The 279,771-nt window shown below is 40.6% G+C and overlaps 12 protein-coding genes, 2 long non-coding RNA genes and 1 pseudogene across 30 annotated transcripts; 4 read left to right on the forward strand and 11 right to left on the reverse strand.

The window, feature by feature from the left end:
- Positions 1–11,152: 11,152 nt before the first annotated feature.
- Positions 11,153–28,364, reverse strand: LOC119900827 (alpha-N-acetylgalactosaminide alpha-2,6-sialyltransferase 5-like). Its single transcript, XM_038716086.1, has 5 exons — positions 28,216–28,364; positions 27,444–27,671; positions 18,284–18,693; positions 16,110–16,217; positions 11,153–12,840 (listed from the first exon to the last, which is right to left on the reverse strand). Exons 1-5 carry the CDS (start codon positions 28,234–28,236, stop codon positions 12,597–12,599), a joined length of 1,011 nt encoding a protein of 336 aa, XP_038572014.1. The 5' UTR covers positions 28,237–28,364; the 3' UTR covers positions 11,153–12,596.
- A 7,361-nt stretch (positions 28,365–35,725) lies between these two features.
- slc44a5b (solute carrier family 44 member 5b) lies at positions 35,726–80,859 on the forward strand. 6 transcript variants are annotated; one of them, XR_005444109.1, is made up of 24 exons: positions 35,728–35,930; positions 54,678–54,726; positions 64,267–64,340; positions 66,034–66,118; positions 66,422–66,506; positions 66,641–66,754; positions 68,075–68,135; positions 68,227–68,350; positions 68,503–68,547; positions 70,416–70,499; positions 70,702–70,814; positions 70,993–71,124; positions 71,230–71,329; positions 71,734–71,826; positions 72,229–72,316; positions 72,751–73,013; positions 73,202–73,296; positions 73,394–73,497; positions 73,631–73,704; positions 74,898–74,968; positions 75,771–75,859; positions 76,418–76,502; positions 78,191–78,356; positions 78,654–80,859. XR_005444109.1 is itself a non-coding variant. In XM_038716087.1 (23 exons), exons 1-23 carry the CDS (start codon positions 35,810–35,812, stop codon positions 76,924–76,926), a joined length of 2,265 nt encoding a protein of 754 aa, XP_038572015.1. In that variant the 5' UTR covers positions 35,726–35,809; the 3' UTR covers positions 76,927–77,247. The 6 variants fall into 6 exon arrangements, 5 of the variants coding, with proteins under 5 accessions (XP_038572015.1, XP_038572017.1, XP_038572020.1 ...); XM_038716087.1 differs by lacking the exons at positions 78,191–78,356; positions 78,654–80,859 and adding an exon at positions 76,811–77,247 and having other exon boundaries at positions 35,726–35,930; XM_038716089.1 differs by having other exon boundaries at positions 78,191–80,857.
- A 116-nt stretch (positions 80,860–80,975) lies between these two features.
- Positions 80,976–88,393, reverse strand: LOC119900829 (LIM/homeobox protein Lhx8-like). Of its 3 annotated transcripts, none has more exons than XM_038716093.1 (9): positions 87,703–88,393; positions 86,931–87,008; positions 86,367–86,492; positions 86,016–86,137; positions 85,101–85,384; positions 84,545–84,648; positions 83,819–83,914; positions 82,383–82,572; positions 80,976–81,410 (listed from the first exon to the last, which is right to left on the reverse strand). In XM_038716093.1, exons 1-9 carry the CDS (start codon positions 87,781–87,783, stop codon positions 81,334–81,336), a joined length of 1,158 nt encoding a protein of 385 aa, XP_038572021.1. In that variant the 5' UTR covers positions 87,784–88,393; the 3' UTR covers positions 80,976–81,333. The 3 variants fall into 3 exon arrangements, with proteins under 3 accessions (XP_038572021.1, XP_038572022.1, XP_038572023.1); XM_038716094.1 differs by having other exon boundaries at positions 85,101–85,321; positions 87,703–88,377; XM_038716095.1 differs by lacking the exon at positions 86,931–87,008 and having other exon boundaries at positions 87,703–88,382.
- An 11,315-nt stretch (positions 88,394–99,708) lies between these two features.
- erich3 (glutamate-rich 3) lies at positions 99,709–117,791 on the forward strand. The gene is made up of 15 exons (XM_038716989.1): positions 99,709–99,870; positions 101,206–101,299; positions 102,296–102,421; positions 102,512–102,583; positions 103,043–103,171; positions 106,932–107,078; positions 107,300–107,500; positions 108,058–108,238; positions 108,553–108,739; positions 110,753–110,985; positions 111,393–111,524; positions 112,197–112,571; positions 113,773–113,898; positions 114,003–116,990; positions 117,023–117,791. Exons 1-15 carry the CDS (start codon positions 99,827–99,829, stop codon positions 117,373–117,375), a joined length of 5,388 nt encoding a protein of 1,795 aa, XP_038572917.1. The 5' UTR covers positions 99,709–99,826; the 3' UTR covers positions 117,376–117,791.
- Positions 117,792–118,237: 446 nt separating this feature from the next.
- Positions 118,238–135,516, reverse strand: LOC119900830 (serine/threonine-protein kinase TNNI3K-like). Of its 2 annotated transcripts, XM_038716097.1 has the most exons (25): positions 134,760–135,516; positions 134,385–134,493; positions 134,130–134,215; positions 133,758–133,855; positions 133,317–133,427; positions 133,128–133,226; positions 132,895–133,033; positions 131,939–132,083; positions 131,741–131,845; positions 131,483–131,577; positions 131,218–131,367; positions 131,050–131,133; positions 130,907–130,963; positions 130,001–130,093; positions 129,853–129,910; positions 129,570–129,764; positions 128,652–128,756; positions 128,510–128,562; positions 127,556–127,608; positions 126,948–127,080; positions 125,814–125,923; positions 122,635–122,694; positions 122,341–122,510; positions 119,050–119,129; positions 118,238–118,693 (listed from the first exon to the last, which is right to left on the reverse strand). In XM_038716097.1, the coding sequence occupies exons 1-25, from the start codon at positions 134,797–134,799 to the stop codon at positions 118,614–118,616; spliced, it is 2,508 nt and encodes an 835-aa protein (XP_038572025.1). In that variant the 5' UTR covers positions 134,800–135,516; the 3' UTR covers positions 118,238–118,613. The 2 variants fall into 2 exon arrangements, with proteins under 2 accessions (XP_038572025.1, XP_038572024.1); XM_038716096.1 differs by having other exon boundaries at positions 129,853–130,093.
- A 50-nt stretch (positions 135,517–135,566) lies between these two features.
- Positions 135,567–139,132, reverse strand: LOC119900832 (fucose-1-phosphate guanylyltransferase-like). Its single transcript, XM_038716098.1, has 4 exons — positions 138,949–139,132; positions 138,687–138,854; positions 138,478–138,570; positions 135,567–137,156 (listed from the first exon to the last, which is right to left on the reverse strand). The coding sequence occupies exons 1-4, from the start codon at positions 139,019–139,021 to the stop codon at positions 135,742–135,744; spliced, it is 1,749 nt and encodes a 582-aa protein (XP_038572026.1). The 5' UTR covers positions 139,022–139,132; the 3' UTR covers positions 135,567–135,741.
- A 1,948-nt stretch (positions 139,133–141,080) lies between these two features.
- On the reverse strand, positions 141,081–152,924 carry LOC119900833 (acyl-coenzyme A thioesterase 11-like). Of its 3 annotated transcripts, XM_038716099.1 has the most exons (17): positions 152,799–152,906; positions 150,362–150,511; positions 148,863–149,064; positions 147,520–147,589; positions 147,026–147,086; positions 146,837–146,938; positions 146,610–146,745; positions 146,352–146,505; positions 145,516–145,635; positions 145,230–145,368; positions 145,049–145,104; positions 144,482–144,548; positions 144,300–144,383; positions 143,827–143,960; positions 142,303–142,434; positions 142,083–142,209; positions 141,081–141,927 (listed from the first exon to the last, which is right to left on the reverse strand). In XM_038716099.1, exons 3-17 carry the CDS (start codon positions 149,053–149,055, stop codon positions 141,769–141,771), a joined length of 1,734 nt encoding a protein of 577 aa, XP_038572027.1. In that variant the 5' UTR covers positions 149,056–149,064; positions 150,362–150,511; positions 152,799–152,906; the 3' UTR covers positions 141,081–141,768. The 3 variants fall into 3 exon arrangements, with proteins under 3 accessions (XP_038572027.1, XP_038572028.1, XP_038572029.1); XM_038716100.1 differs by lacking the exon at positions 150,362–150,511 and having other exon boundaries at positions 152,799–152,924; XM_038716101.1 differs by lacking the exon at positions 142,083–142,209.
- Positions 151,798–165,358, forward strand: LOC119900834 (single-stranded DNA-binding protein 3-like). Of its 2 annotated transcripts, XM_038716103.1 has the most exons (18): positions 151,798–151,853; positions 152,576–152,648; positions 152,803–152,864; positions 152,955–153,039; positions 159,086–159,175; positions 160,281–160,355; positions 160,591–160,653; positions 160,747–160,810; positions 160,914–160,987; positions 161,208–161,272; positions 161,360–161,408; positions 161,677–161,712; positions 161,842–161,896; positions 161,987–162,051; positions 163,189–163,267; positions 163,491–163,519; positions 163,623–163,724; positions 163,927–165,358. In XM_038716103.1, the coding sequence occupies exons 1-18, from the start codon at positions 151,798–151,800 to the stop codon at positions 163,954–163,956; spliced, it is 1,152 nt and encodes a 383-aa protein (XP_038572031.1). In that variant the 3' UTR covers positions 163,957–165,358. The 2 variants fall into 2 exon arrangements, with proteins under 2 accessions (XP_038572031.1, XP_038572032.1); XM_038716104.1 differs by lacking the exon at positions 160,281–160,355 and having other exon boundaries at positions 163,927–163,956.
- A 2,623-nt stretch (positions 165,359–167,981) lies between these two features.
- Positions 167,982–170,556, reverse strand: LOC119900835 (type I iodothyronine deiodinase-like). Its single transcript, XM_038716105.1, has 4 exons — positions 170,166–170,556; positions 169,938–170,081; positions 169,226–169,425; positions 167,982–168,844 (listed from the first exon to the last, which is right to left on the reverse strand). The coding sequence occupies exons 1-4, from the start codon at positions 170,500–170,502 to the stop codon at positions 168,779–168,781; spliced, it is 747 nt and encodes a 248-aa protein (XP_038572033.1). The 5' UTR covers positions 170,503–170,556; the 3' UTR covers positions 167,982–168,778.
- Positions 170,557–182,741: 12,185 nt separating this feature from the next.
- LOC119900836 (zinc finger protein GLIS1) lies at positions 182,742–253,401 on the forward strand. 3 transcript variants are annotated; one of them, XM_038716108.1, is made up of 11 exons: positions 182,743–183,608; positions 183,762–184,091; positions 209,822–210,014; positions 211,334–212,864; positions 232,109–232,270; positions 234,887–234,997; positions 238,868–239,009; positions 243,009–243,189; positions 250,835–250,977; positions 251,851–252,006; positions 252,106–253,401. In XM_038716108.1, the coding sequence occupies exons 2-11, from the start codon at positions 183,812–183,814 to the stop codon at positions 252,240–252,242; spliced, it is 3,036 nt and encodes a 1,011-aa protein (XP_038572036.1). In that variant the 5' UTR covers positions 182,743–183,608; positions 183,762–183,811; the 3' UTR covers positions 252,243–253,401. The 3 variants fall into 3 exon arrangements, with proteins under 3 accessions (XP_038572035.1, XP_038572036.1, XP_038572034.1); XM_038716107.1 differs by having other exon boundaries at positions 182,742–184,091; positions 234,887–234,985; XM_038716106.1 differs by having other exon boundaries at positions 182,743–184,091.
- On the reverse strand, positions 186,343–193,026 carry LOC119900840. The gene is made up of 3 exons (XR_005444110.1): positions 192,674–193,026; positions 189,325–189,561; positions 186,343–186,618 (listed from the first exon to the last, which is right to left on the reverse strand). It is a non-coding gene; the product is annotated as an uncharacterized LOC119900840 (long non-coding RNA).
- Positions 240,765–250,926, reverse strand: LOC119900841. The gene is made up of 3 exons (XR_005444111.1): positions 250,815–250,926; positions 243,101–243,255; positions 240,765–242,084 (listed from the first exon to the last, which is right to left on the reverse strand). It is a non-coding gene; the product is annotated as an uncharacterized LOC119900841 (long non-coding RNA).
- Positions 253,402–253,586: 185 nt separating the features above from the next.
- On the reverse strand, positions 253,587–257,848 carry LOC119900839 (elongation of very long chain fatty acids protein 4-like). Of its 2 annotated transcripts, none has more exons than XM_038716112.1 (8): positions 257,696–257,848; positions 257,549–257,606; positions 256,782–256,969; positions 256,485–256,565; positions 256,253–256,309; positions 256,037–256,151; positions 254,064–254,191; positions 253,587–253,961 (listed from the first exon to the last, which is right to left on the reverse strand). In XM_038716112.1, exons 2-8 carry the CDS (start codon positions 257,604–257,606, stop codon positions 253,797–253,799), a joined length of 792 nt encoding a protein of 263 aa, XP_038572040.1. In that variant the 5' UTR covers positions 257,696–257,848; the 3' UTR covers positions 253,587–253,796. The 2 variants fall into 2 exon arrangements, with proteins under 2 accessions (XP_038572040.1, XP_038572041.1); XM_038716113.1 differs by having other exon boundaries at positions 257,686–257,835.
- Positions 257,849–257,864: 16 nt separating this feature from the next.
- LOC119900837 (adenine DNA glycosylase-like) lies at positions 257,865–264,917 on the reverse strand. Of its 3 annotated transcripts, XM_038716111.1 has the most exons (16): positions 264,716–264,868; positions 264,457–264,512; positions 263,921–264,051; positions 263,397–263,436; positions 263,219–263,292; positions 263,066–263,107; positions 262,904–262,975; positions 262,605–262,718; positions 262,385–262,482; positions 261,793–261,937; positions 261,581–261,668; positions 261,316–261,498; positions 260,950–261,095; positions 260,702–260,851; positions 260,369–260,419; positions 258,685–260,265 (listed from the first exon to the last, which is right to left on the reverse strand). In XM_038716111.1, the coding sequence occupies exons 3-16, from the start codon at positions 263,921–263,923 to the stop codon at positions 260,131–260,133; spliced, it is 1,341 nt and encodes a 446-aa protein (XP_038572039.1). In that variant the 5' UTR covers positions 263,924–264,051; positions 264,457–264,512; positions 264,716–264,868; the 3' UTR covers positions 258,685–260,130. The 3 variants fall into 3 exon arrangements, with proteins under 3 accessions (XP_038572038.1, XP_038572039.1, XP_038572037.1); XM_038716110.1 differs by lacking the exons at positions 258,685–260,265; positions 264,457–264,512 and adding an exon at positions 257,865–257,938 and having other exon boundaries at positions 264,716–264,917; XM_038716109.1 differs by lacking the exon at positions 264,457–264,512 and having other exon boundaries at positions 264,716–264,915.
- A 3,217-nt stretch (positions 264,918–268,134) lies between these two features.
- LOC119900842 lies at positions 268,135–272,019 on the reverse strand (annotated as a pseudogene).
- Positions 272,020–279,771: the final 7,752 nt, after the last annotated feature.

A 279,771-nucleotide genomic window follows, 5' to 3' on the forward strand; every position in this document is an offset into this window, starting at 1 on the left:
ACTGACTGTCAGCCGGGCTGCCACCACAACACCATGCTAGCTGCCGTGTGGGGCTGTTAGTTACATGCTCACAATGTTAATGCTAACATGCTAATGTTTAGCAGGCATTCCTTCTGTTTAAAGGTTTAGTGTCTAATATCTAGGAGGATCTACTGACAGAAATGCAATATAATACACATAACTCTATTTTCAGTTGTGTATAAAGACCTGAAATAATGAAGCATTATGTTTTTTATTACCTTAATGAGTAATTTCTATCTACATACACCGTGGGTCCTCTTACATGGATGCCGCCATGTTTATACAGAAGCCTGAACGGACAAACGGCTCTACAGAGTGCTATTTCGTCACTACGTTGAATATGTACAGAAGAGCAACAAGTTACACTGCAAGTAGCAGTAGTAGTCGACTGATTTATTAGAAGAAGAAAAGAAGAGAAATTTGGACAAACGGAGGCCCACATGTATTATTTAGCACAAGAGCTGACAGAGAAAGATTGTCAGCCACTGTAGCTTCTCCTGCGCGCTTGGAAAGGGAGGGGTGAGCGATGCATTCATGTGGTGTCATCAGAATCTTTTTTTCCTCCTTAAATCTTTGTTGCAAAAAGAGAAGTAAAGTGTAGCTGGGGCATAAAGAAGTATACAGAACTTTGATCCATGTAAAATCACTTATTGCATATACATATTTTGAGTGCTGGGCAGTAGCACCATTACTAGTTTAACTACATTTCTCAGTAGCTTGGTGGTAGCTTTGTTATTTTCTGAATCAAATTTTCAGTAATGAAGCTCTTTTATTGACAGAGTAGCGTGGTAGCTTCCACACACATTACATTTTCTCAGGAGTTTCTGAAGGATCAGTAAGTGATGCCACCACCACACATGGACCTGTATGTGCAGCCGGCAGCAGCGCTTCCTCGTGAAGGTGACATCACGTACAGATCCTTGGGCTGATGTCTGCGACTTTGCTGCAGGGGAATGAAGACGCGCACGGTTGAGTTTACTTTCTATTGGACAGCTCTTACTCTAATGAGGAGGAAACTTTGATATGTAGTGGCAGAAACTTGTTTCCATGAGATAAGAGATCTCTCTCTCTCTCTTTCTCTCTCTCTCCCATTGCCATGAATGTTTAGGTTGTTTAGATTGCAATGTTGCCAGAGCACAAATTGACATATAAACAATAAAAAATATGTAATTAATTAATAATGTGATAATTATGTAACTTTATACAAACAACAATGGTTCTCCGTTTGTTGCATGAGGAAAAAGAGGAACATTTTGCTGCAATGATATGGCACTAATCCAACACGTCTTTGTAGTAGCGTCCATGTTGATTCCACATTCCTTACTTAAGAGCACATGAACACACACTAAAGTTGGACAACTCCACAACTCGGGAAATGGGACCATCCGAGGAGCATCTGAATGCACTATGAGCCACTGGCTGCAATTCACATATCTCACCACTAGATGCCACTAAAACGTACACACTGAACCATTAAGCTTAACATCTTAGCATGCTAACATTGTTTTCAATTCTTAACAAAAGAATATTGACAGCACAACATATTACAGCTGGGGTTGATGGGAATGTCATTAGTTTTGCAGGTATGTCATTTTGATATGATTTGAGATGATTATCATATGGGTGGCACGGTGGTCCAATGGATAGCACTGTGGCTTCACAGCAAGAAGGTTGTGGGTTCAAACCATCCCGGCCTTTCTGTGTGGAGTTTGCATGTTCTCCCTGTGTCTGTGTGGGTTTGCTCCGGTTTCCCCCACCCTCAAAAAAACATGTTAGGTTTCTTTAGTCAGAGTATTGACCAGACACCCAGAGTGGGTCCCTGGGTGCTACATAGAGGCTCCCCACTTCTCCCTTGAGGGATGAATATCACAACATGTATGTGACAAATAAAGTACATTTATGTTTTAGCACAAATTGAAATGTTGGCTTGATGATGACGCCAGGTCAATGTGAGGGTCACCAAAGTTATAACAGTTCTTCCTCTGGAGACATGAGTGTCTGTACCAAAACTACATTTGAAAACCACAAATGTCAAGATTGTGGTGGTGTTAGAGGAAAAGTATAGAGGAATTTGAGACAATCCATGCAATAGTTACTGAGATATTTAAGTCACGACCAAAGTGGTGGAGCGCATCAATTTCATATGGAAGATGATATTCCAAAGGTAAATAAGAAAATGTTCTGATCTAGATCAGCTAGCTAACCATTAGGCTCAAATGCAACCTCTGACATATATTGCAATTGTAAGTCCCTTTGGATATAAGCATCAGCTAAATGAATAAAAGTAATGTAACAAAATACTTGTGTTGTATTTAGCAAACGAGACTCATTTTTATTCCCAGGTTGAAACTGCGATTAGCCTAATCACAGTCTTTGGCTAAGTGCAAGGGAATCTAGTCGCATGATCTGTCAGGTGCAGCAATAAGCTTATCATGAACTTCCATATTTAATTTGTGGTCCTTGTAAGTAACTTAAGCTGCTTCAGTGTTTGGTACAAATTTGCCTTAAGATGAAGGTATGTAATCAAAATACAGTATGATCAAACACTGCATGCGCTCTGCTAGCAAATACACTTACTTGCTGGAAACCACCCTGCATGCATGCATTTATTCTGTTTCTGTCGAGTATGAATGAAGTGCGTTTTATTATGAGCTAACAAGGGAATTAGTTTGGTGAAAGAGAGAAACTTGAATTCAGAAGGTGTATGGTTGTATTTTTCTGTTTGACAAGGAAAAACTTCAGGTATAAGCATAGTTTCATTTTTTGACATTAGTTTATTTTGTTTATTTATTAGACTAAAAAAGCTAAGAGAGCTTGTCTTTAGCAAACTCACTGCTTCTGAGCTATACCATCAGATTATCACTGCTTGAGGTACAAAGTAGTATTACAACACAGGACAAGCCAGAGGCCATTGTGTTAGCATGCTAACTTCAGTAGATATCTCTCAGCATATTATGATTATTGCTATGCCATGACCTCTGGTGGGTGAATGATGTAGCAAAGGAAAAAAATCAGGTGACTTTGTTCAAAGAGCAAGAAAGTCTGTGTAAGGCGTTGTGTGGGGATGGATGTGTCAAACAAACACAGGACTTTCACTCAGGAGACCAAAGTTCAAGCCCTGTGTGAAAGAAAATCAAAGTGGATGTATTTAAAGTTTTAAGTAAAATAACGTTACATGAGTTAACATGACATACGTAATGTACTAATTTTAACCAAAACCACAATCTTTTCCTTAAGGTCCGATATGCCTGTTGCTGGACTGCTTTTCGACGGTCGTATGTTGTTTTGGCACCACTGACAATCAACCTATTTTGTTGTTTAGGTATGAGGATGTGTTGATATCTCTGCAAAACAATACATAGATGTAACATGGTGTCAGAACTGTTACTTCTTCACATTCTGTTGATAATGGTTATGCTTTAAACTACAATTCTGGCCATATCTTACACATTGCACCTTTAAGGTCAAATCCACATTGAGGCTATGTTATGCCTAAAATGTGATAATATCAGTTTGTATTTTTAGAATTTTTTATTACATTCAAATATAGGTTTTACTTTGTTGGCAAGAATATTTATTCCTCCCTATAAAACCGTAATTTAAAGCCAGCCAGAAATAGGTCATGTTATTTCTAATGATGTGGTAAGAATTCAGATGACAGCATTCTAGTTTCCAGCTCATTCCCGAGCTCTTGATAATGTAAATGTAGATATGCAATAGATTAAAGGAGAACAGACAAGTAGATATTTAGAATTATCTCACCAACGCAGAGGCCAAAAGCTGAAACAGATTTGATTAAAGAATTAAGGAGTTGACATTTATTTAATAGAAATAGGGCAAACACATGCCTTACCGCAGTGTTCTGCAGCCAAGCGATGTATGAATACTGCCATCAGTAAAGCAATAGTAAAGCATTCAAAGCTTACTTCCACTGAAAAAAAATGGTCAAAACATGTTTTTATGCAGTTAGCGTGTGTTAATTTTGGTTTTGATTCTTTATTCTAAAATAATAACTGAAACAGTTCAAAATAGGCCATTTAACACCTTTTTCTGGTTAATGTGATTGAAATATAAAGGTGCACTTTGTCTACCAACCTCTTCCCATGTGGTTTCATGGGAGTTGCTAACGTTTTTTTCAAGGCCACCAGTGTTACTCATCAAAGGAGTACTTGAGGAGTACTACTGAATATGTGCAAAAAGTTGGATAAAGTCTTTCATGTCTCCAGAGGGAACTGCGCAAAGTCTGTTAAATTTCCTTAAGTGATGTCACTTGAGTCCGTGTTGGTTGGGGTTGAAGACTACAAGTTGGAAAATGAAAAAAGTTAGAAGTTAGAAAGAAGTCAGCTTAACAGACCTCTGTAGCCCGCTACTCATACCTGCTTGAGGTTAGCAGCTCGAGGCTACATTAGCATAAAACACATGAATCTCTAACCAAACAGCCAGCGGTTGAGTTGCACTGTGGGTAATGCAAGTTTTGACAAAGAAGAAATATGCATGGTTCTGCTGCCTTGATTTTGACTTTTTAAAAATGCCTATTGTGAGTGAGACAATGGTATAAAAGCACAATGCTAAATCACTGGAGTACTCTTTTAGGGGTACAGACGGACCACAAAAATTTTCCCTAGCAGGATTTTTATTCTTGTCTGTTCTCTTATGTCTTCCACTCCACGAGGATGAATGACAGTTCCCGAGCCACACTGAGTATATAAAGACAAGTTCTTTTAAGACTTAGCAGCTGGGATTTGTTGAAAATTGACAATGTCTGTCAGACTGGAACAAAAAATCACAACAACAGCTGCCACAGATTTGAGGGCGTAAAGCACTGTATTGTATTGAAACACTGGTTTTATGTAGATGCCTGGGCCAATAGACATCAATACTGGGTAACAAAATATGAATGTGTCATCAGAAGTCTGTTTCTTTTATTAATTTCCTCCATTATTTCACCTTAAGTAATGTAATACTGTATCAAACAGCAAAGACAGTGTGTAAATATGGGAATACAGTGATATGATTGTCCATATGCTTCAAACCATTTGACTCCCTGGTCCTCCTACGGTGGCTTTTTTAGGACGCATACCATGTACCATTGCATGCCAGATTTGATAACGACTCAGGACCTTTGTTTCATTTCGCCCCATTTACATCTCTCCCCTGACATTTCCCATCTTCCAAATCAACTACCAAATAAAGGTGAAAATGGCTGCGAAAATAATGTTATAACCATATGGACAAAAATGTGCAAAGGTTTAAATTAATATGTAAAACTGCAATAGAAACATTTCTTTGTCATCATTTTTTCTCCTCCTGTCTTCTCTTGTTGCAAGAGCAATGCAAGCAATGGGATAAGATATTAACAGCTGCCCATGTATCATAACTCAGTTATTAATCCAGTTTTGAAGATAGAAAACTGTGTAAGGGTCATGACACTTAACACATAGCAAAATACCAATCTTGTACCTGTCAAAAAAGAGAAAATTACTTTGGTTAGACATCTACATCTAATAGTGGTGTTTAATTAAATTGAATGAAAAAATTGGCATTAGCATTAAAAAAACCTGGTGGTCACTCTAATTGAGTGATTTAAAACTGCCCATACGACTGATAAAACAGCCATTTTTATTCACCTTGTGAAGACAGAAGAAAGCAGCAGCTCTATTTTCAAAGCCAAAAGATGGCCTTGAAAAATCTTTTTCAATATACAGTGTTTCAAATTGGTCTGTTCTGATCAACTTCCAAAGCCAGAAATATGATTTTATTTTTTCTTGTTACACTATTACACATTATTAAACTGCTTAACCTCTACCTTATGTTACACTTTTATCATATACATGTGTGTCGAAGACAGATTTTTATGTGGTTTTATGTTGCGGAGCCTCAACAGAGACACATGAGGCCACCAGGTGTCAGTGCAGACTCATAACACACAGTCCTGTTTTTAAGTTAAAAAAGGTCCGGTTTAACCACGTGTTGGATTTTAGCTATAAAAAAGACTTAACTTTGTAGAAGTTTGAGATTACTGGTGGCATGTTGTGAATCAGAGAGAGCTCCCTTCATTAATTCTTATCTCTGGAGAGTATGGTATTTTTGCAGGCTTGCTGATAAAGCTCCACTATTACTCTACAGCCTGCTATCATAAACAGGGCAGATCTGTGACTCCGGCACTTGCAGGAATTGTGCTCATCAACAGCAGGTGTGTGGTTACGTGTGATATGTGTCACATCAAAATTGCTGCTGAGCAGATAAAAGTGTGAGTTTATCCTGCTGCTCTATTTGCAGACGTGTCACAGCCAAACATACAGGGATGTTTATATACGCACATGAGACTTACTTGGCTAATGGAAATAAAGAGTTTGGGGATAGGTTGAGATTTATTCTTAATGGCTGTTTCTGATGGTGTGTGAGAATAATCAGCCCTAAAACTGCAGCTCACAATTCAGTGAAATAGTGTGCTAAATTAAACACCACACAGGAAATTAAAGAATATTGTGCTGTGGAAGTTGCCATAAAATGTTGCTGCATTTGTTCTGTCTTGTGTTAAATGCTGCTGGAAAATCACCAAAAGTTAATATGTTACTTATTTATATATGCTGAGAGTTAGATAAGATTGATGCCACTCTCATATTTGCACTGTAAATATGTGCTAAAGCTAGCAGCCAGTTAGCATCAGAGGCAGAGTAAGGGGAAGGCAGTTGGGCCCAAGCCCCAAATGTTTTCTCAAAAGCCCGAACCCCATTTTAGAAAAAACACAGCAAAAGTGCCCTCTTAAATGCCACTTTCGTAAATAAAACGCTGTGCTCCAGAATACTGATCGTTTACGCATGAATTTCCTGAAAAAATACGCGTCAAGTCACGTCGCTCAATTTGTGTGCCCCTGAGACAGTCTGAGTTTGCCACTGGCCCAGATTATTATAGCATGGATTCCAATTTAACAATTAATGATTTGTCAGCTAAATATTCATTCTGTGAACTCTGCTTCATCATAGTATGACAAAAATTGGTTTCAAGATTAACAATTACTTTGTTATCTTCGGACAGAGCCAGCTAGCTCCCCACCCCAAAATCATGATGTTGCCTCGAGCACGCATTTAAGAGCGCTACCAGGCTCATTTGCAGCGAGCTTGTCCTTTGAATGCTTTAAAATCCAACCTTTCTACCTGAAGGGCCAGTAATTGGTGTGCAGAGCACACAGCGCAGATCTCAGGAGCAGCCAGTGCACTGCATGGGCTTTTCTCAGAGCATTACAATGTTAAGATTCCACCTGAGTGCAGGCACTCGTGGTACAATGTGAATGAACACAGAAACAAGCAGCAGTCAGTGTCTTTTTTTCATCCCCCTCTGCAAGACGGCACATCTTGAATTCTGCAATAGTCTTGCCGCTCCCCTATCCCTGGAGATACGGTTGAGTAGCAGAGTATAATCCCTTGCTAACAACCACCCCCCCTCCGTATGCTGAAGAAGCTGAGCCAGAAGCCTGTGGGTCAGGATTGAACAGGGTGCTTGGGACTCTTTGATGTAATCAAACCCTTGTATCAGTATTACAGTGGCAACTGTCTCTGTAGTAAGGGGGAATGCCTTTGAGGGCTTGTTCTGACATTTGGCTTTAATAGCGGGACAAATCATGTCCTAAAGTATCAGACACATGGGCTTTTCTGAGGGGCCATCTGTTGCAGAGTAGGAGAACAAAATAATACCTTATTAACATGCCCCTTTGGATGTTAATATATAATTATTATTTACAATATTTACATGTGATCTTTTAAATCCATCGCAAGTATAGACAATAAAATCAGATAATAATAATATAATAATCCTTATTTGTAGAGCACTTTTCAAAAACAAGTTACAAAGTGCTTTAACAAGTGTAAAGAATAATACAAAAAAAAAAACAAGATAAGAGCATGAAAAATTTATATAAAATTAGTAAAATACAATAAAATAAAAGGGATAAAATAAAGTCAAATAAGATCGGGAAAGGCTCTCCTATAAAAGTATGTTTTAAGAAGGGACTTAAAAGAGTTCACTGACTCAGCCGACCTGATTTCCTCGGGCAGGCTGTTCCAGAGCCTCGGGGCCCTGACAGCAAACGCTCTGTCCCCTTTAGTTTTCAGTCGAGACTCTGGAACAGACAACAGACCTCTGCCCGAGGATCTCAAGGTACGTGCTGGTGTGTATGGGACTAAAAGTTCAGAAATATAACAAGGCGAGAGGCCATGAAGAGCTTTAAAAGTGATCAATAGAATTTTAAAGTCAATTCTAAAACATACTGGGAGCCAGTGTAATGAAGCTAAAATAGGAGTAATGTGGTCATATTTCTTTGTTCTGGTTAAAAGCCTGGCAGCTGAGTTCTGGACAGTCTGGAGTCGATCAATAGATTTTTGGGTTAAACAGGTGAAAAGGCTGTTGCAATAATCCAGGCGTGATGAGACGAAGGCGTGTAAAATGGTCTCGGTGTCCTTAAAAGTTAACATAGATCGAATTTTTGTTATATTTCTAAGTTGAGAAAAACATGATTGAACAAGCTTTGTGGTGTGCTGCTCGAAATTTAAATTACTATCAAACCAAACACCAAGGTTCTTTGCCACAGGCTTAATGTGATTTACTAGGAACCAGCAGATGGCAGTATACTGCCATCTGCTGAGACCCGATGACCAGGATTTCTGTTTTGTCTAAGTTCAGCTGGAGGAAATTATTTGACATCCATTTTTTAACTTCACAAAGGCAGTTGTTAAGTGAACTCAGCATTCCAGGGTCTGTGGATCTGACGGGCAAGTATATTTGTGTGTCATCAGCATAAATATGAAAAGAAATGCCATGTTTATGGATAATATGTCCAAGGGGAAGCAGATACAAGGAAAACAAAATGGGTCCTAAGACCGACCCCTGAGGCACACCATATTTAACTGGACAGAATGAGGAGACATAGTTTACAGACACACAAAACTTCCTATTTGACAGGTAGGATGAAAACCATTCTAGGGCAGTACCAGAGATCCCCACCCAGTGCCTCAGTCTGTCTAACATGATGTTGTGATCAATGGTGTCAAAAGCAGCGCTAAGGTCCAGGAGTACAAGGACTGAGCACATACCTTCATCAGCAGATATTAAAAGGTCATTGGTGACTTTAAGCAGGGCAGTCTCAGTGCTGTGGTACTTCCTAAAACCAGACTGAAACTTTTCAAATAATTTGTTATTTTCCAGTACAGTGAGCAGCTGTTTGGACACAATTCTTTCTAGAATCTTTGCAATAAAAGGCAGTTTTGAAATTGGTCTAAAATTTTGTGGGAGGGAGGGATCTAAACCAGGTGTCTTTAAAAGTGGGTTCACGCAAGCTGTTTTAAAATAATCAGGGACACAACCAGTAGATAGGGAGCTGTTGAAAACAGAGATCAAATGGGGCCCAACAGAATCTATTACTTTCAGTAAAATTTTGTAGGTATTACATCAAGTGGGCTGGAGGACACTCTCATTTGTGATACGGTTTTTAAAAGCTCAGAAAAGTCGATGGGATAAAACTGGTTAAAACTCTCTTGTTGCTGGTGAGGAACCTCTGAGTAAGAGGCCACGGGGGTAATAGAGGCTCTGATTGACACCACCTTATTGGTAAAATAAGATAAAAACAATTCACAGTCATCATTACTTCCAGCTGAGGCACAAGGAGGGGTTGGGTTTACCAGCTGATCCACAGTCTTTAACAGAAACCTGGGATTGTGTTTATGTGTAGTAATGAGTTCAGAAAAATAGTGTGTTCTCGCATCCTTAACCATGTTATTGTAGTTAATTAATAAATCCTTCAGACTGAGGTAATGGACTTGGAGACTGGATTTTTTCCATCTGCGCTCTGCTTTCCTGCATTCCCTTTTTAGGCTGCGAATGCTGTCATTTATCCAGGGTTGCTTACTAGCTTTAGATGTAGGCCTAACCTTTAGAGGAGCAGTAATATTTAGTGACGACAAGCAGATATGATTGAAGTGATCGACCAGATTGTTGGTGTTGGAATCAGACAGGTGTTGGCTTGGCTCTGAAAGAATGCGCAAAACTTTGAAACACTTTGTTCATTAAAGATGCGAGAACACACGGAGCTTGGTGAGGCGGCATGAGTAACAGGCGAATCGCAGCTAAAAACAATACATCTGTGGTCAGATATGGTCATGTCCACAATTCCACAGAGGAAATGCTGACACCCAGGGTAAAAACCAAGTCCAGTGTATGACCACGGTTATGTGTTTGCCCTTTGACATGTTGTTTGAAGTTAAAAGAAGTGGCCATATTTAAAAAGTTAGTTGCATTAACATTGTTGGGGTCATCAACATGAATATTAAAATCACCACAAAGAACAATTCTGTCATAACTTAAAACCAGAGTAGATAAAAATTCAGGAAGTTCTGATAAAAATCCTCCAGGCGGTTTTGGGGGGCGATAAATTATAACAAATATGATAGGTTGCAGCCCTCCAACTTTAAGAGTGAGAACTTCAAAGGAGTTAAATTCATCACAGCGTACTTGATGACATTTAAAATCTTTCCTATACACGCTCACTAGCCCACCACCACGACCACTGACCCTCGGTTGACTAAAACAATCATATTGAGGCGGACACAGTTCAGCTAGCTGGCTATAGTCATTCATCTGCAACCAGGATTCCGTTAAAAACATAAAATCTAGATTTGCAGACAAGATAAAATCATTTAAGATAAAAGTCTTACTTGAAAGTGATCTCATATTGAAGAGAGCCATTTTAAATGAGTTTGTTCTGGGTGCTGGAGTTGGTGCAGTTGTCCTAATCCTTAAGAGATTACTATTATTTCTGTGTGGGATGTGCACATTTCGGTTTACTGGTCTATGCGTGATGATGACAGGAATAGAAGTTTGTGGAACAGCGCTGGGAGCAGACGGCTTTACATGCCAGCAGGTGGAGACAGTAGATCAAATTACTACACTTGTCATTTTCCTACATGTGTTTCTAACCTGAACGTTACAGCTTTGAGTAATCATTTGGGGGGGGAGTTGTGCCATATTTTACCATGATGCAGGGCCGTCACCAGGATTTTAGAAATACTGTTGTCAAGAGACTAAATGAACGAAATAACGACCAAACAAATGTTTCATCATTTAAAATTATTTTCTCATTTTATTGTCTAATTGTTGTTACATTTTGTACATTGTATTTTGCTATAGTCATGGTCTAAATGCTGTTTAAAGTCTTCTTCAGGAATATAGATCAGCTGCAGAAATGCTTATGACTTGTTTGTCTAAAATTAAGAGATAGTGTCTCTATTTTACAGGAGAAAAATTGTCCATAAATTTCCATACTGATGCCAACTGTCACCAGTCATCAGCAACAATGGACCGTATGTCCTGCTCAAGCATCTCTTTAAATCATTGCTCCACATTAATATTTGAAGTATTCTTTAAAACAATCAGTGCTTTAAAATTCTCCATTAAGACCATATGTTTCTGTTTATATCATTGTAAACTGAATCTATTTTGATTTTGGACTGTTTGTCCGATCAAACCAAGACACGTGAGGACCTTACTCAACAGCCTCTGAAAAACTTTAAAGAACATTTTTCACAATTTTCTGAAATTTCAGCGACAAAACAATGAATCAAATCATCAAAAACATTGTTGTAGTTGCAGCCCCATCCAAATCAATAGACCCAATATCCATTTAAGGCAATATTTGGTGTATCCTCAGAGCACAACATTACTTCGTATCATCTGAATGCCTCAGCATGATCAAGGAGGCCATGACTTGTCTAAATGTATCACTTCAAACTACAATTAAGTCTGGTCTTTGCTTGTTTGTATTGTTTAAAAGTACTTCAGTGTATTGCAGTTCTCTGTGTATGTGAAGTGGCCTGCTGCAATGTGATGGGCTTGTTCTGTAATGTTTACAGTATGAATAGGCTGTGTTATAACTATACCCTAAATATGGGGAGTCAGCAGCTGTAACTGGGACACTTTTTTCTCTGTGTTGTTGTTGTTAACTGTATTGTGAATACTGTATTGTCGAAAAGGAAAGTGTCTAAATAAAGTGAAAGTCAAGTTAAAGAAAGTCTACCAACGATTAAAAAAAACACAATGCTTAGTTTGTGTGTAACTGTAAAGTATAAACTCCTCAGATCATTAAAACTGCCACATTCCCAGAAGCAATGACAGTACATGTCCTCAGTGTTGTCAATGAATCAGTATTCAGTTTTATGAAAATGAATCTATCATACTGCAGTGGTGTACTGTCTCATTGTCTGTCTCCTCTCTTGACAGCTCGAGTGTTATTAAAGCAGCTCTACACAGAGTAAAAAAAACACACATGAGCCAACCTCCATGGCTTTGATTCCAGTATGAAATTCATTCTATTATAGTTACACTTCCAAAACATTGTTGAGGCTTTGTGATGCTATTATGCAATGATCCCATTCTGCCAAGCTGCTTAGACAGTAGGCTAACAGCCACAACAGCAGTTTGTTCTGTCTACTGCTGTCTCATTCATATGAGCCAGAGAGGGAATCTGCACACTTGAAACTGTCTACACACATATTCTGCACGTCTGGGGATCGTCTCTGGAGTGAATCTCAGGATCCAGCTGGAACTGGAGTGTATGAGCTATTCATGCTGGTGATGACAGCAGCTGGTTTCCAGTCTGGCTGGTTAAAGCGGATGTTGAGGGTTCGAGCCCAATTTGCAAACACTATTTTCTCCGTGATGAAGCGATGGTGGCTTCCTCGCCGGCTCCTCTCGTGGGAAAGATACATGGAGCACTCGTCGGGCCCCGAGGGCTCGTAGTAATGATACGGCACGGAGGGATGGGAGGAGGATCTGCACGGGAGCCGAGAAGAGGGGAAGGGAGAGGAGCAAAGCATGAAAAGGCATGAAAGTCAAAGTGTAAGGGAGGGATGTGGAAATAGAGTGAGGATAATTATGAGATGAGGGTGGGGGAGAGGAAGCGAGTCACAGTGGGGAAGAAAATGGAGACGAGAACAAAGAAAAACAGAAAGAACAGTAGCTCACAGATCATTATACACCTTAACCATCTTATTCCTCTGATGATCACGGTCACACCCAAGCTCAGTGGAAGACTCAAACATAAGAGACTCACTTTAGTCTGGACTGAATATCTCTTTGAATATCCAAATGTGTCAAACTGTCCTTTGTGCCCTAGACTCATGTGAGAACAACATTTAATCTCCTATTTCCAGTGAACCCGAATGTTACATAGGCATATTAAACAGCTGTACTTTGAACCTATTCATTGAAATTAGTCAAGATGAAAGTTTCCACTGGTACTGAAATCACAGCCATTCACCAGCCTGACTGCATGGCAATAAAAGACACTTGAATTTTTCACTGCAGGGAGTAAATGTTATATTGTCATTACAATTTAAAGACATCATTACATATGTACTAGACAAGATTTCAATGTAGAAACGCACCCATGTTGTCAGCACACAGTAAATCTCAGGATGGAGCTGCAGCAGAAGAGAGCATCCCATCCGCTGCATGCACTATTTGCCCCACTTGCTTAAACAGGAAGTGACAAACTGAAAACTTAAGTCCTCAGTGGTGTCTTGGATGTATAATTTAACAGATGAAACAGGATGTTGAGGGGGTGACTGTTCAAAAGTGTTTGTGCGTAATGTTCAAACTTTGGTTTCTTTCAAATAAAATTAATCAAATCAAGAAAGCAAAGGTCTTGCTTTGTTGCCACTTAAATGTTACATTGAAGGTTGTTTATAATAATCAACAAGGTGAGATAATCAGTTTCCATTTCATTAAAAACGTATGATGCCTTCAAATGAAACTTGTGAGGTAGTATTTCTGACCTAAAAAGTCAAGGACACAACATATTCTTGATGATGGTGTGTTACGTGAACACTGTTGTTAAGAAACTGACTATAAAGACAGATATTGTCTTGTTTCTTTTTCAAAGGCTGTTAATGCGGTCAAAGGGTAATTTCAGTATTTTCAAACCTTTCACATATTTTGGAGTCAAAATGATTAGTAGTTACAAAAGATTTTGGAATTTGTGCAGAAGATGGCTTCAGCTGGCAGCGAACCAGCTGCAGTGGTTGTAACATTTTCCTTTGGGGCAATGGTGCCTGTCAAAATTATATCTACAAAAAAGTGCTTGTTTTTGCCACTGAGTATTTAAAGCCCCCCTCCAGTGTATTTTGACATTTCTATGATAAGAGTCATTTCCTTTCAATGTTGATTACCCACATAGTTTGGCAAATATTTTTTAACAAATAGCTTAATTTTGTGCTCTAAGTTGCAAAAGTTGCTTAGTTGTTAAAACGGGATTGTGACGTATGACTATAGTAATTCCATAAGTCATACGTCATTCTCCAAGCTTGCGCAGACGCACTGTCGTGCCTCGTTAACAAAACTGTCACGCCGTCACACCTCGTTAAGTCAGAGCATCAAACCGATAAACATTGTTCTGAGCTAGCTAACCAAATTATCATGTCATTTACTTCGAACTTACAGTAGGTATGTCTCTCTGTGTCTGACTATTGGTTTGTCTTTCTAGTTTAGTTAACGTTAGCTAAGTTAACTAAATTGTAGTTAGCCAGGTGTAGTTAGCTAGCATAGTTATTGCAGAAAGTTAGCTAACAGTCTTTTCATTTTATTTTTTGGTTTAGTGTGTTCATTTTCATTATGGCATCTATGCGTGCGGTGCTGGAGGACAGATGACAGAAAACTCATCACACTTTCACCTGCCACCGTCTTATATACAGTCTGCAACATGCATTTTACTGACGGCCATTTTACTAATGCATCGGCAGAGGCAATGGTATCAGAAGTCTTTACATACAGTTCAACAGAGTAATAGACCCGCCCCACCCCCGCGGTAAAGTAAGCGCACCATAAAATGTAGTGGGAGTTATCGTGTGCAGTGCGTGACAGGACCATCGACTGTATGATTGATAACAGCTGATACGCGCACACTAGTTTCTATTATGGGTAAGTAATAGCTACTCCTGCCAGACAGTAAACTTTACAGTGTAGTGATGTTAACACAGCATATCGTTAGTGAACACTCCAGCCGGTCAGTTTTTGGTTGTCATGGTAATTGATTACATCCGACTATTAACCACACCCCCATTCTCTGTTTGAGAAAGAACGTTAACCAAAAACGGCAGTTAAAACTGGCTGGAGGGGGCTTTAAGGCAATAATCTAACAAGTTTGTCATGTGAAGTTAAAGGTTCAGTGTGTAAGTTTTACTGCCATCTAATGGTGAGGGTTGTAAATTGAAACAAATGGCTCACTGTGTATTCACTTGCTCCTCGGACAAAATAAGCTTTTTAATAATAAACGTATTAATTCTAATGGAAATTGTAAATTCAGCAGTAAAAAAATCACTTTGTACTTTTTCTCCATGAGGTTGTACATTACATGAATTTAATTTGTAAATCCAACAACAAAGAGGCTGTCAACATATGGTCCTGTTTTAATATCTTTACATGATATAGATGACCTCTGGCAAAGTTTTTATTATTTGCGTCTTCTTAAATTCTGATTATTATTATGAAGCACACTCTGTATAGCAACTTGTCCTTTTGGGCTACTGTACAAACATGGAGGCGCAACATGGCTACGTCCATGGAGGCGCAACATGGCTACGTCCATGTAAGAGGACCTGTCGTGTATGTAGATAGCAATGGCTCATTTTAAGGTAATAAAAACATAACGGTTGAATATGTAAGGTCCACCACTGAAAACATAGTATGTATATTATATTGCATTTCTGTCAGTAGATACTCATAAATATTACACACTGAATCTTTAAAAGTTGGTAATATGTATTGTGTTCTCAGTATTTTGTCCCAAAGTGGCCACAAAATGTATGTAATGCAGCTTTAAGGTTGACACTGTTGAAGTTAAAGTAGAAAGTGTTCATAAACTTAAATAAATTATAAATATTTTTTCTAATCTCTTTCATTCAAATCAACAGACTGGCCTGTTAAGCCAATACAAAAGTCTGTGTGTGGTTTACCAACAGCACATAGTTTTAGTATCTTCCTTCTAATGTGCATATTTGAACTACGAACATAAATTCTGAAATAAAAACATAATCTGATCCTACCTGCAGAAATCAGGAGGCACCATGCCGTAAACGTTGATCCTGTCACACAGCTCTACGGCTATGGCCATGGTGAACCAGCCGGTACTCAGCCAGGAGTTGGAACTTTTCCTGGGAGACAAGGGAAGTTGAAAATTTTTAGTAAATCCATAGTCATTTAGTGTAAATACATCTAAGTACTGGCTCCTTCCAAGAAACCAAATGAGAGAAGATTTAAGATGACTTAACCTGATCAATCATCTTTTCAGAGATAAACACAGACAAAGGCAAAAAGACAGAATGAAAAAAGACTTTCTGTGCCTTACAATAGTAAAGAAAATATCCACGAGTAAGACATTTATTCTGACAGTGACTATACATGAAGTCTGAAGTGACTGGATTCTGCATTCAAATGGAACTTCCTCTTATCTTCCCTTGGGCTTACTGTTTACAATGAGTATGTTAATGGGTGGGTTGAAGTTGATGGAATGTCTTTATATATTTGGTTCTTATTTTGTAAGTATTCAGTCAGCCATTTCTCCATAGTACAGGTACCTGTAAAAGGTGGAAAATATGTATCTGTTTCATGCTCAGTATAAAAAGAAAGACATGTGTCTGGTTTTTAGGGTGGACTCCTGTTTGGCATGCCAATTTCATTTACATTTATGATGTTCCAAACTAAGCACTACATCTGCCTCTGAAAAAAAAATCTCTTAATGTGTGACCAAAATGCTGTTGGGGGATAGGATGGTCAGGGAGTCAGGGCTGCCAAGGAAATTTCCAAAGTTTTGTGTTCCCATACAGCATTTAGAAACTGTTGTATGCTATCTTGCATATGCTGGGCTGAAATTGAATGGAGGTGATGCAACACTTCTCTTTACATGACTCTGGAGCTCTGTAAAAAAAGATTGATAACTTATATAATTAATGTTTAGGTTAATGAATGTGCCAAATGCCAAATTTAACATTTCTACTGGTATATTTTAGGTCCATTATTTTCCCCAAGGGTACATATTTGCCCTCATAAGGTACCTATTGTAACGGTACTAATATGAACCCTTGTTAAGGACCTTGTTAAATATTATCGAAATCCCAATATGGCCTACTGCAATTTTCAAAACACAAGAGGTGCAATATTTGTTAAAAGTTATGTGTGTCCAAATCCCATTTTAATTTAAATATTGTTGTGCTGCAGAGATGTCCTAACCTACGCATCATCTTCTACAGACTTTAGAAAACATCTTTGTTTGGTACAGATACTTGCCAAAATCACACCATAATTCATAATTAATGTGTTTTTCAATGAAAATGAGAATAATGATGTAAAAATGATCGCAATTGCAATATCAGTCAAGAATCATCGCAATTATTTTTCTAAATTGTTCAGTCCTAAATTCAGCATATTATTTCTGAAAGTATTTCAGGTCCTGGTTTTAGACTTAAATCATTGTCAGTTTCCACTTCCACAGTTACTGATTTATTGGCATACATAATATTGTTTCATGCTTAAAACAATAACTGGGAAAACATAATGCTTGTGGAAGAATCCAAATGACATTGAAACAAAATGTTTGTATTCTTTCTGATGTTTAACCACTTCTGTAAATGCTACGTCGTCGCAATCCAAAAGAAAATAAATTTGCCATACTCTCCCTAAGCCTGGCATTAGTGAGACTACTGTGAACTTAGCATGAATCAAATCCCTTAAATCCTTTCAGAGGTAACAGACAAATTTTAATCTAAATCCTATTAATAAAGCTCTGTGTTTAAAGCGTTTAGAGATGCAACTTTTTTTGTGAGCAAGTCATAAGCTGAAGCCACTTTTTTGTGTTTGCCCTCCTCGTTTTTTCACATTTTAATTGTTGATTCATCTGTTTATTAATTGTTTTCTCGATTAATCAATTAGTTGTTTAGTCTATAAAATGTCAGAAAATTGTGAAAATTTGAATCAATGTTTCCCAAAGCCCAAGATGAAATAACTTCTTTTGTCCACAAGAAGAATAATGAAACCAGAAAATGTTTACATTAAGGAAGCTGGAATCAAAAAAATTAAAACCAATTATTGATAGTAGTTGACAACTAATAAATTATTGATTAATTCTTGCAGCGCTATTTCACACACAAATTTACTGTTTGGCTCAGTTAGGTCGTTCCAAGACAAACCTCACAAAGACAGGACTGATTCTGTGAAGAATTACCTATCAATTCCTGTTTCCTTTTTAAACAGTTCATCAAACTTCAACATTTTGATCCTGGAAATGATGTAGACTTTAAGTTTGGGCAGTAGCTGATTTAACAGCCTGAGGCTGTTGTAAACATGGCCTTTTCCGTCCCGTCTCATGCAGCTGCTGGGTCCCCAGAAGATGAAGACTGTGTCTTGACTCGCATTGAGCAGCTCCTGTCGGCTCCGCAGCACCCTTTGCAGGCTGGAGTGAGCTACTACACGTAGGCTTGTGCGTCGTCCAACATCCTGCTGATAGCCTATGCTGGGAGCGTCATTCATACGGATTACACACTCAGAGCGGTCAACTTCTTCTCCTCTCATGCTTCCAGTTAGCTGGCCGGAGCTGGTCACCAGAGCACAAGTCCTGCAGTGCAATTTCAGGGGCTTTAAAGGTGAAAAGTTAAAGGTCAGAAATAGCTGAAGTTTCATTCGGACAATATTAAAGACAATCTGAGAAACAATTTAATCCAGAGTATAGTCTTATTAAGCCATTGCAAAGATTACAATATATGACATATTCTAAGAGGCAATAAAAAAATGGAAGGATCTCTGAACAAGACTAAGAGTCTAACATGTTGACAATGACAATGCAAACAACATGTTAAGCAAGTGTAATGTTTACCATGTCCACCACCTTAGTTAAGCATGTTAGCATTCCAACATACGGTAATAGAGAGCCAAAGCCAAATTTTTTGATCCTTTTTGAATTGCACTCTGAATTGCGCATATGATGATGGTCAATTTAAAATATACATTTAAAAGTCAAGAAAGTCGCAGTTTGATGCAAAACTGTTGATAAGACTGTGAAAAACGTAATTACAAAGACCACAAACCCAAAAGTCGGGTATGTGACATTGTAACTTTTTCTCTCAATGACTGAAGCTAACGTTACTGAGGCTAACATCAAATAACTTACATGTGTAGATGATGTGATAAAAGGTCTGAGAGTGGTTGGATTAAACACAGTTCAAACAGGAACAAACTTTGGGGATCACCAAAGTCTGAAAGACTTGCATTACATCTGTAATTGTCACACAACTTTTGTGCCTCAAGAGAAGCAAAAAGATAAAGCAGAAACAGACAAAAGGGATGAATCTGGAACATGTAGCCATCAAGCTCAAGTCTTGCAGAGATCCTTGGAGTCTGGCTGCCAACAGAAAAAAATCCAATGACCCTGAAGGAGTTCAGCACAGTCGGTGCAACGGCACATGTAGACACAGCAGCCATGACAGAGGCATGTATATTGACGGGTGCAGTCAGCATGCCAATTGTACGCTCCCTCAAAACTTGCGACATCTGTGGCATTGTGCTGTGTCATGGAACTGCACATTTTCGAGTGGCCTTTTATTTTGGCCAGTCTAAGACACACCTGTGCAATACCCATGCTGTCTGATCAGCATCTTGAAATGCCACACCTGTGAGGTGGATGGATTATCTCGGCAAAGGAGAAGTGATCACTAACACAGATTTTGACAGATTTGTGAACAATATTTGAGAGCAATAGGCCTTTAGTAACATAGAGAAAGTCTTAGATCTTTGAGTTCAGCTCATGATGAATGGGTACAAAAACAAAAGTGGTGCGAGTTTGATTTTGAAGGAAAATCATGAAAATGCATAAGCCTGTACATTTATTCAGTCTACCAACATTAGAGCGATGTTCTGCCGTGCATGTGCAGTCGTGGTCAGAACATGCTCTCTTGTATAAAATCCAGTTCACTCAGAAGATCATTCATGTATGAAAACTTTGCAAAGGTAGTATGCATTGCAGAGCTGTTGTACTGGTTTGAAAAAGGTGAGATCGGATTGAATGATCTGACAGCAAAAACCCAGAGACGCTTCACATGAATTATTCCCAACCTTAATAGAGAGCTACATTGGCATTCTGAAATGTGCTCTGAGCTTCACGCTTCATCAGGTCCTCGGGTGGGAATGTGTGTGTTTGTGTGTGTGTGTGTGTGTGTGTGTGCATACATACAGGTGATATTGCCAGCGCCACAGGCTGTGCTGCTCTTCCTGCCATATTTATAATACTCTCCCACTATCTCTGTGACCCCACACTGAAAGATTGCCTACCTAGTGTGTATGTGTGGTTCTGCGTCTGTATGTGTTTGTCTAGGTGGGGGTGTGTGAGTGGTGTCTGTGGATGTTCTTAAATCTTTGTATCGACTTGTATGTGGCCCCACATATAATATCAGCAGAGACAAATCTAACTGTCTAAAAGGGTCTCGACAAAAAAGCCAGTGGTAATCCCTTACCACAAACACACACACATTTCTTGTTGGAGTGTGTGTGCACTCTGTACGCAGACCCCTTCCCTCAATTACAGGTAGGCTGGAGCGAATTACACGCCTCACTGCACAAACACACCCTTGCTGCCTTAGCTGTTTCTTCTTCTACATCCAACAGATAGAGTTCCTATACTCCAAAAAATTACTACCACTTCTAATTATTTTAAAAGTCAAGGACTGTGTTAAACTAGTAAAAGGCAACTGAGGGTTGCATGGCCAGTGTCGTAGGTTAAAGTGCCTGTGAAATAATAAGTGTCCTTGACAGTGAAGCTGAAGCTCCAGTGCCAGCTCCCAGAGCTTCTGACAGCTTGATGATGCTGGGAAATAGCCACTTATAGACCATGTACCATGAGAAGGGCTTTCAGTATCAGATGGATAATATTTCAGATGGCATGCAGCTGCAGATGTAACCCACAGACTATTGAATGAATGAATAAATGAGTGAGTGTAATGTATTGCATATTAAAGGTAGATTTTTTTTTTTTTTTACTGATAATCAGCCTTAAACTAACACAGTGGTTCTTTGATTTGACTAGCACTTGAACACTTGCTGACTTATACACATACACTCAGTCTGCACTTTCTTTGCCAACCTTAATCAAAAATTCATAACCTTGTAAGCAATACACTTTCCTGGATAAGCCAAAAGAAAAGTAACAGGTTTAACCATACAAGGTTCTTCAGTGAACTCTGATGTGATGTTGACTGGATTAAAGACAGCCATGGCGAGTCATGATCACATGCGCACTTTATTATTTTAGCAACCTACCTGTGAGGTAGTTTATCAAAAGTATTTTCAAACCGTTTCGAAACATTGAATATTGTGGTACTAAATTGGCCATCTTAACCAGCCAAAATGGCTGGCAACACTAGCGCTGAAGTGCTAACGCTTGATGCTAGATTTTGACTTCAGAGTTTCAGAGCTGTATAACTCAACTGCAAACAGTCCACCAACAAACAGAACGGATACGATCCACATGCATGCTGAAAATACACGCCTACAAGCCCATGTGGATGATCAGGAAAACTGGGGTAGGAGTCAAAACACACGAGTGGTGGGGGTCCCAGAAAAACCTGAAAAAGGCAATCCAACTTCTTTCATGGAATCTGTTTTATTCAAGGTTTTTGGAGAGGAGTTATCCTCACAAACTAGAAGTTGATCATGCGCACCAGTGTCCTACACCCTCACCACCAAATGTCCCAGTGAGAGTTGTGATTGCAAGCATCACGACAACCCAAAGGAACTGATTGTAAGGCTTTCCTATAAGGCTCTGGAACAGCCTGCCCGAGGAAATCATTCATTGAACTCTTTTAAGTCCCTTCTTAAAACATACTTTTATAGGAGAGCCTTTCCTGATCTTATTTGACTTTATTTTATCCCTTTTATTTTATTCTATTTTACTAATTTTATATTTATCTTAAACGTGTATTTGAGTCTTTACAATCTTTTCATGCTTTTATCTTGTATTGTTTTTGTATTATTGTCTTTTGGGTATTATTGTCTTTATACTTGTTAAAGCACTTTGTAACTAGTTTTTGAAAAGTGCTCTACAAATAAAGATTATTATTATTATTATTATTATTATTATAAGCAAGCATGCCAGCTTCTTAAGCTTTGCTTTGTTTTTGCTTGACAGAGGGTGCCATCAGTGGCATGATCGTACCTCTTGCATCTCTTGCATCTCTTGCACCTCTTGCACCTCTTGTGCAAGTTCTCACAAGGCATGGTCATGCACCAACCAAGTTTTGAGACTAGGTGCCCACTGTTCTTGCAGGGGTGCAGGACTTTTCATTTCATGATGGACTAGTTCGAAGGTAGCCTGGCTGAACACTTGTCTAATGTGTAGAATTAGAAGAACTAATACCAAACCTATTTTATATAATGTGTGTGTGTGTGTGTGTGTCTTGTTTAAACAAAATATACATCACTAGTTCAAATAGCCTCGCCTAATGACTGCGTCCTGCCACAACACCCTGTGGTGCTTGGAAAACAAGATTGCCCATGTAAAACAAGCTAATAGATAAGAGATAAATAAAAAAACTGGAGAAGGAAAGTTAATCATTAATTTGATTCTAAAGCCAGTTGCACTGCCATACTTTTTCATTAAGACCTCACCTTTGAAGCAGACAAAACCGTATCTTATTTGAATAGTTCATTGAATACAGAAATGAAGGGTTGTGTTTTAGAAGGCAAATGTGTTGTGTACTATATTGAGTTATTTTCATATGTGTATGTACATGTTGGGATATGTCTTTATATAATATAACTTGGAAAATTCAATGAGTGAAAAACAGGGAGAGCTCAGCAGCAGTAGAAGCGGAAGAGTATGGCTCTGGTTCCAGTCCCAGTCAATTACCACCCACACACTGACTCCAGACTCATCAGTATTATCATGTTTATACACTTCCCAGGGGAACCCAGGATCATAATAGCTTTCAGAGCAAACCCCATCAGTCAGCCTCTATATAATATTGCTCCAGAGCTTCCAAAGTGTCTCCAATTCACCAGCCTCACTCTTTAAGTTCAAGAAGGGTAGAGAATATAAACCAACAGGAATAAGCACTTGGCAAGGCTGAGCTATTTAGAGTGGGGTGTCATTAGTCATTTTTTTTAATTGTCAACAAATCCCATGAAAAGAACTTGGCTTTATCATTTGTGCCCTCAAAAACTGCCAAAAATGGAACGGAAAATGTAGCGTCCATGACATGTACACAACTGTCTGCTAACAATCTGGTAATGCATTGCTACATATTTTAAAGATGCAAAAATGACTGCTGTGGGAGCATACAGTGATGATGCAAAATTATGATTTCTTTGGTTTGGTTTTATTATGTCATAAAATAACACAAGCACACACACATGTCCATGTATTCACAAACAAAACAAAGCAAAAGAAAGTCAAAATAAAAAACACAAATTCAAACCAACATGGAACATGCAGAAGCACAAAATAAAATAAAAAAACTATAAACAGCATATGAGTTATATGTTATATATTTATATACATACAATTAATAGTGTAATAATGCACTAAAAATGTTCATTAGTGGCCAATGTCCAAGGTTTCTCAATTTCCTGCTCACTATTGATTCTCTATTGTATAGGGAGAAGTGAATGAGTGAAAGAAAGAGTGCTTTCTGACTGCCCCACCTTGTCTTAGGCTCTATAACTATTTTCAGCGGCAGATTTGGTGCCATACTGAGTATTTATCTCTGAAAGGTTGGTGTATGTGAGATTGGCTCCAAATAATCTACAGTGCCAATATTCACTAAAATGAAGAGACAGTGTGGCTCATTGATGCGTTATTAAATGTTTATGGACATCAATAGAAAGCTGTTGCACAGAGGAATACGCTCTATGAGGCTTTGGCTACACATACAATACTTTTTAGGAGCATCAATTTGTTAATGTTATTTGCTGACAATACAAAAAATAAAGAGTATCTCACTTGTCAACCATTCCTCTGTTAGGGGCCAAACGTGAAGGCTCGGTTGTAATGATTCAGATGCTGATCGTTATCAAAACAGCAACTTCCTAAAGTGTACAGAATTAGCAGGGCAGAGGGGAATTAAGTGGCACCTGTTGTGTGGTGTGAGGATTGAATGATCAGCGCTACATTGTTTTTTCAGAGACCAATTAATTACACCGAAAAACCTCCCGACAGATGACATCTCATTAGGCTCCTCCTGGTGACACACATTCAAAGCCGCAATCCTTAACTTGCTCTGGTTGTCTATTTGAGTGAATAAAGACAAGATAATAAAGGTGTCTTCTTCATCGAGTCAACCTCAGACAGAGAGAAGGGGACGGCTGCATCTCAGAAGACGTAGCCTCGTTAGCAACACATGAGATTTGATCACATTGCGGGCACAATCGAGATAACAAGAATGCATTTAAATATCAGGTGTAAATGCAGACACCCATGGATTGGACTCCATTATCTAACATATCCAGATACAAATCAAATGTTAATACCAGGTGTAACATCACTCTGAGGTTTACACCGGAATTTGCATATCCTGAGAATTCATCCTTTAAATAAGCTGTGCATTAACATACCTACCGTCCAAGACAGCTTAAATTGTATGTTAGAAAGGGGTCAGTGTCGACAGCAGAATTATTTGCATGATTACCTTTCTATTTCATCAAGGCTGCCTGCATTAAAGGCTGTCAGAGCACAGAAAGGTATTACCCATAATAAGTAGGTACATCATAAACTGACACGGTCATACAATCCACATTCATGCTCTCACACAGGCTTTGTGATTAGCGTGCATAAAGGCCAATGTAGATTGATTCTGCTGACAGTTCTTCAAAGGTCAACATCTCTTTAACTAAAATCGGCAAAACATCAGAGAGGGAGAGAAGATGAGGAGCCGAAGCAGAAGAATACAGCGGCTGTGCGGAGGTGCATGTTTGAAAGAGTCTATTCAACTCTGCAGCTCTAGTTACTGTAGCTTGTCAAAGAAAAAAAAAACATTCTACAGGAGGACATCTCACAAAAACCTGCAGACACTGCAGAAGGCAGACAGAGAGGAACATAATGAACACAGACTCCTAGCCAGTTTCTCAATATAGCACACATACAGTAAGTATGCACTGTAACTTTGAAGTCTGATCTCGCAATATATAGATTTGTGGGTTTCAACAACGCTGTTTCCATATCACCATTTAGAAAAGACAAATTTCTAGTCTTTAAACCACATGAAGCAGTCTTACTGTCTAATGTCACCAGGTGATTTGCAACCTCTTGGCTGAGACGGAAATGAGCGATGCAGCCGCAGACCACCGCCCACCTTGGTGAAATCACAGCCCATTCAGACCAGATACCACCAAGTACATAAGTTAATACGGGCCATAAAAAGGTCTAGCAGGCACATCAGATAGTGCTCTCCGCACATTTTCAAGCATTCGTGGTTCTGATGAGGGCATAAAATTTTAACAAGTTTTCTGGGCATTTGCATGGGGTTTTCGGCAGCGTGCACCAGTGTGTGTGTGTGAATGTGTGCGTAACCCTGTGTGTTGGGTGTGCGCTTGTGTCAAAGGCAAGATTTCCTCCAGGACCTCAGATAACCATGCACGGGGCAGTACAGACTGATCCACCACAGATCCTACAGCAGGTCTGCTCTGGTTAGTCATTTCCCGGCTCTGTCGGAGGGTGCAGCAGCCACAGCAGCACAGCTGAAAGCCCCCATGGGAGTGAGCTGGCTGGCGCACAAAATTACACTAAGCATTATGTCACCGCAGTGTGGATCCATCATGAATCAGCTGTCAGCCAGGAGGACGTGTATGGGCAGAAATACTAAAGTGCCTACTCCGCCAAAAAACTCCAGATTGAAGCAGCTGCCTCTCATTTCTCCCTAGATTAATGTTTCTTTTTCATTGACTTTAAAAGGGAGCTGATGAGGGCTGCAACATCTCAGAGGAGCAGTGAACTTGGAATCTGGTTTAGTCAAGAAACACAGATGATTCCAGGAAGCCTCATCCGGATCAAACCTCTCTCCAAACCAACATCACACTTACACACTCATGTCACTGATCATTAATCACTGAAAGGTGAACTGCTACCAACACTTTTTCCCACTTCCAAATCCTGTCCTGCCCAGTGCTGCCTGACCAACACAATGTCATTTCCACTCTGCTGTGCCTCGCTGCCTATCTTTCTCACTTTGGGGAGACGTGACACTGTCTGAATCATCTATTTATCTGAATGAGCTGTCTGTCACACCGCGCTGCATTGCAATAACACTGGCATTGGTGCTTATATGACCAAAAGATTTCAACAGTGATGCCTTGAGAAGCCGTTCAAGAAATCCATCCTGTTTCAAGTGCTTTTGTTGCTAAATATTTCATGGTGGACACATTAATTATTAATCAAGAAACTGAGCAAACTACAGACATGATTTAGAGATGGTGCTACCACAGCAAGTTCAGCTTTTGAGCTCAATGTTTAAGAGATTAACTGATATTATTACAGCTTTACAGGGGGCAACAAATTGCTACACAATTTCAATTGCAACATTTAGTGAAATTTGCTGTTATTGCTAAAAACAGTGCACTGTCTTAAAAACATAAGAATTAGATGAAAAAAAAACAATAATCAATGTGTCACGTAAACTGAAAAACCAGGGCGTCAGATTCATCTGGATAATGTAGCACACAAGTCAAACACACAGAAGAGGATTTTTCAGGTCTCCCTGAAACAAAGGGAGCACCTGAACCTTCAAAAAGCCATTTTTAGTGCATGCCAGGTCTCTACATTTACATGCTAGTCTCTCTGCTTTACCTGGCTGCAGGCAGAATACAAATTAGGTGCAGTTGGAAATACATATGTGGTACAGCAACCAATGTTCTTTTAGAAGACTAGGTGCTCGACACATATGTAGTAAATGTGTCACATACAAATATGTCAAAATGTGATTTCAAATTCCTTGCTGTAGAATAGCATGAAAGTAGAGGCACAACTGTCATATCAAAGGACTGCCACTGTGTGTAATGCAGTTAGTGTATCAAGCTAAATTTGGCACACCCCAGACAATATAAAGATATTCAAAGGGACTTTCCTGCTCCTTTTTTTTGTTGCAGTTTTTCACTGCTGGCCTCCGTGTGCTTCTTCCAAAACATGCCAGTAATGCGATTCCCCCATTTCCCACTCCCCTCTCCATGCAGGCACCTACTGCACTGACATCAACCGTATCCCTCACCCCAGACACTGCCATTGTTTTTGTTGGAACACACAACCAAGATGAAGTTTAACCTCCGTCTCTGTGGTAGTGGTGGTGGTGGTGGGTGAATGTTGTAACTTTTGGTCTCCCAGTGCACAGATTGTGCATATTTAGGCCTACCTTATGATCCATGACACCTGTGTACCCATCAAGTATTGGGGGTCTCCGTGGCCTCTCTGGCTTTTTCGTGGTTAGAACAGGACCACCTGAACGGTGAGACGCTGCTGCTGCTGCTGATGATGATGATGACAACGATGTGGGAGGGGATCTGTCCCCAGAGCTGCTGTTGTACACCAACATGAAACCGGTAACCATGGTGACAATGATGATGCCACTAACCCCTTGGCACTGGAAAGGCAGATGAAAGGGAGTTCAAAAAGACCATTAAAAGCAACATGGAGTCAAAGCTTTATTTTGAATACAAGTTTCAGGACAATCCGTGGCCACATCTTTGGTCAAGAATTCACTGCTAATTAAATGTCAGCTTTTAAATCAGAGGCAACACAATAATAGCAGCTGCTCTTTCCTCCTGCAAGGCTGCAAAAGAAATGTCAGCTGTGCCACTCAAATGCGCTGTCAACAGTGCAACATGTTTCAAAGAGCGGTGCAAAAATAGCACTGGGCTGCTGAAGTCAAACATGTTTCATAATTAAACCCCCCGCTGCGCTTATATAGGATCACTACATGTAATTATAGCAATAAGATGCATTTAAGCTATTGTAAAATATGAAAATAATAATAATAGCACAAAGACAAAGTGCAAGTAGGTCACAGTAGACTGTATGATGACACAGCTCAGCATGTATCTCACTTCTGAGCAGGAAAAACAGAGACCCCCCCCAAAAAAAGGAACATTACAAGGAGGTTTCCTGCGGGTCTCATTCATAATTACCACTCTTATCTTCATCTTCATTTCCCCTCGTTTCCAGCGGCAGATCGAGCGTTCATCGTATCGGGTGCAAAGCTCTTTCACAGAGCGCCGGGACTCTTCAGCATGCAACACTTGAGTGGTAGCATCCCTGTGACCAGCGCGCAGCGAAAGAAAACGACGCTCCACTACTGTTTTCCCATGCTCTCCTCTACAGGGACGCCCTCACTCCACTCTGCTCCTCATGGTCCTAAACAACCCCGCTTCCCTGTTTACCTCAGTTTCAGGGTTCACTGGAGGTTCATGGGATGGGACACAGATCATAATGTGGCGGAATGGTTCTTAAATGTGTGTTCATATTACACATTTGTATGTAGACCTATCTCTCTATCTAAATATCAATTTATTCCTTATTCTCAACACACTGTGTGAAATTGCTGATAAAATCAGTTCATTTTAAATGCACTTAGTCAGACTGTTTCTCTAATGAAATGTCTTATTCTCAGACGTGTTAATCAATTTGCTCATTGTGTAAATCCCCCCGTCTGTCCAAACAATGTAACGTTTCATATATTTCAGTTCATCCTGGCATTTTTAACCAGTGTTTTTGTTCATGGAGTTCCTCCCACCCTACTCCCCATTTTTCATTCCAGCTGAGGATTTATATTCTTTGTGGAGACGGCAGGTGTTTCAATCATCATCCTCGTGACCACCTGTCTCTGCTGGGAGAAATGAGCGCTGCCTATGGTTCACCACAGCTTTCAGATGTGAGGTAGATGAAATGCTGAGGATGAAGAGCTCTCACATTTTGTTTTTCATTTATTTCTACAATAGTTCCTAAATTACATGAATTTACTAACTGTTCAGACATTTTTCTTTATTGCAGTGCTACCACAGCTTCCATTGTATATTTTCTGTTTTGCATATTTGTTACTGTGTAATGGACATTCTGTATAGTGATGACAGAAAGACCTTTATGATTATTGTAATAAGAAATGACACAAACACAGAAACACAAACACACTATGGACTCTTTCATAGTGATACACACTTTAAGAAATTTACACTATACACTGTTACAGTTGCACTTCAAGTTTTCATGTTTCATAAAATGTACTAAAATTTTATTTAGTTGGCTCATCTTATCTGTTTTGGAATTTCACTGCAACCCGCTGAAACTTGTTATAAGATAGTGATAGTACAGAATATACTGACTACTCTTGGTTCAGTACATGACCATTTTTCTTATCGTTCAAGTAGATTTTGGGACATCCCAGCAAACTATTTTTCTCATTTGTCACAGCAACCTGAGAAGCTAAAGCTCCTGATGGGAGATTTGCTGGCAGCTGTAAGCTGTAGCAAGAAGAGCTGGGAAATGGGGAATGAGCCTTTTTATAAACGGCCTCTGAACTGGCATCATTGTGTTCATTCCAAGTATAGCTTCACAAAGTGAAATGTATATCTGTTGGCTTCGTGGGAATTGATAAGTAATTCATCTCAAAATATCGCGGTCAGACCAGATGCATGCAGTAAAAAAAATCAGGGTAGTCTATTTAAAAGATTGGGAACAGCATGTCTTTCCTTTCATGTTTTTGGCCCAGATTTACACAAGTTGAAACAATTGCTTTTTTAGACTAATTAGCTTTCCATCTGAAAGCCAGATACAGTGATTCATATAGAATATGATGTGATGCAGGATGACACAAGATAACACAACATATTGTAACGCAGTGCAATGTGTGATGCAATATGATACCATATGAGACCACACCTTATGAAGTAAGACAAACTAATATAAAACAGGCTACAGTGATATAATATACTGTGGTAAAATAATATAATGAGAAATGAGAACTTTTTTTGGCATAGGATTTATTTTCTCTAGTCAGTCAGTGGTAACCAACCTCGGGTTAAGTACACCTAAAGGGGTCACAAGATGATTGACATAAGAAAGAAGAAGAAAAATAATGTCTGATATTTAAAATCAGGACCTTTTCAAAACGAAGCTTTATTTGTCATATACTGGAGAGTTTTCTTACTAAAAGCTGTTGAATTTCTAGACTAATGATGAGGGGTCTCCAATCAGCAGTGCTTGGTTATAAAGGGTCACAAATCGATGGGCAACCAGTGTCTAGCAGCACAAACACATCAGGAATACATGTAATATCACCCTAAAAGGCCGTTCTTTGAATGAGAATCATGAATATTTTATTTGTCTCATACAAAGTAAAAAGTGTTTCATAATAACATGACAAAAACACATGTATATATGCACATACATATATGGTATAATGCACAAGAACAACATTTTAATTGATTATTAAATTTAATTTTCATGTGACTTTTAAAAATAACAGACCTATGGCTATTTGAGTTTAGTTGTTCCAAAAGCAATTGTTACCCACTGATCCAAGCTTCTGAGGCTCTGAACTAGAGCCTATTATAAGACCATGTTATTTGTTGGTCTGACAGCGATCAATACAGGTTTAAACTCAGTCCTACATATAAATGGACACCTGTGTGAGGTTGCTAAAGTGGTGATCATAACACTGTCATTTCTTTAAGCTCATGTCACAGTAAAAGAGAGTAGAGAACTCTATTGTTATAGCTGAGAAACTGATGAAAATAGTCTAATATCTAATGACTCACTGCACTCTGTTTAGATCAATGTTACAATGTTATCCCTACTATATACATATAATACACATCTTCATATAAATCTGTGATGCTGGTATTTTTAAATGTTGATTATTTCCAAAAGATATATGCCATATGTAACATTCACACTTTTTAAAATGACTTTACCCATTTTTCTTGCTCATCACCAAATTATCTGTATGAGCAGCGTATAATAATGCTCCTCGTTGCTGTGAATTCAGAGGATGAGGTGTCTGGCAGCCTGTGTGTTTTGATTAGAGGTGTCCCTGACGTCTCAAACGCATCCCAAAACACAGCGCCGGGGAGCACACAAAACACACACACAAGGGCAAGGCAAATGTCTGGGAACAAAAGCTTTTTTAATTAACTCAAACATCCTATCCAGTGAGGCGCCAGACGGCTGCTGAGCCAAATACAATGCAAGTGTGAAATAATCTGCTCTGTTTGCACCTGTTTGCTGTGCCCAAAGCAGTTTTTTTACTCATTACAATGTCCCCATCTTGAAGAGAAGATGCCTCCGAGTGTCTGCAAAGAAACTAAAAGTCATGGGACTGTGAGTACATTCCAAACGTACAAAGCTGTTTATGTTAAAGTGCTGTTATAGTGGTACAGTATGTTACTCTATTGCTGTCTGATGCTCACTAAATATGGAAGTTTGGTCCAGTTTATTTTAGCACACAAAATACAGGTTTATAGCAACAGTGACATCTCAGAAGTGAAGCAGCTGTATTAGTGAGTATGATGTACCAAATCTTTATGTGAATTTTATCAGTTTAATGGCAAAAGATACAAAATGATATGTTGTTTCTACCAGAATTGTCTCACTGGTAGTGCAGATATACCTACAAAACTGCATTTACACTATTGTATGACTCTTATACTGGAATTTAAATGCATCTTGATGTTGTGTATTTTAACAAACTGCTTATATATAGAGAGAGAGAAAACAGTAACTGGACCAATTTCTTTTAAAAGGGCAATACTAGCGGATCAAACAGTTTGTATTTGTTGGAACTGTAATACCAATATAAATCTCTAATGCTCCTGCAGAAAACAGAGGTGGCAGTGTGGTGAAATGTTATTGTGTTCTCCAGTCCAGACAAATACTGTGCACTTTAGCTGTGACATGAGTGTAAAAAGAGAGCATCGGGAGATAGACACAAGCTTATTGTCTTGCATTTTCAGGCCCAAGAGATAAAACGTCTTCATTCTCTGTGCAATTTGCTCAGCTTACAGACAGATCATTGACTCATTGGCTGGCAAACCTACCAATCACAGATGCAATTTCCTGTTCCCCATTGTGTCAAATATGTTTCTCAGAGTTGTTGTGTTTATCCAATTGATTGGAGAGAATATTTCCAATCACTTAGTGCCGTCTGTATCTCTGTTTCTCGGTGAAACTATACGACTGTACATCGTTACTGAATTACTTTCTTTTTCTTTGACTGGACTTGGGGGGGATTTCAATTTTCAGCAGGGTTGATTGCAACTGCAGCAATTGGAACTACCGAATGAAAAAGAAAAAGGGTGATTTTGTTGAAAGCATCTCCCTCTACCTCTGATTATAATAAAAGCTCACTCACTATCCAAACTGCAAAAGGACAACTGCCGAAGAGATAGAAATGACCTTTTGTTTCAGAAAGAGGAGAAAGACTGCAAACAAAACCAGCACAACATGTGACTGTGTCTGTTGTGCACCCGCTCAGTTATGTAATTAACAGTCAGTTGGCATCTATCATTTCCACTGAATGACAAGCAGATGGGCAATGGTGGAAAAAAATTATTTTTAGAGTGGAACACAATTCACCTATGAAATGTGTCATTGTCTTTGTTCCATCCTCAAAGGATTAGTGAACCTTTCCACTGCTGGCGGTGTGCTTGACCTTATAATATATGTTCACCAACTAAGACCACACCAATTAATGTACAAGAGGTAGTTTATTTGGTTAGCGAGAAGGTTCAGGAAGGATAGGATGGAGGGGTCAAATGGGGAAGGATGAAGGGATTTAAAGGGGGGAGGGATGAAGAGTTGAGAAGGTAGGGTGGGATGAAGGTGGTTGATTTGGGTTGTGGTGGCCGGAGGGGCTAGGAACCTGGAGGCCGAGACATAGGGTGGGGGCACGTATCTATAAGCATCTTGCTTTAGGATCCCCCTGTGGTTCCTTTGGTAGAAGGAGGGGGGGGCAAGCATTCACGGGGGAAACATGCAAACTCCACACAGGAAAGGGCTGGGATTACCTTCTTGCAGTGAGGCCTCAGTGCTGTCCACTGGACCACCATGGCGCCCATCGAGAGAGGAGAGAAACGGGATTTGGAGGGGGACAGGTTGTGAGAACTCTGACAAATCGGCGAGAAAGGGGTTAGACGAGCTTATATACGAATGTGCAGGAGATTGGATTAGAGATGCCCAGGAGGATGAAATTAGTGATGCGCAGGTGGTTGGGTTAGTGAGGGAGAGAGAGAAGCGTGGTCTTGTTCTGGAATTTCAGATATAATAACTTCATTTGTATATTATATAAAAAATGGAAATTTGTTTAAAAAAAATAACAGCTACACAACACATACAGCAATTCCATCAACTTATTTTCTCTTTTTTTAACTTAGCTTTGTGCATACAAACACATAATGCACAAACACTATTCGTAGTCCGTGGGGCCTTGGCTTGGGAACCGGAGAGTCGCCATTCGAGTCCAGGACGGACTAGTCATATAGAGTTTGGCGCTGGAGAGGTACCAGTTCACCTCCTGGGAAATGCTGAAGGTGCCCTTGAACAAAGCCCTGAACCCCTAACTGCTCGGGGCCACAACGACACAGCAGACCCCTCACTCTGACATCTCTCCATACGTTAAAGCATATGTATAATGTGTACACAATAATAACAACAGAGTGTAAAAACTGAATTTCCCCTAGAGGGATTAATGAGTGCTTTGTCTAATAATATTGTAGGAATGCACACAACAGCTGACAGTATGTTTCCATCTGGCTGTGGTATCAATCTATTTATAGCATAAAAACCCAACTGCGTCAAACATTGATAAACAGACGTTAAAAAGATACATTACAAATACCCTGAAAAACATAGGACAGAGAAAGAATCCTTTGTATGGTGTGCTGTTGTTTCACCGCCTGGCAGACACGTCAGTGGGTCTCTGTAGGAATAGTTCTAGGCCATAAAAGGTTGAAAACCACTGACTTCTGTCACCAAGACAAATTGTTCTACATTTACATTATTGCACTTGGCAATAATGTAATTCTGATTCTCCTCGTGTGCTACTGGCAGTGATCCCACCACATCAACAAATGATCTCTTCCAGGCAAAGTCAATCCCTTCTTAATGACTGGCCTTTGGCAACCTGAGCTCTTATTACTTTCATCCACCAAGCACTAAGAGAGACATGATGTTGGCATGTAATACAAATTGCCTGTCCCATATCTCTAATCCAATCTTACACATAAATGCATGAAATATTAACATTTTAGATATTCTGTCATTAAGAAGGGATACTTTTTGGCTATGTGCAATTATTATTCAGGTAACATCCAGGTTGATTAGGCTTTGGGTGCAGCTGTCACAGATAAAACATGCTTCTATCTTTATCTTACTTACAGTTAATACTGTATGAAAATCTCACCCTGCAGCTCTTGGATACCCCAGTTATTGCAGACAATTCTCAGTCTCTGCTGCCACTTCCTGGTCATAGTGACTATAGTGGACTTTCAAAACCCAGAATCAAGGAAGTGCTGTACTTAAGCATGATTTAGTTCTCTTCTTGAGTATTTTGTTATACTGTTCAAATGGAAAACATTGCATTTTTTACTCCACTACATCTATATCATTTAATTTGCAGAACAATCATTTACCTGCAAAACATACTTATAACTCATAAAATGTGCTGAAGGCTACTGTTTAAATGACCAAATACAACTGTAAGAATGAGAGCCACCTGGATTACCCAAAATGATAAAAGACATTTGCACTTGATGTATGTAATATTTTCCGTACCTGTACTTTAAACCCATGAACACACAGGTGTTTTCACCACTTGGGCTTGTAAAGACTGGGCTTGATCTACATTTCTGGGAGATGTTACACCTTCATAATTTTTATTAGTGCTTGATTTTTTATTATGTTTGTTGTGTTTTACTATTTGATTCCGGCATAGCTTTACCCAACTTCAAACAAATCAGCCAGAAAAAGTGTAAATGCCAGTGTGGGTGTGCAGGACATCATTCTTAAACTTCTAATGAAGTGTTCTAACCAAATGTGTGTACTCAAGTCATATGATTTTGACTTTAGTCAAACTTGAGTCACAAATGTAATGACTTTAGACCTCGCCTGTGAATTTTACAACAATGATACATGACTTCACTTGCGGTGTGTTACGACTTGAAGGGATCCCCCCTTTTCATGTAGACACCCTCCCGAGCAGCATATAAAGAAACATTAAAGCCTCTGTTTAAATTGAAGGGGGAGATAATATAGAGAAATATTTTCAATAACATAGAAAACCCAGCTGGGGTCAGTGTTTCTCCACCGGACGCCTCAGAGTGGCCAGAGATGTCACTGCCACCTAAAAATACTACCTGCAGAGTTGGCTGTATTATTAATCAACCAAAAAAGCAACTTGGAAATCGCCACATGCAGACACAGGCAGCGTACGAATCCCTCTGCTCTCTAGTATTCGTTGATGTAAAATTCTACGCGTGTTCATTTGTGCTGGCAAACTGAACAAAACCGACATTGGTTTGTGCTTTAAATCACATCCGAACAAAGAGAACATGATACCCGGTAGCGGCGGCCACGGTGGGTCCACGGCGGCGGCCCCTTTAAGACCGTTTTGGAATAATTAATGACGTCGCGCTGTAAACACGACTGACGCTCAGCTGCGTGGCCGAAGCATCCTCCAAGAGCCCAAGACCTCTCTAGGTTCCTGTGTTTATTTGTCGACGGGACCGCTGCATGGCAATAAAACAACTGCGGTTCACCTCGACTCTCATATGCGGTCTCCAAAACCAAGGCGTCGGTGCATTTGTCCTACCAAGTGCCATGGCTAGAAAGACGGACATCCCCTCTTACTATGGTGAGTCGGTTCGTCTTTGTTGTAAACGCCAAGATATTTTCCCTCTCTGCTGTGTAACGTTAGGACAGAGGGATATAACGATATCTCCCTTAGCCCGACTGATGTTTGACCCCCTTGCTGTGATTTTCAGGGACGTTGGCTAGCTAAGTTAGCTTACAATGTCAGTTGCTAACTATTTAAAGACTATTTAACGGTTGACATCAAATACGCAGTAACGGTAGACTAACGTTTTAAACGGCTGTTAACGTTCAAATAACGTCCAATAGCCTAACGTTTTTTTTCTTGTGTCTCTTTAATTTCCCCCGAGCATGATCGTTGTCCTTTAACGTAACCCGGTTAACTCTAGTGATTTAATAATTGTTGCCTTATAACGTTATTGTGTACCTGGTGTGAAAATCCTCATAATAGGGGACTGTTAACAACAATAAGTCTTATCACTTTCCTCCTCCTCCACCTGCCGTCTCTAACGTTAACGTTACGTCTTTTTTGTGAACGCAGGGATATTTTTTTCTCTGCTGTGTAAACGGTATGACAACAGCACATAAGAATAAAACGTTGACATTCTCTTCGTTAGAGTTGCAAATGACGATCATCATTGATTAATCTGTCGATTATGATCTCGATTTTTATTCTATTCGTTTAGACCAGCGTTATCTGTCTCAGATGAAAGTCACCTATTGATATTTCCGAAAGCCCAAAATGAAGCCATCAGATTGCTTTATTTTGTTGTAAAACCAATCCAAACCCAAAGATATTCAGTTTAAGATAAAGAAAAGCAGCTAACTGACGTTAATCCTCGACACAGGCATTGGAATATTTGGTATTTTTTCTTGAAAGATTTCAACGCTTAATTGACTATCAAAATAGTTTTCTGTGAATCGATTAACGTTAATCGTTTCCACTCTAATCTTCTTTTGCATGGATGCCCCTTGCTGTGATTGAACTACAGGAATGCACATTGACGGTTGGCTTAAAGGTTGACATCAATGGTTGTTTACAGTAGTAACCTTTCTTTTTGGATAGAGTGTTTCTTGTTTTTCACCCTACACTGGCTCAATAATAATAATAATAATAATAATAATAATAATATTATATCTGCAATATCATTTCTTTGCCTTGTATTGTGTAAAAAACAGTGTTCACAGTAGAAGACTGTTAACAACATTAAGTCTTATTTCCACTTTCGCCCTTTTCTTTTTGCCCATATTGAGGATAATTACAACACTGTAACAACTGCAGTCCAGGTAGTGCAGTTAGTAAGGGAGGTTAAAAGCAATGTCCTCTGTTAACAGTTTTGATAACAAAGGAATACTCTCCCAGCTGCATTTCCACTGCTCCAGGCATATGGATATATTTAATCTGTGGGCAGATTTTCTGTCCATTAGCCTGCCTTAATCATGTTGTTTATCACAGCAATATAATCTTTTATCACCACCAGATGCCACAATGTCTTTCCTCTGAAACAAAGAGTCACTTGCGCTGTTGATGACCATACTGGTGGCTTTTTGAGGTTTGATGTCAGTCTTAATACTTCCACAGCTCAAAATAATTTGTTTTATATTTAGGAATCTTCCATTTAATTATTGAAAATGTAAGTAGTCAGTGTGCAGCTGCTCTCCGGCTACTACAACGGCATCATGGGAAACTAACTTGTCATTAAAACCGACAGGGCATCCAATGGTTCCTTTCAACAAAACAATTTTTTGCGAACCCATTATCAAAAAATGAAGCTCCACAGAAAATGAAATGTCATTGTATGTGGCAGTAGTTAAGGAGTAACTTTAGTCTATCTACACTGATCCAATATCTCATATATTCATTAAAAGCCAAAGGTAGACCAAAATCAGCTGATCTGTCCAACCCTGGCTATAAGTTATGCTGCATTTTATATATGTATTAACCTTTTCATGTCACAATTGTCAATGTCAGCAGAGTCTTTCACATCATTATCAATTTCAAATGTATGATGTAATCCATATCTGTCCAAGCTTTATTTAATAATTATGCCCAAGATGGCCATTGGGTGGGATTGATCCTTTGATAAAGTAGCTGTAAAGCTTTAGAGTGATACAGGCGTTGTCAAGTCCACTCCTGACTGCTCTTGAAGGGAAAAGCTACTCTGAGTTCCTGTTATTTCCCCACATGCTGACCCCTCAGACCTCATGACTACAGCAGTCTGCCAATCACGACTGCAACCTGTCAGCTGCAGTTGATTCTCACTGCTCTCTGCAGGCATGCAGCTCACCATTGGGGCATTGAAACCCTATCACTATCCTGTTCAAAAGTTTAAACTGGTACTTTACAGTGTACCATAAACCTGTCGTCATGTGCAAAGTGTTGTAGGTAAACATCTTAGTGCAGGTTCAGAGTCAAAGTAGAGCCTGTGTATCATTATTATTATATATTACTTAGATATAGTGAATGTGCATCATTACAGAGGTTAATATATGTTACGGGTCCCAGGATTGGTACCACAGCAACTAAGAGAAAGTCTGTAAAATGCAGATGAGATTCAGTAGCAATGAATACACAGCGTGTTCAGTTCGTCATCCGGATCGCATCTCTTTAATTCACAAATTAATACTCCATAACATTTCTCTGAGTGTCAGTCTGTTTCAGCTTTAAACTGTAGCTCAAGTGAACAAGCCATTCAATTGTTCCATTAACTTCTCACAGAACGCATTCATGTGTAGTTACATCACCTCTTGTGTGCGTCTTATAATTCTCTACTTCAAACAACATTTTAGTACACATTACCACCTGTAAATAAGTGCATCAAGGCTACTATAAAAATATAGTGCAAATTACAGCAATACTCAACTGTATTTAAAGCAAGCAAAATACCACCTGCATTACTTCTGTGCTTACACACTTCAATTCACTTCAGTTAATACAGCTATCACATACAGAGAAATATATACATTTTCAATGATACAAAACCTTTTAAATGTAAAGCCACTGAGCAAAAATAACGATTACAGTGACAGTTCACCTTTAACACACATAACACAATATTAACATTCTTCATCAACAAATAAGTACAGCTCTGTAACATTTCAGTGTTTTATTATTAATTAATATAATTAATATATATTATATATTAATATAAGGCACTTCACATTATACCATATTCTTGACTTAAATTCTCATGTTATTTTATGTGCAGGAGCATAAATAAAATATTGTGCAAAGTAGATACCGCTTATTTAGCGTTGTACCTGCAAGAGTACACTCAGGTAATATGAACCCAATCACCCACGATGCGGCAGCTGCCCACCACGCGGCGTCTGAACCTGCCTGAGTTTTTAATGTTTGACAAAAATATTCTAAACACTATCAAAACATCTTTATAACATTCACTCACATCAAGCTAGGTTTTTAGATGTCGATATTGACAAGTTTTATCAACTACTAACCTGTAAAATACAGATGAGATTCAGTAGCAGTGAATACACAGAGTGTTCAGTTAGTCATCCGGATCGCATCTGAGGGGTGGGTAGAAGTTTCCCCCTGAGGCTACCTGGTGCGCAACTGCTCCCGTGAATAAAGTTCCGCCTGGGCGCTGCTTCCAATTACCACTTAAATTCACCATTTATACATGAAATAAAAATAATGTGATTGTCATTTACAGTATTTAGGATAATATTAAACCCTGCAGTTTTGAAAAAAAGTTACTGCACCGCTATTTTATTTAAATAAACACAAAATGATTGCACACTTTTGGGATGTATCACATATACATATACTTGCATTATCTTCTGTTAAATCAAGTAGTGTTGTAGTACTTGAATGGTCTTGAGACCAGTCTTAAGACCACTTTTTAATGGTCTTGGTCTCGTCTCGGACTCAACCGCATTTGTACTCTCTCTTGTCTCGGTCTCGGACATTGAGGACTCTGGATTATATTTCAAGACCAGTCAAGACCATACCTTTGGGAAGATCAATAAATTGATTTTGCATTGTCTGATTTATTTGTTAACATCCAAACTTTGACTGGATGTAACACATTTTGCTTCAAATACAACCAATAACCCTAATTAAAAATGTGTTGTTACCGCTAACGACTGTCACCCCTCCCCGCGATGGTAAGCATGGAAAAGAAGTGTTGAGTAAAGATACTTACGTTGATTTCAGCTCTAAGTGTTTGTATGTGGGTGTTTTAATGGGAATGTGGATCTTTCAGATAAATTTGAGAAGTACCTAAGATCTCGTTCCACATTTTAATGTGTGTCATTTAATGTGGGGAACTGGTCTTGGTCTTGACTTGGTCTCGGTTTGGGCTGTCTTGACTACAACACTAGCTTCAACACAAGTGCTACTCTCCAGAGAATTGCATATAATATAGTGAGACAGTTTAATTAAGGAACATAATTTTGCTTTAACAGCGTCCAACAACCTAGCCAGTGGAGCATGGGATAGAGTTATGATCTCTCCCTGTGTTTAGGTCAGCTGCTTTATGTTATTGGCTCCCCGGTGCTTTCGTTGCATTAGCTAGCCTGGCAAAAGAGCAATTCAGAGTATTTTATTCTCACAAGTGAGCAGAGAACAAGAAAAATTTCAAATCAGCACACACTTCCCCCACGACTAATGTTTTACACTCTGCATTTGTTTAAATGTGGAATAAATGTGTGGTGCATAGTAAAGAAAATCACATTTGCTGTTGCTGGCAATATACCATACCACCAGCATTTCTGGCTTTCTTTAGTGGTTTATTTCCATTATTCCAAAAGATAATGATGATGATTCTGTCCAGTATATTATTTCCAGCTGAGCTAGTTGGATAGATCATATCCAACCAGCTAAACCCTGTGTCAGTTGATTCAGTTCTGCAGAATTAAAGGGGGTCTCTTTTCAGACATGCCACATTGCAGTGCGTTCATTTGTTCCACATGATGAGACAGAGAAAACAGTGACACCAGTTTGTTTGTTTTATGTCAAGCATGTTTTTTTGAAGAAGTTTTCTTACTTTTTTTCACATTAGGAAACCATCCTACTCTCTTGAAAGTTATACATTTCTGGAAAATGTAAGAAATCACTAACTGAAGCAGAAGTGGATAAGGCAGGATGAGGGACTGTCATGATGCCATTCCACAATAACACTGAATTATCACCTAGCCCTAAAATAAAACTTAATTTTTCTTTTAATGAACATAAATTGCTGGTTGATCTACCTGCTGTCCCATCATTCACGCTCAGTAGTTCTCCACTCGCTCTACATCCCAGATTCAAGTGTACTCTTGTGGCTGGTATGTTATATAACGTTTCTAACTATGTAGCAAGTGTTCAATGGGCTTATACTGTTCTGCAGAAATGTTCAGTCAGTCAGAAAAGCAGAAAAATAGCTCATAATCATTCTGTGACAGGTTTGTAAGTAACAATTTAGATATGAGGTCCATTCACCACAGAAAGTGTTGAGTCGGGCACACTGTTAATTAACAAATTTCTCGCATGGGCAGCTTCCCTAAACGCTGCATTTTTACACTGAGTTAATGCAGAGTCTTGACAGAAAGCTCAGAGCCTGGGTTTAGAGTCAAACATTCACAGCATCTTCTTGTGAAATTGCAGTCAGAGAAGGCTGTGGCTCAAATGGCCCATTTTGCACCCAAGACTAAGTGCTGTTATGGGCTTTTGAAGTGTCACTGTCCTCTTTAAATGCTCATATCAAATGAAGGCTGATGCTCACTCCGTATTGCTCCTACACATTTTATTAGTCTTCATGGCATTTCGGCTCATTATTTTTTTAAAAAAAGGTTACGTTCTAATCTTTTGCCTCTAATTTCATATGTCTTTTCCCAAGAGATAGCTGTGTCAGTGCCGGGAAGTTTAAAGTATATTATTCACGCTAATGATAGGGTGAGTCACTAAATTATTCCAGAGATATCACTTCTGCACAGTGGCAAGCATTGGATGGTTATTTGTTCCAGCCTGTGAAAATGGGACATAAGCTGTGAAGGGGCTTTCTAGGTGACAGCAAGGCGACTTTAAATTTCCAATTTGCAGTACAAATGTAGTCTGTGTTTGTTCATGACTAGAAGGCTAAGTGACATTGACAGCGATTTATGAAACACAACGCAAAGATACACTGGGAAATGAGTGAGAGCTACAGCTGCGTTCATGCTAGACACGCCGGTTTTGAGTCTCAGGTGAGACTTGAAATTACTTTTGGTACGTCTAACGTTCTAAACGATGCAGCAAGCTTTTTCTAAACAAATGAATAATTATCCTAAGAACAACAGAGACGTGGTGTTCTGATGTTGTAAACATGATTTTCTTTTTTTTTTGCACAGGTCCTTGCTTTGCACCTTGCAGGTTTGCTGAGACAGGGTTTTGTTGCATACTGGTGAAAGGCAGAGGTTAAAAGGGTTCCCTGTTGGAGAACACAGGCAGTGTTCAAGTGATAGGGGGTAGAAATTGTACTCCTGCCTAAAGGTGAATATCACCTGGTTTAAGAAATCTGATTTGTATAACTAGTGGCATAAAATCACATGAGGAGATTAACAGTAACATTTCTTGCTCTGTGATGTAATGTGACACACATACACGAATACAAAGCCACATCATTGACAGCAGATGAAAGACTGAGTCCATAAACTTCAATATAATTTGTGAAAAAAAAGAGACAAAACGTGGTTTGGAGACCAGCGTCGGGTGACAGAGTCCTTGTCAGATCGTGTAGTGTGTGACTCCCTGTCACCGATCAGTCACGTAGTGTGAACACCACAACGACTTCAAGACTCCCGTCACAAGACGGTAAGTTGTGTAGTGTGAACGGCACGGCCATCGGCCTTAAGAGTGTCTGTTGTCACCTCACTGCACTGCGAGCCGCTAACTGCAGCTTTATGGTCTGAGCAAGCTAGCTGCTGCGTACTAGTCAACAACTAGTCCTTTTTGTAGTTTGACCTGTCTTTTTCAGACATAGCTATATCATTACCTTCAGGGCACGTCTCTCAAGTCAATTTACATACAGCAGCAACGCATGCGCGCGCACACAACACGCAGAATGGCTGTCACAACTAACCACTGCACTGTATAAATTTCCACAGAAAGCAACATGAAAAACAGCTGCAGGCTTCCGACACACTAGGCTCCTTACTTAGTGAGATTCAAATGAGGCTTACTGTCCACAGTTTCTCTGGACTGTCCCTCAGGATCACAACATTAGTCCAACATCGCCGAGTGTGCTAGCCACATTAGCCGCGCAATATGCTAATGCCAAGTTAGCTAACCTCTAAAATAAACAGTAAAACAACACTGCAACACTTACAGCTTCAGAGTTTTAAGTCGGGTCACGTACAGCTCATGGCGATCCATCCTTGAACCGTTAAAGAACTTGTTATGGTTGTGGAACTTTTGAAGCACACATTTATTAATTTAACACTCCCTGAAGTGTACAGTATGAACATTGCGGTTGTTGCGGTGCTTGCCATCCTCCGCGGTAGGCTTGACCAATAGCGCGGTATTTCAATTTTGCGGTTATCGCGACAGCCCTAGTGGGTTCCTTCACCATGGTGTGAATGTTGCATATTTGAATATCAAGATGTGGCCTGTCCTCTTATATTTAAGTCTTTATAAATCCAGGCCAAAGCCGGTTGAGCCTGTCACCGATCTACAGTAGCAGTAGCTGAGTCTCCTTTCACAGGAACACAGGGCTGCCAGCTGACATGCCTGGAGGCTCCCACAGATGTAACCAAGGTCACAAAGCCCCAGCCACAATGCTGCCACTTCTCCACTCAGACCAGCAGGCTAGCTGTCAGCTTCTGACACTCTCAGATGCTAACTCCCCACTTGGGGGTCGTGTCCCAACCCAGATCCTACTATTCTCAGCATTTGAGGAAATGTCAGCTAGCGCTGTGTCTTTGCCTCCCTCTGAAAATATGCACAATAAACACAGTTCATGTGCTGCTAGGAGTTAACCCAGTGGGCTACCAAACCAGATATGGCAAGATATGCCAAGTGCTCAGCCCTCGACCATCTGCTAGTTGAGAGGATCCCATGGGACACTGCTAACCTAAACTAGAGACCTGGTTTTTGTTGTCTTGTCTCAACAAGGAGTCAAGCACTTTAAAGGTTGTATTGTTCTCCAGAGAGGGGAGAAAGGCAGGAAGGATGTTTTTGGATACAGGAGGACGATAGAAGAAAGACAGAAAAAGAGAGTTATAGTGCTACTATAGTGAGTGTCCATGTGTATTATCTCTCCACATTTTTAATATTATGAAAAAGGGGAGCCATCTGGAGCTTTTTAATTGCTTTGATTCTTTAAGAGATGGACTCAAATGTCTCTATTTTTTTATTTTCTGGGGAGGGTAGCAGACTTAAATGATCATGATGCTGTTCCCAGTTGTAAATGTGTGTGTGTGTGTGAGTTAGAGTTAGGGGGAGATGTGAGAGTGTTCCCTGACTTGAAACCTCGCCAGTCAATTTCTGCCTTCTCAATTCCTCTCAATTTGTGTGTGTGTTTCTGATTCAACTCTGTAAAGCTGTGATTCTACTATCACAGCTTTACTGCCCCCTTTATCTTTACGTCAGTGATCCACCCACGCAAATTTGTTACTCGTGTGCCAATGTTCCCAACACTATGTTGCAGGAGAAACCTGAACACTGCAATTTTTTAAATAGGGACTAGAGGAAAACACAAAGCGCCAAAGCCATGGTACTGATGTTGCTTTCCTCTATGGATTGGCAGAAGCCAGTGCTTTCATCAAATATGAATAAACATGATGTATACAGCATTCAGACTTACAGACTGTGCCTACCCTGCTGAGCAATATCATTATGCTGAATTTTTGACATTTCCAGTTTCTCTGTTTTGTTTATTTGTCGCTGGATCTAAGCCCAGCATAGCTTTGACAGAAGTGCAATCTCACAGCATGCCACTCTTGGAAATGTTTATGAATCAGGAGAGTAAAAACAACAAAAAAAAAGTCCTTTCCAAATGGCCCCTCTGACCCAACCCATGTAGAGCACCTGCGGTGTTCGAGCTGTTTGCCTGACCACGGTATGAAAGAGGCCTGTGTTGGACAGTTAAGCCTGGGGACACTGGTGCCTGTGTCTGCCCGTGTTCATGTATCTGTGTACTGGATGTGTTTACAGAGACGAGCTGAGAAACGTGGGGAAGGGGGGCTGTGGACACGGGACAGAGAAAGTGAAGAAAGTTATACTCTTGATGTAGAGCCACTTCAGGGGGGTTGTGGATGTTGAGAGGATTTAAAGTTAAAAATGATTCATGTGGTGACATTCAAAAGTGCTCTGGCGCTAGGCTATTTTGCGACCTGGATCTTGTTTATTTCAGTGGCCTGTATTGTTAACGATTGACAAAAATTAAATCCACTTTTGCTGGGGTGGGGGCTGGGCATCAACTTTTTTGGGCTTAACAGAAAAAGTTTGAGAACCACTGCTGTACTCAGGTTACCCGCGGGCGTCTAAAAAGTATTTTAAAAAGTCTTCAATTTCATATTCCAAAAATAAGGCCTTAAAAGTCTTCAATTTAATTTACAAAGTATTAAATTTCGTTTACCAATGTCTTAAGTTTTTTCTTGTCCTTTCGTAGGATTTAATTAATGCCGTAACGTCAAATGAATACTTTGTGTGTGAGAGAGACTTAATAATATACTCCGTTTGGTGTGACTGATGTAACGTTACTGTTTACGTCAGTGTTCAGCTTTAGACTCTGAACTGTGAAGTGTTCGCGGTGCACGAGCTCTGGCATCCAGCTCTGCGCGAATCAGTCAGTTATTAGAAAACAAAAGAAGACGTCTCTGACGTGCTACTAACGTTAGCTCGACAACTCAGAATGGGCAAATGTCTGACATTCAGAAAGCCAGAGATACGAACAAGTTGGCGGGCGAAGCTGAGGGCAGTGGAGCTGAGGTTAGCACAACAAGCTGATCGGCGTACGAGCAAGTCACACTGTGGCGAGCACTAATGGAAAAGCAGAGCTGGAAGACCCGCTGCAGGTTACTGGTCAGTTTTGTTACAACAGCAACGAAGACACAGGTCTGTATAGACGTATAGACGAGTACCGTGTCTGTGTGGCGGCGTTGTGCCGCTGTTGTAGGCTAACGTTATGTGAATGGAAACCTCAAACTAACGCACATTAAAGTTACGTCACCAAGATGCGCCGATCACGGGAACAAGGGAAAAACCATGGGAAAAACAAACCGAAGCCGAAATCCTCTCCCGCACTACTTTCAAGCCGATACTATATTTCAAGCAGCCTTTAGATGCTTTAGAAAAACAGAACAGGATGAATAATCACTGAAGCAATTGGCATATTATATTACATTACCTTATCTAGTCAAGGTGTAACTAATTGCAACAACTCAAACCACACAATTTGTTTGTACTTTTGATTTCACCCCTTAAGAGTTCTTAGTGCACAAAAATTGGATTCATTTCATAGGTGTAATTTACGCTGGGGATACCGGGGACATGTCTCCATCACGTTTTTTGAAGCATTTGTTAAATATGTTCTGATGGCTTGCAACTAGAAATGTTAAAAAAAACACAAATGAAAATACTTTGAGAAAGATTATTTGCACAATAAGAAAACATGCAATGCAATTTAAAGATAAAAGGAACAAATGTGCATTGTTCAAAAAGGTTTAAGATAAAAAAAAAAATCTGAATCACTTTATTTAAATGAAGACAATTCTGTCATAAATTGGTGCAGAAAATGTCTCCAGAATGCAGGAAATTAAGTGTTTTAGTGCTCAAACCCCAGGCCCCCCATTTATATATTTCAGCATTGAATATTTTATCAAATAGTTTTAAAATATCTTCTTGTCTTGTTCTCGTGAACCCAATATTGTGAATCGTGCTTGTGAGCTAAGTGTATCATCACACCCCTAATCTGAACCCTTATGTCCCCACCACTTTTCAACACAAAGTGACGTCCTTGATTCATTTTATCTTATCAAAGTACAAACACACCCCAAGCTATAGTGTGTTAAATATAAATGTATTCTAATAAAATGTTTTATTAATTTCATGTAACTTTGTAAATAATCTTCTCGGGCTTAAAATTAATACAGATTTTCCATCAAACAGCAGTGAAGTTGGTATTAAATTTCATCCTAGGTGGTATTAAAAAGGTCTTAAAAAGTCTTAAATTTAACTTTGAGAATCCTGGGGGTACCATGTGTACTGTACGATTTATATTCGGAATTATTTCTATATTTTGGTGTCATTTGCGGGCACGCTGCTTCTGTCCTCTGCTCTCTTCTGTTTCACAGAGGGCGGGGCTCGGCTCCTCCTCCACACACAGCGTGCTGACTGTCATATCAAAGACAGTCAGCACGCTGGCAAGAGCTCATCACTTCACCAAACTCTCAGAAGTGCAACAACATCAGATTGAAAAATTTGTGGGTGGAGTCAAATATTCTTTTAGAAGAAATTAAAAAGTTATGGCCATTCAAGCTTTGTAAACAAAGAGGAGAGTTCCCCACATAGTAGCCTCCGTCAGACCTGCTTATTACCCTGATGTGTTTGAGCAGCATATGGAGCTACCCTGCAAAAGATCCGTGGGAAGAAATTGTCAGTAGTCAAGTAATAACCCGTTTAATAGAAGACACTTCACTATACATATAAATGCATTCATTGTGAATTGTCCCCTATTAAATTATATAGTATATGAATACCCTACAGTTACAATACATTCATTGTGAATTGTCCCCATAAATAATTGCACATACATTTGAACATTTATAAATGCATATTTGCATATAAAATTCATTGATATTGATTATTTTTTATATTTTCTTATTGAATTCTTAAAATTGTATTTATCCACCACATGATTACACATTCTGTGATGATAAAATGTGCTTAAATCGTAAAATACAGTATTTAGAAAAATGTAAACGGAAAACACAGAATTTGAGGGGGAAAAAATAGATCTGCAGTGATATTTGCCACATAAAGTAAAAGTGTGTGTGTGTGTGTGTGCGTATAATCCCAGAGCAGTCTAACCTTGTGATAAAGTGTGCCACAGGAGATAATTGCGCAATTTAGTCTTCTCTCACATTTTGAAATATAAGGCGACAAACTGCTTCTCTGACTTTCCCCTGAAGCTTTATCACTCCGGGCCTGGTTGTTACATCTGGCTCTCTTCCAGCACAGGCACTCTGAAGCTGATTCTCAACAGTCAGTCTCAGCACATACTTTAGGATCTGTCTATCAGGAGGTACGGACGTCAAATTGAGGCATTGTCGCTGTGCCTTTCAATCTTTTTGAGCTTTTATTAAACCTCTATTGGTGGAAGTAATTTTAACACATCATCTTTATGTGTGTCACACTTAGCCTAGTTTATGATGTTAGGTCCTCACCACTGTAAATTGATCCATAGATTTTGTTGCTGTGGTAGACTAGCTGCAAATGGGATTGGGATACGAAGATTACTACCAAAGCCTTTGTCTGATCCTGATGTATAATTCCTCACCCCGTCCACCCTCGCTACCTCAGAGCCTTTGATTACCACCATGATTGTTGTGTTTTGCATAAATCTTTCAGTCACAACGGGACACGTGTCATTATCCGACACTACGTCAATAGAGGAGACTAGCAGTTAGTGGAGCTAACAGTGACTCTAGCTGTCCCAGTGTAGCATGCCTGCCAGGCTTTTTCCGAATGTTGTTGACGACAGACTCTCATTCAGCCTAACTACAGCAGCGGCACACATCCAGCCCACCAGCCTCATCTCCTGCACTGGCAGACTGCAGTGCAGTCTAAACAGCCGTCATCTAATGCAGAGTCTGCTGGTGTCCAGGCATCACTGATGATTTTCACCACTCTCGCTTAACCCTTTGTTGAAATCTGTTTTGTTGACAGAGGAAAGTACAACAGCCTGGTGGAAGTAGTCAAGCTGATGTAGTGAGTAGGAACAGCAGATAAAGCTAAATTTAGCTTAGCTGAATAAGCACATGCTCTTTGTCACCTGGATGTTATTGTGTTAGAACGAAGGGGGTTGTAACCCCCCAAAATATTTTAGTATGCTTTACACTATATACATTTTTTTAATTGACTGTTATGTGTATTAGAGAGTATGTTTGCAGAATCATGTGTTTGTTTTTGAGATCCCTTCATCATACTGTATTGATAGTTTTGGATCCTTTGTATAATATTTTTTGTCAGCTAATGGGGGACCTTGCCGCCTGCTGGTCCTCTTGCTGGACCTACTGGCAGGTTCCACAACTCCTAACAGTAGGCTGATCAAGAAACCACTGACACAACTCTGACATTTAGCTCTGCTCCCTGACACTGCACCACAATCTGTCCTCTCACCACTGGCTCTTTTTGATCTCCGTGTGATTCAGCTCGCACTCACCATATGGACTAATGTTTTTTGAATAATCTCACAACCTTGGAAGATCAATGAAAGGATTTTTTTTTTAAATCAGCGTTTGGACCAGTCTAGTAGCTTGCTACATATCTTGCTCACCCCCAGCAGCTGTACCTGTAATTAGTTCTGATATGAGTTAATGTGATGCGGCCTGCTGGCAATGTGGGTGTAGCAACAACCACTACAATATAAAAGCAATTGGAGGCAACTTAGTTCACTCTGTCAGTACATTGTGCACATTTGCTACTTGGTCAAAATTAAAATCTGAGTGGTATGGAGCTGTTTTCAGTTCACATGTTTAAACTGAATGTAAATTGGGATGCTTAACCATGTTTCTTGTCCTTTGACTCACTTCAGGTGTCCTGTAGTAGTTGGTCTGTTTAAGTGTATTTCATACGCCCATATTGTATGAAACTATTGAAAAATAGTTATCTTATCATTCATGACTGTTTCAATCTGTATCACTGTACAAGATTATATGGATGATGATGACATAATTTGTGCGCAGACCTTGTTTGAAATACGAAGTAGCATTCTCTCATATTCAAAGCCAGTGCTCTGCAAATGCTGCAGTGAGCACCTGGTCCCGTGACATTGTGTCCTTGGCTGAGAAATCACGCACTTAACCAGAACATCTCCCATTTTTAGACCTGAAACACAACTCAAGTGAGTGACTTTCAGCGACAGCCAAACAGATGGCTTTAAAATAGGGTTGTTTTGTTTTTTACAGCAAGGACAAAAGAAAAAAAGACATGGAGCCTCTCATTTCAAATATCTTAAAAGAAAGGTTAGCAGCTCACACTGACTTGTTGACGAAGAGCTGAAATGGTTATAATCATATTGACAATGCATGTAAGAAATGTCCTCGCGCTTCAGTAATTGCACGTAGCCCATGTCGTCATGAGACCGGCAGTGTTTTAAAGTCAAACTGTAAGCTCTGACACATGTAGTTCTCCATCTGCTATCATTTGTGCCCCTTTCCAACGTACACTTTGTATGGATGACAAGAGTACATTTCTGGTCCAGTGCATTTTTTTAGCCACTGTGGACACCTGGGTTATTGTTGAGCAAGTCACTTTTGGCAGAAATTGGCTGAAATTTGGTATCTGTATCCTTCAGACTACCACTGCTGTGGTAGAGGAATCCTTGGGGGGAAAGGCAGGCATGAATATATCGGCTTTCACACAAGCAAATGTGTGTAACATCCTCGCTTTTTAATACCTTGTCTTCATGCAGAAAAATTGGAAACTTTTTTTTTTGCTACAGCAAGAGGGAATTCCTCCATGACCGGACAATTGTCAATTGTGGTAGCTCACTTGCTCACTCAGGGACATGAAGCTGGCAAATTTTTAAGGAGAAGCTGCCAGTATTTACTGTGCTCATTTTTGTTGTTGTTTTTTGCTAATTTGTTGTATCACAGTGTTTCTCATAGTCCAGGTGTAGGTGTGTGTGAGTGTGTCAGAGTGTGGGGAGAAGCGAATTCCGAGGCAGGTGCAAAGCATACTTAAAGACAATACTAAGAATGTTCATGGTCATTAAAATCTGCTTTCACAGGGTGGTATAATGTGAAAATTTGAGATTTTCTGTGCTGGGTGGGGCAGGGGTTTTACAATCATGATGCCGGCTCAACGTTGTGATGTCTGTCAGCCATCGCAGATGGACGTCTATCAGCCCAACCCTACTGGAGTCCTCTTCCACTCCCCCATGACATCACGGAGCTGGTGGAGGTTAAAGACCTTGCATTCCTCCACCTTACGTTTGAGGATGCCCCACAGATGCTGAATAGGGTTTAGGTCTGGAGACATGCTTGGCTAGTCCATCACCTTTACCCTCAGCTTCTTTAGCAAGGCAGTGGTCGTCTTGGAGATGTGTTTGGGGTTGTTATGTTGGAATACTGCCCTGCAGCCCAGTCTCCGAAGGGAGGGGATCATGCTTTACTTCAGTATGGTTGTGTTTGAAACGGAAGGCAGTTGCCTTGCTGATTGGTTTCGAACAGCCTTGTAGGGTAGCACTTATGGCAACACGTGATGTCAGCATGCGTCTCTTCTGGCTGTCAGAAGAGACGCTAGCCTTAGCATCAGCTAAATAGCTATTGAAAAGCCAAATGGCTATCAGATGCCTCAGAAATCATACTGAACAAACTTGGTTGGTTACAGTGAAAAGATAAATATTATTTTTCATAATTTCAAAATAATCACTAAAGACAACAAAAGTGCTTTTTTGCCGTTCTATGTTTTAATATAGCTTTATATCGCCAGTAGGCATTTAAAAATGTCATTGCAAGTGGCTTTTGCATACGCTGCTCTATGTACCTCTACATGTGTGACTGAATGCCATCCTGTACAGTGACTATAAAGCCAGAGTGCATTTGTTTACACCGGTGAAATGTAAGGAAATAAAGTTTTCATTTTCAACTTATTTCCCACTTTATTCCCACTTTATCGAAAACAAAAGTTCAAACTGACATCTGTAGAACGTATTAGTTTGGTACAATACCTACATCTGAGAACATGACTTCTGAATGTACTGATAAAAGCAAATAATTTAAATTAGGAAGTAAATAAAATAATAAATAAAAAGGGATAGGCTATCCTGTAAAAGTGTGAGAGGGATACAATTACTTTGTTAAAATAAATTTTAAATGCTTCATAAACAGGAGATCTACAAATAATATAAATAATAAATAAGTAAATAATATTTTGCCAGAGAAATTAGTTTAATGTTCTCAATCTCAGACATAGCTCAAACATGTCAAATGATATTATTAAGAAGTGACTGAATTACTGAGACCACAAAAGAAAATTGCAGATTAAATTTAATATCCAGGAATTTACATCAGCTAGACTGCAAAAGGATCCCTGTGAACTACAAATGAAACAACAGCTGATATTATATTTGATTTAATTTGAACATCTTGTTAACTGTGTAAATGAACACATTTTCTTTTATGCTGTGTTTGATTTAATGTTGAACAGGGTACCTTTTAATTTGTAATAAAATATGCATTAATGGGATAATTGTCATTTTCTTCAATCATATCATTATATCAGTAGTCTTAAAATACGTTGCTTGTAAAAAAGTGTTTGGTTGAGCCAGTTGGATGCCCAGTACACATGCACATGTGTGCACGTGATCAGGAAGGTACCACCTCTGCCTCATTTTGAGCCAGGAAAACCCCTGACAATTAGTGGTTGACTGATATGGGTTTTCAGTGATCAATGCCAATATTTAGAGAGAAGGGCGGCCGATACCTGAGATAAAATTCTGATATCAAAACAAAGAAAATTCATGTATAATTTCATTATTTGATGCAGAGTACAATCTAATATGTTATCTGAGCGCGTAACGGGTTGTTGTAGATGGAAAAAATACATGGTGTTATGCTGTAGATTTCAGTACATGACTGGTGTTTAAGAGAGCGTGGGATACAGTTTGTCAGACGTGATGTCATTCAACTACATTATTCTCCACCACAGTAATACAATAATTTAACTCTAGCCAGTAATGGTTTTAGATTTGCTGTCGTTAAGGATGGGAGAAACGTGTTAACATTTAGAAAAGACGATGGTGACTGAGGAAATTTAGGGCTCGAAACTCACAAGTGAGCGCTAAGATCATTCTACAGCAGCCACACTGATGAGGCTGCCTGCAGATGTGTCCTCAGACATTTTTTGTTTATCGGCCTCATGAGTGCAGGTATCGGCTGATGCAGATTACCTTTAAATGATATCTGCCTGATTAATCTGTAAAATGATGTCTAACAAACCATCAAGTTCACTTTATCCAATAAAACGGAAAGCCACCTGTGTGATGTGACTTTTTTGTGTTGTCACTGCAGGTCTTGTGAAAGAGACAGCATGGAGTGGAGCATGAGGATTTAATGTTCCATCCATGGCAAATTTTGTTAACATCATTGAAAGACATTAGCTACAGTATTGATAATTAATGAACGCGAAAATGTCCGGCTAGTTTATTACTCAGTGCATGCCATGGATGTATTAAGGATAACTAGATACTGCGTTCAAAGATGGTGCCCCTTCATTCCTATGAAAGTTGCTTACTGGGTGCATATGCTGCAAAAAACAGCCTCAGTGAGGTTCCATATGCTGTTGCGTTTTTGGGCTCATATGTGCACCTCTGGAGTCCTTCTCCATTCTCCATTCACGTCCGAGCCTTCTGCTAGTTAGTCTTCACAGCTCAGAGAGCTACTCTCCAGAAATAAAAAAAATGCAATTGTGGAGTTGTTCCAGAATAAACTACACTGGCCATATTCATTGTAATGAAAGATTATATCACCCAGTGTAACAGTATGGCTTTTTAATGTATTTTTAATAGTTTTTGGATGACTGTGGGGCTTTATGGGATGGAGGCGGAAGCTAAATCAGGCACTGACAATACTTGTTATTAGGATGAATCTGCTGTTGGTTTTGTGCTTTTCATTGGATTTGTGGATAAATATAAAAATGGGTTGTGCTTATTATATTCAGCACTTCTGCATAGCACATTCATTGCAGGCCCACCAGATTGGCATGTACATAGTGCAGTGTACTCATTCCTCATACTTTTAGAAGAAAGCCTGGCTTATACGTCTCTCGACAGGATCAGTTTGGGGAATGGGCAGATGGGAGATAGGCCCACTCATGCTGCCCGTAACTCTGCCCCAGCTGCTTGGAGATATTACTCTCCATGTGTGATGATTAATAGGTCCTCGGGGGCATGTCATATTTAGTTTCAACTGGGGTAGAGACTACCAAAGAAGCAACCAATGATGAATGCAAATGCACGTGCTCCCATCACACTTTCAGGCGCAGACAGTCGGAATCAGCCCCCTTTGGGTGACTGATGGTGCTTGCAACCGAGGTTCAGTACTGTATGTACTCTGCTGGATCAAATGGGGAATACCCACTGTGACCCAGATAAGCTCTTTGGCTTAAGAGTTGTTGATTTAAAAGTGATTTATTGTATTTCAGTGTTAGCTACATTGTTTTGGCTTTTACTTCTTTTGCTTAGTATAATCATCCCTCTTTATCCCAGTCCTGCTCCTGTAGGAGACCTGCGCTGTGAAGTGATCTACTTAGTTTTTCCTGGCCAGTTGAATGGTGCTGCAGGTTAACTTGTCACACTTTATTAATATAGTATATGGTGTCAGTGCTATAAAATGTCACTCATAACCATTTAGATATGTTATTCTCTGCATCTCATCTACATTTCCTTTTGCTCTCAATTAAAGAAGAAACAGAAGCATAGTAAAAGCTTTTCTGTCTTTGATCTTATTTTGTTGTTGAAGCAGATATTACTACTGCTCGCCTATGTTTCGGAATATGCACTCTTGTCACACTCTTGTATTCTTGTTCTGTGTTGACTATCCCAAGCTCATATTAAGTGCTGACCATTCTCTGCTTGTCTTATAGGTGAGCCGCGCAAGTTTGACCCAAACTTCAGAGGGCCAGTTCATAAAAGGTATCACACACACTCAACATCACCACCTTTTTGCTTTATAGTTGTTGTATCTGATAATGGAGAAAGTGAAATATACCTGCAAGGCATTAAGACTCTCCATTACAGATATGTTTACAAACACATTTGAGAGACATTTTGTCAGCACTAATGGTAATAACACAAAATGAAAATCCATTCATCTACATTGTGGAGGCAGCCATCTCTGAGGAATACCCTTAAATAAATTCAAAACTATCTGGATACTTAAATACCACTAGGACTTTGTAAGAAAATGTGTCTTTTGCTGTTCTTTTGTGATTTGGGTGAAGTGACCCTTTAACTACTAGTGTTGCAATAATCCAACATCTGATTCTCATGTGTGTATTGATTTTGCCCATTGTATAATCTTTTTGGCAGGCACCCCTGTCCGCGCACTGATAGATTGATAATTTGTCATGCTATGTTAATAAAGATCGAGGCCGAGTGCTGGCACCTCTCTCCACTCCACCACACAGATGAATCGCCATAAGTCCAGCTGGTGGTTGGAGTTAGCCCATAGACACACGATTAACCAGCCATATATACACCCAAAATGATGTAGTGCAAGTGCACCTGGGCTACTGCAGGGGGAGAGTGAAATGTCCGGCAGCATGCTAAGTGGCACTTCTCCTGAGGAACTGCAGTCTGCTATCTGCCTCATGAGGGCTAGAACTCTACAGACATAACAGCTGGTTATTGTCGGCATTGATTTTATTTGAAACATGCGCTCCAAGATAGTGTTTAAAAAGCAACCTCATGCTGCTTGATTAAGCTAAACTAACACATACACTGGGTGTCCGCGGGGTCTTAAAGTCTTAAAAGGTAATAAATCAATTTTGCGAAAATTAAGGACATTAAAAAGTATTAAAGTCTTAATCGCCATTTAACAAGGTATTACATTTTGAAGATATTTTTTTCAATGTGAAAATCCTGTTTGTCCAAAACTTTGTTTGCTGAAAGTGCAGGTGAACGTATTTATTTATAATGTATAGCCAAACACGCAGTGAGTAGCGACTGTGTGATTCATTTCTATAACATAAGGCGCAGGGATCTACCGTGCGCCTATTTCACTCTTAAACGCTCCAAAAAATAGATCCGTGCGAACCGGAAAATGATTTCCGAGTAAAACCGACCGTAATTTCCCACCCCGCTGGACTTATTGTTAATTGTTCAAAACATAGTCGGAGTGGCGGTCAGGAGTAACGGGATTAACCCGGTTGGCTGGTCGCTCTATGGCCACTTGAACAGCCCCGTTCCTGGAAAACAAGCAGCAGCTGAATCGGTAAGACAGAAGACAACAGGGAAAATTCAGGGAGCACATTTGTGCACAGATCAATCACAGCCTGGATGGAGCGGGATTTTTTTGAAGTTTGATGTGCTGCAGCAAACTTTATAAATGTTGAACTCATTGTTCTGCATAAATGGTTATGATTGCTGACGAGTTAGTAGCCTGCCCACCATCAATGTTGGAGACTATCAAGTAGCCTAGAGCATTTTTCTTGCACAAAGTTAATGAATAAAAAACAACCCCAAACTGAAACAGCTGTAACAGCTGACTAGTTCCTCCTCCCAGTTGTGCCTGTGCTACACCGCCTACACTACTTACGTTATTCATCACTCAGTTTATTCTGTTCATCTTTGTTCCCTCCTGGCTTATTTGAATTTTGTTGTATTGATCAAGTGGTCGATGAAAGTTATCACACATATCATTGCAGGCAAGCTCACATTATCTAGTTTAAACCAACTAAAAGACAAAATTACACTGTGTTTCACATGATTTGCTGTAATGTTGCGTACATAAACGTCATAGCTTATGTAAGACAATTGCTTTTCGCAGGAAATCTGACCAGTCCTTCACGTAGAAAATAGTTGGCCCATACAGGCTGTTATAGGCAACTGAGAAAGTTGGTGAATGCCTCCATTTTTAGGTTGGGTTACTACCTGATGACATATAGGCAATAAATATGTTATAAATATATTTAAATTCCTTTTAAAAACTCAAATGTCCCTTTTTAAAGGTGTGTGACTGATTTAATCGGTTACAGTTCAAAGTGGTGCGGCAGTCTTAAAATATGTTGGAAAAGTCTTGAAAAGGTCTTAAAAAGGTATTGAATTTTACTTCAGGATTCCTGTGTATATACCCTGATACAGTAAAAGCTATTTGAACCTAGTCAAACAGAGACATTTGTTTGAGATAATAATTTAGAAAATGCCATTATTTCAATATAATATATTGAGAATAGAACACAAAAGATGAAATTTCAAACCACATAAAATTGTCAACTGTATGATCATTTTGGAACTTAAAAAAATGAGATTACATGGCAAAACAGATGTGATACTGTGCATTTAGATACACAGAACTATAAACTTCAGGTTGAAGAGTTTCCCTCCAAAAATGATTATATGGGATTTTTACAATAAAGTCTACATTTTAAGCCTAATTTCTTTAGCACCATAAAGAGCAGAATCTTGCAATAAAGCAAAACTCCTCAAGGGTTTCGCAGGCTTTTCTTGATGATTTAGTCATTTTCTGAGGTAATGTAGGCTCTTATCTCTTTTATGTTCAGTGTCAGTTTGGCAGGCTGCTGTGAAGGCATGTTTCAGTCCTCCTGTGTCTCTTTATCCCACCCTCTCCAGCCCATTTCACTGCTACAGCTGGGTGAAGGCACCAAGGATACTTTGATGTTTCTGTGGCTCAGAGGCTTTTCTTAATGAGAACTGGGAGGGAACTGCTTCTGTGGTCGTTGTTTTCACGCAAGCTCAATGTCTAAATGAAGTAACCGTATCTGTGGTTATTGAGCAGCCCTCTAACAGCCAGACAGAAGTGGACAGGGCGTAGTGTTAATTGAAACTGGCTCCAGCTACAAGCAGCATCATACACGGATATAATCGGTGTCAAAAATGTAGCCACAACTGCCCAGCCGTGTTGTAATGTAATAATGCCTTTATAGTGACCTGTCAGTAGGTGGTTTATTACAAAAGTGTACTCACAAACAAATGTAACCACAAATCAGATGCTCATCACAGCATGTGTGACAACTTACCCAAAGGAGCCTTGTGTTCATCACAAAAGCTGCTCCCTTGAACAAATGTCTCTCTTTGCTCTCTTGACCGTGAGAAACATTCCTTTTGTGTGCAAATCTGGCCCTCAAAATATCCCTTCTTGTTAACATCTATTATAAAGCAGGGACAGGCTGGCACATTCACACCACAATGGCACCCATGCTACTCTGTGACACAGCCGCCATCTGTGTCACCTTGGCTCCTGCTGAATATCAGCCCTTGCAAATATAACTCTGACACAAAAGTTTCTTATTGCACTGACAGTACAGTACGCAAGCGGGGCAGTGCTTTAGTCCCTGTGGAGGTATGTGTAAGTGACATCTGAGGAGATCTTAAGTTTGGGAACCAGGCCGGGTTGGGGTCCGAATAGATTTACAATTGGACTATATTCTGGGTCTGACTCGCAGTCCGTGTGGCCTGCTTTCCTGAGATAAGAGAACAAAGTAGAATTGTTTTCACTCCCCGCACTTTGTCAGCTTCCCTTCAACGCTCACCTTTGCATGCTTCAAAGGTGACTTTTGTATCGGCACAGCGGTGCTGCGTCTGCACTTTCTCTTAATAATGGTGTCTCTATGAGTGAGCTGGGAAACAAGGCAGGTCTAAGTAACAGTCACATTACAGTGGAGGAGCGGCAAGGTCGGCTTCAGACCCCCGCCCCTCAGATCAGCTCCGTTATTCACCTCTGATGTGTGGCTGAGTGATAGCTTACTTATCTGCTAGCTCAAGGATGGGGAAGGATTCAAAGACGAGGAACACAACCATTGCCATGGCAACCCGGGCAGCTCTTCGCTTTGTTCTCGTTTGAATTAAATGAAATGGTACTCCCTTGTCTCCCTTTGTTAATAATATGCACAATATCAGCAGCAGCTTTGCTGGTAGTGTGGCGGGTTGTCTCTATGCTCCTGATATTTACTGTCAGTGTGAAACTGTGGCTCTCTTCACCAGACAGAGCTGTGCCCACTTACGCTGCCTTTTTATCTCTATTATCTCCAAAAAAATAATTGCTGTGCTTTGAGAAAAATGGTCAAGGTGCGACCTTGATATGTCTCACAAGTCACAGAGTAGGGATGGGGATCCATACCTGGTTCTAAAAGGACCTGGTTCCAAAATTTCTCAAAACCCGAAAATCAGTAAGGTCCGAGCTTATCGATACTGCTATCGAGACTAGCAGGTCCTATAATATAACGTTATGTCTCGAGCGTCAAATCTGATTTAACTTGAAACACGATGGATAATAAAACTAATGTTTATTAGTGATGGCACCGAAACGCGGTATTAAATGGACCCAGGACTGTTTATCATCAGACTGCAGCCTCTGCTGCTCTGTCGGCTGCTACATACATACACAGAGCCCAGCAGAGAGAGATGCCGCTCTGTTGCGGTGGAGACGGTGAAGTTAAATTAGCTCCAAACTACTGTTATAAACTCAGCTGCAAAAAGAGAGGAGGAAGAGGATGGAGTGATGCTTACTGAGTTTATTTTATTTTTTTTTATTCTTTCCAAGCTTCACTCAGTATTGTGATGTCACATATTGAGTTTATTTGCTGTTGTTAACATTAACATGTTAACTTGTCAACATGTTGCTGCTCTAGAAAAACAGTTGTATTGAAATATTAAATTCTAATCTTATAATTAATTTAAAAACAACTAGGGAGTTCATATGCACACTTCAATATTTGTTTATTTATCGTGAGTGATATGTCATCTCAATATATAATTGCACATTGAATATTTTCCTCATAATGTGCAGGCCTTCTTCATCCCCATTGGTTCTCATATTACCAAATAACTGTCACCAAATAAAAGTAAAGTATCGATAAAGACTCGGATTGTTAAGCAGTCTCAATAATGGTATCAATACAAATAAAAATTAATGATCCCCATCCCTATCCCTGTACCTTATTTCATATGGCAGCCGACCGCTATTTTAGTCTTCTGTCATCCACTGTCAAAATAATAATGATAATAATAAATTTAATTTGTAATGTACTGTAAAATTTAAGCAAATCACAAAGTGCTACATGATAAGACAGCTAAGTGCTAAAAATAAAAATACATAGAGAGCATGAAAAATAAAAACAGAAACAATAAGGCAAAGGAAAAAAGCAAGAGTTCAATCAAAAGCTCTCCTAAAAAGGTGGGTTTTAAGTTTTTATATACAGTCTATGGTTTTAAGGCCACGTTTAAAAGCATCCACAGTCTGTGCTGTCCTCAGGTAGTTAGGGAGAGCATTCCACAGACTGGGAGCAGCTGAGCAGAAAGCCCGATCTCCCATTGTACGGAGCTTGGTTCTGGGAGGTTTCTGAAGATACGCTGAGGCAGATTGGAGGGCACGTGTGGAGGTCTGTGGGGTGAGGAGTTCCTTGAGGTAGTGGGGGGTTTCACCATGGATGCACTGGTGGGTAAGGAGGGAGACTTTGTACTCAATCCTGAGTTAGACAGGAAGCCAGTGGAGTGATTTGAGGATGGGGGGTAATGTAGTCATGTTTGCACACCCTCAACAGGATCCTAGCAGTGCTGTTCTGAATGCACTGTAGCTTCTGAAGGCTTTTCTCAGGGATCCCGGAGAGGAGCGCATTGCAGTAGTCCAACCTGGAGGAGACAAAAGCGTGGACAAGCTTTTCCGCAACTGCAGGAGTGAGTGTGGGAATGTTGTTTGGCAATGTTCCTGAGGTGGAAGAAGGAGGTCTTGCAGAAATGTTTGATGTGAGCCTCAAAGGTGATGCTTCGTCCACGCTATCTCCTCCAGGCAGGTGGTTAGAGTGGATGATTGCAGGGCAGCAGAGGGGGTTGGGTTTGTCCTGAGGTAGAGTTAAGTGTCATCAGCATAGCAGTGGAATGAAATTCCATGCCGGCTAATGACGTGGCCAAGGGGGAGCATGTAGAGGATAAACAGGGTGGGGCCGAGTACTGAGCCTTGAGGGACACCACAGGTGACGTTGTGTGTCAGGGATTTAGACTCTCCCAAGGCGACATGCTCAGTTCTCCTGGTGACGTAGGATGAGAACCACTTATAGACAGAGTCAGAAAGACCAATAGTGGAATGTAGATGGGGAAGGAGGATGTTGTGGTCCACAGTGTCAAATGCTGCAGTCAAGTCCAGGAGGATGAGAAGAGACGGGGAGCCAGCGTCTGCAGTCATCAGCAGGTCATTTGTGACCCTCACCAGAGCTTTTTCTGTGCTGTGGCCAGGGCGGAAACCAGACTGAAATTTCTCGAACAGGTTGTTTTGTTTTAGATGGTCCTGAAGCTGTGCAGCAACTACTTTTTCCAGCACCTTGGAAAGGAATGGAAGGTTGGAGATGAGCCTGTAGTTGGCAAAGACCTCGGGGCCTAGGGTGAGTTTTTTGAGAAGGCCTGATGACAATGGTTTTCAGTGTTGATGGAACATGGCCAGCCTGGAGGGAGTGGTTAATAACCTTTGTGATGAGGTTGGATATTACCAGGGCTGTGGGGAAGGGGTCCAGGGCACAGGTGGACGGTTTCATCTTTTTGATGATGTCCTCAACCTCTCACTGTGAGATGACAAAAAAACAGTAGAGAGGTTGGGAAATCCCAGGCTGTGGGTCGGCAGTCGGGACAGGCAGTGTTGAGAAACTGGATAGCAGGGAGCGGATGGTGTCTACTACATTTCTGAAAAAAGTGATGAAATTGTTGCACCTCTCTTCTGTGGCCTCTGAAAGAGAGTGAGTTTGCAATTTGAGGATGTCATTTATGTTAGAGAAAAGTTGCTTGGAGTTGCCAGGGTTGTTGTTGATAATGTTGGAATAGAACTGTGAACGTGCATCTTTCAAGGAGCCTGCATAGGACTTCTGATGTTCTCAGTAGGCCTGCCTATGAACAGTGAGTCCTGAGGCCTTGAGGCGCCGCTCAAGGACACGCCCAGCTGTTTTAATTTTCCGGAGCTTGTAGGTGTACCAGGGGGCTGAGCGTAAGAAGCTGACAGTTCTAGTTTTGACAGGTGTGTGGAGATCTAGGAGACTGCTCAGAGATTTGTTGTAGAAGTCAACCGACTTCTGACTGAGGAGAAAACGGCAGAGGAGAGATGTTGGAGGTCTATGGTCAAGGTGAATGGCCACATGAATTTTAAAATCTCCAAGTATAAAAATGTTGGCAGAGTGTTGTGAGAAGGTCATGTATCTCTGAAATGAAAGCTGAGTTGGGTTTGGGGGGCCGGTAGATGAGGAGCATTGTGAGGGGGAGGCTTGTTTACATTTAAATGCTAGGCATTCAAATGAGGACAGTGTAGGCAGGGGGAGGGGGGATAGCTCCAAGTTCTGTCGGTGTATGACAGCTAGGCTGCCACCACGACCAGTGCTGCGGGCTCTCTCCAGGTAGCTGTAACCGGGGCTTCATTAAACGCTGAGTAAACCCCTGGCTGGTGCCATGTTTTGTCAGGCACATGAAGTCCCTTGTCCATGAAGTGGTCTTGTATGAAGGATGCTTTATTTGTGAGGGATTGTGTATTGAAAAGTTCTATTTTGAGTGTTGATGCTGTGGTGAATCTCTGTAGAGGTCGTAGTAAACTGGAATCCACCTCACGTTTTCTGGCCTGATTGGTGTGGAGCGATCTCGCGGTGTTTCTTGTGCTGCTCAGCTGAGCGTGCAGAGATCTTGCAATGTTTCCCGTGTTGCTAGCACCGAGAGCGATAATGCTCTGATGATGCAGCAGACGTGCTACAGTGGTCCAGATGGGTGGAATGTTTGAAGCAGTTTGGCCAGACTGATGGTAAACAAACTTTCAGTGGGAATTTCTGTGGATGTAACGCGGACGGCATTGAAGTCCAAGTTCTTTGATGGCTGCAATGCACATTAGAATGGAGCAGTTGTTGAGATTTAGCAGCTGTGGGATAGAGTACTTGAGCTTCATGCCGGTCGCCAAAAGTGTTAGTCTGGAGCTAGCCATTAGCCAAACACACTCTTCAAGTTGTCCTGTAGTGTAATCCCAATAAACTATTGGTTGTTTCGGCTGCTGTTGTGATGTTTGCCTGGAGATGCAGAGCAGATGGTCTATGGGTCAATTATTACCAGCTCCAAATGTTCTACTCAGATTATGAGTGGAGATATTACATTTTGAATTTGCAGGTATCTACTTAATGTCATTCAGATACGAATTAGGATAATGGACTCATCTTATTCTGAAAATGAGAAACAGGGAGTTTTAGCCTTCCCGGCTGAGACTAAAAAGATTCCCAGTCCTCTATATTGCTAAGTACTGCGAACCAATCTACCAGAGCAGCCTGTTAACATAGATTGCAAATTTTACTGCAGTTATTAATGCAGGACCATAAAAGTCAGACCAGGAAAATTTGCAATGCAAGCTTACAGTACACAGCTGAGCCTAAATCTAAGACGCTAATACAATCAAAGATGCTACACAGAATGAATAGTTATGTTTGTTTCTTGTTTTCATCTTTGTGTAAATGCGTGTCCATTTAAGCTATTTTATCCTCTGTATGGGTTGATCCTTGGCTGATATCCTGTGTGCATCAGTGCTCTAGTCCCTCTTGACTGTCTGCTAGTTAATCCTGGAACAGTATTTGGAGGCTGAAGAGCACATACAGTGCACGGTGCCTTTTACAGAATCATGTAACCATGCTGCATACAAAACAAAGACTATCCACTCTTCACAGAACTACACAGAGGAAACACTGTCACATCTCTGAGCTCGGGCCTCCTTTTGACATTGGCCTTGGTCCTCTGGATGAAAGAGGAGAAGGACTGAATACTGGTGGAGATGAGGGTCTCAAGTGAATTTGTGTAGCGGGTGGTGTTAGGGGGAGGCTACATATGTTCCTTGGTACTACCGGGGACAGTGGATTGAACTCCCCTTCATTCAAGGCCAGGCTCAGTGCTCATAGTCTGAATAGGTTTGAAAGAGGGCTAAGAAGGGGGGGCTGGACTGACAGCTTCTCTCAGGGTGGTAAGGAGGGGAAGGAAGCTTGTTATGAGAGAGAGATGACAGTGAAGAAAGACTCGGAGAGAGTGACTCTGAGATGCTGCTTTAAACCAGCAGACTGAGGCTACCGTAGAGAGGGAGAGAGGCAATCTTCAAATAGCTGCCTCTGTGCCTGTGGGACAGTTAACTCTGGGGGGGGGATCCAGAGTCTCATTAGAAAGTCAGTAGAGCTCTACTACTGTCTTTTTTTGAAAACACCGCATACGGATGACACCTTGCATGCCTGGTGGCAAGCACCGCACCCAGATATAGAGCTCAAACTCTCCACACAGCAGCTATGTCGTCCAACACAATATACATTTTTTATTCTCCTTGAGATGATGCTAATTCCCAATTCCCCCCGGGGGGATGCATTAGCACATGGATTTGCTCGTGATACTGGTTTGGACAAAAGCATCCAACAACCAGCCATTCACGAATAACCTTATTTTCCTCTTGTAATCGTTTCCCGTGTCACACATCTCCTATTTGTTCTCACACATTTTTTTCCTCCCCAGGAGCTGCACTGATGTGGTTTGCTGTGTTATCTTCATCATTGTCATCCTTGGTTACATCGCTCTGGGTACCGTGGGTGAGTTTGACACATTGCTGCTGATTACATCACACAAAGTTTCATAATGACACACACATGCACAAGCACACGCACAACAGTGGTGACATGTTCTGGTCTGGTCACGGTCTGGAAGTGTGAGTTGCTGACTTATCCTGTTCTGCCAGGTCGTACAAGGGAAAGGTGAAAAGTATCAGACATTTGACAAAATCAGTATTTTACCACAAACAAAATGGACCCACTCCTCTCCACAGGATGCACCGACACTTCTGGAGATAACAAGCTGTTTTCTTTGTTTGTTTGTTTGTTTGTTTTTGTTTGACTTATTCATAATTTCACAAAATGTCTGATTTGTTTAAAAGTGAGGGGGAGTGGAGCCCAGAGGCTTTTCTTTTAATAAGTGGGAGTCTCACCACAACATTGAGCTTGTATGGCTCACTCCGGTTGAGGTGATTGTGTAAGCAGAGCTGTTTGACGTCCCTGTTGAGTTTTTGACTGGATGACCAGTGATTCCCCTCTGGCTCTCGTTTCATTCAAATTGTCTTGAAGCTGTTTAGTTCACTCGAGTGTGACAGAGTCCACGTCGTCTTTATCCTTTTCTCTTCATCCACTCTTCCTTCAAGTTCTCCCATTATAATTTGCCTTCTTTTCTCTCTTTCTACTTTTATTCCTCTCTCGTTTTTTTTCCGTCCACTTTTCTTTACCCCCTCTCTCATACAAAAGCATATACTGTTTTATCCAGCACACCTGGCCGCGCATTTCTTTGCTCCCTCTTTCAAAAACATGTATGATAAACATCACATATTAGGGGGAAATTAATTCTTTCACCAAAGTGCCATCCCAGCTCATTGTCAGTGGAGTCACGTCTCAATCTGGGCATGGGAAGGACTTACTGTTTCCCAATCATTTAAAAAGAGCAGGAGGCATGACAATGGATGTGACTTCAAATAGACAGTGACACGTCTGCATTCAGCTGAAGAACATGGTGTTCTTTCTGCATCATTTTTCAGTTTCGTCATCCTTGTTGTGTCAAAAAATTGTAGGCCACTTTTGTCGTGCTGTCTCACATTCAGCTCGATCCTTCATTAACCGGCAAGGTGAAACACCTTAACACTGTGTTTTTCAGGTTGGGCAAACAAATGAAACACGAATTGCTTAGTAAATTGAATTACAGGGTTAATGCTACTCTTATCTAGAGAAAAACAACAAAGCAAATTAAACTAGATTGATTTTTTTGTGTGTGTGGACGTTTCTTTTTAATTGATATGCATACATGCAATACTTCAAATATATGGCCATTGTTGTCTTGTTAATTGCATTTTTTATCCTTTTGTTAGGATGCAGAGAGACTCACATGGCCTTGGCCTGATACACTCATACAACTGAGAAATCCTATTGTTTATACGGGACACTCTTTGATCCAGCTGCACTTAAATGATAATGCAATGTTTGTCCTTAGGTAGCTGATCATTTTCTCTGTTACATGAACAACTAGACAAGGTCTCTGATTTGCACACTCCAAGGCTGATAGCATGTGTCATTCAGGACCCGCAGAGAGTCGGGGTTAAGGAGGGAAACGTGTTGAACAGTGGCCTTGTGTACTCCGTAGGGAGAGCAAGGCACTGACAGTTTCAGGAGTGTGTGTCTAGTGTGGCTACACATGTTAAAATCTGTTAAGTTCAAACCAAAAAACACCGTTGTGGTATGTTTTCAGCCTGGATCCATGGCGACCCCAGGAAGGTCGTGTATCCAACCGACAGCCACGGCCAATTCTGTGGCCAGCAGAACACCCCCAATGCGTGAGTTAAAAAAATCTTTCTTAAAGAATTGTACACTGGAATAATTATGTTCCTCGATTTGTCAGCTTTCCGTTGTTATCTTTACACTCGCTTTACAAACGCTTTGACCACAATACATGGAGATGTTTTGTGATTAATTATGGCAGCCTGTACTGCACAGTACACTCACTCTCTCTCTGAGTGTGTGGGTGTGTGTGTGCTTAAATGCTTGCTGATAAAAACCTTGCACAGTAATGGACTTATTTTTCAGTCTTTTCCTTCTAATTGGGCCAGTCTCGTTGTCCTCATCATTTGTCTCCACAGAAACAAAGCCATATTGTTCTACTTCAACATGTTGAAATGTGCCAATCCTACAGTTTTAATTAACCTCCAGTGCCCTACAACCCAGGTAGGAGTCTGAATGAAGCCGCTTCGAGCAGCACATTTTTACACTGCGTTATGTTCCTTTCCCACTTTTCGGTCATGCTTGATTATGCAAGATTGATGGGCGTTCTCATTAAGAGGTTGTGTTGCCTCCTGCAGCTCTGTGTCTCCAAGTGCCCTGACAGATTTGCCACTCTCCTGGATGCGTTGGATACCAACAACTGGGAATATTACAAGCAGTTCTGCAAACCAGGCTTTGAGATTGGCAGTAAGGTGAGAGCCAGTGGTTAGAGGTGTGTTTTTTTTTTGCAAACTAAAGATGAAAGTTTATTGAACCCCTTTTGTGGATGGAACTCTCACTTGCTAATGTTTTGGAGACCAGGGGCCTCTTTACAGAAGTTCCTTAGTCTAAAATCCAATTATTTCAGTTTAGGATGACATTTAGGATTTTTGGTATATGGTACAGAAACACGTTTCCTAACTGCATCCTCTCTTATCTTTAGATAGGAATTTAGCTATTACAGAGCCATCCTAACTGAAGAATGTCCTTCAAAAGTTAGTAAAAGCAGCACTATGGTTGTTAGGTCTGTATCGAAATTACAATGAAGAAGGGAAACAACACGATTAATGACTCACACTAGTCGCTAAAATTAGGCTATCAAGCTACATAGATAGCCAGCGACAAGTGATTTTTCCATAATGAGGCCTCAGGTCATTTATTTGGCTCCTAAGTTCCAGTTCCAGTACTTGTCCCCAGAATTTTTATTCAGTCATGGAGGGCTACTATAGGGTCAAATTTACGAGAGTTTAGACCTTTCTTCTTCTGTTGTAGACATCCTCAGATTCCACCAGTTTGATCCGTATAGTCATTATAATGGAGAGCTCATTAGAACGCGCTTTGAGAGACAGGCGGAAATGAGCTAGCAACCACTGATGCACATCGCTGCTCCGTTCTGTCGGCTGGCAGCAGTTCGGTGACAGTGACGTTGGCGTGATGGTGTGTAAGAACCACAGAGTGAGGTGGTGTGTGGGAGGACCTAACAGCTCAGTCATACCGTTTGAGCTGAATCATTGATTTCCAACATCATCTCAACTATGACAGGATTCAGTCTAGCTCTGTCACATCTGACTCCTCGGCCTTGTTCAGGAATAATGATTATTAATGATTAATAATACCAATGCTATAATAACTGAAAATAAAACGTTGCTGACATAAAATCTGAAAGTGAGATGTTTGTTCTGAAAATGACTTTTATTTTTGTAAAATGTACTAATGTTATGCATGTGACTTATGATAATTATTTGGTTCATAAGACTAAATTGTGAAATCCAAAATGTAATAAAAGAAAAAACTGACTCATTGTTAAGTCTAAATTAAAATCATTGTTTTCCTGAACATGAGTTATGAACGGCAGCAAGGCACACAAGGTTTTACATAAATACAGAAACCTACACGACAGGAAAGATCAGTTGAATTGAAAAGGCCCTCCACTTTGTCTTTAACTGTGAACAATACTGTGTCAAATGAATGATCAGTAATAAATATCTTGTTTTCAATTGTTTGAATCATCGTCTCCTTTATTTCGCTTTCAGTCAGTTGCAGAAGTCATACGAGATGAAGACTGCCCGTCTATGATCGTGCCAAGCAGACCTTGTAAGTGAACTCTAAACACATAACCCACAATAGCTCATTGTTTTTTTGCCGAGCCACATAAGACAAATAAATTATCAAAAATGTGTTTCAGTCCTCCAGCGGTGCTTCCCAGATTTCATAACAAGAAATGGAATTTTAACTGTAGCCAATGAGACCATCTTCAAAGACGGCGACAATAACAAGAGAAGTGTCAGCGACCTCAAAGATGCTGCCAAGTAAGATCTGCTTCCCTGAAACATAAATCTTAGTCCTTCAAGTACAAGTATAAAAGTTACAAACATTAGATGGAGAATTCTTGCTGTAGTAAAAAATAATGCATAAATACTTTACCCTGTAACATGTTTTAAAACTGTTATACTGTCAATAGGGCTGCCAGCCTTGTACCCAGAGAGTTGTGGACAGATATTATGGGGTAGGACAATTGGGCATGTCACTGATGCCCAGGAATGTGTCCAACCACATTCAGAGTCATTTGCATGTTTATTGCCTGAAAATGCAGCTTGCCCGCAAAAGTTCAAGAGTAGAACTTCAGGGGAACCTACAAGCTTACATCGGCTGCTTTGTTTAATCTGCGCTATCAACATGTTAATGGGCTGAGATAGCAAACTTTGGGCAAGCAGAGCAATCATGTATTTGAACCAGTGAGCTGAAATTATAAACATACATGATTCTGTGTTTGCTGTGATGAATCACCTGGAAATATAATGTACTTTAATGCTTTTCTTTTTGTAGCCAAGTAACTGCCCTGCAGCACGGAGTGGAAAGGTCTCAAACATGATTCATTTCAGCCTTTTAACTTTGCCTCCACTGTAGCCAGTAGTTTTGTGTAGACTAATCCTCCCACTCGTGCTCTTCAGCATGAAGGATCTGTTCCTGTATCCCTCCACCTGCATCGGTGGACAGGAATTAGGACAGATTAATACACATTGTTTGTGGCAGACACATCTACCTCAAAACATCAAGTCACCTACTACTTCATGTGTCAACTAAAATAGAGAGTGATATGGGGCCCCCTGGTGGTCATTATGTTTGCTCCCTTGATGTAGATGTGAATTTTGTATCTAGTTTACATAACAGTGCTGGATACGATCCAAACTTTGGTGTGTGGAGAAGCCCTTTAGGGAGTTGAATTATAGCTCTTCATCATAAGGTTGATTTTAGAACGGCTTTCATTGTTCTGTTTGTCCCGTAGCCTCTTTCCCTCCCCTGTCTGGGCTTTAGAGATTTATCTGAGTCATAGGGCAGTGCGTCTGCGGTCGAACTTTGCAGTGGTCATGTTCTGACATTGCTACCAGTTTTAATTTTTAAGCTTTTTACTGTAGTGAGAAGCTGAACTTTAGCTATCCTGTGCCATTTAATGGGACTTCACATTAATATTTAATTCATACCATGCAAGTTACTAGTTTGTGATGTGGAAATCTCCACATCACAGTCTTTTTCGGATTTCTGTTACAAGAGTTCTTTAAATACAAGAAATTGTCTGGAAGCCGTGGTTGTTATCCATAATTTAATAAAATATTTTTAACATTTACATCAGAGTACCTTGGATTTTTCTGTAAGCCAATACCATGGACAGTCATTGTTATGTTATTTTTGACTAGACTACAAATATGTTTGGTTTTATGCTGACTCATTTGTCTTTGATTGAGGGGTTGTCTTTGTCCAGCACCAGAGAAAGGTTACGTTAAGATTTTAAGTTTCATTTTGAGGCTGAAACCACGATTTTTAGATAAAGATGAATTCCGGTGACAAGTCAAGCATAATCAGTACAATTTATATTCATTCTGTTGAGTATTTGAAGCACTTATTTTGTTTTCATTGGTTATCAAACACGTGCCTGTACCATGAACAGAAGTGAATGGGTTCTTGACACATCATTTTAGTATGTTCTGTTCCACTAGGTGCTCCATTCAGTAACATGCTGCTATACCATTTACTACCATACTGAAGAAATGATTGCTCAATAGTGCTTCTGCAACACTAATGCTGTTTTGTGGCTTTTGATATGAAATGTTTTTTCCAGACTGTCATAACCTGATAAGAAGGTCTTAAAATTGAGAATATCAAAAGCAAATTGAAACTGTATTTATTTTTGCTTCATAGTCAGAGCATTAACAATAAATGAAGTGTCAGTGTTTCTGTGAAACTCTTCTAAGTAAACAATTAGACGCAGTAACACAAACCTGCCTCCGCCCCTGTCTGTGTCTTTATTAAGTTCGTTTTTGTCACCTCTTCTCTCTCCCGCTTCTTCCATCTCACCATGTCACCATTTTGTCACAGAGGTATTGCCAATCTGCTGAATGCAAAAGAAGTTGGCATGAAGATCTTTGAAGATTATGCAAATTCCTGGGACTGGATCCTCATGTAAGAACGACTGTGGCTTTTCATGTTTTCACTTCTCTTTATGGCTCATGTTGCCTACTGGACTACCTGCTTAAAGTCCCACATTGGTGGAATTTACTGTATTCAGATAGCACCTGATGTGTTCCTGATCACAGAACGTCTTACTAAATTAATTTCTTTACAAATACGAGTCAGTTGCCAGTGTGTATGTGTGTTGTTGCAGTGGTCTGGTGATAACCATGGTGGTCAGTCTGCTCTTCATCCTGCTGCTGCGCTACACTGCTGGCGTGCTCCTGTGGCTCATCATCATTGGTGTCATCTCTGTGGTCGGCTACGGTGAGTATGCACTGTACACATTTGCCACATCACCAGAGATGTTGCCGACATGTTTTACGTTTGACCTATCTTCCTGCGAGCAATTCTGTTGTCATCGCAAACTGTAGCGAATTTAGATTTGTCTTACATTTTGTTGCATCCTTCCCTGGCTTCCTTTCTTTCTCTCTGTGTTTCCCAGGTATCTTTCACTGCTACTGGGAGTACAGTTCTCTGAGCGGGAAGCCAGGCGCCAACGCCACCATTTCTAATATCGGTTTCCACACAGACTTCAGCATTTACCTTGAGCTCAGCCAAACGTGGCTCATCTTCAGTGCGTTGTCCTCCTCTACCATACCTTTAAATGCTGAAGTGACATCTTAAAACATATTTGTTTTATGAGCATTGACTAATAATTAAACATCTGATTTGTTTTCAGTGATCTCACTTTCTGTGATTGAGGCCATCATTGTGATCATTCTGATATTTCTGAGGATGAGGCTGCGCATCGCTGTTGCATTACTGAAGGAGGGAAGCAAGTGAGTATGGGTAAAAGCTCTGTTGACTCTTGTTAAACTTAATGCTTCGGTAGATGACAATGGAGAAATCATCAGTTAGATTTGGAAAATAACCTGAAAAATCCCACCCCCTCCCTCCAAAGCCACCAAAACATATTTTCATACGCAGTGAGTGCACGGGCAGAGTGCACGCAGGTAGGCAGGTAGGCAGGTAGGCCAGCCAGTCAATCACTTCATTCGGACTGAGTTTACTTGAGAGCATTTGATTTATTGATTGCTGTCGGGAGTAAAGAGAATTTCAACAAATATAACAAATAATGCTTCTGAAATAAATTGCCTACCCCAGCGTATAATAATGTGTTTGACTTTTATTTCACTCATACAACACACAATTCAACAAGATCTTTTATCTTTCTTGTTTCTAGGGCCATCAGCTACATCATGTCCACTCTCTTCTTCCCTATCATCACCTTTTTCCTTCTGGCCATCTGCCTCGCTTACTGGGCCGTCACAGCGGTGTATCCTTTGAACTGCTGTTACGCCGATGAACTCTTTTATCCATAGAAGTAGAGGAATTCTGCGGCCATTCATGCAGCCTGTGGTAGTTCATGTCATATATAAATATAAAGATCATATGTAAATACCTCTTATTAAACAAATCATACAGTACTGGAGTTAATATAGAAAATGAACAGTGCTTCTTTCTCTTTCACTTGGTGTTTTAGGTTTTTTAAAAAGCAAGAGCAAAATGGAAACAAGCTAGTGCTCATGGGTCCTAAATCATAGACCTAGCATTGTAATGGCTGGATGCGTGAGATGACTTCTTTTGTAAGTAGCATGTAGCTAATGTATTAAAATAAAACTGAATATATTTTATCAGTAAACGGTGATTGTTTCATCCATAACTAGTTTGCCCTCAGCTTCTTAGCATCTTCTGGTAACGCGGTCTACAAGGTCACACCTACTGACGATAAATGCATGTATGCCAACCTCACATGCAATCCACAGGTTAGTCCCGCTGCTCTCTTAACACAATCAGGTGCATTTGCTGGAGAAATTCTGTGTATGTCTGGAATTTGTGGGTTTATTTTGCTATGTTTCCTTCTAAAAAACAAAATACCAGTGTCTCTGATTCTTTGTGATTTCTCTGCCACTCTGCTCTGTGAAATATTTCTTCCATCAGTCTTTCATCATTCTCCCAACTGTAATCAATCAAAAGTAAGAATGAAAGAGCTTCTGGTTGCCTACACGTAAAATCTAGTAGCTGGCAGTGAGTTCTGTGTGAGAATCATTTTGAATCATTTATTAGCCTGCCTGCCCCCGCCCCCACCTCCCCACCATTGTTGTTTCTGTGTAGTTTTCCTTGTGATGAATTTAGTGTAATGCAAATTTTACATCACATTACTCTTGTCTGAATATCCAAATCTGTTGCTTTCTTTCAGACCTTCCATCAGACCAATATCACCACAGTGTGCCCCGGGTCACAATGCCTGTTTGCCTTCTATGGTGGGGAGAGCGCATACCACCGCTATATCTTAGTCCTCCATCTGTGTAACGTGTTCGTGTTCCTCTGGCTGGTCAACTTTACCGTGGCGCTGGGCCAATGCACCCTGGCCGGGGCCTTTGCATCCTACTACTGGGCCCTGAAGAAGCCAAACGACATCCCTGTCTGCCCCCTGTACTCCTCTTTTAGCAGAGCCATACGGTAGGGAGCTGCACTGAAAGAGATGTTACGTTTTACAAAATACTAGAGTTCTATGTTGAGTTGCCTATTTGTCTGAGAAATAACAGAACAAAAAGAAGATTCCCCAATACTAGCATTTTTTAAATCTACTGAGATTGCTACTCAAATGGTCAAATGTCTGTTATTCCATTTGGTCTCTTGTGTCACAGTTACCACACAGGTTCTCTTGCCTTTGGTTCTCTGATCCTTGCTGTGGTGCAGATGGTCCGAATTGTTCTCGAGTACCTGCATCACAAACTGAAAGGTACGCCGTTGCTAACTAAAAAGCACACGTTCCCACTCTCGCACAATTTAATGATTGTTTCAGATGGGGATGTTGGTGATTGATGATGTTTTCCCAGGTTCTCAGAATGTATGCGCTCGATTCCTGCTTTGCTGCCTCAAATGCTGCTTCTGGTGCCTGGAACATTTCATCAAGTTTATAAACAGAAATGCATACATTATGGTGAGTTAAGAAACATCTGCTCTGCTAGTAGTTTGGACTGATTTATTGTATCTGTTAGCAGTTCAGCTGTTGGCTTGTACCTCAGTGCCTAATTACCCTCTAGCAAGCACTCTGTACTTCTTTCTCACAACAGATAGCAATATATGGGAAGAACTTCTGCACGTCCTCCAAGGATGCTTTCTTCCTGTTGATGAGGAATGTTCTTCGGTAAGAACTTAACTTATAGGTCTGTGTCAGTTCCACACACCTAAAAGGCGTCAGCTGATCTGTCATTGTTGCTTAGCGTACCATAAAGTAAGACTGGGTGTCATTTAAACATTTACAATAACCAAAATCAGTACCCTTGAAGTGATACTGATACCTATAGAGTACTTCATTCGATACCTTTCGTAAAATGCCACCTGTTAAGCCATAGATCATTATTTGTATTGTTGATATGGTCAAGCAATGTGATCTACGTTCTTTTCTTTTTAATTGTTTGAAATAACTGTTATATTAAAATCTAAAAATTAAAATTATTGGAAAATTGTATCAGATCGCTCCTCATCCTCTTCCACACGTTTTGTATCATCAAAAGAAGAACGGCAGTTTTTTTGTTGTTTTGTTTGTTTGTTTGTTTGTCTTTTTTGTTTTGTCGACCATACCGACTACGTCTGACATAAGCATCCGGAGGCTCCCTGAGTAAAATCGGCTGATGTGCTGCTGCGCCACAAAAGCGTTGAATTGATATGATAGAACGTAGTGATCGATCAGTGACAAGTAATGTGAATTGCAAATAAAAATGTACAGAGGAGTGTTAAAGGATATCAGAAGATGAAAGAAATGCAAAGCCAAGCTTGTGGTGAGAAACTTACAACAATGACGAACAAACCTGGGACCTCAGCTGATGCTGAGGCTTACTGGCTCCATGCAAAATCTGGTTACAAAAAGTATTGTTTGACTAGGCATGTTTCGATACTACTTGGTAATGGGCTATTTCGGTCAGTACCTTAAAGGTTTCTAGTACCGCCACCAAGCCCTACCATAAAGTTACATTTTTCCGTTTTAATGGGTAAAATTAGTTTTTTCTACTCAGTTTACATGCCTGGCTAACAAAAATAAAAGATGTTTAGATTTTGGCTCAAACATAATTTAGGTAAGTCAATGAAATTATCAAGAAATGAGTGTTTCAAGCAGTTGCACATTTTTCCTTATTATCATGTATTTAATGGTGTGTGTGTGTGTGTGTGTGTGTGTGTGTGTGTGTGTGTGTGTGTGTGTGTGTGTGTGTGTGTGTGTGTGTGTGTGTGTGTACTTCCATAGATCTCTGTTGAGCCTGTTTCGCTGCGCATGACATTTCCTTATTAATTCTCTGTTGTCTGTTTCTTCTCCATTCTGGCTTTTCTCTGCCTCCTGTGTAGTGTGGCTGTCCTGGACAAGGTGACAGACTTTCTGCTCTTCTTGGGAAAACTGCTTATTTCAGGAAGTGTCGGTGAGTGTCACGTCATCCGCAGCCTGTGAGGTGTCATAAACAGCAGCATAGACGGAGACGGGATGAGACATCCTCCTGAATATTAAGAGGAATGATGAATCCTCTCACTCCCAGCTATTTTTGCCATGCACATACGCAGTTTGCATCATTATAAGTTGAAATTTACTGTTGCACATGCTGCCTGCCGGCCTTTGAAAAGAACAAAAATCTCTTACATTCAATTTTAGGAGTCACTGAATCCTGTACTGAATCCTAGTAGTTACACTTGCAAATCCCATGTATAAAATATTGTGCTACTTATCCTTAGGTTTCACTGATGTGAAAATGTGTGTACAAGTATGTATGTTTGTAGCACCTGTTCAAAAAGCATTTAGCTGCTTTTTGACTGAAACCATCCTGGTTAATTTAAAAAATAAAAATCACTTAAATGTATTTATATTTGTTTATAAATGAACCTTTCAATGGTTTGAAATGAAGAAATTAGAGATGCCATGTTTATCATTATGTTGATTGCTCTGTCAGGTGATGCTGTTTATCACACAAACCAATAATTTCTCACTCTTTCTGATACTTTTTAAAACATTATAGAATAAAATGTTTAGGGAATTCATTTCGAGCACCTGATAGACACATTTTAATTTATACAGTTTGAGTATGGTGTTTGAATGTTTCTGATGACATGCAGGTAAATAGAGTTGCATTTCTGTTCCTGTGGCTGTAGTGGGTGATTTCCAGTCAAGGTACCCACATCTTTGTTTTTAATCTCAGCTTGTTATTTAGTTTCTTTTTTTATGTTTTCCAGGTGTTCTTGCATTTTTCTTCTTTGCACGTAAAATACCGGCCATTCAAGCGGAGGTGCCGTCCTTAAATTACTACTGGGTCCCCCTTCTGGTAAGGAATTAAAATGTGGGCTATTTAATGAGCTCCAGCAGCAACTACTGGGACTGAATCAGCAGGTTGAGACATGTTTGCATTCTGACTTGACACAAAAGGTACAAAACCTTCCTGCTGGGAAAGTTGTAAAATCATTCGCCATTATCCATTGTATGTCTCACTCAGTAAATTTAAGTTAAGTCCTCCTGTAATTGCGTTTTGTTAAAATAACTAGAGAAAGAGGGAAAATGCAGCTGGAGCGTTAGTTTGGCAAATATATGCCAACATAACTTATTCTCACGGAATATACCAATAAAATATTTTATATAGCTTAAACTTATTATGCCTTTATGTTTTCACATTTTTGCAAAGGATGGCACTGATGGAGTTTAATCATTTAACTGCATTTAACACCATTTTATTATTCAGATCAGATTGCAGTGCCGCACAAGCTATATAGTTTGGTTGGTTCATGTTATTCTTGATGTTTTTGGTGTTTAATGGAACGCAGATTTCCATCAACATGCAAGACACGTCACAGGATAAATGTTGACTGCGACCTGTTGATTCTTTCAGACGGTGGTATTGGGATCCTACATGATTGCACATGGCTTTTTTAACGTCTATGCCGTGTGTGTGGACACGTTGTTCCTGTGCTTTTGTAAGTATGCTGGTTGTTTGAGTACTTCACACGACACTGTGAGAATATGACTACTTGTACCGAGCACTGCTATGAAGGTTAAAGTTCAAATGTCATGTGGCCCGTCAGCAGATGAATGTAACTCTTTCCCTCTTTTAAAACTGGCTCTAAGCTGATTCCTGCTCATTCAGCTCTCTTTTATTCCTGCATGATCCTTTTTGATCATTTATCTCTACTAAGTCTTTGCTTTCCTTTCTCTTTCTGGCTGTCACTCTGTGCGCTGTCTGCTCCTCATGCTCCTCCTCTCCTGTGCTGCTGCCCGGTCTCAGGTGAAGACCTGGAGAGGAACGATGGTTCTTCCTCCAGGCCCTACTACATGTCTCCTGGCTTGCACAAGATCCTGCGCAAAGTGGAGGAGGATGCCAAACTAGGCACTACCTCCTGAGCGATGTGCGGCCGTTTTACTGAACTCGTGACTCTCTCACTCACTTCTCCATATCTACTCTATGTATGTGGGGGTCTGGACATTTGAGAGCGAGTACTGTAGGGCTAAACATCAAAACTGGATGCATCCCAGCCTGGTCAGGGACGACTTGGAAATGAAAGGACATGCTTTCATTTCAGTTCCTCACAGAAAAGGCATTGGGGGGACTAGAAAAAGACCTCTGTTTACTTCCTCTCTTGAGCCAACTCAGATACTTGCCTTTTTTTCTGCCATGCTTATGTTCTATTTTTTTTTTTCTTCTCTGTATTCTCTGCTGACCTCTGCCTTACCAAGAGGGTACGTGTCAACTCGCCAGACGGACACACAGGCTGAGATGAATATGAGCATTTTCATCCAAACAAACATGAGGACCTTAAAATGTACAGATGCCACTGATGGACTATGGCATAAGGCATCACGTTAAAAAAAGTGGTGGACTTACGGGGCACGCTCTTGTCGCACTTTGGTCTGCTAGTGTAAAAGTGTATACACTTTCACATATGGAAAAAGAATCGTGTGATTAATTTCTTCTGTCTAGCATGATTATTTTGCTGGCTGTTGATGTTTTACCATCGGGTTTTATAGGTTGCTTTGATCCACAATATTTATACTAACACAAACACAGATTCTGTTATTTTACACCATTTAAAAAAAAAAAAAAAGGTCACAATCATTTCAAAGTTTCCATCATGGTCATAGATGTACTGTACACCAGACAGAGACTTTGTGGGAGGTCAAGACTTCAAAAGACAAATGAAGTATGGTTTTTGCTTAAAGATAAAGAACAGGACCTGACAGTTTTCAGGAAACTTCTGAATGCAGCCACTAGTTTATGTGCCTAGTTGTGAAAAAAGAAAAAAAGAAATTGTTCCTCTTATTCTGTGGTTTTAGACCTAACACCAGGAACCTTTTTGCGATACAGTTTATAAAAGGATGTCAAAGCCATTTTTGGTAAATTTTTTATTGGATGGTTCAGATGTAGTGCTGTTTTAATACTAAGTATAATACACGCATCTGTCTCGAGGCTATTCAGTGTTCTTTTTGTACAGGGGAATTTTTTTTATCAATGAAATCCAATGAAAATGTGAATCATGTTTTTGAATAAACATTAATGGTTCAAGTGTTGTCCAGTACATTTTCAAAGTACCTTGTCTCCGGTTTTTAAATTTAAATTCGGTGAAAGTAGAGTCTCAGTTTTTAACACATTACTACTGCTGCCTCCTAGTGTGGGATCTGGAGGCAAATGACGGCTCTCCTGGCCGGCCCTTCTACATGAACAGAACCTTGCGGAAAATCCTCAACAAGAAGAACGTCAAGACGGCGGACGGGGAATAGAGAGAAGACCAAAGGTGGCGGAAGGTCAAAGACTGAAGATCATTCACCAAAGCATGGTACAAGCCCATGTGGCCATAAGCATTTTGCCAAATATAGTTTAAGTGTACACAAGTTGTAACTGTACACTATAATGGACAAACTGTAGATGAGTAACTTTAATAATTAGATTCACCCATGTGCTAATTTTTTATAGTCTTGATGGTTCTTTGGTATTTATGTCTAAAAGGTTCAGTTTGTGTGTTAAAAAAAAAAAGTCTTTGTATTGGAGGTGTAAGTCACACCATCATATTAATTTTTTATATTTTTTTAAATGTTACAGTTGTAACTGAAATATTTTTGTATATGTTTTACAGCCACAGTCGTCAACAGGTTCCTATCGGAACAGGTGATTTCTTTCTTGAGACTGTGGTAAACATCAGCTGTTTTTTGTTCTTAATCTCTTGTAGTAGCTGGTTTTCACCACTTGGTGTCGCCAGTCATTAACAGATGTCTTGTACTGTTGCTGAGGCGTAACTGCTCAGATGATTTAACTATTTTTCCATGAAATGGTCAAACGTCGACTGTGTATTGTGTTATCACAGTTTTTGACCTCATATTGTCTCACATTGAGAAACCTATGTGCCACAGTGTCCACTGTCTTTAAGTGCCTTTTTCTTAAAATTGCCACAGTGAGTATTTAATTGCATTGTGCAGCTACAGAGCTTACATTTGAAGATGCTTTTCAGAAATCTTTACAAGAACTTGTTAAAGGGATAGTCAGCAGCCAGTGCTCAAGGTTCTTGTCTTTTCCAAGTGTTAGAGATAGGAATATAAGGTGAAGCAGAACGTTGTCACTAAACCTTAGAGTCACAGGTTTATTCTCAGCAGCAACCTATGTGTCCAGCCGAAAAGAAACACAGACCCTCTATCTGTTACACACGGTGCTGTCTTTTTTAATGTTTAACCTGCGGCTGATAGCGGCACATATATGCGTGAAGCATTATAACCGTTACAATGTGTGTAATGTCATGATTGGCTGCTCATTAAGTGATACACCCCCAAAATCTGTCTTGTTATTAAAGAGCCCCCACCTGTCGATTGTAAAAAGTGAAAAATGATGTCCTCAGAAACTTCTCAAGCTTACACCTGCAGTATAATCCACTTCTCTGCTGACCATTTGTTTACTTCAGTGTCTAAACAGACTGGACACACAGATGGAGAGCAGAGAAGTTTCTCTTAGCTTAAATGAGAAGTATATGTCATTATTTTTAGACTTTTTCTGTGGCATAAACTGCCACTGTACTCTGTGAAGGCTGAAGCTTCAACCCTACAGATAAGAGTATGCGCGAATATCACCTTAATTCTAAAGATTAGCAAACTAAACAATATACCAACATTTCTTGTTGGAGTTATCTGTAAATCTTTTTGTCACTACAGATCCTCTTATTGATCCAAAGTGGGGCTGGTCCCACATAGTAGTAGTAGTAGTAGTAGAGTTGTTAAGATATTAGCCAAATAGAACTAGTATGTATAACCAGTAATGTGGAAGATGCAGGTGTGTAGTCTTGTCTGTTTAATGGAATATTTGATAAGTTGTTGAAATCCTGTGATGTGCAGCTGATGTTATACATTATTGTTTTTGTCCTGGAGCCAGAATCCAGGAAATGCTTGAAGAATTCCTTTGAGTTATTCACAGGTTTGGGTGTCACCAGGCTGTTGGCACAGCAGGGTGACTGAGTGACACAGCTGTTGGCAGTTTCACACACGGTGCCCTTGTGTTTTACAGACATCAGACATCTGGTGAGGTCTTCTTTTTCCTAAATGTGTCCATGCATCACTTGGAATGATGCTCACCTTTTAGATCTCTGAGATGTGACTCATGCTTGTGGGTCTTTGTAGCGTGTTTGTCAAACCTGAGAACCTGCCCTCATGGTGCCTCGGAGTGACAGCACCACCAGACTTCTGCCCCCGTTGGAGCTGAACACGCCGGGACACGTACGACGTAACCATTCAATAAAAGCAAAACAACTCTGCTTGTGTATCTGAAAGGAGAGAAATGATGCATGTATTGCTCAGTGTGACTTATTATGCATATAGCGAGTTATTCCTCTTTTTATATAATTCTGAATAACTACCATGCTCCCAGTTGTCTTTTGGATCTATGTGTGCATGCAGCACGGGTTTAGCCCATGAGGGTGAGGGATCTGATAAGTGAAAAAGTGTTTTTATGTGCCTCCCCCTCCCTCCCATGTCTAGAAATTAGATTCTTTTGGTCAACCACAGTCAACAAGTAGACACAAGTAAAATGTCTCTGTTGGTTAGAATGTGCGTCAGGTTTCTTACCGCAAACTCTTAAAAGTCTGACTCTGAAGATGCACTGCTCTAACCTGTCGATACACCAAACTGTTATTTATTGCTGCTCATGTGTGCAGACAGCTGACACTATAAATCACTCATATTTATTTATACGGTAAAAGTTGCATGTTTTTTTTAACAGAATATATTGCCTGTGTGTATGTTCATCATTCAAATATAGATGTTACTTCTATTTTTATCAATAAACGTTTTTTCTACTATGCACCTACTTTCTTCCTAAATTCTAAACATGCACACTGAGGTCTAAACTCCACACCGTGTCCGCTGTCGCTGGATCTGTCCTGATGTGGGATCTCTTTTCATTTTGTTCATCACCCGGGTTTGTGAAAGTAGACATTTATTTTCAAAACAGACTTCACATACAATAAATAAATTAAAATGCAATATTCAAACACTGCTATACAAACAATTTCAAGTTCACCTTCATAATGAGCTGACACTGTGGGCACGGTCAGACTGTGTCACCAACTACACAAACAAATATAAATCTGTCACAATCGTATGAGGTACATTAAACTGTACATTTAGGACTTTCAGTCATACGTGAGCTGCTCAACAGTGAATTGTGTGTTTTCAAAGAATATCAACATGTAATGGTTTACTGGCAGTTCAAGAAAAGGAAAGGTTTTATGGTTCTCAAAGTCTGAGGGTGTGTGTGTGTGTGTGTGTGTGTGTAGCTCAGGCGTGAGACACAGGCAAGGAGGTCATAGCGTGGGTGGGCAGCAGCGGTTGAAACATGGATGGAGGGGAGTGTACTGCGGACACACACACAGAGCACTGGAGTCATTACAGTTTCCATCAATGGTATTAAAAATATCATCTTTAAGCTTCCTTTTTCTCAGTTTGACAAATATTGTTATAGATTATTCACAGCAATATAAAAATCCTGATTATTTGAATGTTGCTTTATTAAAACCATCTATATTTTCACAACAATAAAAATGTACCGGACACAGAGCAGTTATCGTGACCATGTGTGAAAGCTTTTGTATTTCCCCTTCTGATCTGGTGACTGGTGGCACTTTTCATAAAAATACAGAAAGTGACCAATGGTCTACTTCTAGAAGCAGCAACAATGGTTTGTTTGAAGAGCTGGTTTCTAGTCACTAATGAAAAAAGTATGTGGATAACCATATTATTTTAAATATTTATCCTTTTAAGTGTATGGGCAAGTCTGAACTTTTATTGAAGCTGCATCTTTTAAAGTATTAATCAAAGAGAAAAGGTTATCTTTGTTTAATTGTTTTTTTTCTTTTGTTTCTAGACTTTTTTTTTTTTTAATTGTCTATGATCTCTATTCTCTCTGGAACAGATTTTTTAAACGTTACTTAAATATAACATAAATCAGCATATACATGTTTTCCAAAAAAAAGGAGGTGATGGGCAACCTTTTGTTAGTACCTCTTACTACTTAATACTTAAAGTTCTGTTTAAATAAACCAGAACCACTAAATACTGTGATGCTAATAATTGTATTTTTCTTATAGATATTAATTTAAATAAATCAGTTCACATGTAAATTTTGTTTTCAGAAACCCCATTTTACCCGTGATAGATTCACACTTAGGCATATGTGGGTTTGGGGCAATTTACATGTACAGTAAAAAAAAGATATTTCAAATGTTAAAATAGGAATATGACAATTAGTTTTTTATAGTGAGCAGTGATGCACATTAAACTTTCTAAACAATCTCAACACAAAACATTATAAAAGGGCCGGTGCTCACTGTCTATGAAGGAGTGTAGTGCTGACAGCATTGATCCCTCCGGGCCTCCATAAGCTGTGTACTGCAGCTCCTCAGGGGTCGGGGTGGGCTGGGACAGGCGGCTGGTCTGCAGCGAGGTCATGGGGGTGCTGGAGGTGTGGTTGGGGCTCACGTGTTTCTTGTGGCGTGCTCTGCAGTTCTGGAACCAGACCTGAGTTAACAGGACAAAAACCTTTTGTAGAGCTGCATTCGACAGTATACGCACACAGAAATGGATACCGCGGGTAGCTTGTAAACTGCCAAAAGATCTCATGGAGTGACAGTCCAGGAGTCTTTTTTGCCCCCGGTGAGTAAAACCACAGTCGTAGTCTTGTCTTTTCCTAATTATAAAGATACACTTGAACTTGAATTTGGCATTCATCCTTACCAGAGACTCTATCTAGGCTGAACAAGCAAGAGAAAAATCTGCCCAGAGGTGTGTTTTGCCAAAAGTGTCACTATCACAGTCTGCTGTATGATCTGTCGGAAGAACCACTCCTTAGCAGTGGAAACTCTGGTTAAAGTGTCACAACCATAAATTTTAAGCTGGGTGACTGCAACCACAGCTCTGGAAAACAAATAACTTTGCATAGTTTGTCAGTAGTTATTTTGAAACTGTAAATTAGATTCACCCTATTGTGTTACTTTGAACACACACTTTGTTTTACTTTTGTTGTTTTCTTGGTTGAATTATATCCTTGAACACGCCTGTAAATGCTACTGCATTTTGATAGAAGACTGATATAGTTTGTTGGTTTCAAAGAAAAAGTTTGTATGTGAAAAGATTTCTCTTTAAATGATGTACAAGTTGTTCTGTTTCTCACATATCATATGCACCTTCTGGTGGAAGGTAACTGAGTACATTTACTCAATTTCTGCACTTAAGTATCATTTTTAGGTATTTGTACTTAGTATTTTCATTTTGTGCTACCTTGTACTTCTACTCCGCTACATTTCAGAGGAAAATATTGTACTTTGTACTCGATTATAGTTATTTGTCAGCTACAGTTACTGGATAATTTACATACAGTACAATCCACTTATAAAATATAGTGCACTGTTATGGATTAAACCAGAATATAAAGTATTTAAAACTTGCTTTACCTTGACCAGCTATTAAGATTCACAATAATACATCATTGCTATAGGCTTGTAGCGTTTCTTTTCTTTCTTCTGCTACTCAGCATGCATTCTGTCTGAAATTTTACACAAACACGTGTGATTTGAAAGCATATGGAAATCATTTAACGGCAGAATTGATGTCTGTCCTTTGGTTTCATACGTGTGTTACCTGCAGATGCGTATTATGCAAATATACCTCATTAGTTATGTCTGAACTCTTGCTTCTTTCTAATTATTACGATCATACTGCAGATTCCTTCATCCATTTCCCCTCCATGCACATGTCCTCCACTGACCTGTATGACTCTTCGACTGAGGCCCGTCTGCTCCGCCAGTTTCTGCAGTGTTTGGGCATCCGGATTGTTGTCCTGAGCAAACTGGGCCTGCATTACCTGCATATTCACAGGTAAAAGAAAATCAGTTACAGGTTTACTTTGTGGTGTGAGGAAATCCATTAGGTTTATGTAAAAACACTGCTGTTTACAAATAATGTGTTTGGAATAAAGGCTGTCAAGTAGGGACACATTAATAGGATATAGATAGTGATATAGAACTGTGATTATAAGCAATACTTATAACAAAATGAACATTTTGGGTCATTTTGGACACCTGTCTTGCTCTACATGACCCTAATGATGTTCATATATTATTCACTATTCATTGTTCACAACATTGAAATTATATTACCCTGAACAATGCACATAATAATAATATTAATAATAATAATAATAATAATAATTAGTAGTAATAGTATTTTTAAGGGAGGAAAAATTGTACAAAAGCATAATGTAAAAGCAGCATCCCTGTTTTTCTGCCTGAACAAATAAGTGTTTAGTTGCTCAAAGTTGTAATCTGCCCTATTGAACTCCTCTTTATTACACAAATCTGTAAATATAATTACATTAAGAATGAGGCCAAAAAATGAAAGCATTTATTGTCTTCTCGGTAGACAGTGGTTATCTTTTATATGTAGGCCTATCGATGTATCTCTCTGTCTGTTATACGTGATGGTGGAGGTTAACCTGCAGCTGGTCGGCAGTGAAGCTGGTCCGCGCTCTCTTGGAGGGTTTTGGCTGGTTAATCTCCTGTTCAGTGGGCAGAGCCCCCTCCATGTTAACGCTGTTTCCTGCAACAAAGGCGTATTCTCATATTAAAACATCCTGAAATATTTAGCACAGAATTAAGTATTCCTTTTACTTTGAAATACAGCATTTAAATCCCATTAAATAAAAGGAGCAGCAAGCAATAATAACAATTCATTAGAAATAATTGAAGTTCACTTCAATGTCGATCATTTCAACTATTCTCAGGACCGGATATACATATTGGAAAACATGTATATCACTAATGATCTGTCTTCAATAAAAATAGGGGGCAAGCAACATTGCACTTCTCGTTCAGAAGATAAATGAGCGGAATGTTGTTAAATATGTGTGACGGCTAAATATTTAATTTCATGTATTTATTTTCTTTATTTTGTGTCTTTTTATTTCAAAATGAAACAAATCTGTAGGAAAGTCTTGGAAGTAACTGAAGTGACTGTTCCAGACTCTCCGATATTTGGACCGAGTCCCTCACCTTTCTCCACGGCCCGCTTGAGGTTGTCCAGCATGCAGTCGTAGTGGACCCTGCAGAGCACCTTCTCCTCTACCAAAGCGAACTCCTCCCCGGTGGACAGCTGCCTCTTGCAGGAGAAGCAGGCGAAGCAGGCCAGGTGGTACACGTTGCCTTTCGCCCGGCGGACCCAGTCTGTGGAGTGGATGTTCCGGCCGCAGCACGCGCACCAAGTGCCGTATCTTCTGCAGGTGAAGGTCGTGGTGAGCAGATTAGACTCCGGCATGGTTGCCTCGTGGCATTTTTGTCTTATTTGCAGAAAGGGTGATACCAATGTTTTAACTCAATGTGTTAAATTTGGGCGTTTTTTTGTAAGGCCCAAAATAAAAGAATAGAATTTAACCTGGACCAATGCAGGAAAACTATGACAGGCAACAGCTGCCCTTGGGACAAAATAGGCCCTGAATTAAAGTATAAATTAGTATTATTGAAGTGACTTCCAGCTGTAGTCTTTAGTTTATCCCTTGTGATAGAAGTCACAGTTGTTTACCCAATGATCCAATATCACTACAATCTTCTCCATCTACACTGTATCTGTCTTTTACATGTGATGATGAGAGTTAAAGAGCGACAAGTCATTTTTTGTTAAAGAAAAAACCGCTTTAGTTTGGAATGATTGGTTATTACTATTATTATTTACTGGTATCATTAACTCAATGCAAATAACTACATTCGAATATTTGTCCAGCCAAAGCAGAAAGAAAAGTCAGGCCCAACAACTATTATTAGTGTTATTATTATTCAGCAATTTGCAATAGGCTATAATATGTAGGCCTAATTATCTTGGCAGCTTAATATTCCTTCAACAATTTCGTTTCGGTAGCTGCGATTGTCTGGTCTAAAGGTAAATAACACAATAACAAAAATCGATGCACGTACCGAAAGTAATCCAGTTTACAGAAAACCTCTTTTTCTTTGATGTAACAGCTCGTGTGGCTGCCAAGCGAAGTCTGACACACGCTGCAGGAGAGACAGCGCACATGCCAGCACAAGTCGTTAACCTAAATCAGAGAGGATAAATTAGCTAAAGTCAATCAGTTGGACGGTTACAGGCCCGCTGTATATACACGCATGAATACCAGCGCGAGCCCTAAAGGCACACAAATCCAAACGCAATCGAGAAAAATAAAAATAAAAACCGTAATCCAAATTAAATGATCCTCGCAAACCAGAAATAAAAATACTTGCACACACACAAAAAAAAAGATCCGGCAGTGTTTGTTTTTTTACCTTTAATAAATATTTATCCACAATGTCCTCGTTGCAGCTCGCGCACACCGCTCTGCCTAGCAGAGGCGCAGATGCCATAGTCTGCAGCGACGGCGCGTCTTCATCCAAAACTTCCGCCGGCGCGCCCTGAAGGGATCAGACCTGCGGTTAGAAAATTACGCACAGGAACGCACCCAGCCCATACCTACAGCACAGACTAGGCTACACGATATGTTTGAACCCAGTTCACACATTGCTGCTGTCACCAGCCTAGTGATAAAGTGCAAAAATAACTATAATTACTAACATATTTTTTCAAAATAAAAGTCCCACTCATTTCCTAATTGGCTAAAATAAATTTGATTTTAGTGGCTGCCTCTAGATTTGATGTCTTTTTAGATGCTGATTTCAAACAAACCGAGCAGAATTATTCGTGACATTTGCCTCAAAATGTTCTCATTTTGTTGTCCACACAGTCACAAAAGTTTAAAACTTTATCACCGCCCAAAGAAGAAGGCCTCTGGTTATTTCCCGACCTGTTTTTGAGAATCAAATCTAGTTTAAACTGCAACAGTTCATTCCTACCATCATGTCTCTCCTGTCCTCAGTGCATCTGCCCGGCAGCCCTTCGTCTCCTTTGCAATCTTCACACATGACGAGAAGCTACACGGCGGAAAGAGGATGTCGGTCTGTCAGACTGCAGCAGCTGCCTTAAATGCCCCCTGCCCCTTCCCATAAATATCATGCCCTTCACCTTTCACCATGACAACGCCGGCGATTACCAAAATGACATTTAAAAGAGAAGGATAGTCATTACTTGCAAAAACAGACAACACTTGAACTAACACTTATCCTATGTGCATTATGTTCTCGAGATCTACATTTGGGATTCGGGCAACTGCTCGCTGCGTGCGCGCGTGTCGTGGTTAAACCCCAACAAGCCAATTTCACGTGCCAATCAAAAAAAAAAAACAAAAAAAAACAAGACAAACCCCCCCAAAAAAACAGCGCGAGGTCTCTGGGAAAGGGGGATTGATTTTTTTAATAACAGCAATTAAAAGGCTAAGTTCGCCCCAAACGACTAACCGGAGCAACCAAAAGGTGAAGAGGTCTCATTAACTACTTGAGTTTTAATTGCAGAATTCACCGAGGGGTAATTTTCTTCGACATTTCTTCAAATTGTGAAAATACTGAGCTGTCAGCGTGTGGACGGCCGACTTTAATGCCAGGCTGAAGCCCACTCTGATTTAATTGGCAAAGCAATCTCGACTAATATTTAACACACACACCGACCAACCTCAAGCCTGCACGGTGGTAGAAAAAAAATGTGCGCCTGTCTTTAAATGTCATTACTCACCTCATCGTTGGACAACAGAGATCCGTTTTCGTCCTCGCTAACGGCGCAACACTCTGCTTTGACTTCACTTTTCCAGCGCATGTCTGTGTCCAGGAGTGTGAAGTAAAGTGAAAGTGCTGTTATTCTTTCTTTTTCCTCCAGGATTCCTGCGTGTGTCAGTCAGTCGGCCCTGAGCTGTTCCTGGAGGGCGGATCATAATTCATATTTTCCCTGTCCTCTTTGGCCGCGCCTCCCTTTTTGGAAATAAGCTCTGCGTGTGGTTTTATGCAGCATGGAGAAAAACCAAATACATTCTGTCACAGTTTTATTCTTATAATTGACATTTCAGTTTACCATAACTCTAAAATGATAGTGACAGACAGCCAACATTATGCACTTTAGTAGGTAGGCTAATAACCAGTAGGCTATTAACTGAAGTAGGCTACTATATTCTAAAAGTATCATTTTGAGATAGTTGTACTTGAGTATTCTAATTATCTGCTATGCTTCTATTCAACTACACTTCTGAGGGCAATGTTGTAGGCTACGTTTTCACACTAAGATCCTACATATACAAAACATGCGATTATAATAAGTTGTGATGCATTTTTAACCTACACAACAGTATACAAAATAAAAATTCATCCACAATGATCCAGTAATATAAAATATATGAATATAAAATGGGGCAATCCTGCATAACAAGGAGGCCTTACTTTTGACACTTTAAGTGCATTTTCTGCTAATACTTCTGTGCTTACATTTTGAATGCAGTACTTTTACTTGTAATTAAGTATTTTTATAATGGGGTATTCCATAAATAGAAGACCCATATACTTCTTCCTTCACTGGTAATTCCCTCATAAACCTGATGTATCTGAGCAACACCTGATCTGCTTATTGAAGGCTGTCAGAACTTGAGTATGACAGTTTGCTCTCACTGAACCTAAAGTACCTAACATTTAGGCTACTAAAATGTTATATAATTTATTTACAGTTTGAGACTATGGCCAGATTAACCTAGTAGGACAGTGGTTTGGTTTGAAGAAATAAAATTAACAAATTTACAGTGAGTCAAATTGTTAAAACCAGTTGGCATGGAGTGAAATTGGGGCTTTTGGAGCTCCTCTGGTTCTGGGGACCAGTTGGTGATCCAACGTTGTTTAAGACTATGAATCTTAATATGGCCAGTATTCATGTTCACTGTTGGTTTATCATGAGGATCCGTAAGCAGTATATACACTCAGTTTATTAGGTACATTGTTATAATGTTCTTTTTTGTTGTTGTATTAGCAAGGTGGACCTGACAACTGAGTGTAAATGTTATTTTCTCTCAGCTAGGTTTCTCTAGAACATTTTCCCTGTCACAGTAAGAGAAGGTCAAAGCTGCACACAGTCAGAGGTTGACTGATCCAAACTTGTGTCCTTTTAACAGAGGTTAAGGAAACATTACAGCTTGCACTCGCAGGTACCTCTTCTCTCCTCCGCAGTGGTGGAATGCCAATTCACATCTTTTACTTGAGTAAAAGTGGAAATACCAAAAATATTCAAGTAAAACTCCTGCGTTAAACTTTTAATCAAGTAAAAGTACAGAGACATTCTCAGCAAAATGTACTTTAAAAGTCTCAGAATTTAAAGTCTTAATTATACAGAAGGACCCACCGAGTGTTAGGTTGTTAAACATAGGCTAAAATAAATGTTGGTCACCCTAATGTTCTGTTTTGAGGTCCTGGAGAACGCACTGTAGGCTCTGTTTAACAAGTCAAACATTGTTTTGTCAAAAAAACGAAGGGGAAAATATTGGTGGTATTTGCAATTTTCCGTATTATTATTTATACACATTCAGCAGTGTGGTCTGTGGGAACCCAAACAATGAGGCATTAAATACAAAGATTAAGTGTACTTGGGTAAATTTACTTAATTACTTTGCCAACAAGTTGCTTTGCTCAAAAGAGAAGCCCACCTGCTCCAAGTCTGTATGCAAATCACGTCAAGTGTAGTGAGAGACTCCATGATGCGTTCTTTTAATGTAGAGACTTAAAAAGGATTAGAAGGACAGGAGTGACAGGACTTTGGGTTGTTTGAAAGACATACAGTCAACACACAGTTGCTTACTTGTTTCTTTTTATCTGTTTTTTTCACTCACTCATTCAACCCAGTCGCTCACGCAATCCCACCCATCATCACCGCCACACACAACCTTCCATCCCAACCGCCACACACACACACAGCAAAAGGCTATATTCTGTTCTGATGGGATAACAGTCCGACCTGCACCAGCATGCGTCTGCGTCCGTATCGCACCATCGCAGAGGGATAAAGGAGTTAGCGTGCCTCCATCGAGATGTGTCCTGTTCCACCTGGTGGAGATGAATGCTCTTTATCAGATAACACATCTCAAGCGTTGCATGCTGCAGAGCAGACAGTTCACTGGAGCAGCCTGTGAGACATCCACTCTTCTGCGAATCCTTGATACTGCAGCACTCTTTGAGCGCAGTTACACTTCAAAGTACGATAGAGTCCTGAGCAGCTGCTTTATTTTGGCCCCGGCGATGAGTTCAGATGGAGAGGTCAAAGGTGAGAGGAGAGATGAAATGCCACCAAGCCGGTGTTACTGTGAAGTATATCAAAACAAATAATACCATTTTATCATGAAAAGACAAATCCTTTCTCAGACATGACGGTCTTTATCACTCCAACGCACCATCTGCAGAATACCTGCTATGACTGCAGACGTTGGGAAAGATGTAAATCTGAGTGTGTGACAGTTCCATGTTTTCATTTGCCACATTGCACGGCTGACTTCATAAATGTTTTGCGTGATGTGGACCAGGAAAAAAACATGTCTCATCTGTCAGCATACTTACAAACTTGTTGTACTGCTCTGCTGCTTTAAGGTACGTCCAGCTGTGTGTGATCCTGCTGCTGCGGTGTATACAGTAGGGTCTATAAATACTCCATCAGGTCACCTATGAGAGGTAGAAAGTAGGTCAGTGATCACAATGGCATGCACAACTATGGCTACATTGGCTACTGGAGAATTATACAACTAAGCACTTGTACATACATTTAACAAAAGTATTTTCATTATTAGAATTTACACTCACCTTTTATTCAGTGTGGAAGTCTTCATAGAGAGATAATGAATATAATAATATTGTAACAAGAACTTTTCTTAAGCTAATGTTCAGTTTGGGGTCTTGTAGATCCTGGATGCCATTTAACAGCTCAGAAACATACTCAACATTTTGTTTATCAGCTTAATCGTTCATTGTATTGTACTACTTTTGTGAGAACTGTCATGTTTCACAAGTCCACTACAGAATGTGACCCATCAGACCTCTAATTGACCCCAAACATAAGTAACATCACTATGTAGTGCAATACTGAACATTTATTTGTCTGTAAATAACTTTTTGGCACACAAATGCCATATGTATTTAGTTATGCATAGCCCATATAAAAATGTGTAACAATTCCTTATTTGGCATAAAATGGTCATGTCTGTATTTTGTTACCATCATCAAATGTGCAAGTGTGTGTTTGGCAAAGGGAAGAGTTACCACTTCACTAGTTTTTTACATTTGGGTTTTTTAAAAGGAAAAAAAGATATATTCAAAAGTAAAGGTAATGTCAAAAAAACATAGTTCACAAGTGCTTAAACAATGAATACGTAATAAAATAAAGAAGTAGAGCCTCTTTGACAAACAGAATCACTCGATAACCTGCAAAGCCTCTCAAAGACATAATGCTATATTTCCAAACAAGAGGATGATTATTGAAAATATTGACACATTTTTGGTTCATTGCATCAGAAAATTTTCACCCTTAAATAATGCAAAACTGGCACTGTTCAGCATGTTTCAATATCCAAAGTGATAAAAATGTTTTTACTTTGTAAAAGTTTCATCAAAGAAGATACAGAGGATACCCAAATATAGAAAGAACAAGGAATGTAGGAGACTCTCCTCAAGAAGAGCGATGAGCATTTGGCCCCGGTGAGCCTCTAAGAAAATCTTCTAATTTGCTACTTCCACATGGACCTTTGCTTTCTTTGGGGCTGCAACTACTCATTTATTTCATTGAAATCAGTCTGAATTGGGGTGGTTTACAATTGACACAACGAGTTTGGCATGACCTTTTCTCCTTGCTGTAAATGGGTACTCATCGAATCTGAAGGGGGGAGGTGGGGTGCTCGAGGAGGGACGGGGTGGGGGTGGGGGGTTTGGGTGGAAATCACAGCAGTGAAAATGGCAGTGCAGTGAAAGAGGGGCCTGATTGCATTGGGACAGCATGTGAGAGGGAGCAGCATGCTCAGCCCAATCAGAGCGACATAAGGAAAAAGTGCTCTTATCAACGAGTAATGGCCCACTTGACAATCACACAGGCACAAAACTGCTCTATTTAACGCTGATTGCAAAAACTGCAGCCCCCCCCATCTCAGAACGGCATGACTCCCCGACATCTCCCTGCTACCTCCCAGCTTACAGGCAAGACGCTTTCCTGAATGGAATTTATAATCACCCCTCCTCTATTTCTAAGCTAATTGTTATTTTAAGACTTGCGTTGCATATTAGGCATTTAGTGCTGGTGAAATGTCTGCCTTGATTACTGTGTTTATTGTGAGTATTGGAGGCATATCCATCTCAATTCTGGCAGTTTGACAGGTAGTGAGTCTTTGAACAGGTGTCCCTCTGTCTCATCTACCTGGCTGTACATCTTAGTTCATCTCCACTGTCTAGTGTGTGAGAGAGAGAGAGCTGCTCTGATGATTTGTTAACTTGGTGGTGATGGTGCATAGATAAGATGCTTGCCTTTGGTGTGGGAGACCTGGATTCGATTCCCACTGTAAGACATCCACCAATGTGTCCCTGAGCAAGACACTTAACCCCTAGTTGCTAAAGAGGCGTGCGACCTCTGACATGTATAGCAATTGTAAGTCGCTTTGGATAAAAGCGTCAGCTAAATAAATAAATGTAAATTCTCAACTTTGATAAAATGGTCTGAAAACAAAATGCTATATATCACATGTATGGCACATATTTTTTTACATCAACCTGCTTTTATTTCATTAATACATTATATCATTAATTGGCAGTGTGTTTTCTCCTTTTTTTGCTCCTGGATATGTTTGCTAATTCGTTGTATAAGCAAACTGCAATCACCTTTTCACATTGTGTGTATTTTGTACTTCGCCCACCAGTATTTTACTTTATAAAATACAAGAATAATATTTAGCTTATGTGTAAAGAATTTGTTGAAATTTTGTAAAAGAAGCATTTGAACAATGGGGTCACGGTGTCTATTTTGCCAGCATGAATCCTGTAAAATGTCTTAAAACTAAAACATTTGTGGCTACAAAAACAAATAGGCACATATACTGTACACATTGATTCACTTGCTGCTACACACACACACACACACACAAATGTTATCTGTGACCCATGTTATCTCTCAATTTGTTGTCTCTAACATCCACAGGTGTGTGATTTGGCATTCAGGTGTTAAACAAGAGGGAGAGAAAGTAATGCAGAGATGCTGGTGAGTATAAATGAGCAACAAACACACCCAGTAGGTGCCTTTGGTCTGGGTTCTGTCCTTCTCGCTTCCACCTTGCAAAGCTTGGAGAGAATTAAATCAAGCTCTTTTACATCATCTGTTTTTATATGCCTGTATATTTGTATTTGTTTGCAGTTTCAATATACGGTATGCTTGGGAAAAATAAATTTTACAAGCATTTTACAAGATATTTGTAACCTTGAAACAGAGTAGCATTAAGACATTTGCTTTCTTCTTCTTCTTCTTCTTCTTCTTCTTCTTCTTCTTCTTCTTCTTTCTTCTCTTGTGGCTCCAGTCTTTTTCCAAGATAAACCTCAACTTTGTGTATTTCTATATCAGAGAATGCAAATGGTCATGGCTCGATAAAGGTATAAATTCCTGTAATACCTCCCCTTTTCAGCAGTTAGGTCGACCCTGTACATGTATGCACATGCACATACAGTACTGTGTAAATGTTTTAGGCAGATGTGGAAAAAATTTTGTATATTTATCAATTAACAAAATGCCAAGTGAGTGAATGAAAAAATCTAAATTAAATCAATAGTTGATGCCTTCAAAACAGGGCATAAATTCTTCTCGGTGCCCTTGCACATGGTTTTTGAAGGAACTCAGCAGGTAGGCTGGTCCAAACATCTTGGAGAACTCCCCACAGTCATTCTGTGGATTTAGGCAGCCTCAGTTGCTTCTCTTTCTTCATGCAATCCCAGACGACTCAATGTTGAGATCAGGGCTCATACCATCACTTCCAGGACTCTTTCTTCTTCTTTGGGCTGAAGATAGTTCTCAATGATTTTCACTCTATGTTTGGGGTCGTTGTCATGCTACAGAATAAATTTGGAGCCAATCAGATGTCTCTCTGATGGTATTGCATGATGGATAAGTATCTGCCTGTACTTCTCAGCACTGAGGAGAATGTTAATTCTGACCAAATCTCCAACTCCATTTGCAGAAATGCAGCCCCAAACTTGAAAAAGTAGCTCCACCACGCTTCACTGTTGCCTGCAGTGGTACCCTTTTACCACTCTCCAGCCCTTCGGCAAACAACCTGCCTTCTGCTACAGCCAAATATTTCAAAATCTGACTCATCAGTCCAGAGCAGCAGCTGCCATTTTTCTGCACCCCAGTTCCTGTGTTTTTGTGCATAGTTGAGCTACGTGGCCTTGTTTCCATGTCAGAAGAATGGCTTTTTCGCTGCAAGTCTTCCATGAAGGCCACTGACCAAACTTCTCCATGCAGTAGATGGGTGCGCCAGTGTCCTAATGTATTCTCTAGGCTGTTGGCACTACTGGACGTCCTCCGATTGCAAAGGGGAGTAAGCATGATGTGTCTTTCATCTGCTGCAGTAAGTTTCTTTGACCGACTGCTGCATCTCCACTCAGCTTTGCCCATTTCTTTGTCAAAAGAGCTTGGACAGCACATCTGGAGACTCCTGTCTGCCTTGAAGTGTCTGCCTATGAGAGACCTTGCTGATGCAGTATAACCATGTGTCTTGTTGCTGTGCTCAGTCTTGCCATGCTGTATGACTTTTGACAGGAAACAGTCTTCAGCAACCTCACCTTGTTAGCTGAGTTTGGCTGTTCCTCACCCAGTTTTATTCCTCCTAAACAGCTGTTTCTGTTTCAGCTAATGATGGAGTTTCAACCTACATATAGAATTTATGATCATTAGCACCTGTTTGGTGAAACAGTTTAATCATACACCTGACGATATGCCTACAAAATCCCTGACTTTGTGCAAGTGTACCTAAAATAATTGACTGTCAATTGATAAATACAGTTTATTAACATGTTTATTTTTGAAAGCATTTTTAATTTACAGCATTTCCCCCCCCACAAATACTAAGTATAAATAAATGCATAAATAATCAAATGTATATTATATTGTCATCAAGAATCAATTTTGATTCACTGTGTGTAATTTGGATGAGCAAACACTACATTTATTCTGCATAACCATTAATATTGTCCACTTTGTAGCCTCCACACCTCACTTGCTTTAATAAAAAAACTGTCTAAAAGTCTTTGGATTTGTAATATTATTTGTGTTATTGTGGTCCAACTTTTGCATAATTTGAAATAAAATGTTGACTGTCTCCAAAATGCTTATAGGTTAAAATGATGAATGTTTGCATACTGACACTATTCTACCAACTGAGACACTTCTTTGTGGCAGGACAACTTGTTTAATAGAGACCCCAGGTTCAACCTACTATGTTATAAATACTCACATATAAGATAAACTGTATATTATCTTACATGTGTATTTCAAAATGATCAGCAGTTTCATACCTGTCTCTGTATCTCCTGTTGCGAAAGACAAATGCACAGAACATTCCTCTCCTCCTTAATGTGTGTCTCAATGATCCTCCAGGAGCAAGACTCCCAATCTTTGTTGCATCTTCTGGCAGAAAAATGGCTCCTCTTACTGGTCACCTCTGGTAATGACAAAACACTTGAATCTGTTATGAATGTGAGGATTTATGCCACAAAATTCGTGTGTGACATATATGTGATACTTCACCACCATGTAGGGCAACAAAATACTGGAAGATAGACTGCAGCAAGCAAAACCACCACACCTACATGTGTCATGAATATAGAAGATCAATATTTGACCAGACTCCTGATTATCTATTGTGTAGTGTTAAAGTTGCTCTAAGTAGTTTCAAATATGAGCTGGCTTGTGTATTGTCCATACTCTAATAGAAAATGTGGAAATGATGCTGTGAAATAGTTTTCCATTTTTCCACAAGAGGGCCACAGAGGACCTGCAGCTGACGCGACTCCTGGTAAACTGAATATATTTTCTGAGGGGAAAACTGTGTGTTTTGCCCCTGCATCACTGATGTTCTCCTTGTGCTGTGATTTTAACATGCCAGTCAGTTAAAGCAAACCAATACTGTGTATTTTTTCTTAAATGCATTATTTTTAGCAGGAGGAGCTAGATCCTACAGTTTTATATGACAGATATCATGTAGTGAAATATACAGCACCAGCATGTACTCCCACACAGCTAGTTTACTAAAAATACACACTTATTCACACACAAATGCACACACAAACACTGATTGCATTAATCAGCAGTACTGTGCAAGTCCCATTCCAGTCACATCCATCTATAGGAATATTATAGTACTCACAATTCCTGCTTTAATTTAACTATTGTTGCTTACAATATCTAAGACAGTGACTAAAGAGTGTTTCATTTTACTTAATAAAATAACCTTTTAACATGGCACATTTGAACACAACAGTGATTATATTTAATTGTTTTGATATATATAAAGTAATTAAAACTAGCTGCACATAAACCAGCTACAACAGTCAAATGCTACTTGCATAATGATGTATCAGTATTAACAATGTTATACTAATATCAAAATATATCACTGAAATGGACAATTTATTGTGCAGAACATGTAATCTGAGAACATGTTGCTGATAATATTTCTGTACTCTTACTTACGTAGGATTTTGAATGCAGGACTTTTACTTGTTATGAAGTATTTTTGCACTGTAGTAGTGATAGACAGATTCATTGGGCCGATATCAATTTGAGATAATCGGCATCAGCCCATACTTATATAGTTATACTGTAGAGAATGATGCAGAAGAATGACGTCACTTCTGACAAACTGTACCTTAAACACCAGTCACCTTCTGAAATTTCTATTCCAGTAATCAATAAAGAATACATCTAAACAGCACATTTCTGGCTAAAGCCACTTTCACACTGCTATTTTTCAGGAGTATTGTGCAAATATGGCAGCTGGCTGTGCTGAAAGGTATAGAAGGGGGGGGTCAGATTCGATCCGCCTCTGAGCCGGGAACGTTTTGTAGTAACAGAGACGGAATGATGTTTGTGTGAAAAGCCGGCATGCGTGTGTTGTGTTACACATAATGGTCTTTTTCTGTCACGCCACTCTTGGAAAGATGGATTGTTGTGTGAAAGCACACATGGTTGCGGGATTATACTGCAAACTTATGTTTTGTATGAATGAGCGAATATTGACGGATATTCTTACCCTGTTTATTGTGAAATCTCTGTATGAAAGCAGCTTAAGATAACCATGTATAAATTGCACTCTGCGTGGAATAATCGAGTTATCTAGGACTTTTCTTTGTTTTGATGTCGGTATCATATGCCTGCCATCTGCCACCCAGCACCAATGATAACAGCTTTGTGTGTGTGTGTGTGTTATACTGGTTTAGATGTTACTGGGACTAAGTGTGTATGTTATAGTACTGGTTTAGATGTTACTGGCACTCTGTAAGTGTGGTGTTATACTGGTTTAGATGTTAATGGGACTAAGTGTGTATGTTATAGTACTGGTTTAGATGTTACTGGCACTCTGTAAGTGTGTGTGTTATACTGGTTTAGATGTTAATGGGACTAAGTGTGTATGTTAGTACGGGTTAGATGTTACTGGCACTCTGTAAGTGTGTGTGTTATACTGGTTTAGATGTTAATGGGACTAAGTGTGTATGTTATAGTACTGGTTTAGATGTTACTGGGCACTCTGTAAGTGTGTGTGTTATGCTGGTTTAGATGTTACTGGGATTCTGTAAGTGTGTGTGTTATGCTGGTTTAGATGTTACTGGGATTCTGTAGGTGTGTGTGTTATACTGGTTTAAATGTTAATGGGACTCTGTAAGTGTGTGTATACTGGTATAAAGTTAATGGGACTCTGTAAGTGTGTGTATACTGGTTTAGATGTTACTGGGACTGTAAGTGTGTGTGTGTTATACTGGTTTAAATGTTAATGGGACTCTGTAAGTGTGTGTGTTATAGCCTAGATGTTACTGGGACTCTGTAAGTGTGTGTGTTATACTGGTTTAAATGTTAATGGGACTCTGTAAGTGTGTGTGTTATACTGGTATAAATGTTAATGGGACTCTGTAGGTGTGTGTGTTATACTGGTTTAGATGTTACTGGGACTCTGTAAGTGTGTGTGTTATATGGTTTAGATGTTACTGGGACTCTGTAAGTGTGTGGTTATACTGGTTTAGATGTTACTGGGACTCTGTAAGTGTGTGTGTTATACTGGTTTAAATGTTAATGGGACTCTGTAAGTGTGTGTGTTATACTGGTTTAAATGTTAATGGGACTCTGTAAGTGTGTGTGTTATAGCCTAGATGTTATGGGACTCTGTAAGTGTGTGTTATACTGGTTTAAATGTTAATGGGACTCTGTAGGTGTTGTGTTATATGGTTTAAATGTTAATGGGACTCTGTAAGTGTGTGTGTTATACTGGTTTAAATGTTAATGGGACTCTGTAAGTGTGTGGTTATACTGGTTTAAATGTTAATGGGACTCTGTAGGTGTGTGTGTTATACTGGTTTAAATGTTAATGGGACTCTGTAGGTGTGTGTGTTATACTGGTTTAGATGTTAATGGGACTAAGTGTGTATGTTATAGTACTGGTTTAGATGTTACTGGCACTCTGTAAGTGTGTGTGTTATGCTGGTTTAGATGTTACTGGGATTCTGTAAGTGTGTGTGTTATGCTGGTTTAGATGTTACTGGGATTCTGTAGGTGTGTGTGTTATACTGGTTTAAATGTTAATGGGACTCTGTAAGTGTGTGTGTTATACTGGTTTAGATGTTACTGGGACTCTGTAAATGTGTGTGTTATACTGGTTTAAATGTTAATGGGACTCTGTAAGTGTGTGTGTTATAGCCTAGATGTTACTGGGACTCTGTAAGTGTGTGTGTTATACTGGTTTAGATGTTACTGGGACTCTGTAAGTGTGTGTGTTATACTGGTTTAAATGTTAATGGGACTCTGTAAGTGTGTGTGTTATAGCCTAGATGTTACTGGGACTCTGTAAGTGTGTGTGTTATACTGGTTTAAATGTTAATGGGACTCTGTAGGTGTGTGTGTTATAGCCTAGATGTTACTGGGACTCTGTAAGTGTGTGTGTTATACTGGTTTAAATGTTAATGGGACTCTGTAAGTGTGTGTGTTATAGCCTAGATGTTATGGGACTCTGTAAGTGTGTGTGTTATACTGGTTTAAATGTTAATGGGACTCTGTAGGTGTGTGTGTTATACTGGTTTAAATGTTAATGGGACTCTGTAGTGTGTGTGTTATACTGGTTTAAATGTTAATGGGACTCTGTAGGTGTGTGTGTTATAGCCTAGATGTTACTGGGACTCTGTAAGTGTGTGTGTTATACTGGTTTAAATGTTAATGGGACTCTGTAGGTGTGTGTGTTATAGCCTAGATGTTACTGGGACTCTGTAGGTGTGTGTGTTATACTGGTTTAAATGTTAATGGGACTCTGTAGGTGTGTGTGTTATAGCCTAGATGTTACTGGGACTCTGTAGGTGTGTGTGTTATAGCCTAGTTACTGTAAGTGGAAACCAGCCTCATTGGCAGCATCGTCACGTGATCTGCCATGGTAACCGGCTACTGTCATCGGTTCCGCTCCAGGAGAGGTGCAGCTTCAGCCCGACTCAGCTGAGAGAGTAACTACTGCTTCACTTTATAATAACTCTGCGGGTTATATTTGACTTTATATTGGCCTCGGCGTCTTCAAGCGAAGTCCAGGACCCTTCTTGCCTGAAATATTGGGAACATTTTTATGAGAGAGTGCGAGCTGAAAACCATGAGTCACCTCAACTATGGGTAGGTCCAATTTATTTTTTAGATATTAAAGAGTGGACAGAGCTGAGAGAGACAGGGTTTAATTTAGCTGCAGTGTAGTCCATAGCAGTTTTACAGTTGGTAGACCTTACACGCAAGTCAGTTAATCTTGGGTTTATTTTTTTGTAATTTCTTGATAACAATGTAAGTAACTTAATTAATAGGCTACAAATGTCATATAGGAGTAAAATGTCGAGCAATAAGCCCTATAGTCAATATAGAGACATCATTTACCACTTTTAATTGACTCTATGCTAACGCTACTGTTAGGCTAGTCTACTAAAAGGCCCCTAAGGCTAATAAAATAAACCTTTACATACAGTATTTTCAGAAAACAAACTGCGTCACCAAACGACAATCGCCTACTTTTGTCCAATAGTATGGGAGTACAACATTTAGCAACATAACCAACAGTGAGGCACATTTCACTATTTTTAGTTGACTCAATAACCTTACATTACCAATGCTACTTTTGGCTACTGTGACGTTTCTAATTGGTTAATTGAAAAAATAAATAAATGCAGAAACAAAGAGGGAGAGTGATGAAAAAACAATTTTTGTCTAAGAGGTATTCAGAAAAAAAAAAAAACCCATTCACAACAAATTCACAACAGAGACATATTAACCTACTTTTAGTTGACTCCACACATCTTCCAGTTTTAGGCCAGTGTACTAATACACCCACTAAAAACTAACTAAATGAAAAAAATCTACATACAGCAGTGTTTTAGAAAACTTAACTTCTTAACTTAAGAAGTGCTTAACTGCAAACACAAAACATTGAATGGTTCTAAGAGAGATTTATGCACTCTTGCTGTGACACAGTAGCACGATATTCTGTATGTTTGTGCCATGTGTCTCCTCAAAGCATCATTGGGTCAGAGAAAGTCCTGTATAAAATAACAAGTGATAGTTAAACCTCCATGTTGTGGTTAAAAGAGAAATCTGCAGCCAAATCCGAGGAGCACCAGCGACAAATGAGCCAGTTGCACAGAAAGGAGGCAGACAGGGTTAAGTGTGCCATCCCCGTCTAATTCCTGTGTGTAATCAGACACAGGTAACAGTCCCTATAGTTGTAATATCCTGTTGTCTTGTAAACAAATGCAGTAGGAAATCAAATCTGTGTTAGGAAAAAAAAGCTGCTTTCAGGTTGTGGATGACCTGATGTCTCGTTAATTAGGACAAGAAACAAACATGGAAAATTGCCTTACTAAAGAATGTGATTGAGATGAGATAATATCTTGCTTAAAGTGAAGTTTTCTTGGCTGGGATTAAATCAGTGTCTCCTTTGTGTTTTTATTGGTCTTGTTTCTGTAGACTTATTTCAGCCTACAACAGTCTGACAGACAAACATCTCGCTGGATACTTCAGCAGCACTCGGATCAGGAGACACTTGCAGAGAGCAGGACTGGTACGTCAACAGGATTATTATGATAACTATCAGGGCCGTAGCTACTGATGGCACGAAGGAATTTACGTTCTACACTCAGAAACTATAGATGGTGGGGTTTGAAGGCCAAATAAGTTAAAATGTGATTGTTTTAAACTAAAAATAATTAATTAATTGAAGTATGTTAAAGGGATTTGGAGTTTCTCTCTGTAGAATTATTTCCTGCCAGTGTGAAGTGTTTGAAACAGTATTTAGTGAAACACAATTTACAGAAAATGTAACGGATGTAATGGATGGAAAACATAGTTTAACCTGCCATAAATTCTTTAGGAGTTTATGTTGGTGCTTGGCAGATATGGATTATGATCTCATCTAGTATTTATAATCCTGGCCATGGCCCTGATGATGAAGCTGATGATGATGATGATGATGATGATGATGATGATGATGATACATTAAGAACTGGTGACAAATTTGCACAATCCTACTTCTGAGAGCTAGAAATTTAAGATATCCATACTGTCAATATTATCACCAACAGAATCACTCATTTTATAGCCTGTAGTCACTCACAGTAACATATTGTTCAGATACTCATATTGCAATCTAGTAATCATCTTTTACTAATTATTGACTATTAACATGAACATTTCTTCCTGACCACAGTTGCATCAAACCTGCAAGGAAATGTCCTTTTTATTAACTTGGTAGATTTAAAGCTGTTAAACACAAAGTGTAAAGGTAATTAAGTTTAGTCACAGACTTAGCTAATCTGCTTCATCAGGACTATGGCAGTGTGGTTTAATCAGACTTGACAGATAGCGACCAAACAACCACCAATTGTCCTCAGTTTCTGATTCAAATATGAAAAAATACAGAAATCTCTAATGGGAAATAACAGAAAACAGTTTTCTGTGAAAAAAATGTATTCATGTAGGTGCTCAGTTTGACAAGATTGTTAACCGTCTTCAAAAACCCTTATAGACTGAACCCTTCTGAGACTATTGTCTTTATCAGATCACTCGTAGTGGACGTATTGTTCCGGACAAGGAGTACAGACACAGGCTGATCCAGAGAGCCCACCAGAGACATGTTCGAGAATCCCTGGCCCAGGCCATTTTCCACAAGGTGCTGGAGATGGAGGTGAGAGGAACACCTTGTACCAGAGAAGAAATCTGTGCTTCTCTTTGCATAATAAATTATGCTAATGTTTTCTGTGCCCCTCCCATACAGCGTGCCCATCAAATAGAGATCAAAAGGAAACTGGAGGAGTTTGCAAGGAGAGAAAGAGTGCATAAGATCAAGGTACATGATTTATATTTTAAACACTGCTTTACTAAACTGATGTTATATTATATTGTATTGATTTGTTAATTTCCCTAATTATTGTTTATCCATTAAAAAAATCATCTTAAGTGTCTAATTCAAATTTTCCTGTTATCGGCATTCAGTTCAGTACATTTTATTGTCCCAAGTGGGAAACTTGGCTTGCAGTAAACAAACAAGGATAAGAAACAACACAAGTACAAAAATTAAAAATACAAAAATGTTACCTGTACCTACAATGTACAGAAACACACTAAAAATCACAAGACAATCTCCAAAATGCTAGGTTACATGAGCTGATTAAGCAGAGTTGTTGCACAGGAGTTTTTTTTATTTACCATTATTTATAAATACTACAAATATGTTTCACATATTAACTAACATCCTGTAGCTATTCAATAAATGGCAACAATATTAATGTATGGTCTTGTATGGAAGGTGGATCGCTCTAAAAGGTATGAAGAAGACATCATCCGCATCCTGTCTCCACGCCCACCCACAGGTGCCAGGGGCATCCGAAAACAGCACTCTGGGCCAGAAGGGGAGCACTCTGAATCCTCAGACTCTGTGAGTCAAAACATCTGTCTTGGTGCACCAGTAGATTCAGTGGATATTGCTGCACATTTAATATGTTGCCACATGTGAATGATACAGGCACACCTTTGGCCAATCAGGAAAAAGATAAACCACTGATCCTTAATCAAGTGCCTTTGAAATTTGACCTTTAATAACAGCATCTCCATCATGAAAAGAAGGTTTTTAAATGCCACGACACACTTAGAAATGGTCCCTGAGATTTCACGTCTGAGTTTAAAACCTAGACCTTTAGTTAAAGAGCATTTATTAGGCCAATCAGTTTAAGATGGATAGGCCAATCAGACCTGTGTTTTACAAGATTAAAATATGAGGTTTTATTTAAATTATCGTGCTCTCATCAACCTTAGTGTCAAAATGCATCATCTCTCCAACTTTGGTTAAAACCATAGACTGTATAAAAGAAGTGGATGTAACCACCGTGACGTCCCTCATGGTTTTGCGCACTACCATTTAGAAGGCTTAAATTTGACATTTTGGCCGTCGCCATCTTGGGGGGGAGGGGTTTCGAACCAGAGGAGACCATATTTCGACAAGGGAGTGGAGCTGGGAAGGGACATGCATTGCTACACCTGACAGGTTGTAGTGGTAGCAACATGTCAATCACAAGGTAGCCATGCCCTAAAGCAGGGGTATTCAATTAGATTTCAAAGAGGTCCAGTTAGAGAAAATTTCCTGAAGCAAAGGTCCAGAACATCAAAATGACGAACTTGCGTTATCATTCAGTACTATAACCTATGGTTGTATCAACACATGTTTTTAGTCAACAACGGACTGTCAAATCAAATAATATTTCAGTCAGTTTTCACATCAAACTGGAAGGATAATAAATAATAACTATTCAAATAATAAATTCTAAATTTAAGTAAACTAAATTAAAGTGCCTAATTTTTAGTCTTGTGTAGTCTTAACCAATTTTATAATAAACACACAACTGAACAGCTGTAATGCCTCCTCTTCTCTTTCATTTCCTCTTACAGAGCTACCACTTTCCTACTTTCTGTTGTTCAGTGAGAAACGTGAGCTCCAGCTAGCATATTGGAGATCTATGAGATATTCTGGTTTTGAACTGCCCGTGGGAGGAATGTACATGTAAAAATATGTAAATTCTTGATAAATCTCTTTTCCCTTTCGTCCCCTCAATTCGCGTGTGTTTCCAAAACGTCTCTGGTGAATCTCGCGGACTCGACTCGCAAGCATCGGTATGCACACATTTGATTGGCTGAGCAGCGTTACATGAGAGGATTGGAGCACATGCGATTGGTCTGTGAGTTTCCTGGTCCTCTAAACCAGTACAGTAAATGCTAGAAAAGCTGCGCGAGTTAAAATAGAAACGCTCCGTCACGAGGTAGTAAGTCTCAATAATAAATGGGCTGTAGGTCGGCGGTCCGGAGAGGACAGAGGCTGGGTTCGGATCCGGACCGCGGTCCGCCTATTAGTGACCTCTGCCCTAAAGCAAACCCTGCTTTATCAGCTTTTGTAGTCTAAATTTACTAAACAAATGTCACATCATGCTGTATTGAAGAAGACTGAAACTAGTGATTAAGAGCATAAACTCATTAAGAAAATGTTTACTGGGGTAATAAAGTAGAGTCATTTTATCATAGACTCCAATGCAATTGCAATTTCTTTTTGCAACCAGTGGAGTCGCCCCCTGCTGGTTATTTGAAACAAGCCAGCAAGTACCATAAAACGGCAAGTTTTGGTTTTTACAAGCTAGCTGTTTCCCATTTCCAGTGTTTATAATAAGCTAAGCTTAATGCCTGCTGACCTCAGGACAGATTTCATGTATTAATATCAGCAAATCATTTCCTTTACTTGCAGCACCTACTGTACATATAGCCAGTCGGCTTAGCTTTTGCACCATCTCTTCGAGCTGTGTGGGAGGGATGATGAACAGAGTTACCAGGTTTAATGGACAGAAAGATAAACAAGCACAGTTTCAATGGACAAAACAAATAAAAATCTGTTTCAATCACTCAAACTCAGTCACAGTTGAGTGTTGTCCAAATCCTGTCTGTAACGAAAAACATTGTGTGTGCATGCTGATAGTTGGCATGTTTACACTGACGCTTAAGTTTGAAGAGCTGTCTAAGCTGCTGTTTGCAAACAAGAGTGTTTTAAGTAAAATTGTGGGATTAGAAGTGTGTTATCTTTTAAACATTAAAAGTCACAAGCCTTGATGCCAGAATAAATAGAGCTGGTAATCCTGGCATTGATCTCCATGTTTACCCTGTGAAATCTCTCTCCTCTTAAGTCTGCGAACGTCTCCAACTTCAGCAGGTAGAGCCTTGTTTGAAATACGTTAAATTAAATTAACACTGATATGTTGGAAAAGATGTCAAGGCACCTCTGGGAAGATTTCTGATGTGCCTTTGCACACACAAGTTGTGTCAAATATCATGAACTGCAGCAAAAATGAACAAAAAAATAATAATTCAGTATAATTATATGAATGAAAAATAGAGCAGATTACATTAAATTAACATATTAATGGTAGCATTATATTGCAGAATGCATAGGTGGCATGCAAAAACCAGCAGTGGACCACAAACTGGAAAATGCTGAATTAAAAAACGACAACATATTCAGTATTAAATAATGTCACAGCATGCATGTGTGCTATGCAAATAAATTAGGGCTGGGCACGTTAACACGTCATTATCGCTTATTTTATCACACATTAACACAGTCTTTTTTTAATTATTATTATTTTGAAAGTCTGTTGCTCACTGGCTCTGAACACATAGGCCTACAGTCAAACCATGGGTCACAGGAGGGGTGGGGTGGTGATCAGCTTGCAAATCACCCACCCAAACATGCAGTGGAGGGAGGCTTCGGCAGACTGCATGCAGCATGTGGGAGAATTAAAACGGCGCTCCGCGAGCAAACGGCAGTCGCTCTATTGAGAGTTACCACGGCAGCTGCTTCTGTGTGCTACACAACTGTAGCCTATTTAACTTAAATTAAAATGATAGGCTACATAACTTTACCTGATAGGCCTTCATCTAATTTTGTGGGGATGATCCATGCCATGCGAATTCCCTCCTGTTGATGTCCTGTTTAGTAAAGAGTAACAGATTCTGGAAACTCATGAACAGTGAGGATCAGTCTCTCTTCCAAAGAATTGTGCTGCACATCGCGTACAAAACGTTGAAGTTGAAAAGAAAATTCAACTTCAGCAGCAGGCGGGCGTGTGTGTGAGGCGACCACGACCGCTTCAATTGTGCGCTTAACAATGTTATTAATCGCAATTAATTGCAAGAAAATCATGCGATTAATCGTGATGAAAAATTTTAATCGTTGCCCAGCACTAAAATAAATTTTATATTTATTATGCCCTGTAAGACAAAACATTACAATAATATGACAAAAACATATACTGTACTTCCTGTTTATACGTATGTTGTATTAAATAATGATTATTGACAAATAATGCTAACAAAAAAGGAAATTTGAACCAGGAAAACTATCTGCTGAGGAAGATAATGAGGCGGTGAGATTGTTTTCATCAACTGCTTGTTACAGGGTCAATCTCTGCCTCAAACATGTGTTCAGATTTTATAAATTTATAATTGTCACAAATTTATTGGATTCGCAGCATTGTATTTGTTGTTCTGTATTCATCGTATTAAATTATGATACAATGTACTTTTTGGATTTCCATAGTGATACATATACAGTGTTTGCAATTAGCAGAATGCTATTTGTATGTGTGTTATGGTTGCTGCAGCCGGGCTCGTCCCGACCCAACACGGCTCCAGGGAAGATGCAGAGGCCGGTGCGTCTGAAGCCGATCCACACTAACGGCGCCACAGCTTCGCTCAGACGCAGCGCCCCTTACAGACTCCTCGAGCCCTCCAATAAGAATGACTGCACCGTGAGACCGTGACACGAGACGCACACTCATTCATACAGACAGAACCATATTATATTTATTTATTTAAATATTCATCCCTCAGCTCTTTAAGTGGACTAACACCTCTCCAATAAACTTTAGTCAGCACTAAAAGTGACTGTTTCCACTAGAACATGCACAGACATTGTTATTACACAGCTGCAACACACTGAAGTCTTCTCACAGTGTGACTTTCCTCCCAGATGGACAAGGAGTCCCGGAGACGTTTGACCACAATGGAGGCCTCCCGTGGCATCTCACCCTACTGCCTCCCAGTCATTAACAACTTTGTTACCCCGGTGCCTCCAGCCACAAAGAGGGTGGTAAAGGTCATTCCCAGCGGCACGCTCAGAGGCCGCAGACTGCGACCTACCACCGCCACCAGTGGAGCTGATGTCAATGAGGTCGTTCTCTCTTTATGTTTCATCTGGCAACAAACTTTCCACAACAAACTTCCAAGCTGCAGTCCCTTTATGATTAATTAGAAACAACAATTCAAATTTCCAGGCGATGAGTTGATCTTTGCAGTAGGAGGTCATATTATGTTATGTCTTTGCAAATACAGAACAGCATAGAGGGATCACGAGCATTTTCTATTACATAATCTGCAGTGACAGATTATTGTTAAATGCAGTTGCACAGTTAACTCAATGATAAATCTATGGCTGGACAATAAAAACATTTAATTAACTAAAATCAAATTAAGTAAATCAATTAAACAACAATATGAATTTCTTACTGACCTAAATTTACTATGCAATTTATTTACTCAGTGGTCAGCAAGAGTTTAACTTTAAGACAACATGAAATATAATATAAAATATAATTAACGGATACAAAAATAATTTGCATGATTTTTTATCATTATAGAGTACCATTCCTACCTGTGTAGATCAGTCACGTCATATATATAACTGGGTTAAATTGATCTGACTCCAACCTGTCCTTTCTTCTCATCCAGGACCCCCCCATGCTGAGGAGCTCTGTGCACCAGAGCAGAGTGTGTGTGAAAATGGTGTACTTTGGTAAAACGGTGCGTCTCTCCAACGACCTGATCGACGTGAGGGACGAGGTCAAAGTCTTTCAGCAACACTGTGGAGGAGAGAACCTGTGTGTTTACAAAGGCTTGCTCCATGAGGGAGGTCAGTGTGAGGATTGTGTTTGTGAACACAAATAAGAGATCAAGGGAGGGAGGTCATATAGACAGCCTTTGAGCAAACTAACTCTATTAAGGGGTCACCTGGTCTGTTGAATGACATTAAATGGCGTTATTTCTGTATCTTTAATTTAGTTGTGTATTATCATTTGAATTACCCTATATAGGGATATGTAAAGATGCCTCACAGGATTTAAGATGGGGTATGGTTGTTCTGCAACGCCAAGGTCACAGATTTGATGATCTTGATTTTGATCACGAATTATTTTTTTTTATCTACATCCTCAATCTTTCCCTCAGATACTTTCCAGTTCATTTCAAGACGACACAGAGGTTTCCCCTTCAGCTTGACCTTCTTCCTGAATGGGCTTCAGGTGGAGCGGCTGAGCTCCTGCTGCGAGTTCAAACACAGGAAGGGCTCCAGACTCGGTGGCAGGCACGGACACTTTGGCTTCTCAAGTGTAGAGGGGGCCTCTCCCTGCTACAAGTAAGGCCTTCTTTTAAAGGCTTGCTGTGTCTTTAAAGGGGAACTTCACTGACACATTAAATGTTTACAGGTCTTGGGGAGTACTACTTTTGTGACTCCAGAAGGAGCTGAAACTACAAGTAGTTTGAAAGAAAAAAAACAGAGAATGCGAATTTAGAAAGACGTGAGCTTACCAGACCTCTGTAGCCTGCTTCTCATCTCTGCTTGAGGCTAGAAGCAACAGGCTAAATTAACCACTACTAACACAACACACTGAATCTCCACTGAAATGTCAGCGGTCGAGTTGTATTGTAGGCGCCATGTTTTGACAAGGATTAAAAAAAGACACCCTTCTTTGTGAGTCAGACAATGTTATAAGAGTGCAGTGCTCAGTGACCTGTCTAATGTGACTCATCTGTACATTAGTGAGCTTTAGAGGTACTGGTAGGCAGATTTTGTTACCATTGGACATTACCAGGCTAGCTGTTTCCCCTAGTTTCCAGTCTTTATGCTAAGCTAAGCTAACTATCTCCTGGCTCCGTCTTAATATTTAAAATTGATATTCTATATTAACAACCGATCAAATGACTAATTGACCCTTCGCTAAGCCACGCCCTGAATATGCAGCTGGCCAATCACAGTGCAGTATAGGACTCGCCCTAACTGAGGTCCAACACTTTCATGGTTGTGCTCTATTGACTCTAATGTAAAAGGAGTCGTTTTCTAGCTTTTTTTGCTGTATTTTTCCAAGATATGTTCAAATGCTGTTCCTGGGGCACTTGTAATCGTTACAGTCGCTACCCAGAGAGGTTGAAGTACGATGTACAATTTATTCCCTTTCCAAAACTTTAAACAAATCCAGAAAAATTTAGGCTGTGGATTGTCCATCCATGTCAACCGCTTATTCTGTGCACAGGGTCGCGGGGGGGCTGGAGCCTATCCCAGCTGACATTGGCCGAAAGGCAGGGTACACCCTGGACAGGTTGCCAGTCCATCACAGGGCCATACATAGACAGACAACCACTCACATTCACACCTAAGAGCAATTTAGAGACACCAATTAACCTAGCCTGCATGTCTTTGGGCAGTGGGAGGAAGCCGAAGCCCCTGGAGAGAACCCACGCAGACATGGGGAGAACATGCAAACTCTGCACAGAAAGGCTGGGGCAACCGGGGTTTGAACCCACGATCTTCTTGCAGTGAGTGCTAACCACTGCACCACCGCGCCGCCCAGGCTGTGGATTGTTCCTTATTTAATGTTAGTTAGCTAACGCTAGCTAAATTCCTTCTGAATGTAATGTTATATAACCCTACTGTTTTTGCTTTTTGATGATTGTAATAGTGAACAGAAACCTAACAAGCTTTACAGGAACATTGTTGATCCTTAATATCGTTGTCCTGTCTCAATCGTCAGGTGATGCGGCAGTTAATTTTTACTCTGTGATTGGTAACGTCAGTTTGACAGCCTGAATACAACCTTTAAATGTATACTTCAAACCTTTCCATCTCTTTCTGAGATCACTTTTTTTATTTTTCAAAAAATTAGACAATATTTCTCCAGGAAGAGCAAAGGCAGCGCCGTGATAGGTCTGACAGGTCCAACATTAACGAAGGGGAGCGTGGCTTAGCAAAGGGTCAATTGTTTGTGAAAGGGGTCGCTCATAGTGATCGAACTATCATCCGATTTTGTTCAATTCCCCTCATATCTGCAAAGCTTTATAGCGAGACCTTTTTTCCGGCCGCTACTTTACTGATCTATACAGAGGAGAGTTATAAATATTGGACCTCGATTCGCCATGTGGCCAAATGAATGTTGCTACTTGTCTACTTGCCAGCTGTTTGCTGACAACTCAGTGTTGTGCTTACAGATTTGTTTCTGCTGCCAAAAAATGCATTATTGCAGGCTGAACAGACCAGTACAATCAATCTTTTCATCTAACTCTGTGCAAGAAATTGAATCAAAGCGTATTTCACAAAATATCAAGCTATTCCGCTAAACTGAATGCTTACAGTATGTTATGCAAATTTTTCCAGGTGCATCATAGCAATGGGTTTGGACAAAAAGCCCACTCCGCCACCAAAAAGGGTCAAAGAGGATGGAGGAAGAGAGAAGTCATTCACCAGCCCAAAGGATGATCCTGAATTGGAGACAGAAATGGCTCGTGAGGGCACTGCGTCCCATTCAGAGTGCGAAACCAGCCTACCACAGGACATGGAGACGCATGTCAAAGAAGAAATAGCAGATGAGGAGGACAAAGTCAGAAACGGTATAATGACGGAAACATCCAAGTATAGAAAAACACAACTACAACTACGTCAATAAGAAATAAATACATATAACAAACTTCACAAATATTTTCCATATGAGAAATTCTCACCAATACCAGTATGTTGATTGTATTTTTTAGTTACTCCTGACAAATGTTTTTCAAGAAAGCCTTTTCTAACTTACGTTTTCTTTTGAATATATTTATTTGTCCTAAAGCTGTGTCGTTCTGGTTAAAGCCAAAATGATGAGAAAAAACAGAAAACAAAGGTGGGGGTGGGGGGGTGCAATCAGAAGAGTAGGGGGAAGCTACCATTGCTGAAAATACATATATTTTTTCACACTTAAAACTTTTGAAACCAGTATTTTAAAATATGTATTTCACTGAATGAATGTCTTCCTCCTAAGATTACGAAGAAGACTTTGAAGCAGATGATGAGGGCCCTGCAGAAGAAAAGAAATCCCCATCTCCATCCGGTGAAACTGAAAGACAGGTTACAGAGAGAGACGCCTCTGAGACTGAAGACGATGAGAAGGATGGTGGGTTCTTGTTTGAACAAGAAGCAGAGAAGAAAATAATTGAGAGTATCGTGCATAATTAAAACATTTTCAGGTTCATACTTGTATTTAGGGTTTCTACTAAAAAAATTGATGTGCTTTAATGTTTCAAAAAATACATTATTTTTCTTGTACTGTCCACTGCACAAGCAACAAGTATAACTATCTGTCCATCAGGAAACTTCATAAATCACAGAGTTGAGGCAGAGCAGCCAGAGGACATCAAAGGGAAAACTAGAAAATATTTACCTTTCCTTTATAACCGTAAAAGCACTTTCTGTGAGACACACTGCACCGCACAACCTACAGCTCTGGCTCTATGAGCTTGTTTTTCTGTGATATTTTGCGGAAGCAATGGATATTGAGGCTCACGGTATGTCAGTTCATGTACTGAACTCTTTATATTCAACTATGCCCAGTTAAATATAGTTTTTCCATTCGACGTCCTTTAATACAGCAGAATCACTCGGTATCCTTTCGAGAACATTCACTCATTCATCACTCATTTCTGTTGATCTATGGACCTTTAATTTCGATGAAATGCTGAAAGTTATATATGTAAATTGCAATCTATAAACCAGCAAACCATCTTTTTAAGTTTGAAGGGTGATATTTCTGTCAAATAATTTACAATTCTTCATCTTTCTTGCACAGAAGACATAAAGTCTCATTCAGGCTCCAGCTCCTCAGGCAGCAACCAGGAGGAGAGTGATGCTGAAGCCACCAACGACTCCAGAGAGGACAAGAAAGCAGAGCAACCCAAAGAGGTAGATCAAGAGGAAACTGCTGTTTTTCTTGCAGATGAAAGAGACGAACCAAATCCAAAAGAAGTCACTGCCACCGAGGCCGAGTCTCCAGTGCCTAAAGACTCAGACATACAGAACAGTGCGTGGGAAAGCACAGAGATAGACATCTCTGACGCCAGCATCCCCTCTGGGAACAATAATAAACTGAGTGATGACATCTCAGGAGACAAAGAGGTTGAGGAAATGTTAGATGAGAGGAAACAGGAGGAGGAACAGGTGAGAGGTGAGTATAAACCAACAACTACAGCTCTGGATCTTTCACCTGAGTGAGAAAATGAATCCATCTTGTATGGAGGTTTTTCCACTATTATCACAAGCAGGGCTGTAGTTAAGACCACATTATGTGAGTCCAGGTCTGTGCCATGAGCGGGAGTGTACAGCCATGACAGCAACTAAATATTTATCACAGTACTGTCAGTGCTGCATTGTCAGTTTGTGATACTGAAAGCGACATTATGAAATTGTTGTACCATTTAATAGTGGAAAAATTACTTGTGTATTTTTGTCCTTTTTGGTGTGTGATGATTTTCTGTCTGATCCACTTTTTAATGTCAAAGATAAATTTTATTCAAAATGAGTTTCAAGGTGTTTGGATATAATAAGAAATTCTCACATATACCAATATTTTGATTGTACTCCTGACAATGCTTTTAGGCTTAAAGAAAGACTTTTCTAATTTCCGTTTTCTTTTTACTGAATTTATTTGTCCTAAAGCTGCACTATTTCGTTCTAGTTAAAGCAATGATGATGACAGCAAAACAAAGGGAAAAGCCAGTTCAAATCAGAATGCAATCAGAAGAGTAGGGGGAAGCTGCCACTGCTGACAAATACATACATTTTCATACAGTACAAATTAAAAAAAAGCACAAAATATGTGGCTGTGAAAAGCTTCTGCATATTTAAACATTCCAGCAGCGTTCTTCCATTTCTGTAAATATTTAACTCACACATGTATAGAAAATGTATCATGAAACCAGAAATGTATACGGATATCTTAAGCCAAAGTTATTTCGACATTCAAACTGTGCTCCTGGTATTCGTTTGCACAAAGCAAGTGAATTCTTTTCTTTTAATTTTGAATTTACAAATTCACATCCTAAAACTATATAAAGCAGGTTTAAGGTAGTCAGACGTTTGCATATGGTTTTTCCATTTTGGTTGTGTACTGAATGATGCTTGTTTATGTTTTTTCTCTTACTGTGCATGTTCACTTAAGCATCCGCTTGCATGTTGTGTTGCCACCTTATGTTTGCACCTGGAAACATTAAAGACATATTTTTTTGTTTATGGCTGTATGTTTCTTTATTGGCTCAGTTCTCTCGTTGCATTAGCATTTTTCCAATACCGCCTCATATATTTTAACTTTTGGCTCACAAAGTCCTGCGCTTACTTGAACATGAACTGATATATTTTTCTTTCCCAAGCCAAATCTGTGCAGGAGAAGCTGGCAGAGGCCATACTGAAGGAGTACCAGTGCAGCTCAGAGCCCGAACTGAGCGACACCAGTACTGAGGAAGAGGAGGAGTCTATAGATAAAGGCCACAACAAGGGTACCAGATTTAAATTTTCATTCAAATCAATAAGCATGCTGCAGAAGACAACTTTTGCACTAAAATCCATATTTTCCTAAACAATCCCTCATTTACATTTGCAGATGCAGTTCCAGAGAAATCATTGACTTTTACAGAGGAGCAGACCCCCGTAGAAGAGACGAAATGTGAGGAAGGTGTTGTGGAAGGTGAAGTGGTACAGGAGCACGAAACTGAACAAGAGCCCTGCGAGAACAATGACGGTACTAAAGATGAGATGGTCAAAATAGATGAAAATATAAACACAGCAGAGAACGATAAATCCGAGGACACAGACGATACGGGTCTGCATCCTGTACGTGAAGAGGAAATGGCTGAGGATGGCACAACTTCAGAGCCTCACGAAGATACAGCAGCTGAATCCACTGATGCTGAAGCTGCAAAGAGAGGCGAGGAAAATGAGGAGAAAACTGCAGTGGAGGCCGACGTGCAGCCGGACAAGACAGGGCAAGGGGCAAAAAGCAGCGAGGAGGATGAGTCATCAGTATCAGAGCCGAATAAAGAGACTGATGAGACAGCAGTGCCCGATAATGCAGAGGCGGAGGCGATGACAGCGAGCGAGACAATGGAGATGAAAGCAGAACCCTCAGAGGAGGGAGAGGCCCTCAACTGTGAAGAGGCACCTGTAGCCGACACAGAGAAGAGGCAGCAGGGACACAGCGAGGACAGAGCGGCAGCATCAGAAACAGAAGTCTCAGCAGAGACTTCAAGCAGCTCGTTGGAGGGGAGCGCAGACACCACAGTTGAAAAAACAGCTGATACAAGTGAGGACAGTGCAAAAGATGAGAGCAGTAAAGATGATATTAAAGAAGAGGAAGCAGAGGAAGTGTCAGCAGTAGAGGCTAGTAAGGATGACAATCAAGAAGAAAGGTGTGATGTGGGGGAAGAGCAGACAGAAAGATCTGTGGAAACATATGATAGGTTAGAAGAGAAATCTGAAGAGGAAGGTAAGGAGGAAGAAAATCAAACAAATGCAGATGAGCTAACAGAAGGTGACAATTATGAGGAAAGAGAGTGGGATGATAAGGACAAGACAGAAGAAGAGAATAATGAGAATAAAACAGAAGGAGGAATAGAAAACCTGGAAAACATTTTAGAGTGGACTAAAACTGACTCGAACACTGAAACAAAAGTAAATGAAGAACAAGCTGAGAAACCCCACAGCAAGGAAGATGAAGACAAGGCAGATGAATCAGAAAAGGCAGAGAAAGATCAAGATGGTGAACGTGTCCAGGATGAATGTGACAAGGAAGAATCTGAAGAAAAGGGTGCCACAAGTGATGAAACTAATGAGGGTGAAAAGACAAATGAGACAAACACAGCTGCTGATGAAGAAAGGGATGTTGATGCAGACAAGGAAGAGAAAGATCAGAATGAGAACGAAGCTGAGCAAAGTGAAGCTGTGAAGAATAAAGACGACGAAGAATCTAAAGAGAAAAATGTAAATGTAGAGGCAGAACAATTATCTGAGATTGTTGAAGAACCTGAGGAAAGTGCAGATGCAGACTTGGACAAAGATAACGTGAAAATATGTGATGCCAATAATGTTGTGACAGAGGATGTCGGTGATAGTGAAGCAGCAAATTTAGCACATTGGACTAAAATGACTGAAGAGACACTAAACAACACGATGGAGGCTAACGATGTTAATAAAGAGACTGAAAGACGAAGTGATAACATTGATGCTGAAAATGGAGAGATTTCTACCAGAGCAAATAGTGAAACTCATGAGGATGCAGACGAGGCCCAAACTGAGGGCAAACGTGACGTGAAAACAGCAGAGAATACCGAAGATGAGAGAGAAACTGAGGAACCTTTGGAAGACGAGAGCACAGAGGTAAAAGAAGTAACTGCGGAGTCTGGAGAGGGCGGTGAAAAACATGAAGACGACAAGTTTGAACAGGCTCTTGATACTGATATGGCAGAAAGTGAAGCTCAGGAAGGGGATGACTATGTGGAAAAGCAAGACGAATCTGCTAAACCCGGCTCGCAGCCAGACACATCTGGTACGGAAATTAAAGAGGAATCTAAATCAGATGACGGAAAGGATGGTGAGGAGACAAAACAAAAAGAAAGCGGTGACATATCTGACCCTGATCATGAAAACAGGGATTCAGATGGGACCAAAAAGAACGATAACTCTCAGATAAATGTCAGCGAGGTCATAGTTGCTTCCTCAGGTGATCAGGCGCAATCTTCAACACCCAAAGCTGTGGATTTAGACATCACAGTTCACGAGTTAGATGAGTCCACCTCACCGTCTGACTGTAAGGCTGACGAACACCCACACACTGATGAAAGTGCCGCTGCCGCTGACCTCTCTGCCACAGACGGAGATAACGGAGCAGACATGGAGGATGCGAGCAAGGCCTCGGAGGAAGGAGCGAGTGTGCTGCTCAAACCTCAAGAACAGTCGGCACAGCTGACGCAAAACAACGAGGCTGATAACACAGAAGAGAGCGCTCCAGTTGGTGAAGAAACTCCAGAGGCCTCAGCAAGAGAAGACAACACAGATCTGGTCACAGACTGGGTTACCACGCATCAAACATCAAAGTTCTTTGAGACGTTTGTTGAACCTTTAGAAGACTTGAAGGAATCGCCTTCGGACATGCAAGAGCACGCGCCAAAAGATGTAAATGAGTCAGGGGACAAAGCCGAAGAGGAAGCTGGAGAGTCAGACCACTCTGAAGATGGCGAACCATGTGAGGATGACGCCGCCACAGACACACAGCAAGTGGAGGAGGGGACTGCGGTGACAGACTTCATACAAAAAACGGAGAGTGAACAAAATGACAAAGAGTCCGTGAACGGGCAAGACGTGGGGTCAGTAGAGCACCAACGAAGCAGGGGATCTCTGGAAGAAGACACAGTTCAAGAGGGTTTAATGGAGGATAACGCTGAGCAAACTGATATTTCCAAAACTGAGGTGGAAAGCATGGCAGGTACTCCTCATTCAGTAACCAGTGGCAGGCCTGAGAGCGTCTCCGAGAACCAAACTGAGGAGAAAAGAACTGATGATGGTCCAGACTTGAATGAAAAACCTGCAGCAATTGAAGAGTTAATAGATCTCTTTCATCTAAAACAGAGAAGCATCGTGAGCATTCGTCAAGCCCAGAAGAGCTCTCCGAACCGAAAGCAAATGAACTGAGAGACACAGAAGAAGAAGCATGGGAACAAAGTCGACAAGTTACAGAAATAGCTGATTTTACAGCGTCCAAGTCAGAAGATGGAAGCCAGGAGGAGGCCCGTCACGAAGAGATCCAACCCACGGCGTCAGACATGAGCATCAGCGGAGACAGAAGAGACGTGCAGCTCATCCAAGACATCGCACACACTCTCAGTAAAGATCGGCTGAGCACTTTCTCAGTGGATGAAACATTGTTTGGTCAAAGTTCATATCCTCTGCTGACTGCCGTGAGGACAGAGAGTGGACATTAGAGATTCACACGTCAGAGCGGCACTAAGGTGCACTGAAGCTTTCCTTACTTTACAAGATAACATACAAAAGCAGTTCAATTGTAAAAGTGAGTATTTATAAAGCGATTAGACAATCAGATGGCTAGATCAGGAAACGTAATTTGATTTCAGTTTTGACAGAGTCCGTCAAGTGTCCTATGGCTTCTATGTTTACATTACAATGACTTGTTATATAGTCTTCATCCCTCAGTCACCAAGAAGAAGAAGCTGCATAAGGAGTTTTGACGGCTGCAGGAAATGTTTACAATAGCCCATCTCTTCCTATTGTTGGTAACAAAGAGGCAAAGTTTGCGTGAGGTATCAAGCACAGCTGCTATCACCTATTACCTGTAAACAGATACTCTTCCACTCACACTCACAAGTGAGTGAATAATTCATAGTTGTTGGACTCCCACATCTTATTTGGTACACTTTACATTTCCACAGACCTGGCACAAGCACTTCACTACAGGAATGTTAACCAATGATTCATTTATCATTAGGCTGCTAATTAGGTAATTAAAACTGTTAACATTTTGAAATGTCAAACCTACGCACTGATTTGTGTCATTACTGCTGCTAACACTACCTCTTATTCAAAAACATACTTAGAGACTTACTGTATATTTATTTGGATTGCCTATTCACCCGATTTTTATGGCAAGTGTGGGTTTGTGAGGCTTCATCTTTTCATTTGAGATCTGTCAATGACTGAACCCTGGTGTGATTTGGCCACTCAGAAAATAAAAACAGTGACATAGATAGTGACGTTCTGCTTCTTACCCCCCTCACTTGAATGAAGAGCGGGTGTACATTTGATGTCAGAATTAACGCGAGCTTTGACTGAGATTCTCAAAGCTTGTATTTCAGATTCGTGCAAACCATGTGTATACAAAAACAAATGGTGCTTGTCATACATACAGTATTTACAAGATCTGAAAGCCTCAACAAAATATTTAAAAATTAATTACATACATTTTGTAACCAGTAAATCAAATTTAACACAAGACTGTAGATATTAGGAACTAAGAGTACTGTAAACAACTCAACCCATATACAGTATGGTACAACTAAATACAATTTAGGTAGCAAGTTAGTTAGCAACATCTACTTCTACCATCTATTTATACAGTTTTACTTCAAATGAATTGTCAAAAACCAGGCATGAATGTCTGGATTAATAAGGCAATAATAAAGCGGACTAGGAGCTCAAAGCAGGTTCAGTTACTGTCCTCGAAGCTGCCACTGCTGCTGAAGGAAGAGCAGAATCTCATGGTGCTCATGGGATCAGACACGTACCCTGAAACAGAGACACTTATTTGTGAATAATAATGTTGATAATAATGTTGACACTATCAACAATTAAAACAAAAGGCTGGTGAATAAGGCTGATATTATTGTTGTAGGAAATCAGTCTTTTCAGTCTTTTTTTAAATAAACATGTATATTAGTGACTGTATATTTGGGGAGTATGCCACAGACAGGGTAGGGAAGTTGAAAAAGAAGTTGGTTTTTGTCTTTTGTGTGGGATTTGACAATTAGGAAAATATAGAATAGCGCTAGCCTTTTAATACCTAAGACCAAAACTTTTTTGGAAAAAGGTTTATTATACACAAACAATTAGATCAAAAAAACTGAAATAACCAATTAACAAACCATTTCGGTCAATGGGGGAAAACTGCATGTTCCTTCTGAGTTCCTCCAGTGAAAGGCCTCCGGATGCACGACGGCGCTCACTGAAAAATAAAATAAATGAAAGCAACAGTACTCATTAATCCACTGCAAAACAACACTAGTCTAGAAATCTATACTGCTTCGTTTACATGGAGAAGGACAGATAAGATGGAGCCAGATAGAAGCAGAAGAAATTCAATATGTAATGTCCAACCAGGCCGCTCTTACACAGTATATAAAATTGATGACATGTTTGATGGGATAAACAAAGACACGATCCGCACACTGCTTTACAAAATGAAAGAAATTTTTAAACAATATTAAATGATCAGGGGTGGTGGCACAATGGATAAGACACATGCCTTTGGTGTGAGAGACTGGGGTTCAATCCCCCACTGTGACCCATCCACCATTGTGTCCCTGAGCAAGACACTGACCTAATTGCTCCAGAGGCGTGTGACCTGTATAGCAATTGTAAGTCACTTTGGATAAAAGCATCAGTTAAATGAATAAATGTAATATGATCAGCAGCATTTATTTATAGGGAATCTCTCTTCTAACTTTGATAGAGCACCAGGGAGCTACAGACAAGTCACTGCCACGCCACAAAAAAAACAACCTTCTGTTAATGGCTTCATGGTGACTGTTACTGGGCACTGACAAACACACACACACAGAGACACACAGTACAGAGGCTTAAAGCCCGGCGTCTAATGGGGGCCTTACTCCTCGCATTTGCTTTCCTTTGTTTCCTGTTCAGTATCTGAGCAACAACACTCCTCAGTGTAGACATAAGTATCTTAACTGATCTACATGTTGGCATAACAATTGTTGAGAGGGAGTTGTTTCTGCAAATCAGAGCAAGCCCAGACATGATGTTTAGTTAGCAGAGTATTAAGCTGAAAACATTTAATTGAACCTCCCCTGGTGATAAACAGCTTCAGATTTCTGAAAGCTTTTTAACTACTTTTTGCGGTAATTTTTAAGGCCTATCCAGCTGGTAACCGGTGTTCCCTCTACAACAATCACTATAAAAACAACATCTATATATTCAGTTTGATCTCAGGTTTATTTTCAACCAATCAAAGCTCTGACAAAAGATCTCAGTATGGCTGAAGTCCAACTGTTGTGTTTATTTAAACACTAAATTATCTCTTTGATGCAGTTTCACTCTAGTCATTTTTATAGTCATTGTAAATGTCACTGGGCCATTAACTTGGCTGCACATATAATGACTCGAAATTCTTAAAAGTATAGCCTGATAATGACACACCATTGACATACCATTTTATTTCAGTATTAACTGAGTCACTGTGTCGTGTGAACATCCTTCAGTTACATCAAATCATCTTTATGTGCCCACTTGTATGTCATCACAAGATGCAGCAGTTGTTGTGATTGCAAGTGCATGTTTTTCATTCTTTTTCTTCAGCAATATGCTCCATCAGTGGCCAGGTGATCTCAGGTGGAAAGTTGTCCATTAGTGATTTAAAGGGATTGACTATGGATCACTCCACCCAGCCATTAGACTGTCACAGACTATTTCACATTAAAGAAGTTATGTGGGTCATTAGGTGTCGGCATTTCCATATTAAGCTGATTGCTTGATTGAGCGAATATCAAGTACATCGTTTTAGATGCTGCTTTTAAATTCTGCATCAGGGCTTTGGCTACATTCATTTGAGGAAGACATCTTTTGAAGTAGGTGGCACAACTGTTAAGGTCTCCCCTTCTTGTGTTAAAAAAGATGAACATGACATCTCTTCTGGGAGCATTGTCAAATTTCTCCAAAACTATACACCAAAATTTGTTTTGGAGTAAATATAAGGAAAGAAAGGAAGCCGCTGAATCGCGGCAGAATGATGGATCTACAACGTCAAGTTTTAACAGTTTGGGAGTTTGTGGAGGCAGATTTTAGCACCCTAAAGGGCATTCAGACCAAAAGCGAAGTGAGCGTTGGGGGCGGTGCGTTTACATACAAAGTCAATGCAAAGACATGGAGCCGCGGTAGGGAGCAGCGCTCCAGCTTTTGGACAAATAAACACCCGCAGTCGGTCAAGATTATTCTCTGACAACTGCGCTGTTTACTCGTGGGAGGAGCTTGGAGTAAACTTTTATTAAATTGGCTTTTTACTTTAATTTTTGGGAAGCGAGGAAGTTGAACTACCTGGTGAGTTCAGAAAACATGTGTCTGTAACTTTATTCCAGCTATCGCTGTACTTTACTGTGACCAAGTTAGCATAGCATAGCCCTGATCAATTCAAACTCCATTCAGAAAACAAACACTCCGTACTTGTATTGCGCCTTTCTAGTCTTTTTCGACCACTCAAAGCGCTTTTACACTACATCTGCATTCACCATTCACACACTGAGCCTAAGTGCTCAAACGGAAACTAACATTCACACTCACTCATACACTGGTGGAATAGCCGCCAGGGGCAAATCGGGGTTCAGTATCTTGCCCAAGGACACTTCGACACGCAACCAGGGGGAGCCAGGTATCGAACCGCCGACCTTCCGATTAACGGCCAACCCGCTCTACCTCCTGAGCCACAGCCGACCCAAATTTTAGAAATTGTTGCCCTGCTGTCTTGCTGACAGACCTGTCAAAGCATAAGTTCACATGTTTAACAAATCTGCATCATATTGTAGTTATTTCGGCATCAGTTTGATCCGTTTATTGCAATTTAATCACAGCAAAATGTTTACTTTGGGTTCATACAGCTGTAGTAATGGCGAGTTGTGTTTATTCGCGTTGTGTATGAACACTCAGCAGTTGTCCAGCGATAAAACCCCCGCGAGGAGAGCGTTGCGTGGATTAAATTCGCTTTTGGTCTGAATGCCGCATAACTACTGATTCATCCAATAAGAGGCTCAATTCTCGAGTACACTGTATATTGTATACAGTGACACGTGCAATATATTGGTTGTTTTATATGGATTTTGACAATATTTAGGGAAGTTAAGTCTTATTACTCTGTTTCTGCATTTACAAAACTGCTCTGAAAAGCCAAATTGAGAGGCCACAACTGTTGTTTAATTATATACCAATCAAGAAACATAAAGTAATTTTGTTCTACTGCTAAGTCACTAAATTAGACCCAACAGCAGGGTTACCAAAGCATCATGCAAACACCTTAAGCTGATTAAAGACTAACTCAGACTCTGCTTCAACTAATAGTTGGGTTATTGGGAGGGTGTGAATGTGGCAATTGTACAGCAAATGATTCTCACGCCCTTCACCCGTCTGTGGAGGTGCTTGAGTTCTCTTACCTTTGAGTCCAGAAGGCGTAGGCGCGAGTGTTGAGAGCATACTCGAGTTCAAAGCGGGAGCGCAGGGCGGCCACGTGGCTCCGGCCGGGTCCTCCTCGCCCCAGCAGACAGTCAGAGGATGAGGAGGGCGACAGGGAGCCGCTGCTGTTACTGGAGGCTGGAGACATCAGCTGCCCCACACACAGAACAGCAGAAATACAGTCACAATTGTGAGAATTGATTTATCACAACATAAGTGTCATGCGCTGCAGCCTTAAATGGGATGACACTTGAGAATATGAGGATGCTATATACCTCAACGTTGCACAAACATTCCTCCAGGTTGGAAACCACTTCAGAGAATTCAGGCCTGTCCTGAATTGGAAAAAGCAACACAGTACAATCAAATGCATCAGGTGGCCACAACAGACAGACACGTGTGTTCTCTCAAACACAGCCCTGTATGTTGTGCTCATTTTAGTCCACCCACACATGAAGCAAGGGTGAACCCTGCTTCAAAAGCAGCCTTTAGATCTCATGCCTCACTGTAAAAGAACAAACACTGCCACCCCGGAGCTGTTCAATTATACATCACATCCCTCAGACAGGCCAAGGTCTGTCCACGTGCTACTTTCACTATAGAGACAGGAAAATGAAGACAGCACAGTAAAGATGAAAACATAACAACATGACAAGCCTTTGCCAGCATCTCATTTTGATCTTGGCAAATGCTTTTCATAAATGATTGTGTTTGTGTAGTTTCTTTGGTCTTTCAAGTTTATATGATCTTGTACTGGGGGGATTTTCATAAGCCTATTAAGAACAACATTTAGCAATTTCAAATTACATTGGTGTCACAGAAGCAGAAGTGTTCATCTGAGAACAGTGGTCTGAAATCTGCTTACCCTGCAGCATGAATTCTCTCAGGCTTTAACAAATACCTTTGTACAAATCCTGTAAACACAGTGCGGCGTGTCCCACTTTTAAAGTCCGTGGTAGCTGGTGTACTGGTGAGGCACCATGAGAGAGGCGTGCAACATGAAACTTTATGAGCCTATTATAGTGTCTCAACGAAGCTGCCCTGGGACAAGGTGATCACAACTGGTTGGCAACCAACAGGAAGGAGATGTAGCCCACCGCAGAGGGAGGATTGTGCCGACATGCTCGGCCGTGTTATAATGTGTCTTGATGAGGCCTGGCTAAACATCACAGTGCTGAGAGGGATAATACAGGTAATGCGTGCTCCTGAATGTGATGAGCCATGCAGTAATGGATCATCAAGGGCCCAATTCATTACTGCTGCACACATTTGCAGGGGCAGCTGACTCGGCATCAGTTGCCTTTCTGAGCCATTGTTGTCTAAATTGCTAATGACATGGAAGGATTTTATTGGGGAGAAAAGGAAAAGGCTTCAGATTATCATGATAACCCAACATGTCCAAGGAACTTGGCCATAAGAGGTGAACATTCACACCTGCAAAGAGAGCATCGTAGCAGCTCAACGTGAAATAAAATATACACTGGCTTGCCCGACAACTCAAGTTTCACAAGTGCAGCGGAGGCAGACACATTGATCGAGGCTAACAGTGATGTAGGAGGTACTAATAGAGCATCTTAATAGTGGACACTGTTGAGCAGGTATGTGTGTGTGGGGGAGACACTACAGCCACATATATGAGGCTATTATGCAGCCAAGATTACCCTAAAACTTTGCACAGGTATGCATGTTACCCTGCAAATAGAACATGGCTAAGAATTACTTTAAATGTATGACTTGGAACATCAATGAATGTGGAAACCATATTAAATGAGGGAAGATGCTGTCATATCTGAAACACAACCAGGCATAGCTTTTATTCAGGAAACCCAGATGATTAAGCAGTTGAACTTAAACAATGCTAGGTGGGTCTTATTTTCCATTGTTTTATTTATTTATGTTTTTAAAGTGAACAAAATGGTGTAATTGTACTGATAAATAAGAGTCCAAGTTTTGTGTCCTCCTTTAGGAGGTCAAAGATAAAAGCACTCCTCAATGGGACTAAGATGATAATCAATATTTATGCAACTACATTTTTCTGCAGTGAATGTGATTCTAGGAGAATTAAAAGGGAAGATAATACTAGCAGGGGATTTCAACCAACTTATGGATGTATTTTAGATAAACGGTGTTGTTACTTGTAAGTTAAATCCAATGGACAGATCACACTGCAATAGAGCTTTGCATTGACACAGACTGGAATACAAAGGGCAGATGGAGACCAAGATGAGGCCTTTAAGTTATTGCTGAAGGAGGACCAGAAATTTTATTTTAAAATTAATACCTGGAGTACAGATACCTCCAAAGCCTATATAAGGTGACAGATTATAGCGCAAGAAAAAAAGAGAGTACACAAAGATAAAGGAACTGGAAACGCAGATCGAAAGTCAAGAACTAAAATGATGAATTTATCTCCAACATGCCCAACCTCTCTTCTGAACAAGCGGAGTCATTAGATGGTCCAGTAATCGAGAACGAAGTCAGAACAGCTATATCAGCTATGAAGACAGGGAAATCACTTGACGGGTTCCTGGCTGAATATTATAAACAGCATTATCCTAATCTGGCCTAATGTCTGCCTCATTTAATCTTTCTCTAGCTAGGGAGCAGGGTTATTCTTTATCACCCTTATTGTTCAAGATCGTGTTTGAAACACTGGCTATTGCTATTAGAGCTAATGCAAATATTAAGGGGGTAGAAAGAGTTGGGAAGGAGCAAACATTATTATTATACATGGACAATATTAATTAAAAACCCTCAAAATTCTCTACCCCTCTAATGGACACAATATTTAATCAATAGCAATTTGTACTTTAAATGCCAAAAAGATTTTGGTTCAGTTTTACATTTCATATGAGAATACAAAATGGTCAAAACGTTGTGGATAAAAGTCATATAATATTTGGGTAACTGGGTAGGGATGACATTACCATTATATCCACAGCTATGTCTATTAGGTGACAAAACACTAACCCAAATTTCAAATGGGGACTTATCAGTTGCCATGGTAGGGATCTTAACAGCTGGACAATCCTTAGACATTGGAAAACCCTGAATAGCCTAGATTTTAGAAGAAGAAGAAGAATGACAAAAACAGCATCATATGAGTATATGCTCAATAAGATAGATGGTAGAAATAAAACTAAAGCTCCTGCCTGGGAGCTGTCATTTTTGAATTCTCCCTAACCACTGACATTGTCTCACTCTGGCAACAAGTGAATGTCTTGCTGGTCGAATTGCCAGTGATGATGTCATGTCACAAAAAAAAAAAAATGTCACAAAACAATCCCTGGCTGAGTATACACTGGACTGCACAGCACCTAGTGGATATAATCTACATTGTGTAAAATTTTATAAAATGTACAAATGAATTGAGAACAAGTTATTATTTGGGCGACTATTTGTGATAATCAGAACTAAAATGAAATTCAAGAAAAGGTGAAATTGGGTCATTTACCTCTGGGCAGGCGTACCAGCCTCTCATCAGAAGTGCAGAGATGGGTTTGGGGATGGAGTAGCCAATAGGAGGCCGGATGTGATGGTAGGCCATGTCTGCTGCTGCAGCAGCTGAGGACAGAAGAACATCTGGTTAAAAACGATCTAATGCCGTCTGACAGCCTTTTTGTTCTGTGCTTGTGTACTATTCTATTTTTCTTGTTATGTCACTGTAAAATGTATAAACAGTGAGCAAAATATTTGCAGCCACACTCTATAGACAGATATGTTATTCAGTCAGTTTGCCACTTTGGTCCAGACTGAAATATCTCATGAGACTTTGTACAGATGTCCATGGTCAACAGAATCTGTATCCTAATGACGAACTCTATGACTTGTCATCCTAAGTGCCACCATGAGGCTGAAATTTGTGCTGTTCAGTGAAATTACTCAACAATTACTGGGTGAATTGCCATTACATTTGGTCCACACATTCATATCCTTTATTGGATTAATTGTAGTAACATTGGTTTGTCCAAAACCTTATGACATTACTATCAGCCTCAGCTGTAGGCTACTAAGACATTAAACATGGTAAATAATGTTCATGCTAAACCTTTGCATGTTAACATTGTCATTTAGCATGTTAGCTTGTTGATGCTAGCATCTAGCTGAAGGTACAACGCAGCTTCACTGAGCTGCTAGCATGGCTGTAGACTCTCAGTGTTGTTAAAGAATGATCCAGTTTTTCCTTCACAACTGAGTCATGATATAAATGTCAAAACGAGCGAAAATGAAAATTTAAGCATCAAGTGCTTATTTTATGCAGTAGCAGATATTTTTACTTCTCACAGAAAGAAAAGCACAGGTGTTTCTAATTACATTAACAATTGCTCTGTTTTATTCAAGTATCCCAGTAAGTAATGGCAGTGTGACAGTGAGCCAGTACGCATATTACCAGGACCGTACAACTGAAGCAGCTAAATGAAATTCAGCCATCATTCATTTTATTCGCTTTTTTCTACTGTGTCATGTCTAAATGTGCTCAGGGAAAAGGGTGTATTGTGTCAGAGGTCTCTTGAGAGGACCCCCCTCGGGTGAACTGTAGTATACACACTTAATATCACCATTTAAGCCTATGGCTGATGAAAAATACCAGGTTTCAAGTGAGCAAAGGGAATTTCTCCAGTAAGCAGCTCCCACAGACAGAGGGCGTAGCTGAACATGTCTGCCTTCACTGAGTAGCGAGTACACTGGGTGAACACCTCAGGAGCCATCCAACGCAGGTTCTGCACATACAAGCACATAAAGCACACACGTATAGGCACATACAAAAATCATAAAATTGTGGTAATAAAAAATCATACACACACAAAAAAAAACAACTAACTGAGGCTGAATTTCTGACATAAACAGTGCGTCCCAGCAAGGGCAAGTAGCTCCGCACAACAGGCACTTCTCAAGAGATGTAACATACTTAACACCAAACTGCAGGCCAAGCACTCTGGTTAGTGGATGAGTCAGCACACTGAGAAAAAATCTGCATGAAGGCAGTTTTTTTAGCTGCTGGGTAATTGATGGTAGGTGCCAGGAGAAGCTTGAACCTCGGCAAAATAACAGCATACGCTTGAATACTAAATGCCTTATTCTTCTGTATATGCTGCAGATGGTGTGAGTGAATTTGGCCAGAGAGGAAGAAAATCTCCTTCCAAAAAGGACTTGTGTGTGTCATCAACCAAATCAAAAATAGGAAACAGCACTGACCCCCGGCTGCTTGGTCATGTTATCCTCATCCATAGATTGTAGAAATCTAGATTCTGCAGAGGAAAGCATGGATATTCAATGGTCAAACAAAGAACATCCACCGGCCGTTGTTTAGCTGTACTTTTCATCTAGACTCACTTAGCTGAGCCAGTGAATAAAATCTTCCATTGCTAGTATTACCAGAAACTAACTGAAGTGAAACCAACACAAACACTTCCCCCAGAACACATACTCCCCTTGAGTGTAGGGATGGGTTATAGCGAATATATTACATATAACTACATTTAAAACTCTCTCTCTCTCTCTAACTATATAAATGTTTAACCAGCTGATGCTGTTTGGATTGAACTGCACAGTAACGGCACATGATAAATGTATAATGATGAAAACAGAAGAAGTTAGTTTTCCCTTTCCTGTTTTCTTTTTTATTCTTTGCTGTGGTTTTTGAAACAATGTTGGTCCATGTCTTAAAAGCTTTATTCAAGCAAGGCTATATAAACTTTGGCTGAACAGTGGCCTCTGTGGTCACAGATGACGGGACAGTGGTAAACTGACTCAGTACTGTCAGTTATGCACAAATATCAATTAAAAGTTTGCTTAAGACTAGCTAACATCAGCCACCATAAGCTACTGTTCATACAAGACCACGTGAGGCTGTAGCAGCAAAACTCCTAAGTGGATCAAAACGATCATGGGTGAGTTGTATTGCTAAATAAATCAACAAATCTCTTACACATGTTAGGAAGTCATTTATTCTTTCAAATGATACATAGTTTCATTTAGTAATATTTAAGCCCTAGCAAACAGAAAAAAGCTAAAGAGCTTCAAAGTTGTTGTATCATGGATGTAGATCCAAACAAAAATCCATCAGGAGACATTTGATTCAATGTTATTATTTGAAAATGTGTTAAATCTTCCTGCCCAACAAATAAAACACTTCAAAATGCCACTCACCTCCAAAATCAGCCACCACTGCATGTCCATCCTCATACAGCAGAATATTGTGGCTGGAGGAAACGCATATATTATTAGTCATGACAACAGTTGTTTCAGATTGCCAATCCCACCACATATATGCTTCAACTGCAGCGCCCACCTGTTGAGGTCCCTGTGGATGATAGGCTGGATGAGGTTGTGCAGGTATTCCATGCCCTTTGCCACATCAATGGCAATGATGAGCTTGGACTGCAGGTCGATAAGCCTGTCCATTGACACATCATTAAAGCAGTAGCCACTTAGTGCCAGATCAATGGTCCCTGCCAATCACACACAGCACTTTACACAGATCAATAGGACAGTCTATAAAGACGGCACCTGGCCACACAGTTAGCGGAACACTTCATCTGGATCAATGATGATCCCGGCTAAGCGGGAGAGATCGGTGAGGGGACGCTTCCAAGGAGGATAATGAGACCTGAAACAGTCGGCTGTGCTGTGCAAACGGGCCCTTGTCAGAGACTGAATAACTCTTTAAGGTAGTTTGAGCTCTTTTTAGATCTAAACATCAGGATTTAGTCAACGTCAAAGTGTGTGAGGAATCAAACATAACATCACAGGAACTGATGTTAACCAGAACCTCTACTTTCATTTTTAAGCGTCCTTTGCATAATTTATTAGTAGTTTAACAGAAACACATTTAAGATGGAATGCAATGCAGCACAAGGGCCCTGTTTTTCTTGATTTAATTTTCCTTCAATCGACAACTGGATCAATCGACTGATAACTTCAGCACTACAGTAAATCACTACAAGTCTGTTGTGTTGGATTGCATGGCTGCGATTATTCTGGTCAGTTAGTTTAAATCTGATGTTAACCTGCCACTACTTTAACCACGCAAAGACTTAAATACTTCTGCTCTTTCTGTATTTGTGTAAAATTGTTAGAGGTGACAACTCCATGGAGACATCACTGGGAAGTTCAGTAGATGCTATGTGTGTCAGTGGGCACTACATGAGTGTTAGTACAGCCAGTATAATATACTATACGCTCCAGTGTGTAACGCACACTTCCTCACCTCTTCTGCTCGTGCAGGAGAGAGAACAGTGAGCCTCCAGAGACATATTGAGTTACAATGGCAAACTGGCTGGGGTCGTCCAGACACGCCCCCACAAACTGGATGATACAGGGGTGGTTGAGACGACAGAGGATGGAGACCTCTCTGCAGAACATGTCCACGTCTGACTTCGAGCAGTACGTGTTGGCTCGATAGCTACAAACGACAGTGGACATTGAAGAACACATCAGTTTTCCCCTCACCAAAGGTGAGATGCAAAATGTCATGTTTAATAGACAAGTACCGTTTTATGGCAACAATTTTGTTTCTGCATTTGCCTCTGTAGACTCTTCCAAAGGAGCCTGAATGAGATACAGATTTGAAGCTCAGTAGTATTATCTGATTAGCACACGAGCTGAAGAGAAAACAGAAAAGGTAGAGCATAGTGTTACCTGATCCGATAATTTCATTAAACTCCAGCTCAGACAGCTGAAGATGGAAGTGAGATGGGAGGCTGGCCCTGAGCAGGAGAACTTCTGCTTTCTCTGAAAACAGAGGGCAACACAGGCTTGTTGTCTTGGAAGAAGATTTAATGGACTGTATTGTCATATGTGTGTCAGTGTTACTTTTAAATGCTGTTTGACTGCCTTTCTTAGCGAGGTCTCCATTGATAAAGAGATTGTCTCAACGGGCTGTTTCCTGGTTAAATAATGGTTAAATAAATAAATAGATAAACCATTTCTAGAAAATTCTATCTCATTGATGAAGAGCTTTACATGAGTTTAATGCATCATTAAGAATAATTTGAGAATCACTTTATTTTCAAATTGGTGTATCGCTCTAAAAGCTAATACTCAGGTCAGATAATATGGAGAGGGTATATGGCCAGGGTATAATGTATAAAACTGGAGTGGAAATACGGATAAAATACAAGCGTGCCAAGGAAAAATAAGTTTACAGCAGTTAAATGTTGCCCCATAATGCAGTTCATTTGTCAAGTTTTTGGCAAATTTTTCATCTGAAGGAGTAACTGTTTTTTTTTTCTGCCAAGATTGCATGAGGAAAAAAAGTGTTTTATTACAGAGCCATGAGGGCATTCAGTGTAAGTCATTAAAACACAATTAAACTACAGCTATGGTGAAAATCTTATATATATATTTCCTTTTGACTGATTATTAGCCCCTTTCTGCAAATAGATCGAACAGCCATCAATAAAGTATAAATATTAAGTATGAATATGACACAGACAGAGACAGATCTGTGTTTCACACCGCCCCCAGTTTCACTGACAATGTTTGCTGTCATGTCAGCTGACAGCAGTGTGGGAAAATCTGCTGTGCCTCACTCCACCTCACTACCTTTAGTCATGCTTTTGATCTTTCCCAGAGGAGAAGGGACGGAAACGTAGGACCCGTCTGGAAGAGAGACGTTCAGACAGATTAATGGGAGGACTTGTCTGATTACAATCCAGATAATCATTTCCAGAGGGGGGGTGGTTCACCTCCTCCTGGCTGGGAGTACTCATTGCAGGGGGAGTCATCTGGACGTTTGTAGTGTTTCAGCAAGGTGACAATAGCATCGTGACCTGAGGTAGAAAAACACAAGAACAGCGATACTAGTTTTCATTTGATATTTTCTGACAGCCAAGCAGATCATCCCAGAAACAGACCTTTTTCATAAGCCCACATCAGGCAGGTCTGCTCGTCCTTCTCCCCACTGGACCTGCTGGGGTCGCAGGCAACCAGGTTCATGTCTGCCCCGTTGTCCAGCAAGAACTGTACCAGGCGGATGTGGCCGTGGTAACAGGCACTGTGTAGGGCTAAACAGAGTAGTCCTCGGTAGACATTTATCACTCATGGCATACATGCAGTTATAGTGAAAACCGCGCTTAATTTAACTGCACATGTGAATAGAAGAGTTTTGAAGGATGTCACCTGTGTGTCCATCTCTGCCCTGATGGTTGATGCTCATAGCATTCTGGCTCAACAAGAACTTCACCATCTCCAAGTCTTTGCCATAGGTGCATGCACTGTGACACAAGATATAGGTACTCATTATCACCTCAGAGCAACATGAATCACAGGTTAAAGTTGATGCTCATAAATTAAACAACGTGTCAATTCAGTGTGTGAAGTATGTGTATGTGTTTCTGTTTTGCAGGAGATAAATAAATACAGCGTGTGAGACAATACCTGTGAAGTGCTGTCTCGCTGAATATGTTCTCCTTCGACAGACTTTCATTGCCAGAAAGCTGTATAATCTCTTTTGCTGCCTCAAATTTCCCATTATAGCAGGCCCTGATGAAACACAACGTTCAATCCAGCACTTGATGTCAACTGTATCAAAAAATATAAACATATAGAAGGCTACTGACACTGTAAACCATTTACAAGTGTAAAGGTGTGTCGCCGTAGATGTTGACAGAGTGAGGCTGTACGTCAAAGTTGCCCTGCAGGAGGAAGCGCACGATCTCATGGTGACCAAAACGGGAGCAGAAGTGGAGAGGAACATGATCTTCATTGTCCTGGGCATTTACTGAGCGAGAAAGAAAACATCTTCAACATCAACATCATCATCTGCACTTACAGAATCGAATTATCTTCTCTGTGACTTTTTAAGAATGAATCAGTAGGTTTAGCCAGTGGATGTATTGGAGCTTAAAGGCTATTTTACACACATAAGTAAGTATATACTGTAAAACTTCAATTAATAGCCCAGGCTTTTATTTGCTTCAATCTCTGAACTCACCCTGCCTATATCTGGGATAGGCGTCTATATGAGACAGGCCCTGTTGGCACAAACGCTTGCTCAGCAAAGATGGGAAATAGGCTTCTATCAAGCTATCAGACGAACACGAAGACGAAAAAGAAGAAATAATACACACATGCAAAAACATAATCATTCATTTAATCCAGGCCAACCTCATGCACAGAGATAGAGACAGAGAGAGAGACCGACTGACAATGGCGCTAAATCTGAATGAATTATACTTTGGTGCTCACCGTTTTTGTTAAATGAACTTAACACACAAACTGATCTAACTATATTTAGCATGTCCATATTGACCAAAGTTTAAACATTTTTCTAGGCAGCTTAGAACTAGCTCAAAAGGGTGACCCAGTGGGCTTTCAGAGGTTTTATACAGACTTATAAGACCAGACTTCTAATTGAGACTTGCGTTCATTTGTCAAAACGTGTCGCTACACCAGGCCAGTAAACGGGACAGGCGTCTAATAGGGACTAGGCTTTTGACTGAAGTTTTACAGTATTAACCTATGCTATTGCGTTTAATTAACACTGACTCAAGTGAATTTTTAATAAGTAGGGAAGCACTATGGAGTTTCACCGTTAGCTTTGCTCCCTTCCCCCATCAGCAGTTTGACGATACAGAGGAAACCCTTGGCTGCAGCCAGGTGCAGTGGCCGGTCTCCTACCTCACCACTCGCATTCACATCTGCCCCAAACTTTAGCAGCAGCTTTGCCACCTGAAAGGCAGAGATACCCAAGAAAATTTAGATAAATGTGTCTGTTTCCTGAATTTTTTCAGTTTTATTTCTTTAACTGATATGAGCAATTTACCTGCTCGTGGCCGTTGTAAGAAGCAATGTGCAGTGGGGTGAAAAACACAGCATCCTGAACATTCACAAAGGCTCCATGCTGCAGGAGTATATCTGCTGCCTGTTGGGGCAAAATGGCAAATTATGAATATTTGAAATGCAATGAAAATGTCACAGCTAACGATACAGACAAATAAGGCCCAGCTCTCACCTCATGGTGCCCAGCCAAGGTAGCCACATGCAGGGCAGTGAGGGCACCGTAGCCCACCTGCTGCACGTCTGACCCTCCATGGAGAAGTGCAGTCAGCAGCTCAGCATTGTCCTGTGGTGCAGTAAAAAAAAAGGAATACATCCAAAGGCGTTGAGGTGAAACCATAACTGCTGCATTACTGTCCAACACTCACTTTATCGTCTCAACCATCACAGCATAAAGGTTAGCCATGATTGTTCTGCCTTCACCACGTGCCTGCATTAACATCACAATAAAGCAAGAAGCAGCTAAGCCTCCTGGCTTTGTGTGTCTTTGCACTCCACCATGTGGTAAAACGTGAGACAGCTCTTCACCACATACCAACACAAGCAAGACAAAGACCTAGATTGCTCCTTGAAACACATTTCGAAACAATTTTTATTGCTCTTTAATTCTCTTCACCTTGTAAGCAGCCAGGTGGAGTGCAGTGAATCCATTCCTGGACAGTCTGGAAGGACGCAGGCCTTTGAGCATCAAGGAGCGAATATGGGCCTTGTTACCTGGTCACAAATACGTGATACACATTATGTTTAACCATTAAGAGGCAGGCAAACTGTCCAAATAGTTAGAACCATTTCTTTCAAATGTATTTTTTACTTTCTTGCCAATCAAATCTTTTTGCACACTTTATTTCAAATCCTCTGTTTACTTCTATTTGACCAACACCAGAAAGGTCATCTTGAGACAATAATGTCAGTCAGTCTGTAGTAATCCTTTCTTCCACCATCACATTTTGTTGAGGAGTTATTAATAGACTGTAGTAGTCATGCATACCTCCACATGCGCAGCAGAGATGCAGCAGCGACAGCCCCTTCTCTGTTCGGTAGCTCAAGTTCACCTTCTGAAAAGCTTCATCAGAGCTGAGGCACAGAAAAATCAACATCACCTGCTGGTGACAAGTGAAACCCGACTGACAGAAAAGTAAGCAGGCCGAGGAGAATGTAGGCATAAAGTGCACATGTGGGTTATACTATGACTCACACAGACTGAAATTCCCTTTTTTGTTTTCAAACAGAAGTTTTTTGTCACCTGAAAGCAAGTTTGAGATCCACGAGCTCACTGTCTTTGAGCTGGAGGTCGTCTTCCAGCTTCTCGACAATCACAGAGTACGACTCACCCACCTTCTTCTTCCACTCATCTTCACAGCCCCGTCATCAGGGTTAAACATAACAATTAAAAAGAAAAACAAATACACATATTTTACCTCCTATATAAATGTGTGTTAAATAAGTTCAAACAACTGTATCACTCACTCACAGTTTAGAAAAGGCTCGTCAGTGTTTGTGATAGAGAGTGATAGCAGCTAACAGTAAAACCCACCCCTGCAGGACTTACTTCTTCAATTCAAACCTCGTTCTTATGCCTGTGGATACATCTGACAATAAAATTTTCTCACGTACATACCTGTACATGTCTGAGATGGTCTTGATTTGTAGTTTCCCATTGATAAGGTCCTTCTCTTGTAATATGCGCTGTATAGTTTGGTTTACTAGAGTGAAGCAGTAATACAATCTCTCACTCTGCCACAATTGCACAGGTCCAGATAAAGGGGGATCATGGCTGTGGGCTAAAAATAAACACCTTTGAGTGGAATGCCTAACAACTACAACAACTGATCTCTGCAAGCAGGCGTCTATCAGTGTGACTGTGTGTTCTTCTATTGTATTGAAATGAAGCAAGTGATCTGCTGTGCCTGATACTACAATCAGTATGTGACATAGGAGGGGCTGGTTGATTTGATGGATCTACTTGACATTTTTGTCCATGCATACGTTCTCTGTCATGTATTTTTCACAGCAGACCTGGTGACTTGTCATAGCAGGAAAAGCAAAGGAGGAGCTAGTATCATTAACAATGACTATGTTCCAGCAACGTAGTAAGTAATACTGTTATTGCTAAATGTCTGCTGTGAATTAAAAAAAAGGTTAGATGAAAATGCCGTTTGCCTTCATGCTGTCATATAACAATGGACATGTCTATGAAGAGCAGTGTGCCAGATGCTCCAAATATCAACCATGAGCCAAACTGGTTTTCTCTGTGTCTGCTGATGTACCTTTACACTTTTGTCGCTGCCAAACTAACAGCTTTTCCTCTTGTCCTGGGCAAAGCACCACTTAAATGCTAAGACAATGACTTGCAGATGAGGTATTAAGCAAAATGCTTCTAAGACACTAGAAAGTTATATTTTTATATGAGACAAGCTTACAAAAATTTTAAGAATGAACTTTATGAAAGGTCATACTCACAATGAATGACATGACAGCAAAGACAAATATTTGATCATCATATGATCATACAATACACAAGGGATTTATAGCACAATCACTGTTATGTTGTACTGACAATATAAAACTTCTCACATAAATCTCAATTTAAAAAAGTAACTTCATTTGTTTGATTTTCTTTGTGTGATGTCTTCATATAGTAACTTCCTGAACTTCAACATCTCCTCCAGGTTCTTACACTCTAAGGACTCTTGCATGGACATCAGCTTTGTGTCTTTAGGTAAGGGGAATGTAGAGCCACTCAGGACGGCCTGCAGCATCTCCAGAGACATCGAGAAGGAGCTTTGTGGATCAGAGCAAACAGGGAATAAACAAGCCTTCCACAAACTACAGCTTGATGCGTCACCGGAGAACTTAAGGTCTTCATTCTTCAGCCCCCAGTGGGGCGGACACTCCGCCAGGCTGAAACCACAAAGCTTCAGCTCTTCCATGTACGCAGCGGCTTCCACACTGTGCTTCAAGTTGTCATTAATCCCAAAGGCGACAGTTACAAACCTGGTTTGGTGCTCGTGATTCACACACAGTGAATGCATGAAGACTCCATCGGGCACCGAGAGGCCCGCACCTACCCGGCAGCTGCTGATGATTGAGCCCCTACCTACGGAGGCTCCCGCTCCCACTCTAGAGTACTCCACGACTGATCCAGCTCCCACACAGCAACTGGGGTCGAGGATGCTGCACATAACGCAGCATCCCGAGGAGCCTTCAGAGTTCTCATTCATATGTATGCTGAAGGCAGGTGACAGGAGGCCCAGCTCGCTCCTCAGCGCCACATCCTCAGTGAGGTGAAAGAGGTACTCTGATGTGGTTCCAATGTGATAAAACTTGGAGTTGTTCAGGAGAATGACATTCAAGGGTGTCCCTTTTAGAAAATGGAAGATCTTTTGGCGGATTTCCACCAGACCACTCTCCTCTTTGGTGACATTCGCAGTATTGTTGGTGTAATCTATCGTGGCTTTGGAGCCCAGTGCTTGGAGAAAGTCCCCGTATGCGTCCACCTCACAGTCCAAATGTCCCAACTCTTTCAGCAGCTTAAGAAGAGACTTTGCAGTAGCATAGTCAACGTAATAGGTGCTGTCTGTGTAGACAAACTCAGCATCTGAAAGAGAAAAACAACCGCTCTGCCTTTTACAAACAGCTCCACTGTCTCGCATCTTACCGATGCTCGGCTTGTGTAGAAAGTGTAGGCAGGAAATGTCCTCCATTTCTGAGTGAGCGGTCTTTTCGTGTGAATCCAACACAAACACTCCATGAGTAGTCCCGACAGATAGCGGGGAGGGGTGGGCTAAAGCTGTAAAGCCAGGTTTGTCAAACCTAACACTCTCATCCTCTGCAATACTGTAGAGCTCTATGTCATCTGCACAGGTCACCAGTACGCCAGGCTTCATCTGGGAAGGGAAATCCACATACATGGCCAGTTTGAGCTCCAACATCTGGTAGAGGGGATCACCCAGTGGCATGGCGGTGAAGATTTTTCCCAGGGCGCTGGCACTGGGCAAACGCTGACTCAACCCTCCTGGAAGGATAAGAAGAGATATGACAAAGTTGTGAATCTGTTCGGGTTAATTAAATGATGATGATCCTCTGCTGTAGGAGTTGATGGACTGGTAGATTTCACTTGAGAATGCATAAAGAGTGTAGGGAGTTTTTAATGTTTACATGTTAGACTTAAAAGTAAAAACAAATGAGCAGACATGGATGCAAGAGTAGCTGTGAACGAAGAGTAGGATCTGCACTGTGCGAGTCGAGAAGCGGAGCCCTGTCGCGGTGATGAAGTTTAAAAGGCAGGCCATAACGTCATGTTAAAGAAGACTTGCTTATTATATTAGAGGAGTAATACTGTCTGCTGTTTGACTACAGCAAGTGGCTTTAACAATTCATGAATAGATTTTCAAAGACTTTTATAGTATATAAGCACACAACCCATCCATCTTATTTTCCTTGTTGGCCCCTATTTGTATTTAGGGACATAAAGGGATGTGGATGTCATCATTGCATGTACTTTTAGCGCAGAATTTATTAGTCAGTAATCTAATAAATTCATCGGCCACAGTTTTTGATAATCTATTCATCGCTTCAGATATTTTTCAAAGCAAAAATGTCCCACAGTTTCTGGTTTTCACCCTCTAAAATGTGAATATCTCCTACTTAATTTAGGCCTGCATGATAGTAAATTGCGTCTCTTTGGCTGGAAGGGGCTGAACGATTTTGAAAAAAAGATGTAATTGCAGTCATTTTGACTGATATTACAACTGCAATATGACTTGCGATACTAAGGAGAATGATAATTTTTACATCGTTATTCTCATTTTCACTGAAAAACACATTAAAATGAATTAAGGTGTGATTTCTGAAAGGCTCTGCACCAAACAAAGATGATTACTTAGTTTTACTAAGTGTCTAGAATATGATGCGTAGGCCAAGACAACTCTGCAGCACAACTATATTTAATTTAAATAGTATTTTGACACACATATCACCTTCAACAAATATTGTGCCTCCTGCAATTTTGAAATTGCAGGAGGGCCATATTGGGATTTTGATGAAATTTCGATTAATTGTTCAGACCTATTCTAAAACTGTGAACAGAACAAGTTACACGAATAAGATGTATCGGGCTCTGGAAAATAGTAACAGCAATTTGTTTTGTACAATTTTGTGACATTTTATACACCAAACAATGAATAGAAAAACCAAAGTAGTAGGCATATCAATCAATAATGAAAATAGTTGCAACCCTACCAGCATGAGTTGGAGGAAAAGCTAATGAAATAAATTATTTATATGTAACCTATTTAAATGTATAACAGCAACAAAAGGCCAGTAAAATCTCAAACCTGCATGGATCAGGATGACTCTCAGCCTGCCCAGGGTCTTCCCATAGATGTCACTCAGCTGCTGCAGTGCGTACAGAGTGGAGCCCCCATTCCCTTAAAAACACATGGTCATATTGGTAATAATGATTATAATAATGTAGTGCTTTGTTGATCCCACCCCGAGCAACAAACTGAGGGCAGTGAATTGAAAGTGAGTGTGACTCACTCACCTATTTTAGATCCAGGCGGATCTGAGAAGACCTTGTAGTGGACTCCAAGGGGAAGCTCTTTCCTGTCAACTTTCTCACTGATCTGCAGCTCGTATGCTTCCCTCTGGCTCACATCCACAGCGGTCACAACCACCACGTCCCAGAACTCACCGGGCTGCACCTCCCGGTCTTCAGGTACAGAAAAAGCAGCGGGAGAATAGAGCACAGGCTTTTAGGACTGAACTACAAGAAGGGCAGGTACATAATCACATATAAAACTCACCACGCAGCGAGCTGAATTTTCGGAGTTTTTCTCGTGTTGCAATTTGTAACTTTATGGTACATTCCTGGCTCATATTGTCGCCTCCGATATCGATTAAATACACTTCGATAATGTCTCATAAGTTGTGGCTGACGGTTATGCTTGGTGTAGCTTGACCGTGCCTTATTTCCGGGTATCGTCACGTGGTTTGTTGTGTTTACAACGTAGGCCGGGGAGGGAGTGCATAGAGCACAATAGAGCACGTGGTGATTGTTAAAGTGCAGGGCAAGGATCTTAGAAAGGATGATGTTATGAACCCAACTTCTTATTCTCTGCAATGAATTTTACGTCTAGGATTAAATATTGATTCTAATGAATGTGTATTTTGTAATATAGAAATACACATTCACACATAGGCCTACATGTCATCTGATGTGCTCTTGTAACTTATCAAATTATTTTGGGAGGATTTTACAATTGGAGATTAATACTAATTTGACTATACCGGACTTGGCTTACAGTAATGTTAGATTAGGTCTTATAATGCAGGAAAGAGAGTTGGAAATTTTATACAAAAACCTGATAATTCGCGCTAAATAATATTTTTACACAAATGTAAATTCGTACACTCCACATTTCACTACATTTTACATTAGATTCACTGAAAGTGATTACATCTAGGAAGGCAATATTTCTTAATCCACTTCATGTCAATTTTATTATTTAACTGGGCACACATTAAAAGAATGGGCATATTTTAGTTGACTAGAAGTTCATTCTTGAACTTGGAAACCATAGTTTGACTAAACAAATAAAGTGGACTTGAGTTTGATGAACTGAGTCTAAAAATATGAGAATCAGCCTTTAAAACCCAACCAGTTCTAGTCAGTAAATGATTCATCAAATAATCCATTGTCATTAGAAAGTGTACTCACTCCCTTACTGTAACCTGTTACCTATTATATTAGCTTTATTGATCAGAAATTACTGAGTATAGTTTTTAACAAACTGTCACTGTTCACATTGTGTCACCGTGACAACAAACACATGACAGCATCCAAAGTATTGGCTGCATGTTTGTTTGCATGACATTAATGTATTTTCGTTATGCCATGTCCCTGGTGCTGTGCAGAAAAAGCAGATGACAGGGTACTAAATGTCCATGACAATATGTGGGAATGTCCAGGGATTGGTTGTCTGTCTGTTTTTTTTTTTTTTTTTTTACAGATACTGAAGGTAGCAAGTTTGGTTGAAAAGGAACTGGAGGATGAATGCATGCAATGTAAACAACTAAGGATATCTTTAACATTAAGAGTCTGTTTCTTTCATAGTGAAGGCTGCCTTCCTTATGACAGCCAACAGGTTGCATGCAGACCACGAGCAAAAGGAGATGGTAAACCAGTCTATGGAGCTAAAGCAACAAGAACAACGGGCCACGAAGCACTCTGGCAGAGGCAGCGGGAGCATGCTTGGATGGTGGTCGCTCTGCAAGTGTTAAAGAGCCAGGGGGGACAGGCAGGTGCAGGATTTCTAAAAGAGAGAGGGAGGGTGGTTTGAGAGTGACGGGCCCTTGGGGGGCGGCTTGCCTCACTGACCAAGGCCTTTCACAAGAATAGCACACACCAGATGCTCTTCAGTGACCTGCAGAGTGGTGTGAAAAGGCAGCAAGCGCCAAGGCCAAGTCACACACACACACACTCACCCAGGGATGCTTTGGACAGGTGTATTTCACAGGACCACTGACTGGCTTGCGTCTGACAGTATTTCATAATTTTACTTGAAATGCCATTCTATACCAACAATTACATTTTTCTATACAGATGCATTCGCTTTATACTCTTGTTCTTCCTGTTTTGCTGTCTAGGAAGCGGCGTGAGTACAACAGGATGATCACGGAGCAAACACAATACCTGGAAAACAGGCAGAGCTACTAACTCCTTTAAACCTCGGCCAGCAGAGTGTTTCACTTTGCCTCCACCGTACTCCTCTGCTGGCCTATGCACCTGTCACAACACTAAAACCACAAGTTACAGTGGGACACAACTCCAAGCTGTGTTTTTCTTTCTTTTTTCTCCATAAAAAAATGGTTCAGGAATGGACGGAATGCAGAGTGCTGGAGGTAAACCCCGACACAACAGCTGAAATGAGCATAATCCATAGGTCTTTTGTGTTTATTGTTTCAGTTTAATCAAGAAAACAGCTTGCCATGTGGGATACTTGGCCATTGAGCGTCAACATGTTATACAATCAGTGTAAGAGTTGTCGTTTTAAACTATACATCGTTGTCTCAAAATAAAAACAGCATCATCACTCACTAAATGTACATCTTGGCTCACTTATATTTTAATCAAATAGTTCAACTTTAATTAGGAGGTAGAAAATAAAGTATAACGAAAGAGGCTGATTCAAAACATCTCTGCTTAGACTAGTTTCATCCATGTTAGTTTCTGTGAAGACCATAATATAGCGGCTCTAATAAAACGTAACGCTTAAAATCCAAGAGAGATTGTGAAACATTGTGCACTCTTGCTTCATACCTATTAATCTAGCTGAAAACATGTAGCAAGTTCTTAAAAAGACCTGTACAGTATTTCTTTACCCTGTTCAAAGAGATTTTCTGTCATTTTCTGAATGAACAAAGTCATACAGTGAGAACTGAGGTTTAAAGACTACAAATCTATTGCAAAGACGTCTGTAATCTCAGGGTGGAACGTGTGCTTCGTCAAGAGCACAGCACCTCCACACAGCAGAGGTGAAATGGGATGGACAGTGAGATGGTCCTAATCCCTGCTACTGATGCTACTGCTTCTCTTGTAGGAAGACCATGGCAGCACTATTGTGTCACAGTGCGGAGGGTGGCAGAGCTGCCAGGCTGTCCTTGTTGGCCACCAGGAAGTGGCTACAGGCAGAAAAAGCGCTATAAAAGCTGGAAGACAGGCCAGCGATGTCTGTGGAGATGTAGGGCAGGACACCCGGCGTGGCCTGGTTGTAGTAGGTGATCTGAAACAAAACATATCAGGTCAGAAGTGGCGAAGTAAACCACTGCAGCTTGTTATTACTTTGCGTTCGTTTTGCAGTTGTGAATTGTTAGGGTGCAGAAATGTGCTCATAGCAAGCGTGGATGGTGAACTGCGTGACCCTCTCATTTGGCCAACCTTGGTGACAGTACTGGACTCTTCCCAGATTGTAAAGCCAGCACAGAGCACCTCTCCCCTGGTGTAGGCCTCAGTGGGAGGGTGAGTGGGCAAAGTGACAGAGCGCAGAGCGATCAGATATGGGTCCCTATGAGGGACAAAAGAGGATAGCATCATGAGGCTTTGAGAAAGAGCAAGAGGCATAAAAATATAAGGTGGATTAGGTATGTAGTTACAGCACCTGGCATCACATGGCTTCCTTCTAGATGCCAGCAAGATGAAGTCCTGGCCTTTGCCCCCTTTACTGACAGACGGTGTAGCTATGTGATAAAGGGTGTCATCCTTATCCGCTTGGTTGATCACCTCACACTCCCTGCAGTGGCCACAAAGCAATGAGCATGTGAAAAAAAAAAAACTTATTAGCCATGACTTAGTGTTGTTTGCAATATCAATAGTGTAGGGGAGAGCAGGGTCTGTTGTCACACTTTTCACACTGTCTAGCATTTACCATACATCACAATGGTATAATTGTCTTAATAAATTAAAGTAGGTAGTCTTGAGCACATGTTTTGTTTTCATTACATCTTCATATATTATCTTGTTACGGAGTTGTAGACTGTTGAATGGATAATGTGTGCTTGTGATATATTGTCCCATGTCTAATGGTTGGAGCAGATGTGAGCAGTGGGGTAGAAATGACAACATAATTATACCATTTTCTTTGGCATAACTGAGTCCAGCAATGGACAAATGAGAAAGACTTGTGGTTGTCCAAAAAGAGGATACAGGGCTTCTCCTTTGAAAACTTTGCATGTTCATTAAAATGTTTCAGGAAGTCAACAAAGTGCATATCTTTCATCCATTCAGAGGGATGTGGCCCATTGATCAGGAACTGATTGTGGAAGTTCACACGGGGGAAAATAAAATATGATGGTATACTATTTTCTGTGGCTGAGAAAGCACAGGTCAGTGTGCCCCTTTCAGCAGAGGTCAATGAACCTACTTGTTTGAATCGATGTCTGGCCACCACTTTGTCAGGATTATGTCCAGCGGCCAACCCAGTTTCATCAACATTCCATGTCTCCCGGTCCAAACTCATTTTTCTGTTACTCTTTGTCTACATTGTTGAAGAAAAAGTTTTCTCTTTTGAAGCTACTTGCCCTAGCAAGGCTGGTTACTCAGCGACAGCGTTGTGTGCCACTTTAATAAGCCTGTAAACCACTCTTTGCTGGCTTTTTTTGTTTTCTGACACTAAATCTTTCTAAATCAGGTGAAAAACTCTGTGGCACAGACCTCCAATTTATGAATTTATGAACCACATTGTTGCACTGGGTAACATGTCCCTTCAAGTAGTTTATCATGAGTCCATCCCACATATACAGCTGCAATTAAGACTCACTAATTGTGCATTAAGCCGAGGTTGAAAATGGTCCCCAGAGAAACACTCTACCTACTTATGTTCCCTGCTGTTTTAGGCAGTTACTGAGCCTTTAAAAAAATTTTTTTTTAAATGAAACTGTATATTTGTGACCCAAGATTTACATTTTATGTAGAAACACCTGGGCCTGGGGGTGAGCGCCACAGACAGGGTAGGGTTGAGAGACAGACTTTTACTTTTTTAAAATAATTTGTTGGCAATAAAAAGACAAAATGATGAATTAATTATTAATTAAAATGATCATGTAAGCTTATTCCACTGTTGCACTGAGTGTAAAAGCTGCTGTGCGCAAGATGACGCAAAAGGCAAAAATGTATATTCACTGACTCATAGTGCCGGTCCCACTCCTTTCTCCTCCTCAGGTCTGACAGTAGGTGGAATGTCTGCTCTGCTGGTACACCAACGTGCATCTCCACCTTGAAACACAGCACGTGGTTTTCCTCCAGTGTGTACAGTCTGACCTAGGAATGGAGCAAAGAGGCAGTGGGCTCTACATGTATAAATAGGATTTGTTCCAGTTATTTGAATGTGCACACATGGAGTTTGACTGCTGTCAAAGCTGCTTCATTAACTGGTGGGTCCATGAGATTATAAATATGATAAGAAGGGTGGTGCAGTTTAAAGTCTGAATTATTGTGCGTTATTCCACAATTTAATTAAAGCAATATGGGCCTACTTCCAGGACAGCCACTGTTACTGTGCAGCTTGTCTAAAATGATACAGATCTGAACGCATGGTGGTATCACAACAGCTGTAACAAGCTACATCCTGGATGATAACAATACCGACAGGGTACTGACCTTGTTTTTCTCAGAAGTTAATACCCAGTTGTTTCTGGTATCCATTAGTTTCAGCGCTGATACATTATTGTAGCTGAGGTACATCTGAAAAACAAAGGGCTGTCTGAACTCTTGAATACAGTGGCAATATCTAATAAGCCTTATTGAGCATGTGTGCCTCTGTTTGCCACAAAATGAAATACCTGGTTACTTGGATCCCAGGGTACAGACAGAGGCACTTCTGTCTGCTTGCAGGAGATAATGTATTTCCTGTAAATACATAGGGCACGGTGATTTACATTCAGGGACAAAAGAAAGATCTGAGAACATGACCACTATTAACCTTTTCATTATAGCAATGATCCAACACATTTGGTTATCAAACAGTGGAGTGAAGATTATACAGGAGACCGGGTATTTTACTGAACAATAAACGTATTATGCTCGACAGACTCTGCACTAAAGTCTCCTCAGCTGTGATATGCTGCTCTGCCAAGTCATGTGCTGCTGCAGAGTCCTGTGAACAATGGATTCTGTTGAACGACACTGGAGTGGACCGACGTAGCAATGACGACACGGTTTCTGTATTACTTTCAGTGCTTTCTACTGCACCATGTCCTATACATTTTATTTTCAATCTATTTGTTGGATTTGTAATGGTTTATGGTGATTCATCTTGTATACAAGGTTGGTTTGTGGTGTACTATTGGTATGACAATATTTTGTGCAAAGAACAAAACCTGATGGTTTAAGGGGGGGGGGGTACTAACCTATCAAGTCGAATCTTCTTTCTGGCAATAGCTTCTTGAAAACGTCTTTTTCCATCCTATAAAAAATGGGAAAATCTAATACTGAAATCCTTACCAAAGGATACTCATTTTGTGAAGATTTGTTTGCTCCATACTGTACATTATGTATATGTCAGGCAGTGACAGGACATTTAAAACTCACCACAGGCTCAGGTCGTATCCGTGGCAGCGTGCATGGTTTCCGGGCACTGTCCAGCACCTCAAAGGTCATAAAAGCACTATTTATATGGCGCAGAGGTTCTCCACCCTTGTAGGCCTCGGCACATACTCCCACCTCCATGCTATAGCATACCATGTATGCAGGCACATGGGTTCACAAAAAGATACACACACAGTTGCACAGTATCAACACACTTAACTGTAAATTTTTATGTTACAGAGATACACCGCAAACATCTATTAGAATTCATCAATGTGTGTGGACTCACCTGTGTTTGAAGGAATTGTTAACAATGGCTTTCAGCACCAGTCGGTCACCAATGTGAGACGGGCCACGAAAGTGGAACATGTCGATGGTCCTCAGGGTGGGGTGAGCGTTACACAAGCGACTACATTAAAATATGGAGAAAAAAGAGGAAGGTGTTTGTTTTGTTTGTTGCCGTTTTGAATCTTGGTCTCATTACGTATAGCCTTTTGACAAACTAGGAATTAGTACTAGGAATGTGTGTATTCCTTTTCTTGCTGAGAGTTATGAGAAGATCGATTTCTGTTAAATATGAAGCTACTGGCAGTGCCAGTTAGCTTAGGTGAGCATAAAGACTGGAAACTGGGGGAAACTGCTACCCTATCTCTGTCCAAAGGTAACAAACCTACCAGCATTTCTAAAGCTTACTAATTACCATGTTTTATCTTGTTTGTTTAATCTGTACAAATACTGAAGTGTATGAAAGACTATTTGTGGTTTTATGCAGGGTTTGTGTGGGACTATTTCTTGGCCAGGTGCAGTGACTACCTGGAGTCTCTGAAGAAATACTCCCATACATAACTACCCATAAAACCACAACTTCTATTTATAAAACAAACGAGATTTAATTTGTTAATTAGTGAGCTTTTGAATTGCTGGTATCAGACTTGCTCTGTTCACCATTCCCAGTCTTCAGGCTAAGCTAAGATAAGGACCACAGGCTGTAGATTATTTAACGCATGACAGTAATATAGATCATCTTATCAAACTCAGCAAGAAAGTGAAGTATATTTCTCAAAATGTCTGTTTCTTTAAAGCTAGTTTAATAATAAAATAAACCATGAAAAACTAGGCACATACCTTGCTGCGATTGTAGCCACATTCTCCATCCAGGCCATGATCTGGCCTCCAAAGGTGCTGACTTGGTGGTTGGCATGTGGCGGTAGCACCAGCTCCACACTCTCCACTCGTGTCCGCTCGGCAGGCACAGCGTCCTGATACTCCTGGCATTCACCTGGTGAGAGCGCAAAATAATGGCGCTTTAGTCAATCAGATTGTAAATGGTGCAGCCGCCCAGCCAAGTGCTGTGTTATAAAGCCCTAAGTCTATAGCCTGTACCCAGTTGAGCTGCGCTGCTGTTCAGTAGGTCTGTAATGATCTCAGCATGGATGAGCCTCATCCTCCTCCGCTCTGCCGCCAGGCTGTACTCCATCTGCTCCATTTGTGTGCGAGGAATCACCTGCTTCAGCTGTACCTGTGCACGCGTAACACACACAACCTCAGGGGATGTCGAACCAGCTTTGGTAAAATGGTTTTGCGTCTATCTCTTGGTTCTTGTCCCATACCTTCCCAGATTCAGTTCGTCTGGCAACAAAGGTAGCAAAGGCATGGCAAACCTTCCACTGCCTGTCAGTGTAAAGGTCCTCACAAGTAACCAATATACCCACCTGAAATTAACAGAATCACCGCAGTCATTTTAACTTTACATTAAATCAATGTACACTCTGCTGAATTAAAAAACATTATCCACAAACCTCCATGCTACTCGTGAAGGCTCTGTTGACATTTGCTATGATGTTGACTACCTTTCCCACCCTGGAGTAGACAGACACAAACGTTTCTCTTTACTATCAACATGGAGCAGTGATTATAGTATCAACACAATCTGAAACTCTCTACAGTGAGACATAATGTTCAGTTGGTGTCAATGAGTTTGGTCATGAATCTCCACCTTTATCCGCCCATAACCGGATGCTAATGACCAACATTTCAATCCATTAGCTAATATTATTTGAGTAAAACTACAAGATCAATTTATTCATCCCTTTTTTGAATTGATGTATTAATTTTACACAATTTTTAATGTGCTTTTGTTCACTGATTTTGGTGGATTTGCTAATCTTGTTGCCAACATTTTGTAACAAAAACATTTTGACTTTTCAGTAGCATTTCTCTTTCAGCTTTGGTCTGACTGCATTTACCCTTTTCGTTCTCCCCCCCAGTCAATGCATGATTGTTAATATCTCACCCTATGGTGTGTTCAAAATTGATGTCGTCCACAGATGCAGTGATACAGGAACAACCTGCGTGTCTCTCAGCTGGGAGAGGAGAGATTAGACAGATATTTAGGCAATGCAGCACAAAGTCACAAAGCATCTGCAAACCAGGCAAAGTGAAAGCTCATGAGCTGCAATAAAAGGCATACAGAAATAACACACAGAAAGACTTTCGACCCCTTTCAAACTTATATGTACTTAATTGGTCTGTACAGCACCAGAATAATATGCCTCAGTGTTATCTATTGTTTCCATGAGTCGATATACATTTGTCAACTGTCACAGATTTTTCTATTCCATTTATGCTGTGGTAGCTATCTCTTTATTATGTCTGGATTAATTAGGAAATGTTGCAAACAAATGGGCAGACAGGAATGCGTTATGGAAGTACTGGACTATTATATATGTGATGAAGGTTCTTAAACAGATTTTTCCAGAAAGGTCTACTATACTGTGATGCATTCTGAAAATATTTCAGATAACGTGATTGAAGATTTTATTCATGTCACCTGCTCTTGTGAAACAAATTAGAGCCTGAATGTTCATTCTTGACTTTGGAAAGAGCAGTTCGACAAAAGAAACAAGTTTTGAGAAAGAAGGAAAGTAATTTAGCATTTTTTGAGGGGTTGATTAAACTACTATCCTTCCAAGGAGGTCAAGACCGAGACCAGAGAAAATCACGGCCAACACTACAACAGGTGAGCGAAATAACATCAAATGGTTCAGTGTTCAAAAGTGTTAAATTGTGAATGTTTAAACACACACACACACACACACACACACACACACACACACACACACACCTAAAAGCTCAGTGTGGAAATGTGACAACACTTTGGAGACCTGGGTTTAAAATCTTGGCTCTGAAACGTCTGGCTTGATCGACACAATAAGCAGTGGTGGTTGATGAGAAGTCAGTAATTGAAGATGTCCTGGTTTTTGCATTGGGGGTACAACTTCCTTGCTCGGGCCCTCACTGCCATCACTGAGGTGTTTTTTAAGAAAAGCAGTTAACTTGTAGTTGCACTGGGCAACTTCTCGGTGTGTATGTGAATGCACAGTGGAGTGTGGGAGAAAAAAGCACCTGCTCAGAATAAATAAATGCTTAAAAACTAAAGAAGTTTGAAATAAATCTAACTTGGTTGAGCAGGAAAGATTTAAGGATGTGCAGGGATTTCCATTACAAGTTTAAACTTATAATTGCCAGCTGGTGAGCAACAACAGAAAAAAGTAATAATGTTCAAAAGTAACAATTTAGCTTTTTATTACATGAGCTCATAATGTAAAAGTGAGAAGTTTTCTGACGTTTTCCTACCAGACAAGCAGGCTGTGGAGTCCATCCACTTCAGCAGCTGTCCAATGCTCAGCTCACCACAGTGGTTGGCATGGCATGGCAGCACGATCTGACTCATCTTCACTTCGGTGGGGTTTCTGTACACTTCCTCACTCTCCTGAATGAGCAGAGGGTCCTGCGCAGTGTCTGCATATTTCCCCTCTGGCGACGTCATAACTCACAACTACACATACAGGAAACACAGGGGAAATGTGTTACAGCAGAACCAGGACACAGTCCACTTTAATTTGGACCAACGCACTGAAGGAAAGTGCAACAAAATGGTCACCACATTACAAAAAATTGTGTTCTAGTAGAAAAAAGTGTTTGGGACCTAGCTAAATCTACATTATTGATGTGCTCTAAAGCTCTCAAAAATGTGGTTGAAAAAATGGCTTTTTCAGCACCAAATCTGGAAAATGTCCTGGTGTAGAAGCACCAGTTCCAGGTTCAATTCAGCAACCAGCAAAATAAGTATCTCAGTTCAAACCCCAGGCCTCAATTTTAATTATAATGGTTTTGAAAAGCACACTCTTAATTTTTCATTTTAAAATTTTGGTTTCCTAAAATGCAATACCATTTTTGACTACCAAAAAAGGAAAAGAAATCAACAATGACAATGAAATGAAAATTACATTTCTCCATCAGTTGTGATTACAGGTGGTAGTAGTCCAGTCTGTTTGGGATTCATTCAGGGACACTTTCATCTGACATAAACTTTCCATTTTGTGGTTGAGGGTTCTGCAATAGCAGCTGTTTACATCCACATGACAGTAATTTAAGTGTTCAGTCAGAAGCCCCACAATCAATAGACAGATATCTGTAATGTTAACATGCCTATATTTTTGTTCCCAACTAAATCTGAAAACTGCACAGTCAGGACCAGGCCTGCAACGTAAGACGCTTTAAATAATCTGCAACTCAGTTTGCCTTCTGAAGAATTGCTCCACGTTTCTCCACTACACCAAGGATCAGGAAAAACCTGAAATGCCTATTTATGTAATTAAGCATATACTGCTTTTCAGCTATCAATGAATGCACTTTTACACACAATCTCTTTTTTTTTTTTAAATTGCAGGCTGGAACTTGTCTTATTATAAGCAGTTCTAATCAAGCTGACGCAGAATCTATTTCAAGACACAAACTATTTTAAGGCCGGTCTCTAAAGTGGACATTCATGGAAACTATTTGTTGGGATAGTACAAGTGTTCATAAGTGTGATCACAACTTGTGATCCAGTGAGGCGCAGTGGTCACCTGTCTTTCATGTTATGACAGGAGCTGACCTTTAGATACGTTTACTTCAGGAGAATTTAGGCATTCACCATGAACTTCTATTGCAAAATATAGCTTACCGGCAGGCTGTATAATAACATCTCAGGCGGACTATAGCGGTGTTAATGCTATTTGTTTTGCAACAGTCGTCACCAGTTAACACACAACGTATTTCACTCCGAAAACAAACTAAATAAAATGGCTTACCCTGTTAAAAAGTTCACTGCTGGTGGGGTAGTTCTTCCAGTTCCAATGAACGTCGGCTACAAAACAGTAACACCGGCTGAGAAGCTACGGGCTGCGACCCGGACTGTGCCTCCCTTCGTTTCACCCATTCCTCAACAACACAGAAACGCACTAAAACACACACGCACGCCACAGCTTTAGTAAAATGTTTCACCACTGGAGGGAGAGAGAGAGAGAGACAGGGGAGATGCCATCCCCTGTGGTGGTTACAGCTACGTCTTTTTACACATTTTTAAGGTGGAACTAGTGACCTCATATTATTTAGGGGCTACTTAGAAAGGCGACAATCAATTAGGAAGAATATTTGAGTGTGGAACATCTGGTTCATGCTTTTATTCAAATGAAATAACGATACAAACTCGAGAGAAATGTTCTGGATATTAGAGCACTCAGTAAACAGTAAAGTGTTTTTTTTAAACCTAGCTTCAAAATGCAGGCAGTATTTTTTTTTATGTCTTCCAAACTAACGTGACCTTTGAAAAGTTGAACAAAACCCTTGAAATGTTCTTTAAGGCGATTCAACTATCTGTGCTCAGGAACCCACATATGCTCTTACTGAGTAAGCTTTCTACTCCTCTAAATTTACTTTTTGTTTATTTTGTATGAGCCTATAGTCCTAGTTAGCCTACATATTTGATCATTGACATCACAATTTCTTGGTTGTGTTTCAGGAAAAAAAGGAATTATTCTTGCTGACAATTAATACACTTAAAAGCCCATAACATCTAAAACTATAAGGCCCTTCTGGTATGGGGCACGAGGTTATCAGACGAGTCAAACATATTGACTGAATATATCTAATAAAATGAATACTGTTAAATAGTTAAATAATGAAAATGGACGGGCAAAAGAAATATAAACGTTGCCTTGAACCTGTAATCGGTTAGTAAATAAAAACAAAAAACCTTTTTAGGACTACATATTGAATTTTTGTGGTATATCATAATTATGTAGCCTTATAAATATTCTTAGATTATAGATACTTTTATATTATTGTAAAGTATTAATTTGGAAAGAAAAAAAAATCTAATTTCAGTACATTTTCAGCATCGATCCTTTACACTGCACATGTCAGAATCAAATCAAGCAAACGGTGGTTAAGGGAACTGTTATTTTCTTCAATATTACGCTCACTGATATCGCAGCTACCAACGTCAAAACAGAAAACTGAAAGCACTAAAAGGCAGACCTTAAGGCAAACGGCTCGCTCCCATTGGCCGTCGGGAGCATCAGTCAGGTCTGGCCCCGCCTCTTCCCCCCCGGACCAAGCTCGGTTGAGTCGTCGGGTTGAGGAGGAGTAGTGCGGTTGGAGTGCGAGAGGGTCGCGGCCGCGATGATCTGACAGATGAAATAGGGAAAAAAAAGAAAGCGAAGGCGGCGTCCTCCCACACAAAACAATGTTCCCCAAAGGCAAAGGCACCCCGGTGCCGTCGGACGGCCAAGCACGAGAAAAGTAAGACCTGAAACGTTTATTATTGTGTGTTTTTTGCCTTGTAAGTTTTCCCCTCTTGCTCTCTGTTGTTCGCCGGACAGGCGAACAGCAAGAGGCGATTTCCTCCTACCGAGAATGGAATTGAATGAACCGCCTTGTCTGCTCGCCATTCCTTCCCCGAGCTGTGTTTCTGCTACCTTTGGCTTATTGCTGCCTCTTTACACCTCCACACACCGAGTCCGAGTTTAGTTTGGCTGTGTTTTAAGCGGCGGTTGTCTCGTATTTTTGCAGTTATTCAGCCGAGAGCACGGGGAGGAGAAAACAATAACATCGCCGTGGCACACAGTACATTGTTTTCTCTGTTGCGCTCTGGATAGGCTCCGTTTTTTATTTCCCTCAGCACCATCAGTGCCACCGGGATACTGTACCAGGCTAATACACAGCAGGCTGGTGGTGTGCTGTTTACGGTTCACATCACGACGTTAAATTACACTGTTGCTTCAGCACTTTCGTTTAACCTTTTTCATTGTAGTGAATCCTAACCAGGTTTGGCTTGGTTACACAGTCCCCATTTAATTTTTTGGCATAGGCTATTTGGCAGCCATTGTTAAGCGGGCCTGCACCCGACTGTAGTCACTCAGTAAGCCCGTTGAAGAAGATTTCACCTGCTGTTTGACGCTAATTTATTGCCATTTTGTCATTTTTAAACCTAAAATTGTGTTTTTGTTTGTTTTTCCACACAGGTTGGCTCTATACGTCTATGAGTATTTGTTACACATAGGAGCACAGAAGTCTGCACAGACCTTTTTATCAGAAGTATGTGGAGAAAAAGTTTAACCACACTAAAATGTTGTATTCATATTTAAACAATGATTTTTTTATATAAATGTATTGCATGTGCTCTTTTAAGAACACTAATATGTGTTTGAATTAACACCCATGGATAATTATTGAAATCCCCCTTACCTAGATCCGATGGGAGAAAAACATAACACTGGGAGAACCCCCTGGATTCCTACATTCCTGGTGGTGGTAAGAGATTAATGTTCTGGCCTTCCTGTAAACATGTCAAGGGGGTTGTTTGTGTGCTTTTGTTTGCTTCATGACCTGTCTTGTCCACAGTGTATTCTGGGACTTGTATTGCGCTGCACCAGAGAGGAGAGAGACATGTGACCACTCCAGCGAAGCAAAAGCCTTCCATGATTACGTGAGTAGTGCTTACATGGGAACTGTTGCACAATTTGCTTCTTCTGCTGAAGAAGACAACAACTTTGCTATCAAGGTGAAGAAGTGGGGTAAATAATGCGCCTCTGACTCGGGTTATGCAATGAGTCTGATTTTTTTTTTTTTTTTTTTTTTGTGGAGCTATCAGAACAAAGTCCCCATAATCTCTTGTTTGTCAACACTCAAGTCCTGACAAAACTTCCCACATTCCCCTTCAAGGGTGATACAGCTGCCATACTTCAGGTTATAGTCATTCCCCTCTTAGCTTGAAGAATGAAGATCAGTTGCCCTGAAATTGTCAGACTGATTGTTGCTTTTTTATGCTTTACTTTAGTATGTTTTCCACATTGGTTTAGAGATGCAAGTCATTTTGTATTTCCCACTACCTTATGCAAATTGAGGATAGTATTTATTTATTTTCTTTCCACTGAATTTACGATCGGTCATCTTGCCCTGTCGCTGGGGCGAATGATGCGCCCAACAACGAGCTTTATAGGCTTCTGGGAAAATGATGCTGATGTCAGCATGTCCTGAGTCAGACCTGTCGAGTACTCTCCCCTTATCCACGCTCAAGCTCCACGTCTCAGCTGTGAAGACGAAACAGAGCCTTCTGTGTGCCCTGCTCAACTTCCTGAGGCTTTAAACACACAGCTTGAGTTTTTTGACAAAGGCCTCCAGCTGTCCTGATGTGTAGAAACACATCCTAATGATGAGCTGTATAGGCAGTATGAAACGTGGCTCAAGTGCGTCATTCTGTAGCGCATTGCTCTTACGATAGCACTGCTATATTTGCATGGTATGGGTGTTTTGCATCCTGATTTATTATGCCATTCTAGAGGTGGTGTTTTTTTCCCCTTCTTCATGTGCTGCATTGTTTCCCGCTTTCAGTCAGCATTCAAAAAGAAGATCAAAAAGAGCCTCACAGGGATCAAAGAAAGTGTGAACTGCTTGTCTGTGGCTTCTGCTGTTCCCATCCACGTGTTCCTCCAGCCTTATCCTGAAGACATCGTGCAGCTGATGTAAAATAAAATAAACATACTAATTAGGTTCTGCTATATGAGCGCAACTGAGGAAAGACCTTAGAGGTTAAGGAGTCCTGATAAACTACCCAGCCTGTCGGTAGGTTGGTGATCGGTTGGTATCAGACAGAAAGGGGTTAAAACGGAGATCTTGGTCCTGCTTTTGGCAGATAGGGTTGTCAGGGTAACAGGCCTCCTGATCTGGCAGGTGACCTGGGAGCGAGGAGGGGAGGCTACAGCGTGGCTCTGGCCTTTCAATAACCACATTCCTTGTTATTCTAACTCATACGGACAAAGGAGGGGTGCATTTTGTTTGAAACCTGCCTTTATTCACGTGGCCTACTTTTGCAGTAATTCATTGCGACATCTTGATTGCTTGTTTTTGGTAGGTAGGAAGTGGTTTTTGCATCGTGTAGTTGTGTCTTAAATTGCAAAATACAAGAAAGCGTCAGATCTGTCTTGGAGAAATCATGTCCTCAAACAATCATCATTGTATTCTCACAGTTCTCTCTGTTTTAATCAACGGGGTTAGAACGATGGAACTAATTTTTCTAAAATCATTTTGCCGTTTCCCTTATGAGGAAAAACCTCAGGCCAGTTTTGAAAGATTAAACGACACAAAGTAAGATGTTACACTGCAGCAGCCCTTAGTTTGACTGAGACCATTTTCATAACATGGAAAACATTAACCAAATGAGGGAACAGTAAAACGTCAGTCTGGGCTGTGTTCGTGCTGTGGTGGGGAGCTCTGAGAGTTTCTGTGCGGTTGGCTCGCCCCGACATCTTGTGGTTGCCCTTCGCTCTGATGTTGGTTCTCCTTGTGTTCATTTGTGGACACTGGGGTCAGGTAAGTGTGTGGACAGTACTAGTTCTTGGACCCCCTAGCCTTTGTCTAGGTGTGGGGGAGGCGAGTGCTGCTCTTCTAGCCGGCAGCGCCCGTAAAGCCCTGGAGTATTCACACAGGGGCCTGATAAACGCTCCCAGAGGGACCCCGTCGCCATGGCGTTGGCGGCTGATTGATGGCTGTCACGGAGCTGAGGGGCAGATTGGAAAAAGGAAGGGGGAGTGGCACTGTGGCATATGCCCAGCATCCACCACTGCGGAGAAGCTGAGGGAATATACAAGAGAAAGGGGGTTGGGGAGGTGGGAGATAAGAAGTGGAAGGGACCTGCTAGAAGTAACTGGAGAGGAGAGACGGAGAGCATCCAGTCGGGATCCAGTGGGTTTTATGATGTTGATTGATGGTTAAACATTTACAAGCTAAACATAGGGGCTCGTTTCTTTTGAGCGTTGCTTCCAGTGGAAGCAATGAGGCTGTTAAGAGCACGCTAGGTCAGGACAATCCCCCACCTCCCTCATAATTTCTCATTCATCCCCTGTCTGTATATTCCCTTTGCTTTTTCACAGTTACCTAGTCAGTCTGTCTTTCCTTCTTTCTCTCCCCCCATGTGTTCCCCTCTCGTTCGTTGTTTTTATTAAGCGTGCACAAGGACATCCGCCGCCACTCTGGCCTTTTGTAACCTCCTTCCATGTTTCAAGCATACAGGGAGAATTTGTTTGGTTGGGACTGCTCTTGCTCTTGCGCTCTTAGGTACACATTTACAAGCTGAATCATGGTGGTTTCAGGCGGGGGGGGTTGTCTCTCTTAAAGGAGGCCCCCTGGGGAGTTGTAAGGAAGGCCCCGCATAAGAGCCTCATAGCCTGGGGCAGGGCTGAGACATCTGCCCCTTTCCTGTACCAGAGAGTCTGTGGAGCGACGTGGCTTGTTTAGACCGAGCACAGCATCGGGGTGTTTGGGACAGTCGAGCAAGCACAGCTGTGGGCTTTAGTTGGACAGGATAAAGATCTAACATAAAATGCCTAGGAACCCAGCGTTGCACGTTGGATCTTCAGTCCGGCAAACAGTTTGACTCCTACAGATATTGTTGACATTTTATGACTTTGTGGTCAATACCTCTTTTAAATGCAGCTTTGTTTTACTTTATTATTTCTGTGCAGACCTCGTTCCAGGAAGGGTAGAGGAACAAAACTAACTGAAGTTGCTGTTTCACTGCAGAGGAGCCAAACAATGTGGTTACATGAATGTATGCCTCCCTACCACGGATCTGTAGATCAATCTTTTTAATAATCAGAGGAACCACTTCCTATACTTGCCCCAGGAATGTTTCTTTAGGTTAAAATATAATGCACACTTTCCTGGTGTTAAAGAATTTACTACTGATCTTGATTTAAAAAAAATAAAATAAATGTGTCACCTCTGTTGGAAGTAAATGCTATCTGAATGAGGACAAATAAAGCTTTAATGAATACATTCGTTAAAAGTATCAACCCATCTTATCTTTATTTCACAATGACCATATACATATATAAAAGTGAAGTCGGCGACACAGCTTTATTGCTGCACCTTATGGAAAAATGTAAACTTGTGTAAAAATGTTTAAAGGATCAGTGCTGTGCCTTTTTAAAATGACACTTTAAAAATACGATGGCAAGCAAAGACGTTTATGAATGTAAAAACAAAGCATATAATTAATTATTAAACCTGGCTGGAATAAATGTGGTTTTGTCAGAGGCCTTTATCATACTTGGAGCTGGTAAATTTAGGCAACTTAATTTTACCTGGAAAGGAAACGAGATCACTACGAGGGCAGGTTTGCTTGCCAGGAAGTCGCAAAGTACTGGTTACCATGAATTTTGAATAGTGCTTAGAACTAAAAATAATGTGTAAATATTTATAACCCCTTACATGTATTTTTTTATGATGTGGATATATATTAAGTAGGGTACAACGCGTACCCAAGTTTACTAGATGTTCATAAGGATAGGGAACTGATCACAGTACTTACTGGCTGCTTAATTCATTTTATTGTCCCCGACTGTATAATCGCAGTGCTTTTAGTTGTGGTCATAAAGCAGTATATAATAGCATAAACAGTAAAGTAGTTGTGATAATGATCCTATAGCTGTAGCTAGTTTCCTTCCCAAAGTGATTATGTATGTATGTATGTATGTCTATGAGAGAGAGAAAGAAATTACTATATATTGACAGTTATGTAAATTATGACCTCAGGCGATTTTCACTGTACTGTGTGCCTCTGTAAACTGCTCACCTGTATTGTATGTTTTAAAAAAACAAAACGGCAGTGTTCAGAGACTTGGCTGCTTACAATGATGCCATGAGGACGTTATTGTTGCAAGTTTTAGGTCGCTAGTCATGTGATCGTCAGCATGAATGTTCCCTCATGTCAGGCAGCGATAAGAAGCCTAGTGAGTAATTTTATGTGCAGATTGGATACGGTAGAAAACGACATAATTTATGGTAAATCCTACCAAGATTTTCACATTATGCTTCAGAGATATAACAAATCTGGTGTAGAGTGAGTCTCATTTGTGTTGCCTTAGTAAAGAATGTTGTATTTTCCTTACATCACTCCATCACAATGCAAGTCTGGTGTTGACTGTGTACACTTGAGGCGACAAATTAAAAAAATAAAAAATAAAAAAATATGTAAGACATAAGTACATACTGTGATCACTGAGTGAGCTCTGTTGTGCCTCACAGACCAGCCAGGTCACCAAACATGTACATGCAGCGTGCACTTTAGTGGGATCACATTTTGAGTTTTTTAAATTTATTTTTTTAAGTAGGTGCTCAGCAGAAGGCTGTGAATTTGAGTGAGTAGGTACAGGTCTAGAAGTATTGTATAGTGTGCTGTGTGGCATTTGCATCTTAATCTGTGAATCTTAAGTCAACTTTGAATCTAAGTGTAATACGCGGATTTACAAAATTCTGAGAGCAGCCATTTCGACTTGAATTATGGGTGGTTGAGAGTAACTGGTCAAAATGGGTGAGTGCAAAAGTGGTCTGTGGAGCAACTGGGACATTCAGTAAATGTCTTCTCCTACACATTTATATCAGTATTTCTGTTTGAGCATTTCTTACGCTGCACGTTAAATATTTTCCTACACCGTCCTATATGACCACCTGCAACAGAAATGGGATTTGTCTGTGTCTCCAAGTCCATGTCCCAGTGGTGGTGGGGCCTGATGAGACGTGACTTTTCCCTGTGGCCTCACTTCTCTCCCTGCTGAGGCATTTCACAGTGGCCCTGCAGTGGCAGCCTGTGCAGATATAATTAGGGGAGGTGGAGTCGATACCAGGGAGTGTGTTGGCTATTGACCAGTGATGTCTGTAGAGCTGTAGCGCTCTGGACAGAGACGAGGCGTGTTTGTGTGTGCGAGTGTGGGTTCTGCTACATCCATCCTTGTAGTAATCATTGCTTGTTTATGTACATCTACACTGTAACGCATTAACAAATGGGACTGAAGGAGCCTCTCTCGTTCTGTAGCCGTTTCTTATGAATTTTAACCCCACAGCTCTGAAGACATTAGCCCATCTCAGATTGCTTCAGCTACAGGGAAGGAAAGCTCAGTCAATTAGGAGCGTGTGACCGATGCAAATGGCACATTAGTGAATTAGGGCTGCGGTTTGAGCAGGAAATCGGCCCAGCAAGCTCCTGCTGTGTAGCAGCACTTTAGATCCACTGACTCGGTGAATCCCGCTGATACTTATCTGATCCTCTGGATCCTGGATCAGGAAGGCTCAGAAGCCTCGATAAGGACCCCATTAACACCCCTTTTATACTGGATAACCACAAATGGTGCATGTCGGTGCTCTGTTTCTTTCTCTTTTAAGATGAGTTGAGAGTGAGATAAAAGCTGTTTAAACAGCAATTACAGTCCTGACAAGAGTCATAAAGGCTGGTCACATAATGCATATTAACTTGCGTCACTAGTTTAATTAGACAATATTTAATTCCTCCTGTGCTCCTCCTGTGGCCAGCTGTGCCAAGAACCTCAGTCATGAATGGATAAAATATACTTCCTGCGGTAATGTGTTGTCTGCGTGTTAAAGTTCCATGCATGGACTTTGTCTCAACTAGTCAACCTATCATGTGCAGCACATTTAAAGATTTTAAAGTTGCTGTTTTGTCTCTTCATTTTTCTTAGAGTGCAGCAGCAGCCCCCAGTCCTGTGATGGGAGGGATGCCCCCTGGAGAAGGCATGCCAGGAGGACCCATGCCGCCAGGCTTTTTCCAGGTCAGATTGCCACACTGACGTTTATCTGTAACTGTTCCACCCCCAACATTTACTATTTTCGCTTGATAAATCACTTTATAATCAATTATCATGGATGGACAAATTAATTAGCGGACTGATCATTTTCCTAGCTGCACCTCTGCAGGCTCGACCGTTTGTAAAAAGCTGTCAGGGTTCTGTTCATCTTATGAAGCTGTAGGTTTCCACGTTGGTGTCAGTACTGCTTTTGTCTTTTGTTTTGCTCCACTCTGCTCACTGTTCTTGTAGTCAACATCATAGACGTTCTGTCTGCTCGGGCCCCTCCTTTGCTGTAAACAGGCAGGCGTGGCCCTGGCCATTTTCCCTAATGGAGAAATCGAAAGGTGCAGCACCTACTGTAAATCAATATCTCATGAGGATAGACTCTTGGAAGGCACTTGTGTGGAACTGGCTCTATAAGGTGACATAAAATTACAATGTTGCTGTGCCTCCACTAGACCAAACTATTCACTTTAAATCCACCAGCTTATTATGTACTAGACGCCACAAATGCGTGACTCATTATGTGATCATGTTAATATCAGGAAAGACATTTTGACATTGATTCATGAACGCACACACACTCATACTTTCCATACCAGAATCCATTGGAGGAGGCTCAATTAAATCCCTTACTCTGTCAGATCAGCAACATTAGCGACACAGTGTTTAGTGTTGTTACACAGCTAATTGCATAGAGCTTAATTGGCGCTGTTAATTCAGGGAAATTAGCACTGATAACATGCTGCATGCAGCAGGCTTCTTAATGTCTTGACTGACAGGCAAAAGAGCACACATCTTCTCCATCTCTCTGTCTCTTTTCTCTCATTCAAGGCTAAGTCATTTGCTTGCTCTTTTCTGCTCAGTCTCTTTTACAACATTCAGTACATTCAAATCTTATTTTTGTACATTTTTGCACCACACTTTGGTTCTTGCACTCCAAACTGTCCTCTGCCCTGCAGTAACCCTGCTTCTCTCTGTGCCCCTCTTTTGTCAATTATGTTTCTTGCTCCCTCTTTCTCTCTTCGTCTCATCTTCCCCTCCCTCTATCTTCCTCCTTGCCTCTTTATTTTGTGCGATGCCACAGGGTCCTCCTGGTCCCCAGGGCTCTCCTCACCCTCAGCCTCCTCCCCCTAACAGTATGATGGGACCTCACAGTCAGGTAACACTCCCTCTCCCTCTTTCTCGCTTTTTCTCTGTTTGCTGTCTGCGGTCATTTGGGAACGCCTGGTTCTCAGTGCTGATGCTTCATGCTTTGGCATTCGTCTCAGCTTAATGCTTAATGCTGCTTTCAGTATTCACACAAACATGCTCTGAAGAAATTAGAGTACTAATAGATTTGGATAGATGGATGCCGCTTTTTATTGAGATCTCATGGAGCAATGTTTCTGTTGTAGTCCTTCATGTCGCCTCGCTTTGCTGGAGGCCCAAGAGGTCCCCCCATCAGGATGGGCAACCAGGTAGAGCTCACACAGACACCACAGATGCAGAATACATGGCACATATATGTAAAACTGCAGTTTCAGTGGGTTTTTGGGTTTTATCCCCTGTAGCCACCAGGTGGAGGTCCGGGTCCTCATCCCATGCTGCAGAACATGGACCCTACACGACCACAAGGTGTGACTCAGTACTGTATTGCTATAAATTACATACTGCACGTGCAGCAGAGAAAAAATTTCCGGGTTTCTCTCTTCAAATACATTATGTTTTTCCCCTCCAGGACATCCAAACTTGGGGCCAATGCAAAGAATGAGCGGCCCACGAGGCATGGGACCCATGGGGCCTGGCCCTCAGGTACTCGCAAAGAATAATATCACCCCTACCTTGGTGACCCATTAGTCACTTACATTTGTAAAAAGGTTTTGTAAATCCAAACCAAAGCTATTTTGTGGTCTTAATGATCATATCGTATCGTGGTTTGCATGGATCTTTCTCTTATTACCCTATCCTGTGGCTTAAATCCTTAAAAATCAATTTTCACAAACAATTTTCTGATATGTGGTTTTCTTCTCAGAACTTCGGTGGTGGGATGAGGCCTCCACACAACACCATGGGTCCTGGTATGCCAGGAGTGAACATGTGAGCCTCTTTGTATTTATTAAAAATAAAATTTTTTCAACCTTAAGGCATTATCTAAATAAAATTACAATTGGTCTGACCGTCTAGGGGCCCAGGGACTGGTCGGCCTTGGCCCAATCCCAACAATGCCAACTCTGTGAGTACTGATGTACAAACACACACACAGAAAAATACCAGTTCCGATTGCAGTCTGATCCCCTCTCAGAGCTGCCAGGTCTAATGTGTTCCAGGGTTCTAGTCTAGGATGTAATTGTAGTATTAAGTATCAAGGTTTCCACAGACAGTTGGACAGACAGCCATAATGGTATTAGGATTTTTAAATGATGAATGATGAAAGTTTGAAGTATAGAAATGGTTTGCACTCATCCATTTCTGGTCTGTAATGTTTGTGTTTTTGGTTTCAGATGCCTTACTCATCACCCTCTCCTGGTGCATATGGGGTGAGAGCAGATCCTGGCATCTTCCCTTACATGTACATGTAGAATTTCAGCTTAGAGGAATAAAATTTAAAGACAGTTTTTACATGTCAGTTTGTAATATGTCTTTATTTTTGGATGTATTCTCTGTAGGGCGCTTCTGGAGGTGGGGGACCCCCGGGAACTCCCATCATGCCCAGCCCTGCAGGTTAGTGCTTCCCTGACCTAAGCTATTTAATCATTACCTTTTTTTCACACTATCCAGTACCAATTGTACATATGATCGCACCTTTTCCAGACTCAAACAACTCTGGTGACAATTTGTACACCATGATCAACACTGGACCTGGCAACCGAAATAATGTAAGTTCCTGTTCGGCGTTCTTTTCATTCTGCATCAAGTGTAGATATTGTGATCATTGAGTGAAGTACCATTATTGCAGTTAGCATGCATTTAAAAACACTCTAAAAAGCACCTTTCTAGAATTGTTTTGTTGTATCTCATTCACTACCTAATTACTCGTATCCCTTTTGCACCAAGCCCACAAACTATACCCAACCCAACCCACATAAGTGTTGTCCTGTGTCAAAGCAATCAGTTTTAATGACACACCTAAAAATCAGGGTCAGCCCCGTGAATATAATGGGGGTTACTTAGTAAAAGGTGGTTTACAGAGGTCAACAATTAAATAGCTGAGGTATTCAGAGGGTTGTAAGCTTCACTGGCAATTATGAAAAACAGGTACCATTAACTACACCTGACCTCTCTACCATCTCAACACGCTCTTTTGTCTATTGACCGCTGGCAGCTGGTGGGATAGTAAGGATTTTCCAACCTCTGGTCTATACATGCATGTCACTGGGCAATTTAAATTGTCCTTGTTGGAGTTGGAATAGATTATATTCTTGAATTTATTCCACCACTGTGAAGTACAAAGTAGTTGTTTTTTTTGTTGTTGTTGTTTTTTCCCCAAACTAAATTAGTAAATTTCTTGACAACCAGATGATAAAGTGGTTAGAACCTGGAGATAAAGATCTTAAATTATTCCATTTTTATGCTTTATTAAATGGTTTATTTAGCTCAAGTTAATTTCTGTGTGCAAAGATAGATCTGGTCTGCATGGAAAAAGCAAATTTACTAGTGCCCTGGCCTTACCAAAGCACATTTGCACTATCCAACCAGGAATGTACAGACAAGAATTGTTGTAGAAACAAAGCACATGAATTTGTGATACTGGTTCCGTTTGTGTGTAATTAATACTATAGGCTAATATTTCAGTCCCTGTCATGGGGCTGAAATGATCAGACAGAAGATTGTTCCGTTGCAAGAGGAACTGAAGTGCACAGTAGTAAATGTTCTGCTTAGTAACCGATTTCCTGGCTATTTTAGTCACTTACGTTGAACCTTGTAGAGCTTGGCAACTGAGGGCTTCCATTTGGATGCCTACTGTGCTGTGGAGATGTGGTTAGTGAGTCCATGCTGTCTCTTTTCCCCACCAGTTCCCTATGGGCCCCGGCTCTGACGGACCCCTGGGAGCCATGGCTGGGATGGAACCACACCACATGAACGGGTCACTAGGTAACACCACGCACCACAGTACACTTGCTAACACAACACAGAAATGTTCGGGTTGCATTCTTGCAGATTAAATGATTTCAGAGTACACTTTTGTCCACTAATGTCACAAGATACTTCAGTAGAGGACAGTAGATTGTATTACAGGTAGAGCCACTTCATAAAAATGTCTTTCTTATGGTCAGAGACTCCAAAAATTGTTTTTCATATTGTTTCTTTTTTTTAGGCTCTGGTGATATGGATGGAATGAACAAGGTAAATGTTGTAACCAATCAATGCAGAGGGCATTTAGAGCTTAATCTTGAATGGAGTGAAATGTTATACATTTTTAAAAAAACACTGCACTCTTTGTCTCCAGAATTCCCCAAACAATTTAAGTGGCATTAGCAATCCTCCTGGGACCCCAAGGGATGACGGGGAGCTGAGCGGAAACTTCCTCCACTCCTTTCAGAGCGAGAACGTAAGTCTCCCTTCTTGGAAGTTCCTATCCTGAGCTAACATCACTGGACTGTTGGTGGCTGTAATATTACTTTGATGAGGCCAGAGGTAGAGTGCTGTTGGCCATAGAGTGAAGCCACAGTCGCAGCACATTAACACCCCTGACTGAAGAACTCGGTTGGGAAAAGGTGTGTTTTAATCCTCTCTTCTCTGTCTCTTCATAGTACTCTCCAACCATGACGATGAGTGTGTGACCCCCCCCCCCCTCCCCCTCCCCCCTTAACTCCACCTTGCCCAACATTATTTGCCATCATTCCGAGGATCTGAACTCACTATAGGACACGGCCAAACACATCAGCACACAATCAGGGACAGGCGCCATTTTGGTTCCACACTAACGCCAGAATGCTGATCGGAGAAAAATCGAAATGGCTGGCGGCCACTGCTCCTTTCTCAAAATGAAGGACAATTTCTCCATTTATCACAAATCCTAGTGTGACAAAAAACCAGCTACTGAAAATGCATACATGACACGTTTTATGTTCTTTGCAGAGCCCCCATAAACCCTCTCAGTCTCCTCAACCCTAGAGCGATGAGGGGTGAGAAATGGTTGAAGTTTACCTCTTGTACTTTTTAATTATTGCTTTGTGGTGCAAGATGTGCAGGAAATGTCTCCGCTTTTGTCACTTAAAACACTGGAGAGTGTGTATATGCATTGTGAGCTTGGAAAAGTCTTTGTCTTGTCATTTTACTTATCGCCATGCATACTGTGTCACCAAAGTCAGTTGACACAGGACTCAGATTTTGCCTTTTACTCTGTGGCCACCTTTATGGAACATGTACTATTCTTCCCAATGCCCACCTTTCTATTTAAAGAGGTTTGTTAAGGGGGAAAGGCTTTGAAAAAATACGGCTTTTATTGTGACGACCTTTCACGGTATGTAAGTGCTCAGATGGTTCTTACAATGTCAAATTGATCCCGTTTCAAGTTCAGTCTGTTATTGTTGACAGTGATGCGATCCGACACTCTTTGCTGTTAAAATTTAAACAGCTTGGTCGCTGTTGCGCTCTGTCACGGGAAGCCAGACGTCAGCATAAGAAGCGAGTGCATGAATGCTGAGAAATCTGTGTACAACATACTACCTAGTGCTGCTCTTCTCTGTGTGGACACCTGCTTTAAGATGTGGTGTATATCTCTTTACCTGTCTGTGCTTAACACTTTGTGCTCTTCATCGTCGTAGCCTTGTGTTATTTCCAGTTTGGTTGGTTATGATGAAGTGGCTATAAATGAGCTGCCCATTTTAATCTCATACATTTTAGTTGTTCCTACTTCCCTCCTTTATCATTGGTCGTCCCCCTTGGCCCTGACCCCTTTCTTGCCCACCCACGCATTTTTTCTATATTTTGATACAGTCTTTGACTACATATATTGCCCCAGTTATTCAGAGTTAGTCAAAGCTTTCTAAACCGATTCTAGTAGGTATCATTATAAACTTAGCGGCAGTCTTGTAAATGTGATGAGAATTTTTTTCTTTTTCTTTTTCCTGTGAACATTACGCATTATACACATCTGTCCTATGTTGCCTTTATTTGCTGATATTTTTTTATTTCAAATTGAGGAAAGATTGCTTGTTAATATAATTTTACAATAACTTATCTACCTGTGTGAGTTCTTTTTTATTCTGCCTGAATGAGTAAATGACTTTGGAATATGCCACCAAAGCTGTGGACATGACAAGTAATGTTAAATGAACACTTAAGTTACACACACATACAAATATTGAACTGATGCATAGAACATGCCTTGCTTTGTAATGTGAAAGACCAGGATGGATCCGACTTAAGCTTGCACTTATAGTGATTTAAAAAAAAAAATACGGTTGTAAAAGTATAATTGTCCAACAGTCAGCAGCTAACATTATGTTCACACAACCTGTCGCAGGCAAGATGCACCGTTATGAAAAGATCACTGATCTCTTCATTTTTGTGCCTGGTGGAGCCAGTGGGTGCTGTAGTCCACAACTACCAGACCAGCAAGAGGAAATCCTGGAGCACGAGGGAAACTTGTCGGCAGGGCAACACACTACATGCTGTAACATGAGAACAAATTTATCAGAATTTCTCATTTCTAAACTTCGTGAAAAATTGAATAGTTTTCCCTTTGGTGGACATCTAATATCTGTGATGAGGGGTCGCAGGTTGATGCTACTTTATTTTAAATGGTCAAAGGACAAAAGTTGGGAACCTCTAGTCTGAGTTTCCTTTACCTGTGTCTTTACTGTAGCCGTGTCTCTCCTTGTTGGGATCTTCCTCACTGTACATTGATTGGATGACAACGCCTGAAAACATCACCGCATATCCTCAGGCCTTCATTTCTACACAAGCAACATGTGGAACGTGACCAGTATGAGAAAATATACACTGAAACTTTTCACACGGTGTAAATAGGATCCATCCATGGGGTGAGATTGGGATTGGGTCAAGTCACCCTGCCATGCGGCCTTTCCCCCTTGGTTGCCCCTCTCTGAGGAAAAGGTTTGCTATTTGGATTTGTCCATGAGAAAGGTAGCTTAAACCAACTGAGGGTATTGCATTAAAGATTTTTTTGTTTTGTTTTTGTGGGCAAATTGATTTTGAAGATGATCTAAACTCAGTCAGATGTGTAACTCCAAAGTCTGGGATCCTAAAAGAAAAAACAGCCTCATGTGTTTCTTGTGTGTTTCTCTCCTGTTGAATTAAAAATGGCTTCACATTGCCCTCTGGTGGGCTTCAGTGGACTCTCCTGCTTTGCAGAGACCTCTGGCATAGACAATATTTACACTACCTAAAAACAACTCAACATACTAAACAAGCTGACTGTAGTTTCATGTGAAGATTCTGCTGTGAATCTTCCCAAGGCACAGGGTTGTGAGGATCTGACAGTGTTCTGGTTCATGTCTAACAATAGGAAACGAGGCTAAGCTGCTGCTGGCGCGTCTCCACAGGATGTGGCCTGGCTGGGCAGCAGCCAAACCTCCTCTCCAACTTGAGAGCCACACAGTGAATATTATGAAAGCTGTGGCCACACAAAACTGCTTTGTTCACTACCATTTCCTAGTAGTAGACTACATCCTGTAGTTTCTGAGTCTTATTTGAGTAGTCACAGGGTTCTATTGTGCTTTATATATTAAAACATCCCTTACTTTTCATTTTTACATTAATCAGACATACCAAGTGCACATTATCACTAAGGCTTCTCTGTTATTGTGTGGATTGTGACAAATTTTACAGGAAAACATGTTAAAATGCACCCAATTATATGAGCAGGATATTAATTTATTGTTTGTGGAGAGGAGGAGGAGGAGAAGAGTGAAAAAATGTCAAAAAGAGACAAACAGTATAGTAGTAGTTAGTTTAACAGTCGGGATTCTAGTTATTCTCACCTTGAGGGGCAATAAAATCTGACTGCTGCATCTACAGTATTTTCCATTATATAATTATACGCCATTTTGTGCTCAGTGACCACTTACATATATTTCAGTAAAACAGATGAAAAAGCCACAAAACTCACATTTGACTCAGTTGTTATGTAACATTATCGAACAACTTGGCGGTTAGTTTTGTAGTGAGACTGGGTTTTCTCCAAACATGTTATATCCTTTTATGCAATCTGGGAGTGAAAATCAATGGATGTGCAAAGATTAGATTAGACATTAACTTACATCAGGGCTTGAATACCACTCTCCACAGCTCACATGTATGCGTACTGGATTCATTGAACTCTCATGACCCACATACGGTACGTTTACCATTTATCACTACCAGACAAGACAGTAAACAACAGCTGGATTATCGCATGGTGTACGACTGCAGTGTGCCTCAACATGAAAGCCCTGAAAACTTTTTCGCTGAAGAAACACGATGTCAAAATGAAAACCTCTGGAGCTTTGTAGACAATCAGATTTTTGTCTAAATGGGTTGGGAGAGAAAGAGATTGGGAGTCACAGCGACTCAGAAGCAACAGTACAACTACAGATGTGTGGCGAACAATGGCTTGCTCACAGTTCTGGTGCTTCTCATTTTAATTTACTATGAGAGCAATAACTTGGATCAACCATGTTTTTTCAGTGAAAACTGAACAAAATGTGATACATATTACATTTTGCTTTTTCATTCCCATCCAGTTACACTGGCTTGCCATAGAAGATGGGAGTAAACTGACATTTGGTAACCAGTGTCATGATAAACTGCGACGCACTGGGTCATACGTCGCATATTAACTGAGAACCTGATGCAAGAGTCTTCTCAGGTTATTCTTTATTATACTATAATGCAAACATTCAAAATATGTTTCATTGTGATATAAGAGCAGTCAAAAAGATATGCAGATTGTTTAACAAGATGCGTATTATGCATGAAATGCGGAAAATCATAAATGCTCCTACATAATTCAGAGGAGGCCTACTTTTAAGTCATCTTTCATCAGATAACAGTTACCAGAGGTTTGTACTGTAATCATCATGAAAAGCAGCCTCCTGTGAAATCACTTTGGAGCATTCATAAACAACAGGAAACCTTGGTGATTAATAGAGTTTACAATGCTGATGGTATACATAATGATAACTGCAAGAGAAGTGGGAAAACAAGTGCTTTCATTGACTTAAACCTTACGGTTTGGAATTATGACGACTGTCTCTCTGTGTTTCGCTTCATCTGGCTACAGACGCCGACGGTTTTATCTGCAGCTGTCACTTAGAAACACTGAGAGGCGGGTTCAAGCTCAAAAGACTGACAGTTGAGATAGGTTTTCGGAGTACAGCAGAGCCTGAAGGCAACATTAGTGCAGGTTCAGAGGGTTTGTACTATTTCCACACATGCAAAGGTTGATGTAAGAGAGAACAGCTATAGAACTGCGTGTTGATGTGACAGTGTACTGATGTGAGTCTGATTTAAAAAAAAAAAAAACAAATGGTATTATTGTGTTATATCAGTAATATATGTTGGTTACAATGTTGACACCCCTATCCCCTACTTAACAGAGACCCCCTTCATTTAAGACTGGTCAGATGGCAAATCTGGCATGGCTTGACACCGTCCTTATTTCATTTTCTCCAGGAACGAACGCACCTCCAGTGGATTGTAGCCCCAAGGCCCTCTCGAACCCTTAGGAACACAGAGCGGGGGGAAAGTTAAAAAATCATAATAACATTTTCATTTTCTGTACCACTTTCATTAGAATCAGAAAGATCATGCCAACATAAGACACCAGAGACATATAATTGCCATGTGGTAACATGTAATTTTCCCATTTCTGGCATGGCTAATGTGAGCCTGGCTCCATGCCAAGAATTTGAGTGTTGTTGTCTGTTTCTTCCACTGATCCGTCTCACGCGATCTCTTCATGAGAAGAGATAATGCAGGGACCTTTACACCCACAATGCTGGTATTACTTCTGATCACGCAATTGCATGAGAAGAGCAAAGAGGATCACATAAAATGAAAGCACCGGGATTTGTTTTGGTGTCAGTGGTGCACGGGTCCCACCTTGTAGACAACTTTCCCAGCCTGCAGCATGTAAAGCCTCTCGGGCAGAGCGCCATACTTTATGGCAGTGACATTGTTCATTTCATCCACAACCACCGGACACAGGGGCTCCTTCTGAACCAGGATCTGGGCTGCAGACAGCCTCTCCTCCAGGCTCCGGTGCTGGTTGATGTCAAAGTTGTTGGTAAAAGCCCAACCGTCTGACACAGAGATAAAGAATGTGATTTAACTGGAATGACACTGAAAGCCGCAGGCCATCAATGTTAAGGAGCATAATAAATCCTATTTTATGGGTGTTGCGTAAGTGCATTACAGCATCAGCAGTTAAAGCAGTTGTAATAAAGGTGAACATTGAACAGTTTTTGTAAAATATGTAAAAAGAAGACTTTCTGCTTTTAGTGTTAACTACATACTGAGTGATGTAATCATGCAAAATTCACACTACAACATTTTTTTCTCATTAGTATGTAAAGTACTGATAAGTATTGTACATTTGAGGGTAAGGAAAACTAAGTACTTTTCATCTTAAAAGCTTTATAGAGTAGCCTATATTTTTGTCCAATGTGCACTTTTAAGTATTTCAGTAAAGTGCTAATTAACATTGCTTGCTTACTGTCTTCATCTTCCTCTCATAGATTTTGGAACAATGGTTTCTCCTCCACCAGTACATGTCATGATGATAATGACTTCGCCTGCCACAACTGACACTCACCTGTTGAATGTGCCTCGGCGATGTAGACCACAAGAAAGTCAGCTATATCGCTGAAGTCCTTGACGAGTTGCTTGAACTCCTCAAGTTTGTAGATAAACGGGGGTCAGGTGCAGCTTCCAAAACTCAACACCAGCGGTCTGTTGTCTGCAGAGAAAACAATTACAAGCTTTAGCAGCAGAGAGCGATAAAACTGCACCAAAGCAGGACAGCTTGAGTCTGATACCGTACCTTTCAAGTACTTGCAGACACTTGTTTTCTTTCCCTCCATGTTGACAACAGGTGAGTCCGGAGCCTCTCCTCCTTCAAAAGCCTCTTGTCCGAGAGACAGCCACATGTGCTGAGACACGGTTTTAAGGAAGCTTATAGAGGTAAATGTCAGACCCCAATCCTCATACTTAAAGTTGGGATTCTGGGTCATGGTCGTCTTTTCACCCATTCTGAGGATCGCCTTCTTGTAGAGGCTTGGCGAAATAAAATGCATGATACTGATTATAAGAGTGAGTCCTATCATATAGCAAAACAGGCATACTGTCGATAAATAGACCATCAGTCTTTGCAAAAACATGCTTGATCCTTGGTGGTGAACTCACAATTTCACAGCGTCCCCTGCAAAACCCCGTCTTGCGAGTCCCGCCCTACTGTGCTGTGATTGGCTAGTTCTGGTTTCTTCAACGCGTCCCTGTGATTGGATGCTAGCAGTTGGACGCTGGATGATAGAGTTTCTAGGTGATCCCTCGCCTGTGACTTATTTGATTAATTTTCTCCTTTTTCCTGTAAGTCTTTTAAGAAGCATGCCGTCCTGAAAGGCATGCCTTATGTCACCCTGTCCCAAAATCAGTTTTTATCAACCAATAGATCTTCACAAGTTTGTTTCCAGTCTAATTTCATCCCAATTAACATTTGCAACAAGCAACATGTGAGATCCACTAACAATCACTTCAGTTGTACTAATTGTGGTATAACTATATTTGCCTTTTTATCTTAGCACTCCCTTAATCCAGTTTATTTTATTCTACCCTCTTCTACTGGGGTACACTGGTCTCTCTGTTCTACATTGTTTGTTTAGGCTACTATATTATTATTTCCTTATATTTCCGTTTAATTTGACCGTATTTTTTTATTGTTGTATTTCATTGTGTTACTAAGCAACTTGTATTGCAATGTTGCACAAAGGATTTAACTCTAATCTTTATTGCGAAATAAGATAGATCTGATAATTTACCACACTGAAGGTAGGCTAATAGTTTTGAGGAGAATACGTTAACAGTTCCCTTACCTTTTGTTTTTCTCGATGGTAACATATGGTTCAAGACAGAGTTCAACTGAGTTGCATTCCTTCTGTAGATATGTTGATTTAGCCATAACGAGTTAATATTCAAAATATATTGATATTTGTTTTATAATTACACTATCTTCAGCGTCAGTAGTGTCACTAGTGTTGGGTCTAGTGGGACTTACGATTAGACTGTATAAGGCAGTGATTCTCAAACTGGGTTCGGGGTCGTTGAGGAGGTTCCGGGGGTCCCCAGCCAAAACGAGGAATAATTTATGTTCACTATTCATTTATAGGCAAAACAATGACATAAGGTATAATTATTACGGTAGTGGGTTTCATATACTTTCTGTAATAAAACATTTCAAAGCAAAAATCATATTACACAGGGGACCCTGTGACAAAGTGCTATAAATGGGGATCCGTGGTCTAATTTGTGACAGTTTAGGGTCCTTAACGTGAAAAGGTTTGAGAACCGCACTGGCGTAAGGGACTGAAAGAAAAGCAGTGGAGCTATCCAATCAAAAGGACGCGTCGAAGTAACGAGCTAGCCAATCACAGCGTTGTAAGGCGGGACATAACGCAAAACAGGTGGGGGACAATAACAGCGCAGACTGTTTGGAGCAACTTTGATAACCGCCCATCGCACGACGACGCATCTGATAAACACGTCGGTTAACGTTCACTCGGCTCTTTTGGAGCTCGTAACGTTACTCCGCAAGTAGCAAATACGACATCGGTCTTGACGTTACTTTCTCTTTAAGAAACTTTGAGTCCGAATAAGTAGCCAACAGGCTACAGACATGGAACCCTGTCAGTCCCGTGGCAATGTGGAAACCCGCGGTGAAGTTAGTTTTAAGTTGGATATTCGACAGACATTCACCCAGGATCCAGTGACGGCTTTTTAGTCAGTTCACCCAGTGACGGTTGTATAAGTGCGGTTAGCTCACCTCTGATGGCTCGCTTTTAACCAACGGGGGTTAGCTTAGGGACCGTCAATAAATTACAATTGTGAGAACAGTGTTATGGGAAAATCATTATTTATTTCAATAGCTTCCAAGTCATGTGACACAGGGACTTCAAACCAATGCCAAATTGTAGTACTACACTGGGCAAATGAGACACACCCCTTCATATTTGATTTGAGTGCATTTTTTATTTTATATGAATATTTATTTATATTTTTTCTTCAATAGATTCCATTTCAAATGATTCAGGGACTCAAAACCAATGCCGAATTGTACTACTACCCGTTACACATATTACACACCTCTTGTACAACTACAGGAGAGTCAGTCATTTTCTTCCACAGCATTGAGCAGAGCAGCAGTCACATGACTTGGAAGCTATTGAAAAAAAAGCACTTTTTTCAATAAATTATGAATAAATATTAATATAAATTCGAATATGCACTCAAATCAAATATGAAGGGGTGTGTCTCATTTGCCTAGTGCAGTACTACAATTCAGCATTGGTTTGAAGTCCCTGTGTCACATGACTTGGACGCTATTGAAAAAAAAAGGCATTATTTTCCATAAATTATGAATAAATATTCATATAAAATAAAAAATGCACTCAAATCAAATATTAAGGGGTGTGTCTCATTTGCCTAGTGCAGTACTACAATTCGGCATTGGTTTGAAGTCCCTGTGTCACATGACTTGGAAGCTATTGAAATAAATAATGATTTTCCCATAACACTGTTCTCACAATTGTAATTTATTGATGGTCCCTAAGCTAACCCCCGTTGGTTAAAAGCGAGCCATCAGAGGTGAGCTAACCGCACTTATACAACCGTCACTGGGTGAACTGACTAAAAAGCCGTCACTGGATCCTGGGTGAATGTCTGTCGAATATCCAACTTAAAACTAACTTCACCGCGGTATGGGGAAAATGGCATTGTATTTCCAAGGACAGGCCTTGGAGTTGATCAGCACCTAAATACAGCCTACAGCAAATAAAATTGCTCAGGTAACATTTCTGTTTTCTAGGCAACTTCAGGGGAAACGTTAAAACGTTTTTTTTTATAGATGTTGCATTTTACTGCTGTAGGACTGTGCTAATTTTAACTATTTTGAATACTGTTGGGTAGTGTAATCTACAGCAATGCATGTTTAAAAGTTTGTATAGATAAGTATAAACACTTCATTCAGTTTATCAGAAAGATCCAAATTCAAAATCACCACATACATGGACAGGAAAGGTTTGAAAATGTATAATCTACAAAGTAACTAGTAATTAAAGCTGTCAGAAAAATGTAGTGGAATAAAAAGTATAATATTTGCTTCTGAGATGTAGTGGAGTAGAAGTACTGAACAAAATAATAAATGCAACACTTTTGATTTTGCCCCCATTCATCATGAGCTGAACTCGATCTGTATTCGGAACCGCCTACAACATACTACTGGCAACCGTAGTATGTAGCTGTATACTGCATACTGTATGAGGTATAATATGTAGTATGAAACTGTTAAATAGATTTATTTTGCAGCATGCTACGACAGGCTTTGCTAGTTTCCGGTTTTCAAAATTGGAACAATAAGAGGAATATAAATGTAAGTACGCTTAAAACGTATTCTTCTTTTAAATCTTATATAGAGAACAAGGCTGCAGCCGACCTGTAGCAGATGTTTGCTTCGGTATATTGGTGCATAAATAAGAATTATATAAAATAAAAGAACTTTCATACCACTATTGTTGTTTTTTTAAATCAAAGTGCTTCTAAGTTGCACAAGCCTGTCCATCACGAGCCAGATGTCTCTTGATTTAAGTTATAACATTACTCAGAATGTAAAGACACAATAACAGCGAATAACAGCGGTACGAACATTTAAACTGTCTCACAGCTGCGGATCTTTACTCTCATGTTGCTGCTGGACTCGTCTGCTGCGTTTGCATACTGCATACTACATTTGTGCAAAATCAGTAGTACTACTAGTATAGTAGGCGGTTTCGATTACAAAAAGGCCTATTTCTCTCAAATATTGCCCATTTTCAAGTGGCCTTTTATTGTGGCCAGCCTAAGGCGCACCTGTGCAATACCCATGCTGTCTGATCGGCATCTTGATATGCCACACCTGTGAGGAGTAGCATCCCAGCAAGCAGTTTCACGGTTAAAAGACGTCTAAACAGAGCCCAGACGTCTAGGCTAAAACAGGGCTGAATTTGGGCTGTCAGTGAAAGTTTGGTAGACGTCTAACCATAGCCCAAAACTAGTCTAGTCATCAATTAGACCACCACTGAACGGCTGTAGACATGTATTAGATGGTGAAAATAGGTCTAGGCTAAAACAAGGTTGAATTTGGGCTGTCAGTGAAAAGTTAATAGACGTCTAACCACAGCCCAAGAGTAGACCAAATACACAGCTTTTAAATGACTACATATCTACCTCTAATAGACAACAGAACTGTGGCTAAAGGATTGTTTTTACTCAAACAAAACACAAATGGTTATCTGTCCTAACAAATTAAATATAAGGATTTTATTAAGAAAAAGGATTGCAACGTAGACAACTTAAGATAATACAACATGATGAAAATATAAAAGGAATTATTGCTAAAATATTATAAATACAGAACAGTTCATATATATATAAAATACAAACAATTTTAACAACATGCGGTAATAAAAACAAATAATAAAATAAATTGGTTGGCTACATCCAAATCTAGATCTTCATATAAGCTTCTACTTGATGCAGGAAGAACATCAGATGGGTCTCTTGGGTAAATGGGATCCATAACTGTTGAATATGTAAGAATATGAATATAAGTAAACATTATAATTTGACTATGTTCACTGTTTTCCCGTAAGACATGACTACTATCAAATGATTTTAAATGAAAACATACAGTATATTTCTAATTATCATTCTAATGAAGGTTTAAAAAAATCATTTATAACGTTTTTTTCTTTTTAATGTAAAAGTATTTATTACTGACCCATTTATCTCTATGGAAAATATAAAGATACTTGAACAGGACACATGTTTTAGCCATCATGTTGCATTAGAACAACCAAACAGAGAAAGCTGCTTTTATTCTTTTGGGAGAGCTATGTGCTGTGAATGTAAGTGTTCTGTTCTGAATATTTATTGTGCTTTGCTGACTGTATGCTGGATAATTTGCAATAAATATTTAGTGTCAAGTCAAACTCATTTTTCATATCATAATGATCTAGTGAGTAACGTTAATGTGTGGCTTTCATTACAAATTATAATAGGTAAGCCTGCACATGTTTTATGTTCACCCCTTCTGAATTCAGATAATATAGAGTTTTTAAGGGGAAACCCGTGGGGATCATGGAGTAACGTTAAGTTACACTTGCATGCAGCATGTTAAGCTTACCACAACGTGCCTTACTCTACATTGTTACCCGCTGAAATGTCACGGTTCCTACACGTTAACAAATAATTTAGATAAATAATGAAGGAATGTCAAACAAAGACACAGATACTTACAAGACCAAAGTAAATGTCTTTTTGCTTCCAATGTTTGCAGTAAACTCTCGCCCATTGCTCTTGAAAGGCCGAAATCGTAACGTATCTCGTTTAAAAATGGCGGATATGTTTATTGCGAGATCTGGCTATCCCTGATGTATACTAACTATCAAGTCTCGCGTTGCTAGTAGTCATGTGTCAGTAGGGCTACAGCTGCTATGTAGCGGTTGAAAATAGTAATTGTATTTTGTTTTAAATTAAAGTGAAAGTTAATGTAGTGAACGTTACAGTGAAAATAAAGATAATTTAAATGTTTCAAACGTTTACTTGCATTTGATGATATGATGTCATGCACCTCAACAGCTGCATGGGTGAAAACTACATGTAACCTATTTGGTCTGAAACAGGGCTACAGCCAAGCCAAGTTGATATTTTACCACTGATTGCCTCCATATCGCCGGGTGGGCCAAAGCCGACTACACGTAGCCTGTCCAAATAAGAACTAATTCGTGGCTACAGATTTAGTTCAACATGACATTTAGTGTCAATTTAATGACACTTAATATCATGATTTAATTGACATTGCAAAAATAATCGGATATCAACCATCTCACGTGCTGCCAGGGCAAAACCCCACTGTTAATCATTTTTGACTAAAAGTGGGCTACAAATAGCCGGTCTGTCTACGAGCTAAATCGTGTCTACGTACAGGCTGCACGTAACGTTAAATCATGTGAAATAAATGAAACAAAAAACTTTGTAATCACCCTTGCTTAAATGATGGAATATCATACACATTGCAAGTTATTTTGGCAAAAACATCATGTAACCACATGTAAAGTTATTGCGGCTAGAAGTGGGTTACTCATAGCCGGACTAAATCAGATCTATAGTAAACCTGACGGGGAAATGACGGCTATTGCTTGCTGGGATGTAGCCTTCTATGGAGGACCGATCCTGACACATTCAGAAATAAATACAGAAATAAATAAATGCTCAATAAATAAATAAGCATCCGATTAAATACACAAAAAAATAAAGTAAATAAATAAATGTAGGTAGTAATTAAATTATACAAGGAGACATAAATGTATATATTTTAATTAGCACCTTTACTTATTCACCTTTATAATAATTACCTTATTTATTTATTCTCCGTTATAATCTTCAACTTTATTTATTAATTACTTATATTTAAATGTGTTTATTTATGTGTGTTTTAATATTTTTGTCTGTTTTATTCTTCCTTTGTATTTTTTACCTTATTTATTTTCACCCATGGTATTTATTTCTGCCTGTCCTTTTTACATTTCTGTATGCATTTCTGCCTCATTATGCAAATGAGGAGGGGCTGTGTCTCAAGGGCTGAACTTCTCTCCTATTGGTGGACCAGTCAGACAGGAGAGCTCCAGGCCTTCTCTGCCTGCACACATCAACGAGCTGCTCCTCACACAGTCAGATGGCTTCCTTCAGTGCGCTGATGTGTTTAGCAGCTCTGTTTGAAGACAATACTACCAGCCATGTCTTCCTTCTCTTTTCACGTGGACACTCACCTACAGAGTTGTCAATTAGCGACTTATACGGACACAGAACTGCAGGAAAGTGAGCTGTTGTTTCTGAGAGCCACATCAATTAGCCGCAGCTAAATCTGGAGTGCACTCCTATTCGATTATTTACGGTAAATGCTCCCACAGGGAATTTATGTAGCCCTAACATCATATAGGCTAAAGCTCTTGAGCTAGTGGTGGTGACTAACAAATAAACTAATCTTAACAGTTACCATTAAGAAGAATTTTATGCTTCTGTTAAATGTGTTTGCTATTAAGCCGTGTTTTATGTGTGGTGGTGAAGTCAATTTAAAGTTAACTTTACTGCACTTAACCAGTCGAAATGATTTAATGAAGGCTAACGTTAGTTACTGTACTTCTATGTCTCACACAGAAAACACAGGAGGAGGCATGCGGAGAACATAACCATATTCTTCAGAGAAAAGAGAAGGAGGAGAAGGAGAGCAACAAATAACCCCCAAACAATAAAATAAATTCCTTTTATATTTCCCTGCCTTGTTGTTTATGTGTACATACAGAGGAAGAATGAGAGAACAGCAAACATTTCATCGTTACTGTGTGTTAGAGCATGGGAGAACAGTGGATACTTTTAATACAGCCCACACCCCTAATACTGTGTAACTATAACAAGTAGAGAACAGAAGAAAAAGATGTTCTTTCTTTACAACTGTCTGCATAGCTTATTCATATTGTGTAATGAATGAAAATAAATAGGCCTACTAGGCTCCTCTCTACTTTGACATTTAAGATTAGCTTGTTTGATCCACCTTCATACACATGTGACATTACTGTACAACTTGAGAAAGGTGAGTTGTTTTCTGCTCCAGCCTGCCTAAAAGAAAAGCGTTTTTGGGATTAAATGGACTTTATTAGCTGCTGCAGTGCAGGATGAACTCAGAATAGACCCATTTCTCACCTTATCATTCTAAATCATGCAACGAAGAAGAAGAAATGCATAATAAATCCTGGGACAAAATCTGTCCACAAATACTGTACAGCATGTAGTCTAATGAACAAGACTTGTGTTATAGCTGACTTGGGCAGTGAAATGTTAAATGTTTTTCAATTCATGTGGTCATAGTTGTCCACAACTCAAATCAGAATTTGAGAAGAAATGTTTTATACCACCTCAAGAAGGCTTCCTATCAGAAAGGTAGGAAGGTATTTCAAATGTACAACTGCAGTCCTGAAATCTAAGTAAAGTAATTTCCCTGACATTTTTGTGTTACTTTACTTTTAATAGACGCATGTAACCGGTTTTATACTTCCTGTGAGTATAATCCAATCAATCTTATTTTCATACTGTATATCCGTTGTGTAATTTGATAAATTGTGTTGTATGTGGTGCTCGCATCGTGTACTACTGAGACTTCATTGCCCTCTTCAGAGAAGACTCCGACTGCACATGCGTCTTTCTAAAGAGAGAAACGGACAGAAAAAGTCTCTAACTCTGCCTGTCAGCTCGCTCTGCTCCGTTAAAACTGAATTTACCATACAGAATTGAATACGAGTGCACTCCAGATTTAGCTGCAGCCAGCTGACCGTGTGCTTCTCCTATACCGCAGTTCTGTGTCCATGCATGCAGCAAACACTGTCTGTCAGAGCGTCCACATGAAAAGAGAAGGAAGACATGCTGGTAGTATTGTCTTCAAACAGAGCTGCTAAACACCTCAGCGCACTGAATGAAGCCATCTGACTGTGTGAGGAGCAGCTCGTTGATGTCTGCAGGCAGAGAAGGCCTAGTGCTCTCCTGTCTGACTGGTCCACCAATAGGAGAGAAGTTCACCCCTTGAGACACAGCCCCTCCTCATTTGCATAATGAGGCAGAAATGCATACAGAAATGTAAAAAGGACAGGCAGAAATAAATACCATGGGTGAAAATAAATAGGGTAAAAAATGCAATGCAAGAATAAAACAGACAAAAATATTAAAACACACACATAAATGAATACATTTAAAAAATAAGTAATTAATAAATTAAGTTAAGATTATAACGGACAATAAATAAATAAGGTAATTAAAATAGATATATACATTTATGTCTCCTTGTATAATTTAATTACTACCTACATTTATTTATTTACTTTTTTTTTGTGTATTTAATCGGATGCTTATTTATTTATTGAGCATTTATTTATTTCTGAATGTGTCAGGATCGGTCCTCCATAGCCTTCGGTACTGCAGCTTCATACTATTGCCTGTGAGGTGGATGGATTATCTCGCCAAAGGAGAAGGGCTCACTAACAAAGATTTGTATATAATAATAATATTTAAGAGAAATAGCCTTTTGTGTACATAGACAAAGTCTTACATCTTTGAATTCAGCTCATGATGAATGGGGGCAAAAACAAAAGTGTTGCATTTATTATTTTGTTAAGTAGCCTATATTAAGTAGCATAAATACTCAAGTAAGATACAAGTACCTCGAATTTGTTCTTAAATACCCTACAGTACTTGAATGTACTTATATTTACCGAGACACAAGTCAAATGGTGGTCAAATGCTTAGTCAAAAGTCTGGTTTATCTCCATTCTACAGAGGCAAAAATATTGAAAAACAAACCCACATTGAACATTTAGCTTAGCTATGAGCGTTACCCGCCCCGCACTGATGCTAGCTCAGAGCTAATGTGAGGGAGTCCGTGTGCAGGTGGCACGCGCTGCAGAAGTTATTAGTGGTTAATTCCATCAGAACTGTGTTAACTCATGTGTCAGCAAGCAAGTTATTAGTTACTTAATTGCAGTATTGGGCAGTCGCGCCGCCACTAGTTTAACTACATTTCTCAGTAGTTCGGTGGTAGCGTCGCTATTTTCTAAATCAAATAGCTTTTCAGTAACGAAGCTCTTTTATTGACCGAGTAGCGTGGTAGCTTCCACACACGCTACATTTTCCCAAGCATTTCTGAAGGATCCGTACGTGACGCCATCGCCACACACTGGACGGCAGAATCGCTTCCGCTTGACGGTGACATCACCTACCGATCCTTGGGCTGATGTCTGCGACTTTGCTGCAGGGGAATGAAGACACGCACGATTGAGTTCACTTTCTATTGTCATAGTTATTGTCCCACCTCTTGTGCGAAGGATCAGGGTCCAGCCTGGACAGCTCTTACTCTAGTGAGGAGGAAACTTTGATATGTAGTGGCAGAAACTGTTTACATGAGATGAGATCTCTCTCTCTCTCTCTCTTCTCGCCCATTGCCATGAATGATTAGGTTGCAATGTTGCCAGAGCACAAATTCACATATAAACAAAAACATAAATATATAATTAATAATAATGTGATAATTAAGTTACTTTATACAAACAACAGTGGTTCTCTGTTTATTGCATGAGGAAATACATTTAATGCAATGATATGGCACTAAGTAGGAGAGTTTCTGTATGTCTGATTTAGCTCTCTCTCTCTCTCTCTCGCGCACACACACACACACACACACACACACACACACACACACACACACACACACACTGTTTGGAGCAGGTGTTTAGTATTTCTTCTATTGCTACTGTGGAATGAAGTTAGTTCAATATAAACTAGTCCTATAGCTTACTGTGTGTGTGAGTGCATTTATATATATACCTAACTATAAAATATTAAAAATTTAAAGATTTTTTTTTTTTTGTAGCTACTTTTGCCACATTGCTGTAGCTTAGCTTGCTACATTTCACTGGGGGGTAGCTTCTGTGTAGTGAAGCTTCATTTAATGGAGAGTAGCTAGTAGCTTAGCTCACTACATTTTCCAAGTAGCTTACCCAACACTGCTTAATTGAACTAAAGTTACACCTTTCAGAGACTATTGAGCTTCATTTGTATCTCACTTCTCTTGCCAAATGCTGAATCTAAGCATTACTTTGATTTAGCACTACCTTTAGCTTGCTAACATTGGGTCACATATTTTGTTGCTTTCTAATGCATTAACTTATAACGTCTACTAATGAAATAAAAATCTGGCAGGTATCCAATGACTGTGAATAATTATGGGTATTAATATAATGTTAAATGTCAAAACATTTTGTGTTTTTGGTTCTGGAACACCTGCTTCACAGGTCATGATGGTTGTGTCTTGCTTGCTAAATCAGTTTTATTCTCAGAAAAAAAACAAGTCAACATGAACCAATTTTGACCATGAATGTGTGTCTCTTTTTACACGTTTCTCATGTATTTAGCTACTCTTCTATGCCCTTAATCTGTAATGGGCACAGACTATGCAGATGACATCAATTAACTTTCACCTTTTTACCTTTCACCTTTCCTTGCTAGCAGGTAACTGCCAAAACATTGTCATTGTTTCATATTATCAACATAATGTGTATTTGAATGTGTGCACAACTTGACTGGTACTTGTGTATTTTAATGCACAGAGAGTGGAAAGAACTGGGAGGATCAACAGGGGTCCACTCCACCATGGCTCATTTTTTCCTAGGGCCCCTAGTTGACCATATTCACCTCCTAACTTCTCCAAAGTTATTTCCTACCGTTGTGACAAGTAGAGGAGAGCAAACAAGCAGGAAAAAATACAGTATTAACATAAATATAATGATAAATAGTAGTAAAGAAATGGATTTATAAATTTAACTTTGTATGTGAGAAAAAGTCAATACATAAAAGTAAAAGTAACTCAACAGAATCCGTGTAACTGTGTGTACTAGGCTTACTGGCTACTAAAATGATATGCGGCAGTCAACATGTTATGTCCACACTACAGGATATGGTCTCTAAATCCATCAGATCACTGCTTGTTATTCAATAGTTGCTGTTAAAAGACCCAGAATAATCAACCAGATGGTAAGACAAAAATGAACAAAAAATGTAGTTGTCAGAGTTAATATTAGTCTTTTTTTTTAACAGTCTATGGTCCAAACTCAAATTGAACTAGCAAAATGAATGATATAGCCTATATAGGTAGGACATGCTTCTTTAATGAAAACAAAACAGCATGACGAACATTAACATGGATAACATGGATCCACCGCTTAAACCCCACGTGCTCTCTGTCTTTATCATGTTGAATGGTCTACATGCATTCATATTTCCAACAGCACGCAAAGGCAGCATCAGATCCAGTTATTCGAGTCGCGCATTTCCGCATTTTACAGCAAAGACCTCCGATTGTATTGAAAGAAAAGGCAAACACATACTGCCACACCTCTTCCACTACATTTAGAAACTTTCACTCGACGGGTTGTGCAATCGGCCTTGTATTTGCATCTTAATAACCCCGAGTGTGTTGTTACTGACGGTGTCAACTCTGACCCAGTTTGAATTTTTTCTTTTACGTCAAGGCCATGAGATGGCGCTACAGAATAGCATTTTACACATAAAACGATCGCTGTACTTCTCTAAACACTGGGTGTATCATAAGAAAGAACGATTCAACTCGTGATTATGAACATTTAGAAGACTTTCTTTATCCTATTTTATAATACAGCCGGTTTGTACTACTTTAAATCCAGTATTACAGAGATATCCAAGTGATCGTTTTGATCAGTAGTTTGTTTTTGTTCGTACACATAGTTGAATCAGTCAGACAGATAATATTAATTCAACGAATCATGCTGTTGAAATAATGTAAGCAGCTCTAACAAAAGAACAGCAAATGCTGTTTTTTTGAGGAGGAATGTGTTGAAAAATATAGGCTATACCACGAGCAATTTTCTCATCTCTATGATTTAAAACGAGATGGAAACTAATTTAATAAATATAAGAATGAAATGATAACAGCTGCATTTTGACTCAGTGAACAGGCTACATTGGCTAATAAAATCGCTATAGCCTATGAAAGTCCAAAACGAACTATTTATAGCATAGGCTAGCCTACTTGCTTGTTTTTTTCCTTTAATAGATGAGGCATAAAACATTTAATTGGAGCGATATTTTATTAAATAGCACTGTGCTTGAAACAAAGCAGAGCAATGGCTGATATGGTTTTATCAGTGCGATAACGTAGGCTACTGTACCAAAACTTGGAGACCACGGTTGTTGAATGACCTGTTATAACATTTTTTACATTGAGCTTTGAAAGGCTGCAGGCTACACGCCAACATGCTATCATAGCATACGCGCACGCAGCAGCTCGCAAACTTCACATTCAAGCACAGAGCTACAAACACAGCCGTCTTGATCCAGATCTTATCCTCCCACACAAACACGGACACAGTCTTCATTGGTGCTCCTGGCTCCTGCAGAGCAGTGGCGCTATCGGGTGTCAATCAGAGAGAGAGAGAGAGAGAGAGAGAGAGAGAGAGAGAGAGTGGGAGGGAGAGAAGCTTGGGATGCTGATCAGTGATCCTCGCTGAGAGGATGCTATCGATCAGGCTTGCAGATGTTTTCCCCACTACTTTGCTAAACATGCTGACTTTTTCTGCTCCTCATTGGGTAATTGGATAAGGTAGGTGTTACCAAATCGCTGAAGTTTAATCGTTTTGTCCAATGTCTTGATTCTTCCTGTTCAGATGGATGCCTGGTTGCACTGGGGAAACGTTTGTCTTGGTGTTCGTACATTTTTCAGTGATTTTGGTTATTTTTCTTTTCATGTGCGCAGGTAATATAAGCAGCGGCTGCTGCACACTGCATGGGAAAGCCGAGTCATCAATGCAGAACCCCTCAGCGCTGTTCGGGATGGTCAGCCACTGTCAGACCCCGACGTTCACAGACTTCTCCGGCTTGTCCCTCGCCGTGTACGGCGGCAAGGCGGACTTCTGCACGCGGCGAGCCGGGACCGGTGGTTTTGGATCTCAGATATGCCGGAACTCCCTTGACGCCTCGACTCACATGAACTGCGCCAGCCCGAAGAGACTCAGCGCGTCCGAGGAAAAAGCGCATCTGTCAGCCAAAGCCCCGCGCTCGTGCCTCTCTCTCCCACCCGTGCAAGGTAGGTCGAAACGTGAGCACGAGCCCCGCTGTCTTCAATTGAGGCGATTGGATGTTACAAAGTCGATTGTGTGTGATTTCTGAACATGATGGATGGAGTAACATCTAATGTGATTATTGGTCTCATTAAAACAAACGGATAACGGGATAACAATAACACATTCAGTCAAACAGCAGCTGTCAGTCAGACAATTTGACCAATTAGCAATTCAGGGTTATTTGGGATTGATTAAATCTGTCAAGTAAAATAATGCTTCTTCCATATGGCCCTGTTTGCAGTTGTGGATTATGTCTGCTAATTAAACCCAGAGCTCTCTTGGATCTTTGGTCAATTCATAAATAACCCTAGAATCAAAGTCTCTGTTGCATGAAGGCCATGCAAAGTGATGTACAGTATGCGGAATAACTGCCGTGCACATTTCCTGTGGATGTTAACAAGGCATGGCGTTTAGTTCATGGGAGGATTAGTGTGATGTTGGCCGACTTAGTTAAATATGGAAAACTTGGCAACTTGAAGTTTTGACAGTTTAAAATAACATTTTAAAGAACAATTAATAATAATTAATTTATATAGTTTTTCTGCTTTTTATCCCAAGTTTAGAAGAATATCATTTTACAAATAATTAAGTATGCTGATATTGCTCTAAATTCACATTTAAATCTCCTGTGGTGCCTTACAAAAAAAAAGTGAATAAATTGGGCTCATCAGTGATAGGGAGAACTTTAAAAACAATTACACAGATGATATGAGCACTGTCATACAGATAGCATCCAGAGTGGAAACTGGGCCTTGAGTCTGCGTGGAAAGCCTGCTCCATCCTGTTTAGACAGAGTGTTGTTGTGAGAGGGCGGAGGTAATTACAGCCCCATCCTAAATTATGATTAGACGGAACAGACTTTTATATTAGCAATCATCCTTGCAGCAAGAAGAGGATCAACGGATTTGATTATTGTTTCTTCTTGCTAAACACAAACCATATGTCTGCCGAATGTGTCTCAGCATTTATGAGTTCTCTTGGAGCGCAGTTGTGCCCTCAGCCCTCCATCCCCAGCATCCCAGCAGCAGAATGAATCGTCTCATTGTCTCTGCGACGCTTTTGAACTCGCTTCCCGTAAATTGTGGGAATGCAAGATGTGGATTATGTTGTTCAGATTAACATTGAAGGAGACACATACATATCTGTTTGTTTGGTTTCTGACACTGCAAGGCAGTCCAGTGATATTTTAATAATTTCAATGTCTTGTGGGTTTATGAATTGAAAATAGTTTTCAGCTTCCTTTTGGAGTGCAAAAAAACATAATCTCTGCATTCATGATTTGGCAGTAATTCATGTTTACAATATATTTTACTGTAATATTTCAGTAATAAAACATCTTATTCAGGTGAACTTGTACTTAGAATGTTGTTATATCTTCACTCTAAAAGCATATGCACTGTATTCCAGGCATTTTTGTGTTTTCATGGTCTCTTATGTTGAGCACAGAGTATAAAAGTGATCTCAGTACTCATCAGTCTTTTGTATCATGCCTCATTTCAGACTGATCGTATTACAGACTCCCATTTGGGGACAGAGCTGGAGTTTAAGCTGCATTCTCAACCATTACTTTAGATTTATACTGAAGGAATCACTGAACAAACGCAGATGTAATATTTATCCTGATGGAAGGGAGACAGTAGAGGAAGAACTTACCTCAGACGGGAGATTTCTGACCTTTAACGTGTACCCTGTGATTGCAAAATGTGAACGCTTACTCATTGAAAGATGTGATAAAATATAGTGCACTAGGGATGTTTCATCTAATCCTCCGTGTAGGATTTCTTTAGGAGGGAAACTGTAGTGTACCAGGATGTACTCTGAGACTCTGCAGATTTCCTAAATACTTATGAAAATGCAAATCTACACCTTCTATTTCTATTTTATTATGTCAGAGTGTTAGCATCCTTGTGTGTTTACGAGTGTATACACGAATAAGTGAGGGAGAGAGAAAAAATATTAACATTGAGTGAGAGAACTATTGAAGGAGTGAGTTACAGAGCTGAGGTGCCATTGTGTCAGTAGACCCTCAGTACAGACTTGGATTACATTTTTATGGGCCAGGTAGCCTGAATGAAAACAGAACTCAACATTTGGTCAAAACCCTTCTGTGCAACCTCACTGCTGCTGTGCCATTGCATTTTAAGAAATGTTCCCACCATAAATCCAGGAATATTATTCTTTATTTTTCTTTACATCAAGTTGATTGAAGCACAAATCACAGCGACCCATATCACACCCGGTGCGTCGGTTTGGAAACCATGTGTATTGCTCTTCGCGAGTGGAACAGCGGCTGATCGTCCTTACACTGCGGTTCCACTGTGCTATGAATATTGGTGCCCACCAGCAAAGAAAATATTTAGCTTGCAAAGGAAAACACTTGACCCCTCTTGAAAAAGAATATCAGGTTTGAATGAAGTGTGTACTCTAGCATCATTCGATACCTTCCTAAAGTTTCTCCTGGCCCAGGACGAAGCTGCAGAGTCTGCGAGCCTATTTGGGGAAAATGTTTGAGTTAGAGGAGTGTGCTAGAGTCTCATACTCCTTCTCTTAGATAAATGCAGAGGTCTGTCTGTTGATTCAGCCTGTGAAGAGATAAGTAATGGGCTTTTGGATTTAATAATTGTCAGGAACCTTTGCATTTCTGTGGCTATTGCTTGTTGTCTTTTACCAACACACATCACCGTGACATATTTTCTAGAAACCGGTAACGCATTTATACATGCAGCATGCACACCTGCAAGCAAGCACACAAACCCACCAGCATCAATTGCTAATACATACAGACACTGTGACAGCATATGCTGAACACATACACTATGCACATACGCCACGCATTGACACACTCACACACAGTACACAGGTATATAAACACACACTTTTTTATGAGTGGCATTGGCACATATGTAGAATTTCCTCAAAATGACTTAGTTTCCTGTGTTTTCCCCAGCAGCATTTGTAGACGTCAGGCTGCAGGGCGATAATCTGACTGTTATGAGAAACAACCAGCCATTACAGCCTCTCTTTGAGCCTCTCCTGAGGCACTTAATGACAGCTTCCCAGTAGCTTGTGAATAGTTTTGGTTGTGTGTGCACAGAGAATCACATTAAGTGCTTTTGCTGAAGTTACTTATTCTAATCAAAGTATGTGATTTATTTATTATTATTCTCTATAGAAAGAGGAGTGAGCAGATGGCCTTCATTTTATTTGACAGTAGAAATGCTGCATCGGATGGATTTCATCTTTAAAAGCCCCAAAATATTTTCTCATCTTATAAATTACGTTATAGAAGAGTCACTGAGAATGCAAATGGAACTGGTGTTCACATTTAAAGTGTGTTCAGTGCGTAGTTGTCTAAGGCTTTCATCTGAGTAAATACTCATATTTGTGTCACATAAAATGTTTATACAGCTATAATTCTAGAAAAATCTTTGCTTCGGCTGTTTAAAGGCGTTCTGAATTTCTTAAATTACCATGGACTGCTTGATTGGCTTGGTTTGGCTTTGATTTATACACAGATCATATTATTTGTTCATCTTGGATCTCAGTTATTTTGTGTTGGTTTTGACTTGTGAGCCAGTTGTAATGTGTGACACTGTTTGACCCAGTTTGCTGAATCGGGGGTGTGACAGTAGTCCATGTCAATGTTTCAAGAGTTTGAAAAGACAAAAGAGATGGTACTTAGAGCCCAGATCTTTAAAAAATGTACCCCAAATAGATGTAATGATCACCAGGGAGAAACAGGTGACGCACTGCAAATATTTAGGTGTGAATTTTACAGTTTAAATTAGGGGCAACGTGGTAAATTTGTATGATCTTAAATCTTATGCCAAATATGCAAAAGGTTATAGCGGCTATTCCTCCCAGAAGTTGTGAAAGACTGGTGAACCCTCAGAGGAAACATTTTGCTGTCGCTGCTGCTTGAAGAGATTTGATCTTTTGGACTTGTGGTTCACTTAGTAAAAAATTATATAGTACTTTTCTGGCATTACTTCATCAGTTAGTGATATTTTACATAGAATGTGTCAACAGGACTAACTAATGGACAGCCAGACATCCTTCTCTCTCTGCATGTGTGCCTCTAATTCATGTGGAACTATACATGCGGGCCTGTGTATATCGGAGTAGTACAGTAATAGTAGCATTCTTCTCACAAGTTTTCTCACCAGTCAGTACATTCCCATAAGCCAAAGAGAGCGCCTCAGCCCACGTCTTTGCGTCTTGAATGAGCTCAGCAGTGAGTTATGGGCAAATGCGAGGGTGCTGCCTGGGAAGGGTGTTGCAGGGTGTAATGTTTGCAGCATGTTCCATTGATTCATAAAGACGAGGCCCGGTGATGATTCTGCAACGGTATTCCCGTAAACCTCTGTCTGGCTGAGAAGCTGACGAGGGAATGCTGGGTAATGGAATGAGAGGCTTCCTGAGTCACAGCCACTAGAGAAGGAGAGTGAGGGAGAACACCCCTGGTCTGGCATCTGCTTGGCTGAATCACATCAATCTCACTTGGCCAGGAGTGCACATGACGTGTGTGTGGAAACGGGAGATAAGTGGCAGAGGAAGAGATGAGTGTTGCATCAACTTGACTGAGGTTGGATTCAAAGACAGACAAGGAGACTTATGGGAGGTTGTGAGTGTTTCTGCCTGAGTAACTTCTGATTAGTCCACTGAAGTTACAAAATTAACATGTGCATGTATGAACCCCTTAAACAAACAGACACAAAACCAGCACTGCTGCCTCCCCACTGTCCTTTTCCTTCTCTGTACTCAGTGTCAGTCAGGTCAAATGTTCTCATTCTTATGTGACCAGTGTGGTATGACTATGGCATCTCACTTTAACCAAAGGCATTCTAGCTTTCATTCTGCCAATGAATCCAAACAGTCACACAGCAAAAATATGATCTTGGTTTGAGTAAGTGTTGAAATATCACTGGAATACCAGAAGAAATGTCCTCTGGGCCTCAGTTTAATCAAGAAAAAGCTGCAGAGTTGGCTCAGATGTGTCGTCATAAAAATGTATTTTTAGCCTAAAACTTCAAAAGTACTCTTGAAAACACTTTTCGCTGATGAGGGGAATAAGCTGCCAGATTTGTTTGAGCTTTTAACTATTTGTTGAAAAAGATTAAGACTTCTGGCTGATTCTTTTTGCCTGGACAGACATGCCACAGCTGACCACACGTCTATAGAGTCTGCATTACTCACGCATTTTCAGACAGCAGCGACTCCTCTCGCAGACCTCTCTGTGTATGACTTAGCACACGGGTGGGTTTTTGATTTACATCTCGGCTGTGCCACTTGCTGTTCTTGGCTCGACGCTGCTGTGTTTCATCAAAGAAAAATCCGCTCCACTCTGACTGTGGCAGTTAAGACGGCCGTCTGCCGCTGCGCTGCGTCTGCCAGAGCGGGGCCGAGAGCTGACTGGGCCCTCGCAGCTGTCAGCTGGAGAGAAAGAGAGAGAGAGAGAGAGAGAGAGAGATGGCAGGAGAGAGATGTGGCCATTAGTATCAGGTCTTCACTGACCTCCCCAAACAATCTGCGAGAGCACAGATTGAGTGTGAAAGGGTAGTTTTTGACATCTGAGTCATCTGAGGCTCCCATTTCATCTTTTCCACTAGTGGGTATGCTACTTACTGTATCAGCAGTTTAACTGTGAGTAACATTCACAGTACTAGTTGCTAAGTGTGCATCAGAGCTTTGTAAACAGATCAGCGTTTAAAACTGCTATAGCAACAGTTTCAAATGCACGAGTGCTCAGGCTCAGCTTGTTTAAATGGTGTCTGGAATGGCCCTTTTTACAAGGCTGGGCATGTTGGAGATTAATCAGCCAGCCAATCAAACATTGGCTTCAACTGAGTGGTCAAAAACAAATGGGCAAACATGATGCAAACTGAGGCTGTTTTAATGCCTTCATTAGAGCGGAGGAGAAAGCAGCCAAAAAGCTTGAGTTTTATCCTCTCTCTTGTTCTCTCCCCGTCTCTGCCAGGAAGCTGCCATGGGGCAGTGCCCAGTCAGCTCACTGCACCATTGGCTGGCTCTGCCCCAGAGGACTATGAAAGACATTATAAAGTCTAATAGTGCAGTTTATATACTTTATTAGTGCTTGTTAATAGAAGTCCAACATTCTGGAAGAATTACTTATTCTCTAGTCATGTGCAACGCACTCCAGCCCCTGCGCTGTATTAACTTTATCATCAGGACTAATAAGTGCACAAAGGAACGACAAAATAAAAGTTGCTTCGAGATTAAGTACTTGTTTGTCTGCAAATGATGTGGGTTGACAACTTGCACTTCTGTACACTGCTGATATGGACTCAGATATTCATATGTGCTTTATGTCTTGTCAGATAAAGATCTGTACACATTATTGTCCTACATAAAGAGCCAAGTTACATCACACAGCGTCGATATCTCTTGACTTATTCTTTCAAAGCACTGGCAAGCAAGTCTTTGAGTCAACATTTATGGTAGCTTATGTATTGCCTGAAGCCTCTATCAGCGCAGAGAGTGATATCATCTTGTCCATCCAGTGTCAGCAGCTCAGGCAGCAATGCAGCACAGGTGGACTGGTGTCAAAATGTTTCTTTTTTGGTCTCAAATCTGGACAGCCCAGTGCTACACGACGAGAGGAAGTGGAGGATTTTGGGAAAGTGAGTCCAGTGCCATGTTCAGGTTAATGCTTGGAAGTCCAAGTTGCAGGGAGCCTCACCAGGCCTACTCTGGATGTTAATAAAGTTTAGAGGCTCTGTGCCAGCACTGTGATCTGTAATGCCTAGGGTTATTTTACAGACTTTTTACAGGCAATTATATGTGAAAGGGAAGGCTGTTTTTCAGTGGGCAAATATCAGAGCAAGAGATAAAGTGTGTGATAAGAAGATGCAATTTTATATGATGTTATGCCGTGGAGTGTGGATTGAGGTTAAATCATTGTGTGGGAATATCTTCTGTGTGAAAACTCCCCATGCAGTGCTGACACAGCAAACAAGACACAAGTACTTTTAACTTGTATTGTTTTACTGAAGGTTTATCAAAGTAGTTGTCCAGCTATAACCACAGGCAGCTTTGACAACAGGGGAGAGTGAGCATTGTTGGTTCATATTCTCTGCTAATCCAGGGATTATCCATTCTGTCACATGTCAGTGTCTTCACTTAATCATCTTTGACAGAACAGGGAGTTGAAAGACTCTAAGATGACATTGGGTTGTAAGTTGCTGTACTGATGTTGCTGCCTACCAGAGATGTCGGCTCGATTTCACCCTCTGGAACTGAAAACCACATCTCACAGATGAGCTAGTTGCTCTGTCCAGACTTTTCCGCTGGAAACAGTAGATACATCTGTTATCTTCTGGCTCCTGCAGTATCTGTCTGATTTAGATTCTCTACATCTAATTGCTTTTGAATGAAAGCTGTGTAGTTTTCATTTGGCAGTGTTTTCCTGTAATCCTAAATGAGGAAACAATTCTGCTGTAAGCTGTTTTGTTGAAGACAATCAGTTCTTGATTAACTGTTGCCAGGATTAAATGTAGGACCCAGTTTCTTCCTTCAAACTAAACCTCATATGAGCTGTGCGATACGTGTGTTAAATGGATCCATATTACAATGAGTAATAGCCTCAGTATGCACTCTTCATTAACATGCTTAACATTCCCCCCAAGACCCAGAAGTCGACTTCTATAATACACTGCTTAACACAAACATCATGTTGAACACTTACGATCTCTTATGGGGCTCGTTGTTGGTAGTTTTAGTAGTGAGCAGATTTGGACGGTAAGTGTATGTGTGTGTGTGTGTGTGTCTGTGCGGTAATGTGTGGGTCAAAGTGGAGGACAAGATGAACATGTTCATGAACTCTGAACATGAAAGCCTTGAAAAGTTAATATAAGATACACACACTTTGCCAGCTAATTAGAGCAGAGATCCAAAAGGAAGGTCCAGTGAAGAGGTTAATAAAATGTTATTGTTTTTAGCTTCTTTTTTTTTTGGCTTGAGAATGACATCTGTTGCAACACTGGTCAGCCACTTGTTGCATGTTTCCAAAGCTGGACACGCAGTTTTGTCTTTTGAAAGTAACAAATCTCAATACTTGGCAAAGTAAATGCTGAGCCACTGATATTTGTCAAGGACTGAATAAATCACCAGGGGGACATCTAATGCTTTGGGACAGTTGAAGACTGTACTTAATATCTGTGTGTGTGTGTGTGTGTGTGTGTGTGTGTGTGTGTGTGCGCGCGTCACTGCATTTGCGCACATTGTATGTGATTTGGCATTTGTGTGTTTGTGGGTGTATACGTGTAGATGTCTGTTTTTATCAATATTTGAAATGTTTGCTTTGGCTCGCTACCTGCTGGACTTTCCAGACCTTCATTTCTCTCATATTTAATAAAGATGGCGGTGGTGGGAAGGCTATGTTGGAAAATAGAAGTTAAAAGATTTGAGCCTAATGGAAACCAGCGCGTAGCTGTCCTAGCTGGCTTGACATTTACAGACGTTTCCCCCAGCTCAGCGTTCAACCTTTACGACAAAGCCAAAACCCATCAAGGGGAGCTTCACTCACCTTAAAACTGATACGCTGAGATTCTTGGATCCTCACACGGCTTCAGTAACCATTAAACCTTCCCGTAGCAGGAAATGTCTCTTATATATCACCAGGAGTTTTTGACAAGAATATTTAAGATGAGTACCTGGCTTTCTCCCCAGTGTGTCCTCACTGAAGCTGCAGTCACAGATGTAGTGGACGGATAGAGAGACCATATAAAGGAGAGGAGAGCAAGACTTCTCTCGTCTCTCCTTTCTGTTTATCTAACTTTTGCCCTTAAAAAGTCAGCTCACAGCACATGTTGACTAACACCGGTAAAAAGCCTAATCAGGTACTTTCAACTCGTATCGACAGTGATCTAATAGGCATGTGTTTGAAAGTTGAAATGAATTAGGCGGCGTCAGAGCCGTGACAGCCAGGTGCTGAGCACTTGGCCCAGCGTACCAGAGCCTCAGCCAATTGGAAAATGCTTTGCAGAATTTATCTGCACCCTTCTCCCTTGACAAATTATTTTATTGTTCCTACACAGTTGTTTTTCATTTAGCATTCTGGCTAATGATAGGCTGAGAGCATGTGGACCATTGTTATTCCTTTATTCAGCATAGATACTCTCTACTGGAAGCATTCACATCTGACAGTACACTCCCATGCAATAGAAACCAACCAAAACATGACACACAGGAGTGTGAATGTACGCAGATGGTACACAGAGTAGGAAGCTTTAACATATAACATAAGAAGGGCAATCTTGATATTTGTGTTACTTTGTTTATGCTGTAAGTGGCTCTTTGGCATGACCTCGGTGACTGTCAAACGGGGGAATGCTGCTTCTTGAAGGGGCAACTTCTGTAGGGTCCCCCTCTGCGAACTCCAAAACCTTTAATCACGTTATTCAGTGTGTCTCATGTACCCGGCCTAGTAGATATGCTGTGTGAGAGCTGCAGATGGGAGAGATAGGGTAAAACTCGCCTCGCGTCCGAGCCCTGCACTCTGCCTGACCTGAGCTCAGTACATCAGGACTAGGCCTCTAATCTTTAACAAATGCTGGGAGTCTCCATGACCGGGCCCTCTCTGAGATGGCTTAGTCAAAACAGGCCTGCTGCTCCTGAACACAGCCTCAGCCTCTAGCTTAATTCAGACATTGATTAACTAACAAATACCTGCTGCTTGTTCCACGGCATTACACAGCCTGGTGCGTTCTGCAGTGCCGCATGGAGTTTGACAGTGTGTTTGCCGTCCTGTAGAGGAACACACAGGCCTACTGTGTCTTAGGCTTTTTGGGATTGTTGACAGAATGATGCAGGACATGTTTGGTGAGCAAAAGCAAAGAAATACTGCACTGAATGAGGAAAGCCTTGTTGTTTAACCAGTCATTAACCAGTACAAGTGTGGTAAAATGCTGTAAAGTAAGCGTGCTTTCAAAAATAATAGATTATATTTATCAATTCACAAAATGCAAAGTGAGAGTGAACAGATGAATCAAATCAATATTTGTTGTGACCACCCTTTGCCTTAAAAACAGCATAAATTTTTCTTCTGTTCACTCACTTTGCATTTTATTAATTGATAAATAAAACTTATTAACATGTCTATTTCTGTAAGCATTCTTACTTTACAGCATTTTTTTCCCACACCTGCCAAAAACTCTTGCACAGTACTGTATCTTTCAAAGTTAATGTTTTGTTGCCTTGAGTTAGAAAGCAACTGTATAAATAAAGGTTTAGTATTGTTACTGTGCTGCATTATGAAAACCTGTGGTATTTTACATTGGGATACAAACAAAATAAACCAAAAAAAAAAAACACACACACACTGACATGTTTTCGTTTCTCCTTGTCAGCATTTGTTACACTCAAACTGTGATTTACATTTACTGTGAAAATAAATCACAGAAATCAGCAAGTACCAATTCACACTGATATCCATAAAGCAAACAGCCAAGATTTTGACTGTCTGGCTGGAATTTAATGATTTTCTCTTTTTTTTTGCCATTAATAGGATAGCTGCTTTGGTAACAAAGTTGCATCATCACAGTGTATCCCGCCAACTAACTTGACGGGTAAAAGCAAAACAAATGTTTTTAGCAGATGATACTGGTGATGGGAAGTGATGAAAGATGTCCAGTGTCAAATTTCATTGGTGTCCTGTTCTTTATCACACGCGAGCCTCAACCCCCTTCATTTTCCATGTTTCCACGAAAGCCCTTTGGTTTTATGCTAAGCACATTTCCTATTCCACCTGATCACAGCGGTACCGCCAGCACTTATTGGACATGCCTCTGCCTCGTCTTCTCATGCAGTGTTACTGTTAACATGGGTCTAGCCACGTTTTCTGACCACTTTGGACTTCAAACAAACACCATGCAATTCCTGCCTCTTGCCAGGCTCAGGCACAGAGTCGGTCTTTGTACACGGAACGGTTGGCACGCCTGACATGTTGAATTAAGCGTCACCACTTGTGCTGTAACTCGTTCTCTTTGAGAAATATCTGGATGTTCCAAGTATTTCAAATGCCACTATTGCTGAATATATTGTGAAATGTAAAAGTACGTAAGGTTTTGGCAGTGACTGTAAATGATGAATAATGCAAGTTTATTTTTGAGTCATTTTTCTGCATGTGTTCTTGTCTTTCTGTCTTTGTACTCATATCTGACTGGACATAAATGGCAGTGTAGTACTGGGGTCCGGCAAGAACTGCGAGTATTCTTTTTTATTTGTAAATTTTTGACAATGATTTGATACACTGGGAACAATAAATCTTCCACAATTTTTGCAATAACACAGTCATTATTGTTCTAAAGAATGCTTGTTTTTATTCCAACTAGGAAAAAAATGAAATTTTAACGGTAACTATAAACTAAACAGAATGAATAAAAAAAATTAGGCTTGGCTTTCATTTGAAGGGTACAAAAGGCTGCAGTTAAATAAATATTTAATGTATAGCCCCTAAAACCGCAATTCAATAAAGGTCAACAGGACTGGTTAGTCATGTCCTTGATAGCTTTAGCTGTAAATGTAAATACACAGTTTACCACAGCGGCCACTTTTACAGGGCCAGACCTGTCATTTGACACGAAAATATGGCCAATCTAGGCCACTGTAAAGATGCCAGTCTTCTACAAGCCTCAAGAGCTCTGAGCCATGAAGGAGTCCAGCGAGAGAGGCAAAGCATCAGTACATGTACACTGCAGCCTGCCAAAATACACTCATTTAACAGCACAAAAAGACTTGCACTGAGAACCCACATGTTTATCTTAGGGATGATGTAAAATGGCCAGAATTCACATTTCACATCAAATTTCTCTTTTAAGATGGCTTCTCTCAATTTTTACGTGCAAGGAAACAAACATTTGCATTTCAAAGTTCTTTAAATAAAAATAAATGAAAAGCAAACCCTTTTATGGGTTTGGAGACTATATTGGAAAACAGGTCCGGGGCGAAATGAATATTTTTTATGGTTCGTAAAAGAGCTTCACAATGAATGCCAGGTTATGTGAAAGGCTTGACACATGGTACAGGCCAGAGCCCTTCGAGGTTCCCTCTTTATTCAGCCCCTTACGCACTCGGGCCAAGAGCAGCCAAACAACACACATGGCAGAGGCCAAGATGATGATGAAGAATGATTTCTTTATTTCTGCTCGTTATCGTCTGATTAGGCTCCTTCTCACCACAGACTCATCCAAAAAGCTACTAATCAACTAACAACCTTCCCTTTTTCCTTTTGGGTTTATCACACTCTGGTTGATGTTTAATCGGCTCAGTACTCGGAGCCATTCCTCTTTGCTTGGTAGAATCGAACCGAGGATGTTTCAATTACAGTGTATGGGATGAACTATGCATTTATGTGCATACATTATGAATTAATATGAACAGATGTATGTATCTATATACTGTATGTGACAGTGGACTAACTTCAACTAGGTGACACACTGTAACTGAACTATGTTAAATGTAAATTTGTCATGAGATATGTATGTATGTATATTTCTCCAACATTAGTATGATCACTTTAATAGAGACTTCAATATACTTTGGCTATTTTTGTATAATGCACCTCAGGATACACTGTAAAACTATAAGTTCTTGTGAAAGCACCACATTCTAGCATACTAATCGCTGTTTATGTACTGGTCTTAGTTATTGTCATGTACAAGGTGCTGGCGCTGACACACTGAAATTATTTCACTACTGAGACAAAATTCATGTCTCACTTCCCTCGGCTGACTCACGTGGCGAAGGGACGCAGCAAGAGCAGAAATCATAATAAAAGGAATCTTATTACAGCCATTAAACAAGAGAAGGGAAAACACAGGAGGGCTTTAATGCCTGGACATCTAAAATGCTTACGCAGTGAGAATATATTTGGTCGTAAAGCTCTTTGATGGTGGCCCTGTCGGTTTCAACACACAGCGCTGCTGTCTGTGTAAATATCTGTGTATTGACCTCCTACCGCACAAGATTGAATGTGTTTCCATAGGTGTCATTTGGTACCATTTTGAATTTTTACAGGCCCCAGTGTGCCTTCGTCCCTGTAACCGCGGGGGCGTAGGAGTCATGCCATCACTGCTCAAACAGTGGACTCTTCCTGATGTTGTAGAGAGATGAGAGGTTGACTATGAACTGCAGCCCCCTCCTCCTCATCCTCCTCACAACAGCATTATGGAGCTCTGTTTGATGCGGAGTGATATATAATGTCTGTTGGACTGTCCATCTCAAGTTACCTAGAGTGCATGTTCCTGTCTCTGTGTGATCTGTGTTTGTGAGTGTGTGTGTGTGTTGGGTTGAGAGGGGGGGGTGGTCCTCAGTGCCAAAACCTTTGGTGAATGAGGACTCCCCACACAATAAAAGAATGGTATTGCTGACTTCCTTAGGTATGTGTGGTTTGAAACCCAACACAGGTTTGCTCAGTGGGGCTCTCTCTTATTTATTCTAAATATCAATGAAAACCCCAATTCTGTGGTGCCCTTTGAGTCAAGAAGGAGGTCCCTCTCCAACCCACGTTATAGTCATTTTTTCAGCCAAGTTAATGGCCTTTGGTGGCAGATGTTGACTGCTGTATAATAGCAAATCTACTGCACAGTTCCTCACTGTTGGTTTGAATCAGTTACAGAATATTTTATTTATGTGTGTCATGGGAATGTTGATTTTAACAAGGGACATAATCTGAGTATGAAAAAAAATATATATATATGTGTGATTTCCTGAAATCATTTACAATTAGATGCAGTCTTATTATAAGTGAATCAAGTTTAGTGATCTTCCTCATCTCAAGATTTTAACTTGTTAGAATAAAATCTTCTGAATCAAGATAAACTACCTTGTTGACAAGCAGTGCATCATAAAGTGATGATTGTACTGAATTCTCTCACACAGCCAGACATTGTTGCAGTGTACCTTCTCATGTGTGATGTGCCCTGTGTGTAAAATAACATTTGTTTTGAGGATAAGCAGAAGGATTAAGTCCCGTATGTCTGAGCAGATCAGCTTACTTTGTGTGCTGAAATGTCAGGGTTTAGAATCCGGTGACATGAAGCAACACCAATAATCAAATCAAAATAAAAGCTTCCCCTCTGTGCCTCCACTGTCAAAGCAAATTGTGGGCTTTTGAAAAACTAATTTACCTCAAAGAGCTCCATTTTGGGGGTGAGTTAACCCTTAATTATCCCGACTAGCTAATATTCATTGTGGACACCATGGAGGAGCACCGGCCTCAACGTTAACCGGAAACTTCAAAAGCCAAAGCAATTACTATGCATGCTTTGAACATATCCTTTTCACAAAGTTACATTCCATTATTCTTCCTGTGCTAAAACAACAACAAGTAACAAAGAAGTAGGAAGTGAAATCGGATTCCTCTTTTGGTTCCCAGAACATCTGGTTTGGCCCTTGTTTTAAACAACTAGCATCCCCTCTGAGAATTACAGAAGGTTATGTGCACTGTGTGTAGGTATCAAAATAATCATTTTCAAATGTTTCTCCATTCAAATGTGATCTAATTACCAACTTAAATTCAACCTCTCAGTTGGACCACCGACCATCAAGGGAATTTTCCTCCAGACGTTTTCCTAACTATTCATTTATTTCTCCCCCACTGCTGCCTCTAAACCATTAAAAATATACGGTAATTGCTGCAAATTGATCACTTGTTTTACAGAAGTCATATAAATCTCCACCACTGTCAAACTGTAATCGATGGCAGGAGGCGGTGCTGGGCGAGAAGAAGAGAGAGTATCTGTCAGACGGGCCTCAATGCGTCTGCTACATGGAGATGCTCTCATGTTCTGTGGTTGAGTTTGGCCACTGTCATTTCCGAGGAATTTCCTGCCATCTGTGTTCAATCGAATTCTCTCACAGATTTGGGATTGCTTGTAAATATTGGGTGCTGGCTGAAGAGGGCTAAGTTTTGTGCTGACAGCCTCTCGGACCAAAATGAACAGGCCACTTGCGCAGGGATGAGCTAGGCTAACAAAGCCTTATTAATGGGAGCTACAGCAGGAGGCAATCAAGTGAATCTGTTCCATAGACTTCGTAGCTGAGTAGTAGAGTAGGTTTTTGTCCGGCCTGTTTGAAGTCATGCTCGTGGCATGGATTTAGGGATGGTGATGATTGTTGGCTGGTTGGTTGTACACCGCTTTGGTCCAAACTGCAATAACTATTGGATGGATTGCCATGAAATTTTGACAAATGACTTTGGTGATTCCCTCACTTTTCATCTAGTGCCACCAGCAGGTCAAAGTTTTTATTTATCCAATAAAATATATCAACATCTACTGGGTGCATTCATGGTTCCCAGGCGAGGTAAAATTTCAATTTGTCCAATACTTTAGTTTATTAAAGTAAAGTAAAGGTTAAGGTATTATCATGCTAACATAATAGTAGTAGGAACCCACTCCAAAATCTCCTTTTGTCACTGTGTCAAATAAAATAGAATTCAACATGAGAATAAAGCCATCATTACAAATGACAAAAGTTATTTTCCTAACCCACCCATTCTCAACAGGACAGATTTATTATGCCATTATGCTAGTAATTTTGACAAATAGAGGGCCATGCTGATGTTTGACAAATGGATCTGATTTCACTACAGTTTCAGAGGGATGTCTGCTGTGTTTTAGTTTGACTTGAGCGGGCACACGGACAAACTGAGGTCTATTGTTCAGAAGGGGGAAACTCAGTTTCTGCACTAAATCGCCATGTTTATTTTTTTACAGCAGATTTATATACACTGTTTATTCTCGTGTGTACACAACACACAGACACATAGGTACACGCACAGACAAAAGCGCAGGCACTCCAAGCACCGGGCGCTCACAGATTCAGGATCTAAAACCTTTCAAATAAACACATATTTAAAATGTTTTTAAAGTACTTTGTAACATTATGCTTAGTTGTTGCAAGAAATAACTTGATTCTGTTAAGAAGTGTACCAGTCTCACCTTTAACACTTTCTCTGAGGGTGTGGTGCATCGAGTGCTCGTCAGTCCTCTGGACCGGCTACGCACTCCGCCGGTATTTACTGCTGCCTCCTCAAACAGAGCACCCTCTTGTCTGGCTTTGAAGCACCTCCTGATCCCATGCTGAGGTTTCAGCACTGTTGGCCCGGCTCCGGAGCCGCGTTGTTCACCAGCCCTATAAAGGTGTCTGTCACTAAGCCTGACGTTCCTGTCACGTCTACCAGCCAAGTGCATCACGTCTTGTCAGTCTGCCGGTCTATCAAGTCAGTCCGTGGGCCTGACTGATGCTTTGTGCACTGTTTGGTCTTTCTAAATATGTGGCTTTTCTGTCAAATTATAGGATGTGGTTTGGCTGAGCACCCCTTGTAAAACTTTGTGATTGTCTGTGATTAATCCTGGCAGTGTACAGATTTGTGGGCAGAATCCTGTTATGATAGTGATTGTCAGGATGAAGTTGTGGCTACTAGCAGCTTTGTAGTGGTTTGATGAGTATTCACATTTTTGTTATATTAACAAATGGTCTAAGAGAGTTTGATTTAAATATAGAAGAGATGCCTATTTTTGCGATAATCATTCATTGCTGTGGTGTTTTTTACTGCCCTTCCCAGAGGTCAGTGTGCAAACAGTGTCTTTGAGTACTACAAGGCCTTTTCCTTGGATTTCCTGGTGATTAAGTCTGGGTTTCTGTATGCTTAGCTCTGTTAATTTTCTGTTCAGATATCATCATATTTTTTTTGTCGCTTATGCTAATTACTCTGTTATGATCATCTCACTGTCATAGCTGTTGGAAACACAAACGCATCAGATAATTATTTAAAGACCTGCCTACTCTGAGAGTTTACAGCAACATGGCCATTTATTTATGTGAAAATGTGCAAATTATATCAGCTCCTCAGAATATACACTCAGTGGCCAGTTTAGTAGGTTCTCCCAGCTAAGACTAGTGAACACAGAGGGCAGAATAAATATTAGGTGGGTCTCTTGGTATACTGTCATACAATTCAGCAGCACCACATAACTACAGCCTCCAAAATGACCATTAAGTCTAATCAACAGAGTTGTTACAGACATTAATTTTACCCAGTGTGCACATTTTAATATTTAACAAAGAGGACACAACATTTGGAACAATATCCTAGATATTATATTATTGAACTATAAAAGTGTTCAGCCAAATTTTGTGGGGTCAGACCTTCTTTTAAAACATGTTATCAGTTATTGCATCAAAATGTTTGCTGTCCAAGGAACCACATATAACAAAGCTGATTAGAAGCCAGACTGAACTTATGCTTTAATATTCAAACAGAATACTTTTATTAAATTATTAACTTCTGACTGACTGATCTGAGCTCCAACTTATATTATTATGTCTTTCTGTAAGATCAGTCTTTTTCCAGTAAATGTGGATCACCTGTTGAGAGATGCATTCTTGTAAGTGGCCTGGAGGCCACAACTAGTGACAAGGTGCTACCACCAGATGGTGACATGTACAAGTGTAAAGTTTTAATTATGTTAATCAGGGAGGACAGCGGAGTAGATGATTGGCTGTAACGGTTAGTAGGAGGTAGTGGTAAGTGATCAGGACTGGCAGCAGCCTTTCAGTGTATCCTCCTCTGTAAGAGATCAGTGTGGGGGTATTCTTTTTAAGGTGTGGGTGTATGTGTGTGTGTTTGTGTGAGAGAGAGAAAGAGAGAGAGAGAAAGAGAGAGAGAGAGTGTGTGTGTGTGTGTGGAGTCACATAATCCCACAACGTTTTGTCCTGTATTTGGGTTTTGACTTGCAGTGCCCCCTCTTTAAGCCATGTGGTAAAGTGGTTGGTCTCTGGGACTCCGGGCACCAAACCCGGCACTGGGATGGGGTGGGTGGGGTGGGTCGGTGAGGTTGGGGATGGGAGGGTTGTTGGCTGCCAAGTATTTGTTTGTGTTCATGACTGCGGTTAGCACAGCTCCATTTGAAAAGCCTGGTATTATGAGGATGCCTGCTTCCCACAACATGTACCCTCTTCTCTAAAAGGCAGGCGAGCTAATCATTTACCGACCGCTGAATTCATCAGTATGCCTTCAAACCTTGGATCCGCTTATTACGAACAACCAGACGTATCTATGACATTTTTGTGATGTGCCCAGGAAAAGTGAAGGCTTGCAGCTGGATGCTTCTGGAGCCACATAAGTCCCTCTTCTTTACTTTGTATTCGACTTTCTAGCATCTAATCTGAGGTTATTGTGGGACCAAGTTGACCATGAGAAAGCAGGGAGGAGCAAAGATACCTGGTTGAGAGCAGCTAAAATCAGATAGAACAAATTGATTTTATCCTCATGAAAGTTCTCATGTCTGCTGGTACTGGTAATCCTGCAACAAAAACACTGACATTTCTGTGCCCCAACAGTAATTTAATAGAGTTTTTCTTCTTCCCTCGCTCTGCACCTGCTTTAAGAGGAGCTTTCTCCCTAGACATTGTTATTTTTCATTTACTTGTGCCCCCAGGATTTTCAATCATACATCCATTACTAAGCAAACAAATAAGTTCCGGGCCTATGCCGCAGACACAAATATAGACATGAGTTATGAGATTCAGAGAAGCCAGGAAGGGCTTTAGACCCTAATACACAACATCTGCACCGGTCAAGACGCGCAACCAGTGCATCCCCCTACAAAGTCCCTCAGCCTGCTGTCGCACACTTGTATCTGTTGACCTGTCTCATGTTGAAAGCGAGGTAGGAGAGGGGGAGAAAATGGCAGGCGGGGGTGTAGGGGCTATGGGAATAAAATGATCATTATTAACTTTTAAGTGCTGAATGTTATGATTTATGGAGCCAAAGTGGGGCCAGTTGAGGTGTCACATTGGATTCTCAGAGGCATCTGTCTTGCGGTTTTGGCAGCTTGTTGTACCTTGGGTTCAGATGTTTGCATCACACTCCTGACATCCCCTTTCCCCCTCCAACACTCCCCCCTCCCCCAACAGCCTCCTCCTGCTTTAAGTGCAGTACACCTCTGATCGCTCCCCTTTCCTTTCCTTAAACCATCTATCCATCTGCACATCTGCTTTTCATTGAGACCTGCATGTCTCTGAAGACTTGAATGCATTAAACGCTGGCACAAGCACAATCTCACTCTGGCACTTAACACAACGCTTAGGTGACTTAAAAGGGAGAGGCGAGAATTATAGAAAATGAAGTGTCACCAAAATAAAAAATCGTCTCCAGATTACCACCAATTACAGTTAATAAGGCCGTCCAGACCATCTGCTGATCAGATGGAGCACTGGTATTGTCTGTGGAGAAATAATGATACTAGAGGACGCGAGAAGGAGAGAGATTCATTGAGGGAGACGGCAACATAGACTTTCAACTATGTGATGATGTGGTTTGATCTTTTCAATACTGTATAGACTGGAATGCTTTGTATGGTAATGCAGTCATAACTGTGTATCATGGGATAATAGCCGTGTTGTTTCAGAGGGGTAAAGTTCTGCTAGATTGGAGACATGTGTCTGCTCCGCTTTATTAGTCATTTATTAGTCACTGAGGTCAGGGGAGAGTTTTTAGCCAAGGCACAACACTGCTGAACTTGAACATGACTCTGATCATCAGCCCCCGAGGCGGCCTGAATAGGTGTACAATTACAGCGCACCCTAACTGGCCACGATCCCCAATGTGAAATTTATCCGGTATGTGAAGCGTGTTTAACAATCAATGTAATCACCGTCACAGTGACCGCAACCTTCCACTGAAAGAATGAGCCGTGCTCTAATTATCAGAACTATCGAGTCTGCATTCATTCGTTGTTTCTGTCTATTGTCATATTTTTCACCCTCCATGGTCACAGCGGCTGCATTAATCAGCTGGAGATGGATTAGAAAGCACTAACTCTCAGGATGCATCTGAGTTTCACGGCTTTGTGCGCCGTGTTCCCGAAGGATTCTGACAAGGAGGGAGCATGACAAACGGATGACATCAGGGCAGGCGTATTGCAGGGTGATTGGAACCTCGTTTCCCTCCACAACCTCAGCCAAAAAATAATCATACATGTCCCAAAAACAAGTTCTCGAATAACCACGTTTATCCGTTTATAATTACACTCTTGTAGGAAGCATTCATTTTTTTGTATTCATGTGCAATGGGGCATACAAACTGGCAAACTGCTCCTTTAATTTTAGTCCTCCTCTTATACGTCTCAGTGAGCTGCTCAGTTTACCGCCATCCTGCAGTGATGCTCACTGAAAGGAACATGCTACTTTATACAGGAGAGGAGAGGAGGCTGAGTGAGCAATAGATACCGTATGATGACATTTTTGGAACTGAAGATTATACTTCAGGTGGAACAGAGGATTATTAGACACCATGTTATCAACAGGAATTGTTCGTTGCCCACAGTCCTTGTTCCAAAAGTTTTCTCTTTTTTTTTTTTAGGGTGGTGTTTTAAGAGGCTGATAACAATAGCGTCCTTATTTGTGCCTGCGTCGTTAGTTGGCAATGCTGACATCAGTGGCTCTTTGTGAGGATGAGCCAGCACATCTGTGCATGGTCTCTGTACTGAACACAGCATTTGCCCCTGGTGCTTCTGGCACTGTCTTTCTTTATCCGTCTTTCTTTCTTCCCGTGCGTCCCTGATCTAATGCCTTTACAGCGTCACTCCTAATTGGGCCTGAATGCTTGCAACTGTGTGTATATGAGAGCAGCATCCCACCCTGCTTGTTCTAAGGTGCTCACTGGAATTGGACACAATGCTGAACCCCATTTACATAGATTGTCTGCAGGGATTAACTGTATATGCTAGGCATTTTTTAAATTACTGTGCTTACAGATTGAGATCAACTGTGCCCTGTGGCGTTTTTGTGTGAACAAAAGTTATATTTACATTTCTTACCAGTGTATCCGTGAGGTCTAACAAATGTGGTGAATGCATTTTCTTCCTCATAAGACATCCACAAGTAGATTTTTTGGGGGGGGGAGATATTTTGAAACTTCGTGTATCGTTTATATCCGTGTTAACTTGATAGCAGTCTTCTTCTTCCCTGCCTTTGTGCATTGCTTGTTTGAGCATTACTGCTGCCAACTGTTGATCAGTGGAATAACGTGAAACCGGCAGTAGGAATGTGTATCATGTCGTCTATGAGCTTGTGCATGATACAAACAAAATAGGGACCCACTCATGAAAACATTGCGCAAAGCTTTACTTGTGGTCAGCAATAACAGAGCACTGGAGCACCTTGGTAGCCGGATGGTTACTGTGTATAATGTGGCATGCATTACCACAACCTTTGTTGCCCGTTTCTAGTCTGCATGTTTGCTCAATCTGTCCAGTAAAGGTGAAAACCTTTAATTTCTGTTTGTTAATTATATCAGTGGGTTACACAGAGAGATGTTTTTTAACAACTCAAGTTTTCCCCGGAACAAAAAGTGGAAAAACTTCATATCCACAGCCAGAGGAATGTTAAGTATGATGAACACACAGCTGCCTTGCTCAGGAGACCACCCATCAACTCTGCAGATTTAAAAAAAACAGACATATCTCCCTCTCTCTCTCTCTTTCTCTTTCTCTCTCTGTCCCTCTCTCTCCCTCCTCCAGTCACTGCTGCTGAATGTCTTACATTTCACCTCAGTCCCTGATGCTGTCTTTGGCTTCTACATCCTGATCAAACTAGGCTTTAACACACAATGAAATGTTCAGTGCTGAATTACCATGGCACATTCAATATAAACTGAATTTTACTTTTGGGTCCCATCCAAGCCACCATATGTTGAGGAGCCTGTTTCCCCAACCGGGCCATGACTGATTCTGTTAAGCTCTAAATCACCAGAGCGCTAACTTTCGGCAGCAGCGGGATCAAAACCTTTAACACTCATTTAACACTCTGACTTTAATGTCCTGGAGACACTCCGGAGGTGTATGGAGAATCCACTTGAGCTTGCACAACACAATGCAACACTCATCATGAGTGTTGGACACAGGAGCACAGGCAAGCAGATCTTTTTTTGTTGCCCTTTTCGGATGTACTGCTAACTGTTTGTATTTGAACGGGTAAATTAAAGCCATGCAAGAAGGGTTTCATTGTCACTCCTCATTGTCACGCAAACTCCTAGATGCAATTAAAACATGTGAAAGTCAGAGGCTCGCAGGAGGTAAAAAATCCAGATGTATTTGTAATTTCTTTGTAACAAGAAAAATACATCCTTCACATCCTTCTAACAAATGGGGCTTTAAAGCTGCTGTAGGTTGTTTTGCATGGTGGCTCCAAATGGCAGCGAGAGCTAATTTGAAAATCCAGACAGTAATAACGTCTAAATAGTTCGTGTATATATTCTGTTCCTGGTTTGTGATTTAGGCAGAAGGGCTAAGGCTGTGGTCACATGATTACTTGCATGTGAAAGGAATCGCTCGTAGTGACAAACCCACAGGTCATTATCACCCAATTCTTGCTGTTTCCCTCAGATCTACAGTGCGTTGATTTGCGTTTCTTTTTACGGCCCACAACTTCTTTACTGGTTCACTCACACTACACTCCTCAGTCTCGGTTCCAGCCACTGCAGGCAGCTATTTCCAGCGAAAAAGCTCTAAAACTGTAACTGTATGCTACCTGCCCAGCACCAAACAGCAGACAAATTTAGAGACAATCTGGTGAGCTTTTTGCAGCTAAAGAGCCAAATATGTCCCTCTGGAGTCGATGAACAGCAAAACAGAGCAAAATGGAGAGTGAATATTGGACTTAAGTCAGCCAATCATCAGATGGACACAAGCACAGCCCCAAATGAATGCTAATGTTGCAACGTATATGCTGGATGTGCAAAGTGTTTTTATGTCTGTGTTGTGTTTAGAGCTTGTTTTCGCTGCCTCCAAGTGGCCAAAAAATTTGTTAGGTTTAAATAAGTCTTGCTTGATGTAGTTTAACTAAGCAGCATGGTGGACTGTTGATCCAACATTCCCAGTCATACTCATGTACTAGCATGTTCACTACGAGCATGTTTACCTTAGTATTAGTGGGGATACCAGGTAAGGTTGGGTATTATGTGAAAATGTTCTATACTAATATCGATACCTGAATTTTATTGATACCGTATTTGAGAAATATAAATATGTTTTTCCATAATACTTTTTTTTAATTGAACAAAAGAAAAGAACAAAAGTTCACAAATATGTTGTTGTCCAAACACAAGCAGCAGAAGAACTTTGACTTAGAATGGGATGTTATAAAAGTAATGTGTAGGTGTACCAGTACTTTTGTCCGTATAGTGTATTTGCCAGCTTTGTACTTGAATTGGTTGGTACCAAGAAAGTATTGAGGTTCTATAGCCAGCCCTAAAACCAGGTGTAGTGTTTTGCAAAAGACATACAAAACTAAGCTCAGTGCTACGTCCGTCCAATGATTTCTGGCTATGAAGACTCTTTAAAATATTTCATGTCAAATAAAAATCATTCTGGAAAAGAATGGTTGTATTTTCAGCCTTTTGAAGTAAAATAATATGCAGACAGGTAATCAGTGGTCTGGGATCATCTCTGTCTTCTCCGTGTGTCTAACACATTTATACGGTGGACTTTTCCTGGCAAACATCCATTCTGTATTGTGGAACAGAGCAATAAGGTTTGAAAGAGCATTGTTTCATGATTCGGGTTACATTTACCGGGCTGCCTGGAGTGGGTCTGTTTTTTTATATGGTGGTGACTATGATATGTGTGTGAGAGAGAGCATGTGCATTCAGTCAAAGCCTCATTGACCGACTGCCAGTCCATCCAGTGCTTTATGATGACAGTGTTTTTATTTGGTTGTTTATGTTTTCGTGTGCATGCACATGGACAGTCAAGGCCTAATTAAGAGATCTCTGATGATGTTAGTCATCTCCATCGTGACTCATGTGTCTCCTGGCCATCCTGATTGAATTACTCCTGACTTGAGGCAGGGAAACACTTGGCTTCAGCATCAGCGGGTCTTGAAACTTTCATACAGAAACAGAGCCAACAAGCAGTGAAAAAAAAAGAAAAGAAAGAAAAAAGTAAAACAAAAAAAGACTGAACAATCCAGAATTTGGTAAACAGAATGTATTGCTTGAAAACAGACCAGAGCTGAAAGACATCTTGCCTTCTGTTAATGGCTTTGAGTGAAGACAGCGTTGTTCCCGCGGTCCCCTGGTGATACTTGACTGTTTGCATTGCTCACTTTGCCTTTTCTCCACTTCTTTGTGTTTCTGCTGTGGCCCATGACAAGACAAATGCAGAGGAGATTAATGACACATCAACTGTGGGAGGGATATGTGAAAAGATGGTCCTTAAACTGAGGATAAGGCTCACAAAGTTTCCTTGTTTTCTCTTGTCTTTTGTTCGTCCATGTAACCTTTTTGACCATATTCCAAAACACTCCCTCCCTTTCTCTCTTCAACTGTTTACTCTCCCTCTCTATCTGTTGCTCATGTTGTAATATCTTTCTCGTTTGTTAGTCTTTTTTTCCTTTTTCATCTGTTCCCCAAATCCTTAGTTTTGCTAAATATTTCTCTCACTATTTTCACATTTAGTTCATTTTTGCCCCATATATCTTTTTCATCACTTCCAGTACCTTTTAATGTTTTCTCTCATATACATGGTGTTTGGGCGATTTTATTAATAATAGCTCATGGTGTGTGATAACATTGTCAATAACATCGTTAGGAGAAAATTGAATTTGAGAAATTGAGTTAGGGAAGTTGGAACAGGGGACACGTGGCGTGTGTGGGGATATCGGCTTACCCTTCACAAATATTTCCTCATACTCCAAGGCCCTCCCTTTGTTCACTTTCATCTCTCTCTTTCCTATTTTATTTATTATGTTTTTGGTCACATTCACAACGCCTTTACTTTTTATCAGATACTCAGGTTGGAATGATAAAAAATTATAATAATAAAAGCTTATTTATGTGGGGCTTGTGCCTGAGGAATTAAACATGATTGTTGATCCCCCCCAAAAAAGAAGATTTTAATTTATTTTGCTATGCATTTTCATCACCAAACAGGTAATTTGCAGATAAGAAGCATTCATTTGTTTTAAATGATTCCTTTTGCTTTTTGCATCTGAGGGTATGGATGGACATCTAACCTTAAATCAATGAAGATGCCTTTTGAATGAGAGAAAAATGAGCGAAACAGCTTCAAAATCTAAAGCAAGTCCAGTTGCCTTTGATTTAGCACTTCTAGATTAAATCACAGAGTATTGTTAATTAATGAATTACCAATTAAATAAATAAAATTACAAATTAATTAAATCAATATTCACAAAAGGATGAAATTAGAACAGCTGATGGTGAATTTAATTCTTGATTGAGAGTCAATGGTTACACTTTTACTGGCTGGATCTTCTGGACACATTAATTTGACTTAGTTTATTTTTCCAAATGGACACATTGCCATTTGGAATACAATTCTTCAATTACTCCAGCAATATTACTTGGCAGTAAATCTCTCTGCCGTTATTCTAACTGTCACTAGCTGGGCGATGCCAAAGAGCTCTCCATATATCACTAGATACTACAGTTTTGGCAGCCAACAATTATATCCTCAAGAGAATATTCATAATCTAATAGGATTTCAACATGTCACTGATGGCAAGAATCTCACTATAAACTGATTATTCTTCCAGGGCAAGTCAGTAGATCACTTGGTCGAATCTGCTTAGCCAGCTTTTAATGTGAGCGTGACATTGGGTCACTGCATCGTTAGCTTTAGTGACATTTCTCTTGCTCTCCTTTCAGTGAATGGTGCCTACTGCTCAGAGAAGGATGTAGACGCTGATCTAGGTGACGTTGAGGGCGCCCTGATGCGATGTGGGCAGAGCTTGCCACTGCTGGTAGGGGGTCATTTAGGGGGGCTTTATACCCAGAGCCTCAACTGCGACAGACCTACACCCGACCTCCTTCTGCACGATGGCCCTCACCAAGACGGCAGGTAAACTGTCACTATCATTGCGGTTTTAAAATGATTTTGTTCCTGTTTCAGTTTTGAATGTTTACTGTTGGGTATAGTATTACTAACAACATGCAGGTACAATGTGTTTTTCATTGTGTTTGCTATTGTGGATCAGATGCACACATATATTGCTGGAAAGCTTTACCCAGTATCATAAAACACACTGAAGGGGTCCAAAGTATAACATTTATGTTACACTAATGCAATTCTTCTGTTGTGCAATTGTTGACTACCACTGGTCAAGTCAGAAAGTATTTCCAGTGATGTTCTATGTTGTGGGGTTTGTTCTACTTCTTCACCCTCTATCCTCAGTCATCCGGCCAAAAGTACTTCTGGAAAGATATTCACTTCTCTCATATTGTGTCTCAATATTTTCACTACAGCCAAACAGGAAATGGTACTCCTGAATAGACGGAGGGGGGGGGGGGGGGTCAAGTCTTTATTAACAACAACAATGACAAAGTCTGCCAGTGGCTCTCTCCAAGCTAGCATTAGCTTTGTTTTTCCCCCCAGCGTGCTCAGTGGCAGGGACAAAGACGATTCCTTCATGAGACAGCCCAGAGAAAAGAGAGCTCTTCTCACATCACTCAGGGGCTTTGGACAAAATCCATAATGAGCCAACTGACAGGAATGATTATGTAGGAGATCATAGCAACGCATGGAGAAATCTGACCTGGGTTCCCCATTCAGCAGGGCAAAGATTCCCACCATAATACACAGTATTGTAAACGCTGACCCTTCATAGGCTGCAATTATGCCACCAAAACAGGTGACTCCCTTTTTATCCCCAATGTTGGGTTGGGTTTAACCCCTTTGTGTCATCAAAGCCTGTCAGATGGACACACTAGCCGGTGGCCTCTCAGTCTAAGTAGCCATCCACCCCCCCCTCCACCTCCATCTCTATTCTTAGTCATAAATGCCCATTCATATCCTCTCACTACCGGAAGATCCAATTTCATTTATTCATAAAAACACTTTGAATGATCACCAGTGGATACTACCTGGTGTCCGCCATCACCTTATGTCACTGAATCCTCAACATGGCTTACATGATGTTAATGTTTCTTCCATAAGGTCCCTTACGGTGAATGAAAGACTAAATTATTTTAGGTCAGTGGGACTCATTTAGGACGACATAATTTTAATATAAACTGAGAGAATGATTAGTGGAGGAGGGGTTAGCAGGAAGCTAAACTCTTACTGTGCTGCTGGTGGGAAGGATCAACCAGCCAGTATCTGTCATCAGCCTGTGAGCTAATAGCGCTCATATTCCTCTCTGGGTCTTTTTCCCCTTACAGATCCTCCTCTGCCTTCCAAAGGAACCTGCCGGGGGCCTCACCCGGCCTGGGCTGCGGCACTGCCAATGGGGGTCACTCCTCTCTCCCTTACCCAATCAAACAGGAGAATTCTATGGGCTACAAGATCTCCGGGGTCCATAGCACGTCTCAGGCCGGGTTTCAGAACTTTAGGGCCGGCCAAGTTTTAGGGTTGACAAGGGACGAAATAGTTGGAGCAACTAGCAACAACGGTAGTAGCGTATGCACAGTGAGCGGCATAGGTAGTGCTGTGTCAGGGGACGCAGTGCAACCGTTTAATAATGGAGATGGCTCCTCCCCGCTGGCTTTGTCCCCAGCTGGCTCCCGTCATTCAGCGCGGCTGCTCAGTGCTAGCAGTCTGAAGCGACGCTGCCTGTCCCTGGCTTCACAGTCCACTGCCGCTGCTGGCAGCGTTGCTGCCACAGGTTCCCCATCAGCTACTGGCGCTGCTTCCGAGGAGATCAATATCACCGCCATCATCTGCTCCTCCTCCCAGATGTCGATGGTTGCCTGCGTCAACGGGTTCCGCTCTAACCTCTCGCCCAGCCACGCCAGCAGTGCCGGCCTCTCCTCCTCTTCCTCCTCCTCTTCTACATCCTCACCCTCTAACTCTTGCCCACGGGAAACCGCCCAGAGGCCCCCACCTCACGGCAGCCCCCAGCAGGCCACGCTACAGGAGAGCTGTAAGCTATCGTCACCTGCTACCTGCCTGCTGTCCCTTTCCTCCTCCTCCTCCTCCTCCTCCTCTTCAGTGTCATCAGTGGAGCTGGAGCAGGGCCAGGGGCATAGCCAGGGGCTGTGTGAGGAGCAGGGCTCCATGCTGCACGGGAGTGGGGCTGGAGGAACCGCTGGGGGAAGTGTGGGGGGAGGAGAAGGAGGCTCGGACGGGTTGGGGCTACTGATGAGTGGGGCCCTGATGTCTGGGATGCTCCATACAGGTACTGAAACTGGGGCTCTCCTGGACAGGGGCCAAAGATCAGGGGCTGCCCTTAAGCAAGAGCCCCTGGATGATTTTTCTCCCAGTGAAGATGAACTCTTTCAGCACCACTATCATCATCACCACTTGAGTGATCGCGCCGGGCACCTTCGTCACCCTCACCCCTCTCGCCCTTCTATGCCTCCACCCTACTACCTGCACCAATACGTGGGGCACAGTCCTGGGGGTCTGCTGCACCACCAGAGCCAGCAAACAGTAGCACCACCCTCTTCCCTGGGACTCAAACCGACCTCTGGAGGCCCTCCTGGGTCTCACACAGCCCCAGAGCGGGAGGAGGTTGAAGGAGGAGCACTGGCCGATAAGCAGGTGTGTCGCTGGATTGACTGCAGTGCTGCGTACGAGCAGCAGGAGGAGCTTGTTAGGCACATTGAGAAGGTACACATCGACCAGCGCAAAGGCGAGGACTTCACCTGCTTCTGGGCTGGCTGCATTCGCCGCTACAAGCCCTTCAACGCCCGCTACAAGCTACTCATTCACATGAGAGTCCACTCCGGAGAGAAACCCAACAAGTGTATGGTGAGTCATCATAAGCCTGTAATATTATCCACCCAACATTGGCCTGACCCCAAAAAAATAGATGCCAGTACTCAGTTAGATATACACATACATCCAATATTGTTGAAAACCACCTCATAGTCAGCTGTCTTACTTTTACAAATTTTTGCTTCTTTTTGAAAGGATTAGTTTGTATTTATTAGTTTAATATGAGTCTAGTTTGTCCCATAATTGCAGCCATCTGTTAAAAAAATGCACAACACAAGCACACTTTTCATAGTAATACATTCCCTCAAGATTATTTTTCCCTCGTCGAAATACACGTCCATTGTGTCCAAAAACAAGACGGGACTTGCTTCACTGCTGATTACTTTTCAACAGAAACTTTTATTTTGTTTTGGTTGAGAAACACTTATGATTGTAATTCCTGTATTTTTAGTGGAACTTGTAAAAAAAAAAGACTACCTTGTCAGTATAAATAGATTTGTGGTTGTATTCTTTACAGGTAAGGCTCATATTCCACAAGTCAACACACTAATCAATGTCAAGCTGTCACTCCCCTGCGTCCCTTAGAAAATGGAAAAAGCCCTCCAACCTTAAGAATGATTTAGTCCAAATACACAATTAGTCCACAATTTGTGTAGGGCAAAGCCATGTTTATTTTCACAAGCACTCTGTTTTTTGAGAAGGGATTCAGATCATGAAAAGCCAACACATATGGTTAACATAACCAAACAATGCCTACACTTGATCCTTTTAAATGGGAGCTTTAAATGTTTAGCTGTCCCACAAGTATTAAGTGAATTGGCTCCATATCCAAGCCAAACATGAGGAGAAATGTAGTAGTCTGGAAAAGGGAGCCGCAGAGGGATAGCCGGTAACATTTGCTAGTCTTGCTCAATTCACGGCATCACCCAAAGCCCCTGTCACAAGTGGTGCTCTTCAAGTTCAGGAGCCCATCCAAATCCTAATTATTGAAAAATTGAGTCTGCAATATTGCTGCAGCACCTGTTTTATCTCAAGGGCTTTTTTTTAAAGACAAAAAGGTCTTCTATTTTTCTAAATAACAGTGGCTTGTAAAATTAGCTGAGGTGAGGGTCTGTTAATAGAAAGCTGTATTTTATGGCAGTTTTCTGTGGTGTTGGATAAGAAATTCATGTTGATTTTGACTGATTCTGATACTTCTTAGTGCACATCTGAGCCGAATGCTGATTAAAGCCAAAAAGACAAAAACTCAACTCTTGCTGCTGTTCTCCTTGCTTTGTGTCACTCCTGGGTATTAGTGTTTCTGCTTTTTTGGCTCAGCGTGAACTTAAAATTAAAATTAATTTGCTGCTTTGTAAGTTCCCCTGCTGTCTGCTTCAGGACTATGTTGTATTAAGGCTTTTTGTCTTTTTCTTTTGTGATTATTGTTGTTGCTCTATGGAACGCTGTGCGGGTCTGTCTTTAGTCCAGCGACGATAGAAGTCACATTTGGGTGACACACAGAAAATAGACACTGAGGGAATGTGTATAGGTTATAAGTGTATGCATGAATGTGTCACTGTTAAGGTGTATGTGTGTGTGTGTTTATGTGTGTTTTTGGAGATGTTTACCACATGTGAGCACTGAAACAATTCAGCTCAGTGTGGACGAGCCACTGGACTGTGTCTGCGGGCATAAGGCACTGTGAAGCTCACACACACAAAGTGTTCGCAGCCATGCAGTAATGTGAAAATGGGGATATTGTTTCCATTGACTCTCACAATAGGAAGTATTGATTCCGTGTACAGTACGTTGGTTTGTAACACTCCTGCGTTTCCGACACAACATAAACAGAAATGTGAAATGTTTTCAAGCTTGAATCAACACAACTAATCAGCAGGGATTGAATGTATGTTGATATGAGACTTCAGCAGATAAACTTGGAGGGCCAGAGAAAATAAACACGCTCTCTGTGTGTATTTGTAACTGTGTTTGTGTTTGTATGTAGTCTATACGGATTTAAGTAAGCACCGTGTACTTATAGGAAACCTAGCGTCTCCGTGTGTGTTTTCAAAGAGCGAGCATGCTCATGTATTTTAGTTGTGTCCTTCACAATTTTTTTTTTGTCTGAGCTTGTGTGCTTTTTGGCCGTTTGCACTGATGCCTCTTGTGTTTATCGTGCTCATGCAATAGACAAAAGCATTCAAGAATTTGAGCAATTCGTATAGAGGAAGCAGATGAGACATTCTGTTTTAGGACCAAATTCTCTAGAAAAACCAGAGCTAATCCTTTTTATTATGTTTCCAGTGGCAGATTCCAGCGAGTGCTCATGAAACAGGGCTCTCCTCACATCCAAACACAACACATCTCTTCTCGCTTTCTCTCTCTCTCTCTCTCTCTCTCTCTCTCTCTCGCTCTCTATCTATATCTATATATCTATCTATCCATATATATATATATCTTTTTACAGCTGCACAACATTTGCTCCATGCTGCATCTTGGCAGGAAAAAGTCATTATCACAACACACAAGTTGTAGCCCGACCCCTGCATGGGCCTGTCACAGTCTGTACCTGGCTAATATTTTACAAAAAATAAAAGTCACTTTCTTCCATATGTAGATGGCTGAGTTCGTGGCTGTTAAAAAGTTCTGCTACCTTTTTAGAAAATATGTTTGGTTTCCTCTCCCCACCAATTAAAGCCGGCCCTGGGCTGTTGTGTAGGGCAGGCAAGCACTGAAGGATACACGGGCGAAAAGGAAACAACATAATCTCTCTGCAATATCCTGTTGTGTTTCATGCCTAATTCACTTGTTGTTTTAGTTTATTACATTTTTTTCCCTGTGTCTGCATAAATATTAAAAATATATCCACCAAGAGTAGCCCTGACATGGACCCAGACTTTGATATTGTTCTGTTTTGTCAGAGGCCGGGCCAGCGGATTTGAAGTGTCTGAAGACAGGACTGTGAGCTATGAAAGTCAGAAAATATCCTCCTAAACCGTGGAAGCTCTAAAGGACAGAGCGTTTACATAGAAGAGGGACTTCAGGCAGGAGAACAGCCCTGTGCACTTTATTTGGTTTCTTTGACATATCATTTTGGATACTATTCAAAACAACAGTATGCTTTAAATGTCATTAGAGGAGGTTATGTTGCCGTGGGATGAAGGATTCAGTCAGTGGTTCAAGGCATGAAACATGATTCAGTGGTTTTGCTACGCTACTGTCTTTACATGCGGGATTTTGTAGCAAGTAGGAATCTTTTGGAAAGATGCAGCACTTTTAACAACAGAAATTCTAACAAAATCACAGGTATTATTGTTATTAAGGCTGCATGGAGACATTATTAAGGCTTCATTTAAAATGAAATTTTTGCTCATGACTGAAAAGGCATGCTTGTTAAGTCTCATGTAAGTAAAGTAAGATGATCCTTATTGTGATTTTTATCTCGTTAAGTAAGTAGATGAACATGTTTTCATTGCAGCATTGCTATGGTAATGTACAGTATCATTTTGTTTGTTAATATTTGAGTGAAGTTCCTATGTTTCCCCCCCTGCGTTCATACCATTAAGGTGACGTAACTGACAAATAATTTAAAAACAAAAGAAAATTCCTCCATAAAAGGGTACATTCACATACTTTAGTGTTACTCAAAGGCGAGACAGTGAGCCACCCACCCATTTCACTGTGATAAAACACAGCCAGCATTAGCTGCTTAATGGGATCCTGTCCAAACACACACACATGTGCACGCAAACAGACAAACACCAAAACACACACACTCACTGATGCACTCAGTCAAACCACTTGTTGAAGGAAAGTTAGATGTTGAAACCTGCTGGAAAAAGTATAGATCATGGAATTTCCTCTTTTTTCACTGGTGTGAATTAGCAAACATATATATTTAGATTTAATAGACTGATTTTTGGAGGAGAGTGGCAAAATCCCTCAGCAGCAGATGTTGAGACATAGAGCGCAGGATGGCATGCGTTTTCAGGGGTAAATGGAGTCTTTTGTGAGCAATCAGCTCAGACGCAGGAGATGAAACAAGGAGTGCCATTAGCTAATTAAAACTGAGGTTCAGCACATGACCCGACTTTTCCTCTGAATGCCACCTGAAACCAGAGCTGTCTGGGCACTGGGTGCGGGCAACGAGTGATGTTGATATTAATGTGTTTGTACCCATATGAGCCTCTGACACTCTGGCCTGTCTGGACAGTTTAAAGGCCACAATCTCTTTGAGTCCATTTTCTGAACTTATCTTAGGATGTATGGACCTTGGTTTGCTTTCAGAAGATCCTAAAGATCACTTAGAGAGGCTCAGACAGATATATATAACTGGAGCTACGAAAACCTTTCTCAGCCTTTAAAGTAGCATGTCATTCCTTAACTGATAAAAACAGTAAAAATCTCCACAATTGCAGTCACAGTGTTTTGCACCCAACAGCAACAACATGCAGACATTCAAAATGACCCGAGGAACTCAAGCATGCGTGGAAACCAAATTACCAACACAAAATACCATGGATCAGCAAGGCCAACTGGTTCCTCAGGCTGTACACACACACACACACACACACACACACACACACACACACACACACACTGGAAGAATCCTGTATATGGCTCATTTAAAGTAATCAGGGTCAATAGGCGAGAAAAGGCATTGATTCAGCATGTCAGAAGTCACGGTATGCTTCGGAAACAGAGCTCCTAAAGTCAATTAATTTGGCACAAATGCAAAGACCTAATCAGGCTCAAATAAAGGACCTGGAGATCAACTTATAGCACTTTATCTGAAGGTCCTGTGCGTCTGTTAGCCATTAAAGACATTTCAGAATTAATGGTGTCAGTCATTCCCCAGGCAAATGAGTTCATCAGGTAGCTAGATAGTCTAATTTCTTTCTGCAAACCTATAATCCCATGCAGTGGTTATCCTCCTGTCTTCCTGTCAGGTCTAATGTGCCGCTTGGCAGTCCCGTCGTCATGCTAATAGTAACACAACACTGTCCACATGTGATATTCGTATGATGAAACTGCTGGCAGAGGTGCTCTGCGACTGATGTTTTGGCATAGGAATGAAAGCCCTGGATAGATGGATCTTTCTTGTTTTCCTAGTTGAGCGGGCCAGGCCAACTTCTTGTCAGGCCGAAAAATGTTTTCCAGTCAATCTTTTGCAGTAATGTAGCCCAGTACTCTCTAGCACACCCCACCCCACCTCCCTCTCTTTTTCTCTCCCACTATCTATCATGTAGATCTGACTTTGCACTGCTTTGATACACTCAAGGCCTATTGCACCTCAACACACACCTCAGTGTCGCGTCTGTATCTTTTTGTTTAGCCAGACACTGTAACACTCTTAACTTAATTGACAATTAATTATCATTTAATAAATATTAAACCTGTGGGGTGTTTTATGTTGAATAGATTTTATAGTCCAAATAAATGTTGTGAAATAATTAAAGTCTAATTTAAATATGATTACAATTAAATGAAAGAAAATAAAAACTTCTTTATTACATATGCTTTCAAGTGTTTGACTATTCAGTATGCACTGAATGTTAGCGTGGTGCAAACATGTAGTTTTGTTCTTCTTTATTTAAATTTTATTTTTTAAATTTAAGTCCTTAAAAGTCTTACATTTGTTAAAGCTTTTGTTGCTCTCTCTTTCTCAGTCTGTACATATCACTTCAGCGTGTCAACTGTTGTGTCCTAATTCCATACTAATTTTAACAGGTTTTCAGTACGTTTTCATAAATGATAAAAAAAATATTATTTCCTGTCAGTACAAATTGGTAAAGTATGTTCATTTCATGCATAGTAACTTTTTGCTCAAGACATGCCAACTTGTGCCAAAAAGAGTCACAATGTGGCATGTCTAAAGCTGCTGGTGGAGAGGTTCTGCAGCTGGATAATCATCATAAATCACAATTTGCTACAACAATGTCAGCATGATAACTTTTAGCCCAGTACATGTAACAGAGATCAAGCCACCTAATGACAAACTGTCTCAGGCAGAGCTAAAGGAAGACACTTATGCACATTACACACATTATTAGCACCCATGTTAGGAAGCAGGAGGAACTCTTTTCACTTATGCGCTGGGTGATCAACTCTTATTAACTCCTGGTTGTATTTGAGTGATTGTTGCTTTTAGAAATACAGCTAAGAATAAATATTGGTTTAACATGCAAACTATAAGCATTCTGAAAGAAGTGGACACTGCTACAACGAACACAATCTACGAAAAGGTCAAACAGCTACAGCTACCTTGCTTTTAGCCTCATCACCAGGTATCAAAGCATGAAGAATTTACTACATGTTATACACTCTAATTGCATTTGTCTGGTATGCAATATTTTGAGTTTCCACATTTCCTCAGCATTTAATCACGCTCTGGTATCGGAAACCTGAAGACCCAGGGCTGCGACTGGTTATACGTTGCACAGAGATTGTGTCATAATTGTGTCCCATTCAAAACCTTAATCGGTTTAACTTCTCTACTGAGCCAGATCAGTTTACTAATACATTGGATAGATGAAGCTGGGGTGTGTGTTCAGGGCCGCCGTCATGTTCAGGGGGGCTGTTGTAGGGATGTGAACCCGGGTCATGCAGTACAGAGAGGGAGGATGGATGGGGAGCCGTGGGATCTCTTTCTTAGGTCGTGGGCCTTTTTTAGACTTGCTTTTCGACTCTAAACTAGAGAGAGCAAAATGTGTCCTGGTTGTTAGTGCTCAATAGTAGTGCTTTTTTGCTGTATACCGTCATGGATCATGTGCATTGTGGAGGCGTACTTAACTGTTTCTTTGCTACAGTCAAACAGATAATTATAGCCAAAGTATGTTTGTGGCATTTTACTGGGCAAAGACATAAGAGATCCTTTCTGCTCTGAGGCAAGCATCCTCTCCCACTCCTCACATTCACACACTGGCCTCGTTTTGTGCCCAGGCACACTTTGTGCCACAGCAGCCACTCCGCAAACATACCCACCAAACATGGTCAGTTTGTAGTAGTGTGTGCTGTGTGTGTCAAACAGAGGTAAATCTCTTAGCACATGCAGATGTTTGTTTTTGTTGTTTTGCTGACTTGTCTGTGTGGCAAAGGGCACTGCGTAGAACCGAGTCCAGAGCAACATCTACCCCCAACCGCCACCATACAAGCAAACAAGAAGGACATTTATACACAGTGGGACCACTTCTGCCTCAGGGCCACTCCACAAATCCAGGACGACAGTATCCCTCCACCCAGCCAGACCCACACTGCACCACAGCAGACTAGGCTAGACCTGCAGCTAATATATATGAGAAACTGAGTTGCTACCGTGCAAAATAAACACTAAGAGAAGTATGGATAAATTATGTAGCGAAAGACGTGTTTACATTAAGGGTGTCAAGTTTAAATTATGCGCTGTGGTGTTCTGTGGTTAGTGTGCCGGGTTTAATTTGAATGTTTGAGTAAAGAAGTGAAGGCTGAAAGAAACAGAGCCAGACAGGCAATTCAGCTCAACTGATGTCATCCCCAAAAACGACATTTTTGCCCAGAATTCATCATAAGGCATTATGCATGACAAATGATTTGGTATGCACTGAATGTGGACCTGAATGCATTTTTGAGGCATTAGCAGAGCCGTTGCACACACACACAACTCGAGTGTTTGTTACAAGTCGACCAAGCTCTCCAAGCTGAGTCTTGTGTGTGTTTACACTGTCAAGACCTTCTCAAATGCATACGAGAGAGTGGAGAGAGTGAAGATTGATCCAAATGGAAAGGTCCAATCGTAACTGAGGCATGGATTGTTGCGTTAAATGGCATGTATATGAAAACAGTGAGCCTTTACCAAAACCACATCTACTGTAATGATTTATAATGGGGGGAACAAAACTATTTTGCAGCAGAGGGACATATAAGGACACAATACACAGAATGATCCAATATCTTATTACCCTATTTTATGATTGTGTGACCTAACAAAATTGGCACTACAGAGACTCTGATATTTAAGCTTGGATTTACCTCTCCCCCGTAGAGTTTACACCCCAATGATCTTTAACTGTCTCCAGAAAGAAGCCCTCTCTCTTTCTGTTCACCTCTAAAAACATCTGTTTCACATTCAGTCTGTTCAGCTTTGGAATTGGTTTAACATCGATGTAAAAAGGTTTATGCCGGGTTTAGAACCAGATTGGTTTAGTTATTCGGGCAGAATTACAGTAGAAGTAAGAAGCCTTTAAGTCGGATCACATCCTTTTGTTTCCCTCTGTTCTTCCAGCTTCTCATAACAGGGATCTTTCATACTGTGTCACGAAGCAGCTGCCATTTAGATCACGCCACATCCTTGTCAGGGGCAAAACAAACAAACATCAGGATCACCAGTATGCCAAGCTCATCTTGAAAGGCATACAGCCAAGGCATTTAGATCAGGTCATGCATAATTTGAAGTAGAGCCAGGAAATACATATTGTGTATGGGAAAAATGGTGTATTGTAATGCAGTTGCACTCTAACTGGCAAAGTGTGTGAGGCCAGCGAGTAGTACCAGGCTGGGACTCACATTACGGCTAACATAAACATATGTCTGATGAGAAATCTGAAGGAAATGTTCCATAAATATGATAACGTTTACTGAAGAATACCAGTGGATACCTCATGATTCTTGCCGTTGGCGGGTTGCTTGAGTCCAATCGTAATTGCACAGGAATGGGGAGTGGCTTTGTGCTCAAATAAATGTGTTTTCCTATCGGACAGTGGGCGCAGACATGTTAGTGTGGATTGAATATGAATAGAGAACTATACGCTGAAATGCGGTGAATTGATTTATTGAAATGTGAATGAGCAGTGATGTGCTAGCTGAGAACGCCTGAGCCATGATTGGACGTGACACACTGAATGTCTAGCGCAGTGTGATATATTGCAACCAGCCGTATCCACATAACTGGAAACTGAAGCCTGAAACCCACAGAGAGCAGAAAAGAACACAACCTTGGCATGCTGAGGAGTGAACAAATCTAGGGGCACCGTGGCATCCCGGTTGCACCACATTTCTCGGGCAGCTGTTTTTTTTATCCAGAAGGCTTTGTGGTCTGGTCCCCCTCCAGCCCCTCCAGAGGGTTGCATAAACGCACTCTCTCCCCCCTACACCCTGCTTGAGTCCTTGGGCTGGTGTTGATCACAATGCTATGTTGACCTATTGTTTAATTTTGCTGGCATGTTTTCTGTCTGAATACTATAGTGCTTCTGGCATCAAGGTATTTGCCTTGGCATCTCCCTGGACGTCTGCAGTGTTTATTTGTTGTCACGTCAGAGTTATAGAGTCGCCCAGTGTATGCTACAGTAGGCGTGAGCCTTTAGACAGCTGTGTCAACTCTTTGCCTTGTGTGGACAACGGATGGTTTGCTATAAAGGGAGAAGGGCTTTTCTTTACCTAACAAGTCTCTGTGATACAGGAATACTGTGACCTCAAATGTGGTAGTCCTTATATCAGATTGTCACACAAGAATTTGAAACCAGTAGGATCGCTCATAAAATGCATCCACATCTGAAATTATCTGAAATCATAAACTGGCAATAAAAGCATTCCCTCATTTAATTTGAAATAAAAGTGTGGTGTTGAGGATGTACATTAGCATGAAATATTCTCTGACCACAACAAGAATATATACTTTACAAAAATACACTCTAAAATACTTTCACACTGTTAGAAATCAACTACTGGCAATTTACTTCGGCTTTCTGGTTTGATGCTGGGGTTTAGCGGTGGAGTTTTTTTAAATTTTCTTTCTAAAGCATGACTGGTTAGTGTCAGGAGTTGTCAGAGCGAGGGCATCTTTCCAGACCTGTGGCAATGTCCGAAGATGCCAATTTCTCCATTTCCAGCAGCCTCAATAGACCAAAATGAAATGCAATCACAACACATGTTTCATTTTGGGCGAGTAATGTGACCCATTTTCTTTTTGTTTGGACAGTTTTCACTCTGAGGAAATTAAGGAAATTACAGGGGAAGTAGACAAGAAAGGTTAGAGTAAAAAGAGACCAAAAAAAGATTTCTTGCGATTTAGAGTTGACAGCAAGTAAAGCAACATAATTTTTACTTTTAGAGTAAAAGAAGAATAGCTGTGGAGGAGAAAGTTAAACAAATGCTTTGATAAAAAAAGTTACTATGCTAGACAGACTGAGGGGCGAAGTCGCAGAGGAGAAGATGATGGATGATGTGGATAATCAAATAAAAAGATCACTTCAGGGCATAGGCCAATCATCACATTGGATTGTGCAGTATTTGTCTAATAGTTGAACAAAAGAGCAAGTAAGTGGATCAATTAAACATAACCTTATTGTCATTACTGGCCGATGCTAAATTGGTGTCAATCATCCCCCAACAGCACCGATATAAAATGGAGCCTGTTGAGGGATGTAACACCCCATTGTAGGGATGGAGCAAGAGGAGCTGTTTGGCAGAAGGGGGTAAAATAGAGTAGAGAGAGACAGAGAGAGAAAGCGAGAGTGAGAATAGAGGCAGGTGTGAGTGAAAGGTGCTGGACAGATTGAAGCACGGGTGTCAGAGGACGCCATAGCTCATGGGCCCGTCAAACAGGATCCTGCATAGACTGCCAGTAACATCAGTCCAGGCGCCGGCTCGGAACACAGATCATGTTTAGGATTTTCATTGCGTAACCCTCAGTCTGTCTTTTTCATGGCGGGTTCGGATTTCATGAATGGGTTTATAATTAATGCCTTGATGGTTACTAATAGCTGTGGCTCTGGACGCTTTGTATTGCACTCTAATTAGCCATTATAAATGGTTGGGATTCGGAGTGAGAATAAACACACTGTTGCGGGACAAAGTGGGATGGCTCTTTTAGAAGCCTCACTGAATGAGAGGTCATAGGATCAAACACTTCCTCACTAAAGTGAACATGCGAAATCCCATCATATCCAATGGTTATGATATTCAAATGTACAATAAATCCTTCTCATCTTCCAATCTTACTGTTTTAAAAACAAAATCAAGTACATGTTGGCCTCATGTTTAAATAAACGCTCTAATAACTCTTTTCTTTAAAACTCATGACAGATATCTCACAATGTCAGACCTATTAACATTTCCACAGCACTTTCAACACGTCTAAAATGGATATTGTCACATTCACAAAAAGCACAGGATAAAATGAGAAAGACAGATATTAAATGTGTGTCTTTTTTCTCTTTTTAATAACACTGTAGTACATTTGTCATGCAGTAATCATTTCCTCTCCTCACAGAATTAGTTGTTTGGTCTATAAAATGTCCCAAAATGGTAAAAAATGACGATGTGTTTCCCAAAGCCCAGGATGATGTCATCACATGTCTTCTTTTGTCCAATACAAAGATATTCAGTTCACTGTTAAACAGGACTAAGGAAACCAGAAAATATTCACATTTAACAAGCTGGAGTCAGAGAGTTTTCACTTTTTCTTCTCTAAAGAAATTACTTTAACCTATTGGTTTCCAAAGTCTGAGACTGGTCCTTCCCTCAGACAAAGCTTGGAAAAAGGCCCCCCCTCACCCCAACTTAGTGTACTTGTTTAGTTTTGCATACTTCCTGGATGCATATGGGATCATGATTATGTTATTTAATCAACAATCAACAATTGAGGCAACATAGCCTAATACAGTATTGTTAATGGTTGACATAACTTGAGACTACACCAAATATGAAAAAATAGGAATGCGCGAAAAGAAAATTCTTGGCCGAAGCAGAATATAATAAATACATTAATTTTGGCTTTTTTCTTTACCATTGCATAAATTAAATAGTCAAAATGTGCTTTTTACTCAGTGTTTCCCACAGGATTTGGAGAGACTGCATTGTCTGAGGCCCTACAGGGTCCTGTAAAGTAAATTACATTTGTCCGTTTACTTTTAATGGACACATGTAATATGTTTTATACTTTCTAATCCAATTAATCTTAGTCCTGTATAGACACCTTATTTTGAAAACCGGACGTTGTCACAGGTGTATTCTAGCACTAAATTCATCAAGTCTGACCCAATTGATAAATAATATTGTATGTGGTCTCATATCGCTTAACATGAAGACTTCACAGCCTCTCTTCAGGTAGGAATCTCATACTGCAACACTTGTCTTTGTAAAGAGAGAAACTGACAGGATAAAGTTGCTAACCTGCGTGTCAGGTTGTACTAGTCCGTTTCAGGGGATTTACCATAAAGGGTTGAATATGTGTGCACTCAAGATTTAGGTGCGGCTAGCTTCTAGCCTTCTCAGAAATGATCGAGTGACAGAAAAGCTTAAAGCGGGTCAGACCGTTTGTTGCCTTTACTAAGAAGTCAGCCACAGATGGAGTTGATGTGCAAACGGCGATTTTTGTGTCTTTCTCAGACACATAAAAATGCTTCCACACTGCCGACATATCAACGTAATTGTTTGGCAAAATCTCTCCGGTCTTTGGACGTATTAGGCCAAACACCGAAAGTGCTTTTTTTTTGCTATTTTCGGCCGATTGATGTCGGTGGCTGAGCATTCGGTGCATCCCTAATAAAAATATGTCTGTACTAAGGCATTTATTCGTTTCTGACTCTAGGAAAGTAGGAAAAACAGTAAAATTCCCCAAAACGTCTGTATCTCTCAACTCTCTCTTAAACCAAATCACACACATTCAGGCTATTCTATGTGATCTTCTTTTGATCATTAATGTAATAAATAATGTAATGTTTTTTCACTTCCTTCACTGAGCCTCAGCTGAAACTGTCCACCCTGGGAGGCCTGCTTCCCACTTTAAAAAACCTCTGCTCTAACTGATTAATTAATCGTCAAAGTAGTTGCAAATTAATTTAATAATTGGCAACTAATCAATTAATCGTTGCAGCTTTAGTCCAGCACTGTCCTCTGTCACTGAGAAGCATTGATATGGATGTGATCAGATATGTGATCCAGTGTTTGAGGTAGAGTCTGTTTCAAAGAGAGCTGTACAACTGACCCGTGTTCATACTATACTATACTATATAATAAGCTGGGGCAACAGAAGAATCAAGCTGGAAGCTGGTTTGGTTCTCCGCTGACGCTGCATGATAACACGTGAGAAATATCCCTTTCCCTGTCAGTCTGCTTCATCTCTTTTGAGAACGTGACCCTGTTTTCCTTTTTCCCTCAACATTGTGAACCTGTAAACCCCAGGCTGCCTGGTTTAAGAGGAAATCACATCTTAGCTCTCTAATCTGATGCAGGGCTGCAGAGCTGGTAGACATTTGAATGAAGGCCTCTGAATCACAGCAGGTTAAGTGCTTCCATGAAGCCTCACTGTGTTGTTGAGCAGCCAGGCTCACACTGTGCCAGGACTCCACCGCAGGAACAGGGGTTCAGATCCATCACTACACTTCCTCCTCAATCTCCAGCTAACCGTCAGAGAGAGGAACAAAACAGCTGGGCCAGCTCATTATGTGAGCAGCCTCATTTAGTCATCATAGGAACGCTTCCTGTTGTACCATCCACATAGTTTTTAATCTGGCCCCCAAACTATTCAAGCATGAGGCCAAAATGGCTGTTAAGAACAATTTCTTTAGTCATTTACATGACTACTTCCTCCCACCAATTTATCGGCTGAGCTCTTGCTCTGCTCGCTTGTTCACTCGCATCTGGACAACACTCCCTCGCTTTTAGTCATTTGCTGTGTGTACTCATATCTTAGCACTCATAAATCAAGGCAATCCAAAAAATTTGGCAAAATATTAGGCAAAGTGCAGGCGATGGAGGAGAAAAGATGCTTCAGGGAAAAACAAAGCAAGCGTGTGTGAATTAATTTCTCTCCTCCTCTGAGGATAAGGAGAAAAGAAATCTGGTATCTTCGATTCAAATTAAAGCCCTGCTCGCAGACAGATGAGGCTGGCTGCTAAAATGGTCCTGCTTCGCAGTGGAAATGATATGTGTAAACTATGTAATGCGAATGTTTTAGCCAAGCTGTGTTTAATTTTCTATCCTGACGAAGCGCATGAGAAACCTGCCTCTCCTTAGCTGTCTCGTTGAATCATATGGATATAATTTCATCCATTTACGTTTTTTCTGCTCTTTGCTGTGGTTGCCACAGGGCATTTGGAAGCAGGCAGATTAAATGCACATGTTCCTCCCATCCGCAGCCGGGGCACTCTGCTCCACAGCCTCCCCTCTGAACAGATCCTGAAGTGTTGGTGGTTTTCCTCGTTGGTCAGGCCAGAGAAAGACACCTTGTGATAAACCAACTCATTCCCCCAAACTCCCTTTTTTCATACTTATAAAGTTATACAGGCTGCTTTTGAGCGTTTGCACTTTATAACATGTTTTATTTGGCAGTGTTTGTGCCACCAAAACTCTTTGCCCTTTATCGTGTCTGTCAGTCTTGGCTGTAAAGGAGCCTGGATGTATTAGGTAAAAATGATCACAGCGGTGAACCGGTGGAGGCTTTCAGGCTCTGAGGACCTTTTTCTTTTATGGGGGGCCCGCTGAACATGAGTAATGGTGAATTTCATGCTAGTGAGCAGGAGAACAGTTGAATCCCATCACCCCATCATTAGTCAGAGGCCTCATCTACAATTACTGCCCAGGGCCAGAGAGATATATTGGTGCTGAAGGAGATTCCATCGCATCTGAAGCAACCGCAGGAAAGCTTGATCGTCGGGAGAGAAAATCCTGTAGTTTATTCTCTGGGAAAGAAATGACTCCTGTAGGTGATGGTGATGACCTTGGGTGCAAGGACTGGAGTCCGATATTGTTTTTCCAAAGAGAGGAACCTCACCTCAGCCTTACCTCTGATTCTCTCATCTCTCCGCATTTCTCTTCTTGTGTCAGTCATTAAATCTTTTAATCAGATTTCTGTCCTACATGTCACCAGCCATATTTCCTCCCCACACTCCTCCATAACGGCTGGTTTGTTTCCACCATGCGGCGCTACTGCAGGTTGCTAATGAGCCGCCGAATGTTAGGAGGGCCGCACACTGCTGCCTTTTAGCTCCGACAACTGTTTGGCCTTTTCACTGCCAGTCAGGAGTCATTTCCCATGAAGGTCTCAGCCATGCCGCACCTCCACTCGCCTGCATGCTGGGCCCATAATCTGTCTGTTGTGATCAGCTGCCCGTCCACCCTTTCAACCCGCTCTCGCCCCCTTCAGCCATGTCAAGACCCTGCTGTCATCCTGAATGTTTACTGAGCTACTGCCCCCCCCCCCCCCTCAAGAGAGAAATGCTGTCAAACGGAGCTCAAATCCCTCCACGCTGCCAGTGCCACTCCCCTCGTGTGGTGATCTGACGGTTTACCTTAGACGGAGGTTTCAGAGAGGAAAACTAAACATGTTTAAAGCAATTAATGTGATTAGGGCTGTCTAAACTGTTTTCACAGATAATATCAAAGGTAAAATCAATCCTGTGTCAGAGACCTCAGCCACCACAACTCTCTGTTTATACCACTTTAACCTGTGTGTTCATTACTCTCTAAACAGTTTATATTTTAGGCAACTCCTCATGGACGACACAGGGAACCTACTGATTTTTTAACATGCATATATTATTGTGAGAGGCTTTTATATCATCATTATGTTTTAGGTCAATATAGTGGGAACACTCTCACGTGTATCAATAACAGGCACAATCCTGGAGTTAAATGTCTCTGCCTGCCCCAAATATCCAAACCTAAGTAGTTTTTAACAATCCATGAACTCTCTGAAAGAAGTCATTTTAACCACCAGATTGGCCATGTTAAAGCATCTTACTGTAGCATAAAATTTTTCATGCAGGGTTCTGGGTAATGTCCATGCCTAGAGGTGGCAGTGCCTATTGGTTTCCCAGCAGGCAGGAAAACCTCATACATACCGTCTCCCTGCTAGTCCAGCTCCCAGAGTAATAATACGCTCTACACGATTAACACGGTTTCCTCCACGGAGCCGTAACTATAATTTAGCCTCAAATTTGTATTGCGGAAAAGAAAGCAATGAAAGAGTGATTATTCCCTTATACATAAATACACACATTTGGCACGTCAATAATAGGCATGTTTGTTTTCCAAACTCAAACGCTTGGCGCCATGTTTCAGCAGTCAGCATGGACCGTGTCTGTCATGACTGGTGTGGCAGTGTGGATGTGCCTCTGCGCTGAGATTTTTATTAAACTTTCCCACCCTGGCCGCGTCTCTCGTTTCCATCCGAAACATTTGATTGGCATGACTTTAGAAAAATATGTTTCCGTATTACAACACTGTGCGATGTGAACTCTTAAAGAAATTTTCCATGGTTGTAATGCTGAAGCCTGGACATGTGTGCATGTGCGTGTGTGTGTGTGTGTGTTGATAATTTTTTTATTTATACGACATTCCAGTCCACTGCCTCATTGTGACTTTTGTGTTGCTCTCGTCAAGTAGTCATTCATGTTGTCATCCATTCTCCTGATTATGTCTCAGCTTTAGCCACACCACGGAGTACACAGGTCCAAATATAGCTGATTTGATGGGCATTAACTGAGCAATTGAAATGCTCAGTTATATTCTTAGTCTAGTTTTTTTTTCATAAGGTATTTTTTAATTTAGATACTTCTAATTTTAGACTAATTAATTTAGGCTTTCTTAGATGGCTTAAATGCTGATGCTTTTACTGATTTACTGATGTTTCTCAGGTACCCAGATCTACATGTTTTGGTGCTTGCCCAGTGTTGTTTTCAGAAAAACCGACCTCAGAAGCTCAGTTTAAATTGTTACTTTGCAGCTTATTGTCTAATCAAAAAAAGACAACAAGTGTCTAATCACGTTGAAAGGATGCTTTTGTTTCCACACTCATTGGCTCAAAGGTCTTACAAACTTCATGAGGAGCTGTGCGTTGTGGAGCCATAATCGGTCAGATTAAGACTCTCTTACTGAGCCACAAAGGCACATACACCCACAAATCAGCCACTGGTCACCCAACACGGCTCTACCATGACTGGCTTAGGTTTCGCCTATATTAAATGGAGCCTCAGTGAATAAAAGGCCCTGCCTGTGCTGTGTGAGTGAATGAAGGAGACCAGGGATGAGTACTGAGCCTAGATGAAGCTGAAGGGCCATTAGAAGAATGGTGTCTCCTTAGCTGTAACCCGACCTGTTGTCAGCAGGCTTCACTAAAGGTCAGCGTACAATGGACAGTAGAGACCGCAGGGCCTTCGCAGTAGTTCGTCCATGCAGTTGTATTTGCACTGAGGTCAGCTTAGCCCTTAACCAAGAAATTGGTTTATGGTGAGATTTACTTTAGTTTAAAGCAAGAGTAGTTGCACTATGTTTTTAGCAGACCGAATGCCTCCCTGGCTCTGTTTCTCACAGGTTTGCGCCTCATATTTAGGTACTTGACATAGGATGAATAAAGACTCCTTTTTAAATTTATAAAAGAATATTAAAAATATATTAAATACTGTGTATTATTTTTATGATTTTTCTGTGATCATAGCATGTTTCTATGTGTCTTTTTTGATACTACAACCTAGGGGCGCCAAAGTCAAAGATTTTCAAATGATACTCATGTAAGGTGTTTCCACCACAAGAACTTTCCAAGAACATTTTAGGAAGAACCAGAGACTGAATAAGATAGCTCCAGGTGTAAAAAAATGTTGAGGGTTTTTTCAATGTTTCTTGATGTTTGTTAATGTTAAAAACAATGTTAAATGGTAATGGAATTATTTATTCATTTACATATTTATACAGCACTTTTCTGGTCTCCTGACTACTCAAATCTCCTTGCAACACTTCACATTCACCCATTCATTCATACACAGACATGCAAGGTGTCACTCATCAGAAGTGATACAGTGCTTCCTCTCCAAAGTGCTCACAATGATATTACTAAGCACACCGCATTTTGGGGTTCAGAATCTTGGCCAAGGACAAGGACTAGTGTCAGGAATCGAACCCGCTCTACCACCTGAGCCACAGCCGCCCAAAGTTAGGCTTTGTGTCAGCTTCTGACATATTTAAAAAAGGAAATCCAAATTGAAATCATTAAATTATCATTAAACTTCAAGCAGATCTTTGTTCAGTCATTACATCAAACTCAAACATCAGAATTACACCACAGCAAGCACAAAGAACAACGGGATGATGTGTCTGAAAATTGTGTTTCAGACATTGCCATCATTCTTAATCCGTCATCTGTCTAATTTGTCTAATCTTTGTGGTCAGACATGGCACCTACTACTGTTCCTGGAGCGACCTGCTTTTCCATCTTCACCTTTTGTCGCTCTTATGCCCCCCTCTGTTTATGTATCAGCCATGCAAACCCTGCATCTAAAGTCCTCATACAGACAAATGACTGTACAGAAGAAGGATGCCAACATGAGCTCCTCATCTACTCCTATTGTACCGTGTGACAGTTAAGTCTCAGTGTATTGATGTCAAGGTGCTGCTGAATACCTAAATGAGATTAACTTTATGTAGAATTAAATAACACTGCTTCCCATATTACTGCACACCCATACTCTTTGTGACTCTTTACACAGCAGGTCCTGTAGGGGGTCTCAACATGGACAGCCTCATAAACCAATCAGCTGTGTTTTCTGCTTAAGAGCAGGAGTGGATATGCGAGAACCCTCATGAATCATTCACGTGTTAACAAATCTGTGGTGTTCATTGGCTGAGTGGTTTGGATCAAATGGGCCAAGCTGGGTCGGATATGAGCTTGTTTACTGTCACTGTCACTTGTCAGTCTAGTGCACTATACACAGCAGAACACTTATCTCATGCGATGCATTACAGCCCATTAACCGCCGCTGTACGGCACACTCCAGTTTCCCCTGCAATTTAGATGCAGCTACAGCCTTGAGGCAGGTGTACTGTCACGCATGCCGCTGTCTTTCAAGTGGACAGGGTTTTCAACAAAGGTCCTCGGATTGGCCGCGTAATTCAAGAGCCATGGAAAAAAAGTGCTCGCGATTATACCACCCATGCTCTTAAACGTCGCTCACTTTTCCGTAGCTGGTGAATATGTGGTATAGAGTGAACTCCTCCAGCTGTGTGACTGATCAAGGGACTGGGGGAAAGAGTGGGACAGCTTCTTTCTGAGTCACAGATGCACACGTATACAGAGCCCACATTGTACCAGAATTTGCCAACTTTACACTGATTGATTTCTTTTTTCTGTGTGTGTGTCTGCCTCTCCATGTATATGTGTGTGTGTGTGTGTGTGTGTGTGTGTGCCTTCATGTGGCCGTTTGTTTATTTCCTTGTGTGGTCCTGTGTGTGTACCTGCCTATGTGTGGTTGTCTCTGTGCATGCATTCCTGTGTGTGTGTGTGTGTGTGTGTGTGTGTGTGTGTGTGTGCTGTCTTCCCTCCTCCACAGTTCGAGGGCTGTAACAAAGCGTTTTCGCGTCTGGAGAACCTGAAGATCCACCTGAGGAGCCACACAGGAGAGAAGCCATACCTGTGCCAGCACCCCGGCTGCCAGAAAGCATTCAGCAACTCCAGCGACCGCGCCAAGCATCAGCGCACTCACCTGGACACGGTTAGAAACTAAGTCGCTGCTCTGTCTCACCTCTCCATTTCTCCAGAGTAGATTCATGTTTAACCTGTCTCAGGCCAACAGTTAAAGGCTGGGTGGTCCCTGTGTTGCAGAAAGGATGGCTGCATGAAATTATGGACTGTAAATATAAGCTGCATTTAGTTTCCACCAGATCCATTCAGGGATTAGATTTTATGCAAAATTAAAATATTAGTTATTAAATAACTAGCAATTAAGGTCCACTCAGTGTATGTGAGGGTGTGTGTGTGTCTGGTGTGTGCTCATACTGTATCCCGCCATCACTTTTACACCCACATTAAAAACTGCACTGCCGTCCAAGTCCCAGTGCCTATTTCCACATCTTGACAGTGTTAGATTTTAATTTGCTGTCAGTCAGTAAGCGGTGTGGCATTCTTACTTTCTGTATGCTGGCAGTGACACGCCACAGATCATTAAATGATCAGTTCCATTAGGCCCAGTCGCGGCTCAGGCTTGGATTGGAGCTGTGAGCTCAGACAGAGCTTTGCCTGTTTGTGCGACCTGTGGAAAGGGAAGGAAAGGTTGAGTCAGCCATCGCTGCCACTCGTCATGTCTCAGGAACCTCACCAATACCTCACTTTATCACCATCCGCATGCCAACACAGCTGGGGAGTAAATAAGTTGTTTTGCTCAAATTATGTACTTAAAGACAGTTGACGTATTTGTTCTTTATTATACTGTACAGTTTTCCCCTCTTCAAGTATTTTCTGCCCTTATCAACTATTTCAGTCTAAACACCTCTTGTTAAAATCTATACGTTTGAGGTTTTTACTACATAGTTTTAAATAATCACCCATAAAACCCATTATTTTTGATTGGTCTTTGAAGTAGTTTTTCTAATCTGAATTTAGTCAGTTAAGACTGTTTATACAGTATATAAATCCAAAAATGAAGTTAATGTTAAATGCTCTGCTTCCACAGAGCCATTTTCATTATGTACATTTCTGTGACACAACAAAACCCTTCAAACAACTCTTAAACTCAATTAAAATAATTTATGAGAATTTTAACAGTATGGAACTAAAATTGTTCCTCACAAACTATTTTCTAAAGTCATGTGGCAGCAGTGTTTTCTTTTCTTTGAACTCTTTCTTTCCCCCCTTTATGTTACCTCAGGTCAGAGAGTTGGAACCAGGCTGTATGAGAAAGTACTGAAAAAAGCCAGAGAGTTAATAAAACAGTGATGCTGAGCAGGTAGAAGGAGAGCTGTAGTGGCACAGGGTGAGCCTTTTTTGAAGCAGTAAACGCACAGATTCAGCACTTTATGCAAAACTTTAATTGAAAGAGATCTACATTTTAACTCTGGTTTCATATTATTTATATTTCCAGAATATTTTCCTCCCATGTTACTCTATTGGCCAATGCTTTTGCTACATGTAATAGTAAATCATTCAGAACTTATACTTAAGTAGAGTTCTGAATACGGACTTGTGTTATTCTACAAGTTAAGTATTTTCTTCCACCTCCCACTCTTTCCACAGTAGGACAAATGATACAGCTAATCTGGGACCCCGATGCTTATGGCTTCACATTAACACCCCGCTAAGGCATTCACTGTGCCTGCCCAGCTGCCTGCCCTGCCAGAAACACTTTGGGGGGAAATCATTTTCAAGCTTTAATGATATTTATTCTGCTCAGAAGTTGTACTTGATTTTTTAAAATATTTTTCTACTCAAGGTTCTGCGCTGTATTGGGTGCGTTGCTTGGCAAAACAAACATGGCAGAGATGAGTGGCACTGTAAGCGCCTTGGAATAACAATGGCTTATTTACAGAGAAGGTTGCGGTATGGAGGCAGAGCTAATAAAGACGCGTATCCCCTTACACTTTAATGGCCAACTTATATTCCTGAGGATGAAAGAAAAATTGCAGTGAAGGGGGGAAAAATCCCTCAATCAGCTAGCTGCATTCTATATTTGCTTGGTTAATGAGAAGGATGTGAAATGATGAGGAAACTCCATGACCAGTCATTTTACAGATGTCATGTAGGTTACTCTAATCTTCCTACATCTCCCTCAATACAACTAGTCTGTATGTCAGCGTACACACTGACATACAGACTGATCTGTACTACCAGACTGGTTGGGTTAAATATAGCCCTTTATTAGGCCACAATATCCAATGTAGAGTGTTTTAGATACATCGTAAAGTATTTATAGTAATCATGTAGTAATGATTTTGTCAGTACCAAGAGAGGGGGTTCCTTACTACAATGGGAAGAGAAAAGGAGGAGAGACAGCAATTTAAACAGAACATAAACCAGCTTTAACGTCCTCAATAAATTTTTTTATAAATTCTACAGGGAAGTCATTTGGTTTTGAAATACTGTATAATGGATCTTTTCTTTTTTTCTTTTTCATGCTCTTTTTCCTCTTCTTCTTACTTGAAATTCTGTTATTCTCAGCTGAAAGGTAGGACTTTAACTTTTCCCTTTACTTCAAGAGATTTCAAAACTTTACATGTGTTCACTTTGCTTACTCACACCCTCAACGCCTTGTGTCTCTGTCCTTAACAATAAAGTGAATTTAACAAATGTATTTTACACACTTAACTGATGTGGAACATTTGCTCTGTGCTTTTAGAAACCATATGCATGTCAGATCCCCGGCTGTACCAAGCGCTACACAGACCCCAGCTCCCTACGCAAACATGTCAAGATCCACTCGGCCAAAGAGCAACAGGTGCGTAGAAAGGTAAGACATTAAAAGAGGGATGGAACAGATAGATATCAAGATTTAAAAAGAAACAGAAACTTAAGGAGTGCACCCCTGTGGTCTTGTAATGTTTTAGACTTTTGTCACTTAACATTTGCATTTCCTTTTTTTATGTCTCTATGTCTAAAAGGTTGACAGTATATTAATTTGACACTATAAAGGAATATTATTCTTTTATTTTGCGGTAGTCATAACAAGTGCTAGTGAGCATACATCCACACAGTACAGGTGGATTTACCTGCATGTTATGTAGACTACATTGCTGTGCCCTTCCCAAGGGCTACTGTGGACCTTTTTCTTAGTCAGCCTCCAGCATGACTTTATTCAAGTTAATGCGCAGGGCTACAGATTTTACAAACAGAGCACTTTATGTAATCTCTCCTGTTCAGATCTACCATGCATTATCCACAAATCCATCTAGTTGGTTTAATTGAGGGGTTGGTTGGGTGGGGTGGTGGAGTTTCTTTGAGAATCGTTTCCCCTACAATAGATCAGGTTTGACCACATTTCATCATGTTCATGGTCAAAAGCCCATTCTTTCCCTGACTGGAAGCGGGTAAATAACAGAGAATGGGCTCATTGTTGTGGAAGGGGCTGGATAGTGGCAGGCTGGATGATGTGTTCCTTTGCTTAGCGTTGTAAAGGGAAACACATGTGTGCTTGTAGCATTGTTAATAAGCTGTACTGCGGGAATACCCCAGTGGCCAGATGTTATGGACAAATGTCAAACAAACGCTCTTACTCCAGTCTTGGAGCGGGCCTGGAGAAAAACTGTTAGGAGTGTCGCGGCGGGGAAAACAGAGCCCCAATTACATGTGATGAATGTTTTGCATGGCTCTCATGAGGATCCCCAGGAGTACATGAAAATACATATTTACTGACATACAGTGTGAAATCATAACATGGATGATGCCAGCTATAAAACTGTTGAGAAAAACCGCAATGAAAAGTTCAGCTATCGTCGATTTCACTGGCCTGATAGGCAGAAGGTCTTAAGTCGTAAGTCACACGCAGATAAAGTTGTTATCTGCCCATTTGCTGTCTGTGGGAACAATCAGAGGGTAGAGTAGATTGTTGTGATAATGCTGAAGTATGTTTCCACCCACAGTCCAACCACAAAATCAAAATGTGGAATTGATTTTCAGAGAATAAATAAGGGTGGATTGTGGATGGATGAATTGACATGCTGACACGGGCAGAACGATGGGCAGATTGATGGAGTTGGAATGAAGTTGGAGAAAAAGCTGTAGTGAACAACATCGACTTTGTCATCTGTAACTGTAACACTTTAAAGATAGACTTTGTTCTGGTCCAAATGACTCACAGCAACACCGCCAGGTTTTTATGCCTCTTGGCATCATAAAGTTATCACTTCTTACTATTATGCTGAAAAAAGAATGTCAGTATCACAGCATGATGACAAAAATTACAAACTGGATTCACAATTAGATTACATGTTGATTTCCTGATGAGCTGAACGCACATACACTAATTTAGCCTGGTTATAGCATGTAAGTGTTTACTAAATGAAAATTACGCTTCACTGATTAAAAATGGGATGCATGTGTTTTATGAATGAAGCATAAAAATAAATAACTTGATTAAAATTAACTAATTAAAAGGGATAACACTGCGCAAATTAGTTCTTATTTAGAGATTAGGATGTGGATCAGCCTCATATCCAGCCCTCTACACGCCCATATTCAACCATAAATGGTCGATGCAAAGCAAGTCATGAATATTGATGCATATAAATGAGCTCGATTACCGTGAATTACGGCAACAACAACTGAGAGGAAGATAAACAGTTTTTCTGAGATGGGAAATCGAGGAGCTTTTGAGGTGGAAGTCAGAAAACACAGCAGCACGGTCACAAACAAAAGAAAATGCAGCTAGTTTAATAGAATTATATTATTCCCAGAAGGGACTTTTGGCAGAAAGGTAAACATTATATATTGTTGATCATATCAAACACACAACTGTCGGTTAATTCCCCCTGGTAACAGTCGGTTGTCAGAAACCCCAGAGTGTCTATAGCCTACTTGTATTTGCACCAGGATGGCGCAATTCAGTTGGGTTGGTTTGTCTAATGCTAGACGCATGTAGATCCAAGAGCATGGCTCTAGGGAATCTAAATCGGTATATTAGCCAGTCATCATCGTGGGCCAGGCAATCTTAGAGGTCCCTGAACACTCGTTCCCTCCTAATCTTTCCATTGTCCTCCTCAATGCCAGCCCATCCATCATGCAGCATTACGCATGAATATCACGCAGTATTTATGCTTACAGCTATCATACTGATTACTTTACATCTTGCCAAAATGGTGGTCCACCACCCTGGCATAACATTTTAAGATGGAAGATGGAAGTATGACAGGTGAACACGTTATTTAAGTTGGTTTTGTAATGCTTGGCCTGCATTATGATTAGGCCTCATAATGCGTATATGGAGGGTAGCGATTGTGCGAGAGCTGTCACTAGCTTTATTTCCAGCCTTTGCTAATTTACACAATCCATCTGTGCAGGGGGTGCAGATGTGCCCAGTGAGTCGAAGTGAGAAGGCAGAGTGTGTGTGTGCGCCCCCATGGTGTCTCCAGTGCGCTCTGTGCAGCACAGTCGTGTTCACTCCTGCGATTTTACACACAAAAACTATATGAAAACTAAATGGAGATGTATACACAGTGTTATGATACTGTGGATCTATAAGTAACTTGTGATATGAAGTTCAGGGCATCATCATACCTATAATGATTCCCTTCACATTTAAATGTGTTTTGATTATAAACATAATCCACATACTGTAAATGATCAAACTATAGTGGTGTATCAGCGGACATATTCTACTTTACAGACTTGTTATTTTTGAAACACTTAGCAAATTTCAGTACTTTGTACTTTGGTGTAATAATAATAATAAATATATATCCACAATTAGAGGTAGGCATATACATTATGATATATGGTGATGTGTGTTTTGATATTTTATCTTGTTTTTTTCCCCATCTGGCATCGTTGATTCCCGTGTCTGAAAAACTTTGCGTGAGTTTTAAGCATGGGAGGAAAGATGCATAGAAATGTGCACGTTTTTACGCATATAATGTTTCTATAAATCCTATAAATAAGTTTGCAGTGAAGTATCCATACGCACATTTAACCCCGTTTAGTTAACATTTTTGTATGTAGCCTTTTGAAACGAGGCCCCTGGTCCCTGTGTTGAATTTACAGGTTATTTGAAGACACATCTCCTGAGTAAAGGAAAGATGTGGTTGTTAGTGCATTCCTGGTGTGTACCTCAGCAACTGTAATGTTTTATCACAGAGGAATTCACTAATGTATACAACAGAGGTCAGCTGTTCAACTGATCCATAAGGCAGATGTCCCACTGATACAAGTTTCCTTAGGTTCAGGTTTCTTCTGCGTGGCGTGTCATCGACTCTCCAGCTGAAATGTGTCTTCAGTTGCCCCCATTACTGTTGGCAGTGAAAGAAACAGAAGCAATCTCGCGTTGGCTCTGAGTTGGTACAGTGATCACTTACCCGCTATGTCCAAGGCCAACGCATGACTCAAAAAGGAGCATATGATCTTTTTCTCTGGCTCATCTTGACTGAGAATATATTCTCATTTGCTGGGTTACTGTTTCAAATTAACAATACAATCAAAGTATTGCAAAAAGAGAAAGCAAAAAACCCACACCCCACATAGGGCCCAACTTACAATAGACACAACTGATGCTGTGTTTTGTTCTTATGTTGTGTAATAGTGCAAACCAGATGCAGTTCTTGCTTTTGAAATGACTCAACATCATTCCTTGGAAACATTTTCTGTTTATTCTTATCTTTGTGATTGACAGCTTCGGCCCTGTCCTCACCTGGAGCAGGACATCCTGAGTGACTGCCTGTCCATGCAGCACCTCCAGAGCTCTACCACCACACAGCACCTCTACAACAGCAAAGACGGCCGTTCTCCTGGACTGGGTCAAGACATCTTCACAGGTGCACACAGGATGCCGCTCTGTCATTTAACACCCTGATAATGTGACCTCTTCCTGTTATGGAGGCATTAAGTAATCAAATACTTCTGTCAGTAACAACAACGCAAGTCTCCATTCTCTCTCACTGTACCTTCCATATGCTCCCCCCCCCACACTTTATTGGCAAGAGACCATTAAATATTAAGTAAAAAAAACAGACACTATCATTCATTTTCAAATTTCTCTTCTAGTTGGGTTTTATGTAGTCTCAAGATCTGTGTCAGTTTTAAAGAAGATGCTTTCACCAAGTCACCACTAGCCATTGGTCCTGTGTCGGTGGCACCATTTCCCCCTAATTTTTTATTCTATTAATCGTACTTGAACCAAATATCTATCATGTCCTTAGAAATTACACAGATGAAGTACCGTACAACTCAAAGGGTGTTTGTGCGAGCACTTTATATAACATTTCTCAAAACGTAGTTATTTTCTGACATTTCCAAAAAAAAAGAACATGTGAGTGATTCACATCGCACTCTCCATCATACCTGATGTTACCACCTACTTTAAACCCTGGCTACAGTAAAGAACCGGATCAGATTTTCCTGGAGAATGATTTCAGTGGTTAGCACTGTCGCCTCACCTTGGTTGTCCCAGGCCTTTCTGTATGGAGTGTGAATGTTCTCACCAAGTCTGCGAGGGTTTCTGCGGGTGATCCGGCTTCCTCCCACCATCCAAATGACAGAAATGATGGTTAATTGGTGACTCTAAATTGCCTTTAGGTGTGAATGTGTGAGTGGTTGTTCGTTTGATCGACGGGCGCCTCTCAGCCAGTGTCAGCTGGGTTTGGCTCCAACCCCTGCAACCCTGCACGGATAAGTGGGTATAGATAATGAATGGATCTGTTACCTGATACTCCTTAGTTGCAGGTATCTATAGAATTCATGTGTCCCCAAAGCATTATTTTTCTCAGATTCTGGAAACTGTCCAGCTCCCCCCTTTCTCCAAGGCACTCCAAGCTATAATTTACTTTAATGCCCATTGCTTAATCCCCTGGTCATACTGGTTTGAACTATGTACTATTTTACCCTATCTATTTTAATACATTTACATGTTCCTGATATACATTTTTAATATTTTAAACCACAAATATAACATACAGTATACATTGAAGTTTCATGTGACACCTTCTATGTTGTGTTTTCACAAAACAAGCTAGAATAAATCAACTGTGTACTCAAAAGCACAAATAAATGAGCGATACCTCTTGAATACAACATGTCATGTGACACCAGTAGTAGCACTATTCTCTGTGGTTGAGCAATTCAAAATGCGAGCGCAAGAGACTGGCCGTATCTCAAGATATCGACGGCCAGGGAGTATTTGTTCCAAAACAGAAGAACAGGCCAGTAAATGAGGTCTGACCGCCAGAAATCCCAACACCTGGCAAAGCAATCACAGAGTCATTGGTGGTAATCAACAGCCATGTCAACATTCCTGCAGATGTATTATGGTAATTTTGTGTTTTCAGGCAGTAAAAATCATACTTTTGGTGCCTTTGGTCAAACTTAAACAAATTACACCACTATAATTTATCTTTAATTGCTTTAACATACTTTATATCAGCATTTTAGCTGTTGGACTCTACTTGGTCCTTTAAATTTAGAAGGAAATGTTACAACCTGGCACTGTTGTTTGTTTTGGTTTGTATTTCATAAGCATATCATGTTAACCTGTCATCTTGTCATGCAAGGCTGCAAAAAACATTACACACAGCCACAAACAGAAACTTTTATTCGTCATATATAGCCATTAAACTTCCATTTTAGAATTGATGAATTTGACCGTCACCAAACGTCAACACTGCTTTAGATTGAGAACAAGAGAGAGATAAATATATTATTATTATAACAATCTTAAAGACAAGAGAGATGCCCTGCAGCTTCCTTAGTTTATGGACACATCTGTCCTTGTTTTCTGCCAGTACCCCATCCAGGCTCCCCGTTGCTCTCTGTTATTGTTGCTGGAACTCCAGCGTCCCGTTGATGACTGAATGTTCAACTTGTCTTTGAATGTTGAACCAGGCCTCTGAGTCTCGGCTTTTCCACCTTGACCTCCCTCTGTTTCTGAGTGGATGTTGCTTGCTCTCTTGTTTTAAATGTTTTAGAGCCCAGAGGAGCTCGCCCGTGAGCCGATGCCAAAGTGCTCAGGGATGCAGTGTTATTTGAGGCCAGCAAAGATGTTGCAGGTTGGCATGCAAGAACCCCATTTTGCATGAGTTTCACTTTGTTCCAGGGCCAATAGGATGCATGGAAGAGGTGGGGCAAAGTGGGCAGCCATCCCATCATTAACACTTGTGGAGCAGAAAATGAGTCATGCTTCCAGTCAGAGCTTAACTTGTTTTCCTGTTCACGGCTTATAAGTCTGCTCTTATTCACATGGCTGCAGTGAGACTTACGAGAAGCCACTCTCTGTTTTATAGAGCATAATTAAAGTGTTCTCTGATTAACCAGAGGAAGGACTCATCATAGTTTTAGTACAGAGGTTTACATGCTCCTGCTGTTATGCTGAGAGGCTTATGTACCTCTCCATCGCCCTCTCACACAGAGCTTTCTTTCTGAACTCGACCGGAAGCCTTTCAGAGCAATCCACAACATTTTCAGAACATAATCCTCTGCTAACTCTTCAAGAGTGCCATCACATCCACTCTCTCTCTCCCTCCACAAGGAACCAGCATTGAAACTGAGGCAATCACGGCCATTATTTGTCGACTGTTTTGCAGGTCTGGTAGCAGATGTTGGGGCTAAAGGGGAAAACATTTAAGGTCTGTGATTGATGATTTGGGGGTAATGAATCAAGCTTGTAACCATTTCAGAGTGCTGTCAGATCAGGCCTCGGCATGCTTCCACTTGAGAACAGCTGGCCCTGGAAACGGCAAAACCAGGAGCAGCGATCTTTTCTCCTCCTTTCATCTCCCCTTGTCTTCTCCTCTCGTCACTGGTTAACTGTCCCAGAAAGTCAGCGCACAGCTCTCCTCATGGACGCTGGGAAAGACATCAGCCGATGAATGAAGCGGACGATGGAGAGAGTAGATTTACTGTGTTGGGAGAACAAGTAAAGATCCAAGAGTAACCTCTCTTATCAAGACTTGGTGTCAGCAATGTCAAGTTCTTGACTGAAGATTTAGATTTTACTAAGAATTGTCACAAGTCTCACTCTCTGGAGCAACATTTTCAGATTGAACAAGTGGAAACTTGTCAGAATGTCAAGGGAACACAAAAAAATAAAGAATCATTAATATATAATAATAATTATTAGTTGCAGCCCTATTTGCAGTACATTGTAAATAAAAAAATGGATAAGCTTGAAACAGTAGAAAAAGTTGCCAACATGCAGCTGGCTTTAGTAGAAAATAATGACCCCCCCCCCCAGACCACTGTGTCAACAAAATGCTAATCAAATATGATTTAGAAATACTCAGTGATTGAATAGTGAAAGACATATTGGACATTTTGGAACAGAGTCAGACAATGATAGCCTTCTATTGTCTTCTTTTTTATGTGTAAAAAGTTTTAAAGGAAAAGTACACTGATACAGTACAGTGTTCATGCAGATGTGCACATGCAGAAATACATCACATATATCATAAACATGAGCGTCAGCATGCACAAACATACACACACGCAAAAGGGAGGTCATCCAGTAACCTTATTCCCCCTTTAAATGTTTAAAGCCACTATTCAACACATGTAACAGTTTAGATTATTATTGTGTAATAAGAACAAACAGCTGAAAGGACAAACAAGGCCAATCCCCGTGGAAGCAGAAACAATGTACCCTAAATTACAAACAGCGCAAAACACAGAACATTTTATTTTACAAAGCTCTGATTGGATGAAGGTTGTCAAAACAAAATCCTGTTGCCATGAAATGGTTTTTAATTTGCTCAAAGGAAATGTGGAGCGCAGGGCCCTCAAGTTTATTTGGCACGTTTACTGAATTAACTTTGTTTGTCTTTCAGGCCTGTACACTGGCTCCAGCACCCCCCATCACAGCGCCTCAGTGGAGCTCCTCTCTCCTACCCCTAACCCCTCCTCTGCCTCCGCCACTGACCTGACGTCCCGACAGCACCGACTGGACCGGGAACTCGGCAGCCCTCATCATCTGTCCCCACTGGCCGCCATGGACAGCACGAGAGACGGGTGAGTCCTCCGTGGATGTGTCACATGGATGTGTTCAGCCGTGGAGATGTGTCATACTTAGGGTCACTGTTGAGGAAGGAAAATTATGAATGTGTCAGAAGGGTGGGAAATATAAATATTAAATCTGGTTACATTTCCTGATTAATGAGTGGGAATTTCTCAGTCATGTAAGGCTTTGTCACAGTGTTGTCACATGACTAAAACTACTTCTGACTGGCCTCTGCGGTTAAACTCAAAGGGTTGTATGTGTGAGGTAAAGCCATGTGACATCGCGGTCTGGTGAGGTCAAACCTTTCCAGCTGAAGTTACAAAAAGCACTCAATGCGTAAAGATGAACAAGAGCAACATCTTCACTGAGAACAAGCCGCCCAAATGACAATACATTTACAAGTATCCAGATAACTACAATCACACACACAAGACACTTGAACTTTATACCTGCTGATAGTATTATGAGCCTCACACTGATTTTGACCCACTGTGTTTCCATTGTTTTCCACCTATTTATCATCCTGAATCAGGGCCGGCCCACAGTGCGAACCCACTTAGATCATGTTAGGTTAAGCCTCTCCGTCCTGCTGACAAACCCATTTGGCTTTCTCGCTGGAAACAAACTCAACTCCACAACCCCTGAGACATCCCTCATGGGAAGAGGGGCTGTGCCGGTCACCACGGGGTCAACGTGACACATCACCAGCTCTATTTCTGGCACTGGAATCAGTGTTCATAAGGTCCCCATCTCCACTGGATACAAAAGCGTCAGCGCGATGACCAAACCGCTTGGCCGGACATGATTCACGCTTTAATGAGAGTAAACTGTCAAAGCAGTGCGATAGGATCATCATTTGCTGTTTATGTTGTGAGCTGTGTTATCCTCAAATGACAAGAATTAACAAATTATCTCTGACAACATTACCAACCAATTCATATTGTACAAATCTACTGGTACAGACCTTCATATATTGCATAAGACACTTGGTGAGGGATCATACAACAGATACCAAACAATGAACTGCATTAGATTATGCCATCTTAAAAGATGATACATCTTCCAGATAATTGTGAAAATAAGTACAGCTGGGGATACTATTAAAGGACCAGCAATAAAACTTAAGACACTTAAGTGTTATTTAGCAAGTGTGCCAGTATTGCTACATCTTTGGCAAAGAAGAAAAAGAGTTTCTCCTCAGTCCTGTTTTAAGTTTCTTGTAAATGTCATGAAGAAAGAACCGACTGTAAAGAGAATACATTAATTACTGTACTAAAACACATTTTCAGAAAGCTGCCTCATTGCATTGGATACCACAGAGTATCCAGGAGTCCATGGAAACATCAGCTCATAGAAGTGTCTTGAGGAATATATCTATCTTGCTCAAGGACACTCCAGAAAGCAGAAATTAAACATGTCATGTATCTGTGCTGTTCTTAGTGTGTGCGTGTGCGTGTGTGTGTATGTGTGTGTGAGAGAGAGAGACAGCGAGGCACAGCATGTTTCCTATTAGTGCAGATGATTTCCCTAGAGAGCCAGCAGAGCCCCAGTGTCGTCAGGAGGCTCAGTGTGTACTGTACTAAACAATGTGCCGAAAACCAGGGAGGTAGAAAAGGAAAACAGTCTTTTACAGTTTAATAACATTGAGAAAGAGTGGATGGAATCAAGCATCATAAACCCTGTGTTACAAAAGTGATCGTGTTACATAAACACGCTTTCTTTTAACTCTGTGGTCTGCTCTTTGGGTGTCTGCGTGTGTATATGCACTTTTATGGGAGTATATACAGCATAGGTGTATGACAGAATGAGGTTTGATGGCTTTCTTACTCTTAAGAGCCACGCATGCATCCGTACTCATGTGTGCCTCCGTGTGTGGGAGTGTGTGTAAGTGAGAGGAGTTTACATATAGTAATCCAGGAAACACACATGATTGCGTGTGATTGGGGTGTGAGGCACAGCAGATTTCCAGCACAAACAGTGCAGCGAGCCGGCGCAGCAAAACCGTCTGGATGTAAACGTCCGAGCGCCGCTCCGAGACGTCAGGTCGGCCTGGAAGCATCTGGAAGGTGGTGTGTTGTTTCAAGCCTGGTAAGCAGGAGGAGAACCCTGTCTAAATTACCTTGCGGTTTAAATGCCTCTTTCTCGGCGGCACGCACAATTACCAGCACGGGGAGAGGAATGGAAAGTGAAAAGGACCTGACTAGGGGATGCTGTAACAGCAGCTACACAGGCAGGGTGACATATTGGATGTGAGATGTGGGTCTATTCCATTGGGTGCTTTATGAAGAACATCTGAACACTGTGTGAGTGTGAGTGCGGTGAGAATTCCCTTTTTGCACTTAAGTGCCCATTATGCCATAGAAGCAATCTCCCGTGTTCATGTATATCTTTACTTCCCCACCGTAACCGCCCTACATTCTTGTGACATGATGACAATGCTGCATTAAAATTGCAGCAGTTTCCAAATTTATGGATTTCATCACCTGAAAGTAGTCGTAAATGCGCACGCACGCACACACACACACAGTGGTGGCATATCTGTTCATCACACAGTGTGGACGGGGCGGGGCGAGGAATCAGAAAGCGATTTGTGGCAGGGGCCTACAGTGCAACTAGCCGGGCATGAAACGTCTACTCACATTTGCCTGAAGATGGAGCATTTGATTTACATGTTTAAAGCCTTGAGTATACAGGCTGCTGCCAAAGTCAATATCAGCGCCGCACTTGTTTTTCCCAAACGGTTTAGCAGGACATTAAACATTTTGACAAAATTATCAAACCAACTTGCCTCTAGTGTGGCAGCCTCTGACCTCATAGCTAAATGTGTTTACTCTGGCTCAAATGGGCCATTTAGACTCTTTTTACTTTGTAAATACCAGTGTCATTTTTCTGAAGCTAATATTAAAATATGCCAGTTAAAATACATTTGGCGATTGGCGTGGCACGAGTGCGTATGCGTGTGTGTGCGTAGGGCCTCTCTCATAGAGATGGCTGTTCCACCATGGCGGCCTGTGCTCACAGAGAGATGGGTGGTAAATATTGTCATTCACTGCTTCAGCCATATGTGGTTATATAATTGCGGAGGGGAGAGCCTACTGCCTTTACCTGCGTATTGATATTAGAGCCCCTCTGCAAATATTAGTCTGAGGTGGTTTGATATCTCAGCAGTGACTGACATGGGCTAATTGAATTAGAGTGGCGGCAGAGACGGCACAGAGCTACATTAAGAGCTCCTGCTCTGAAGGGGGATGTTCACAGCTTGTAGCTCTACACTGTCTGTCTTCCAGCCCATCATCATTCTGATCCAGAAAATGAGTGTCAATCTCACAGCACCAAATAAACATTTTTGAGGTAGTCACTCGTGACAGCATGTCACTCACTAATTTTGTGGTGCTGGTTATAAATGTCTAGTCTTGAATTAACCTGTCTACACAAACGGTTAATTCACAGAAAAGATTCAGATGATTTACTGTGAATATTCTTCCAAGAAGGATGGTGATTAAGGATGGATCACTTGTGTTTAAGGCAGTTATCTTTAGACTAACAGAGATTTCAGGGCCCCCAAAAATATCCCGAGCCCTGGCTGTTCTCTTCAGGCTGGGGCCTTCAGGGCTGGCTTAGCTTTAGCTTAGCTTTAGCCAGAATGCTGTAGTCTGTCTCTCAAGCACAGCTTTAGCTTGCTAACCAGAACCAGAAGCGTTCCCACCAGTCTGCGCCAAAGAAGCCCCTGTCATCCATCAGAGGGGCTTATTTGGTCGGCTACAAAGGGGGGAGATGAGAGGGGAGGCAGAGGGTGTTTGTGGAGGACGTAGGGTCTGTGGAAGACAGGGTATGATCCCAGCTCCCTAGTGTGACAGTTAGCTGCAGGTGAAGGAAGACGAACGAGGAGCAGAGTGGGACTGCCCATGAATCTTCAGGTTTCTTTCCATCCCATTGCGCCTCAGTACAAAGAGCCAAGACTCCCAAGGGCAGCTTTACTTTAACACAACAAGAGTGCATCAACTTGAATTAATGTTTCTGGACAATCGTTGCAGTCACAGTCCATGCACGCATACCTGAATACAAGTGATTTTGTCTGGACTTCAGAGCAGCAAGACCTTTTCATCTTCTGGCTGTAGCATTCCTAAGATCGGAGTTTAATCATGAACTTAAGTGCTGAACCAGATCTCTTTCCCACAATGACATCAGCTTTCCCATATTACTCACAGAAAAATTCACTGAGCCACTCAAGACACTGAGCTGTTCTCTCAGTGAGCAGTGTGAGGTCTCATAAACCATCTACTCATCACTTTAAAATTGTTTGTATTAACATCTACTCCTGACATTATCTTTATGCCCATAGAGGTCACTCTGCCATAATGGACAGCACACAAAGGTATTTTACATGTCTGTCCACGTTCTCCCTAACCTCTCAACCTTCTTACTATTTATTAAATATAGTCCATTAATCCTTAAAATCCCATCCAACTCAACCTTCAGGAATCAACAGGTCAGCGGTCAAATCACTCACTGCAGCAGGACAGGAGTGGGTGGGCTGTCTGGAAAAAGCGGAGTAGTGCAGAATGGTCAGTGAAGATGAATATCAGGAAAGAGATTAATATGGCATATGAAAGATTCCCCTCATACCTCGAGCCTGAGTAGCTAGCAAGCTAGAGACTAGCGAGAGCAGGGCTGGGGTTCAGCTGGCAGTGATTAGCTTATGATTCACTTTAGCTGCACATAGAGGCAGCTTGTAAAAATATGAACAGTATAACTGTTTCCTGAGTTTGTGCTGACAGCAGCTCCTGGGGGAATGCTGCTCTCTGCAGGAACACATGGCCACGCGCTGGGCCTGTGCCAACCCGTGGATTTGCCACGCTCGCTAACAGCTAGCGTCTCCAGAGCTGGACTAACACAAGGTGCCACACAAGCTTCCTCAATTTAGCAGGAGGTAGACACGGAGGTCAAGTGCAGTCCATGTACAGCTAAGCACTTGAAATCGATACCCAAATGAACATGTTGATGAGTAGAAGGCACTCCGAGAGAAAACCTCCAGTATAGAACAATTCTTTAACCACCTGTTACTCCCAGAAACATTTAATCCAGTCACCTAAATTTTAAGTTGTTTTTTGTTTGCTAATCCTGCATGAGATTTGTTTTCAAGTTGTTAAAAGAGGTATAGGGCATCTGTAGATCCTGCCATACAATAAAAATACTCCATTATGAGTAAATGTTCAGTGTTGCTTAGTCCATACTTTTACTTGTAGTAAAAAGTATTAGCAGCAAAATGTGCTTTTAATATAAAAAGTAAAAGTCTTTATTAGGTGGCAAAATAGCCACTCTCTGTGTAATATTTTTATAAAATGTAATGTAATAATATGTAATATTATTTAATAGTGGATTATTACTGGTGTAGCTGTTTGAGGTGGAGCTAATTTAAGTACTTTATATAAAGTTGGGTAGTGTAATCTTTAAGAATACATTGGATTTTATAAGCTTAATGGAGTAAAAGGTACAATGTTTACCAAGTATAAAGTTACATAAAATTGAAGTATTCAAGTAAAGTACCTCAAAAATGTACTTTCCACCACTGGTTGTTGGTATAATGGAAATTCCAGATTCAGATGACTACTCACATCTAATCCTATGTTCATTTGGCTCAAGGCAGCTAAGGAAAATGTAAAATAAATTCAGCTTTGGCAGGAATGCGTCGCAGCTTCTTGGACATCGTTTACCATCTCCCTTCATCAGCCACTTTCTCTGCCAAATGCCCTGCACAATGCCACTGCCAGCAACTGAGTGCTGGGCGGGAGCAGCAGGTCATATAGCAGGCTCCAGCCAGGCCAGCGGTGAGCAGTCATCTGAGGGCTCGGCTGCCTCCAGCAGCACTCTGTCATCACATTCATATAGCGCTTAGCGCAAACCATATGCTTCCAGAGCACAGCGGCAAATAGTAACACAGCAGCAGTTTATGTGTTGGCATTCCTGATATGCAGTCATGAGAGGGTACTAAGTAGCTGTTGAATATTTGGGGGTGGGTGATTGGCCAGCTCTGTGTTAAAGGCAGGTCTGTTGGCTATCAGTCTGGATTTGGACCTGATTGCTGTTCCATTAAGTTAATGTCAAGTGTACAGCATTAAGCCGTTAAATTAGTGGTCATTTTGAGTTTCTTGTTAACTTTAACTTTTAAGTGTCTGAATAAATACCAGACATGGTTCTTGCTGCTCCTGAGTAAAGTTATTAAAGTGATCTTATGAAGGCGAAACAAGACACCCATTAAATATCTCTCTTTGCATGATGACTGGAAACTGGGGAAACAGTTACCCTGGCTCTAACAAAATCCACCTACTAGCACCACCCCACCTCACTAATTGGCTCGTCATATATGTTTACTACGTACAACCTGCTTGTAGTTTTTGTGGATTAAGTAAACAGATAACATATTGGTTCATGAGCTTTAGAGATGCTGGTAGGTGGATTTTTACCATTTCCTTGCTCTAGCTTCACATTGATTGTACAGACATGAGAGTGGTATCAATTTAACCCTTGGCAAGAAAACAAAGAGTTTTTCTGAAAATGTCAAACTATTCCTTTATAGTGATTCAGTTCAGACTTGTTCCATGTTAAGGGCTTATTTAGACACGACATGAAAAATTGCCATCACATTTATGTAATGTGAGGCATGTCTGAAAGAGGTTTTACATTTCTGCTGCTGTTTCTACAACTGTGATGATTTTGCTGTAGGATCCCCCTTAAAATGTACAATGTAATTCTCCAAATATTTAGAAATCCCTTTATGTGCACACTTTACAGCCATCAACCACCATGATAACAGCATACTTCTCCTGTTAGACAATACGGTTTTGTACAGAACCTGGTCTCAGATGCTGCTGACAGCTTCTGTACAAACTCACTGAAGCGTGCTGCAGAGGTTTCATTTCATTCTGAAGGTTTTCGAGGATGAACTGTGACGCTAAATGGCGGAGTTACAGTCAGCTGGAATGATCGTAATATTTCACCATTTGATCTCCAGATTGTGGTATTCCCAGCGCACACAAAGAAAGCTTGCCAGTATGCTTCATTTAAATTGATTAGGTTGAGATTTTGTCCCTAAGTGTGATTTGAGACTGCTGTATCAGACCGTTGTTTAAGTGATCAGCATCCACAAAAATAAGCCGATGTGGAAACGTCAGCTGTTCTCCAGGCACTTAAGAGTCCACAAAGTTACAAACATGTCATCTTAATATTTCTTTTTCTCAGAAGTCATGAATGTAAACACTATTGTGCTTTCTTCTCTTAAGGCCATAAAGGCTGGGGTTACTGCAGTGGTGGGCAGTGTGTACAGGGGCGCGGGGGTGTTTCACTTGAATGCACGCTCTGCTGTTTGTTGACTTAAGATCATAATATGTGGTAGGACGACAATTACGTGTGGGGAGCCTAAGTTTCCACACGCCTGGAATGTCTCTTCTTCTGTGTGTTTAGGATTACTAACAGCTCCACTGGGTTTGCCGGAACAAGTCGTTAGCGGGCCGGCGTGTAGCCGTGTCTTCGAATTGGGATATCACAATGCATGAAGCATTCTATAAAGAAATTATTGAGACCATCTGGAAAGGGATGAATGATAGATCGAGAGGTTTAGAATGAACATTTCACCTACTTTTTCTGTGTCTCCTCCAGGGTGTCGGATCCCCTCCTGTCTCCGGGGATAAAGGGAACAGGGACTCCTCCTCCTCCTCCTCCTCCTCCTCTGGAGAAACAGCATGTCCACCCTCACCACAAGCCCTACTCTCACTATCACCAGCATCAGTCTGCCAACGACGGTAAGACTTGACCCAAGGATATCTGGCTGAATGTAACTTAACTTGTTTCAGGAAATATGTTTTGAAATTGTTGATTGGCATTTCAATTTAATATCCTACAATTTTTCCTGTTCCAGTTCAATCAGTAACATGTAGCCCGAGGATTACTTTTAAAGGACTTCCTATGAGAGATTTCACAGTGTCAGATCACTTGAATATACATAAGAACACCCTTGTGTCCTTTTTTAAAATGCTTACTGTAACAGGAGACTCACATGAAAGGCCTCAAACAGAGGAAGTTGTCTTTTAGAGCAGCGATACTGCCCTGTGGCTCTGTCAGAGCATTTTTAGGACGGGGAGAGATTAGAGTCATAGAGACAGAGTGGGGAAAACCACACGCCGGAAGCCTTTTCCCTGCGCTGAATTAGCCAACAAAATGCTGGCTCATGTATTCAGCTGTCTCTCAGCGCCTTAACATGACAGGCTCAGCTGTCACTCCCGAGCCGTTTTCCTAATGCCTTAAACACTGTTTTCCCTGTAAAGATCTACACATGGACGTCTCTCTAACCGCGCTGTGGTCAGGGAGTTGCGTAAAAAGCGCTCCAGGAAAGGCTGCTCTCCCATTATCGTGACTCCTGCGGTCCATTCTGAGTACAAACTGAGATGATGGGGACAAATGTTACATACTATGGGGCTGGCACAGTTAGCACAAGCACAAATATAGCATTGTCATAATTTGAGATCCACATCAGGTTTCAGCCGGATGGATCGGGCACTTACTGACCTTAGAAACAATTGCCCATAGACACATGGTGGAAGTCGCTCAAGTCTGGCTTCTATTTTTCTCCTCTCTTCCTCCTCCCTGCTCCTTTACATCATCCCCTCATTTCCTAGAATACCAAGGCAGCTTTCAGAGCTGCTTCCATTTTGGAGACTCCTACAGGATGGAGCAGACGGTCGGAGGCGTCCATGTCCCGGGAGATTCTCACTCCTACACTTCCCATCAACAGAATGGCTTCCACATGTCGACAAGCAACACAGGCACGGCAGGTGAGGACATTTTACCTAGAGCCTGAATGCCATCAGCAGATCACCTGATTGATTTCACCAAAGTGTTAAACAAACTGCACTTGATCTCGTCTGTCCCAGGCTTCAGCATGACCCAGGAGCTGCAAGGCGGCGCAGGGTGCCAGTTCTCTTCCAGCCCAGAGGAGAGCATTTTCTTCCAGGTGGGCAGCTTTGACCGTAGCCTGAGCCACATGTCCTCCGTCTACACAGAGACATAGAGCAACACTGGAGCCGGGCACGCTTCACCACACCTACTCTGCAGTCCTTCCACAGCCGTCTTAACACACCTGGATCACCTCTTCCCCAGCTCCTGTTTCTGGTTCTTTGTTTTATGCAAGATATGGGTCACACATTAAATCAGAGTAATTTATAGCTTCTTCTGACCTGCATAACTGCCAGATGAAACAGACATAAAGACGTTTGGAAGTCAGTTTAGTATACTGCCGTGTGATTAACTGTTTACCTGGAACTATATGAATGGTCAAGATGTAAACGGCACTAATAATCCGAATAGGTAAGAAGAATAGTGGTTCCCAAACTGTTTTGCTTGTGACTAATTAAAACAACAATGTCACGTCACTGGTTGCATGTTTTCCAGATGTTACCAATTGATTTTCTACCCCCTTGTCTTAAAAATTATCCTTTAGAAAATAGGCAAAGATTTGAGGTATTGTCTGCGTTTATATGCTGTTAAAGGGTTGCTCAGCTGATTATACACATGAAGCTCAGTTTAATTGTCAAGAGGAGCAGTACTCAGCCTGTGAAAACAGTTGTATGTTGTCTCCTATGGGAGCCTGTGGGAGCTTTCCGATAACTACTCACATTAAATAAAGGAATGACTCAAGTCAAATAAATGACCCTTTCTTATCAGTAAAGAAAAAGAAAGCTGAGGAAATCAGATTTTTTTTCGCCGTTCAAATAGCCATGCTCTTCATTTCTTAGGTTCAGAATTACATTTATTGGCCAAGCACTCATCATGTACAAAAAAATCTGACTTGGTGACACTGGTCCTAAGACGCTCAACAGTACAATCAGATCAAGCTCACACAATGTTTTTAGCTTCAATATTTCTATCTTACTGAAAATTGTTCTTTGAACTGCGTGTAATTACACCCAGAGCAACTTAAAACTGGAGTCGAACTCCTTGGATGTGTACACATAGTTGGCCAATAAAGCAGATTCTGATACACAAACATCAAACACTACAAAACTCCTGAATAGAAATGAAATGTCCTCTCCCTCCTCGTCGTGCTTTCTCTCTCTAATCTACATCATTCAATCTATTTTGACTGAAGTGTAGAAAAGAATATATCACGTTGCCGTGTTGTTTTAACAGTGGGGGAAAAAAATGTTTGCATTTCTGTATTTTGTTGTTAAGTGGGGTTTTTTGCCTTTTGGATTTATCTCTGGAGGAGGGTTTGAACTCAGTAACTCTGCGATAATGCAGAAAAAAACCAACCTACTTATTAATATGTAAAAAATGTACAGTTTGTTTACAGCAATCGTTTGAATGTTTGTCATTTCTCAATTTAAGAAATAAATAACTGAATGATCACACAGTATCTGTTTTCTGATATGTATTTGATGCTCCAAAAAACCGCAGAAAGTACTAAAATCGTTCACATTAGTTGTACATGTCTGTAAAGGTTAGTATTAGACTGTAGAGCTAAACCTGCAGTTAATAATGAGCACCATAAGAAAAACCTCCGAGCTGTGAGCATGTTGCTCCCTCTTGTGGACGCTGGCAAGCACTGCAGTTACAGGAAACTGTCTCATATCTGCTTCTTCTTGTTGAGGTAGCTCTGATGATAGAAGTTACTGAAGAGGATGATGAGGGTGAAGCAGTACGTAAACACAAACAAGTTCATGGACTTGGGGAAGTCGCACTCTGTGAGCAGGTTGTAGCCCGTGTGTATCAGGAACAGCAGGAACTGCAGCTGGAGGGGCAGTCGGGGGGAAAAGGTTCAGATCAGCTTCGTTCACAAACACCTTGTATGCACATTCACAATCCTTTTTCATTCAGAGCAGGGGCCTCTCACCAGTTGCAGGGACGTGAGGTATCGCTTCCACCACAGGTACTTCTGCATGTGAGGGCCGATGGCAGCCAGGCCGTAGTAAAAATACATCACAACGTGTACGAAGCTGTTGATCATGCCGACGAAGTACGCTGCAAGGATGTGATACAAACAGAGGAACATTCAGGCCTTTTGAATGTTCTCAAAATCAATTTAAGTCATTTAAATTAAAAAATGCAGTGAGTGTGGTAGCCTACAAGTTTTAACTTTGAATAATATAGAGTGTGATGCAGCAGACACACAGTAGAATGACACAATCAGATGTTTTGTTAATATTACAGTTTAGTTTCAGGGGCTGAAACAACATCTATGCGATGCACCAGAGAGCATCTGAACACTAACATGATGTAGAATATGAAGTAATGAACTTAAGGAGGTTCTTTTTATCCATTTTTACAACCAACATCCAGCCAGCTAGCTGTTTAGTTGAAACAATTGGTCTCTTTTGTGTGCTTTTGGGTTATTTGTTCAATTTAAACATCATCTTACCCTCACACAAACACGCCTGTAACTCATTAGAGGTTGTTTCTAATACGTCACTATCTGGTGATCCTGGGGACACAACTGAATGTCTGCTATCTTTGGAATGAAATCCGTCGTGTTTAAAGATGAATGAATTGACTTACCTACTATAAACCTGTTTAGCGTCTGATTATAATCAAACCCAAGTCTCGCTGAAGGGCGTTTCCATAGGGAGTGTACAAATCCTATAGTTAAAGGTATAATTCTATAGCTAACTTTTCTGTATGTGGCACAAATTCAAAGTCCATTTGTTCCTACCGAAGACATACATTTTTAAAAACATCTCCGAAATATACATTAAAATATACTTGTTTTTCATTATGCACCAAAATACCAAAACAGATTCGTTCTATGTGAAAACCTACTGTAAACCAGTTTCACTTCTGCGTTTTTTTTTTAGGGAGTAGACAAATCCTACAGTTAAAGGTTTCATTCTATAGTTATTGTTAATTTATAGTTTTATTATAAAAGACCAAAACTAACCTGTCTATGGTACTTAATTCATTTTCCATTCATTCCTACTGAAGACATTTAAAAACATCTCATAAATATAGTTTCGTTAAAAAATACAAATTCATTTCAGCAGCTGGGCACTGAAGTTTTTAGAAAATCTTACTCAAACAGGATAAAATAGTGTATTTGTTGGGGACCATTTTCAGCTGTGGATTAATACACATTTGGGGCCCTGGTGAGCCAGCAGCAGTCCATGACTGTGCATTGATACAATAATCAGTAACTATCAATGATGAATTGAAGGGGTGGTGATGGAGCAGTGGATAAAATACATGCCTTTGGTGTGAGAGACCCGGGTTCAATCCCCCACTGTAACATGTCCACTAATGTGTCATGTACAAGACACTTAACCCTAGTTGCGCCAGAAGCGTGCGACCTCTGACATATAGCAATTGTAAGTTGCTTTGGACAAAGGCGTCAGCTTAAATGTAATGTATAAATTTTGGGTATTTTTATTATGTACACAAAATTTGGCTCCAATTGACATTATTTTCCAAAGAAACAGTGAACCTTGAACGCATTTAACGAGAACGCACTGACATTCAAATATTTAAATGGTGAACAGCGAAGTGAAGCTGGTACAGAGCGGGGTCTACACTCTGGTGACAGAATTAAACAGCTGACGTGAGCTTCGAGATGCCTCACAAACTCACAGTCTTGACAAAACAAGTGTCAGTTCTAGCCACAACCTCCAATATTCGCGCTTTGGCCGTTAGACCTGTGTTTGACGTCGTAACAATAATAATGAAAAGGAGTCCCCACCGTTTACAGCCCTGGATTTGTTAGCAACATGAAAAATCACCAGATTTATCCTCCATGCACAACCTCGTGCTCCTATCTGTTTTTTCTATCAGCATCATCACAGCACTAGCTCACAAAAACTTCACAAATAGTTTACTTACAGTCTCCGCCGGCCACATACTTGACTCCTGCCCACCAGTTAAAGATCATGGTGCCGTGGTGGTAGACATGAAGGAAGGTCACCTGACTGCTCTTCTTCCTCAGGATGAAAAAGATCTGCTCATAGAGAGGAGCAGATTAAACTGTTACAGTTTTCAACTTGGCATTCTTACACCTCTTCTTTCACTGAAACTGCAAATGTTGTAACAAACATGTACCGTGTCACTGAGCTCTATGACCTTGGAGAAGAAAAACCACCAGCAGACACTGGCCATCTGGAAGAAGAAAATAATGGAGAAAGGTGGGTTTTACACATTATTCATTTAAATAACTGTATGTTTTATCTTACCACTTGCACTGTCGGCTACACTGTAGTATTATTTTCCTGTGCATTATGTTCTAAATGTGCACACACAGTGTCTAAATTAATCAAGTAAAACACTTGCTTACCCTCATTGCCAGCGGGCTGTTGCTGTAATCTACAGGCTCACAGGAGAAGCTGTAGTTTGACAGCCTGGATGTGACCAGGAACTGGTAAATATTCAAACAATTACTTAATGAAACAACACACCACCAACATCAACATACATTTCTAAGAGGAAGCAGCAGCTATGAGAAAATTAAAAAAAAGACATTTTAGACATATTCACACCTGGAAATTGATACGGAATATTTCCATCATGACTGTTGCTCTTGATTGATTTGGTTTTGCTTGTTAATGCAGGACAGAAAGCAGCACAAACGCACCTCGTAGAACATGTAGGCAGACAGGCAGACCATGGCAAAGTTGTAAACAATGAGAACGGCTTTCAGGTCAACAGGTTGTCTGTTTTTCATCAGGCGGGGGCCGAACCAGACCACACAGAGGTAAAGCAGGAAGATGATCGACACCGGGATGGGGGAGTAGACCAGCAGCCACGGGTCCGTCCTCTTGTCTGAAACATGAGAGGGCTTTGCGTCAGGGCCTTTTAGACATTAATTACAAATGAACAAATACATTACAGGGCACATCTGTGGCTTTTATTACAAGTTTTAAGAACTGCCCTGATTCCCCCCAAACTTCCAGCACTTATTACAGATGCTTTTGGATTCAGTCTCTGCCAGGTTTTTACAGTTTTCCTTGTTCCAGTTCAGCTCAGATGACCTGTTAATGTGTGCAGTTTAAACCAGCTCCTGATTCGAAAAGCATAACATATTTATTACATTAGGGCCTACACAAAGTAAAATGGCAGTTCTTCTCTGATAATCAAAAGGTTCCTCTTCCTCCTGCTCCGGTATTTCCACCACTGTTACAAGATAATGTCATTTAAATAATGGCTTGGTGGCAAATCATGTGACAACCACAAAGAGGTCATTGTGAAAGGGGGAGCACATCTGCAGCTCCCAGCTCCCACACGCTGAACACACATGTATAGGCTTGTTCTCCAGACGGGGAATCTCTTCTACAACTCGCAGGAACTGACATGAACTGACATGAACTATATATGTGTGTGGGGGAGCTGTCATCATCATACCTCCATAGTCCACCATCCTCTGGTGTAAAGATACGACACTTTGCCAAGCAGAAGCCATCTGGAAGACATAAAGAAAGTGAACGGCTGAAAGGAGGAACACACTCAAAGCAGCATTTTTAAGACAAACATCTACTCACTGATGCGCACCTTGCAAGCGGTGTTGCAACACTAAACGTCCGCGGCGACGCCGGGAGAACCTTTGAACACAATCTGGCAAATAAGTATTAGCAAAGTTCAACTTGCAGCACTCCCTGCTGCCAGATCCAGGTAAATCCAAACCCTGAGACAGATGAGTGAACAACCGAGGCAGGGCGGCTGCAAGGGGCTTCACTGCGGCCAAGTAAACCAAAAGAGCACTGACCACACTTCCAATACGCAGTTGTCTTCCACCTGGGTAGATTGAATGACAGTGTAGAGAGAAGTAAGATTTGAATCACTTCCTGGTTTTTTCGTCGCTTTGGGTTTGGTTTGGAGGTTGTTGACACAGCAGGGGGCGCTGTTCCCTGCTATAATGTGACAGACTTTCATTGTTGTGAACTTCCTTTTCATTAGGTGTGGTTTGTATAGTTCCATGTTTTTAATTATATAGGGTTTTTTTATATAAAAAAACAAAAGCACCCTCTTATCCATTAAGGGATACATATAGACCTGTTTGACATTATTAAAAAGGAAATGCAAGACTACAAATCAGCCAGTCACTTCAGGGTATTAGGGGGAAAAAATATTTGCATTAGATAAAGACAAATCACAGACCAGAGTTCAACGCAGAAAATGCTCCTCATAAAAAAAAACCTTTAATCCAGGACCGGGACTTGTATCCATGCAGCCCCCCTTAGATTCTTACAGCTTCTGTAATACTAAGCAATCAAACTTTCAAAATTCCTCTTTGTATTCACATTCCTAAAACAAGTTGTCTGTCTCATTCCATGCACTAAATAAAACTTCAGATTGTGTAAAAGCCAGTTTTTCTAAGAAATCTACAATACATTCTCTGTGGTCTTTAACTAGGTATGTCCCTTGGTATGACCCTGTGACACACCAGGTTATTACAAAAAATTATTCTATAAAATTCTATTTCTATAAAGTGAAATTAGTTGGCAGTAACAAGAAAGAACATCATTATAACATGGACAACCTGGTTTTAGTCTTGTGTCTGGGCTTTATTATCCAAAGTTACTTTCTCTACAGTATTTATTATAGTGATAAACACAACAAATATCTTACATGCTGCTTGTAAAACATTAACATTAAACGACAGCTATAAATGTTAGAATGCCACACATCATAGCAAGACATGTCATTACAGAGAGCATCTGACAACTAAGATGGAGAATATGAGCTTATGAGCTTAAAGAAGTTGTGTTCATTTTTACACACACATTTCAATCTGCTGCTTAGTTGCATCAGTTGGTCTCTTTAGTTTCTTTTCCTGTTTTATTTCAGTTGAGTGCTTTTGGGTGGTTTTGCGGCTTAAACATCACCATACCATCACACCACCACACCTCCCACTCATTGGGGTTATTTCTAATACGTCACTATCTGGCTATCCTGGGGACACAACTGAATGTCTGTTATCTTTGGAATGAAAACAGTCGTGTTTAAAAGATGAATGAATTGATTTTTGCAGTACTTGTTTTTCCATTATGCACCAAAATACCAGAACACATTCCTTCTATGTGAAAACCTAATATAAACCTGTTTTTCTTCTGATTATGATAAAGTCTCGCTGAAGGGCGTTTTTTTATAGGGAGCGGACAAATCCTATAGTTAAAGGTTTCATTCAATAGTTGTTATTTGATAGTTTTATTATAAAAAGACAAAAACTAACATGTCTATGGCACTTAATTCAAAGCCCATTCATTCCTACTGAAGACATACATTTTTAAAAACGTCTCAGAAATATAGTTTCATTAACAAATAAATCTAAATTGTAGCACATGGGCACTGTAGTTTTTAGAAAATGTTTCTCAAACAGGAGTAGATGGTGTATTTGTTGGGGACTATTTTCAGCTGTGGATTAATACACATTTGGGGCCTTAGTGACGCAGCAGCAGTCCATGACATATGTGGAATTGATTCAAAAGAAACTACAATGCCTGTGTAGGAACATGTCACCCAGTGCAAAAAAGCCTGGCCTGTTTATGTTTTTTTTAATTGTGTTTGGACAACAGTGGAAGTCAATGGCTTGTTAGTAGATCAATTCATTGTGGGTTAGCTATGTATTAAGCCGACGTGAAATTACTGCAATAAATGTTAGGATGCGATCCAGGTGCAACTTCATAGAAAGATTAGCTTTAATATAGTGGTAAAAACATGATCCATTGTGAGGTAATTACAAATCAAAGTACACTGTGGAGGCAAAGTCCCTACGGGCATATCAATATACAGATTGTTATCATTTCATAACAATTTTAAAACGGACCTCGTTAACAACATTTAATGGCATTTTGTATTCCCAGAGAGAGACCAAAAGACCACAATAATACCTAAATGTGGCAACATGGGGAGGGGGGGGGGCTTTAACAATAAGACACATGTGCATAAAATGGCACCATGTAGGACTTTCACACACAATCAAGAATCTAAGATTCCTGTTTAGCTGTCTTGAAGAAGGAGCTGAGGGAGAGCTGCCTGCTGCTGCCATTGGCTGCACTCAGTTTGGGTTTTTTTGAGGTCTGTGGTTTCTTTATGCCGGCGTGCTTTTGTCTTTTTCCATCCTAAGGCAAACGATAATGGTGGAAACTGTTATTAGTTTAAGATTATAGATTTATGTAAATTTTTGTAAAAGATTATGAAATATAAATATACAGAAGTTCCTACCTTAGAAGTTTGTTCTTTCTGACTGTCCCCTGAATCACAAAGCTTCATAATCTGCAGGAGAGTTAACAACACACCCATTCATGGATTGTTCACACAGACTGCACATGCACAGATGAGGACACTCACTCCTGCTGTCACATCTTTCTAAAACAACAACCAAATAAAACTGCCCTTCATATCTGTGAAACTCAATTTAATAATCCCGTAACATGACACCAGGGAAACTACAGCTAAGTGCCTCTATACACCAGCCTGCTGCTGCAAAAGCACGCTTTCTGTGACTGCTGACCTCACAGCAGGGCTTCACACACACTGTGTAAACAAAATAAAAACCTTTTTCACTCCTGTGGACACTGCCGCTTCCTGCAGAGCAGATCTGGTGAGCCACTGCACATTTTCAGTCTGCGTTTGTGTGTCACCGTCCTTCAAACACACACTGTGAACTGCATACGTCTGGCGGATGTGGGAGAAGATGTGAACCACCTACAAACAGCCAATCAGTGAGCCATCAGAAGGTGGTTACACAGCTACAGAAAGAGTTTGTTTGCACATAAAAGACAGTTAGTAGACATCAAGCTTACCTCTCCCACATACTGGAGGAGGCTTTCAGTCAGAGGCGTTCCCAGTATCCTGCTGATCTCAGCACACAGCGCCTGCTTCTGTTTCATCTCAGTGTTCTTCTCCTCCAGCACAAGACTGGGAAACTCCCACAAGCCTGCTAGCAAACCTGTCAGTGCACAAACACACACACACACACACACACACACACACACACTTAAAGTATAACACCTCAACAGATTGGGTTGTTGTTGAATTGTATATTTAATTTAATTGAAGCTTTATTTTACTCTATTTGTATTAACATATTCCATTCAACGATTCAAATAGGGAAGTGAAAAGAAAACACCGCCACCACAAACAGATGGGGATCCACTGCAGGCACTGACCTTTGTTTGGTCTCTGTGTGAGCAGGTACTCGTCCTCTCCCTCCTCTCCAGGTCTAATCACCACACAGGTCAGAGTTCGCTCAACTCGAGGCGGCTTCTTCGCCGGCTTTCTGGGGAAGTTCTGAACGCCTAGCTCGTCGTCCCAGGGCTCGGTGGGACACAGCGGACATGTCCTGCTGTTCACTGAGGGAGAGGAGAAAGTACTTTGATGACTGCACAATGGTCTGAGAGGTATGAGGGAGCGATGAGGACTCAGGACACTTACTACAGTCTTCTATATCAGGCAGGGTTGACAGCTTCCTGTCCCGCTTCGCCAAGAGCTTCCTGGAGTTGTTCTCTTGTTTAACGTGAACCTGCACATTTACACACAGTTTAAGAATACCATTGTGTACAATCTAGTCCAAGGCATTAATAATCTGTTAACATCTTCAGCGTTTACATTAACATCACTTGTTTAGCATTTAGGTTGCTTTTTACCTTGTAGTAAGAGTGGCAGAGAGACTGTACAGGACACTGGCTGCACACTGGTCCTTTAGGGGTGCAGACTCGGGCTCCTAGCTCCATCATGGCTTGATTAAAGTCGCCGGGTCTCTCAGGGTCCACCAGTGAATTGGCTAGACTCCTGAAATAAAGAAAATAACTGTATCTTAAGACTATATTTGGAGTAGTCTTAGTTGAAACTTCAAAATCACATGAAACGCTTCATTTTCAAAGTTCAGAGAGCAGCTGAAACAAAACAAAAAAAAGGTCAAACTGAAAGTGAACTGCAATATTTGGTACAAATTCAACAATTAGGGGTGCAAGCTTAGAGAGCCTGTAAAAACTGTCTCGACTAAAATGCCTTCTGGATTCATACCCAAGTCCAGTTTTCTGTTATATATTTTGAGTATCATTCCTCCATTTTTAAAACAGCATCTAAATATCGTCAAACAAAATCCTAGCCGACAAATCTTACTCCCCCTGCAAAGGATGCTCAACGGGTGAAAAAACAACATCACAGTGACATTAAAGTAGGTGCTGGAATCAAAGTCAAAATGCAGATTCCTTGAGGACATTAGTTTAATCTCACCAAAGCGCCTCTGTTACTGCAGGACTTGTGCTGTCAGCTCCAATGGCCCTCATGCGACACAGCACCCGAATCACATTGCCATCCACAACTCCAGTAACCTAGGCAAAAGAGACCTTTTCAGTCATCAGTGTTAAACGAGACAGTGCAGCTAACAAGTGTGGCGTTGTAGCTGTGGTGCAGATGTGCGTGTGCTTGGGTGAGTGTGTGTGTGATGACCAACCTGGCCCAGTGCAATAGAGCCTATAGCTGCAGCAGTGTAGCGTCCCACTCCAGGCAGCTGTTTCAGCAGGCTGTCAACTGTGCAAGGCATCTGTCCCTTAAGCTCTTGCGCCACCTAAAACAGACCAGTAACACAATGAACACCCCAATGTTTCTGTTACAGACTAGTAATTATTAAACACAATTTTAAGGGGTGAGTCACAAGTTTACAGTAAATGAAGAACACCGAACACGGCATACTAAAATTTATATGTCACTGAAATGTCTGATTCAGTCAAAGCAGATTTACAGAGCACAGACCTTCAGAGCTCCTTCATGAAGTCTTTTCCCCCGGGAATAGTAGCCAAGGCCCGCCCACATCTGATTCACTTCCTGCACATAAATGAAATCACTAAATGTGATTTGAAATCAACACTATTTTAAAATCAACGTCATCTTCCGTGACTGCTTTTTAGTAATCACCTCTAGCGTAGCACCCGCTAGATCCTGCACTGTGGGCCACCGCTGGAACACAGTAAAAGAAAGAGTTAAAATGACACGTCATGCATGCAATACATTGATTACCTTTAATTTCTCACGAGGACTGCAGGTAATGAACACCTCAAAGACGCCTACCGTCATCCATTTGTTGTAGTAGTCTATTACTGTGGCAACTTGGGTCTGCTGCAGCATGATTTCTGAAACCCACACTAAAAAAAAAGAGAGAGAGAGAGAGAGAGAGAGATTTACATCTGTCTCGTAAAGGTTGTCTGCAGCAGTTATACAGGAAGTTGACAAGAAAATACTTCCTTACCCCCATATGTCCTGATGTTGGCGTCTGACTCCGTCACAGCCTGTAGAAAAAATACAAGGAGCCAGTCAGTCATAAACGTCAGCAGTAATTATCAGTGTTGTTGGTGCTGATAACCAAATGATAATACTGTTTGAACAAAGACAACAACAATTACTTTTTTGATTGTATTGCACAGCCATAGTATACATTACTTTGACCATGCAATTCCAGTTTTTTGTTATCTCACTGTTGGAATTTTTTCTTTTTCTACCTGTACAGCAAACAACAAATTCAGAGACTAATAATAATAATAAAACCACCAAATGTGGTGTTAAGTGTAAGTGACAAAAGCATCCATGTTCAAATAAAAAAGCGAGTTTCATGTATGCTGCAGTAACCATATCTGTGAACCAAACTTATTACAACACCTCCTGTACTTTCAGAATGGTATTTATATTATTAAAGATTTTCTTTAACAACCAACTATGTGTCTAAAAAAAAAACTGTTTCTTGTCACAACCAGTGAAAGAAATGCTTCTCTTTACCATTGTCCTCCACGGCAGCTCTCTCTTGACCTTGTCGTACCAGTTGAGCAGCTGAGACCGCAGCAGCACAACATCAGCAGGGTCATGGAAAGTGTGGTATGTGGACGGTGAAGAGGCATTCGTTGTTTCCTCTGGAAGGCCAAAAACATCATTCTCATTCAAACTAAACATCTCCCAAAGAAGGGAAATCCCACTTATGTTCAAGCAATAAAATATATCAAATACCCCTGAATGGTTCAGATGTTATATGCTGAGCGGAGAACACAAAATAGGTGAGGTAACAAGATACAGGGGGTGAATTCCTAGTTCATCACTGCTTTATAAGGTGAAGCTCCATCTGAAATAAGTTGTTTTCCCTTACTCCCTGTAGAAGTGTGACATCTGACATGACAGGTGAGCCCTGATTATAAAGTTTGGTTTTCTAGATGTGCCTTTAGATTGCTGTGGTAATTTCTATAGCTTTATAATTGACTACATAGTTGAATGAAAACAAACAAAAAATGTAGAAATGTACACATTACAAGGGTAGTATTTACAGTTTGGCTGCTGTATTGGACGCCACTTCTATTGTGTTCCTCTCCAGGTGATCTCTCTGTGGGTTCAAAAAGTACACTTAGGCTTTACGTGAATCTAAGGTAGGCTTCAGGGATGTTTGCACACACAGCGATAGACAAACTCTGTGCTTGGTCATGTTCCCTATCGTACTAATGTGGATAAATTACATTAGGTGCCCAGAGGTTTGTGCTTTCATATAATAACGATAATTTCTCTAACATTACGGTAACGTAGCTATACCTTCTTTCACAGCTGTCTTTGACCTCTTCCGCTTTCTTTTTGCTGTTTCTACCATCTCCAGTCCGGCTCTCTTGCCTTTGTGCATAGCTGGACGTAACCTGTTTATAGTTAAATATCTTATGTAATAGACTTATTTCATTTCTCTGCACACAACGCGTGCCTTCATGTTTACTTCCCTGATTTATTTTGGCTCCCGCCACGTTCAGACCTCCGGCCGCTGCTTCTCCAATCCGCTGCAAGGAAACAGGGGAAGTACGTGAAACGTCATCTCCGGTGGGAGGGTCAACATCAATATGACGTAGGTGCTCTCCGTGGGTGCTACTGTGATGCCGACCGGTGTCGAACGCGGCATTTTTCTCCGAGTTCACAAGTAGGAAATCCGACTTCAAGTGGTGTTCCAGGATAGTTTTTCTAGTTGGAGATCGGAAATTTCCGAGTTCCAAGTTGACTGGAACGCTGCATAATATGTTGCTTATTATTTACTATCGTTATCGATCGATGGATCTTATCTTAAAGAGCTCATAGTACCTTACTACCTTACTATCTTAGAGAGCTCATAGTACCTTACTACCTTACTATCTTAAAGAGCTCATAGTACCTTACTACCTTACTATCTTAGAGAGCTCATAGTACCTTACTACCTTACTATCTTAGAGAGCTCATAGTACCTTACTACCTTACTATCTTAAAGAGCTCATAGTACCTTACTACCTTACTATCTTAGAGAGCTCATAGTACCTTACTACCTTACTATCTTAGAGAGCTCATAGTACCTTACTATCTTAGAGAGCTCATAGTACCTTACTACCTTACTATCTTAGAGAGCTCATAGTACCTTACTATCTTAGAGAGCTCATAGTACCTTACTATCTTACTATCTTAAAGAGCTCATAGTACCTTACTACCTTACTATCTTAGAGAGCTCATAGTACCTTACTATCTTACTATCTTAAAGAGCTCATAGTACCTTACTACCTTACTATCTTAAAGAGCTCATAGTACCTTACTACCTTACTATCTTAGAGAGCTCATAGTACCTTACTATCTTACTATCTTAAAGAGCTCATAGTACCTTACTACCTTACTATCTTAAAGAGCTCATAGTACCTTACTACCTTACTATCTTAAAGAGCTCATAGTACCTTACTACCTTACTATCTTAGAGAGCTCATAGTACCTTACTATCTTAGAGAGCTCATAGTACCTTACTACCTTACTATCTTAAAGAGCTCATAGTACCTTACTACCTTACTATCTTAAAGAGCTCATAGTACCTTACTACCTTACTATCTTAGAGAGCTCATAGTACCTTACTATCTTAGAGAGCTCATAGTACCTTACTATCTTAAAGAGCTCATAGTACCTTACTACCTTACTATCTTAAAGAGCTCATAGTACCTTACTACCTTACTATCTTAGAGAGCTCATAGTACCTTACTACCTTACTATCTTAGAGAGCTCATAGTACCTTACTATCTTAGAGAGCTCATAGTACCTTACTACCTTACTATCTTAAAGAGCTCATAGTACCTTACTACCTTACTATCTTAGAGAGCTCATAGTACCTTACTATCTTAGAGAGCTCATAGTACCTTACTACCTTACTATCTTAAAGAGCTCATAGTACCTTACTACCTTACTATCTTAGAGAGCTCATAGTACCTTACTATCTTACTATCTTAAAGAGCTCATAGTACCTTACTATCTTACTATCTTAAAGAGCTCATAGTACCTTACTACTTTACTATCTTAGAGAGCTCATAGTACCTTACTACCTTACTATCTTAGAGAGCTCATAGTACCTTACTATCTTAGAGAGCTCATAGTACCTTACTACCTTACTATCTTAAAGAGCTCATAGTACCTTACTACCTTACTATCTTAGAGAGCTCATAGTACCTTACTACCTTACTATCTTAAAGAGCTCATAGTACCTTACTACCTTACTATCTTAGAGAGCTCATAGTACCTTACTATCTTAGAGAGCTCATAGTACCTTACTACCTTACTATCTTAAAGAGCTCATAGTACCTTACTACCTTACTATCTTAGAGAGCTCATAGTACCTTACTATCTTAGAGAGCTCATAGTACCTTACTATCTTAGAGAGCTCATAGTACCTTACTATCTTAGAGAGCTCATAGTACCTTATTACCCCACCAGAGCACTGCGCTCCCAGAATGCAGGGTTACTTGTGGTTCCTAGAGTCTCCAAAAGTAGACTAGGAGCTATCAAGCTCCTCTCCTGTGGAACCAGGTTCCAGTTTGGGTTCAGGAGGCAGACACCATCTCCATGTTTAAGAGTAGGCTTAAGACTTTCCTCTTTGATAAAGCTTATAGTTAGGGCTGGCTCAGGTGAGTCCTGAACCATCCCTTAGTTATGCTGTTATAGGCCTAGACTGCCAGGGGATTTCCTATGATGCACTGAGCTCCTCTCTCCTCTACTTTCTCTCCCTCTCTATGCAACCTCATCCCATTATTGCATGTTACTAACACAACTTCTCCCCTTTCTGGTAGTCTTGTGCTTTCTCGTCCCTCTCCTCTCTCCTCCTATCACTTCCTGCAGGTGTTTCTGGCTCTGGAGCTGTGGAGTCTGAATCTGTGGTTGCGGGTCACCTGCTGCCCCCGTGTTCCTGCTCGACACCCTCTGCTGCAACGACTATTGTTACTAGTCCTATTCTTATTATTGTTATTATAATCATTAACATTACGACTGTTACCATTAACACTACTATAAATATCTGTACCATTTTTCATTTAGTCTATAGCAACATCACCTTCACTGTCTGTACCTCTGTGTGTATATTGTGTAGGCTGCCTCCCTCCCCTCTCCCTCTCCTTCCATCCCTCTCTTTTTCTCTCTGTTCCTCTCCTGCCCTCTCTCTCTCTCTCTCTCTCTCTCTCTCTCTCGCTCTCTCTCCTTCACCCCAACCGGTCGAGGCAGATGGCCGCCCACCCTGAGCCATGGTTCTGCTCGAGGTTTCTGCCTCTTAAAAGGAAGTTTTTCCTTGCCTCTGTCGCCTAGTGCTGCTCTTGGTGGGAACTGTTGGGCTTCTGTAAATAGCATCACAGAGTACGGTCTAGACCTGCTCTTTTATGAAAAGCACTGTGAGATAACGGTTGTTGTGATTTGGCGCTATATAAATAAAATTTAATTGAATTGAATTATTAGAAGATTTACCTCATTAGTGCATAATCAGAATAACAAACTGTAAATTGTGACTGAATATCTTAAACAGAGAACATAAAATAAACGTCCAAATGATAACATCTCCCAATGATAGGTCAAATAATAAGAATAAAAACATACAATTCAGTGGTCAGTTTTTAAAAATAATATTCCAGAAATGAAAAAAGGTAGACAGCAAATTAAGAATTAAACTGTCTTTTAATAACAAAAAATATTCACACAAATGTTTATTCATCTGCATCATTAGAACCATTTGTTCTTCTTGTCAGCCTTCACAGGTGCCACCATCCAAAACTGGAACGCAAAGTTTGACAAGAGAGAAAACATATTATTTTCACACAGTCTAGGCAACTGAGGGAAAATAAGACAAACATTAGACAAACAACAAATCATTAACCTTCAGTTATGTTGACCTTGTTAGTTAGCAGGATTTCTGCTTGTGTTTCATCCACATTCATGTACAAAGTGTCAGCTTTGTGCTGCCGAAAGAGGGTGAAAGAATTCATTAGTGGTGCCTTCTAGCAGCTTCCACGTGGACCTTTTCACTAATTCTATCATAGAAGTAATAAGTGATTAATGCTTACCATAAAGGCTGCAAACAGTGGACCGCCAATGGCTTTCTGCACATGTTGCTTAATAACTGGGTATGTGTGGACAAAGTGCTGAGGGCAGAGATGAAAGCAGACATTCAGCGTTAGTGAGTGTGTGAGTGTGTTTGTGTGTGCGTTAGTGTTTCATGTTTTGGGGGACTTTAATCTGAATGCATACTAAACGAAGGGGAGCTCAATTTTTGTTCCCACGGGTAGAGACTGCTGTTTTGGGTGTTAAGACTATGTTTTAGGGTTTAGGTTACAACTTGATAATTGGTCGGGGTAAGGGTTAACGTTAGGCACGTAGCTGTAACGTTAAGGTTAGGGTTAGGGAATGCAATATGTCACTGAAATGTCCCCATGGGGGATAGTGGAACAAACGTGTGTATGTATGTACAGTATGTGTCTCTCTGAATGCACTGTATGTATGAAGGTATGTATGTGTCATTACTAAACCTCACAGAAGTGGCCCATCATTGGCTTTTTAAGTTTAGCAAACAGTCACTCCACAAGAGGTGTAGAAATCATCATGAAAACATGTATGTACCTCTAAGGCCAGGCTGGCTTGTATTTGGGCATCAGCGTGTTCTCTGTTACCCATTGCATACAGAAGATGTTGGATCACTCCAAGAGAGAGAAGCTCACGGGAAACCTCTCGATTGTCCTCAGCCAGCAAGCTTCAACACCATAAAAATATAACCTTACTGTATGACAACAGCTAAAACTATTACACTGTGTAATCACAGTCATTAAAGCAATATGCTAGTAATATAAAGTCAATATGTATAACAAGTTCTGACAATTTTTTCGTGTAAAAAAAACATTTGTTAAACTACTTATAATTGACTAATATTTGTGTCCATACCGTATAGTTTTAGCTGCAGCAGCTTGTTGCACAAACACAGGCAGAGATCCAGTCATCTTGATTATCTCAGACTCTGATGGGATTGTACAGTCAACATCACAAAATATGTCACATAATGTGACAGATTAGGTCACATTATGTCAAACATTGACAAAATTCTAGTACATTAATTGATGCGTTTGGGTAGGATGGAAATTACATATCTGTTTCAGAAATTGCGGAAATATTAGTGATGAATAAAGAAACACTCTGAGGTTAGTTTCCATTGAATGTATATTGAATGTATGGAGCAAACACCACAAATATGAAATATACAAAATACAGTTTGTTGTCAACTTGATCACAACCATTCCACTGGCCTAGCTATATCTACAGAACAAGGTCATACAAGGTCGTAGCTATCACGTCTTCCTCCCTAAACAACAAAATCCAGTCAGTACCAATTTCCCACATGAAATGGATACATTGCAAGGTCTTCTAATCTGTACAACTGGACTGTCTGAATCAGCAATTTTCACATTCATCTCAGCCATTTTGTAACAAAATTAGCAGAACTTGGGTGGCCCTAAAGGAAATTCACTGCCTGCCACTGATTGGTCTATACTTTTATTACTTAAATTGCTTATTATACTTTATGAAACACAAGTGTTACCTTCCATATTGTGGTGTTGCTGCACTTCTTTAGCAGGCCTCAGCAGAGCCACCAGTCCACTGAGCAGCACTGGCCTCACATCATAACACTTCAGGTCTAAGATCAGATTAATAGCTGCCAGAAACATACGCAGGGAGAGGCAAGTTTTTAAAACATGTTTACATGTTTTCCAGCCACAATGGCTGTAATTGCATTTATCATAAAAAAAACCTTTCTGCTTACCTTCATCCTGAACATCCAGCTGCAGGGTCCTGAGCATATTCAGCAGAGGTTCTATAATGCTGTGATGGGCTGTTTTCATTTTGGACTGTGAGAGAGAATGGTGAGAGAATGATTGTTTTCCTTCTAATATGTTATATAGATCCAGATCTGCCAAGCTATAAAAATTAAAGCTTAAGGTCGATTGTGAGGACACGTTGATATAATGCTCAGTGTGCACTTTCTTGCTTTACCTGCATGGTGTGTAAGGTGTGCAGGACCAGTTGCTGGGCCTTAGGGGAGTTACAAGTCATGAAAGCAATCAGACCTTTATAGATTTGGGTTTGATATTTGGGGTTTCCATGGGACAGAGACTCCAGGACGGCCCATGCAGTCTCTTGGGTTCATGCTGTTTGATTTAGCCATGCACTCTGCTATGACTTTCACACCTGCAAGAATGTAAACAAATACAGAGGGCAAAGCTGATATGGCTCATTCAATGCAGCACAAATGATCCAAATGGTAAACGGAAAATACTATAGACATATATAAACTTGAGAATAAGAAATCTGGTATATATATACACATATACACACAAACAACATATTGCACTGATTATACTATGTGTAGCGTATGAATGAGTCTGTAATCCAGGAAAATGCTTTATAACATTTACCATGACATTCACATATAATCTCTTTGTACTTGCGACCAGTATTTGAGACAGTGAGCAGAAGACGGAGGGCCTCTGCCTTTTCCTCCTCTTTAGTCTGAGAGTGGCTCAAGATGTGCAAGAGAGTGAGAACGCCTCCATCCTCCAGGAACTCAATTAGGTACTGATCACTGAGGAATATGAGAAAAGCTGTGACAAAAACTGCATAATGGCGCACAGCTACAGTAGTTTACAGCAGTATTTCATCTCACTCACTGGCTTGATGCAGAAAGGAAAATCCCAATTGCTTTAAGCTGCAGTCCCAAAAATGTCCCAAACATGTATCTGAATATTCAGTGAAGGACTGGGTCTCAGTTGATTACATAGTCCAATCCACAACAGGAACCAGGAGAAGGCCTACTCCCTATGACTTTTTTGTTTGTATAAGCTTTTCGACAGTCATACACATACAGACACCCAAATCCAACAGGGGCCCTAAAAAGTGTGTGGACAAATGCTTGAACATTTACGACCTTCAAATTCGCAAGTTATTAAAGTTTGGTTACGTTTGCTTTTGATGCTGATTTAGAAATGTGCGTAAAATACAACAGCCTTCTGTTGACGGTGAGACGCAGCACAGCTAGTTAACCTGATCCCACGCCATGAATAAAGAAAGGATACGTGAGTCTCATCCAGGTGGTGAGTCGAGCCAGGAAGAGGCTGGCAACCTCTGCAAACTCGAGCTCCAGCTCATAAAACGTCTTCCCAGTGTTTGTGTGCAGGAAAGTGTTCAGCATGCGGCCGCGGACTGTCCTGTCACCACGGTCCCATTCTCGAAGAAAACTGAGTACTTTGCCGATATTGGCGTGTTCTTCCTGTGTTGACATCTTTGTCTTTGTTTTCCCTTTCACGTTTGGTGTGGCTCCAAGAACCAGCTGAGTGGGCCTACTGGCTGTGGTCTTCAGTCGTTTTCTTTTTCTTCCTCCACTTCGTTTGTATAGTGCGGTTGCTTAACAACGGTCCCCACAAAATCAGTGTGAGCAAAAATACTGTTGATCAGGACTGATATCCGTCCCTTTTATATAGTTTTGATAATAGCCTATAGACTAGAGGCCTACTGTGGGCCTATATGATATTATTTAATATAGGGCCAGTTTAAAAAAAATATAACTTTAGTTATGAAGTGTCTCAAATGAAATGGTTATGGGTTAGGGTAGAGATAGATAGGCCAAACTATTGTAAAAAAAAATAAATAAAATAAAATAAAATAAAATACAAACAAACAAACACACGATAGCAGACTTAGACATCAATCTGTGCCTGTAAGTGTTGTATTCTCTCTTTGTTGTTTAGTCAGCTTACATACTGGCAGTATGGCCGCATTATGGAGCCAGCAATGTCGCATGAATACCTCAAGATGTCACTGCTGTCATTTGTTATCCAAGACAGGGAAACCAAAGACATAGCTAAGTGCCTAATTACTAATGTTTTTTGATTTAAGAACTCAACAGAATCAAACTCTCCAATGTCAACAGGATGATTATTCCAGAGAGATGAGGTGCAGTTGAAGAAGGCCCTGACGCCTCCTGTAACATGTTTACCATTTTTGTTGTATAGAGTAATAGCAACACCTTAAAGTCTGAACTATCAAATATAGGGAAGAAATTGAGTGAGGTTAAATTTAGTGTGTGGTGTGATAAGGTTTTTGTTCTCTATGCAGGCTGGTTTCTTCTGTCTGTTTCCAGAGGTGGTGTGTATTTTGAGGCCCAGTCAGGGGTTGTGGTAGGCTATACAGACTAATTGACAATTTTCACTTCCCGAGGTATTGGTGATGATTGATTCCTAATAAATATGTTAACATAACTTAATCGTACCATAAAAAAAATGACGATCTTGTAGTTTGTCACCAGCTCCGTCTCCATGGTGCAATAGAAGCTCTTCAATCATCTACATTTGGGAACGATAATAAAGCTCAATTTGACTGTGACCCTCTGAAACTCAAGACAGTACAGACAATAATACATGTGCCAAACATTAATGAAGAAAACCTGTAATTATGAACGTTATTTGGTACAAATGGCTATTTTCATCTGTTTTTGTTCTGTGATTGATTTTGTGTTAGGGGATGGCAACATCTGGATGGATGATGTAGGCTGTATTGGGACAGAGATGAAACTGAGCCAATGTCAGTTTCACGGTTGGGGGATCCATAACTGTGGTTACGGTGAGGAAGCTGGAGTAAGATGTGAAAATGATAAAAATGGTATGCATCTTCCATGGAGAAATAATGGATAAAAATTCAGACGCCTGTTTCCCATTACAACAAATTCACTCACTGGGCCCTTTTTGATATCATCTACCAGAACCTACCAACAGGAATCTAAACCTCAAGTTTGATTTGGACCACAATGCAAGCCTCTCTCATCAGCTGGGGGAGCTGTTTGACAGTGGACGTGACTGTGACTTGAACATTACAGTGGTGGTGGACACCAACACCATTGAAACAATCTGTGCTCACAAGATCATCCTTTCTCTGAACTCAAACCTCCAAACCTCACAGCCAGACTTCAGCAGCCTCAGCATCAATGTCTCTTCTCACTGCAGTCAACACGCCAACAACTTTGTCAGGTAAAAGCAAACTTGTGACTTCAAACTGTACCACTGTACCAGCTGATTTTCACTTTCTGTCTAATTGAATGCACTGAGTTGGAAATAGTTGAACCTTGCTAATGAAGCTGCTGATTTTTCAGATACTTCTACACAAGAAAGATGAGTCTTTCCAGAGTCAGAACTCTGCAGTTTTTATAGGTGACGAGGCACTACAGGAAGTTTGCCTTCTCTACCTGGCGTGGAACTGTGAGGCGCTGATCCATTCGTCAGCCTGTACAAATCCTCCATTTGAACTGGTCAAAGCTCTTCTTTCTTGCTCAGACCTTGTGGTACGTAATGAAACCGTCATCCTGAATGGACTGGAGAGATGGGCGGCAGCCCAAGGAAACACAACTATTCCCGAGGTCCTTCTGAAGCTTGTCCATTTCCCAATGATACCGGCTGAGGACTTATACAGGAACAAAACATTAGTTTATATATTTATTAGATGTATTTGAAACCTTATTGATTTGTTGAACAATTACTTTTAATACCTCTCAGAGGAACATTTCTTCTAACAAACAACACCAACTGGTGGTATACCATATATTCAGATGTAGGTATTAAATTGAGATTGTTGCTATTATTATACTTCCAAAGAATGTAAAATCTTTGTTCTGCAATACAGTAATAAATTGTGGTTTTAAGACAAATATTATGTCTGTATGCAAAACATTCAAGTAATGTTTTATACTGTGCTTATAGTATAGTTATAGTTATAAACACTCACACTCAAAAATAAAAAGTAATCACAGCACAATAGAAATTTAGCAAGTACTTTGTATAAACATAATGTTTCAATGCGAAACATGTCTTTCTACATGTTTTTCATGTACTAAGTCAATGTCACATGTACCATAGCAAAAGAAAAAAAACTGTATTGTTCACAACTTACACAACATATAGCATTGATATTATGGAAATTATTGACTCTGTAATTGTTATGTAGGTAATGTAAGTGTATTGCCTAATGTGAAAACAGTGTAATCTGTCTTTTAGCATACTGCTGTCACCACAACTAAACAAAAAAGATATTGTCTTCTCATGACATTTTTTATCAATAGTTGTGTGGTGAGGGATGTTTACAATCAAATCAATGCACAATGGCACGTTTTGAATGAAAGACTGGCAAGTGAGATGAGTTTTGTACTAAGAATTGTGAAATTTTACCACAAAGTTGTGATAATAGTAACAAAGCGATCAACAAAAACTGTACTACTTCATAACTGATGGTCACTCACTGACATTTTGGCAAGTGTAGTGTGTACAGTTGTGTAGTGTTGAAGGCCAAAAAGAGGGTTAATGTCAGGTCTGTGTGACCAGCTCATTTTATTGCAAAATAACTTTTTAAGTTCAAATTCTATCTTATAATGAAATCCCATTTGACCTCTTCTCAGTTGGATACTTTCAAAATTGTTTATTTTACAATGGAACTGGAATAGAGCTGCAGTTCTGTCGCTAATACTAGTATTGCAGTAATGATAAGCATTTCTGTAAATCAGAATGGTTGTATTGGTCTTGGCAGGACACTGCCCAGAAGGCCACTGCAGCTTTCAGGTATGAGCCAGTTAGCAGCTTGGAGCTAATCAACATTACCCAACATTGCCAAGCAAATGTGTACCACAGGTCTATCAGGTTAATTTACATGCAGCAGCAACAGACACACATACAATTGCTTAACATCACAGAGAAAAAGGCTTTTGTGTGCTAACAACAAAGCAAGCTGAGCTAGCGTTCAACAGGCTAACATGCAAAAAAAACAGTAAGCAAGATAAAAAATGCCTAACTTACAGGTTCCAAGTTTAAAGTCGGTATTGATCCATCCTTGCAGTTGAGTTTTGATGGTAATTCTGTGAATCTGCACTTGATTGCTCTTCCTCAACAACCGGATGTTTCAGTGAACTAAAACTGAATTGTGAGAACCATGAGAACTGAAAGTATAGACTTTAGAGAGCTGAAATTTCAAATGCAGTTTCAGAGCAACTGAATTTAATTTTATAATATTGCATTCAGTTTCAAGTTTATTGGAATTCATTTCCAAATCAATAAATTCTATTTCAAATTATGCCATTCATATTCATTTTTCCAATTCCAATTCATCTTTAAATTACTCAAATTCAGTTTCTGTTGACACATATTTCTTCCCATAGTCGGACAGACTTTGAGGAGCAAAAACATTTCTTATCAAATCATACACATCACACCCTCTTATAATATTTCCATTAAATAAAAATTCTCCTTGTTTAGTCCTTTCTTTGAGAATGACATTTAATCCAAAATATGTTTTACCTTATTCTTGCTGTTTTTTTGGCATGTGTCCTCAATCACAGTCTTTTCTTTCATGGACATGAACATTGCATAGACAACGTTAGGGTATTGTGATATTGTTCTCCCTGCTTAAGCCTTTGTGAGAAATCTCTGTTTCTGCTCCAAAATGCCTTCAGTAGTCTCTGAAATAGACTCGTGCAGGTTGTCTTCTTAAGAAATCAAGTTCTTCTTAGACAAATAAACAACAGGCAGATCAGAAAGCAAGTCAGTTCTGAGTCGGAGATGAATGGATATCTTGGCTTTATAATTAAACATTATAGGAAAACACTCCATAGAAAAATTAATTTTTCCCAAGAAACATCTGCTTTGCCATTAGCATGACTTGGTGCATATTTTGCTTAATCAAATGCAATGAAAGTAATATGTAGTCAAATCATAATATGTTTATACTTTGTTTTCATATTAACATTTTGTTACATAAGATATAACTCAACTTCACTGCATTGATGATTTGGTGACCAAGAAAACATATTTTTATTTAATAAACAGGTTTTTTTTATCTCTTCAGTGGTGGGAAATTCAATGACTGAGCTGAGTGAGTTGACTTTCCAATTGCCAAATTTGCTTACTTGTTTTGCCAAAGTTTTACATGTCCCCCTGTCAGCATAAAATTAGCTGTAAATTATTAGAATACAAGATCAAATAGTGTTAAAGAGAATTTCGTACAGTTAAACTTACATAATTAGAAGATTTTGTATTCTAGCTATTGTATTGCAACTTGCTAGTTAGCTAGTCACATTTGGTTGGAAGCTAACATGGTAACTGAAGCTCAGTGTCCACCCTGTCATTGTCCCTGTTTAATTTTTATATTTTGTCATGCTTTATGTTCTGGTTAATGTGTCTTTCCTGTCATGACCTGCTCCACCCTGTCATCCATCCATCCATCATCAACCGTTTATCCTGTGTACAGGGTGGCGGGGGGCTAAAGGCGGGGTACACCCTGGACAGGTCGCCAGTCCATCACAGGGCCCACCCTGTCATCTTGATTTTAAAATAATTATTTAAATAAAAATTCAACCATACTACATAAAACCACTGCGTTTAATAGCTAAATGAAGGGATTGCTAATTATACCCAAATAAAAAAAAAACGGAATCCAAATATCACAGTTTTCTCCAAATAACAAAAAACAGACATGCAATTGTACCAGTGTCTTTAAAAAAATATTTTATGCATTTATAATTTGAAAGCAATCAAATAACCCCGTTTAGTAAAGGTACATTGTTAAATGTTCTTCAGTATTATTATCTGATGGCGCCCTTACTTAAAGGTAGTAGACTTATTATTATTAGGTCCTGATGTGATGATCTGTGAGGCAAATTCATCTTCATGAAGAGACAGCTCCACGTATCCAGTGTCACGACTCTCGACACCAGCTGACAGCGTTACTTTCTCTTCCATACATCTGTCCTAGAGTCCTGCACGGGCCTCAAATCTAGGCCATAGCCCGGCCCTTGTCTGACAGTTTATCAGAGTTCTCATCCGAGCCGGACTGCAGCCTGTGTTTTTTTCTCCCTTCTCCCCATAACACGGCCTATACGACTGTTGCAGCCATTAAAATAGTTCAGTTTTGTTTTTAATGAGAAAGTGCTTACATTTATTTTCGTTTCTTTATTAAGTTAATTTAGAAACATGTTTGGAGTATTTTTTTAACAAGACAACCCCCAAAAAGTGCATGGTTTTGCAGGTGGTGGCCACAGACAACTGCTCTCTCCTTATCCTTCTTGACTGAGTGTTCTCTAGGTTTGTGTTTTGCTAGTGTCCTTCTCACTGCTGTTAGCATGAGGAGGTACCTGCAGCCCATTCAGGCTGCACAGGAAGTCCAGCTCCTCCAGGTTGGCACATCAGTAAGTGCCATCACTGTGTCTCCCAGCACATTCTAAAGAACATGGAGGAGATATCAGGAGATGGACCGTTACACGAGAAGAGTGTGTAGCGCTGAACAAAGCCAAGAGCATCATCGCAGCAGCAGGATTAGTATTTGCTCCTTTGTGTGAGTAGGAACAGGAGGAGTACTGCAAGAGGCCTACAAAATCACTTCCAGCGGGCTACTGGAGTGCATGTTTCTGTCTAAACTGTCAGAAACAAACTCCATGAGGATGGCATGTGCTCACCGATGCCATGATGCAGGTTTGGGAGATGAACCCCACGACACCATGTGCCATGTCATCAGATACATGCCCAAGTCACATTATGAGTTGCTGTGATCAAAGTCACTTAAGTTGGATCAGCCTGTGATTTGAGTTTTTTCACTTTGAATCCTATTGGTTTGTGTTTTTGGTTCCTTCAACCATCAAGATTTTGTCCCTTAATGTTTTTGAGCAGTGTATGTAAACATAACTTCATGACAACACATAAAAATGTGACATTTGACCTTTGCTGGACACACAAATACTGCACATGTGGCAGAAATCATGTTAAGATTGAAACATTAAAAATGGCTATTGTGGAAATAAAATGGGTCATTGGATTTCAACACTTTTCTGGCAAACACCACTTTAATGGGTGTGGTGATTTCAGGAAAATGCCCCCAAGCAAGGTGTGTGTAGATTTCCCATCTGTATTTCTTCAGTGAGATACCTTTCTTCAGTTCACTTGAGACTTCACTTGAGTTCTGGTAAGTTCATTCCTATTTTTCACCAGAAAAAATTTATATATATAAATTTATATTTATAAGATTTATAGGCTTCTGATGGCATCACATTTAAATTTGTGCAGAGAAACACTTGGAAGTGAAACAACATGTACAGTAATGACAAATGACAAGTAAAAAGACAGTAGTGAATGGAGACTACTTTGACCAATGTTCTGAACATAGAATAAGAAAAAACATTTTTAAATACAGTAAGTAACTTAGTTCCTGTTTTACTCTCCCCAGTGCACTGCAATCAAAATGAATGCAAACGCTTTATTCTGCATTCTTTTCCTGAGTGTCAGCCTGTCTGCTGGTGAGTAGTCCCAATCTGTGAAGCTGTAGTACCTCTTTTATACGGTTTTGTTTTATCTCTACGTACAGCTTAATTTAACAGTGAGCAAAAAGGCAGAAACATTCTAGCCTTCTTTCCTTCAATCTTCAGAGACAAATACAATAAATATAAACGTTTAATGGCTTATCTTCTTGAGTGCATTAACAATATTATGTTACTATCACTCATAATTTCAAAATATATACAGTATTTTTTTTAACTAAAGTACAATACTTTCCTACTTTTTATTTTTCAATCTTTAGTTCTTAAATAGCAAAATGTGGATATAGTAACTGTCAACTGGTATGACATAATCTGGCTTTGTTTTATAAATAAAAGTAGAGCTACAGACATGGTTCACTTGTGTAAATACAGATTTTTTTTGATCATCTTTTTCTACTCATTGGAGACAGATGGCTAAATTAGGTTATCACATTACATTTTTCTTTAGGTCAGGAGGAAGGTTATATTAGGCTGGCTGGTGGTCAAGACTTCTCTGAGGGCCGTGTGGAGATCTTTCATGATGGAGCTTGGGGGACCGTGTGCGATGATGGCTGGGACATAAATGACGCTCACGTAGTTTGTCACCAGCTCCATTTCCCTGGTGCAATAGAAGCTCTTCAATCATCTACATTTGGGAACGGTAATAAAGCTCAATTTGACTGTGACCCTCTGAAACTCAAGGCAGTACAGACAACAATACATGTGCCAAACATTAATGAAGAAAACCTGTAATTATGAACATTATTTGGTACTAATGGCTATTTTCATCTGTTTTTGTTCTGTGATTGATTTTGTGTTAGGGGATGGCAACATCTGGATGGATGATGTAGGCTGTATTGGGACAGAGATGAAACTGAGCCAATGTCAGTTTCCCGGGTGGGGGATCCATAACTGTGGTCACAGTGAGGATGCTGGTGTTAGATGTGAAAATGGTAAGGCAACCAATGTTTAGGCAAGAAGTATG

The sequence above is a fragment of the Micropterus salmoides genome, unplaced genomic scaffold, assembly GCF_014851395.1.
Source record: "Micropterus salmoides isolate LMB-PRFRI ecotype aquatic unplaced genomic scaffold, ASM1485139v1 Ms_hic_scaffold_13, whole genome shotgun sequence".
NCBI classification, from domain to species: Eukaryota; Metazoa; Chordata; class Actinopteri; order Centrarchiformes; family Centrarchidae; genus Micropterus; species Micropterus salmoides.

What these genes read in the sequence shown, in the direction of transcription:
- LOC119900829 (XM_038716093.1), bottom strand. Translation starts at nt 87,783, where the DNA reads ATGCGCTGGAAAAGTGAAGTCAAAGCAGAGTGTTGCGCCGTTAGCGAG. An exon ending in TGGATAAATATTTATTAAAG is followed by an intron (nt 86,138 to 86,366) that starts GTAAAAAAACAA and finishes TCTCTGATTTAG; the next exon opens with GTTAACGACTTGTGCTGGCA. An exon ending in CAAGCGGGCCGTGGAGAAAG is followed by an intron (nt 84,649 to 85,100) that starts GTGAGGGACTCG and finishes CCTTTGTTGCAG; the next exon opens with GAAACAGCGTTAACATGGAG.
- LOC119900833 (XM_038716100.1), bottom strand. Translation starts at nt 149,055, where the DNA reads ATGACGTCGCCAGAGGGGAAATATGCAGACACTGCGCAGGACCCTCTG. An exon ending in AATTTTGAACACACCATAGG is followed by an intron (nt 147,087 to 147,519) that starts GTGAGATATTAA and finishes TGTCTACTCCAG; the next exon opens with GGTGGGAAAGGTAGTCAACA. An exon ending in CCTGGGATCCAAGTAACCAG is followed by an intron (nt 144,384 to 144,481) that starts GTATTTCATTTT and finishes TTTGTTTTTCAG; the next exon opens with ATGTACCTCAGCTACAATAA.
- LOC119900830 (XM_038716096.1), bottom strand. Translation starts at nt 134,799, where the DNA reads ATGGGAAACTACAAATCAAGACCATCTCAGACATGTACAG. An exon ending in ACCATCTCAGACATGTACAG is followed by an intron (nt 134,494 to 134,759) that starts GTATGTACGTGA and finishes GGGGCTGTGAAG; the next exon opens with ATGAGTGGAAGAAGAAGGTG. An exon ending in GGCGACACACCTTTACACTT is followed by an intron (nt 131,846 to 131,938) that starts GTAAATGGTTTA and finishes GTGTTTCATCAG; the next exon opens with GGCCTGCTATAATGGGAAAT.
- LOC119900834 (XM_038716103.1), top strand. Translation starts at nt 151,798, where the DNA reads ATGTTCCCCAAAGGCAAAGGCACCCCGGTGCCGTCGGACGGCCAAGCA. An exon ending in TGATGGGACCTCACAGTCAG is followed by an intron (nt 160,356 to 160,590) that starts GTAACACTCCCT and finishes TTTCTGTTGTAG; the next exon opens with TCCTTCATGTCGCCTCGCTT. An exon ending in CATCATGCCCAGCCCTGCAG is followed by an intron (nt 161,897 to 161,986) that starts GTTAGTGCTTCC and finishes CACCTTTTCCAG; the next exon opens with ACTCAAACAACTCTGGTGAC.
- slc44a5b (XM_038716087.1), top strand. Translation starts at nt 35,810, where the DNA reads ATGGCAATAAAACAACTGCGGTTCACCTCGACTCTCATATGCGGTCTC. An exon ending in CATCGCTCTGGGTACCGTGG is followed by an intron (nt 64,341 to 66,033) that starts GTGAGTTTGACA and finishes GTATGTTTTCAG; the next exon opens with CCTGGATCCATGGCGACCCC. An exon ending in TCTTTTAGCAGAGCCATACG is followed by an intron (nt 73,014 to 73,201) that starts GTAGGGAGCTGC and finishes CTTGTGTCACAG; the next exon opens with TTACCACACAGGTTCTCTTG.
- erich3 (XM_038716989.1), top strand. Translation starts at nt 99,827, where the DNA reads ATGAGAGAGTGCGAGCTGAAAACCATGAGTCACCTCAACTATGG. An exon ending in ACTCTGAATCCTCAGACTCT is followed by an intron (nt 103,172 to 106,931) that starts GTGAGTCAAAAC and finishes TGGTTGCTGCAG; the next exon opens with CCGGGCTCGTCCCGACCCAA. An exon ending in AGGCTTGCTCCATGAGGGAG is followed by an intron (nt 108,239 to 108,552) that starts GTCAGTGTGAGG and finishes TCTTTCCCTCAG; the next exon opens with ATACTTTCCAGTTCATTTCA.
- LOC119900836 (XM_038716106.1), top strand. Translation starts at nt 183,677, where the DNA reads ATGCCTGGTTGCACTGGGGAAACGTTTGTCTTGGTGTTCGTACATTTT. An exon ending in GGCCCTCACCAAGACGGCAG is followed by an intron (nt 210,015 to 211,333) that starts GTAAACTGTCAC and finishes TTCCCCTTACAG; the next exon opens with ATCCTCCTCTGCCTTCCAAA. An exon ending in AGAAACCCAACAAGTGTATG is followed by an intron (nt 212,865 to 232,108) that starts GTGAGTCATCAT and finishes CCTCCTCCACAG; the next exon opens with TTCGAGGGCTGTAACAAAGC.
- LOC119900827 (XM_038716086.1), bottom strand. Translation starts at nt 28,236, where the DNA reads ATGAAGATGAAGATAAGAGTG. An exon ending in CAGGTGTCATGGATCATAAG is followed by an intron (nt 18,694 to 27,443) that starts GTAGGCCTAAAT and finishes TCACCTTTAAAG; the next exon opens with CCCCTGAAATTGCACTGCAG. An exon ending in AAGGAAACAGGAATTGATAG is followed by an intron (nt 16,218 to 18,283) that starts GTAATTCTTCAC and finishes CTTGTCTCCCAG; the next exon opens with GAAAAGTTCCAACTCCTGGC.
- LOC119900832 (XM_038716098.1), bottom strand. Translation starts at nt 139,021, where the DNA reads ATGAGCCAGGAATGTACCATAAAGTTACAAATTGCAACACGAGAAAAA. An exon ending in AAAATTCAGCTCGCTGCGTG is followed by an intron (nt 138,855 to 138,948) that starts GTGAGTTTTATA and finishes CTGTACCTGAAG; the next exon opens with ACCGGGAGGTGCAGCCCGGT. An exon ending in TCCGCCTGGATCTAAAATAG is followed by an intron (nt 138,571 to 138,686) that starts GTGAGTGAGTCA and finishes TGTGTTTTTAAG; the next exon opens with GGAATGGGGGCTCCACTCTG.
- LOC119900837 (XM_038716109.1), bottom strand. Translation starts at nt 264,800, where the DNA reads ATGCACAAAGGCAAGAGAGCCGGACTGGAGATGGTAGAAACAGCAAAA. An exon ending in AGCTGCCGTGGAGGACAATG is followed by an intron (nt 263,437 to 263,920) that starts GTAAAGAGAAGC and finishes TTTTTTCTACAG; the next exon opens with GCTGTGACGGAGTCAGACGC. An exon ending in CACACAGAGACCAAACAAAG is followed by an intron (nt 261,096 to 261,315) that starts GTCAGTGCCTGC and finishes GTGCACTGACAG; the next exon opens with GTTTGCTAGCAGGCTTGTGG.
- LOC119900839 (XM_038716112.1), bottom strand. Translation starts at nt 257,606, where the DNA reads ATGGCTTCTGCTTGGCAAAGTGTCGTATCTTTACACCAGAGGATGGTG. An exon ending in TCATAGAGCTCAGTGACACG is followed by an intron (nt 256,152 to 256,252) that starts GTACATGTTTGT and finishes CTCTATGAGCAG; the next exon opens with ATCTTTTTCATCCTGAGGAA. An exon ending in ACCTCACGTCCCTGCAACTG is followed by an intron (nt 253,962 to 254,063) that starts GTGAGAGGCCCC and finishes CTGCCCCTCCAG; the next exon opens with CTGCAGTTCCTGCTGTTCCT.